We start from the raw sequence: 288358 nt of genomic DNA, 5'->3' as shown, positions 1-288358 counted from the left end.
GGAGACATTATTTTCGGAACGATTTTCGTAGATTTGACTGAAACTGTTATGATTGCTCAGAGATACAATGTAAGCGAGAGGGCTGCGGTACATATAACAACTGTGCTTCAGGCAGCTTCAAAGGCTGGAATCATAACTTCTCAAAAATCTAGCGACATAGCATCTGCTCTAACTGTATACAGGAACAAAATAAGGCATGCGAAACTTAAACTTGCTCGAAATTTAAAAGAAAGTTCTAGAAATGATGATCCCATTAAAAGCCTATACTTTGATGATCGAAGGGATGACACTAAAATACACACAGGCATCGTTAGAGAAGAGCACTTCTCACTTGCGGCTGAACCTACCTCTCAATACGTTGGTCACGTGACACCATCCTCTGGCTCTGCACATGACGAGACCACAGCTATTTTCGAATACATCATGAACCAACTCAGAGTTGGCTTTGATAAAGTTGAGGTTCTTGGGTGTGATGGAACATACACTAACATTGGTTGGAATCTTTGTGGTTATGCAATACCGTATCAGAACATAGTCTTCCATAGCTGATGGTCCTCTCACGTCTTTGAGACCATTCATAGGTCTAGATACTTACCAAGGAAATACCAGGCTGTAATCCGTTCATCCATCCAGACGAATGCATTCTTTGCACTCCCAGAAAATTTCTTCTCGCCATGATGACTGATGGTCGACTTGCTGTCCGACAAGATGCATTACATAAGATTCTTAGTGCTCGAGAACACGAAGCAGAGAATCTCCATAACTCCATTAGATATAACATCATTCCCAGACTGAATTTTGAGGCAAACGATTACACTGTAATGACCATTTGGGAAAGCAGTGATGTTTCAATAACTGTACTACCAGTAAGTTCTATGGACGGTACCAAACAAACAGCTCATGGTCAAACTTTCACTTCCTGACAACACTGTGCCTGAATGGTCCTTCACCGTCCATCCTTGCCACACGGTGGCAGTAGAGCGGATAGTAAAATTGCCTCTAGGTCACTTGGCCAGGCTATATTGCCAGGTGAGCGAGGAACTGCACAACCGCTTAACTGTACTGAATATGCTCCCTTTTCTGGCCCCAGAGGAGACACCTCTATTCCCCCAAAGTACATATAACTGGCATTTTTATACTTGAATGTCAGTTTTCATAGCATCTGGCATGTATTTAACCAAAAATATGTTTATTTTAACATAACTAAAATTAATGAACAACTGGTATTTTTTGCAATTTTCAGGTAAATTTTGAAACTTTGAGGCAATAGTTCTCACAGAAGATATTATCTGACTTGAAAAAAAATCTATACCTGAAATGTCCATGTGAATTGGCCACTTTTGCCAGGTATTACATTTCGTTCTGAGAAAAAAGTGGTAAAACGCTGCACCCTAGTGTAGTACATGAATGATTTCGCTCGTACCTGACAAACAGAAAACAAGTAGTAAAAATACAAAAATAATTAACAATAAGCAAGTCACATTTTCATCCAAAACTGCTACTATCTCTGCTGGTGTTCCTCAAGGCTCAATTCTTGGGCCAATTCTTTTTTTTTTTATTTTACATAAATGATCTTGTTCAATATATGTATCCCCAACATATTGTACTATATGCTGATGATGTAAATGTCCTTGTAACAGCGGACAATACAATTGAACTAGAAAGTAAATTAAAACAAACTGTGTAGCGGTTGATAAAATGGACATCTCAGAATCAACTGGTGATAAATGCAAAGAAAACAAAAGCACTAAATTTTCATTACTCATGTACACCTCGAACAGTACCTCCCATTGTGATAAATTCAACTGATGTAGACTATTCAAAATCCACTAAATTTTTAGGTGTAACAATAAGCAATAGGCTTACATGGGATGCACATATTACTGAGCTAAACAGCAAATTAAGCCGTATCTATTTTGTCATTTATAGACTACGTGGTTCAGTGTCAAAAGAAACTTTGCTGTTATTGTACTATGGTAAGTTTCAATCCTTGTTAAATTATGGAATAATTTTCTGGGGAGCCTCCTATTTCAGTGTTACTACTTTTCGTCTACAGAAAAAGGCAATAAGATCTATTTTTAATCTATCACCAAGGTCCTCATGCAAAAGGGACTTTCAGTCAAATAAAATTTTAACTGTGCCTTGTCTGTACATATACAAAAGTATCATATATGTAAAGAGAAATAAAAGTAGTTTTCTTCATGTTGACGATGCACATTCATACAACACACGACAAAAGAATAACATATTCACAGCATACCAAAACTATGCGTGAACCAAAAGAAGTGTTCTTCCTATGTCCTCTAAGTTGTTTAATAAGCTCCCAAGTTATTTGAAGGATATCAAAAACATACGGAATTTAAAAAATGAACTATTTAATTTTTTGTGTAACAAAATGTATTACGATATTCATGAATACTTGGGTGATAGTTTGTAAAATAATGTAATATCAATTATATTGAAGTGTCTTATTATTTGACAAGTCCTATGTACTGGTCTCTGACCAATAATGTACGACATGGATGAATAAAAGTTACCTTCTCTGCTTTCAAACACTTCACGCTTGGCGCGCTAGTGAATGCAAATAAGGAATTATTGCAATTATTAGCATTATTCTCTGGGCACGGATTATCCGCTTTGCCCGTCTTTTCTCTACATATGATTTCTTTTTATTGATATTTTTGAAAGATAAGGTATTTGTAAAGAAACCTCCAAATGTAGGGTAACTCAGGGTTATTATCGTTCAGTTGTACCATTCAATTTCGGAATTCATGATACGGGTGTAGACAAATAAAATATTCGCTTACTAAAGGTTGTGAAACAAAATGGTAAACACTGAACATATTCTGCACTAAACTCAATTTCCATGCTCTGACTATGCCAATTATGCATTGATTTTGTAATATTTCGATGATAAATAAACGTGTAATAAACAAAATAATTATATGACATTTCCGGCGTCATTCTGCATGTAAAAAAACATATTATAACCGTGCAAGAGGAAAAGGGATTGTAAATCCCTAGTTGTAAACACAATGAAGAAAGAAAATAACAACATAAAGAAATCGTATTCATCAAACTAGAAAAGAAAATGTTATAGTAGGATTCTTTTAGTTATTGTGATAGAGAAGAAAGGAATACATTTTTCTATTTGTGTAAATATTGCTGTAATGGATGCAGATTAACATTACTTGTTACCTGTAGATACAGAAGAACAAAAGAAACGATGCTTGAAATCGATATAATTGCGCGGGCTTTCTTATCGCCATATTTTCCCTCCAAAATAGCTGAAATAAAGAAGTCTCAGGAATTCGCTTCGTATACTTGTACAACTTTTCTGATGGAATGTTCCATTTCCAAGTTTGTCACTTAATGAAGTCAAGAAACGACACGTTTCAAGAAGACATTCTTCCGATAAAATTCAGCAAAATTCCGGTGCGAAATGTAATATTTCCTATGAGAAGAAAGGGATTTTTTTCTTTTTGAATTTTTGGAATGGTATTTACCTAATAAGCAAGAGAGGTTATGGGGATTTATTTTCTTCCGTCATCTCGTCGAGCAGCGACAGGAAGGAAATATAGAAGTATTGAGTTTGTTCGTGTGGTTTATAAATGTCTATATTTTCCCCACTATTCCCTACCAGTGCCCCTACTCTGTTGGCGAAAAGAAGAATGAAGTCTACAACTGAGCGTAATGTAGAAAAGAAGTTAAGGAATGAAAATTCCGTGCGATATATCTTGGGAAAGAAAATAAATAAAAGAATATATACAGTACACTTTGTATGTGTATGTGTGTGAAGTCGTAAGCATAACAAAAGGGAAGAAAATAATATCAATAATCCAAATTCATAACTAACATTCACTGTAGTAGTATATACCTAAATGGAAACGGAATTTAATAATGACAATAGTAAATTTAAAAAAAAAAAAATATTAAAATACATTCAAATCAATCTACAAAGCACATTCGCACAGTATTGATAGAACTGCACTTAAAACTAGAACTCATACTACCGTATTTAATCTAAATTAGAATTTAACGAAAACTTATTCTTTCATGGGGTGGACATTATCATAAAACGCCAATGCAACTTTAAACTATATACACGGTATACATCTAACATTGAAAACTATATACAAAACTGAATGAAAATTAAATATAATACTAAAATTGTTAGACATTCTCAATAATACTACCAGATTAACAGAACTGACAAATCAACATAATGTTATGTATACAGAGTGTTTCAAAACAACACTGACAACGCTTGGGAGGTAATTCCTGACACCAAGATAAGACGATAAGTATAGACCATCCTGGGTGCACAAATGCTTCCTTTCGCAGTTATAGGCTGCCGAAAAGATGAAAAAATGAACTTTAAAGGTCCTTAATTCCGAAACTATGGGACCTACCGTAGTCGGATCAAGACTTTATTTAGAAGCTAATACGTGCACTATACAAAAATCCATAGTTCAGAATCCTAAAATACTTACGCAACAAATTTTATGGAGGCAGTTTGGTTACGGGCATATAATTTGAAGTACTCACCAATTACCTTCATAAAAATTGTTGTAGAAGTACCACAGGATTCTGAAACATGGATATTTGAATAGGGCATATACTAGTTCCTAAATAAAGTCTTGACCCGACTACGGTTGGTTCCATAGTATTGGAGCTATGGACCTTTAAACTTTATTTTTTCATGTTTTCAGCAGTCTATAACTCTGAAAGGAAGCCTTTGTGCACCCAGGTTGGTCTATACTTTTCGTCACATCTTGGTGTTAAGAATCACCTCCCAAACGTTGTCAGTGTTGTTTTGAAACACCCTGTATACTTTTTCAAATAACACTCATCCGATTATTACATGTTTTCAATCTTCATGTTAAACGAAAATTCGAAATTTTACAATATTAGAATTATTAATCAGTGTTTTACACTACCAAAACAAATTTTCAAGGCGTCTACAACAATAATAACGCAAGGAATACAGACAAGGCTACACACATCCAATGGCGGCTCCAGAGTTACATAAGAGGGAGGTCACATTGGCAGTGGTGAAAAAACCGAGTTTACACCCCTTCCTTCAGAAAGCTTCAGAGGTCGCAGTGATTTTTCACTTCGAAGGCATTCTTTAAATTCTGATGTGAGATACAATTATTACAGAAAAAAAATAACAGCGAATTTTACAGTGCATAATTATATATCCAGTCGTCGAACCTTTACCAAACGCTTTATACCTTAAAAATGTCTATAATGACTGGCCTTCTCCGAGTGGCAGTTTCATGTCATACGACTTGAAGTTCAAACGAAAAATAAATGATTAGCTTCGATTTTGAATCAAAATTTGAAATTATTTTAGAGAAGAATGTGAAGTTTGCCACACACCAATTTTATGTTGTAAATGTCTCTTTATGTTCTTCGAGATACGATTTTCCCTTCAAAACAATCATTAAACGAAAAATAAGCGACTAGGTTGGGTTTGGAGTCAAAATTTCAGTGTGAGGTCAGTGTGAAGTTGACTCCAAATTTATTTTGTAAATATCTCTTTATGTTTTTCGAAACAAACGATTTTTTTCTTCAAAACTATCAATAACAAACGAAAAACAAACGATTGGCTTCGGTTTTGAATCAAAATTTGAAAATGGAGGAGGAGGCGTATTTCAAATCTAGGTTTCCTCTGCTTTCCGATTTGAGGATACCTAGAAATCGGATCGACAATCATAGAGTCAAGAAAGCATGAAACAAGACAACATAACTATTTCTTTTGTGAATTTTACCATTGAACAGCGAAGTTGATTTGTGTAGCCTACAATACAAATTTGCGTTAATTAAAGACAAACTTATTTTTCATTTTTAATCAAGACAAAAATGTGCCAGGGCGATATAAGGAAATACATTATAGAGTCTTGCAACTTTTAAGGTTATAACTAAGGACCGGATTTTAAGATGCAAAAATGTGGTAGGAAAAAGGGAATAAAAGGGGCTGAAAAATCATTCAAAAAGGTGAAAAAAAAAGGTGCTCATAGAATACAATTATTAAGTGCTATAGTATACAGTTACATGAACATTCTTTATTCATTACACCAACAATTTATTGTTAAAGTCTTGGCTTTAAACATTGGACATAAATTGCAAAATTGTTTTATTTACTCCCAAACTTGTACAACATTCAACATTCTTGAAATAAAATTGTGGTTAAAACCAACCCGGTGTTTTAAAAAAGAAAACTTTAATTTAGCAATATTGTGACTTGAGAAACCCTCACATACTACTGGGTCTTCAGAAACTGGTTATACTTGATTATGCACAACATTTCTACATTTTCAAATGTTAGTTTTTGTCGCATGGAGCTCAGGAGATCCTTGTGGAGAAACTTCGCTCGACATCAACAGAAACCAGTGGTATATATCTTGTAAGCGCAGGGACAGGAAGTTCAGTTGACGTTGCAAAAGTTTTTATGTCCGGATTGTTTTGCAAATTCAGTTCAAATTTATCCCTAGCAAATCCGTCAAGATTGCGTTTAAATTTATGGAATGTTATGTGTAAACTAGATTGAAAATAAAACATATTGTTCTGTCCAAATTTTTTTTTTAAAAAAAAAGAAGGAAAAAGGGACAATAAAGGTGCTGAAGGCTAAAAGAAGTAAGAAAGAGGGAAATTTTATGAAAAAGGACAAAAAAGGTGCAACATTCACGAAAAAGGTGCAACAAAGTGCATTCATTTCAGTTCGTTTTATGCCCAAAAATACATATTTGAACTTTGGTTGTTATAACAACTACATTTTTTAGAAAAGGTGCTGCACCTTAAAATCCGCTCTCTTGTTATAACAATAAACATCATTATGTAAGCCTACTTCTCCGGTATATTGGCGGACATGGATGCTCAGTGGTAGAGCGCTTACCTCTGGTGCGTGGGGTTTCTGGTTCGATCCCGACTAAGTAAGTTTCTGGTCGACAACATGGTGTCCGTGGGTTTTCTCGGGGGTACTCCCGTTTCTTCCTACAAATTTTCCCACCAAGTCTTCCATCATCATTCACTTGCCTTAATTATCCGTCTCCTTTACAATAAAGGGCATAATTGTGAGACGTGAAACCAAAATGTTTAATTTCATTTTTGTCCGATATACAGGGTGACCCAAAAGTAGATATACTGTACCATACTAATCTGCTCATTGCATTTTATATCTTTTCCTATTGTTATCCATCAGCTAGACTTAGTTTCTATATTATTTGTTCGTAATATGTTTTTACTTATATCTTAAGCTTGGAACAGTTGAAGCAAATAAACGTAAAAACTAGAATGTGATACTTGATCAATGCAGGGATGTATACCTACTTTTGGGCCACCCTGTATAATTTTACAGCACTTTACTAGAACAAAATCCATTAAACCTTAACTACTGGTTCTACACTACTTTATCCTATTCCAAATAAATAGGAAAATAGTTATAAGAGAATGGAAATTTAACTTCTCTGAAAAGGGTTTATGTCGAGAAACTGCTTAAATATGATATGCATTGGTAAAGTTTTCAACAATGCTTAAAATTATGTAGTCTAATTGTAAAAACTTATTGTAATTATAACTATCAAAAATTGTGGCTGTAATACGTATTATAGAAACAGAGAAAAGGAAAATCATTATAAAAATTTTGCACAAATACATCATGTTAAGAAGTACGAGCAATTTATAGCTATGTTCTTCAAACTCCGGAACGATTTGAGATATCAAATTACTGTAAACAGCATTATGATCTTAAAGTCTATTCAAAACGTTTCCGTGATTCCAAGTAAAACTTATCTAAGCAGTTTCTCGAATTAAAGTAGAATTTCAAAAAAAGAGTAGAATGTTTAATCTCTTATACTTTAGTTCCTATTCGCAATAGATCATATCATGCTTATAATATTCGACAATGATGATTTCAGACGATTTTTCCCAAGAGGACTTCAATATGGAGGGGATTAAAGTAGTACTGAGAAAATCTTGTTATCCAGTGTCGGACTGGACAGCGTGCTGAGGCGGAGATCTCCGCCTGCTCCCACCCTCTTATTTCCATTATTATCTTTATAATAAAAATTATATCACAGAGTTATTGCAGGTTTGAGTACGTACATTATTTAAAGCCTATATATATGTAAGCTATCAAGTCGCCGCGCCGTACTCTCTACATTGCAGGTACCAGTACTGCCAGATATCCGAGGTGTTATGCTGCAACTCGGTCTGATCTATTTTTATCACAAATGACCTTGTGACTGTTGTATGGCTCATTCTCTCATTGCATTGTATGGCTGTGATAGTGGCATAGTGTTAGCGTTGAGACTCAACGTAGGCGGCACCTGCTGTGTGTTCCGTAAGAACTTGCCGTGTTCTGTAAGAACGAAGAGTCTGGTGATGATATTGTAGCATGAGAACCAGAGAAACGTAACTCCATTTTTGTAGATTAACAAGCGAGAGGACAAAAATATTATTTTCTTAGAAAGATGTGTTTCTAATAAGATGGTAATTGAGCTACATTACAACAGATGACCAACAAGGGGAACAGATGGCGTTACGTTCCATTTCAAAATTATGTTCAAACATGAAGGAAACGAAAACCGCATTTTTGGAGTTACAATCCTCTGGTTCTCATAAGTACATCCAGTGACTTTGATAGAAATATTAAGGCCACAGCAAGAAGTTTACGAGACAAATGTTTAAAATTCGAAACTAATGACAACAGCTATTTACACAGAGCTATTTGAGCTTACAATACCAACTTCGAATTACTTAGTCGGCATGGGAAATGGTCCAAAACTAACAACAAGTTTGAAATCATTCAGAGAGAAATTTTCTCAGCTGTGTGTAAACGTTAAAATGTTTTCGAAAAATTTTAATAGAGAATTTTGGAAAACGAACTTCATCTCAGGGTAGATACTATTTAGCAATAAAAAGGATTCGGCGTAAAACGCACTGTTTTGATTAAAACTACTCTGATGAATACTCATCTTTGCAAGAAGGCCATTGAAAGGATTTCTCCAAGAGGAAACCTACAGAATTTGTGACACCGCTTTTGCAAGTTTTGAGGAGAGGTTTGCTCCAAATGAACATTTAATGAAAGACTGTATCTGTTTGGATCCAAAGAGATTTTAAGAAATAAAGACAAGTGGATTACCACATGGACAGTGATGTATATAGAAGATAAAAAATGGAGGGTGGGGGGACAACAAGAACCCAGACTATGATAGATATATCATGAGTTTACAATTTTTTATGGGGCCTCCAGAAGTTTCCAACTTAACTATCTCCCGATGGATATTATGACTGGATTAGACGGTGGGATTTTGGACTTCAAGTATTGTTTTATACATTGCATAACAGGAAAACTGCAAATAAAATTATATCTAATGTTTCAAAAATTTTCCAAAAGAGAATAAAAGGTAACGGTTACTATAAATTTTAATAGTTTCAATTATTTTTGTCACTCAAAAAACTATGGGGGTCTAGCCGCCCGGTGCTGTGGTAGATCGTCCACTGCAGATGGAGCCCTGACAATATTAGCAGTAAATATAGGCGTGTATAAAGAAACCCTGTCACGCGAACTCAAACAATTTGCCACCCATTACAAAGATTACTTTAAGATTCTGAAGGATGTTTCTACTAGTGGCTTCAACGTGGTTCAGTGCTCAGCTGGTTCTGGAAATGCAGACGAATGGGATGAAAACAAACTGGATCAGCTGAATCCTCGCCGTTGTAGACAGGCATTTTTTGTGCATGAACATATGTTTGTTATGTTTATCGAATGGACTAGGTTTGATTAGGAGGCCTCGTTGATAGGCTTACGCCGTCCCTCGTGCCTATCTTTACCCGTTGTATTTTTTTTAGGAAGTGGGGGACGCCATAGTTAATTTCTGGAAGTAAGGTTGCATATATTGTGTGTTTACACCCTTGAATGAACTGAATTTAAATCTGCACTTATAGTAATTTATATTGCGTGTACAAATATGGTATGACTCTTCTAACTACTCAGGTCACGTGTGAACGCTACTTTTCTAAGTTGAAGATTATTAAATCAAAACTGGGGTCAATTTGAGGCAAAGCCTACTGGAAAACTTGAGGCTTCTTAATACTGAATATGTCCAGAATTTTCCAGTAGATTACGAGGTTACTGGAAGCGGAATAGCAAAAAGCCCAAGAGATCTTAAACGATTACTCAAAGTGTGAAATTTAATATAGTCAGAATTGTACCTAATGGTACTTTTTTCTTCTTTTTGTGCTGGAATAGGTAGATAAGCTACTGCTAATTTGTCTATCCTACGTTCACATTTTTGTTGGCTGTAATTATATTATTCTGTGCTATGCAACATTTACGGTATTTCGTCCTAGTCGTTTTGTGTGTAACCGTGTATGCATAATGCTGTGAACAAATTAAAAAAAAATAAATAAAAACCAAAATGTTTACATTAATTTGTCCATGAGGCGCCCCTCTAAGTTTCCATCTCCATCTAGCTCTGACAGCCCCAGTCCGATACTGTTGTTATCCTTAGGGATATTTGCCCCGCGGGAAGTTTCCCCGGCCCACCTGCTAAAACCATCACTGGTATTAGACAATAAGTAAGGTACTTTGTATGTAGATATACATTGCCTCGCCTATCTTACTTGTGTTATTGCAATCCTAGTAGGGACCACGGTATCTCACAAGTAAACCTTACGTTTGGGTGAATCGAGTTGCTGACTGAGACATATATGAGAAAGTAGTACTAAATGTGGTCAGTATTTCAGTGAAGTTGTAGGTGCGAAGCTCCAGGGGTTTAGGAGATACAGCTACCAAAACATCACATGAAAGTACAGAATAGTCTTCATACAGTTGGAGGTAAAAGCTCTGTAAGACCTCTTGTAACGACAAAAGGTAAATAACAAATATATGGGTATATATTAGGATGAGGGGGAAGTCATATAGTAAGGGTATACCTGACGGCGGCCATCTTGAAATCCGCCATTTTGAATTAAGGTTAAGTTTTTAAAATAGGAATATGGTCATGTGATACATGATTTAAGGCGCAAATTTAATCAGAAGAACAATGCTTACGTTAATTTTGAGTTACGCACAATTGGTAAAAAGTTACAGGGAAATTAAATATTGTTGCAGCATATGTATTAGTCCTTTACCCCACCTTGTAAATTTTGTTTTAATGATAATAATTAAATAAAAAGCAGGTGGATAAATATTAGGTCTATGGTAAGAGTTGCCTTGATGGCGACCATGTTCAAATCCGCCATTTTGAAGCAGACAAAAGTTTTAAACAAAACGCATAACAGTGACACCTTATTAATAGCAAATTTTTACCATAAATCCAACGGTATAACCACTTTTACTTTATCATTAACCAGCATCGCATAAACAAGTTGCTAATTTAAGGAAAAATGTCCAAAGAGGAATTGAATCATAATTGAACTTGGGTCTTTCTTCCAGAAAAGTCCTCAATTAGTACAATCAATATGTAGTTCAGAAAAGAGTGCATGACTTGCACAAATGCTGTGCTCACAGTGAGCACACCTGACAAAGGCAATCGAGTTACACTTGACACATCTGTCGTTAACAATTCCGTCAAAGCAGTAGTCGTAAGGAGCGATCCATTTAATTTTGTGCTGGTTAATGATAAAGCAAAAATGGTTATACCGTTGGAGTTATGGTGAAATTTGCTATTAATAAGGTATCACTGTTATACGTTTTGTTTAAAACTTTTGTCTGCTTCAAAATGGCGTATTTGAACATGGCTGTCATCAAGGCAGCTCTTACCATAGACCTAATATTTATCCACCTGCTTTTTATTTAATTATTATCATTAAAACAAAATTTACAAGGTGGGGTAAAGGACTAATACATATGCTGCAACAATATTTAATTTCCCTGTAACTTTTTACCAATTGTGCGTAACTCAAAATTAACGTGACCATTGTTCTTCTGATTAAATTTGCGCTTTAAATCATGTATCACATGAGCATATTCCTATTTTGAAAACTTAACCTTAATTCAAAATGGCGGATTTCAAGATGGCCGCCGTCAGGCATACCCTTACTAGATGACTTCCCCCTAATCCTAATATATACCCATATATTTGTTATTTACCTTTTGTCATTACAAGAGGTCTTACAGAGCTTTTACCTCCAACTGAATGAAGACTATTCTGTACTTCCATGTGATGTTCTGGTAGCTGTATCTCCTAAACCCCTGGAGCTTCGCATCTACAACTTCACTGAAATACTAACCCCAATTAGTACTACTTTCTCATACATGTCTCAGTCAGCAACTCGATTCACCCAAACGTAAGGTTTACTTGTCAGTGGTGGAGCGCTCTCCTCTGATGCCTAGAGTTCCTGGTCGATCTCAGCTTACGCCAAGTGGGCTTTGTTGTGGACAAACGCCGTGTGCATGTATTTTTTAGGGATTCTTTCGTTGCCTTTCACTTTTTTTTCATTCCATTATTTCATACATTCTCATCATCACTATCTCCTTTAGACTACAAAGCATCATTGGCTGACTGAGACATAAAGGGCCCAGACGGGCCAGATCTAGGTGATACACGTACACCCTCCTTCGTTGTAAATATACACTAGTGTCTTCATTAGAATTTGCATTAAATGTATCCTGGCGGACAGAAGTCATTGATTAGAGAATGGCGACTGCTTTGAAACAAATGCATAGTATGCGAAATTAATCTGTCATACTTGTAGTTTAGTGTGGAGAAAAAACAAACTTGTGAACCATGGGTTTAAGAACAACTGAAGTTATTAATATAAACTACGCCGAATATTATTGACATATCATCATAAAAGAAATACGAAAGACGTTTTGAAACGAAGAAAAATAACACAACTTTGCAAGCGGAGGCAAAGAAATCTAAGGTAATCAGCCTAAAGACGAATCATTTAACGCGTAGTGATCGTGGTTCAGTGGTCAAGGCGCTCAACCAGTGATCGATAGGTTCTTGGATCGAATCCACGTCGGGCAAGTTTTCTTTTTTTTACTTTAGGATTTTTGATGGTGATTTATCAGTGATGGCACACGTTTTATTATATTCAGATATTTGAATACTCGGATGTTGAATTATCGCCTATCAAGAACTATCGGACTTCAGTTATCAAATCTTCAGGAATAATAATAGTAATAATAATAAACTAATAATAATTATTATTATCTCGTAGAAGATTAAAAATTAGAAACTTATTATCGCTGAGGTCACATCATTACAAGCAGAAACGCGACATTTAACAAAAATATTTCGGTTTTGTTTAATGTTGAACACGAGAAGAGGAATTTCTCATCTCGATCATCAAAACAAACAACAACAAAACAAACAAAATCGGGATGAGAATTAACATTTTACATTCGAGACGGGACAAGGCTAACTCAAATTATCGTCTCGTTTTGGAGATGAGAAACAAGACGAGGCGAAAAGTACCGAAAACATTTCTCGTCTTGTCTCGATTTTCGAAATAGTGTATGTCCACCCTTTAAGTAACAATTGCTCTGTAGACTGAATCCTATACGCTATTTTGTTACTTTGTATTTCAGAGCTCACTGAATTACGGTCTGTGTATATATATTTTGTAGCAAAGCTGTTATAATTACATCTACATATTCTACAAGTTAGTTTATTATATGTCTTACTGTTCAATGATATTCAGTTATTTTTATTACAGTTATTTTCCTTAAAACGTGCAGTACAATATTTTCTACACCAAACTTTAGAGGAACGCTTTCATTTAAAATGTGGGTAGTTGAAGAGGTGTGTCTTGAAGGTACGGAACCCCTTCCCCGAAATCCCTACTTTTAAGTAAGTTTTGCAAAATTTTAGGACAACTTTAAAACTTTTATTACCATTATTATTATTATTATTATTATTATTATTATTATTATTATTATTATTATTATTATTATTATTATTACTGAAATGTTGTGAATTTAAGAGGCCTCATCACTGCGAAATTAAAATACCACTAATTTTACAGTAATTATGTGATATCTTCAAATAGATAAAAGGTAATCGAAAAGTGGAACAAGACCTCCCTAGACAATATTATTTTGTATAAGGTACCGTTATCATGACTCATTTATATGCTTTTCATTTCCAGTCATTTAGAAATTTGGCATTTATTTTCGCGTTTCTAAATAACTACAAACGGAAAGCTACTAGGTGACTCGTGATAATGGTACCTCATGCAAAATAACATCGTCTAGGGAGGTCTTGATCCACTTTTCGATTATCTTTTATCTATTTGAAGATATCACACAATTACTGTAAAATTAGCGGTATTTTAATTTCGCAGTGATAGGGACTCTTAATGGGTCTCACAGTTCCACCCAGCTCCCGCCTAGTGGGCATTGTGCTGGACAAACTAGAGACCTGCACGGGCCGGGCTTGGGCGGGCCTACTCTGCTATTTCTTTGGGTCGGGCCGGGCTTGGGCGGGCCGACACTGTTGTTTCTTTGGGCCGGGCCGGGCTTGGACTGGCCGACACTGATTTCTCTTCAGGTCCGGCCAGGCTGGGGCCGATCAATTGCAATTCTTTAATAATTATTGACTTTCGTTCAACGATAATTGGAATAAAGCCAAACGTTGAAGAAGTGTGTCCGTGAAAAATGTTACAAAGAATTCAATAGCTATTTACAGTTTGTGTTGTTTAGCGGCTTCACTTTCACTATAGAGGATTGCAGGCATTATGCGGTAAATTGAGCTCTGACCTTGACCTTCACTGAACTCGGGAATGTTTTGCCTGTCGCTAAACAATATTGCCATCTTCACTTTATGCTAAAAATCAATTAAGTTAGATTTTTGTTACAGGGAATGGAGTTTTCGTTCTCTGGATGACAGGCAAAGTTCTAGGAGGCAATGGTACCATTCGGGAGGCAAACGACAGGTTGTAAACCAGAGTTTAGAAAATGTTCCTGAGGATTAGGTCAAATTTAGTACTAAATTTTGAGAAAGATTGGGGCTCGAGCTATTTTTTTTTAAAAAAATTATCGGGCCAAAAACTTTTAAAATTTATCGGGCCCGGGCCGGGCTTGGGCCAAGAATTTTAAAAAACTTATCGGGCCGGGCCGGGCTCGGGCCGAAAATCTCCAAAACTTTTCGGGCCCGGGCTGGGCCGGGCCTAGGTACGTTCGGGCTGGATTGGGATCGGGCCGAAAAATTCGGCCCGTGCAGGTCTCTAGGACAAACGCCGTGTGTGTGGGTTTTCTCCGGGTTGCGATTCCTCCCACTTTCTTTATTCCAATATTTCTTTCATTCTCATCATCGACGTCTTCTGTAGCTTAGCCGACATAACCATTACTTAAAAAGAAATTTTCTTACGGCTCTTGTGAGTTCAATAGCCCCACTTTCTACATGAAATTTGCCTAGAAACTTTCCATTTAACATTTAGATAGTTGTGGAGACGTATGCAGAGGGCATGTGCTGATGGTCCTGACACTTCTCTCCAATCCCATTTATTTTGTAACTTTTGCCTACGCTAGGGGCGATTTTAAGATTTTAATACAATCCTTCCTCATACGGAATTTGTCTTCTATATTACTATTACTATTATTATTATTATTATTATTATTATTATTATTATTATTATTACTGAATATTTGAGACCTCAATATTACATCCTATTCCAATACAAATAAGCATACCGAAGTTAAGAAAAATGAAAAAAGAAATTTTTTGGACAGTTTATAAGGATGAATTGCCTTATAAAAGATACTTTGGAAGGAAAAGAGGGCGAAAAAGGTGTCGGCTCCTGGACAATATGAAAATCGAACCTTCCGATGCCTTAACAGAAACTAAGTAGGATTTGACTTCATCACGACACATAGTAAGGCCCTTACTTTGGATAAAACACTTTGGATTATGTATTCGTTATATTGATATTTTTACAAAATATACATAAATATAAAAAGAATAGTTCCTATTTACCAATTTTGGTTGAACGGAAATATGGAACGTGTTGAAAATGGCGAACGGAAATATTATTATTTCTAGTAAGAGTGGAAGAATTTAGAAACAATTCCACAATGAAACAATGTTTCAGACACATTTATGACTCTCACTAAACCGGCTAGACCCTAAGGATGACTCTTTTGTATTCATGAATTGTTTGCTCAACACGCTGAGGTTTCAAACAGTACAAACCAAGATTGTAGACTGTGACGTTATGTTGTTAGTATTTCCCCTGTGAAGGAAGTCGTTTCAATTCTAATTTGTAAGAACAAGAGAAATGAATATTTTTCATGTTATTATACATCAGAAATATCAATATTGTAAATGGTAAAAATTTTCTTAATTTCCTCAGAGGGAATCGAACCGCGGACCCCTAAATTGAAACAAATGCTTAAGCCACTAATCTAAGACTGCTCTGTTCTGTAAGAGTGAAGAAACAATCGTGTATGTAGCAAATTGCACGTGTTTATGATTCCAATATTTTATTAACGATGAAACGCTGATTTCGGTGATGATAAAATACTATAATTTAGAGAATTCATATTTAAATTTGTTAAAAAATATACATACACGCAAGAACATGAAGGAGAAAGTTATAAGAGTAATTTGAATCCTTAACTGGAGTCTTGTACCTCAGATCACTTTTTTCTGATTCACCGAAAGTATCTCCGTAGCTTGTCTCTATTATACTCGGTTATTCTCGTTTTACAGTTATTTCCAGTAACATTGAACGACAGGGACACGAACACAGATACATCGAGGACATTTAATATTTCAAAGGCTCTCGCACCAGGAATTGAATCCGAGACCCCGCCCACTGAACTATCTGATAGGTGGGTTTCCTGATTCGTTCCCAAGGCAAGTAAGCTTAAGATGGACAACATCGTGCTCATTGGTTTTCCCGGGACACCCTCGAACATGTGTCTCAAACGTGTTCCATAGTTTTGGAGCTATGGACCTTTTAAAGTTCATTTTTTCATGTCTTTGGCAGCCTATTACTCTGAAAGGAAGCATTTGTGCTCCGAGGTTGGTCTACACTTTTTGTCTTTTATTGGTATGAGGAGCCACCTGCCAAACGTTGTCGTTTTTGTTTTGAAACCCCCTATATATATATATATATATATATATATATATATATATATATATATATATATATATATACATATATATATATGAGCGGAAAGGGCGAACTATAGTGAGTTCATGTCCAAATTTGAACTACATAATGGCAGTTGATTTCACGAGACAATAGTAACATCAACTACGATATAGGTATTAGACGTGTTCCAATAACCGGTTAACTGGTTTGGATTCGGTTTAAGCTTCAAACAGAATGTGTCCGTTTATTTCAGAAAACAAATCGTAATTTGGTTCAGTTTTGTTTGAAAACAAACACTATATTGGCACTTTTAAGAATATCCGTACATATTTTGGAAAAGTTCCAAGCGATATGTAATGGTTTCGTTTTAGGTTAAGGCATTATGAGTCTGCCGTTTCACTTTTGAATGGAATTATGATTCCCCATGTTTTCTCTTTATATATATATATATATATATATATATATATATATATATATATATATATATATATATATATATATATATATATATATATATATATATAATTGTGTGAAAACACGTTAATGAGCAATGGAAAATAGAACTGTTTTTCGGTTCGGATTGGTTTGGGTTAACAGCTTGAAAATGAAATCTTTACGTTTAATGTCCCACGATTATGCCTGTTAGGTTGAGGAAGACTATGAAAAAGGAAGTAAATAATAATGGACGAATTGGTGGAATGAGAAAGTGGGAGTGTCCCAAGAAAACCCACGAGCTCGATGTTGTCCGTCTTAAGCTTACTTGCCTTGGGAACGAACCAGGTGCCGCACCCATCAGATAGTTCAGTAGGCGAGGTCTCAGTTTCGATTCCAAGTGGGAGAGCCTTTGAAATATTAAATGTCATCGATGTATCTGTGTTCGTGTCCCTGTCGTTTAATGTTACTGGAAATAACTGTAAAACGAGAATAACCGAGTATAACAGAGATAAGTTAAGGAGATACTTTCAATGAATCAGAAAAAGAGTGGTCTGAGGCACAATGTTCCAGTTAAGGATTCGAATTACTTTTAAGACCACTTTCTCCTTCATGTTTTTGCGTATTTTATAAAAATTAAATTTGAATTCTCTGGATTATAGTATTTTATCATGACTGGAGTCAGTGTCCCATTGTTAATAAAATATTGGAACCGTAAACGTGTGCAATTTGCTACATACACGAGTGTTTCTCGATTCTTACTTAACAGAGCAGTGTTAGGGTAGTGGCTTGAGCATTTGTTTCGTAATTTAGGGGTTCGCGGTTCGATATCCTCTTAGGAAATTAAGAATTTTTAAAATCATTTGCAATGTTGATATTTCTGATGTATAATAACATGAAAAATAGTAATTTTCTCTCGTTCTTACAAGTTGGAGTTGAAACGCCTTCCTTCACAGGAGGAATACTAAACATGACGCCATGGTCTACAATCTCTATTCGTACTGTCTGAAAACTTAGCATGTTGAGCAAATAATTCATGAACACAAGAGTCATCCTTAGAGACTAGTATGAGTCATAAATGTGTCTGAAACGTTATTTGTTTCATTGTGGATTTGTTTCTATGTCCTTCAACTCTTAGGCGGGCTATACACTATAGGATAGATCCTAGGAAATCTCTTACGATTTTTCCTAGAGTCAAAATCTCAACGTGTATGGCATCAGATCTCATGTCATTTCCTGGGTTCTGAACGATCCTATGAGATTTCTCTTGTTTAGAGCACGCTCTATTTAGGAAAGAAAATTCGTAAGATTTCGATTTAAGCGACATCAGGTGAGAGAAAGTGAAAACAAAACAAGTGAAAACACAACTGATGAGGTATCGTCTGATCGTACAGGTTAACTTTAGGTGTACCACTCGAAATAATTGTTGAAAAATTATAATTTATCACGGTTTCCTAAATGATTTACGTTAACCGACATGAAAATTATTCACATAGCATAAATAAAATCCCTCAAGAGAACCATCACAAGCAATTGATGATAAACTACAATTCTTTTACGGTTTGCGTACTAATACGGGGTCCGGATATATAGCATAAAAACTATAGTGCAAACAACGCAAACTAAGTTGTGTTAGGTGGCCACTGGAAACTACAAATGCTATCTAACAGTCAGGGCAGGGCGAAGCCGGGGCTCGAGCGTCAGTCAGGGGGTGCGAGCGAAGGAAGCTGGCGCGTCAGTTAATGTAGTGAAAACGGGTGGGTTTCGGCAATGATACGAGTTTGAATAGCAATTGTCATGGTATCGTGGTGGTAGCGCTCCACTTGTAAACATAAACTATAGCTTCTGTAAACTATACAGAAATAAACCGGCGGTGGAAAATAGTATCATCGGTAATCTTTCATATGCATTCACTTAGGTAAATGTTTCGCAGAAGGGGTCCAAAGGTAGGCAAAATTTACAGGAGAAATGGAAGATGCAAGTACTTAGACCTAACCAAATCTAACCTAATGAAATTAACTAACTTAAACTAACCTAATATTAATAGAAGTATGTGAAATTCTGTCACTTTTTGAAAATTAGCTGGAACCATATACTAATATAATATAACATAACATAATCGTAACTAACCTGAACCAGCCTAAACTAAACTAATGTAAATAGGAACTACCGAAATTGCAACATTTCTTAGAAAAATTAGCTGGACCCTTTCTGCTAAACATTGTCTCTCACCTATTTTATCCGTCGTTAAAACATTTATAATAATTTTACACTAATAACTCTACAATTGTAAACATAAAATACAGCTGTATTACTTTGTATTTAATTCTGTTGTTTGCAGAAATTTGATCCTTATAAATATATCTTTCCATGCAAAGTATTAAATTTTATTTATAAATCTTGTAACAAGTGGTACACCAAAAGTATTCCAGCACCCTTCTGACATTTATGTTCTTTTTTAGAGGTATCCAATTTAACAATATAACGCCTGTTATTAATATCAGTGGGATGTGCAGTATGGTTAGCATAGTAAATCTTCAATTTTGTACTTTTATTAAATAGAACTATTTCACAATGTTGATAAACGTCATTCGGTCAGACAGGAAAGCTCTTCACGTGTATGGCACAAAAAGGGTAGGATTTCCTACAAGATATGTCATAACATTTTTCCGAAGATAAATCCTAAGATATTTCCTAGGATTGATCTCGTGGTGTATAGCGCGCCTTACTAGAAATAATAATATTTTCGTTCGCCATTTCCAACACGTTCCATATTTCCGTTCAACCAAAATTGGTAAATAGGAACTATTCTTTTTATATTTGTATGTATATTTTGTTAAAATATCAATATAACGAATACATAATCCAAAGTGTTTTACCCAAAGTAAGGGCGTTACTATGTATCGTGGTGAAGTCAAATCCTACTTAGTTTTTGTTAAGGCATCCGAAGGTTCGATTTTCATATTGTCCAGGAGCCGACACCTTCTTTTTCGCCCTCTTTTCCTTCCAAAGTATCTCTTATAAGGCATTTCATCCTTATAGACTGTCCAAAAAATTTCTTTTTTCATTTTTCTTAACTTCGGTATGCCTATTTGCACTGGAATAGGACGTAATATTGAGGTCTCAAATATTCAGTAATAATAATAATAATAATAATAATAATAATAATAATAATAATAATAATAATAATAATAATAATATAGAAGACAAATTCCGTGGTTGGAAATATTGTATTAGAATCTGTAAAATCGTCCCTAGCGTTAGGCAAAAGTTACAAAATAGATGGGATTGGAGAGAAGTGTCAGAACCATCAGCACATGCCCTCTGCATACGTCTCTACAACTATCTAAATGTTAAATGGAAAGTTTCTAGGCGAATTTCATGTAGAAAGTGGGGCTATTGAACTCACAAGAGCCGTAAGAAAATTTCTTTTTAAGTAATGGTTATGCCCAGGGAGTAATCTACACCCCCCAACACCCACACACACCCCTGGATGGAAAAAGAATACTTCCCCAAATCTAATTGTATAAATCAGTATCATATAGGTTATTTATTACATCAAGTTAAAAAAGGAAAGGAGGCAATATTCTTATTTATTTATTTCACTTCAAAATACGAAGCGACCTTGGTGTCATGTACGGCTTCGAGAACCACATGACCTCATTTCGGGTGGTGTTTCGATCGAAACAATTGACAAAACAGGCCGCTGATACCTACCCTCCTGGGCTCCGCGGTCGTTTCCGAGAAAAGAGATTGATGGACAGATGCAGATGACTGAAATTGGCAACTTCTTGAGCGGTCATTCACCTACCTCTTCCTCAATAAGGAAAAGTGTGACAATATAGTAATAAGCCTATACCAGATTCAGTTGGTAAGTACTACTCTGCAACAGGCTCGCAACCAAAGAGGGGCAATGGAGGACCTGGCCTTCCCTAAATTTTTCATGTCCCCTCCAGACTCCAATACAAAATACACAATTTAGATATTTGTAAGAGAATTTTTAATGGTTTGGCCCCTCCTAACATATTCATGAACCCCAAAGCTCTGTGGCTGGTTTTGAGCCTGCTCTGCAAGTGGTTTATCAACGGACGGACGTTAGAAGGGAGTAGTCAAAACGTTTTTAGAAATGAAGAGATCGATCGAAGTAATAATTATATATATATATATTTTAGACTGAGTCTAGTGTTATGCAGGAACGCATTTGGCACTAGCTTAATTTTTTTTAAAGTATATTTTCATTCACGTAAATTCATTGAGCAGAACAGGGCTCATGGTGAGTCACTTTTTTAAAGTAAAATTTACTTTTTTTCAAGTTGGCCACTAAAAGTTACTTTTTTTTTCAAATTTGTCACTAAAAGTTACTTTTTTGAGAGGTAAAGTGACTTTTTCGTGTGATTTATGTTTTGCATTGACAGTTTTCTAAGAAAAATATAAAAACACATGGAAAAAGGCAGAAACATGTTACTCATTACTCTTCTGAAAGCTTCAGTACTTGCTGCCACATGTAAAACAGTCAGCTTTATTCTCACTTCAGATTTTATTCTTTCTAAAGCACAGTGGACGGTTGGTGGATGCTTGGGGGTTGAGCAACAAGGTGGGGTTGAGAATCCTTTTGTGTCTATTTTTTTTTCTATCATAATAATCTTTTAGTTCCCTCTCGTAATAGTTAACGCTCCGTTCAACGTTATGTGTGTGTGTTTGTGTGGTTCATCATGTTCGTCTTGTGTTATGCTTCTTGTATTAATATGTTCTTCTTAAGAGTAGGTGATGAATTGGAATATTTCAGGTTTTTGAGAACTATTAATGCAAAGTTAAATATAATGTCTGGGATGAAGAAATTCGGAAATAAACCAGAACTGGTTCCACTTACTCAGAAGCTTTTTACATCTGCTAAAGTCGGCCATACATTGAAGTATTTTTCAGTCGTAACCATAAAATTTCATACTCTAGTCTTGTTAGCAGCTGTCAATACGTTAGTGTATGGGACCTGGCGTAAGTTTACGTACCGAGCTTACCATAACTACCAAGCATACTTTGAAAACCTAAGAAAGGAGGAAGCTCAAAAAGAAGAAGTAAAGAGGAAACAAAACAACAAACAAAGAGAGAGGTGGTAAAGAAATTAACAAAGGAAAAAAGGGGCATGATGAGATTTTGGTCACTTCTTCGTGTGCTTTTGGCCATTTTTTTGGGGGGGGGGTCACTTTTCAACTATTTACAAGAGATCAGCCCTGGGATTATTAAAATTTGGGTATATTAAAGAAGACAAAACAGAAAGATACAAAAAATTTGTAAATTGAAAAACTGGATTTCTGGAAAACAACTAAATCAATGAATAATTTACTTATGAAAGATATTCAGAGCCAATAACGTAGTCAGGAAGGTGCAGGAACGGAAATTAAGAGATCAAATAATATTACAACAATTAACGTTAACAACAGGGTTAGAATATTAAAATAATGAAATTGGAACTATGTACAGTGTTAATTACTAAACGAATGTGATTTCAGCATGGGACGAGGGAATTTTTCCCAATTAATATTTTGGAAAAAAAAATCACCCACTAAAACTTGCTGGGGGTGAATAAATTGAAATAATAGCAGAATTTTGCAAAATAATTACAATAATTCGTAAGTAATCAATTCACATGTAATTACTGGGTAAAATAGTGGAGGTTAATTCCTAATACAGTGAAACCTCTCTTAACGGGCATCTCTCAATAGTGGACATCTTCGTAAGAGGACAAACTTTCTTATTCTTCCATGCCATAAATAAGTGTGGTGTTGTGTTATGAGAGAGAACCCTCCCTTCCTTTTAGGGACACCTCTCATTTACGGACAAATAATCAGTTCCACCGATGTCCGTTTTGAGAGGTTTCATTTTATTACTTAGTTTAATAATAATAATAAATGTTCAAATGTGTGAACTTACTTTATTGAACCTACCACTGCGAAGAGCTAATAATAATAATAATAATAATAATAATAATAATAATAATAATAATAATAATAATAATAATAATAATAATAATAATAATAATAATAATAGTATTGCAATAGTTGCGTAACAAAATATACTGTTTTCTTGTTTGAGTTTGTTTAAAAATTATATCACTATTTTGAGAGCACCCCCCTTTTAGTTTGAACATCCCCCCAAGTAAAACTTTCTGGCGTACTTACTGATAATTGTAGATTTTATTATGTTTTTTGTTGTAAATTAGGTGGACGGGTAACTTTGAAGTAATTCCCTTGTTTACAATTACAGTTATTTTTTTTAATATTTATAGTAAGTTCTTGTTTAAAATCTTAAATTAAACTCGTTTTATAAAAATGAACCACTTGCACACTACACCAAGAAGACACATATCAAAACAGCTAAAAAACAAAGCACTATAATGTTATTCAGAGCTACACTGAGAAAAAAAAATGTATGTGTCGTAGTAACGTATGTGACATTTGTAAAACCTATAGTTTTTGGACTTAACCTACAGCAAGCGAATAACTGAAAACGCATGCTTTATAATACTTTCTGTATAAGTGTTCCATCTATAGGCTACATACTTTCCATATGAAATAATATAGGTGGTCAGGATCTCACATACAAATGGACGTGTATATAACATATAGCTGACGAAGGTATATAAGGAAGGCTGTTAGATATCAGACATCGTGCATACGGATAACGTATGCTCCGTTCTGATTTTTGTAGTAAGCAAGAGAATTCCATATATTTGTACAGCGGGGGACACTTCTAAATGGTACACCTTAGCCGTAAATCTCCATATGACTGTACCATTTAGAAGTGTCCCCCGCTGTACAATATATTACTGTCCGGAGAACGGATTTTTCTTAGTGTAAGTAAAACGCTAAACTCATCTAGTATCGAGTAAAAGCATCACTGCTTCCTTCATGTTGAATTACAACATTATTACGCGTACGCGACTAAGAAATAGTTCCAATTTACAACGTTTTTTTTTTTTTTCATGAAAACTAGCTACTTCCACGGAATTCCCCACTCCAAGTACAATACAAAACATTTGCTACTTAATTTCTCCTCTAAATCTTGCAAATTTTTACTAGTCCTGGCTCCGCAACCCGGATTTTAATCGTTTTGCTCAGTTACTCATCTAATTAAGGTAATTTAAATAAACTTTATTCTTCTACGAGAACAAACATATGAAAGTCTTTGCAACCATTACTTTTTCGGTGAATGTTCCACCACAGTTCTTGTTTTACATATCACACCACAATAATTTACTAGAATCAGTCGCCTTTAACAGAACTCGGAGCTCTGAATTTACATCACAACTAATTGTTCCATAATTAATATAAGGTTTGCTGTTGACGAGGATTTTGCAATGCATGTATGTACTACAACAACACAATAGAATAACAATAACCTACCGCCGTTACTGCAATCGACAAAAGATAAACGCTTTGTTCCTGCTCCTGTTTTATGATTTGGCTTGCAGTAAGCACTTCACACTTCGTCTCCTACCCAGGGCCGGCGCTAGCAGTTTTGCCGCTCTGGGTGGTACTATCACATACCACCCCTTTAATCCGCAAACCTTATTTTGACAGAAGACGTTCAAACGTCATGAAAAAGATGTCCCGTTTAAAAGCATGTATGAAATGGAAAAGTAAACAAAAAATTGAACTACTTCTCTCGAATGCTTACGTAGCCTAATATTTGAGGGGCCACGATGGCTCAGTGGAAGAGTGTTCAGCTGTGATGCATGTGGTCCGTGCTTCGATCTCAGCTCGCGCCAAGTGAATTTTGTGATGGACAAACACCGTGTGCGTGGGTCCTCGGGGTTCTCCCGTTTCCTACCACTTTTTTCATTCCACCATTTTCATAATTTCTCATCATCACTGTCTGCTTTAACCTAGTCGGCATAATCGTGGGACGTAAAAATCAAAGATTTTTTTTTAAATTTTGCTTACATACTCTATATATGACACAATATTTAGTATGCTCGATTTCGCTGTGTACCTGTGATGTACAGCAGCGCATACAGAAAATAAAATAAAAACGCTTTAGTCACGGCTAAGAATTTTAATTTTTAAGCTTATTTTTATATCAAAAGGTGTTTCCAATAGAGTATGGAGCATAAAGATAATAGAGTGAAACAGATATTACGGCAAAACTAAGTGATTATACTTTAATTGAAAAACTTCTTGCTTTGATACGAGCAAATTCCATTATCACATTCGCGTAGTCCAATGTTTCAGCCAATTCGTATTCTATTGATATCGCTACACCAGACAAGCGTGTTTTAGACGTGCAAGGATGTAAGTAGTTTTTAATAAACTTAAGTTTCGAGAAACTTCTTTCTCCACTTGCCACTGTTAGGCCTACCGGTAAGGTTAACAGAATCCTAAGTCATGGGAGCAAAGTCATGTTCCTTAATTAATTTTTAAGTCCCTTTTGGTGACCTTTCAGGCTTAATTATAGCGGATAACACTTTCAGTTCGTCTTTCAAATCATTGAGGTTAATATCTTTCGATTACGTGTGTTAAAATGCTGGCAAGTTTAGTCACTTTTCAGACAAAAGTTCAGGTGGTATATCTTTAAGATTATTTATATCGTAAAGAAAATCGAAATACTCGCTGTGATGTTAAGTTGCTCAAACCATTCTCTTAAAGCTAACACAATCACGTCTAGAACTTTGTAATAAAAATCGATCTTGTATCTTATTTGTGGATCTTCAATAACGTCATCCTCTGCCTCGTACTGAAACTGTCTTATTCTTTCGACTTCGAGCATGCACTGTATTACCTATCTGTGATCATCCATATCTAATGGTGATGCCAACTCTATCGCATCAACTAAGTAAACTTGAAACTTTGCATCATTTCTTCTCCTCTCAAAGTACTCAAATACATTTTCAAGAAACCCGACTGTATCCAGCACATGACAATCAATGCTTTGGAGACTTTTGCTTACTACGTTTGTATGGAGTAAAAAGTCATACCAGATAACGAGTGAGCAAAGGAAAGTAGCCACGCAGCTGGTTTGCAATACACAGAGCATCGTGGGTGACCATTCTATCTGAACTATTGTCGTTACTTATTTGAAGTAAGGCATCATAAACCTCCCCTATTTGATATCTAACACGTAAGTTGAGTCAGAGCATCAATTCGGCTCCCCCATCTTGTGGTGCTTAATGGTTTTAAAATGAGACTGCTAATATGTTCCTTTAGTATGGCCCAACGTTGAATTTATACAAAAACTGAAACGGCGTACTGAGGTGCTGTGGCTGCATCGTAAACGACAAGGTTTAATGAATGACTACTGCAAGGAACATAGAAGGCTCGGGAATATATTTCTAAAATTCTCTTCTGAATACCTGAATGTTTGCCTTTCATATTAGAACCATTGTCATATCCTTGGCCCCTCATGTCATCGATAGGAATGTTCATTTCCTTTAGATGTTAATTATTAGTACTTCTGTCGGTCCTAGGCCAGCAGTGTCTGTTACCGGTACGAAATCAACGAGTTTTCAACCAATTTGTAAATTAATTAAAAACTCGCTGCTAGAACCTAAATGTCTCTAGATACTGTAGGTTAAACGCCCTGTCTCAAGTGGAAGTGTACCTTTTGCATATTTGGAGTGGAGCTTTAGAACATTGCTGAATAGAAAAAATATAAAAGACACCTTGAAAATCTTATCCACCCTAGCTGAAAATCTTCGCCGCTGCAAGGGAAATATTGAACGAGATACCTGTGGCTGGTAGTTCGATAATTGAAAATGAAGGGGAATGCTGTGAATTTCCTGAGTAAGTAATTTCCTGAATGTGAGTGAAGTAAGTTCAATTACATTCTCAGGTGAATACAGTTTTATGTTTCCATTTGTGGGCCTATTACGAAGCATTATATTTTGATAGTATTCTTTTCTTTTTCAAATTTTGCTGCCCCTTAGACTTGCTACCCTGGGCGGTGGCACCCCCTCGCGCCGGCCCTGCTCCTACCTCCCAGATCGCTATTACAACTGTGGCGTGAATTATTATGAGCATATTCCTTCTTTTTGGGAAAACTTGCTTCAATGTGTACTGTGTCATTTCATATCGAGATTCGAGAAGACTGATAAACTTTACTTTAACTCCTTTAAAATATGTTTAGAAGTGTTCGTCAAATAGTTAAAATGGAAAAATTCTTGGAATAATTTTACATTGCATTTTATTCTTAGTGTTTACACATAGAATTAATCGAGATTTTTTGCAAGCCTTCCGTGAAAATTTTAGGGGGGGCAGTAAAAATTTAGGGGGCGCCCCCCTTGCCCTCGTGGATACGGGCCTGCCTAACAACTATTTATTATAATGCCATTTTGGGCGGCAATTCTAAATGTCAGTCACATTTCCTACCAACGGTTACTTTGTGCCCACCAACTTAAAATAGCAAAATTATGAGAAGACACACCAACGTGAAACCCTCAAAATGAACAGTACACGGGATAAGATTAACCGCCAAATTCAGAAAAGACGGGATATTGCTATTTATTATACTGCCATCTAGGAGAGAGTCTACTAAATCTCAGTCATATGTCCTACCAACGGGAAGGGGGGGAGGGGTTACTTTGTGCCCACCAACTTAAAATAGCAAATTTTATGACACACACATATGTTCAATTTGAACGACCGTAAGGTGCTAAACATGTTGAGTAATAACATGTTTCCTTACAATTTTAAAGAAACGATTAGAAGAGTAATTACAAAAAATATATTGAGGTTGGCACCAAGTACCCCCTTCCCCCGTTGGTAGTCCGAGGGTTAAATGAATATCCCAGTTCTGTATCCCACGTTTATGACCTTTAGGCTAAAGGAGATGGGTAACTAAGAGAAGTGAATGAAGGTATAATTGATGAAATTCCAATGAGGGAGAAAGGGAGAACGTTGAGATCTCGTGTCGTCATGGATCGAACCAGGGACCCCTTGCACTAAAGGTGAACCCTCTACCAGTGTGTCACCATGCCTCCCTCCCCCCACACATAGGAATTTTTGAAAAAGCTAAAATACTCATTATTTCTCAGTTTCTATATACGTGGAATCCCTGATCCTAATTTCTTGACTTGAGGCCACTAACTTCTACCTTCTCATAGAATCAAATTTCTGAGAAACAAACTGGCTACATTAGTCATTCTCCACTTCCCTAATGATCCGCCTGACCCTACTTGGCAAATGTTATAAAAATTTTCTCTCGAGTAGAACACTTATACATAAACATATACATTCATTAAGATCAACAATGTTGTGTTGATCTGTTTTCAGTGTGTTAATATTGTTAGTTTATTCTCTATATTATGCTTAATATAGAATATTGTAAATCATCCTTAATAGATTATAATTATCATCCTTAATAGAATTAAGAGTTTTTATTCTTGATTTATTTTTTAGATTTAATACTAAAGAGAGTGAATCAACGGTTTCAAGCCTGTTCACTTTTATTTGTCTTCATTTAAAAGAAATGGGTTTGAATTCTACCACATAAGGACAAGATTTTAACATTTAATTGAGATATGGGTAATTTAGATAAATAATGGGTTATATAATCAACAACTTCATGAACGAACATAAAAGTTCATATTAATTAACACGTTTAAGATTTCCTATTTACCTAAATATACACCGTGTTCCGTTCAAATTCCCGTAATTTCAATTGGTTACTGTGGATAAAGTGCGATGAACTGGGAAGTAACTCTAACAACAAATGAAAGGCTAGATCTTCAAGTTTTGTTTTCATGACTTGAGTTTGTGTGTTTGCTCCTATGCAGAATAACGGTCGCATAAATAAATGGCGATTGTTCAACAATACGCGTAGGCAGCAGTGTGGTACGTTGAGACAAAATCTGTACTCTTCCTTTGGGATTACGTCAAGGATTGTTTGTTTTGCGACTCCAGTAAATAACATCCCAGATTTACGAATCCGAATCTCTGATGCGATTGGAATTGCAACAGTAACAGGGGGACATGTTGGAGAGAACACTGCTGGATTTTGTTCGTGCCACCTATGGGACACATGTGGAGGTGTAAATGTTGATTTAGTGAAATTTATGAGTTTTTCTTGAATTGTCTGAAATTCCATTGCCCTGTTAGTCATACTTCCTTTTCTTTAATTGATTGAAATTAGGGAGATTTGAACGAAACATCCTGTACAGTGGATTTAACAACTACAAAAATAACATCTATTCTTCTATGAAGATATGTTTGGCAACGGTGACTTTTGAAAAGGAAATTTTTTATGTCCTATATAAGAAGCTGTCATGAAGGGTAATATATTGTGTAAAAGGTTCGGAAGACTTTTTGTATATAACTTTATTTTAATTTTCAGTTCTGGTGCATGAGTTGTCTATGTTAGAACACACATTCACAATTACAAATGAACGGGAAGTTTGCTGAATTTACGTATTATATTTAGAAATACGTATAGTGGAGAATATTTTTTTTCCTAATACTAGCTGAATCTACGCTCCTACACAGCACATCATTTAGATATGAGCATGAATCTCCTTGTTATTCCTCACAACATCTGTACATGTCCCTTTACAGACAGAAGTGAAAGACATTTTGGTAAAAGTCGACAAGGGGGAGATTTTTTTCATTATCTCGCACCGTTTGCACGATTTGAACCTACTTCTGGTTGGAGTTTCTAATTCATGTATGATCACCGTTTTCTTTCTTCTTGCATGCAGTATGTAATAAGCAAATACATTACACACACAATTAATTATAATATCAGTGATATATGGCATTCATTGGGCAAAACACTCTAAACAATAAAGATTCATCTTAGACTGGAAAAATGGTTATCCTTCATTTTTCATTATCATTTGGGCATGAAACAAACGCCTGAGAGATATACTACTCCCGTATACAATTAAGTGGTGGAAAGTATAACTCGTAGGATATGACGCTTTACTTTTTTAAAATTTTAACAGTTCCAGTGTATCTCTAAAAAATGTAATAAAGAAATAACAGCAGGGTTCCCACTCTCTTTCTAAACAAAACAAAACAAAACAAAAAAAATCCAGGAAATTTCCAGGACAAATCACGAATTTTCCAGGACTTCGACACAGGAAGGTATAACAGGATTGCAACTGTAGGTTCAAACCCACAACAATAAAATGAAAAGTACAGTAGCTTATGTAGTTAATATTAATGCAAGTACAATATTAATACAGAATAATTAAATATGCAAAGCGAAGCGTAATGTGTCGCTTTTTTTCTTTCTTTTTGGTGGCCTCCCAACTCCCCTTATAGCCACTCGATACACCCACATCCAGCACATGTATTTTCATTCTTTCTACATGCCATTTTAATTGTGCACCGAACAAATTTACCAACAACAAAAATTATTTTTCGTACATGGCATCTTCATTGCGCGACAGTGTGACAGATATAATTAGAGAGAGAGAGAGAGAGAGAGAGAGAGAGAGAGAGAGAGAGAGAGAGAGAGAGAAAGGAATTATATTACAAGTTTTTTAACTGAGTATGGAGTTGTGTAATTTCCTCATTTATAGACATGATCTTTTCCTTCTTTAGCGAAGCTGCTCTGCCGATAGCATTTGACTTTGTCAATAAAGTAAAGCAAGACTTCTGCTCTGCTTCATGTGCAAGCTGGTTTGCTTCAGTCTCCAAAGCTTCAATTGTTTCCATCAATTTCCTTTTCTTCCTCTGCAACTGCTGTACATTTTCACTTCTCTCTTTCCGCTTGCTCTGCACTTGACTTTCTCTTTCAACAGTCCATATTTTATCCAGCTCTGCCAATATACCGCTGCCTTGCATGAAAGGCATGATGCAGCATTTCTTTCGTGTTATTGATTGAAGTAAGGTCTTTATGGGAAATGTTATTATACACTAACCTCAAACCGACCAATGATTTCTCCTTCATATTTTCAACAAGCAGATATTTATTTATGCTGTAGCCTCATTCGACAGCAGCCCCTTCATGAGACAAAACCAGAAGCTGCTTTATGATTAACAACAAATCTTTAAAATCTTCCGAATCACCCAACAGTTTTGAATAAAAACAATCCAGCCTCTCAGGGTCCAACTTAAACCAGCAAGTGCATCTTTCAACTGCTCAGTAAATTTTTCTGAAAAGTACCGTTCCGAAAATAGACTGATTATAGAGGATTGATAGTAGTACAAAGCACAGTTTCTAGAGGATAGTGCTAGTGAAGACAGCATCCAAGAATGGGTTGACAAGAGTAGCGGATGAAAGAAAATAGAGAAGTTCTCCTAGTCAACCATCCTGTTGGGAGAAAGCAAGCCCACCAACCATCCACACATTCAGGGATAAGGAATAGGAATAATAATAAAGGAATAATAATAGGAATAATAATAGGAATATATATAAATAATAATAGGAATAATATAAATAATATATAATATAAATAATAATAGGAATAATAAGGAATAGGAATATTATCCAGGAATAATAATAAATGACAAATTATTATTCAGCACAGACACTGAAATAGCAAACAAATATAGCAATCAATTAAAATCTTCACTATAATTATGAAAAATATGACATTCAGTATTTCTGTCAATTTCAAGGACAGAAATGCATTTTCAAGGGCTTTCCAGAATGTTTCCAGGACAAAATCAATTCAAGGATATTTCCAGGTTTTCCATTATTTCCAGGACGAGTGGGAACCCTAGTAACAGCCATGTTTTCTAAATATTCAATTAGAACTGGACAATGTACACAATCTACCAGTGGAAACATCACATTTCTAGCACTTGTGGTTTTCGAGGTCTCATTGTTGAAAGGATTGAACATACATATAAATCTAGTATTTTAATATATAGATTGTTTTCCCTATTTTTGCAGTTATTTGAATTTGAGGAAGGCACCAGAGCGAAATAATCATCTAGTAAAAACCGACAAGGTGCAGTGATGAGCTCCATTTTTCCATTTAATTAACACTGAATGCACAGTTTGCAAACTTTGACACAAGACCATATCAGTGTTTATTTCAGTATTTTTGTTGTTAATAATTTCAGCGATTTATTTACTGAGCCGCCTTCAGCAAAGCACGTAGAAAGGGTGGTTTAGGAAATGTGAGGTATTGTGGAAGTTAAATTTTATGAAACGAGAATATCCTTATCTTCATAAGCTGAAATGTTATTGTTGCAGTAATCGTAAGTGTAATAATTTAATAATAATAATAATAATAATAATAATAATAATAATAATAATAATAATAATAATAATAATAATAATAATAATAATAATAATAAAAAAAGACAACGATTTCTATTTAATCGCAAGTAAAAGACAACGCTTCGTACTCACCACTATAATCACAAAATAGTAGCACTTTCGAGGGAAATAGGAAGTGCTACTGTTTTATGATTTATAGCGGTGAGTATGAAGCCTTTCTTTAACTTGCAAGTTATCACTACTTGCAATCTGTACTACGATGATATGCTAATGTTTCTATTTTGTTTTCGCAATCATATGTTGTACAGAAAATAAAATTTTAATATACCTTTCGTTGATTTGTGACCTTGATGTTTCTAAGATTCCTATGCATCTGGAGAAATCTATTTCTCTGTCTTTCCCTGACCTTCATGACAGGTGTCGGATGACGTTGACATAAATAAGGAATAAATAACGGTGAATATTTATATATGAGAACATTTATTCTATAGAGACAAATAGTAACCAATTGCTCATATATACATTCCACTTACCTTAGGTATTATGATGGTTCGCTAAGCTAAAATTGGTGTACAATTAATGTTAGGAAAAATTTATTTTATGAAATTTCCATGACTTTCCCTAATTTCCAGCTTTTTTCCCTGAGTTTTCCTGACCTACACCACTTTTCCTGAGTTTTCCCTGACCAGTAGGAACCCTGATTTCCCTCCTTTTAGACTGAAAGTATTGTCTGAAGGATAAGCATCCGAAGAAAAAAAAATCAAGATTCTATTCGCACACTTGCCAAACTGTCTTCTTTCTTGTATTTAACGATATTTCTCATTTTTAAATTACAGCTACAAAAATCCTTCTTATTATTTACACACTATAAGGAAAACTGCATTTACATCCCATTATGTGAAAAAATATGTTAACTGTCACTGCAAAAATAGCAATTTTTCGATCTATGTCATCATAAATTATTCATCTTCCTTCTACGTCACCATAAATTTTTAAACTTCAGCTGCAAAAAAACTTTACTATTTACACACTATTACGTAAATTGTATTTACGAGCCTTTATATATATATAAAAAAAAATGTTAGCTGTCACTACAAAAGAAGCAATTCCTTGATCTACGCCACTATAGATCTAAGAATTGTTACTGCTGCAGTGACAGTTAACATATTTTTCATGTAATGACATGTAAATACAATTTTCATTATAGTATGTAAATAGTAAGAAGAAGTTTTGTAGTTGAAGCTTAAAAATAAGAAATCTCCTTGAATACAAGAAAGAAGATAGTTTGGCAAGTATGTGAACAGAATTTTGATTTTTTTCTTCAGATTCTATTCCTCAGACAATGCTTCCAATGTAAAGGAAGGTTAATCAGGATCACAAATCAAGCGAGGTATGTTAAAACTTTTTACTCTCTATACTACTGTAGTTTTTCATGCCAGATCATGAACTGTAAGTGCTCTAATAAAGGTATATATATCACTGAAAATTTCGGCAACAAAAGTATGGAAACAATCAGAAATTTAATGATACGTTAAAATTTCGAAACAGCGCGTTCTGTGTCAATGAAACGGTAAAATGGTACTCACCACTATGCATGTTGACATTTATCGGATGATTATTTCAGTATCGCTCTGATACTTTCTTCAAATCCAATTACTGGTAATCCAGAATAAGTAAGTCACTGAAATTATCAACAACAAAAGTATTGAAATACAAATTAACTAACGTGATATTTGCTGGTAAATGCTATATAGGATACAAAGCTCAAATAAGAACAGTCTTACCTTGAATCTCGAGCTTTTGTGAGTTACTTGTATGGTTTCAGTGTACTCTGACATTTTCTTCGGTGACGTTTAAAAATTGCTAAGCTGGACGCATTGTTAAGGTTCATTGCTTCCCTATAGAATTCTACTCAGAGAGAAAGCAACTACTAGACGTCTGTGAACACTGAAACTACGAGGGTGATTCAGAAAGTAATGCCTCCAAGGTGATAGCTTTATTTGTGTTTGACAAATAGCACTGATACAGGTATCAGTGGAAAGCTTGCAATGCCTGTTACAAATGGTAGCATCATTTTTTAATATAGTTCCCATTACGGGTAACACACTTGCGCCGCCGCGAAACACGTTTTTTCATGCCGTTGGCGAAGAATTGTAGATTGACTAAGTGCCAAAATGAAAATGTTGAGTAAAAAGTCCATATTTTACTTCAGAATTGGTGGGACATAGACCTACGAGCATTCTTCTGGCGATTATTTGAACTACTTCCACAGTGAATACTAGATAGCCCGTTTTTTGCTGAGCAGTGTTAGGCACATAGACCACATTTTGACATTAAACCGAACCTTTTTTCCATTTTTGGCACTTAGCACGGATTTCATTTTTAGTCTACAATTGTGGTGGGCGCTGGCGACACCATTGCCGAACTGCTGCTTCTACCTCGCGTCACAACTGTAGCGTTAGCCTTTAAGTTGATCCTTAAGTTTGGGAAAGAGCCATAAGTGGCAGGGCGCAAGATCCGCACTATAGGCAGGATGAGGCAGAATGTCAACAACATTTTGCCAGCAGTTGGGACAACTTTGAATTTCTTTTGGTGGAGAAGAGGACGTGTGGCGGTACTCCATCGACTGATGCTTCGTTTCCGGGTCGTAATGGTGTATCCACGACTCGTCGCGGCGATGAATGTTCCTGGGAGCACAACCTTCCGCAGTCAAAAATGAGACAGCCCGCTGTTTCAACCGGACGTCACCACTGGACGCCATAGATTGCTCCATTACTCTGGAACGAGAAAATATAGGAAGGTGAATCAAGTAACCTAACATTCTATAGCTTAAACATCAGTGTATTCCAGTTCAGAATGTTTGCCGTACTATTGGCCAAGTAGTGGGTGTGGAGGCATTATTTTCTGAATCACCCACGTACACGAGTAAATCACAAAAATTCGAGATATAAGGTAAGATTGTTCTTATTCAACTATGGTGAGTTACGATATTGGTTTCTAAGCATCATATCTGTCAAGATATTTTTCTAACTGTGTCTGTGAGCTCATTTTAATATCAACAGACAGGAATATTCCATAGCATCAAATAAATTAGTTAACTGATTTAAAGTTTGCCGTTCCTTTTAGCACTGAGACTATGTAAGACGCGGAACTTCAGTTTAACATGGGATCCGAACCACAAGAGCTCCCACCGGGAATTAAACCTAGGTCTCCCACGCGAGGATCGTATAGCAACATTTTTGCTATAGCAGAAAGGGCATTTCTTGCATAGCATTGTGTCAGTCACTTTGTTGAATTCTAATTTCAATAGAGTACCACCCATTACTGAAAGTAATCATAAATATAAATTGTGATAAATGTTTTATTTCAGGCACTTGAAAACGTATGTACATATATAAAAGCTTTTACATCCAACACAAATATGACAACTCATATAAGAATTATACATTCAGAAAGTGTTAGAAATGCATATCAATCCTCTAGTCATCTGTAACCGTTGCAGGGTTTTCCACAATAATAATAATAATGAGTAACAGATAAAAAATATCCTTTGAGTGCTTTCAAGATGTTGTATAGACTATAATAATCAGCAAGTATTTATTTCCCATAGTAGCATTTTTTAACCTGGTTACTATCATATAGGCAGTGAACACCATTGGAAAGTCTTAAATACAATATGTATATGTATATATATATACAATTTTAAGGAACTCTCCATCTTGCGCTAATACAAGATTATTCTCTTATTTTGAAATGAAAGTAGTTGGATAAGAAATAGGAAGAATTATCAGTAGGAAATGCCTACAATTTGTCTATTTTTTTTTTAAGAAAAGAGAAATTTCTACTTTATTAGCCTATTGAAGTTAGAGAAATGCACTAACTAAAGTTACTACATTCCTATATTAATATTCACTACGTTACTAGACAGTTTTAAAATTGACGAAAGTGTTTCTTCAACCTTCTTGTTACATCTAAAGAAACTTCTGTCTGGAAAGTCATATTTTAAAATAAAAATTTGAAAAAATACAAGTCAGTGTTGCCTTTACGAGAGCTATGGCGGGCAAGACTTATATAAGAAAACAATTTTAATTTTCTAATAACATAAATACTTCGAACATTTATTGGAATTGGTTCATAAGTTGTGGTCATTTGTCAAAATTCATAGCATACTGCAGAGTCCACAAGAATATATACAGTCTTTGCCATCCTGTATCAGGATACTGGGATTAACAATTGTACTGAAATTTAAGTATGTTGTAGTATAATTGTTCGCCCAACAGATGTCGCCATTGTGGATATTTTCAGTTACAATTATGTTGTAGTACATTTTATCGCTCAACGGATGTCGCTACTGTCAGCACGGTTAGTGAGATAAGTGAGATTTGTGAATATCGCAAATCGTTCCATGTACCTTAAACTTGTCAACAATGCGTTTGATTGTTAGGCGGGTTAGTGGTTCAGAACCAAACTCTCCACTGACGCCGTACTTCGATGGCATTCCCAAACCTGATAAAATACTTCAAAACGTATTTACGCTGCTCGAACGTCAAGTGTGCTCCTGCCATTTTCTTCTCTCACTAATCGTGCTGACAGTACCAACATATGTTGAGCGGAAAATCGCACTACAACATAATTTTAACTGAAAACAATTGATAATGCTGACATATGTTGGGCAAAAACCCATATTAAAACGTACTTAAATTTCAGGATAATTGTCAATGCCAGTATCCTTATACAGGATGAAGAAGAGTGTATACGTTTTTCTGGAGGACTCTGTATTATTAATATTTGAATAACAATGTTTGAAAAGCAAAACCGACAATAAAATGAAGACTTTAACCCGGAACTGTATATATTTTTTTCTTCTAACATACCTAGGATTAGTAATTCCAAAGTCTTTAAACTCGAAGGTGTAAGTAGTATAAAGTCCAAAACTTAAATGCGATCTTATCTATTTAATACTATTATAGGAATCTTGTTTCTATTTTTTATTATTATTATTATTATTATTATTATTTAAAGAATATCTGTGGAGCAGATGCAATCCGTGTCTAACCACGAAATAACAGTTAATTTATTTCTTCTGACTAAAAAACGTGAAGCCAGACTAAGAAATGCGAAAGAAAGATTGTACGCCACAACTCTTTCTGAGGTAACACTGACTTTTACAGGTAAACCCAGTAAATTATAATAAAGAATATAATTATGATAGTATTATAATAAATAATATTAAGAAGAAAAGAAAGGTGGAAAATACTTAATCAAGAACTCGAAAATTCTTAAAGTTTAATCTATATTGTTGAACAGTTGTAATTTATTAATAGAATATTGATATGTTCCTTTATTAAGGTATATTTTTTTACTTTCAAATTTTCAAATGTGTTCAGCTACATCTTTAATCAATTTTAAGTAGTGAAATGTATCTATTAAATGTATTATGATATATTTAATCATCTATAGATTTCTATTAATTTATTGAGCGATGTAATGTTATTTATTCTTTGGGAAGAAAATTTTTTAACGAATACATTACAAGATTTTTCACATACTATACTTCTACCAATACCGTTCAACTACAGTTGATATGGCTAAATGCACATACATGACTAGTTTCACCTGATAAATTGCTGCCTTAAGAGACACTATATCTTAATGGCTCATATGTTTCAATTCCGCCATTATATCTTTTACTTTTTTTCTATTTATTATTATTATTATTTTTAATTTAGACCTTTTGCTAAAAGCAAATTACTTGCAATTGCGTATTCTATTATCTTGAACTTCAGGTCTATAATTATCATTGCTGTAATGCTAGGAAACTCAATCCTGGTTAAAAATACTACTTATACAAACTACTAAATACATAAGGAAACAACTAATAATACGGCGTAAATATTATATTTTCGAAATTAAATTGACATGATAAGATTTCTCTAAGCTTGTGGACATATACGAATTAAAGATTTTACTAGTAAGAATACCATTGTGATAATTTTTACACTTGTACTCCTACAAGCGTCGCTGAATAGATATAAAACTATGGTTTTATATTTTGTGATTATTTAACACACGGCAAGGAACTTATTGTAAAAACGACTAAACGCCTTTTGATCCTAGTTTGTGGTAAATATTTAAATTAGTATTTCAGTAAGTACAAATCTAAAATATTTTTGAACATTTTTTTCTGTAATATTTATAAATATATAACGGACATACCAGAATCCATCGTTATCAATAAATGTAGCTACCATGTAAAATAATTCTTATGTTTTCAACATTAAGTAATTTTCATTTTTCTCTGTCTGAGTATGTACATGTTTCAAATACAAATATTTTTCGAGTTACACACATTTCGATATGCTTGCAAGCCAAGTGTGAAATGCAACATATTTTAACAAAATTCGAATCCTTTGAAAACTATGGCTTTCTGATATTAAATATTTGATCTCAAAATGTTGGAGGAAAAAGAAACTGAAGCTCTTTAAAATAATACATCAGCATTCTTCGTTTTCAACTGTTCTTTTTTAAAATGTATATAGACACTTCAAATTCAAATCTGTTATCTATTTTGTCTTTCTATGTAACAATAAAATACGGTGTGAATCTTATATTCCAAGTTGGAGATCATACACTGTACCTTCTTTCCTTACTAACTATACAACTTTAACAAAATATAACAAATAAAAATCCGAACAAAACTAACTTTGCTATAATAATACCAGTATTTATAACAGAAACTTGGTTTATAAAACTAAAATAAATAATATAGTAAACGTAATATCAAATTTATTTCTTACATTAATTACATACACATACAAAATTCATACAAATAAATTATATTTAATGATTACACTAAAACCAATTAACTAAAATTAACCGTTAATATTATATTTTCCTATTCGGAGCTTTGCCTCTATCCTAATACTATACGTATCTATATTCCTTTTCTTTATTTTCCTTTTTAAGAGTTATTTAAGCAATAAGCCATATTGATTTAAATATTATAATGGTAATATAACATTAAAAACACAGTTAGAGGCTAGTGTTTACATTTTGATAAATATTTCAACTTCGTGAGATCGGACATTAATAGCTTTTAATTAACAAAATTACTGACTCTCGTGATCTTTAAGACATTCGTCATGACATAAATATATTTGTACGTTTCTGTCACACACATGCGCAATCGTTTAATGAATAGTCTTGTATTTAGCAGTAAGTTAAATGACTTTGATTCTAAAGTGAACAATTTACATTACGTATATTTATATGAATATAGTACAAAGATAGTTATGTATTACACGTGTTATTGCATATATATTTTAGCGTAAGTTATCCAGTCACATATATACTGTGTCACCACAGGTATTGCACCTACATACATTAACTCCTGGCGAATGTTAAGCTTGGTTTGATTACACATGTTAACGTGAACACAAATATTACAAAAAGAGTGTCTGGTTGTAAATTCACAGAAACATTGTACTTTTAGCTATGTATTAAGATCATCTTGAAATGCCAATTACGACCTGCACTAATTACTGCGTACACATCACTGATGAAACCTTTTAATTTTTTCTAAGTTAGAAAACGTTTTCCAGGGAGAGGCAAATACATATAGGTTGTAAATTATATAATACAATACCTTATTTCGAAAAGTTAGAACTCCCAAGAAGTTATACACATAATGCTATGAGCAGCAGCTCTTGAAACGGGGATCAACTGTTCACTCTGTTTCTGCCCCAATTTGTCTTTGATGCGGGAGACAGATTGGATACCACGAGGAAAAATAGTCCAGTTGAAAACAAATTATCCTTGTTGCTTTTGCTTCAGGCGACCAATGTATGCATTACTATTGCTTTCTTATTTTAACATTTCACATTCCTGATCAAACTGTATGAAATACAGCAGATAAAAAGAGAGATATAGGATCCTCTGAATTTCGCTTGTTATACAAATAAAATATTTCTCGAAACTTTGTATTTTTCACACTAACAATAAACTAGCAAGTTACTTCTAACGGTCTTTTGTTCAAATTAATTATGGGTGACATGGTTAGCTTTAAAAATCCTGAAGGTTGTTATCATGCACCGCTCCAGAAAATTTCGGCAAAGTTCAAAGTCAGCAATTTGAAATTGTCAACTTAACTTTTGCCTCAACAGTAACTGATGATAAAATAATATTTCTAGTTTAACGTTCTACAATTATACCCCTTAAGCAAGAGCGCCCACGTTGTGGTTTCCAGAGGGGGCAAGTATGAGCAATATTTCAAATATAGTTTCAAATTTTGCGGTAACTATTCTAAAAAATTCTATTGGGTTTTCGATCTTCCGAAGTACAATTGCTTCTAAGGGGGGGACAAGCACCCCACCTTGACCCCCTGATGGGCGTCCTTGCCTTTAGGCTACATAAGACGAATGATTACTGGCAGTATGGATGATCATGAAAGAACTGGTGGAATGAGAACGTTGGGGGAAACGGGAGAAACCCGATAAAACCAGCAGATACGATGTTGTTCACCACAAACATAGACCGGAGTCAAACCAGTGAACCCTAGAAACCAGAGGTGAGCGCTCTACCACTGAGGCCCCGAGCCTACCATTGCTTGATCAGTTATACATGAAAAAAAAAAATACGCAAGTATTTATTTTTCTGATTTCTTTCATTATAAAAAATGGGTTTTGTTCAATGAATTTATCCGAAAAAATGTTAGAAAATAGCTAAATGATTATTCATTCTAAAAAAAAAAAAAAAAAAAAAAAAAAACGAAAAGAAGAAAAAAAAATATTTTCCTACTTTTTGTTACTGGGAAATCTTGAAAAATATATAGATATATCAAATAAAGAAATTCTCTCTAATAGGAAGAATATTTATGTTATAGTGTGGGAGAAATACTAGCATGGGCATGTCATAATCACAATAAAAGGTACTTAGATGATAGCTATAAACAAGACACACAAAAAAATTAAATAAATGCGCGTAGCTCATTTATAGACGTAGCGAAAGCAACACGCCTCGGCAGCAAACTGTACAAAACAGTGAAGAAAAAAAAAAAAAAAAACACTACAAAAATGTGTTGAAGTGTCACAGTCGATCATACTAAAAATTACACCCTTACGTTTACTAGAATAAAATGTACCTATATCAAAGTGTCGATCACAGAGGAAATTGAATATAAGCATCAGATAGTGTACTAACACGCTAAAGAAATTTAACGATCATATCACTTAGTTCAAATTTAGATTCTTGAATACTCCTTGCACTTCTAGGCTTTCGGTTCTTGCATGGAGTCTTGTTCATGAAAGATAAAAGTTGAAATAGTGTAAGAGTGATAAAACTATCAAAGAAATGAATTAACTGTGAAAGAGCAGTGAAGGTACACTTTTTCTTATCTATTGCTGCTATCAGTCATCAAATAGGGAGTAGTTTGCTATGAAATGGCGGGCCAAGTTGTATTTTTTTTTATTATTATTTTATTTTTAAGAAATGAATATTGCTAACTCACGTTGTTGTTTCTATTGTGCCAGTACTACTGAATGTATTTTTTAATCATAATCTCTCTTTCTCTATTTAACACACCCTTATCTACGTTAAGTTTTGCTGTTTTGAAAGAACAATCAAACTTTCAAAACAATCTTTGGGTTTAATTTTTGGTTCTAAATAAAATTCTTGAGTTCACACTATTGAGTTAGTTTCTTTTAAATGTTTCGAAAAATCTGAAACCACGTGTTCTGTTTTTGTATCTTTAAGATGTTCTTTGACACAATCTTAGAGATACGAAAGGAAAACACTCTTCCTTTCCTAAACACAGAAACACACAACTTAACTTCGCCACTTCACAGGAAGCAACACCGCTAGTTGCCGAATGATAGCAGCCAGGTATAAGACAAGCCAGATCTTCACTGGACTTCCCCAGTGGGTCCATTTTTTTTATATTTCCTTGATGCTTTTCTTATTCTTACTTCAATTATTTTATCCTTCGTGAACAAAGCTGAAAGAGAAAGCCCAAAGCGTCTAGTGCAAGGATTATTCAGGTATGAGAATTTACTATTCATATAAAATGAAATAACTAATGCTATTTGTGAATCCTAATGGTTTGAGCTATCATATTGGTTTGTGTACATATGTGAAATAATTTTTGTTTTGTGAATGAAGAGTAATCTAATATTATAATTGATTTTGTATGATTAAATTAATGTACCTTGCTACTTAAGTTATCTTGTATCATTCAAATTATACTGGATACTCTTATATTTGTAGCACGGAACTATGTTATCTACCACAAATTCACTTGGCCTGAGATCGAACCAGATATTTTTCTTGAAGAGTTCCTAATTCTTTCCTTCTACTTCAAGTGAGCACGATTAAATTCACTCGCAACGCAGTTTGAAAATGACTACAGTCAGCCAAAATTTTGTGATGCACGTATACATATTTACACTTTAAAAAATGTTTAAACATATGAATTTAGATTATGCTTAAACACTATTTCCATGTTGCGGGATCTGACACGTGGTCTCGTAATCCAGTTATCTCACAGGCGAAATAGAGTAATGGGGAGGGACCATTCAATACGAGATGATCTTGTGTAATACTCTATGAAACCTCAACTGCACGATTTCAAGTTCTGTTGTAGTTCAGAAGCCAAGTAAATAGTACAGTATATCCTTTCGTAACTTCAGTGTTATGTAAGAACTAAAGCAAAATCAAGTAATTATTTTTTGTGTAAATTTATTCTACATATGGAAGATTAGTAAAGAACTTTTCATAATATGAAGTAGCTTTACATAAAGAGTACAAATGTTTCTTAAGTATATCCACTTTCTCCATGAAGAGTATATCAAGAATCCCTTTTTCATTTCTCAAATAAATTGTATATTTACAAACTTATTGTATTAAAACATTTATTACAATTTTAACTTGTGTCTTGAACCAATTCATTTCATACATTCGTCAGATTTGGCTGCCTTCTTCAGTGGAAAGACGAACAAATGTAAGAGATTCAAAATAATGTAAAATTATTTCTTTTTGATTTTGTAATTATAATATTATCAACACGATTTTTAAAATTTATGGTAGCTCTTTAAATATAATATGTACATTACATGATGCCACACTTTTACAGAGGACTTTGGCGTGCATTTAATTTTCATTAAATTTTGTTTAAATAGGCTTCTTTTTTGTGATTTCTATTTGTGACTCAGGTTAGTGTAAAATCTGTTCACTATGATGTTTTGTACGAACAAATAAAATATCACGAATATATGTTTTGAGAGAACAGGTAATAATAATTTTGAAATGAGTAAATAACACAATAGAAAACAGTTTTCTGTAATTCTCATAACATTACGTTTTCTGAATATGAAAAAGAGATGGCACTCAAACCATTCTGAAAATGCTGAGAAGACAAATAGAGATGTTTTTGAACGAGATTGTAAAATAATAGTAAATTTGGAATTTGGTTTTAAAAGTTATACTACTGTCAATAATAATAATAATAATAATAATAATAATAATAATAATAATAATAATAATAATAATAATAATAATAATAATAATAATAATAATACCTTTCTTTCTTCCCCTTTATTATTATTATTATTATTATTATTATTATTATTATTATTATTATTATTATTATTATTATTTTATTCTCCATTTTGGCCAACTAAGGACCATGTGGAATATCTCAGGAAATATTTCCTTTTCCCTCTCTTTCCCTCCAATATTATTTCATTCTTTCCCTCTGTTAATCTTTTCTATCCATATCTCACCTGTTTTCTTTTTAACCTTTTCCTTGAAACCTTTAATTGTTTTAACTTTCTCCCTGAAATCTTTTGCATTACATTTATTTCTTCCGCGCTTATTACTATTTCCCTTATGTCTGCTTTGATCTCTTTGAATTAATTCCTTTGTGTCGTTGTTGTTTTTGTTGAAAATCTTTTTGGCTAATCTTTTATTTAGCTATCCTCTTTATATGTCCATTGAACATTACCCTGGTCTTCCTAATCAAAGACAAAAATCTCTCTGTGTTGTTATAGTATATTTCTTTATAGTATATTTCATTTTATACTTCGGTTCCACAATTTTTCTTAGAACTTTCCTTTTTATTTATTTCAACTAATTGTTTAGCTGTGTTTAAAGCAAGATATTCTGACGCATAATGACATGCTGGCTTCTTCTTCTTATTATTATTATGTGAGTCCAGAAAGATCATACTCTCACCATGATAGAGGTGAGCTACTAATGTAAAAAATTACATAAAAGTTGCCATCTCACTAATATGTATATGAATTTGTATCTTTACAGTTCCTATTGAATTAATGTTTCAGTCAACAAACTGGGCGGCGGCAGAATGTTGGACTAAGTCAAATATCGAGCTTTGATTAGGTTTCTCTATCTTGAAGGAAAATCGGCGCAAACGATACATCGAGATGGCAGCTGTGTATGATGAGGATGACTAATTTTATGCTACAGTGAAACGCTGGAAGAGAAGATTCAAACGTGGTTACATAAATCTACAGGATGACCTAAGAGAAGGTCGTTCCTCAACGGCAACAGACACAAGTATGGTGGCAAAATTTGAGCAGCTAGTATTTGAAGATAAACGTATGACTATTTGCTTAGCTAGGGACGTGAACATTAATAGGAGGTCTGTTCACAACATATTACATGACTAGGATTAGGGATTAGGATTTAGATTTCTGGGCTCTCGACATATATGGCCATGTTAGCTCGTCACGAAAGAGGGATGACGTCCCTCGGCGATCACATGTCCGAGGTGAGGGAAGTAAGAAAGAATTGGGGAAGGAAGGAAGTGGCTTGAGATCTGTATATTAGGAACCATCCCGGCATTTGCCTGGTATGAATGAGGAAACCCCAGGAAAACCTCGCTCAGGATGAATGCCCTGAAAAAGAGTTTACACTTTTTCGACCGAGTGTTCCCACCGGGAATCAATCCAAAACCACTCGCACCAAAGACGAGAGAGCTAGCGACTACGCTACGCGGGGCCACGTATTACCTGACATTCTGTATATAAGCAGAGTTCCCTGATTGTTGAGAGCTTTTCACAGAGCATTTTGGACCTATACAACAAGAACAAGGACGCTTTTGTAACAGACGAATAACTATGGATGAATGCTGGGTGAATCTATTTCTCTCTAAAATCAAAGAAATGAAGTAAATTTCGTCCACCATCCGCAAAGAGGATAAAGTGCTGCTTTCACTTAGCAAGATCACACTGTCCATATCTCTGATATATTTATTTTCCGCGATTGCTCTACTCTTAATGAATCCTTGCATTAGGGACCCGTATATTTCTTAACATTTTTACAGGTACAAATTTTCGTGTATGCCTCGATGATTTGAATCCACTTTTCATCCAAATTACCTAGGTCCGATTTAATAGTTTAGATGAGGAGAAGTTTCAAATACGTGTTTTTATGCTGAAGATGGTTTGTATCATTATTTTAGTAAGTTGAATGTGATGTTTGTTCTACTTCAAGTGTTTGCATTTAAACATCCTTTCCATGTGCCATTAATAACTGTTTCCAGGTACTTTTCGCAGATCAGGACAATTTGTCCCAGAAAATGATGCTGACGCAAATTGGCATTACTTGCTCTGTAATACAAACATATAACAGTATTTGCCCAGTACCTAAATATAGATTGCCAGGGGAATACACTTTGGAATAATGCAAAATCAGGGGAAAAAAAATACCTTTGTTATTCTACAGCAACCCTAAACAATGAAATACTAAGTTCCAGTAAGTGGGAAAAAAAAAAACAACCTTCAAAACACATCTACACATTATGAATGACAAGCATAGCATATGTACATATTAATACTATAAAAATCAACTAATGTGGATCGGCGAGAAGTAATGTACTCCAACATTTCAACAGACTTGTATGTGCTTCATCATATATCAGATACAAGTACCCCCATATACTATATTGACATGGAGTATAGCGTTTCTAATGTAAGAATACGGACGACTGTCTCCATAGAATCATTTAGTTGTACATGGGGGTTGTAGCAAACATACAAATATTATATATAGGGTATTAAACCCCCTCTTTTTGCGTGTGTGTTGTTTACTTTGGGAAACGAATTTTCTCAAGAAAACTTAAAACAAGATGGTGTGTGCATAACTGGGTGCTTAACTGGGTGCATAAACGTGCTATTTTGGAGTTATAGCCAACCAACAATTGGTCGAAACAATACAGAAAGGGTCATAACAAAAAAGAGATGTAAGATCAAGATCTGGTTAAAGGATATAATGGTTATTTTGCGTCTAGATTCTATTAAGTAACAGTTGTTATGGACTGTATATGCCAGTTTTCAATTCTTGATCTATTATTTTTCGTTTCTAGGAGATTTTGTCAATTTTCTCCTACGCTTCGAGACTAACTTTGCCGCCGTCCCTATTTTCTTCTATCCGACATTTCATTCTCGAGTTATGATCCTTTATTTTGCCATTCTGGCCAATTTTCGTCGAGCCATTCCAAAATGAGGCATTTATGTACCCATACTGGTCTACATTTTTGGTTTCATGTTTCCTGCGAGGATTTGGTTCCCAAACATTTTTGGGAACATCTTGTATACTGAAAAAAAAAAAAAAAAAAATCAAATCATTACATTTCATCATTATCAAGAGTACAATGACTTCTTACCAATCCGTACAACCAGGGTAAGCTCTGAGAGAGAGAGAAAAAAAAATGAAACATTCACAATAAATTAAACATAGATACTACAAAGAAGAGATTCTTGAAAGAAACAATTTTAGGAGAATAACATACACGTGTTTTTAAAAATAGTTCTTAGATAAGAAGTGGTAGAAACTAAATAATATACATGGTTCAACGAACAAATATTCTGAACATGCCTTTTCTCTACGAAGAAACCTACTTTCTAAGATTTAGAAACAATAATATGTCGTCTACAAATATATACTCAAAACATGATACTGAAAAAATAGCAATTTTAAAAAAAAGTATTCTTGTGAAAACATAAAGGAACAATGGTTTCTAAGAAAGTTGATTTATTTTCACGTAATATGGTAAAAAAAAAAAAAAAAGTCTGACATGCAATCATTATATGCTTACAGAAGTAAGTAAAAGTGATACGGCAGAATTATGTAGATAGTACAATTTCTTATCCAGTACATTCGAAGCTATACAATTGACAGAATAATTTCCACAGGAAAACTTAATTAAAACTACTTTTAAATCAAGAGAAAAGAACAAAATGAACAGATTTCATATAATTTTTTCTTTTAAAATAAATAGCTTATAGAATCTTTTGAAAAGATAGTCTTAATAAAAAAAAAAAGTTTTCTCAAGAAATGTCTGTTCTAAAAACCTGCCAGGTTATAGTAAACGTATTTTTTTTTTTTCACACTGGATCAGAAATTATCTTATTTACAACCATTTTTCCATCTTTGTTCGTGGCAATTTCATCGGAAGAGGGTGACCTCCGTGAAATCTGACATCGTCCATTCAGATAAATATGAATGTTAGGTGAATCATATTCATTAACTTATATAACGGTGTTTTAAAAAGTCCGGTCTTATAGGAAATATTGCAAATTTAAAATATATATAATTGAATAAGTAGAATATAGCTATATAAACTTTATTTAAGATAGGAACGTTAGAATAATGAAAAATTGGATATTTTTATAACAAGTGGATAGTTTGAACAATTGATTTTTTTTTTCCTGGAGGTAGGGGCACTAGAATATACGAGGAGCAGTCAAAAAGTCCCCGGAATGCTGTTGAAGCTTTGACATTTATGATGCGATCGGAGGAGTGTGTAGTGATCAGTCGGCACAATTTCACAGCTCAAGCAACGCGCAAACATCAAGTTAATGTGCAAATTGGGGAAAATCTGATTCAGAGAGTTTGATAGCCTTAAAAACAGTTTAGCACCATCGGATGTTTGACTCTTTCCAAAGTTAAAAATGGGCCTTTTCCGTTCCGCCAACGTAGAAGAGAGAAAAACTAACACGACGGCTGAACTTCGAAAGACATCAAAAGAGACCTTTCGTCGGTGTTTCCACCAATCGCAGGAGGGTGGAATAAGTGTGTGAGAGTTCCAATATATATATATATATATATATATATATATATATATATATATATATATATATATATATATATATATATTCCCTTATGTAAATGAAATATAGATCATGGGTGGAACGTGCACAATACAAGAGAAAGCCGAAATTGTGACTTTATATTCTAATACTTATTCAACTATATTTTAAATCTATAATATTTTAATATGGGATCTCATCTCATTACTTCTTATTTCATACATCGGAAGCGCTGTACTGATGTGTAGTAATATTTCAGTACCATGGCCTTTATAAAATTCGTAAAATTTTTTCCATCTCATTGAACACCTTGTAAGAAAGTGGATTTTCAACATAACCCTTAGATAAAGAGAACTTACGATGCGCTCATCCTGGCCTCGAGAACTTAAAATCAAGATTGGATCTATGTCGTATATCTCTGCGAACAACAGTGGAGAAAGTGTGACTATGCAATTAGATCGTTATGTCCTTACGCTAGAATTTTGGCGTGCTGTACTTAAGGCACCTTTTTAATTGACATGAACAGAATAGTACAACAACCCATATCATAGGACTATATGACTGCTATTTGGCCCATATCGTATGACCGCTGTTTGGTCATTTTTGAAGTTCCCTAGTAACCAATAATCAGAACACGTCCTTTCTATGCGCGAGGTCCTAAGTTCGATACAGGTGTGGACATGTGTGGCTGAATCTCACGTTACATTACACACAGATTCACGCAGTAGCATTGTGTTAAGTATTTTATGTAATGTTCTTGAATTAAACTCTAACAAAAACAAGTTAAACAAATAGAAATTAGAAACGCTAGATGTTTATCATTTTGAACAAAAATGAAATCTTTGTTTTACGTACCTCGATTTATGTTGGCTAGGCTAAACGAGACGGTGATGATGAGAAATGAATGAAATGGTGGAATGAAGAAAGTGAGAGGAGAACCCCAAGAAAACCCACGCGCACTGTGTTTGTCCACAAAGCTCACTTGGCGCGAGCTGCAATCGAACGAAGGACCTCATGCATCAGAGGTGAACGTCCATTTTACATAGAATTGTAGTATTATTGTTTTAATATTTTTAAGTAAAGCTTAATATCTTGTATTTCACAGACAGGTTTTCCCAATCACACTGCCCAATTCACTTGAAGTTTCCGATCCTTGGGGATCGAAGAGGGTGATCTCACATCAATAATTTAGCTAACAAGCGCAAAATACTTAAAGAACAAATGAATCTTTTAATCTACCAAATCTATCACTTTTTGTTAGCTTGCAACCAACTCTCAACCTGTGTTTGCTATTGTTTTGTATTATCTGTTTACTATTAAACTGATATATTGTACCCTGCAGCCTGTTTATTAGAACTAGTACAGCTCACCTTATCTGTCTATACAATACATTGATATGAGGCGTTCTGAATAATAAAGGGCAAACTTAACAAAGGCTTGTTTCCTGGAATTACGCTTTAAGATCAAAATAATTTTTTTTTTTATTTTTACTTTGGAACTATTTTTTAAGTAAAAAATGAACAACTTTCACAAACTATATACATTGGAACGATAACTGGCTGCCACAGAGCAGTTTAGTATTTATTAGTCGATCACGTCAAATATAATTTCCGAGCGCTAAGATTGCATGTAACTTTCGTTGACTTCGCTCTTACTACCCGGAACGACTCATATAATCTGTTAACTTGTGATGGTTATGAATTTCAACTTCCAAAGAATTTATTACTAAATTACTTACATCAATTAAAATATTGAAAAAAAATCAGCAAAATTTCACTACCGACGAGACGGGAGGAAAACCGAATGAAAAACAATGACGTATCCTACTTACCGTGTCATTTTAAACTACGAAAGAAGGAAAAAAAAATAATAAATAGCTTTCCGTTCTCTTAAAAACTCAAGTCTCTCTCACAATCCTTTTATCTACCCCAATTGATCACAATAAAAATGAACCACTATTGACGAGATTGCGACTACTGGCAAGAGCCTAGAAAGGTACAGCGATATTCAGGTTTGACATACCGTGCATACCACGCCAATTGATCGCAATAAAACCGAGTCATTACTGACAACATTGCGATTAATGGCGAGAACCTAGAAAAGTACAGCGACATTCAGGTCTGACATACCGTGGACCACGCCAATTGATCGCAATAAAATCGAGCCTACTGACGATATTGTGACTATTGGTGAGAACCTTGAAAAGTACAGCGGCATTCAGGATTGACAGTTCGTGTATACTACGCCAATTGGTTAAAAAAAAAAAAAAAAAAAAAAAAAAAAAAAAAAAAAAAAAAACACGAGCATCATTAACGATATCGCAGTTACTGGAGGGAGAACGTGGAGATGTTTAGTTATATTCAGGCTTGACATACCGAGCATACTACGCCAATTGATCACAATAAAAACGAGCCATTACTGACGAGAGTGCGACTATTGGCGAAAACCTAGAAACGTACAGCGATATTTAGGTTTGACATACCGCGCATACCACACAAATTAAAAAATGGCAATAAAAACGAGCTGTCACTAACGAGATTGCAGCTATTGACGAGAACCTAGAAACATAAAGCGATATTCAAGTTTGACAGATCGGGCATATCATGCCAATTGATGACAATAAGAGCCATTATTTAACGATGCTGCGGCCACGAACGAAAGTTTAAAGATGTACAGTAATTTTGATGTAGTTGTTCTAACAGTTTCCCCGATGAGTACACTTTATTAATTTTTTAAATGCAAGAGACGTCGCCATCTTGTACTATATATAGAGAGAGAAAAAAAGAAAGTAAAGGAAAAAACATACAAAACTAAACAAATGCGACTAATGTTCTGGTTGTTTATTTGTTTTAAAGGGAAGAAAAAAAGCAACAGAATACAGAAAATTTAGATTATGGATAACTTAAAGTATAACATGCTACTGTAATTTGTCGTTAATTATGTTCTTACTAGTATATAGAATGTGTAAATCCGAATATAATAAGGTAGTAAAACTAATCCAAAGTTTATTTCGAGGTAAAAATCAAAGCAAAGAAACTAAATTTTTCAGTAATAATAATCATTCATTTCTCTTTATTTTGTTATTCCTTAAACACTTAACGCTATAGGATCCCTCATCACAGGGTCTATACAGAAGGTAGCTGTGTAAATATACTTTGCTTAAGGTGTACTGCTCTAGTTTAAAATTAATTGAGTGGTATCAATTTTCGTTTATCAAGCAAAGATTATGCTTAACTTAATCATTATGTGTGCCTATACCACCAGAGACAGAAGAAATGTTAGTAATGTTCTTTCATACATTAGCGCATCTGCTGTAGCGCAGAGAAAGTGGATCCTCCCATTTCCTGCATGTTCTCTCATCAATAATGTCGCACAAAAGACGAATTCGATTTTTAATTTTAATACAGAAAATTCTAAGTAACTCAGAGAAAACAGTACTGAAATTTATCAATTCATTTCAAAGTTACTAGAATCAGAACACGAAGGGAAAAGGTATATAGTCTTAGAAGTGTATCCGTCGCTCCTTATTATGACACACGCATCTTCACATTCTTTTACAATGTAAATAAAAATAATTTTCATCTAAAGAACATAATGCACTTTTATTTAAAAACGCATTTAAAGTTGTTTATATAGAAGACACTGACGCAAACTTTGTCCAAATAACGCACTTACCATGCCTATCTCACAATCTTTATTTATAAACACATGGGAGACAGACACAGGTCCGCTTCACATTAGTACAAAAGTCCTGTAATAACTATCATTTAAATATAAATATGAAGAGTTTTACTTTGTATCACGATATAGTTGAATTTCAATCAAACAGTTTCAGTGTACGCTGACATCTTTGTCGATCGCTTCTAAAAGCTACAGAACTGAAGACACATGTAAAGATTACTGCCTTCTTGAAGAACTTTTTCTGATAGAAAAAGTAACAACCTCACTTACCCTCACTTCTTGGAGTAGCAAAAGTGAACCTGTTACTTTTTCTGTCAGAAAAGTTCCACAAGAAGGCAGAAATCTTTTTCAGATGCCTTCAGTTTTGTAGTTTTTACAAGCGACCGACAAAGATGTCAGTGCACATTGAAACTGTTTGACTGAAAAAGTTCAATTACTTCATGATGCAAAGTAAAACTATCAACATTTGAATTATTCATTATGTATCCTATAGCATCTACCGGTAATAGCTATACTCTGATAGCTGTTCAATCATCATACATTCAAGTATTTAAACTGTATCAGTTAGCACTGATACCTTGCATTATAATATGGAAACAATGTTAATATGAAAATAAATTATAATAAATAAATCTGTATTTTTTTATGTACATACATATGAAAAACAAATGAGCAGCAGTTGAAGAGTTCATGATATAGTATACTACGTTCGCTTTCCTGATATACAGTTTCAGAAACTCAAAGGCACGGCCCTTTCCCCCCCAAAAAAAACACAAAACTTCACCCAAACAAAGACAACGAACAACCCTCCCGCTGGCAAAACCCATCCTTCAATGTTTGTACGACGTTGTCTATGCCTTTCCAAATTGTCAAGAAAGGGATCTGATGGTCAGTGACTTTTTTTTTTTTTTTGTCTTTTTAAAATCCTTTTCAGAACACACTTTTCTTTTACTTCCCGTAACTCAAATATAGTAAACGTATTTACCGCGAAACTAGAGCAATGTAAAACAACAAGCATAAATGTTTCCCCTGAGGTATTACATTTTAATGCAGTGGTTTGAAAAACTCAATAAATAACAAAAATTAAAATTTGGCAACAACAGAACTGTCGCCCTCACCTACTTTCTTTCGACCAGCCATAAATAAGCCCCCATACTGAGTTTGGTGACATTCTTCATCACCCGCGGTGTGTCGGCATCGGGCAGCAACTGTATAGGGGGATAGCGAACGTACTATATACGCTACTTCCATCGTAATTTATGTCGTATTTGTATATATATATTACGATGAAGATTTGTAATAACTAAAGAGGCAACTTAAAAATTAAAGTAGAAAAAACTCGCCATTGATTGACAGGAAAAAAAAAAAGTTGCTATTTGAGCAAAATTAACTACTTCTACATATGGCAGTTTCTCCGTTGCTTTTGACATATTTAAGTGCATACATTCACTCGGCTAAAAAAGTTGAGAATTTCGAAATGAAAATAAATGTACTGGAAAAAAAAAAATACAGTAGACTCACGAGTATCCGGCTCGCGACTAGTCGGCCTAGTTTTCTTTTATCGTAATTAAATGAAGAAGGCAAGGCAAAGCACTGGCAACATTGCCAAGGCGTTGGAAGCGGGTGTCTGCTACAATCCTCCTACGTGTCATGTGGAAAATACAAGTTGTGACAGGAAAAGAGCAGTGTTCTGCTCCTTGTTCATTGTTTCGTGAGTGTGTAGCGGATCTCAATACAGTACGCTTGCCGCTGTTCCTGATTATAACTGTACAGTACGTACAGTACTGTATTCGTAAATTGTTCTTGGAGTATGCTTGAAGTAATTTTTAAGTGAGTTCATAGAACTCCGGCCTATCCGATTTTTTTTTTTTAATCCAGTCCGCCCTTCCGCAACATTAGGCCGGATACTAGGGAGTCTACTGTAATCTAAAACAATCGTCGTGAAGAAATTATCTTAAGAAAAAAAGTACCTCTAAAAATCTATACAGGAATTAAGATAAAATTTTTATGCGTACAGCATAGAGCACCAAATACCTTAAAACATACTTCAGTTAACATTCTTAAAGCAATTACTACAATTCAATCATGTGATATTGTACAATATATGGTTTCAATCTCTTACATTTCTTTTGATTATGCATCCACACTAGAACCACGTAAGACAAAAACTAGAAAAAAAAAACCGTTAAATGACTAGAAAAACTCCGCAATTAACAAAAAATACTCATAAAACAAATAACAATAACAAAAAAGTTCGGATGATGATTTAATTAACATACGTAAAACAAGGTTCCATGTTCTACAAAATACAAACCGATAACTACAAGGATTTTCAAATGCATTTGTGCACATATGAAATTTAAGATGATAACCCATCAAATATGTCTGTTGGACAGAAAACTTCAAACTATTCAGTCTCGACAAATTCTTTCCTTCTAAGATATTATGTTTATGTGCTTTGTCATTTACAATGTAAATGTGAGAAGAGGATAATATTCGTATTCTCAGCAAAGCCCTTCAGAACTCTCAACGACGAACTATATTACCTGAAATATTAGTTTGAAAGTTACACATATATAACAATATTTGATTTACTCTTATGCGTATAAGTACAATATAATAGATAGATTTAAAATCTCCTAAGATTTTAGCACAGCTCCATCAATCCAGTTAGCAACAAGAAAAAATTACACAAATAATAAATAACTTGAAAAATTCTACCTCACACACAACAATACAAAAATGTGAATTTTTTTTTCGGTAGTATTTTCAAAAATATTGCATTCTATCAATATATACATACACAAACACATACATTCGTGACATATTTTTTAAAAATATATGCATTTGACAGGATTACCACACGAAAATTCTAATGAAATGAAATTTAAATAATCCAACGTCATTTCTGTACATTAGAGGTCTTGCTTCGTTTATTTTCAGAAGTACAATGAGATCTTAGTTCGAGATTACTGCCACTATTTCATTATATGAACAAGGGTTAACCAAAACATCACACAGTAATGAAGAGATTTAATGCAGTGTTTTGGCTGAGATTTCTCTTTACTGTTAAATTTAGCAGGCTACATACAGAGGCCGTCAAAAAATTTATACAAACTTGAAAACAGAAATACTATTTTGTTTGTTAGTAATAAACTTACAGGTATATGTGTTTAACTAATAGGAGTGTTTGTGTCACTGTCATTTATCGAAGTCTTTAAATTGTTGACAATTGTGGTGGACATAGCTGATAACGCTGACGGATGGAATTCAAATCGTTGCAATTGGTATTTGGGCACAATCGTTTTCAATGGTTGCTTTCAACTCATTGATTGTTGCTGATCTTGTCCTACAAACATTGTGCTTGATATGCTCACTATATATATATAAAACTATAGGGGGCAAATCCAGTGAGCGTGGAGGTATTAGTTTCACCTTAACAGATCGAATGGTTCTCGTACAGTATTCACTTTCACTTTTAGGTTGACAAACCAATTAATTTTCTTATCTTGAAAATTAATATAATATCCCGCACATGGCTCTATTTACAAACATCAAGATGTGATTTTATTTGTAAACACGCAGATGACAGGACAATCATTACAACTGCATCATGTGATAGTTGAGAAACATCTTACCCACCGCTACCCAGGAGGAGCTATAAAATTCCGGGGATCACTACAACCGATATCAGCTTCGGCTGGCCAACTCCCCTCTCTTAGCTTGCAGTGGAGCTTTGAGACTTCCTGCCCACTTAGCTTGCAGTGGAGCTTTGAGACTTCCTGCCCACTTAGCTTGCAGTGGAGCTTTGAGACTTCCTGTCCACTTAGCTTGCAGTGGAGCTTTGAGGCTTCCTGCCCACTTAGCTTGCAGTGGAGCTTTGAGACTTCCTGCCCACTTAGCTTGCAGTGGAGCTTTGAGACTTCCTGTCCACTTAGCTTGCAGTGGAGCTTTGAGGCTTCCTGCCCACTTAGCTTGCAACGGAGCTATTGGGAACTTAATCTTTCTTTCAGTTTGCAGCGAATTGGTTTTATACCATGATTTTTTACACTCATTTATATCATTTTGTTCAGCTCAATGACATTTATGACATCTATTGGTATAAAATTTATGTTCAGACAGTTTTTTTTTTTCGTTAAACGCTTGATAATAGTGTAGAACTTACACGACACAAGTTTAATACATATTGCAGTAAAGTACAATACAAGCTTCCTACACCTGCTCAGTTATTGAAGATGCTCAGAGTGATTGCCGTAATCAGCCAGAGAAATCACACTGGCGAATGATTGTTTGAGCAACGTCGGTCAGTGTGTTCGTGGGAATTTGCTTCACATGCCGCTGTAAAAGTTCCCCAGCATAGCAGGTTTCCTGCGATACAAAAAACCCTTTAAAGTTCCCTAAATAGTAGAAGTTCAAAGCGATCAACTTTCAACATGACTTTCGTTCCTCAAATGTCAAGTTGCATCGGCCATTTATTAAATTGTGTATACATTTTTTGATGGCCTCTGTATATACAGAAAGAAAGAAAGAAAGAACACAATTTCATCTAAATATATTTCTTAAATATGAAAACTATTTTAAAATTTTATTAATGTATGAGTTACTATTTTGTTGTGCACGATCTTATTTGTAACCCCTTCCCCCTAGAAATAAAAAGGACAGAACAAGAAATTTTGGACACACAACTTTCACTAGTAAACGTTCTTTTAACGTACTGTTATATAGTATTAGTAAAATTGAGCGTCAATTAGATGTCAAGAGTGAATTATTTCCCAACTGCTAAATTTTGTCAAACACAACGAAAAACCATACATAATCTAAATAACAGACCAAGGAAAACTGTTTATCTCAATTTACATTCCATGTTCTCAATGTTTCAATACAAAGTCTTTCATCTGAAACTTCACTCCATAAGTGACACGGGAATAAACCAAACAAGGAAAACTTCCCTGGATTTTCTTGTTTTCAAATATAATCACGATACGTACTGGTATAAAAACATACACGTGGAATGAATGTTTCAATACTTCGTTATTGAGGCACTTGTCTAAGCCTGATTGACTAAAGTTCTATAACCATTTAAGTATTGAGACTGCACATGACAAAACTCACTACTTGTCTAAACAGTAGGTCACATCAAATCCCTTCTTTAAATATATAAAAAACAGTGATTACACAACCCATTTTCAATTTCTCTTGAAATTATTAGCAGACTGGAAGGTTTTGTTTGCTAGTTTGGGGTTTAGCCCACTATTTCAAAATCGTGGCTCTGCAATTTAATGTGGAATCCGAATCACATCCTTTCACTGGGAATCTACCCCAGGCCTCCTCTCTAAAGGCAAGAATGTTGACCATATAGCTACCAGAACGGAGGCAAATATTCAAATTGCTTTTTCAGCTTTGGCACAAAATGAGATTAAATCAGGAACACCAATTACAGGTTGGATTTGATTCTTAAAGTTTACTCTTACACTATGGCCACTATTGGCAAACTTCCTAGATAGAGAATTATTTCCAAATGACGCCATTTTCATACCTATTTATTATTAACTATCTATGACAACAGAAACAGGACTCGGTTTTTCTGACTTCCCTCGTATAAAATATTATTACCATGATGTTAATACAATATAAATATTTTCGAAAGAAAGCTGAATGATCACATTTTATTTCCGTCCGTGTATATATATTTTAATGATCATATTTGATTTTAAAAAAAGTTTGCATTTGAGAAATAGTTACAAGCAGTGGCGGCTTCTTGGAGCAAGTCACATCGACAACCGCTTAAATCTTATCGCAACAAACTAAGGGAAGAAAGCTCTTTTCAGGTGTATTGTACACTATGCAAGCGTTCTTTCTTTAACTCGTAACGAAAAATATAAATTTTTACCGACATGATTTCCTTAAAGAGCCGCCACTGGTTACAAGGTCAATAATATTGGTTTAGTAATTACACTCATGATCAATTGTAATTGTCATATCACTAACTTGTAAAGATTATTAACTACATATGAATATAATAACGTCCAAATTAGTATATTAACTTTCTCGAATATAAGAAATTATAATAAAAAAAAAAATAATGAAAATAATTCATAAAGTTTGACCATAGGACGCAAACAAAAATGGTCACATAATTGGTCATTCATATGAGACAACTATTACCACAGAAAGAATGGTAAAGGTGTAACATACCAACAACTGTCCTTAACATAAAGTAATATTTACCATCTCCACTCACAGTTTTCTGTCAAAAGTACGAAAAAATTACACTAATACCATAACTGGAGAACATATGTCCAAAACGAACCATCTTCCACCAAGTGATATTTTTAATGCCTAACGAATTTTTGTACGGCAGGGGCGAGTCCTGAGAGAAGTCACCGGTAAAAATCACAATTTAATCTTCACTACAAGTTTTCTTCCCTTAGTTTGATGTTACAAAATTGTAATTTTTACCAATGTGACCCTAAAGAGCAACACTGCGGAAAATTCAGCAATTAAGCATTTTACACTATTTTACTATGGATGAATGCAGAGTACGAAACAAACATCACGCATTAGAAATGATAAGTAAACTTTCCGAAAAATGTAATATATGACATTACTTATCCTTTATTGTACAATTATTTACCGTTAGTACACTCTTTGGAAAAATTAGGAAAAAATAAATTCCTACTTTTGTCCGAAAACTACAATATTTTTTATTTTACTGTCTGAGAAAGCGACTAAATAGATATCATAAAATTGAAAGTTCCATTGTTCATTTTACTTAGTGTATTAAATCCTATTTTTAATAGAATGATATCATAATATATTTTAGTTGTATTAGCCTTCCGCTTAATGCACGAGAAATATTATTATTAATAGTTCATCGATCTATAACACAAGTTTCCAGTAAACACACTCTATTAAGCTCCATTAAGCTTAAACACAGATTTTATTATAGTGTTTACTATTAGAAATTTTCATTTTAAAAAATAACATTTTTTAAAAAATAATTTAAGATGATAAATTCTATTACGTGCCCAGTATTTCAATTACATTTGATTCTAAACAGTATTTAAGCTCATTAATTAAATTTCGAAGCTACTTCACGATTTATATACGCCATTTCTTTTACTGTCTTATTTTTCAGTCAGTCAGTCAAACTGAACTTTTGTTCATAACAGACGACATTTTGTACGAGGTTAGGCTGTATTTTTAGATTGGATTTAGCTTCCCTTTGAACACCAAGGCTACATTAGTATATTTTTCGAGACAAATATACAAGAAAAATTATTTGGAAAGGAATTTAAAGCGGTTTCCTGTGTAGAAAGAAGCAACTTATATAAATCTTCAGCAATCAAACATCACTTTTACACCTCACAGTTCAACAAAAAACATATTTCAGGTAAACATTTCGGATAACTTTATCCTCTAATATATGTACGAAAATTTAGCAAATATAGAAAAAAGTGGTACAACGATTATTAATGGGCGAAAATGCATTTAAAAATTATTTTTCAACTGTACTTTTCTTTTTTAAAGATCGAATTATAAGTCGCAGCCAAGATATGATTTTCTCTTACTACGATATAAATAAGCTGTCATTATTCAGCGTTTATCTTAATTCATTTATACATACTGAACCAATCTTTTTTAACGTCGGAAGGTGAAAGATATGTCAATTTAGAAGTAAGATCTTCAAATTGAACTTTTTACTGGACCATCACTTACAAGTACAATTTAATACGAGTTTCGTAGTATCATTTATGACTGAAAAATTAGCACAAGGTTATTGATAGCTTTTTAAGAATTCAAATTTCTAGGAAGTAAGCAATATTTCTGACACCATTATTCACTTTGTTGTGTAAGATGGCTAAAAACACCAAAGAGTGATTACTGTTACCTTGTTATTTCATTGTTAGTTTTATAAATGTAGAGAACAAATTATAGGGGTAACACATACCATTTCATAATATGACACTGGTTCTAAAAATTAGAGAAAATATTCTAAGCCATGACAACTGTACCACATTTTCACAACTCACTCACCTTCTAATGATTTTAATTGTATTAGCTCACATTGTGTAAACTAGGGATGGCCAATTCCGGAATTTTTACTTTCCGGAATCCGGAAAGTAAAATCGGAAAAATTCCGGCCGGAATTTTTCCGAAATATGGAAAGTGAAATTCCGGATCCGGATTCCGGAAAATTTTGGCCATCCCTAGTGTAAACTAAGCTGAATGCGATCATCATTAGCGTCAAAGCAGCATGCAATGGTGAAATATTTAGTTAAAAAAAAATGTGTACAATTTATATTAGTTTTCATAACCAGAATGACTATACTTCAGTTACAGATTATACTTATTTTACTTGCAGATCTTAAGTTGATATATTTATCAGCTTGTTATCACGAGATTGTTAAGTTATAAAAGTAAATATGTATATATAAGCTATATAAAGAACAGCATATCCGTCAAATATACACATAAAAAAAGTTTTAAAAACACCTGACATGATTTTCTCGTACGTACAACACACTAAAAAGAAAACAGTATGCAATTTCAATAATACTGAAATATCACCACCATCAAATTAGAATATACATTATAAAACACAAACAATTACGATACCATTTCCACCTACTTTCAAAACACATATTTTGAACATCTTTCACACTCTTTAAACGGCATTTTAAAATGATAACACAGATTAGTTGTTTAACAATAAGTACAACGAATCTCCAATTACGTCACTCGTATACTATTTCAACACGAAAATAATAATAATAAAAAATGAATATCACACATCGAATCATCGTTTTTTTTACATATATGAAAAAAAATATAATTACATCATCACAAATGGTCCGCTTCATACATCAACCACTCAAAAATTACACAAGCAATATGAACGAAAAAAAAAGCACTATCATTACGCATTTATTCCAATTGAAATACTAGTTAATTATGCATAACTATAAAGGATTACAATAAATAATTGAGTTATCGAACTTCGTCACCGTGCCTTGTCTTTGGCTACGCTCTAGAGAACCATTATGTCAAATAGAACCATATTTACTACAAAGTTTGTACTTAATCTCTCTCCGCTACGCTAACTTGACTAATATCCGCTTAAATATGTTCATTTACGTGCATTCTGTATTGCTGCATATTGTGATTATGAATTGAGCACTTGCTACTGTGCTAATCTATAGTAGACAATATGATATATCAGTTTTCGTCATATTGACGAAAAAATCAACTACATTTTTTTCCCTATACACACATATTTATAAGTTTTCCAGTCTCAGGTTGAAGTATATGAAGTATATGTATACACAACCATATAAGATAAAAACTATGTTACATTGAATCTTCACGACAAATTCGAATGGAACTAGTTTGTTGCGTTATGATGTTAATACCAAACAAGACACTAAGGTCTTCTGTGTAGAGAATAAAAACAAAGAATGTCAAACAGCCAACTAAACAAAGTGAAAGAAATTATTTTAAAAAAGAACAAGGATATGCACTGCGTAAACTGTGGGTCGTCCTGACTATGATATTCCCGACTTGCAAAATGACTGAAAAGTTTAAAAATTGTGCCGCAGTTCATGAAATAAAATGTGTTCGGGCCATTCGTCCTTCCTTGAAGGTATGGTCCTTGAATAGTGTTTATTGTCTCTTGCAGACGGCTCGGGGGTTCACTTTTGTCAACCCTCGGAATTTCTTTCTTGTTGGGCGGACAAGAAAAAATGAAATCTTTGAGTTTACGTCCCACGGTTAGGCTAAAGGAGACGGTGATGATGAGTAATGGATGAAATGGTGGAATGAAGAAAGTGGGAGGGAACGGGAGAACCCCGAGAAAACCCACACACACGGTGTTTGTCCACCACAAAGTTCACTTGGCGGGGGTTGGGATCTACCACTGAGCCACCGCAGCCCTTGGGCGGACAAGAGTGTGTGTGTGTGTGCGAGAGAGAGAGAGAGAAAAAAAAGGAGCCGTTAGGCCAGTTGCTTTTGTGTTCACGCGTCTCCTTATGATGTGAGTGTGTGGTCGTCGTCATGCCTACAGTGTGTAAGGGACAATGTTCTTCCATACTTAATTTAGTGTGGCTTTACTACAAGTTCCTACAGTAATAAATTTCTTTTTGATCCAGTTAATTATATTAATAAACATATGTGCAAAGCAAAATACCTTTGTTTGGTACGCACAAAATGACATGAAATTTCTAGTTTTGTGTTACACTTATGTCCTTTACGCTAAAGGAAACTAATGATTAATGAAACTAAAAACAACACTAATCAAAGTAAAATAGACTACCTTTACCATCGAGCTCGTAGTTCACTCACTGAATGTATTGATTTGAGGTTGTGAAAATCTATGTCAAAATCTTCCAGGTGCTTGCAATCAATACACGTGATTTCCTGAGGCTGTAAATGATTATAAAATAATTGGTGGGATAATAACGTAGGAGAAAACGAGAGAACTCCGAAAAATTCCACGGACACGATACTGTCCGCCACAATCCTATTTGGCCTGATAAAACCAAGGATACCTAACAGAAGAGGTGAGTGCTCTACCAGTGAGCCAGCATTTCCCAATATTATATTAGTGTTTTCGGAGAAGCAAGTATAGAAATTAAGTACAGAATTTCCTTACCCCCTGTAAATCATGCCCAACACTAGTCAAAAACAGCTAGAATATCGTAACTTCTGGGTTAAAAATAAGACTCCTCTTTGAAGAGTTTATCACGGCCTAATACTGACATATTTTCCATTTGAAATTGTTACCAACTAATATAAATTAAGCACAGCAAAGTATAATAAATCACACAACTCTAAACTTGGTAACGCATGCGATCTGCTAATCAATGTCTGAGAACTGAGCACATATTGAAGGTTTTTCATATACTTCAAGCTAGGATTGAAAGACGTTTAAATATATAGGAACACACGGTCTTTAACACGCTTCTCGTTTATATCCATACTCACACATAGGAAACAAATTCCACAATAAATTATGACGAGAAAAAACAAATAATAACAGATGTACAACAATATCATATGAAAAATCTTTCATATGATCACATTTAAAAAAATCACTGTCTTCTTGAAAAGCAAGAAAGTGTTTGTAAAAGCACTTTTTTCTTTCCTTTTTATCGTAACGAGAGAACACATAAATTACGAGATGTGTTTAGTTCTTTTTCTTCTCGGGGTCTACAGTTGAGGTACTGTTAACCACTTCACCGTCGACAAGTGGCTCTTCACAATGGTCAAGCAGCCCGCGAGCCACAAACATCTTTTCTGTAGGAAAGTCCATTACAACAGTAACATGAAATCCCATATTTGCTGATGCAATCACGTACTCACAGATCGAGAACCAACTAAACGCTGGAAAAATATAATTACATAAATTATACACATACATACCATAAAAATTTAGTTCAACAGTTTTTTTTTCTCGCAACTACACATACTACCTAGGTACAATAGTCAAATTCTGTGTTAAGTCCGTAAGACGGTTAAATTGATGATCTACTTATATATATATATATATATATATATATATATATATATATATATATATATATATATATATATATATATATATATATATATATATTACAGAGTGAGTCAAATTGAGTGTTACAAATCAATTTCCCGTCAACTATGCATCGGGACAGCAAAGGATCAAAAACGAAGAGTGCAGAGCTGATCAAAGTCTGTGAAAAACAAGTGCCCCAGAGACTCCATCAAAGTACCCTTGCGACCAACTTGAAAATTTCAAACGGCAATACTGGTCAAGTGATATCCCATTTGATCACATCTTAGAAAACGAAATAATTTTGATAGGAAACAAGTGACGATATGGGTGACCGTTTACAAAATGGCCGCCAACAATGGGTCCTCCTTCAGATATACTTGCATGGTCCCTAGTAGGAACACGATAGGAGATAAATGAATGGAACAGGAAATGACATATTGATGACGGAAAATAAAACGCTTGGATATGTAAAATGAAGTATGTATATCACTTGTCACAAATGATGCTCAATGTGACTTCCATTCTATTTCACCCTCTGTATAAGCGGTGACGCAGGGATGCACGTCGTATACAAGCCTTCGCATCATCAATGGTGCTGTGGACATTATGCGATCTTGAACGAAACACCAGAGGAAAAAAAATCAAGTTGGGTTAGGTCAGTAGATCGTGGTGTAAGTGAATAGGTCCTCTATGCCCAATCCATGTATCAGGCATACGTTGGTAAAATAGGGCTCTGACCTGGTGTGCGTTATGTGCAAGTGTATCGTCACGTTAATACGCATACGTTAGCCAAGAGGAATGTCTTCTTACAACTGTGCTAACATATCACTGACAAATGCGGCATACGTATTATCACAAAGATTTCCACCAAAGCGTCCATAACTGTTACAAAGATTCCTATGAAAAGTGAGACCACACTGTAAACTGAGACCACCTATGCTGATACAGAAATAATCGTTGTCATAATGGATTGTCTCTAGACTAATAATGGGTATTATGTCGGTTTACGTGTCCTGTATTCGTAAGCGTAGCTTCATCATTAAACAATATGGTGCATGATCTCCGTTTCTTGTACTGATGTAAAATATACGAACTGCACCTATTTAAGATCACTCTTCTGAGTCAGATTTCTAGTACTTACATGAGGGTTTATATTTACTGCTGCCAAAATTGGTGTTGCGCCTTCTGCATTTGTTGCGAAGGAAAAAATGAAATGAAATATTTAAGTTTTACGTCCCACGGTTATGCCGGCTCAGCTAAAGAAAATGGTGATAATGTGAAATGAATGAAATGGGGAAATGAAGAAAGTGGAAGGAAACGGAAGAACCCCGAGAAAACCCACGCACATGGAGTTGTCCACCACGAAGTCATTTGACACAAGCTGGGATCGAACCACGGACTCCAAGCACCAAAGGTGAACGCTCTACCATTGAGCCATCGCAGTCTGTTGTTGCAAAGGAGTAACGAACTGAACCCCGTCTTCAGCCGATACAACCATGTTGCCGCAGACCTCTCTCCGAGTGCTAAAATGCCATATGAAAAGGTTGTGGACATTGTGAGTAGCGTGTTCCATACATCCGTGCTACGTCTCGAGAGTTTCGTCTACATTCGCTTAACACTAATAACATATCGATACAATAGTCAAACACAGCGATTGTCGTATTCGTACGTTGCTCACATTAATACTGGTAGCACACACAGAATTGCCTTACAATATCGATGCAAATTGTGTGTCTGTTTCCTTGCATGCAACACTTTTCACCACAGTATTAGTAGATATCCCGTACTGCTTGATACTGCGTTCGGCTTTTCTACATGCAACGTATTTATCTGCAATGTACACACACTACTACACTGAGTATATCCTCACTGCGATCTCTATTTCAGGTCACTACCACTCTAACAAACAGCTAGACAATGGGACAGCTACAATGACGTAGCCGTTGAACAACACTCAACGAGAACAAGTCATTGATAGTCAAGCTACATTTACTACTTTGTAGTATAACAAATCACGAATTCTCACTGTAACACTTCCTAGTATTTTATGCATCATGGGACAACATAATGCTCCCAAAGTCTGATCAAAAGTAATAGTAACAGAGACACATAAAACGTTCATCAGTCATTCTTTTTCACATTCTAGACAAAGGGTTCAATCTAACATACCACGTTCTCTTCATAGCGGTCTTGTTGACAATTAAAACAAGCGACCATTATTATGTTCGTTAGTAGAGTACACAGTCGTTTTCTTGCTACGGACCACGCTAGTTTATCTGAAAAAGGACCCACTGTTAGCAGCAATTTTGGAAACTATTCTCGATATCCTACTAAAGTTGTTTCGTTTTCCAAGATATATCAAACGACGTATCACTCAATCCATATTGCTATTAGAAATTTTCAAGTTTATCCACGGACCCTTCTCATGGGGGCCTAGGTGTCACTGGCAGAACACCACTACACCACTCGATATGTCTTATGCCATTCGCCTACTCCAATCTTTGTTTCATTGATTTATCTCCCACCGTGTTCAAACTACGGACCATGCAAGTTAATCTGAAACACGACCCATTTTTGGAGCTCATTTTGGAAATAATTCCCCATCTCGGCACTTATTTCTTATCAAAGTTGGTTTGATTTTTAAGATATATCGAACGGAATATCACTCGATCCATGTTGCCGTTTGAACTTTTCAAGTTGATCCCAGAGCCGCTTATCGACCTTCCTGCACTCTTCATTTTTCATCCTTATTACTCTGCTCTCCCGACGCATACTTGACGGGAAATCGGCTTGTAACACTAAATTTAACTCACTTGTATTTAACTCACATATATATGGGTGTTAATGAACTAGACCGAAAAACTGAAAAAACTGATGATTCTTTCTCCCATCAAAATAAGGAAAAAAAAAAAGTTCATATGGATCCCTGGTCAAAAGTGCATGTTTCAGAGCTAGGACTGTCCAAAACCGTGGGAAAATGAGCTTTGGGGGCGAATATCTCCAAAACTATTAGCTATTGAGCTGCGGCATGCTATTGTCTTAGACTTGTAATCTGCTCTATCCAAAAATGCATAATTCAGAATCGCTCAGTGGCGGCGCAAGGGAGTCCCCCACACGAAGTGGGGGGTTCCCGGAGGTTCCATTAGGACAGATGGGTCCGACTGATGACAGATAGAACAACGTACCACCAAGTAACAAAAAGTCGTTGCAAGACCATCAATATTTTGAACAAAATGAAGATGGCGAAGGATTTTTGGTGTGTTGTGCGTGGTTGTATAACGGCAGTTCGAGCTAAGTGTAGTGCATAAAATAAAATAAAATAATTACATCTGCAGGATCATGACTGTGGGTCATGATCTGTGTGTTAAAGGTGACAGCCATTAATAATACTTAATGATTTTGGAAACATTGATCCAATGAGGATTTGCGAGAAAATGGGAGTATCCCTTGAGGAAAAAAAAAAAAAAAGATACAATGTTCTTCATCACAAACTCACTTGTTCGTAGATCTGAATTGGAATCCCATGCCATATTAGTGCACACTATCAGTGAGTTACCATGTACACCTTTTCCCCCTCCCACGTAGCGAACAACAGATTGTTTACAATGTATGGGAACTGATGACACATAAAAGCAAAAATATTGGTTATGTAACAGAAGAACTCGAGGCGAGTTAGTAACTTATCCTTTCAGATTTGTTTGAAATAAATTAACATTCTACAGTGTTAACATTAACATTCTCCTCTTAGGCTAAAGGAGGTGGATAATTAAAGAAATATGAAAAGAGTTGAGGGAATGAAAATATGTTATAGAATGGAAGAACCGTGAGAAAACTCATTTACACTTCTAGAAAGACACCTGCTTATTGCGATGACCAACACGGAAAGTTACTTGGCCATGTGGGTTACGTTGTAGTTAGTAATAGAAAATGTGATATATATATGGTATTGCCATACAGTCCCAATGGTGAGAGTCATTGACGGATCAGGAGCACACGGACATGTCTGGAAACAATAGCAGAATCTACAGTAAAAGTAATAGACCACTCTTCACCTCCCCCTTCCCTCTTTGATGTATGAACACACGAGATTATCACAGGGGCAGCGAAAACAAACTGCAGGTAAATTGAAAACTCGTTGTTTAGGGGTGCACACATTGACCACAACGGAAATCCCTGAACAATGGATTTTCAGAAATACTTAATTTTTTTCCTGGGAACTTGATTTTAATAAGTCCTCTCGGGTTATCAGCAAGGGGAAGATATTGATATCCGACCTTTCGAATGCGATGTCTACATTCGAAACGTCGGATGCCAATATCTTCCCCTGGCTGATAATCAGAGAACACTATTTAAGAAAAAACGGCTTTTCAATTTACCTGCAACCTGTTTTCGCTGTTCCTGTAATAATCTCGTATATTCATACATCAAAATGGGAAGGAGGAGGTGAAGGGAAGGGGGATTACTTTCAGTGTAGATTGTGCTATTGTTCCCAGACATGTCCGTGTGCTCCTGATCCGTCAATGACACTCTCACCATTGTGACTGCCTGGCAATACCATATGTCATGTTTTCTATTACTAACTACAACGTGGCCCACATGGCCAAGTAACTTTGCGTGTTGGTCATCGCAATGAGCAAGCGTCTTTCTAGAGGTGTCCATTTGTTTCCTCACGGTTCTCCCATTGTATTGAGAGCATATTTTGATTCTCTCAACTATTTATTTCTTTAATTATCCATCTCCTTTAGCCTAAGAGGCAACACTGTAGAATGTTAATTTATTTCAAACAAATCTGAAAAGATAAGTTACTAACTCTCCTCGAGATATCTACTTTCTTAACACGACTTTTCCTTCTTTTGTTACATAACCAGTATTTTTGCTTTTATGTGTCATCAGTTCCCATACATTGTAAACAATCTGTTGTTCGCTACGTGGGAGGGGGGAAAGGTGTACATGGTAACTCAGTGATAAGTGTGCACTAATATGACAAGGGGTTCCAATTCAAATCTACGAACAAGTGAGTTTGTGATGAAGAACACTGTATCTTTTTTTTTTTTTTTTTTCCTCAAGGAATACTCCCATTTTCTCGCAAATCCTGATTGGATCAATGTTTCCAAAATCATTAAGTATTATTAATGGCTGTCACCTTTAGCACACACATCATGACTGTGGGTCATGATCCTGCAGATGTAATTATTTTCTTTTATGCACTACACTTAGCTTCAACTGCCGTTATGCAACTACACACAAAACACCAAAAATCCTTCGCCATCTTAATTTTATTCAAAATATTGATGGTCTTTCAACGACTTTTTGTTACTTGGTGGTACGTTGTTATATCGATCATGAATTGGACTCATCTGTCTTAACGGAATATCCGGAACCCCCCACTTCATGTGGGGAACTCCCTTGTGCCGACACTGAACGATTCCGAATCATGCAATTTTGGATAAAGAAGATTACAAGACCCGCCGCCTCAGCACAACAGCTAATAGTTTTGGAGATATTTGCCCCCAAAGTTCATTTTCCCACAGTTTTGGACAGTCCTAGCTCTGAAACTATGCACTTTTGACCAGGAGTCCATATGAACTTCTTTCCTTTCCTTATTTTGATTTTGATGTGAGAAATCACCTGTTTGAGTTTGTCGGTCTAGTTCTATATTAATATATATATATATATATATATATATATATATATATATATATATATATATATATATATATATATATATATATATGTGTGTGTGTGTGTGTGTATGTATGTATAGGGTGTTTCAAAACAACACCGACAACGTTTGGGAGGTGAATCCTGACACCAAAATAAGACAAAAAGTATAGACCAACATGGGTGCACAAATGCTTCCTTTAGGAGTTATAGGCCGCCGAAAACATGAAAAATGAACTCTAAAGGTCCATAGCTCCAAAATTATGGGATCTACTGTAGTCGGATCAAGACTTCAACCAAGTTTCAGAATCTTGCAGTACATATGGAACAATTTTTATAGAGGAAGTTAGGTTACAGGCATATAATTTGAAGTACTCACCAACTACCTCTATAAAAATTGTTGCGGAAGTACCACAGGTTTCTGAAACTTGGATAGGGCGCATACCAGTTCCTAAGTGAAGTCATGACCCGACAAGGTAGATCCCATAGTTTTGGAGCTATGGACCTTTAGAGTTCATTTTTTCACGTTTTCGGTAACCTATAACTCCGAAAGGAAGCATTTGTGCACCCAGGTTGGTCTATACTTTTCGTCTTATCTTGGTGTCAGGAATCACCTCTCAAACGTTGTCTGTGTTGTTTTGAAACACCCTATACATATATATACACCCTATATATACAGAATAGGCTGTTTGTAACTTTTAAATGAATAGACAAAAACACTGAAATTTTGTGCATCGACATGCAACTATCGACACAGGGGCATTCTCTTCAATAGCATCAGATTAACTACTGCCAAACCAACATAAAATTATTGTTTTTCAAATGGAATCACATTAGGTTATTTTATGTTTCAAACCTATATGCTGAATGAAAATGTAAAATACTACACTTATTATTCAATATTTGAAACTAAGACACCCACAACATCACAAACAAGTAAAAACAACTAAATTTTGGAGGCTTCTACAACAGTAAGAATGCAAATGGATAAGGACAATGAATATTTAAAATAACTTAGTATCGAATGTTATGATCATCATATACTGAATGCTTACTGAATTGTGACCACCACTCCACACAAGAAAGTGTAGCCAGCAGCAGAGCTAATTACTTGACCACCCCGACTGGTAGTGTTGCAAAGAAAGAATACACTCGAGGCTATATGCTGGCAGATAGCACACTGTTGTAATGGGAGGTGGACAGGATTTATCCGCATTTTAATAGGGCATGATTGTGGGTACCCCAGCAATAGGTGCGTCAATAACCCAGACAGCAATACTTGTAGCGAAAGTGTACAAGGGGTAGGAAGGAAATGGGATAACGGTCTCCAAGAGACGAAATTACAGGGGCGTACGGAAGTTCAAAACGTAGGACGAGCGTTGCGTCAAACAACTCGTGACAGCCAAACGAACTATCAGTGTCCGGGAATTATAGACCAATACAATGGTATATGCGCAACACCCATATCCCACGCAACTATACGGTGTACACTGGCATGCATGCAATTCCACAACAGACGACACACTTATCACCCACTCCTTATGACTTTGTCGCGCTTGGGCACAGGAACACGATAATTAGACAATGGATGATTGGAAAAGTTGCGTTGGTGCGATAAATCACGGTTTGTGCTACTCCTCTCGGACGAGCGTGTGCATATTGGCGCCAACAGCACGAAGCTATGGATCCCTCGTGTATGGTGCATACTGTACAGGCAGGTGGCAGCGGCTGTATGGTTTGAGGATGCTTCTGCTGGCATGTATGAATCATAGCAAGACATCCGCGGTGTACCTGCAGGTGTTAGAAAATCACGTACATCCTAGAATGCAACACTTCTAACCGCATGAAAACGGCATTTCCCAGGACGACAATGCATGATGCCACTATGACAAGACTCTACTTGCTTCGCTTAACGAATATTCCACGGAACTGCAGCGTATGAACTGGCCCTCTAAGTTACCGGATCTTAACCCCATAGAACATTTATGGAATGTGGCGGAACGAGCTCTTCGCACCATGACTTTTGCACCAACATCTGTGGGTTTATTGTGGGATGCCATCAGGAATATATGGTGTTAGATCCCCGCGGAAACACATCAGCAACTACCAGAATCCATGCCACGTCGTATCCAGGCCGTCCTCTGAACAAAAGGTGGGCCAACAAAGTATTAGGTAGGTGGTCGCAATTCAGTGAGCGCTCAGTGTATATTTTGAATAAATAGGAACAAAGTTATAACAGATTGAAAAGTTGACTTTTTCAAAAGGCTTTATTTTGAAATATTTCTTAGATAAATACCAGATTCAGTCGCATATATTGTTATCAATAGATGTGAAGATCATAATGCCGCTTACATCAATTTGATATCTGAAACTATTCCGGAGATATGGTGAATAATGGTATAGTTTGCAATATTACTATGAAAATTATGTAATTCCGACAACCTATTGTAGTTACAACTATTGTTGCAATGTTTAAAGAATTGTTTCAAAAAGTTGAAACAAATACGATCCTTTATACAGTATAGCGATCTTAAACGAGGTTTTTCATACCTCCGAAACGGTTTGATATATCAAATTGCTGTAAACAACATTATGATCTTTGTGTTTTGAAAACTATCTACGTCTTGGATGTGATACTTACCTAAATACATTTTTGAAATAAAGTTCTTTCAAAATGAAGTTGTACCTTTCTTTCTATGTATTTGAAATACAGTACATTTTATCATGATTGTAATATTCGACACTACGGTACTCTGGATGTGATATTGCTCCGTCCGTCTTACTTGCGTTAGGCCTATTACTGTTGTATAAGCCTCTATTCCCCCCCCCCCCCGACATTTCTAGATATTATAGTGTCCTTAGTTAGCAACACTGAATAATAGGTTTTGTATTGTAAATTTTTGTTTGTCGTTCGTTTAGATTTGAAATATACCGACGAAGTAATACTTAAAGAGAAAATTAAATAAATAAATAAATAAAACACTATGCTGGGTTGGAAATACTTTAATTTGATGATATTACAAAGTTCGTCAAATAATGTTTCCCATGATAATGCATGGTATGAAACTTCAGATTTTTTGTCTACTATTTTAAGATAAATCGGACAAGGGAGTATTAAGATAAATCGTCTATATATATGTATATGTGAAGGATACAGGAGAAAAACACGTTAAGCCACATTTCTTAAATTTTTCAGGAGAGCGGTTTTAAAACATGGACAAAGCGGGTTCTTCCTTATACAGGATTTCTTTAATCGTTTAGAAAATGGGATCAAGCTGTTACTTTCGTAGTGTTGTTATACTATTGGTAGATGCCGCCTTTAGCTGCCCGACGGGACAAATATCTCAAAATCATGTAACTGGAGTGTTTTTTCCTGGAAATTTAAGATCTCAACACAAAGTATTAAACCCTATTAAAAGAAAGTTGTATACAAATCTAAGGAAAAAAATATAATTCTCACAGCTCTGCTGGAAAAAGGTAACTTCATTCTATAATTGCAGAGCCTAACTCCGGCTATCTTCAGAGGTTAAAAAAAAGTGAGATAGGATCAAACGTACATATAATCAAAATAAATTAAAATTACATTGAATACACACGGAAAAATAAAACTGTTATCTTCAACATTTTTAATATTCACTGATATTTCTTCAAATTCTTAACATTTGTTGGCAATTCTTCTCCCTTCCACCATAATATACTTTTCGATTTCTCCTGCTGTTGTTTCCTTTTCTACAATGTGACCAAAGAAAATTTTCGTTGTTTTAGATCGTCAGAAACAGACAGACGAATAGACAAGTAGTACACAGCGTTAGGTCTTGAGGAAATCTCCATCAGTATCCAGTATCTTTTGCCTATGTTCCTGCAGCTGCGTAATATCCTGGTGGCGCTAGGTCGGTGAATATGGTGGATGGCAGTGTCTCCCAGTTAAGTCCCTAAATGGTATCCCTGGTCGTTCTTGCAACGTGTTGGTCTCGCATTCTCGCACACCTTTGGATTAACCAACGCTGGCTGCTTCTGCCGCAGTGCATGTTGCAACTGTTGCAAGTACCGCCAGTACAGATTCGCAGTGATAGTGTGCCCTAATGGCAGGAGTTCGTAATGTATCACTGGGGAGGTTGTCCAGCAGACAGGGAGTATGATCTTGTGTAGGTGCAAGTGGTCTTGAGGTGTGAGGTATATGGTCACGTGGTGACAACCAATGTATGGTACACTTGGGAATCACACTGGATCCATTTTTGTCATTCACGAACATTCAACTTGATATGGGTATGTTGCAGTGCCGAAACAGTAACGACAAACAGGCGTTCACTTGTTCCTTGCTGACCATAAACAATGTATGGGGTACCCACTGGCTTAACTTGTACATTTTACCTGTGCGGTGCAAGTGAAGTCCGGCTGTTTTCTCAGAAACCTGGAAGCTTTCATTAAGTTATGTTCCACTAGTGTCCTCCTCTATGACTGCCTCGAGTCTGTCACAAATGTCATGTGGCAAACACATCACATCCCAAAAACGAAAAGAAGATACTGGACACATCCCCACACTAAAAGAACAGAAATAGGCCATGAGCCACATAAGCGTTTGATCATAGCCTCCACATGGCAAACACCCCACATCATGCAGAAAGTTCAAGATTGGTGAGTCACGTCACTGGTCAGACAAGTTACATTTGCGCAGTAGTACCAGAATGACTTTCATAAGAAATTTGTTATCTTCTCAATCATTGGGAAATAGTCTATGATGGTTATAGTCTTGTTGTCACTTTTGGATTTGTGAATTTTTATGCGAATGAATTACATCTACTATTAAGATGGCAACACAATTGTCTCTTTTTCTGAAAGTCGTTGTATATTAATTTCTATGTAATCGAACAAATGATGATCATAAAATTACAATAACGAATATTTTCCTATGATTGAGAAGACTGACAAACTACTAAATATAGTGTGCATTAAAAACAATCTGATACTGCGCAAATGTGGTTTGTTTGGACGATAGGTGTTTGACTCAACAACTTTGAATTTTCTGCGTGATGTGACATGTTTGCTATGTGGCGTCTATAACTGAACTTTCATATGGCCTGTATAAGTGATTACCAGTAACGTAGTGTGAAGTTTTGAAATAGGTAGGTTGAAATCAGATTCGTAGCTAGAGGGTGGCTAGGAGGGTCCCAGTCCCCTGAAACTTGCAATTGTTTGTTGTGTGTATATATATGAGTATAAAATGAATTCAAGTTGCCCTCCCTCCAAAAAAGACTATCCCGCCCTTATTTAAACGATGATGTCTTAGTGTTCTGACCACGGACCTGGCTGTAATGCTTGATAGAAAAATGCTAATTCGTGCAATATATTTTTCATACAATGCAAGAAAAAGTATAACAGCGGTTCTTCTTCATATTTCACTTACATATACGGTTTCCTTACATATGCGATACTCGCATATCACACATACACTGTATTACTATTTCAAAGAAACAAATAAAAACGGATATAGAGCTATCTTCATTTTAAATTCCCCAAATCATAGACATAAACTTAAGCTCATCACCCACAACAACACATCAGCATACTAATGGAAAACAGGAGTGCTGCAGCTCACAGCCAATTAATGTTTTTTTTTACAGAAAAAAACTATTTTTAGTTTGTAAGTACCAAAAAAAAAAAAAAAAGAAAAGAAAAGAAAAGAAAGAAAAAAGAAAGAAAATATACCTCATCTGAGACCTCATTCAGTATCGATCTTCGCAAAACTTGCGGGTCGCAACGCAACGCAAAAAATACAAGAAGCAGTTATAACTGCTGTCAATTATCATCAACTAAAATGTAAATTTTACGCTGCGATAACGCAAACCGGTACGCAATAAGGTCCCTGATGTTTAAGTACTATTCATAAGATTTTTATTCTCTTTCTCTTTTTTTGCTTTGTCAGATCTTGTGACTGAATGCGAGCCCCTATATTTTTCATAGTCTCTGTTTTATACTTTCTTACAAGACCGCGTCCTGTCGCTTTTGTTTCCCGAACATCCGAAAGGCTAGCCTTTCGTCAGCATTCATCCACTTTCTTTGCATCATGTTGAATTTGTGTATTGCTCATGGTTTTCGTCTGCTGAGGTTGACGGGAAAGCGATTGGCACCGCCCCATTCTCAAGATTATATGAGAAAGAAGGAAGGCTAGCGGCCCATAGCCTACAATGCATTCTTGCAGAAGCTTCAATCTATTCTGGCGTGATGTTTAAACAGTGCATCATAAAATAAATCCATTTTAATAACATTAATTGTATCAATATTCAAAAGCAACATTTCAGGGTGATGTATAAATAAATGGATAGGCTAAGCCTTATAACCTTAATGGACACTACGTTCCTGGTGATTACTCTTGTAAATATGGCTGCATTGGCCAATGACGTGTTTGCCATGTGGCATCTGTGACCTCTCTTGCTGTCTTCAGGACCTAGTCAACATCATTTCTGATTGCCCACTGCTGGTTCATCACAAAAATTCAGATTTACCGACCACCTGAACTTCTGGAGCCAATACCTAGCGGTGCGTTCGCTCACGGCATCCTCCCCAAATAACTGACGTATTAAACGATTTGATGTGTCTGCTGACAGGATCACCTTAATATCATACAACATACAACTACGAACGAGCTGCTTCGATATCTCCATTTCTCCTGGACACTGGATGAGCTATGATTGTTCTGTGTGCGCAGGTCAATGGTCACATTAGCTCTCCATCGCTTTTCCCATGCGTAAGTCACTTCATTTCCTCTCTGTGAGCGCTACATCAAATGGGACGTCGAACACGGCAAAAACTTTTTTGCTTACTTGTATGTTCAGTGTTTTATAATCTTTGATTTTTTTAAAAAAAATTATTTCTATATTTAATTGTGACATGCCTTTTCTAGCCTCAGGATCAGATTCATTCTAGAGCAAAAGGTTTAGCAGAAAGGTTACAACAAAAACACTCAATTCATAATATTTTATTATATTTTCTCTCTCAATCATTTTATTCAATGCTTCAAAAACTTCAGGATATTGTATAATGATATTTATCTTACGGCCATTTAACTTGAATATATGTAGAAATCGGCAATACTAAAAACAATACAATATAACCACTATCATCAATATAAAAAGAAATAAAATTGGAGGAAAAAGGAACGAAAGCAGAGAAAATAAAGTAGCGGAAGAAAGAACAAAATATGGGGAAAGGTAAAGATAAATAAAGAACAAAGAAGTAGCTGTGAAGCATCCAGGTGGCTGCCACATTGGAATATGACGACATACTATATCATGTAACCACGTACTCCTCCATTCCTACATGGCGCCCACAAATCTATTTATTTCTCCCCCTATCTAATGAAAGTGTTAAGTAAAAGTACACGACATTTTCTCTCTTTCTCTCTCTGTCACAATTTAACTTGCGTTTCGAGTGAAGAAAATCACGACATTCTTAGTTTCACTACTTTCCAAACACGTAAATTTTACAAGTGAACATATTTATGTATAATTTATGCAATTACAAGATTAGACGCAGGAACGTTTTGCCGCCTACCTAGGAACGTGGAAATACGTTTATTGTTATTATTGTTTTTATTGTTTTCATTGGTCCATGAAGTGACTTATGAACTTGGAAAAACGAAATGTAATCTGTACACTAGGATAAATTATGTGTGTGTAACACCATGGAATCTTCATCTATCTCTGGCTATATATGGTTACTGGTTTATATATATATATATATATCCGCTCTCCCTCTTCCCTAAGTTGCATCGTCAAAGTGAAACGATAAAACCAACCCAGGCCCTAACATCATCTATGTTGAAAATTTGATCGACATCAGTCGTGGAGTTCAAGATTTATTAAGTCACAAACATTTTCACTTTTATATAGAAGATAAATTATATTTAAACATAAAATAATTATTACGCGTTTTAGGCATAAACTCAAGACATTGCACTCAGTTCTCCTTTTATATAGATCAAACCAAATCTACACCTTCTACATTGACTGGTAACTTAATTTTCTTTGGAAAACATTCAAAATACAACAAATTTAATATTATATCCATACCATAGTAAGAAGTTTAATGTAACTAAAAGAAAGTAGCGTATACTTACCCATATCATGACAAAGAAGACGATGTTTGAGAAAGAAGAAGAGCAGACCGCCTGTACTAACAATTGACGTAATGAATAAAGTTTTCTTAATCGTGTACGACTTCTTCTCTTCGGGAGTCATAAGTGGCAAGATCATCTCAAACACTTTCAATATAACAAGCATATAGCTTAGGGAGCTAATCATGAAAAAGATGAAGATCTTTTCATGAATGGCTAGAAAACAGAACATATGGAATATCATTAAAAAAGGTACACCACATTAAAAAAATACAACATTAACTGGCTACATTTATAACTTGGCCATCTGTCTAATAAGGCTGCGTCTCCATTGGAACCGAATACGAATACGACTGTGAGCACGAATACAAACTGCGAACTCAGCAGCTTCAACTGGATTCGAAATTTGAGGATGTGAATTGCATTAAAGTGTTTTTAAAGACTCAATGTAAAATTTTATGCTTGGAAATTCTTTTGCTTTTCTGTACTTTTGCTAAATATCTTAAACTTCTCAGAGAATGATAACAACATATTAACACTTATTACATAGCTAGAAAGAAGTAATTTCCATTTCTATCATACTATTATACTGTGACTGAATAAATTTAATTTTGCTGTTGATTAAGGAATTTATATTTTATTTGCCGGAGATTAAGTTTCCTCTATAGAATCGTGAGGACTCTGCTACCCACTTCATTGATATTATCTTATATTATGATATGTCCAGATAACTATGAAAATCTATATTAATTAATATGTGAGAAAAGAATATGTGTGTGTGTGTGTGTGTGTCACCAGATTTTTCGCATAAAAAAAGAGTTTTGATGTGAGAAATCATATTTTAAAGTTTGTCGATATAGTTCATTAACACCCTGTATATATATATGCTACAAAGAAGGAATGACCAGCTAAACAGAAATAGGGAATCAAGAGTCCCAGAATATAAAATATTCCACATTTACAATTACGCTTTTTAGTACAATCAAGCTAGGCCTGATCCAAAGGTAATATTTAGAAGTCCTTGAACTGAAAGACGCAATCCTAGCTACCCATATTACTTTTGTATTTTGCGCTTGTACAACAATACTGTGACTAACATTTTAATGGAGCTAATGTAGTCAATGTACTCAAAATAGATATGCAATACATTCAATTCATGACACACTTAGGAACTTTATTAACTATTTTGTTACAAACTGTTCTAATTCCTGTAGAAATCAATAAGTAGCTAATTTTCGGCTCTCCCTTGGAGCTTTCCTTGAACACAATGTACTAAAACTCAGATAAAGAAAAGCAATAGATAATAAGAACAAAATCACACTCAAACTTTCACTGACGGCACATTGTCGGTCATGGTGTATTTGTATATGTGGATTCTGTTTGCTACTCAAACTTTTTTTTTTTTTTTTAAATCCTAGTTTTATAAATCTTTCAGGTCACAGATGAAAAATAAGTTTTAACAGGTTTCCACACAGGGTGTCTACTAAAATTCCAAAATGAAATTTCGTGACTTTTTGGTGACCTTTTCTTTATCAAAGCATAACATTTCGTAGCATTCTCAAGAGCGAATTTGGGTGCGAATTAGGCCGAATTTTCAACTATACGATAGAAGCGTGCTTTGCTTGCGATTTGATAGCATCTAAAGCCAACCATAGACATTTTTGGTGGTGAATTTTGACGTGTTATAGAACAAAATTTTCCAGTCTGTACTTATATTTGTACAGATAAAAAAATCGTGACCCAAAAGCTAAATTTCTTGACTTTTATGATCGTTTTCTGATTTTGTGACTTTTTCGTGACTTTCGTGACCAATAGACAACCTGCTACAGGAATTAGAACCAACAGTACAATATACACACTAACAATAGTAGTAAGACACATTTATCCGTACAATTACGTAAAACAAGAACAGTTTTCATAAACTAAATTATTTCTGTGAAACCGAATGCTTATTATTCATAGTCCCGGCTTCGATTCCTATTGGGGGTTCAGAATTCTCACTTCTGATCCACCAACACGAGACCCTTGACGAGCTATTTGAATTAAGATTGTCGGTCAACAAACCAAATAACAGGAGACATAGATGTCAATATATTGACCATGTATCACCTAATTGAACGTGCAGCATCTTGAGAGTTGGAATCCTTCATCGGCTGAAAAGCTAATTAACTGTTTATTCATAAACGATGTAATACATAGTATTAACGTGTAGTTATAGTTAGAAACAGGGGTAAAAGTGGATCTGAAAAGGTATGGGGACGGTAGGTAGTGGCATGACCTCACGCCGTCCCCAATGCCTATCTTTGCCTATTGTAATTTTTTAGGAACTGGGGGAACGCCGTACATATTTTTTTGAAGCGGTGGGACGGCGTCCCCCCACGTCCCCCTCACTTTTACCCCCTGGTTAGAAAGCAAAATGAGTCAATCATAATACCTTATTCCCATGGAAAGATGCGAAATTGAAAGATGCAAAAATAAGAGGATACACTGAAATAACTATATCTTCAGGTAACTGTAATTCTGGTGTTACATATCTTGTTGTAAGTAGTATGTGCATTCCGTTAGAAGACAAACAAGCAGTGGTGGATCTAGTCCGGGGCCGGGGAGCTAGACCCTCCAGGTTTTTTGAGTGACAAAAATAATTTAAGCTATTATTTATATATTTTTTAAAGTTTATAGTAAATTTATGATACACCTATCATAATCTGGGTTCCTGCTATACCCCACCCTCAGTTTTTACTTTCTAGATCCGCCACTGCAAACAAAAACAGATATAATCTGTACTTAATGTGTATTTTTTCACATTATCTATTATTATTGGGAAAGAAATACACTCTTTTCAATGTTAAAAAATCGGTCGAAAACTACGCATCAGAGTTTACCCTTAAGAATGTCATTTTTCAACTTAATGTCATCTATCGATTAATAAAGTATCATTTTTGGACATGATTGTTAAACAAAAACTGAAGTTTTAAGGTAATGATAATTTTGGGCTATATCTCACTGACAATACACAGTAGTTCATCTTAGGGAGTTATAGAGGATATACTTCGGTACCAGTTTAATGTTAATAGGTGCCGTGATTATTGTACAGCATCAATTTAAGGGTCTAGTGAGAAAGAGAGCTATGCCACAAACTTTGAAAATTTTAGTTTTTGCTTTTTCTAGTCTTCTACTGCCATATGTCATCCATCATATAAACCACAATCATGTGACATAGCTCTCGCGTTTTCTGCAGCAGATATTCCGTGTTCTTGAATACGTCCTCAGCAGCATTTGAGTGAGAGAAGAAGCGATGCCACTTACCGATGGTGTCTGATATGGCAGTAGGGGAGGTACCAGCAGTTGAACAGTAAATAGTACAGAGTGGTGTTGCAATATCCAGTGCTAAGTTTCATATTATGAAAACAATTGCTGTGAAATTTGATACAACCCTACCGGACATACTCTTCTTCATATACACCTATTTTCACATGGATATACTCTTCAAGAGGATGTCATTTTGTCACTCCAAAACCAAGAGATATCTCGTGGTTGATTATCTTTATGTGACTAATTTCTTGAAGAAGTACCACTACTCTACTCCCATGGACGACCCATACCAGCACTGGAGTTAAAAGATTTCATGGCAATAATACTTTATACTTGTCCAGTTTTTCATGGTGTTTATGGACAGTAAAGATACTCCAGAAGATATGTTGTCTTTCTGTAGTTCATATATAAAACCTATGAACACGATTTATAGTTAGGCAAAAGTATTTAAATATGTTAAAATTCTTTGATTTACAATACTGATTTTTTCCACATGATTCTTCCATTCTTCCTTTCGCATAATTTACCTAACAAGTTAAGAAGTAAAAAGTTGACCCATTATTACACAACTCCCTCTCCCACTAGACCCCTCAATTGTCGCGTTTATATATAAATTCGTTTTTGTCGATTTTCTCTAAAACTACGCATGAGGATTTAACTTATCTATATCATTTTGTTCAGCTCAGTTATCTATCGATTGATTAGGAATTATCGATTGATTAGGTTCAGCTCAGTTATCTAATTTCTGGGCTTTCGGCATCTGTAACCATGTTAGTTCGTCATGTATAAGAGATGACTTTCTCGGCGATCACATTGCCCGGGGAACTGAGGAGGAAAAAAAGAATGGGTAAGGAAGGAAGTGACCTGGGACCATTATGTAAGGCACCATCCCCGTATTTACCTGGTGTAAATGAGGAAAACCCAGAAAACCTCACTCAGAATGACTGCCATGAAAAGTTTCGAATGTCTCCACCGGGAACTGAACCCAGGAATGCTTGTACTAAAGGTGAGAGTGTTAGCGACTACACTACGTAGAGTCCCATCTATCGATTGGCACAGGCCCATAGCCAGCCCAAAAATGTAGGGGGGGCCCGGCTGAAGTAAGGAGGGGCCGATCCAACCATATGATAATTCATCACCATATTATAGTTCTTTTGCAAGCATACTGTAAAACTTTTAGGGGGCCAGCAAAAATAGGCCCCCCCCTAGACCCCCCCTGGATACGGGCCTGGATTGGCATCGTATGTCTCATCTTTAGATTTAGGTCTCACCTCTCATTAAGATAAGGAAAATGTATTTGAATTGTTCCATAAACCTTGAAAATATTGTTATCGAAAATTACATTAGATAAACGTACCTTGCTAGAGTTAAAATATAATGTTTCGAAAGTTTCATTTAATTTCCTGTTTAGAGAGAGGGATGTACACATACTTCAACGTCTACATTATTTTTCAGAAAAAGTGAACATACAGCGCTATTTTAAGTTAACTAACTAACTTCATGGCTTATGGAACTCACAAAAGTTTTCCACTAACTTCTGTCCTTAGCCAACTGAATCTAGTTTCTACTTTATATTCCTATTTTTGCGAGATCCTTCTTAACATTGTTCTCCCATCTTCATTTTGGTCTTTTTTCCGACTGAGTTTCAAGTTAAAATTTTGAAAGTGTTTCTACTTTCTTCCATATTGGCTACATGACCTGCTCACTTGAACCTCTTACACTTAATGACTAACAATGTTAGGGGAATCGTATAAATTATATAGTTTCTCGTTATAAAGTTTCCGCCATTCCCTATTCCTACCCCTCTTGGGTCCTAATATTCGCCTTAGTATTTTATTTTTTAATTGGTAAAGAAAATGTAATACAATGATTCTTCCTTCGTTGACAGTGACATTTCTAGAGAAAAACTCAGGTAAACAATTTTCTGGAGAAGTAAGCAAAAAGAAGACTTTCCTAAGAACGTAAAGAAAAAAAAAACCTTTGAAATGAAATCTTTCCGTTAACGTCCCACGATTATGTCTGTTAGGCTAAGGAAGACAGATGATTAAGGCAAGTGAATGATGTAAGAATTGGTGGAATGAGAATGCTGGAGGATATTAGGGGTACCTCGAGAAAACCCACGGACACAGTGTTGTCCACAAATTTACTTGGCCGGGGATCGAAACAACGACCCCATCCACCAGAGGTAAGCGCTCTACTACTGAGCCACCGTGCCTCCCCATAGAATATAAAGTGAACGAAAACATCATTATCAGTTAAATAAATACAAAATATAGGAAAATATGCAGAATTTGGCTTTTATATTCATATAATATATATCTAGGATAGTTGAATACCATTAACGTCGCAACAACAAGACGAAGTCAATGTCAAATCATGAAAATATTTCTAAGTTATAGTAAAATAAACTAAATATCTAATTTCTGAAAACAGCAATCATCACAATTACTTTAATAAACAAAAGATGCCCGTGAATTCTCTTCTTAAGAAAGAAAAAAAAAAATACTTTCTAAAGGAAGTGTTTTAAAAAAGTAACTTAATTTCTTCACTTTTCTTCCTGTAAATACATTTCCTTCGTTTACTTTTAGAAAATACGAGAGAAAAAAAATCCTTGTGATGTTTTCCTTATTTTTTAATAACCTTATTCGAGAAAATAAGTTTAATAATACTTTACCCAATTTCATTTTTTTTTCAATTCTCACTATTTTAAAATTCAACAAATGTGAATTTATTGTATAATTTCTAGCACATTTTTAACCGAAAAGCATTCTTTACATATAAATGGATAGTCCAGTTAACAGATATTGAATGACGAATATTTTTTTTATAATTCGAACATTATAATACAGATACAACTACTTCTAAAACACACACACACAAAAGTAGGCATGCATTATTACGTTCTCAAGTCCTTGTCCTAAACCACAGACTTACGGTAATTCTCCCTGTTTGAAATATAAGTAACTCCAGATAAAGCTGCTATCTCCACCATATTCAGCCAATATGATATATTCATTAACTTAGTAAATCTTTTTCTCTCCGAGTTGACAACTTTTGGTAGAAAACTCATATAATATGTATAGTACACATGCGCTATGATAATTCGGGGGCCGACGTGAAATGCTATACATATCCGCCACAAGTACCTTTGAGGGCTGATACCAGTAATGGCACTAATGGATGGAATGATGTTATAAACCTGTAACAAAACAAGATAAATGAGTTTCCTTCATAAATATGTGTGATTTAATGAAGAGAAATCTTATGTATCAACACTATCCTCAAGTGAATACATAATATATATATCCTGATTTTGAACAATGTAAACTATTTTACAGTATCCAGTTGAAATAAAGAAACATCTATTATATAAAAGAAGAATGTCATCTTGTGTGTGTTTGAATCATTGAAAAACGGCTGAACCTTTTGAAATGAAATTTCGGATATAGTTATCAACTACCTTGAACTAGGCTTTTATCGCGTTACTTCCACTAAAATGTATATCCTAAAGTGGAGAGCGAGGGTCATAATTTATGCGAAAAGTTGGAGTATTTCACAAGTCCACTAGTTAGAAAGATGACTCGGTATATAAACTCCTCATTAAAAGTAACAGGACACATATCCCAGCGTTTTTCATAACTTCTGTTTTAAGGGGGAAATTTTCAACGTCTATAACTATGAAATGTAAGAATATTTAACGGCTAACTCCTCCTAGATCGCTGCACCGAATTTTATGATTTTTCGTATATGAGCGGAGCATGGCGTATCTTAGGTTTTTATTACATGTGAATATAATAGAAAATGACAGATATTAGTGTCATTAGTATAATTCATTGTTTCTGGGGTCACTGAGATGAATAGTGATACTTTCGATGCCGTTTAAGTCCAAATTCATCCCCCATTGGTACGGTGATTGAGTAGCGAGGGTGATAAGGGGTAACATGTAAAAATAATCGAAAAACCAGCAACATTAGTGTCCAATCCATAGTTTTCAGGCTCGCTGAGATGAATAGTGACACTTCCGATCCCGTTTAGCGCCCATTGGGATAGGGTGAGATTACGGATTTTTATCATTACAGTTTCATTGAAATGTGTATCCTAAGGAAGGTGAGTAGAAGAGGGTTCAAACATTTTCCACAAAATATTCTCCCGTGGAAATAATAACTATTTCAGTTAGTTATGCATATTGAGACTTACTTGTTTCACCACTTTTTCTATTAAAGCCTTAACCATGTCGCTCATGGAATAAATAGTCTGCTATATTGATTTACCAAAGGTGTTATTAAAGAGATAGGTGAAATACTTACTTGGTTGTTTGCGTCTATAAGTTTATCTTTACAATTTCAACCACTTATCCTGTGGCATGAAGACCGAATCACTTTATAAACAAATTTTGCAATTTTGGTGCAAGAGATCTAATTTAAATTGAAATAATATCTCTCGATAAACTGGCTATTTATGTAGATTTTTTACGGCGATTTATTTATAAAAGAACTAAAGATTTAACACTTTTTCTGTATGTGCATATACTAACAATGTAATAATCTTATGGACACAAGCAATGTGAGAATCTCCCTTACATGCTGGTTCTTCTTTCTCAATGAACTTACATACCTAATTTTAAATAAGCTTCTGTGCAAAAATCAAATTATAATTAGTGATGTAATAAATGATTGAGTATGTAACCATTATAATACACTAAAACTCAAATTCTTCTACATTTGATGTTAGCACGTTGTGTGTGGTTGATGATCTGCTGAAAACATTCTTATTTCGTTTTTTCCTCCGATTTTGAGGAAGAACCAAATTTTGATAAAACTTTTAAATTTTGTATAGCGTATTTAGTCTTAAAATGTTTATGGAGATCCAAAATAGCCGTGGAAAATAATATTATCTAAAATGTTGTATGTATCTAGAGCTTGGTAATACAGGCAAATTAAAATTATGATTTTTTAATACTGTCTCCTATCGTTTAGCTAAGCAACCTATATCTAAATTTAAAGTTGGACTTTTTAACCTGATGCAAAACGATTCGAACTTCTGGTATATATTTTACACTCCTGATCTCCGCCTTAAGAAACACAAAAGTTTAGTGCAGGAAATTATTAACCAACGCCGTATTTATTTTCCTTGTACTAAACGTATAACAACTATTGACTTCTATGCGTGTACTTATAAAGAGATCAACATCATTATTTTAAACCAATGTAGGTTCACGGTGCTGTAGCAATTAAACACGTGAAGAACTAAATGCAGAGTATGGTTTAAGATGGTGTTTGATCCTAACGATGGTTACTTGAGTAAAGTAATCGAAATATCGATACTGTAATGACACTGTCTACACAAGAATACCATGAAAGTTAGCTATTTCTAGATATATTTCAACGTATTCCTTACGTTGTATAAGTAACAAAAATTTATACTTACCCTGCAATATGTTTCATGAATATCGTCATACTGGAATATATACGCTGTGATAAAACAAAAAAGGAGTCCACCCAGAGGAAGCGATACGGTTATAAGACACAATTGTCGAAAACTCACAACGAAGTATATTGCTGCCTTGTTGCGTGCTGAACTTACATCCATTTTATATTTGCATTTGCAAGAGGTTTTCAAATAATCTGGCACATAATTAAACTGTTCTTTCTTCTTTTTAGTTGACTCAATTTGATGGAAATGCTGATCAATTTGTACGAATAAATGATGAATTAGAGTTCATATTCTGTCGATTATTATCTGAAATATATAATAAAAAGTAATAAATAATTAGTGTGCCATTGTCCACAGTTTTACAGCCCTCCTTTTTAGTTACAAATGCTAATACAGTAAAATATAATACCATTACAACGAAAATTTGGGGACCTCTGAAAATAACATAGTGAAATTTTGTTTGTTACATTGAAATGAATAATTTCTCAAGAACACATCTTATATCCATTACATTACTTCAACATGCATGCACCATGATTATATATATATATATATATATATATATATATATATATATATATATACACAAGGTGTTTGAAAAATTCCCTGACATAGGGTAACTCTGTTATTATCAGTTACAACAAATTGTAAGAGGGGAAACCTTGTCCACATATGATGTTTTCAATCTAAAGTGAAGGAATTTTTTTTACATCGGACGAGGCGTTTGGGCTGTACATTCTTAATGCGTTCAATGTTAAATGAAAATGGAACGTTGCCATTTACCTGGACCCACAACATAAGTGAACGAAGTTACTGTCTTTTACACTAACATGTCGATAGCCAGCCCCTATTTCAAATATGCCTCCATTCACCATACTCTTACAAAATTTATTCACCTCCGCCCCGCCCTCCTCTCCCCCAGCCTCTCTATCTAGTTGATTCAAGTAAAGTTTCCCTTCTGTCCCTCTTTTTGTTTCTCCATTATCATGGTTAAACATTATCAATATTTCACTCTGTATAACTAAACTTTTCCATTACTGAGTGCAGCTAGTTTCGGAAGATATTTTTACGGGGCTACAAATTTGAAAGTTAATAGTAGATAATAAATTTGAAAAATCAATGGCAGGAGATAAAAAGGAACGCATGGCTAAGTATTAAAAATATAGAGTTTTGCTGCAGTTAAAAATGTTATTGGTATGTTACGTAAATTGTGGAGTGTTGGAAATAAAAATTGCGAATTGTGCAAAAACCTGACACGATGGGCAAAAATGGATGTTATTTTCATAACAGTGCCCCAAAATGATTTACGATCACCTATTACTTTGAAAACAAACCTTTTGAGTGCGCTTTTCAAAATGCTGACCTATGTACTCTAAATAGATCAAAAACGATAATATATGACGAAAAGCAGTGTTTCACAATCGATTTGGCGCACTAAGAACAGGCATTTTCTCTCTTAACCCTCTATTCAAACCGGAAGTGGTAGAAGCCAACTACTTCCGGTTTTAGTATCGATCACTATAGAGTAAATACGGTAATAGATACCGAAAAGCTGTTTTATGCAAACAATTACGCGTTCCGAAAATATATTCCATTTCCACTAAAACCGGAAACGGCAGAAAACTACTACAACTTCAGGTTTCAATATTGAGAAAATATCATGTCATACAAACCAAACTCTTTCATGTGGTGTACGTGATAATGCTACTTGTTCTACTCTGGAGACTGAATTCCGTGCTTTAATGGTGTTTAACATTTATTTATTTTTTGAAGTTCAACGTCTCTTTTTAGCACAGAGACTACACATGACATGTGGACTTACAGTTTTAGGTGAAATCTGAACTGCCATACTCGTTTAAATTTCAATGTTCCAACCGAGAATTGAGCCTGGGACCAAAGGAACGCTAGTTATTAGATCAGTATGGATAGACTGTATGTAGCGTTTTGTAGATAACCAGTATGTTGAAATTACGTTTAAATCATACACTGCAAGTGGGGGCAAACTCAGATATTTATTACATGTGATTTTTCTACATTGCAGAATTCATATTCACTACGTTTTATTTGGTTGGTTGGTTCGGAATTTAGTATCACTTTTAGCACCTTAGTTATATAAGACGTACATAACGTGGAATCAGAACCACATGAGCCCTCACCGAGAATCGAACCACAGTCTTTAGCTAACTTTCCGTGGCTGAAGGCCAACTGTATTCAGGAACAATAAAAATAGTAAAGCTGCTTTTGTTTAATAATATAGTGAATGCTGTCTATGTTGGCCACCATCGGTTCCATTGAAAAGTCTAAACTTAAAGAAAATAGGCACATTTTGAAGCAATAACTATTATAGGTCATACGTATTTCTAATTCAATAACTACCTACAGTATTACTGCTTATAAGTTTGTATCGTATATATAATATATCAGAACTCCCTCGTGGCTATATCGTTAGGGTATGCAACTTGGGCATTAAAGATCCAGATAAGATTTCCGGTACGAACTCCATGTCCCCTTATCCCTCTTAGTGCTGGCTTCATGAACAGATTCATACCAAGTTTTTGACCATCAAGGACTGGATAAGAGCAGTTTTTTTTTTTTTTTTTTTTTTTTTTTACACAAAGCAAAACATATGCCAACAGGCACAACTGCATATTAAAATTACAGAGGAGTTGCTGCTTAAACCAATATGTTACTACAACGACACAGATTACACACTTAAGTGTCAGAAGTCATGGAATAACTACCCACTAACGTGTGGGCCCTCCTCGTGCACTGGTAAGTGCCGCAATTCGACGTGATAGGGACGCGCAAGTCGCTAGCATTCCACTGGAGGGATGTGCAGCCACGCAGTCTTGATTGCCGTCCACAATCCGGTGGTTGAAGGTGAAGGATCCTCCCGTCGCCACATGTGTTCGATAAAGTTCATGTTCTGAATCATGCTATACATCGCCAGTCATCAAAGGCCCAACCCACATTTTCCCGAACCGATATGAATCGCCGCTGTGGACGGACAAAGCTTAGTACCGGTACTCGTATCGGTCTCCGTCTGCGAAAACCCGTGAAGACCAAATTGTGATGCACTGAACTCTTGAGACACGTTACTGTGATTTCCTACATTGGTTCATGCTATTAGTTTACACACTGTTCATTATCTCTTTGCCCGAATGAGTCTGCCCAGGCGTCACCGGTCACAGTCATTCAGCACACGTGGGCGGCAACTGCATTGTTCCTGATTGGTTGTAATGACCTCAGTGCAGCACTCACGGTCCTTCCTTGACACTGTACAGCAAGAAGAACTCAATATCCGGACTACTTTCAAAATCGAAAGTACACGACATTTCATTGCACTCATAATAGTGCAACTAAACCACTGAAACTGCTTTGGGCCGTTCAACAGGTTTTCTGCAATATTCTCCGATGTCAGCTAGTCCCTAACACAATCCCATTCTTTTTGGCACTTGAGTGTAGAACTCTGGATGTTTATGGTGTTTTTCTTTACCATACTTTTAACGTGTTTCAACTTTCAACAGGTAAATTAATTGGTTAATTGACATCATAATAAGAGATTTATGTTTTTCTTTCAAAATCTTAATAATACTCGACAAAGTCTTAGCCTGTGAGTCACGCTAATACATGTCATTACCTGCGCTGTCATTTCCCTGTATAACGAAATCCTTGAATACCGAGCGAAGTAGCTCAAGTGGTAGAGCATTAGCTTCGCATTCGGGAGGTCGTGGGTTCGATTCCCGCTGCTGACAATCCTGACTGGGGTTTTCCAGGGTTTCCCTCAGTTCTACCACGCAAATGCCGGGATGGTACCTACTAAACAGGCCCTGGCCGATGCCTTCCCAAATCCTTTCCATTGTTGTTGTTGTTGTTGTTAGATATCCAGTGTAAAATGGCCTCTGAGCTGTATCTGGTGGTTGTTAAATAAATAAATAAATAAATAAATACAGTATGGAGTTTGGGACAACATGTAGGCAAATTAAAATAAGTAAATAAATAATCGTTAAATGTAATCAATCAAAGCTTTAAATTATGCACAATTTTAACCTACTGTGTGTAGCGAGCCAAAAACTCCGGCGAAACAACTCATATCTTTATGTTAGGGTACAATATGTGACAATGGGTAATCTGATTAATCGCTTAAAGAATGGAGGAGAAAAAATACACACTATCCTGGGAGCACAACATTGAAATACGCCCTTATCTACTAATAGTCTATGACAGAAAGAAGGAAATACGTATAACAACGACAGGATTACACTTACACAGCGATTTTTGTAGTTCTGGCAATACAATGGCAGTACTGATACACTTAGCATGTTGATTCATTGACTGCGGAATATTATTAGCCAGATTATATCTTGTATGTGTTCTGAAGGAACAATGACCTATTCACGCCTATTTATACAAAACACATTATTTAGTCTAAATTCCTTCGTTTATATTTCCCAATAGTACAACATAAATGGAAATAAATAAATAAATAAATAAATAAATAAATAAATAAATAAATAAATAATAATAATAATAATAATAATAATAATAATAATAATAATAATAATAATAAAATCAAGTAAATCCCTGTTATCCAAATATCAGAATGTAGATTAGCTGCTTCAAGTTTTCATTTCATGTTCAAACAATTAAAAAATGAAATCTTTAATTCGACGTTCCATTATAATGCACTTAAGCTTAAAGGAGATGAATGAGGGTCATTCCACATCAATTCAACCAAAATTTTTGGGAAATTTAACCCACTATCTCAGATTTGGATGAAATTTGGTAGTGTTATAAAACTTTTTATGCTAATTGCAAGTATGTAAATTTTATTGGAATAGCATCAGTGGTTCAGAAGTTATTGCATTTCAAAAATGAGAAGAAAATTCATGTTTAACGGTCGCGACACGATATTTCCCCGTTTTGGAAGAAACTAAAACAGTCATATTTCGGTTCTTATTAATGCCAGAAATATGATTCTTTTTTTATTCAGATTCTCTTGAAGTTGTTTACCATTAAAAACATGAAAACTTTCCTTAGAGCTGATAGAAAATTTATAAAGTCATTTGAAAGGTAACATTTTGAGAAAAAAAAAAAAGAAAAGAACTAGAACGCCATTTTGTAAACTTCAAACCTTTATTTCTCAAAATCCCCATAATGGATTTCAATGAACTTGTTTTTGTTTGAAAGCTTATTACATCGAGTTTCACATATACAAAAATTGTGATGGGCCATCCAAACACTCAGGAGATATCCCAGTCAGTGTTGCCAACTGATTGCGAAATAAACATTTTCCAATAACTTCCATACAATTTAACATATAAGTACTCTTCGGTAACATATAAGTACACCCCAAAATTGGTATAAGTACTCTTCGGTATCCTAGAAACACGTCTGTAAGCATTACCACTCCTCCCAAGCAACCCAGTCGTCAGGGTTGCCAACCAGTTTCAGGGTTGCTTGTCACAGCGTTAGATGTATCTGTGTCACATTTTGCAGTAAGTTTATTACATCTATTTTCACTATAAAAAAAAATGTGATGGGCCATCCAAGAATGGAGAAGAAATAGGTAAGGCAAAAAGTACAATAATCTGAACACTAAATGTGCATTAGCATTTTTTTTAATGTTAATCAGAATAACTACCAAAGAAGCAAATATAATAAAGCTTGATAGTATTATAGGCCTACATGTTATGGCACATAAAATAAATCTTCGGTTTTGCTGTAATTAGATATTAACATCAAGTAATTTTTGTAAACGTTTCCCACATTTAAGTAACTACTTTTAAAGACTTTGGAGATAACTGGCATGTTCTGACAGTAGCAGTTGTTATATCCACTTTACATAAGATGTAAGTAAACGGAACATAACATGAATCATTTTCAGCCCCAATAAAATTAGGGAGATGAACCATGGGGATGTAGGAAATTTACTGATGCATCACCTTCATCACTATTCACTAACTAAAATCTTCATCCAGACTTGTATGCTTCGCTCCAATCTTAATGGACCAGTTTTTTTTTTTTTTTTTCAAAACAATGCATTGCACGTGATCTCGGAATAGTTTTTGTTCTCAGAAATCTTTGTTGAAGTGAGGCACGAACAACAGCAATTTCTTCTTTGTACAGAAAGAAAAAACATGTTGCTAATGATGCTTTCTTCATAGAAATGAAACATAAGAGCACATATATTCATTTGATCAGACAATGGTCTCTGAAGGTTTGCTTTTGTCACAACCCGGTTAAAAGCCCCACCAATTCCATCGCATGGGGACTTACTAAGGCTGGTAGCAAAAAAGACCATTTTGACACCATACCATGGAAATCACTTGCGTGGAAGTAAAGATTTAAGAAAGAAGGCATTGCAGTTTCTATATTGGGCTCCACACCCATCAGTGAAATATTCCACTTTAGTTACGCGAGGAAAATTTTGTTTTAAATCCAACATTACCAGTTTCTGTGTTTGAATGACTGTTGGTACGTTATGTTCCATATCATCTGAAAGAATGCATTAGCTTTTGTGTTGAATAGTCATAATTAGTTTGGGAAATCACATTGAGATACAGTAGTTTCCTTAATTCTACCAATAACTATACTACATTAGAACAGCAGCATAAGACTTTACTTATTATAGATATACTAGTTGATACGCCCTCCGTTGTGCGGGGTAAGCAATATTTGAAAGATCTTCAAATACATTCACTGTGCGGGGTAAACAATATTTGGAAGATCTTCAAATACATTCACTAACTTTGACTTTCGGAAAGATTTAGAGCGTTGAACCATGTAGTATTTTTCCTAGTGTCATGGACATTTTCAACGAAAGAAAGAAAGAAAAAGACGAATTTCGCTATTGTTTGGAAATGAGAATACGGGTTTTGAGTCCTACGGACAGGTTAGTAGGTGTCGAAAACATAGTGTTCTGTATTAATTATATATATATATATATATATATATATATATATATATATATATATATATGGTCCACACGATTTCGTATATTTCTAATGTCGCACGTAATAATGAAAAATGTGGACACAGATACGTCTAACGCTGTGACAGGCATTCCTGAAATTGCTTGGCAACCCTGACGACTGGGTTGCTTGGGAGGAGTAGTAATGCTTACAGACGTGTTTCTAGGATACCGAAGAGTACTTATACCAATTTTGGGGTGGATATGTTAAATCGTATGGAAGTTATTGAAAAATGTTTATTTCGCAATCAGTTGGCAACACTGACTGGGATATCTCCTGAGTGTTTGGATGGCCCATCACAATTTTTGTATATGTGAAATTCGATGTAATAAGCTTTCAAACAAAAACAAATTCATTGAAATCCATGACGGGAATTTTTAGAAATAAAAAGTTTGAAGTTTATAAAATGGCGTTCTATTTTTTTTCCCCCTCAAAATGTTACCTTTCAAATGACTTTATAAATTTTCTATCAGTTCTAAGGAAAGTTTTCAGGTTTTTAATGGTAAACAACTTCAAGACAATCTGAAAAAAAAAAAAGAATCATATTTCTGGCGTTAATAGGAATCGAAATATGAGTGTTTTAGGGTTGTCGCAACTGTTAAACACGGATTTTCTTCTCATTTTCGAAATGCAATAACTTCTGAACCACTGATGCTATTGCAATAAAATTTACACACTTGTATTTAACATAAAAAGTTTTATAACACTACCAAATTTCATCCACATCTGAGATAGTGGCTTAAAAGCCTTGGTTGAACTGACGTGGAATGACCCATGATTGATGAAAGTGAATGATTATGTACGAATTGGTGGAATGAGAAAGTGGAAGGTAACGAGAAAACTGATGGACACTACGTTACCCACCACAAACTCATATAAGCCAGAGCTTCTCCGTGGCTAAGCGGTTAGCGTACGCGTCTTTGGCGCGGGAGACCCGGGTTCGATTCCCGGCGGGAGCTCATGTGGTTCGGATTCCACGTTAATCAGTAGGTCCACGTCTCATATAGCCTCGCTGCTGAACGGGACATAAAACTCAAAACCAACCAACCAACCAATCATATAAGCCATCCCGCAGGTCTAATTGCTAGCGCGTGGTGCATGGGGTTCTGGGTTCGCTTCCCGATGGACGAGCCTTGCAATTTGAACAGTTTCAGCTCAAACTGTAGATCCACATCTGATCTAGTCTCGGCACTGAAGAGGGAAGCTAAACTCAGCCAAACCACAACGAACTCACGCGGCCTGCGATTAAACCAGGAACCCTCGCACCAAAGATAACGTCTCACAACTAATATATATATATATATATATATATATATATATATATATATATATATATATATATATATATATATAAATCCCAACCTACCTGGGCTCATGTGGTTTTATTTATTTATTTTGGGATAACTCTAAATTCTTTATGGACGAAAATAAGTATCAAAAAGTGGTATTCAATAATGATGAGCAAAACAAAACAAAAACTCTCTTGGTCTTGCATGTCGAGTCTTGATATCCTGGTCTTGCATACAGTAGATCTAGACTGCAAGACCAAGACTAATTTGCTTACCATTAACAGTGACGAGAAAAAAAAAAAGACCAACACTATCATGGTCTTGGTCTTGCATAGGGAAACATACAGAACTTTTTAAACATTGTTATACTCCTTAGAGGTAAATATTTACTTATGTAGGGTCAGTGAGGTTAATTATGAGACAGAATTTGACAACTTTTCCATGTTGCTCAGCTTACATTAATTTTGAAAGCAGTTAACTTAGGCAGCAGTTTATGGTGCCAATAGAGTAACAATTTGCTGCCAAGAAATCTCCTATTGTCTCATAAGTTGATGAGTAAATGTCAAATTTATGCTCTCATAATTTCCCTCCAATAGGGTAATTATGAGACACCTGTTGTCCCCAGCTTTCTGTATGTGATATTGAGGTATGAAGGAGTCCAATTGTGAGACAAAGAGTCTTTGTTATTTTGTGTTTATTACATAAATATATACAAATATTTGGCTGAGTTACAAGAAAATAACTAAGAAAGAAAGTGGAAATAGCTACTGATGTTAATCTAACATTTTTGTGAGTTGACTATGATAGTCCTATAGGCTAATAGTTTTATATTAGATAGTTTCAATTTACAAAACAGGCTTATGGAACAAGTTTAGACCAAATTCTAGGCTGTTCACTAAAAAACAACTTAGACAACTCCTATTTCTTTATGTTTTAGTATATTGATGTGGAGCTCAATATACTACAGGCTATTTCAACAAAATAATGTAGGTCCAGAACTTTGAAAGTTGCCAAGAAACAATATTATAGGACCACTTAAACTACAGAATACAGCTTTTTTTGAAACTTAACATACTAGGATACAGAGACAGATTCTAGTTATTTCTCAAATACATTAATCTAGCGTGTGTCCCATAATTAATTTCCATATAAGCAAAATGAGATACAACAATAACAAAAAATTGTAACTTTGAAACAAAAGCCCAAGGGACAAATTCAACTTAACCTATAACTGCTGACCTACTACGCTTTCACCAACACCCATTGGTTTCACAACAGTGATATTATTGCACGAGTAGATATAAAAGTTAACGACAGGATTTCAAATTTAAAAAAAAAAAAAGTTTGCTTTGAAAAAAAAAGGTTGTTAAAAAAGTTGGAACATCCAAACTTGTGTAAACTGAAACTTAAAAATGTAGACAGAGCATTGTGAAGGATGTTACTAAATGTCTGCGCTCTTAATTTGTATTTATCTTACAGTCGTTGAAGACCAGTGAGGGGTGAGACACTCTCCATAGACAGTGTCTCATAATTATCCTCACTGACCTACGCCATCCAATTTGAAATTAATTTTAATTTTGTACTTTTTTTTACGGCTCAACATGGAAGTCTCACATTTGCCATTTGGAAGCGAATAATAACTTTCATGGAGATAATTTCAACACTTCAAAACTCTTGAAACACATCGGAAAGACTCATTGGTTTCTCTATTAATTTATTTCAATTTTAGAAGTGTAGCGTACTAGCAGATACGATCGTTACGCCTATACGCCTGTCATTAAAGGATGGGATCCTTCGCTGCATAATCGTGACACATTGAACTAAACTTAACATTAAACACACGCACACACATAAGAAAAAGAAAAGAAGAAATGTACAAAGGGAATCCGTGAAGCCTCATCCGTGTTTCATGGGACACATTTTGCACCGTTGGCACTCGCTTATATTTAGAAAGAAGGAAGTAAATAATTTTGTATAGTACCCAAGAGGTGGTAATTATATAGAATAGGAATAATATATAAAGAATCTTGGTTTTTGTACATATTTCCTTGAACTTAAATATTTTAATAACGAATTGTCATATTTATTCTAACTTTTAACATGAAAATACAATTTTCATTAACTGTTTGTAGTATAAGGTGTTCCTATTTTCAGAAATTGTTCAGAAAGATAACGAAAAAAAAGGCTCTAGGTTTTAAAACTTTTTTTTTTTCAAGTAGGCCCAACCTGGGTCCACTGGGGCAAACCCTGCCTCTCCCACTTTGTCTATATAAATAGATAAGTTTATTATCTTTTGTTTTTTAATCGTAGTCCAAAGAACTATGGATACTGCAAGTTTGGATCCAATCGTATCAGTCATTCTAGGCTAGACTCAAGAGCCAGAAACCTAACTGAAAGCCATCGACGCCAATCGGAAGATAGTGCCCAAATCTCAAACTCCTCTTGTATACAAATGAGATTTTTTGTTGCACAAACGTGCACAAACGATGGCTTAACGTTTGAGACCATTTTGGTACCGATCAGCGTTGTGGGTTCCTGGTGCCTAAATTTGATACGTCAATATCTCACACTTCCTGTTATGCAGAAACGATAGAGATCATTTTGGCGCCAACTGGCATTGTTGAGGGACTGGCGCCTAAACTATATACGCCAATATCTCACACTCCCTGTTGTGTACAGACGAAAATTTTGATGCACAAACGTTTACAAACAATTGAATCCATTTTGGCGCTAACAGGCGTTGGTGGTGGATGGCATCTAAATTAGATACGTTCATATTTCACACTTCCTGTTGTGCACAAATGAAAATCTTGTGTGCATAAATGGGGTGGGGTGGGAACTGCCATTTAATCAACCACCGAAAATTAATTTTTGAAAACCTTGGAACTGTTTTGTACACAAACAATGCACACATTTTTGAGACTATTTTAGTAAAATTCGGAATAGGAAGGTGGGCTATCTAAATGGACAAAAGAAAAGCGGTATAGCATGCGTATGTTTAATTATAATAAACATGACAAATGTATCGTATTTGCAAAATTACTTTATAGCTCTGATTACATACGGGAGATAACACCAGAAGCAGCAGGTTTACAAACTGAAATATCTGATAGATAACTCCTTAATTTTGATATAAATACTGAATTTAATTACTTCATATAAATTTTGGCAGAATAAGATGGACGTGAGGGAAATAGCTCTCGTTGAGTGACACTACAACCTTTTGTTCTTCCATAATTTCTGGTTACCTCTCCCTGCCAAATACAAAGTCAATATTAATTATGGTAGCCATTTTGTTATTAGACACCAAACTTGACATGATCTATGCCAATTCAGGCAGGAGGGTTAGTTACCCTGATAGTTTCATATGTTATTGAATTTTGTAGATGGTAAAATTTAGGACAAAGTAAGGAAACCACATTTTAATATTTTGTTAACAAAAAAAATCTGGCCCGAAATACAAGTCGTCAAAGATGGCGCCACGGGACCATTTCTTACGTGTGATTTTCGGTAAAACATTAAATTGCTCTACCTCTGGAGCAGCTCAAGATATTTTATTGCTTTTTGTTGTATTTGAAAGGTAATAATTTACTGATTCAAATTATATCCTCCGTTTGGAAATATGTTCAAGTCCTCGTGTTACATCCTTTTGAGTTTTTTTTTTAAAAGAAATTTCAAAAATTTTGATTTTTTTTATTGTTGATCAGTACTACACAGTACTATATTCCCTGAAAAAGGAAACTTCTACTTTCGAGTTTAACAGGTTTTATAAACAGTGTTCATGTTTAAATAATGGGAATAATAAATTTAACATCTATGGCTAATATTTTGATTGTAGTTTTTTTTTATTTATTTTTTTTTCTCAGAAATACCATTCCCAAAATTTGTGAGAACTGTATTCGAGTTGAATCTCTAAGAATAGCCACTTAGGATTTGGAAATCTTTCATAATGGTTTTGTATATATATATATATATATATCTTAAAAAAAAAAAAAAAAATCCACTCTCGGCCTAATGTGCTCAATATGATAGAATTAAATAAATAAATAAATACATGAAATTGGGACTCGTGAAATGTTTTTTTTTTCCCTTCTGTATTTTCTTTACATAGTGCCTTTCAAATCATAGGTCTTCTTAAAGAATGTGCAATAATCCAGGTAATTCCAGAATGTAAAAGAGCCTTCTAGAATATTAGCGAACATCCAAATAATTCCAGAATGTCACAGAATCTTCTACAAGTATCTAGAACTATCCACATTATGCCAAAATGAAACAGGACGTTATAGATGATTCTGTGAGTTTGTCCTAGCATATAAAATGGAAGACACATGAATTAACTTCAATTCAGTTGTCAGTAAGCAAACAGAGAGCAATTTACCAACTTGGTGGTTTAACAGTATTTGTAAGCTTTTGGGAGAATAATGCTGATTGAGTTATAAGACTAGGAAAGTTCGAGTTGGGGATAAGAGTTCTCATTGCAAAATTATGTTTCAAAGTCAAGATGTTTACAGTGATGACTTTCTGTGTTATAAATGCTTTGATAAAATATCAACAACTTACACCAACTAAACAAGAAGTTTCCAATGGTGCAAATGATGAAGATTTTGTATCTGCATAATTACATTCCCTGAATCAATCAATTATAGCGATTAGTGTTTGTTCTGTTAAGAAACCATGGTCAGTGAAGCCAAATAGAAAGCTGTATGCATAAAGAAAGCACAGCAAAATTACTGCAGCTGTGAGTGGGAACACAAAATTAAAGATGAACGAAGTCTGTAAGTTCTTACAATTATCCGAGTGTCTCTTTCAACGGTACAAATTTTGTACCACATTCCATCTGCAACAAAATACATGGTAGACAAAACAAGAAAGGTGAGGTCTGCAAAAGGAGTGTTTGGAAAACCGGATCCGTATTATGGTCATCCTGTGAATGAATCACATGTTCAAACTGCACAGCAATTTTATCTGGAAGATATATTACACTGTTCTTGCCAAAGCACAAACAAAAAAGACACTACCGGTATCACTGTAACAGTTACAGCAGAAAAATGGTGGTTGTAAATAAGAAGTATTTCACATTGGAAGATCAAACTTTTTTACACACTAAGTCCTGAGTAGGTCGCTCTACACCCACCTACAAAATTCTGTCTATGTGTATATTATGCCAATTTTGAATTTTGTGTGGTAACTTTGAAGAACTTACTTGAAGGCGTGACACATGTCATCCTGGTTGGACGTGTGAAGTCGTTACGAATTTGTGATGTACGAGAGACCTGTTTACTTCAGGAATGTGGTGTCGCCTCGAAAGGAAGAACTCGCCTTACAGACACTTAGTCAGGAAAGCAAAGCACATGATTCTTCTGTGGTTACATGCGCAACATCGGAGGATAATAAACCCACAAAGAAAACTTGCTATTAACACCTTGACTGACGAATTTGAGAAATGGAGTAGTTAAAGCAGTAACACACCAACAACTGAAGAACTGCAACAACAACGCATTGCAGAAGTGACGAGACGTATATAGGCTGAACAATTATGTCTAGTGATTCAATGCGATTTTGCTCAGAACTGGTCTGAGTGTCTACCACCAGAAGTACAGAGGTAATGAAGCACTGGAGGAATGATCAAGTTTCAGTTTTTAAAAGAGTCTCATATTTTGAGAATAAGATCACAAGTGTTGAAGTTATAAGTGAACATTTTTCAACAGCTGCAACCAGCACAACGGAAAAGATCATTATCACTAACCACTTTTAAAATCGTTACTAACTGTTTGAATTAACGAAGTCCCTTATCCCAATGGCGTGGGTATACAGTGCCGCTGGCCACGGAAGAAGCCGATGGTGTGCGGAGAATGCTGAAGCACCAAGCTACAGAACATAATCTTTCCAGTCCAAGTATAGATGCAATTCGAAAGGAGAGGATTTTACAAGAGTGGTGAAGTCATACACATAAATAGTTTTCATCCTGTTGCCCAAAGAGGAAGATGAAGAATTTCGCCAGAAGAAAATAGAAGAATGATCCAAACAAACAACTCCCGTGAAAGGAATTCAGAAGTCACATGTCAGGGTTAACTTTACTACCATATAGACAAGTTGCTGTAATATATATATATATATATATATAGGGGATGGACAAAAAATGGAAAAATCTGGTATAAAAAAGGTAGCCATTTCAAACGTGTCGCTGTGGACACCGATACATCCTATGAGGTATACTACCTGACCAATCGAACAGATGGGCCAGTTATAGTTAAGCAACTGGTTCGTGCACGTTATCATGAATCATGTCTCAGCCAACAGAGATTCAAAGAGGGCAAATTATGGGTGCGCGTACGGTGTGACGAAAGTAGCGGAAATGTTTGCTTTATCAAGAGGCACAGTCTTGAAGATCATGACTGCCGAAGAGTGTCCACGAAAAACCGCATCAGCAAAGCACCAGCGTGAACGCAAGTGTGGACAGAGACAGACGCAATTGGGCAGGATTGTGACCAAGCACAAGATCACCTCGGGGCCAAAAGTCACAACTGATACTGTCTGATGAAGCCAAGTGGGTAGTTGGCCAAACCGTTACACGTTAATAATTTTTACAATAAACGTATTTTTTTTTTTTTTTTTTTTTTTTGCTAAGCGAATAGTTTAATTTGGATTTAAATCTACTAAAGCAAAGTTTGTACAATGGAAAACGTACTAATTTAAATCAAATCACCATGATGGACAGTAATAATTGTAGAATGACTTCCAAGTCTAGTGACTACTCATAGTGACCATTTGCTATATTAACTCACTGACATCACTATCAATTGCATAGTGAAATTCACTTTAAAAGTCATGTTCTTCCGAAACTACTTTGCTAGCTTAAAAACAGATTAAAATTTAATGAACTAAAGCCTTCAGTTTTCCGTTTGACGATTACATTTTTAAGACTTGATGTGGCAGATGGGTAATTAAAGAATCGGTAGAATGTGAAAATGTCACAGGAAATGAAAAAAAAAAAAAAAAACTGAGAAAACCTACGAACATGATGTTACGAACAAGCGAAAGAACGAAAGAAAATGAAATATCCAGTCTAACTTCCCATTTTTACAGCCTTTAGATGAAAGAAGACGATAATTATTGAAAGTAAACGATTATGAAAGAATGGGTAGAGTGAGAATGTAAGATGAAATACAGAACCCGAGAAAACCCACGGATACAATGCTGTCCTCCACAAACTTAATTGCCTGGTATCAAACTAGGGACACCTCACACTAGAGGTATGCATTCTGCCACTGAACCATTTAAATATGAAAGTTAATTCTAATATGTACAATATTTCATATGAATACTCCTGAGTACACGCATTTAGGTTTGAATTCTTTAGATTTTAAATGACTATATGAGTTAATCGTAACCGGATCTTGAACTTTGTTAACCTCCAAGATTCTGAAAATTTCATAGCTAATAATCTTTCTTCTTATCATAACTAATAATTTTTTTAAATGTGTGTCTGTCACACTTCTGTTACGATATGCTTCACATTTAGATCATTCGTGTTAAGGTTATCACTAGAGACCGGATGTTTAGGCACTAAAAACCTGGAAAATATGCAGGCAAATAGGCACTAAAAATTTAAAAAATAGGCAGTAAAATAGGCACTAAAATGTAACTCGAAATAATGAAGATAAATACTCAATACCATTAAAAAATGGATTCAGGTCACAGATAATATTCAAAGAATATAGAAACATATTTCTTTCTTAATATCTTCTTTTATCGTATATATAAAAACGAAGCTTGTTATGCATTCCATATATACTGGGTGAATCTGAAAGATGTGCAGATGCTTCGGGAGGCGATTCGTGACATGAAAAGAAGACAAAAACTCCTCTTGCATGTTGTGAAATTCCGCGTCGTGTACGAGTGAAAGGAGACCAACTTGGAATCGAAAATCGAATCCTGATAATTGGAACGAGACATAAAAGTGTGCACATACTTCGGGAGGTGATTCGTGACATTCAAGAGGACTTTTTGTCTTCTTTTCATGTCACGAATCATCTCTCGAAGTATGTGCACATCTTTCGGTTCCGTTCCAATTGTCAAGATTCGATTTTCGATTCCAAGTTGGCACCACTGTCACTCGTACAAGACATGGAATTCGACAAAATACAACAGGACTCTTTGTCTTCTTTTGATATCATTAATCACCTCCCGAAGTATGTGCACATGTTTGAAGTTCACCTTATATATATTGTAACGCACCACGTGCTTGTGTAAACACCTAATATGCGTATATATGTGTGTATTATTTATGTTACATAAGTTATATATTTTCCCAATGAAGGCTTATTTTGAAGAAAATGCAAAGAATAGGCAACATTAGGCATTAAAGCAATTATTTAGGCAGTAAAGGTCGAAATAGGCAAAATAAAATTGGCTTAAATCGAAACTATAACCCCCCATATAAACTTTAAAACGTTATTTTTGATAATATCTTTAATATTAAAGAATAGGCATTTTGCCTAACATCCGGTCTCTAGTTATCACGTTTCTATTGATAAAAAAGCAAATTTAGGTTTGGTCAGGATTAGATATAATGCGTATAATTCTAGGCAACTATATAACATCCAACAGTATTGATATAGGTGTATAAGACGAAATGTTTAATTGATGGATTTAATTAATTCTATGAAAAGGTCCCACTCACCTGATGCGTCCTATTTAAAGTTTTATAGTGGCTGTTTAGAACGGCTTTTGGTTGGTTGCAGTTTAGCGTTTCTTTCAGCACAGAGGCTATACGAGATGTGAAGCTACAGTTTAAGCTGGAATCCGCACCACAGCAATGCATTCAAATTTCAAGGATCTTCTACCGGTAATCGAAACTGGGACCCTATGCGCCAAAAGCGCACGTGCTGACAACTAGACCTGAGGGGAGGGCACAATGATTGTTGCATTGTCAAATCGATAAATCATCGTGTTTATAAGTATTTCGTCCTATTTGTACATTTTAAACATTTTCATCCATTCTAAAGCTATATAGATCCTAACTTTATGAAAATCCTGTAGAATAAGGAATAGGTATTGGTACCAATAACACTGTGAATTGAAAAGAACTAGTAAATGGAAAATCGTCTACAAGCGTTTATTCATAGACTACTTCTGTAGAGTTGTTAAAAGGAATGGTTACTTTAACAGGAATGGTTAAACAGCGCAATGGTTACTTTATGGGCGATTTATAAGCTACAGTGGGCGAGAACATGGTTAAACATATGAAGACGACAAAACATAATAGGTAGGATGAATAGCAGGCATTCTGGCAAATAAGTCAGAATCGATTCCATACTTCAAATGGGAGATCACGGACCTCCATCAGAGAGAGAAAGAGAAAGAGAGAGAGAGAGAGAGAGAGAGAGAGAAAGAGAAATTAACTAACAACAAAAATAACAGTATAATCTCAGCTGAGAACATCCAAATATGTTTTGCAACTACAACAATAAACTGAATCTATGTGCAAAAAATCAGAAAAGATTGGTTGATTAGGGTTTAGCGTCCCTTTCAGCATCCTATATGAGAATTTGACCTATGGCTTAACACACGATCGGAATCATATGAGCTCACCCCGGAAATCAAAACCCATGAAAGATATACAAGGGTGTGGAAAAAGACCAGGAACGGTCCAATATCTCGCGAAATATACAGATCAGCAAAACAAACAAAAACAAGTGTTAAAAATAATTTTGAAAACGCTATTCAATGGTACCAAACGCAACCCCTATCTCCACCCCTTTCGGGGGTACGGTGGATAACTTTAAAAATTTAAACGAGAACCCTAATTTCTTATTGCACATTTGGATTCTCCAGAAAAGACGACAGTGATTTGACCCGGAACTGAAAACAGTGCCTTCATGGAAAGAGCTTGAATCGACACATACAAGAAAGGGGGTACCAAAACGTTATGAAAATTCGTATTGTCAGTCCCGTACTCTGAGGCCATACGGTTAGCGTACTGGACTGCGGAGTCAGAGGTCCTGAGTTCGATTTCCACGCTGTCCCTCTTTCTGAAAAATCCAAATGTGCAATAAGAATTTGGGGTTCCATTGAAAATTTTAAAATTACCTACGTACCTCCCAAAAGGAGTAGGAATAGGGGATTTTGTTTGGAATCATTGAAAAGCCTTTTTCAAAGCTATTTAACACGTATTTTTGTTTTACTGATCTATATATTTCGCGAGATATTGGACCGTTCCGGGACTTTTACCGCACCCTGTATATCTCTACACCGGATGTATCAAAAGTTCGGGGTCAAAAAATAACTTCGTTATGGGAAAAGATACGAAAAAAATGGAAAGAAAGAAAAGTTGTTGGAAATCAGGGTTTGCCCAAAGCTCATCTGGGCCCCATGTATTTTTATAAATTTGTACTTTATATGTATTTTTCTATGAATATACAAATCCACATCTGACTGGGCCCCCAAAAGTTACAGAGAAATCGGCGCCCTTGGCCATAGGTACCTGCACCACCAGTAAATATGTAAATACATTAGTGAAACTATTAGTATTGTGAAGAGACTAATATTTATTATTTATTGACTTTGGTTGATCTCTCACAAAATCATCTATTGTTTGTATAAGAAACATGATATTCTTTAAGACTTATCATCCGTGTTGTGAGACAATCTTTTTTCTTCCTAATTACATAAAACTATTTCTTATGTGTCAAAGAACGCTAGTCATTCGGAAGTCTTAGTTAATGAAATTCATTTATGTCTGAGAATTTAGTCAATGTTTCTCTTTCGTAATTTTGGGTTTTCATAGCTAAATCGTGTATGTGATTGTTTGTGTTATATAATGTATTATGTCAATATGTATTTTATGTAATAAAGCTGAGAGAGCTCCTTTCCCAACTATCCATCCATCTCTGACGTCATGAGTACCTGTTGAGACGAAAACATCTCTTCTACACGTGCCTGGAGTCAGCAGGGTTACCAGCAGATCTTTGTCTTTAAATACTCCCTCCAACCCGGAAACGGGTAGTTTTTCACGGAGTCAATTTGCGGAGTCACACGGAGCCTATGGAGTAAGTCGGAGTCTTTGGGAGTCGGTCTTCGGAGTCATCATAGGACTCAATCGCGGAGTTGTCAAAAGACTGTCAACGGAGTCGGTCCGGGGAGTGCACGGCAGTCAATTGGGAACACCGAGAGTATCTTAGAAAACGAACCGAACAGTCTGAAACTCGGTTATCGACATACATAACTTTGGACGAACAACAGGAGGATAGCAGGAAGCCCAGCAGAGAAGATGGAGCTACAGGTACTGTGAAGTCAGATTCCTTCCTTTCTTTTCCTCACCTCTCGCCTACCCACTCTTTCTCTCTCTCTCCAAAAAAAAGCTGAAATCCTTATTTTTATTTCTCTTAAAATCAGACGGGTGTCGTCCGGTCCCAGGACCCGTTCTACCTTTGAGAAACATCCCAAGAATCTCACTTTGACGACACAGCTTTCTTTGAAAATACTTTTCAAATTAAGCATCCGTAAAAGTACTATTTCATACATTAGATGGTAACACAATTATTCTTAAGTAAAATTTGGCTTTCCAACAACAACAGTTTAGTTCCGTCATTAGTTGCTACTCTTCAAATAAGCATTCTTTAGAATCAAAACCAGCAACAGCGTAAAAATTCTTGTCAAAGTTAAGAAGCTTAATGCTTGGAATTCCGAAGACTATCTAACGCTACTATTTCAGGTACTGAATTTAAATTTTCGTACTAGTGGAAGTGTCGATGTACAGTAGGGTGACCAAATCGTCAACTAGAAAAAAGGGACAACACCTTTTATTTTTGGATACGTTGCTCCCCTAAATATACCGGTATTTTTTTTAGCCTCTTCGTTCTCTCTCTCTTTTTGTGTCTCTCACAAAAAAGGATAAACTTACACTTTTTCGTTTTAAAACCTATTGAGAAGGTAGTAGAATTACTTACCTAAAAAAACAAAGAAATATTTTAAAACATGACTAAAAATATACAAAACATTTCTCAATTATTGAAATGAAAAACATGAGGTACATTCATGAGAATAATGTAATGCAAAACATGAGTTCATTTCACGAGGAAGATTCATAAGAATACTTAGCTGTTGTCCCAGCCATCTTTAAAACTTCCTTCTTTTCTAATACAAAGTTATAAAAGTCACAACAGTCCATTTTGAAATTGTGTAATACTTGAAGAATTGCAGAAAGGATTTCCACTCCCATCCTGTTTCTTGTGTCCGTCCATTGAATGTTCATGAGCGAAAATATTGTTTCAGTATTGCCATTATGGGCAGGGATCCCAAACACATATTGGCATACCTTTAAAAATCAGAGTGCTGTTCAGACCTGGTATGGGTTTTGGAAAAACAGTAAAAACAAACCCACTTCTCGTGGCACTGGAGTGTTTTATTTTTATTTTCTTCGCTTCACTCCTTTATATTATTACCAACAAAATCTTTCTACGAAGCCATTTGATCGAAAAGCAAAGAATTGTTTATTTCAATACTTTTTTCCTTGAAGTAAGCAACACTATTTTCAATCTTCACCTCTGGTGCTTGGGGTCCCGGGTTCGATCCAAGCACCCGCCAAGTGAACTTTGTGGTGGACAAACACCGCGTGCGTGGGTTTTCTCGGGGTTCTCCCGTTTCCTCCCACTTTCTTCATTCCACCATTTCATTAATTACTCATCATCACCGTCTCCTTTAGCCTAACCGGCATAACGGTGGGACGTAAAACTCAAAGATTTCATTTCATTTCATTTACTATTTTCAACCTGTCCCCAACTGGGGATGTCCTTCAACAGCATCCATTTGAATATTGAAAAAGCAAAGAACGATACACTCCATTTCCTTAGATATTCAATACAGATTTCATAAATCTCATTAACTTCATTTTTGTTGAAGTTGATTTTGTCTTTTTGCGTAATTTCATTTTTTTAAGAACGGATTTTATACTTAAATTATATATATATATATATATATATATATATATATATATATTTTTACACATAGCTTTAACCATGCCTTCCAATATATCATTGACCTCCATAACACTTCTTGCACTTTCTTCAAATTTCTTAACTCTGTGGTAGAAATACTAAGCTGGCTATGGGTAAACCATTATGCTTCACTTAAAGGATTATTAGAAAATGTAAGCAAAATCGTTGGAGGCTCCTTCTCACTAAAAAAAAAAAAAAAAAAAAAAAAAAAAAAAAAAAAAAAAAAAAAAAAAAAAAAAAACCTTTAAATATCAAACAGATTTAAAATTCGTTCTACTGCAGTTATCAAAGACAATCAACGAGTTCTGGAATGTGACAAAATAGTGCCAAATTCAACGTCACCAATTTCACAAAATTCTGTTCGTACCATGTAAACCGAGAAATAAGAGAAGAGCTTGACAATAATATTTTCTATGTCACAACATAATCTATCAGCAGCTGTACCTACGCAGTTATGTAAAACATGTGCTGGACAAGCTACACTTTCAATATTTCCATGTAAATTAGCTTTCAATTCATGTAAATTAAACACATTACACTTTCCTTGTTTGTTCAAACCACCAAAATTTGTGTTTGTATTGTCACCACAAAACATAACGTAAATATGGGACATTTTGGCGTCCCGGGAGATTTTTTCGGGAAACCGGGAATGATAGTAAAAAACGGGACAATCCCGTTTTTACACGACGGTTGGTCACCCTAATGTACAGTACAGAAAGTTGCATTTTCGGGGAAAACCCGTCATGAAAAAGTGCTCGGGAAATTCCCGCAATTGAACGCACAAAGCATCGGAAGTGAATACTTCAACAATACAACTATTTATTTTAAGATGAAAGATATTTAATTTCACTTACGACATTTTGAAACGTTTACTTTATAAAATAAGAATTATCTCTTTGTTAATTGTTTTAAATTCATTTTCGAGAAAGAACCGTCTTGCAAGTGCCAGGGAAATTCCCGTAATTGAACGCGCAAAGATTTGGAAGTGAACTTCAACAATAAAACCATTTATTTTACGCTGGAAAATATCTGCCATATAAGATATTTTGAAACATTTATTTTATAATACTGTACATGAATTATATCTTTGTTTTAAAATAATATATTTGGTATTCATACTGTATTTGGCGAACGTTACTGAGGCTCCTGGAATGATTTGATCTACATTTGTTCGTTTGTGTGCCTGTACCACACACATATTACAAGGTACAACTTTCCGTTTTTTAAGTTTAAATTTTCAAGGTACATGCACGAGACTCACGAAATTTCCTGCATATATTTTGGCGGCATACCAACGTAAAATTTCAAAATAGCGGCATTTTGTTTTTCAAAATAGCAAGTATCCATGCTACAAAGCACAATTTTCGGTCTTTTAACAAATTTTCAGAGTAGAAGCACGAGACACACTTAAATTTGCTGTATATGTATTTTGGCGGCGATCCAATGTAAAATTTCAAAATGGCGGCCATTTTTCAACTAACGTGTATCCACGTTACAGGGTGAAGTTTTCGGACTTCTAAGTTGAAATTTTGATGTTAGAAGTAAGAGACATTCTAAATTTGCTGCACAGATTTTCTCTGCGATCCAATATAAAATTTCAAAACGGCGTCCATTTTTTCGAAACAGTAGTGAACAGAAAATTCTTGCAAGTGGAGACAATGACAATCTTGAAATATAAATCACATTTTAACACTTTTACCCCAAAGACATGGAAATATTAAAATAAATAAATAAATAAATAAATAATAATAAAAAAAAACATATGAGCCCAGGTGGGTTGGTTTATTTCAAACCCTGTTGGAAATTAGTGGTTTTTCACTCTAAAATGGTGAAATCTTTCTAATAACACCAGACGTTTGGACTTAACACTGATAATTCATCCTATGTTAAATCGAATCGGTTATGCTGTTTGTAACGGTAAGACACCCTTAGCATTCCTGGGAGGTGACACGCAAAAATAATCGAAAACGACCGACATCAGTGCTGAATACAGAGTTTTCGCGATCGGTGAGACGAAAAGTAACTCTCCCGATGCCGTTTAAGTCCACCTTCAGCGTCAATCGGCATTCACGCTGTCAAGGCGTGAGAAATAAAATTCCCAAAATGACCGTGATTCGCTACACTGATTGTTGACAGGCTCAATGATATCTGAGCCTTCTTTACAGGGCGTATCCTACGGGAAAGGGAGGCCGACTAATGAAGTATCCGACGAGGCCCTCATGTTAGGGAGGTGAGAACTGGTATATTACAAGGGATGATAAAAAAAAAAGTTACGAAGTCTATTATGGCTTATACGTGAGACATAGCTGAAAGATCAACACACCTGATGATAGAGGGCATTCAACAATAGTCCTTGTTCAACCGCTTATCTCCAACGGGAGATAAAGTTTTCTATACCATTTGCATAGAAATCCATGTCAAGTTCTCGTAGCCACCATGAGGCAGTGGTTTTGACATAATCACATGCCAATTAATGTTGGTCAGCCATTTTTTTGCCTTAGAACAGGGAAGATGTGAAAGTCACTGGGGCTAGGTCAGGTCTGTAGAAGGGGTGCTCTAGTCGTTCCAAAAGTAACGTTAGTGGTTAAAGTACTGGGTCTACCGCTGTGTCCAGGACTGTCATTAACAATATTAGTCCGACTTTCTCTAAAGGTACGACACCACTTCCCTACATGTTGCTTTAGAATTTAGCTCGGCTCATACAGCTCTACAATCTGTCTATGAATGTCAGCAGGTGTAGTGCTTTTGGCCCACAGGAACCGCACCCACCACTGATCTCACTTCTACTCCTGACCAGTTTTCCAGACGAGTCATCATTTTTAATGTGCTTCTCGGGTATACATTATTAGAATCCGAAGTCTTCAAACCATAAAAGTTTTATGACTTGTAACTTTTTTTTTTAATCATCCCTCGTATAAACCAGCAAATGCTTCTACGTCTTACTATGAGCAAATTTTGCGATCTTCCTTTTGCCCCTTACATATAGAATTTGCCCGAACTCGAAATCCCGCACAAAATTCGAATGTCTTGTATGGACATCTTAGGAAAGCACCCTTTTTCTTCGACTCTAGGTCACAACATCTAAAACATGTGTTTTAGATGAAAAGTCCAAATAGCAAATTCCATCTCCCTAACCTCAAATGATTCCGAGATACGCACCCCTTTTATTTCTCAACTTTTTTCTTCTTAGTATAATCTTTATGGAAGTGGTAGGACAAACAGGGATAGAAGTTAGAGAACATCGCCCCCCACTTCCATAAAATATCTACGGCGTCCCACCACTTCCTAAAAATTATAATGAGCAAAGATAGGCACGGAGGATGGAGTGACGTTACGCGTTCTCCTACCTTTTCACATCCACTTTTATCCCTGAGGACAAACATCAAAAAATGATGAAATATGCATTTAATATATATATATATATATATATATATATATATATATATTTTAATGAAGGGTCTAGAAACCAAATTTCATATCCCTAACTTTAAGAGTCGTCTTATTAAGATAATTGTAATCTTACCTGTTTTTCTGACAATCCCATTTTCTTTCCTCCTAGGTAAAGTATCAAAGACTGTTGCAACCTAATTTTAGTTATTTTAAATGAAGGATCCAAACACCAAATATTATGTCTCGAACTTTAAGAGATTACAAGTTATGGGCTCCTATTATAATAATTATAATCCCACTTATTTTCTCCTTTTTTCCAGATCAAATATGGAAAACGCTGGAATAAGTATCTCATGATCTTAAATGGCTAATCTATATACAAAATTTCATGTCTCAAACCCTCAGAGATTCCGAGATACTGACATTTTAATATAATAATTGCCATCCTTATCCCCCCTCTCTCCTCACAGAAATTTTAAAAAAATTGCCTTAGTGATACCTTACATCGCAACCCCTATCCATTGTTCAAATTTTAAGTTTCTATCTTAAGTGGTTTGCTTTGGATGTTGAACAGTCACTCCACTCAGAACGACTTCTTTCACATACAGAGATAACAGAACACGAATTCCAACGGTTCAGACTTTTTCTACATTCTTTTCGCTACATTGAAAATTATGTGTTGTTTGTGATTGCATCATAGTAAAACAGTCGAAAACTTAGAAATGAATTTATTAACATATTTAGTATCTATCTCGAGCTAGTTTTCTCTTATATGATTTTGAACAAGAGGTGTATCCTAAGCGGGGTTGGCGGTTTAAAATTTATGTCAAAAAACAGGCTATCGTTGGGGTTTTTATCATTACATTTTCATTAAAATATCTTAAGGGAAGAAGGAGTTCAAATATTTTTCGCTACCTATCTCTCCTGTGCAAAGAACGGGCATTGTAGCTTGTATACACACATAGTTGCCAAAGTTAGTTGTTAATTGAAGTTTAGTGTTTCTTTTCAGCTTGGAGGCTATAAGCCGAGGTCATACAGCTTACGGTATCCGAAACCGAAACATTGTAATACCCTTTCACCGAGAACAAACCCGGAACTACGTGCACTAAAAGGTGAGCGCGCCAGTGGCCAGGAATATCGACAAAGACTGTTTCAGAATCTGAGCCACGCAAGATTTAATGATGATGGAGCTCCTTCGTGGCTAAGCGCTTAGAGTACGGGCTTTTGGCGTGGGAGACCCGGCTTCGATTCCCGGTGGGAGCTCATGTAGTTCCGATTCCACGTTAATCAATAGATCCATGTCTCATACAGCCTCGCTACTGAACGGGAAGTTAAACACAAAATCAAATCAAATCAAACTCATGATTAGTAAAGTTAACAATACATCCACAAGAAGGAAGCTTAAAATGGATATAGTAGAGTACGATGGAGATAAGCCGAGAAGAGTAGAATGGGTTAGCTTAGGTTAGAGAAGTTAGCCCATTACATAAAGTTAATTTTCGGTAATTACTCGTCCCTGCGTAAGGATACCAAATAATGCGGGCATTGCAATGTTAAACTTTCATGACTTATGTACTTCTTTGTTGAGGGTATGCACTCCTAGTATCTTATAGATAATTTCTTGTGGCGTACCTTTGCTGCAAATTTACTTTAGGACTTAACTCTTATAGGTAAAAATACACCGCCAGGACATACTACAGTGCAAAAAACTGTAACCATCCTGTACTAGGTTACACTAAAAATGACGAATTGCATCTAACCGAGTCAGCGTAGGGGCATAGTAGATGGGCCCGCACAGAGTGTGTTTGTAGGAAACAAGTGCGTCAGCGATGGTGCGCAGCGCGCAAACGAGGATGATGAAAGAGTAATTTTGAATTTTACCGCTCCACGGTAAACAACAAAATGATGTAATATTTGAAAATGTTCCTGTATTCATTTTTTTTTTTTTTTTAATTTTTAAATTATTTAGTAGTCTGGCTCACATCTGCGGAAACTATACCCTAAAAAAATCTTTAGTCTACAATAAAATAAATAAAATATGAAGGAGACTGGTGGAAAATTAAAGCTGGTAAGATGTTACTGTATGTGTTGATGAGGAACTGCATCGCAGTGGCTAGAGTAGATTAATTTACAGAGCGTATTGAGGCGCACTTGTATATACAAAACAGGATCAGAAGCTAAGGTTACAAGGCTGATATTTCTGGGAACGCAGTGGCCGACCCAACACTGGAACAGATTTGAACGAACTGATTTAGGATACCAGGAGGATCACGTTACGGGATCTGTTGGCAGAACTGGGAATGTCGTTCGGAAGCATCTAGGAGGCCGCCGTTTTGCTTCAGACGAGAAGGTGAAACACTTTGTGACAATGTAGCTGAACATGCAAAGGACAGGATTTTTACCAGGAAGGATGGGATTTAGATTTCTGGGCTTTCGGCATCTAAGGCCATTTAGCCCTTCACGTTTGGAGGGATGACGCCCCTCGGCGAGCATACAATCCGGGGAAAGGGAAGGAAGGAAGCAGCCTGGGACCTTTAAGTTAGGTACCACGCCGGCATTTGCCTGGTGTGAATGAGGAAAACCCAGGAAAACCTCATTCAGGGTGGCTGGCCTGAAAAAGCGTTTTTACACTTTTTCAACCGAGTACCTCCACCGGGAATCGAAACCGGGGCCGCTCGCACAGGAGGCGAGAGCGTTAGCAACTACGCCACGAGGGGCCACTTCACCGGGAAGGAATCTGCAACCTTATCCCACGATACAAGAGCTTCAACTAGTATGGAGACTATGTCGAAAAACAACCTTTAATGTATGTACTATTTGTTGGCTGTATGGGTTGTATGAAATAATATATGCACGTTTCACTGGAGGCTTTGTAACCTTACTTTCTGATCACCCCTCATACAAAGGATCTTTTGGACAGTCGTAGAGAAAGTGATACTGCTAATTTTACATGTAGTGTCAATAATATAGTGATATAGTTTACAATGATAGAAAATAAATTACCTGCTATTACAATCTTCCTCATTATTGCTCATATTAGGAATCTTAATTCCAGACTTTAAAAGCCGGGACACAGATAAATGTAAAGGGAATATGGAAGAAAACCAAACTTCCTACATATGAAAATAATATTTTTTCTGTGTAAGATTTTTTAGCAGCTGTAGTTCAATTTTGCTTGATACACCCTGATTTGTCATTTGTAAAATAATATATATCTCCATTATGGCTAACATTAAGCATTGCATTTTTGTCATTAAAATATCCTCCTTCAATTTTGGAAATACCGCAATTTCATCGAATAATTTACTGGCAGATGCCCGGATATTCGCGTGACCAATTGTGCATTTCAATCACTGACCTAAATATTCGACCTTGAGCCTTTTTGATGCAATTCAAGTGAAATACTTATTTACGTACATAAGAATAAAAATATAACAAATACTACTTCGACTATATATAAAATTACTTTTCTGTAAAAGGAAAAATGTTGGGAAATTACTCTCACCGGACCCCCTCCCCTGGGCAGATAAAATTGTACAAAATAAAGTGTTGCATAATCAAAGACGTTGAACTCTTAGCAATGATTCGCCGATTGTATATTCTCGTCGCATTAATCAAATGGACAAATTTTAAAATAAAAATAAGTTTATTATTTCCCAAATTCATTAATTATTAGCAATTGTAACACAACTAGCCTTGTACTTATTTTGATGAATACATTGTCTTACCGGCAAAAAATGTAAAATATAGCATGCTATTCTTTCAATATACACCACGATTGTTGCTCAAAATACTCAAGCATACATAATCAAAATATTTCAAGCATAATTGAAATGAACATTGACCACATACGTGATAAGCTCATCCATAAATTTAATTTGTCACTTTTGTCTACTTACTTCATTAAAGATCTGAAATTCTGTTAATATCCAATACATATTTTGCGTTCTTCCTTCTTACACTATATTGTTTATACGTTAACATCACAAATAAAAGATATTGTTAAATTTCACAAAATTTTCATCACAGTAAGACGCCGATTGCCTTCTGCTAAAGGAATACTACATTTGTGCCATCTATCAGTAGTTTATAAAAAGCAATAATAATTGAGTGCAGCATTCCGTCCCGATTAATATACTGTACTTTTTTTTCTTCATGGTGTTCACTAACCTCATACTAGAGCGATTCATTGGCTGTTGTTGTACTTTGAGAGACATTCATTTTAATATGTATGTAACATACAGCACAGATCACATAGCCTAACGGAAGTAACACGGAATAGAACAAGTCGAGACGCATAAGCCGAGAAATAAGTCGTATGATCTTCAATTGCTACGTTGTCATTTCTTTTCGTCAATGTGCCTAGTGAATATTCGTTTATAACTTACGCTGTGCAAGAAGTAAAATAACTGTGATAAGGTGCACAAATGTGTGTTAGCCTACATGTATAAATACAGTGTAACGAGAAACAGGTGATCTTTATATAGATCAAGAGAAGTAGTGGTGTGATCAGAGACATGTGTAATTTTAAAGGTAATTTTTAAAATGTATGAAAGTCAGAAGTACAGTCAGTTACTTTAAAAGAATCCATCCATTTTCACGTGTAAGTCAAGTTCAGGCAGTCACTTGAAGTAACTGTTGAAAAATTATAATTCTTTCATTAATTGTTATTGCCGTCCAATAGATTTATGTTGAACTACATGACAATATCATGCGACTTCGCATACCGCTAGATAAAATTCAAGAGGGTCGTTAGCGAGCAGATCAAGTTTAGGAACACTACTCGAAATAATCGTTGAAAAATTTTTCTTGTACTAATTTTTTTATTTTCCTCCAAAAGATTTACCTTGGGTGGTATTACATTACCCTACTCCGCATAGATGAAATTCAGGGTGTCACCACAAGTATTCATTGAAAAATTACAATTCTTTCGCGATTTGCGTATAAATACAGCATCCGAATGTATGGCAAAAACTAGTGCGAAAAGTAAAACTACCCGTGCTAGGTGGCTACTAAAAAGCAAAATGTTGTCAAACCGAGGCACTGCAGGGCGAAGCAAGTGTGCTCATGCGGGCTGCGTCCGAAGGGAGCAGGCTTGTCAGCAATGGTGGATATACCCGTGCCGCGGGTTATGGAAACACATGGGTTTTGAGAATAATAATAGTTCTAATAGCATTTGTAATGGAATCACACTATTAACGGTGTATTTGTAAACGTAAATTACAGGTTTTGTACACTGTAGAAATATTTCATAGGTGGAAAATAGTATTCAATACAGTCATATTTCATATGTACTGCTTATTTTAACCGTCGTAAAACACATGATAGTTTTACAGTAGTAACCCTACACATATCATTCTAAAATATAGCTGTATTAAGTGTAGACAATCACACTAAATGGTGGGAAAAAAATATAAAGAGAGAAAAATTGGTAAAGATGTGAGGAATAATGGGCCAATCAACATACTAGAAAACCTGGGAGATCCAGGTAAAGCTTTGGCCACCTCTTGGAAAATGGCCGCCGTGAGTTGTGACGGGTATTAATATCGTAAGACCTTACCCCGGGCGCTCTGGTTACGCTATATGGTTTATATACATACTGAAAGAAGTAGAAACTGGGCATGACATCTTTAATGTGTTGGTGACATGCGTCCGTATTTCCACGCTGCAAGACATTTAGATTATGCGAAGTCATGCCATTTGTACCTTTAGGAAATGTGTAATTCCCAAAGCAAAATGTTAACATATAACATGCATTTCAATATAGGATTCCTTACATTCCTACGAAATATTGTGGATCCCTATAGAAAGTAATTCATCTTTGTGATAATTTTCGTATGTTGATAAACTTTCGAAAGTGGTACCAGGTTTTAACAGGAAATTCATCGCAAAGGAATTGCCTGTTTTCTTTAACATTTCAGAAACTCCTGGCCAGAGGGGTAGGAAACTTGCAGGGTTGGCAAAAACCATGGTTTTTATTGAAAAAAAAAAAAAAATTATTTTGGTTTAAACTATTTTTTGTTTGTTTTTTTAAATAATTTGCTCTATGTATTTGTATCACATATGGACAGAAACAAATTTGTTTTGCCTTGGTATTATTATGCAACAACCAGGTTATGCTGGAAAGGGTCACATAAGCTTAAAGCGGAATCCAAACTGTTTCTCGGCTTACATCCGAGAAAAATTGTCCTCAATTTGAACTTGAAACCGGGACTAATTGGCCACAAATACGATAACCTACGTCTGCTGACTCACTAAGGAAGGGCTCCTAAATATACGTTGTACTAATTTTTACATACTTGTTAATATAATTGTCAAGAGTCATTTCAGAAGGACAATAAAATAAAGTTGCGCAAGTGAAACCATTATACAGAATTACATATGGACAATTTCAAAATACTGCAGAGTACAGAAGAACTAATTTAGTCCAAGTTAGTTCACTTCGATTTTTATTAGTCCAAGTTAAAGAAATACAACGACTTAATTTGCATATCAGTAAGAAATGTGAATCAAGATACGAATTATTCGAGTTCACTTTGGCTCTGACCCATTTATACGTAAGTAGATACCAAAGATACTTCTGATTTCAATAAATGCCTCTCGTGGGTTTTGTTTGCCCCCCACCCCCCCAAAATGTACGGCGTTTCGATGTATTTTATCAATAGTAAACATTATTAAAACGAAATAATATTTAGAATTTTTCTTTGCAATTGCTTAACAATAATAACAAACTATAAAAAATCACAAAAGAAACATTCATAAAATAAAAATAAAACAGGAAAAAAATGCTTCTGTGGTATAATCTCTTTGTGTAATGAACGGGAAAATTAGGTCTGAATATAATACGAACAATATACGGAAGTGAAACGTGATCATCCACAAATGTGAGCTCATCAAGATTTTACGAACACTTACACCTTTACGAACATTTTTCGTATTTTGGTTTAAGCCAGTTTTTTTTTTGAAAATACCAGCTGGTTTAAACCAGCCAACCCTGGAAACTTGTTTTCCAACTTTCCTTTGTTTGTAATATTCTCATGGTGATCTTTTGTATTTTTCTAGTAGAATCACAGACCAGTTCTCAACAAAATCACAGTGAAGCATTACTTATAGCTGTTCAGACTTTACGCATCCCTTCACTTCCTCAATGTGTTGTTGCATTTTCTTGAGATGTTGGTGTCTTACTCCGTTCACTGTCCATTTCCCAAGTTCAGCAGTGAATGTATCAGTGGCAACGGTTTTATTAATGCGTTTATTTTCCTCTCGCGTTGCGTACGTAACTTCTAGAGTCATCTGCTATGTTTTTCAAATCCAAGTGTCTGTAAGGCGAGTCGTCCTTTACTGGACAGTTACCACATTCTTGAAACAAACAAGTCTCTCATATCACAGAATAGTAACGACTTCACACGTCCAACCAGGGTGTCATATGTCACACCTTCAAATAAATTCTTCAATGTCACCACATAAAGTTCAAAGTGTGGTACAGTAAACATACAGACATCTCTAGATGGGTGTAGAATCATCTACTTAAGTCGAAGTGCAAAAATTTTGATCATCCAATGTGAAATACTATATCTTTCTTATATATAGCGAAAATCTCTTTAATACTGCGTGCCATATATTTCTTCACTGGCACCACTTTCTCTTCTGCAAATCTTCTATTAATACGGTAGTGTCATTTTTGTTGGTGCTGTTGCGAGAACAGTCCTTAAGTGTAAGTTTGTCTGGAGACATTCATGTACCTGTGCTAAATCAGCAGCACTTACACCAAAGTGTGTTCGGTGCGTGTACTAATATTCGGGCACCGGCTGAATCTTCATACGTGTACTCCAGTTTTTGATGCAACGTTGCATTGAGGACACTTTCAAAGTATGCTATGATACCTACAGCCAGTATGCTCCCATCATTAATCACACGTTAATGTATCAGTTCAGTTTCTGGTGCACTGTGTTTGTGAATCTACTCCCAACTTTACCCATACCTTAGTGTTTCAGTCCACCTACTTACAATCTACGTCCCATGCTTCAGCAGGGTGGAAAAAAATCGATTTTTTTTTAAAAAAAATAATTTTTGTTGATTTTTTATTTAAATCTATTTTGGGGTTGAATTTCGAATTATTCCACAATCGTTAACCTATTTCAATCCCACCCAAAGTTTCTTAAGCATTAAGGGAAAAGTACAGCAACGTTTATCAATATATATATATATATATATATATATATATATATATATATATATATTATAGAAAAGTTGCTGATATTTGACAGGGGCATATTTTGAAAAAAAAAAAAAAAAAACGAACTAGCATGCGGCACGAAATATGTAAAATCCGTAAATTTCGCAAAAATTATAAAATTAACAATTTTTTAAGTTCCAGAGAGGGGATGGGACCCCTCTATTAGCTTCGAACAGACATGCACAGAAAAGAATTTTCGTCGTAAATATCGACGGTGATTTCCCCGTCGGAATAGTTAACGATTTAAAAACCCTGTGTTACGAAGAGAAGAAAACAGGACTCCCGTTAAAAATAAAGAAACAACGAAGGAAAGCAGGATTCCCGGATTGGGTTTGCAGCAGGAGATCAGGGGCCGCGGTGGCTCAGTGGTAGAGCATTCACCTCTGGTGCTTGGGGTCCCGGGTTCGATCCCAGCCCCCGCCAAGTGAACTTTATGGTGGACAAACACCGTGTGCGTGGGTTTTCTCGGGGTTCTCCCGTTTCCTCCCACTTTCTTCATTCCACCATTTCATTCATTTCTCATAATCACCGTCTCCTTCAGCCTAACCGGCATAAACGTGGGACGTAAAACTTAAAGATTTCATTTCATTTCAAAGCGGGATTTTCCCCTAATCATCCTCTGCATGACACTCGTTTTCATACTGTGCTGTAGGGCCTACATACATTTGCGTCTCATTGTGTTGTGATTATCATCTTCCATAATCGAAATAACAGAACAGAAACGGGATTTTACTTATCTTCACTTTAAATTAATTTATTTCGAAATTTGATTTAAATCAATCCACCCTATGCTCCACCCTACTCGTGTCATTGGATTCCATATTCTTAATTGCTCACATATGCTCCCGTACTCCGGTCTGCACCTACGTTTCTCTATGCGGTTGGTAGCACTGGTTACACGTTCCTCTTGGCTTGCCAGTCCTGCATTGCTTCTGTGGCTGTACTGGTTGATCCGAGATGGTAAACATCGTGTCCTTGCAACGTGACCGACTCCTGTTTCTGCCTGAGGCTGAATTTGCGCTGTATCTTGGAATCCAGCTTTGGACATTTGTTGTGGGCTTCTCGTCGTTTATTTTGTCTATTTGTGGATTTCACTGTGGATTGTGGATATTGTCGCCCCTCCCCCCCCCCCCGCCCTTCTTTTTTAGTTTTGTGCGTGTGTGTTTCCTATAATATTTTTTTCGTGTGGGTTCCCAACCTTTCTGTAGGGATAGGATGTAGAGAAGAGTGAAGTTTTAAATTTGATCTCAGGAAATTTGTTTCTACGTAAGTAGCTCATTGATCGTATTGACTTAAGCGTGAGTTTTAAAAACATTACTGACTTCCTAATTTTTGCTTAAATATTCTACAGGAAGAGTGGGGTCATAAAGGTTCAGTGGTAGAGCGTTCACCTTTCGTGTGTTGGGTCTGGTTCGATCCCAGCTCGCGTTAAATGGGCTTTGTGGCGGTCAAACAATGTGTGGGGTTTTCTCGGGGTTCTCCCGTCTCTCTCACTTTTTTATTCCACCGTTTCAGTTATTCTCATCACCATCACTTACAGCCTACACGGCATAACTGTAGGGAAAAGATTTATTTATTTAATTTTTTCCATAGGAAGGTAAAGGATAGGTAGGAAAAGCGACTATTATAATATTTAATAATATACAGTAATTCATTAAGTTTTGTTCTTTCATTTTGTAGGAATGGAGAATCAAGATGAAGCTTCAGATTCCGAAATTTCCTTACCAGATTCGGAAGTCATCAATATTTCAGCGGATAGTGGCGATGATGATGAGAATGGGATGGTCTCGTTCACTGATGACAGTAGTAGTGTTAGTAGTGTGAGCGATACGAGCAATGCCGAGGAGGAGGATACGAACACACCGCGAGAACCCACTATGGAAGAGTTAGCAATGGGTCGGGAAGATGATGGTGAAGAAGACGAAGTAGTGAAGGCGATCAGAAAGGCATGCGCGAAGAAATCCAGTGATCACCCTCCTGATATTGTGTTTCGGGACTTTTTAGTAGACGTGTGCTTTCATCCTCAGGAAGATATGCTTGTTACAGGAACTATATCGGGAGATATTTTCTTGTAAGTAGACATTGTTATTTCTAATATTTTTCCTTTGAGTATTCAGTTTGATGAATTATTTTTTTATATAATTTCTTTTTCCCTTTGCTGAATGTATAATGAGGCGATGAGCTGAGTAACAAGTTTCATTGTAGGGTTAAAATTTGTTATGAACTGCAGCGTTTCTCCCTTTGCGGATGTTCTTAAATATTAGAACATCATTGTTGTTGCGGAAATATCCTGATTCTTATATGTAAACAATTTATACATGTCCCTATACGAAAACTACTATGGATACGATGCATGGGAGATCCGAGTTCGATTTCCGGTGGGAGATCGTTTGGTTCGTATTGCACGTTACGCTGTAGTTCTACGTCTCATATAATGTCGCTACTGAACGGGACGCTAAATTCAAATCCACTACCACCACTACGAAAGTTGCTATTTATAATTACCGTCTAATGTAGCAATTAGGGCGACCATAAAATTTTCAGCTGAAAATGGGACAGGTTCCGGCTTTTTAAAATGAGAACCAGATCAGTGCGTAAAATAGTTCCTGTTTACCTTAGCAATACCTAATACATTTATATTGTAATATAACATATATATACGGTATACATAAGCTATAAAACATAAACAGCATTTACTTACAACATAGTAGGACATGATGCTGCCTGCATTTACTCCTTTGCCCTAGCTCGAATCCTTGAGGGTGAGAAGTTGACTTTTGACATGAAGAATGTCAGAATTATTTCTCAAAAGAAGCTACTTTCTTGAGAATAGCTTTATTCGTCACTAGTCTTCCATAAAATTCACTGTAGTTCTGTCAAGTTGACCCGTACCAGTCATAGATTTCGTGTTAAAAAAAATTCACGTTTAAATTTGCTGCACCTGCATACTATTTACCTATAATTACTATATTTTTAGAGACATATGAATGAATATGAAAATTCGCTATAAAATGACTAGAACTGAAAAGGATGTGGCTAGGATTGCTATTGGTGCTGAATTAACAACCCTGACTTTTAGGCCGCCTTTGTTTTTATCAGCATCCCGATATCATATACTTATGAAAAAGGAAAGACACATTGAAGTTTGTTCAACAAACAGGCAACTGCTAAAATCTCTGCTGCCATTCAGGCAGTAGTGTGAACTATATATCAAGTTTAATGTATGGAATTTCAGTCCAATTCTTGCCTCTTTGTTATTATTAATTATTATCTTTCCAAAGAGTAAAGGTTGGGTTTGTTATTTACTTCTTTCACTTGCATAAAACGGGACAAATACTACTTTTTTTCTTTGCATCTACTGACGGGACGGCCGGGACACGCCCCTAAAACGGGACGTATGGTCGCCCTAGTAGCAATTCAAGTGTTGGTAATTTTATTTGGATATTTGTAATGTATTTGGTGCCTTCATAGGACTGCACTTTAACTTTATCAAAGAATATAAATCATTGTTAGTTATGTAGTGTATCTTGAACATCATGTAACTTAGACCCTTCATTTAACGGACTAATTAAGGCGGAATGGTGTCCGTAAAATCTCGAATTTAGTTATTAACAATTTTTGAAACATATTATACTTGAAAATTGTGCTGTATAGCGTAAATTTAAAATACTAGTATTTGCGTCCAAGTCTTTGGCCCGGTATACACTATAGTTAAAATTGTGCCTAATTAAAGGCTCTTTTAAATGTTAGGATAGGGGAAGAACTGACAGAGGAGAGGAAGGAGAGTTCGAGAAGCATGCTATCTCTCGCGAACATTATTTAATATCTATCTAGGGAAGATAGTGAAAAAGAGCCTACATGATGAGGGGGCATTTTGGTAGGAGATTATTAGAGGTATAAGATTTACAGAGGATATGGCGCTTGTAGCAGAATCTGAAGAAGAAATCAATAGGATGGTAGAAAACTTGAGGAAGGGCTTTGAAAAATATGGGGTGAAAATAATTGTTAGAAAGACAAAAGCCATGGTGATTGGAACGAAGAGATCTGTGTCAAATATAAAAGTGGGAGGGGGGGAAAATAGAATAAGTGAATAGTTTTGATGTCTGGGTAGTATTCTTAATAATGACATGAAGTGCAAGCGTGAAACAAAAGCAAGGATTGAAATGGCAAAAGAAGCCTTTAGGAGGAAGAAAGGTCTGTTTTGTTGGACCTTGAATAAAGAATTGAGAAAAAGACTCATAAAATGTTTCGTGTGGAGTTTTGTACTGTATGGGGCGGAAACATGGACATTACACAAAAGTGATTTAAAAAAAAAAAAAGACTGGAAGCTTTCGAAATGTGGTTCTGGAGAAGAGTGGAAAGAATTAGTTGGGTCGAACGGAAAATGAATGGGAGGGTGTTAGAAGTGGTGGGGGAGAAAAGAACACTTTTAGCTATTATTGAGAAGAGGAAGAGAAACTGGTTGGGACGTTGCTTAAGAAGAAATTGTATCATGAGGAACGTGCTAGAGGGTATGGTGGCAGGAAAGAGAGGGAGGGGGCGAAGGAGGCTACAATTAATGGACGATATAAAAGCAGAAGGATCATAGTGAAGACGAAGAGATTACCGGAGGACCGTGAAGAAGCATGGAAGCATTCTCACCTGCGGCAAGTGACCTGCCAATAAGGGCAGAATACCTATGAAAATGATGATTAAATGTTTACATCTAAGAGATTTTTTAAAGTTATAGTTTGCCCGCCAACCACCCCCAAACTCCAAACAGTGTTTTTTGGATGCAATTATTTAAGGCTTTCGTGATACATAATCCCGTTCGTAGCGACATCTACTAGCGTTACTGTTTACTATTATGAATTGGCGTGATGCACTGACACGTTCTCAGTTTATTATGAGAAATTCGCGTTGTGCCCTTTGTCTTTACGAACCTCTTAAGCAAGGTTATTTAACATTTCAGGATATCGTGACACACAGACTGACATGTTTCCCTTTTATAATTAGAATTTATTGCATAATATTGTTCAGAAAAACTCAACCACCCACCCCTCGTTGAAAAACCTTGCATTCTTACCTATAGTAGAAATTAAGTCAAATAAGTGTGGATTATCTGTCGCCACTTGAGGTCTTATTTAGAGCTGAAGTATTAGAATTTCGTATGTACGGTTGTTAGGATATGGCCTTCTAAAGCAAGGTGGGAGGTGAAGATTTTTTTGAACATGACTGTACGTATCATACTAGTATGCAAAAACTTCTTACAACTGGGTATTTGAAGAGTGAAAAAGATGATGGCACTGTTGTTTTATGTGCGAATCACTACCGTATTACAATCTCATGTGTCGCCACATCTTTTAAAAACTAGTCGAATTTTTTGTCTCAGCAGTTTCTTTCATTCAACTAGTCATTAGTGGTCTTGCGTAGCATAATCGCTAACGCTGTCATCTTCGGTGCGAGCAGTTCCCAGTTCGATTCCCGGTGAGGGCATTCGGTCGAAAAAGTTTAAAACACTTTTTCAGGCCAACTATTCTGAATGAGGCTTTTCTGGGTTTCCTCATTCACACCCGGCAAATGCTGGGGTGGTCCCAGGCTGCTTCCTTCCTTCCCTATCCCCGAATAGTGTGCTCGCCGAGGGACGTCATTCCTCATACGTGATGGGCTAAATGGCCATAGATGCCAAAAACCCAGAAATCTAATTCCTAATCCTCATTAGTAACTCGTTAGTCAGACCAGAATCGGTTAAATCGAAGGTTTACTGTGCTGTACTTAAACTTTTGGCCGTTTATTTATTTCCAGCCTTGGTTTTCATCCAACTCGTTCTTGAATGCATGCGTGTTACCAATCTTTCCTTCGTATTTTTCATACTTGCCTAACAAGCGCCATGTCTCATTCATGCTAAGCGGTAGTGACTAGCGACACGAAAATATAAGGATGAGCCAGAAATCCACTTACTTCCGTTGCTTCTGGACTCGTGAACAGGAAAACTGATGATTATGCAGTGTTTGTTCTCAGTGCTGTTCGTATTGTGTAGCAACTTTATAATAAACTAGCGTCAATTACCCGTTTCACTGGGTTAAAATAAGAAAAAATAGTAATATGTTCTGTTAGTCAGTCACTTTTTACTGTTACTTAAGCGTTTTCTAATATCGGACATTTTCGATCATATATATATATATATATATATATATATATATATATATATATATATATATATATATATATATATATATATCCATCCTCTTCCCCTCCCTCAAAAAGCGGGGCTGAATTTGGACTTAAACTGCATCGGAAGTGTCACTGTTCATCTCACTATGTATTCGACACTAACATTGGTCATTTTCGATCATTTTATGTGTCTCCCCCTTTTCCTAAGTTGTACCATCAAAATGAAATGATAAAAAGCATCCCAGGCCCGAACCTGATCTATGTTGAAAATTTGATCGAGAGCGATTCGGTCATAAGTCACAAGCATAGTTACTTTCATTTTTATTTATGTAGATATATAACCACCAACGTTAATAAAACACGAAATTGTGTAAAGCCCCTTTGTGCAATATAGCTGACGCCATGGGCGGCGATTAGGGGGGAGCAAGGGGGGGCGTTGCCCCGCACTTTTTTGAAGTAACCCATTATTGTATATAGTTTCATTTGGAAATGTAAAGTTTTTGTATGTATTACTGGTTCATAGAAAAAAATGGTACCATATAATATTTGCCGTTGCGAGAGTACGTATTGTTTGTCTTCCCGTGGAGTAAAGGAAACTACAGGAATTGCATTTTAATTGCCACGGAAAAGTAACCCAAAAATTAACCTATTGGAGCACAATAATTCCAACATACTTTCACTTCTTACAAGGGCTCGATATGTTAAGCGTTTGAAACTAATTGAGAGAACATTTCGCAAAAAAAGAAGTATTTCACAAGTTATTCTTTAATTGCACAAAAATTTAGATCCTAAAATGTCTTTTCTTCTTTCTAAAGTAACGAATATTGATTAAAAAGAACGTAATAAGAAATAACTTCTACCTTTTCCATTGTTTTGTAGTGTAATATACGAGTGAAGTGGTGTGTTTAGGGGTGTACGAGTGTATATACAATTAAATTTAGTGAATTCAACATAATTCTAGGTTTTAGTATTATTTTGTATAACTGGATTATGGAGTGATTCTAAGTATTGTGTTTTGGTGTGTTCCAAGAAAGTGAAAACTGCACCTAATGGCAACGAACATGTTTCGGGAAGTTCCAAAAGCAAATATTTCTTTAAATGTCAAAGCATATTGTTATAGTATTTACTGTCTTTTATTTTGTAAGAGTAATAACATACATTTAATAGCATGTCTGGAATTAAAAATATAAGTTGTTTATTAATGCCCAGTCTACAAAACAAGCCCCATTATTCATTATTATCATTAATATTATCCTTTCAACTTATTTGTTTTGCAAATTTGTTATTAAATAATCTGATCACACAACTTTCCAGATAGAATTTTAAGATGTTCATGAGCAAGAAATCAACTCTCTTCTTACACTGTTTAAGAGTACAAAGGACTAGTACCTACCTGCGTTGCTCTTGTCAATTTACTTAATAAAATATGAAATACGATATACGATATTTTAACCCCTTACCGCATGCCGTGCCATATATGGCACATACCCTTTGTTCACTTTAGCTTTTCTGTGATTTATCAAAGGCAACAAATGACTGTTTTGTTTGCTGTGTGAGATATTGACGTGTATGAATAAGAGATTTTGGTGTCATCTGGCATGTTCTTTGTAAGTTGTAAGTGTGTCATATATATGGCACTTACGTATTTCTCTTTGGAATTAAGTGAAAAATCTAAAATTCAAGTATCCTATTAGTTATACAACCTTTCGTCAAAGTGTTAGAAACAACCAGGAAAACTAACAGTTATAAACAGATATTCAGTTCATGTCTTGCCTCCCCACTTCTAACGTCCAACCGCCACCACTGGCTGACGCACCTGTTTTCTGAGTTTATTGTTCTGGTTTCGATATATATTTCGTTGTTTAACGCCCCCCACCCCTCCCACGACGTACATTCAGTTTAAAACATTTTTCAGTTTTGTTTTAAAATGTTTGTCATTTCTTGTATCACTTTGTACGTATACTTTTAGCAGACGGATGTGAGGGAAGCATAGAACGCAGAGGAAGGAAAATTGAAATCTTTCAGTTTAACGTCCCATGATTATGCCTTTTAGGCTAATGGAGACAGATGATTAAGGCAAATGAGAGATGATGGAAGCATCGGTGGAGTGACAATGTCGGAGGAAACGAGAGTAACCTGGGAAAACCCACAGACACGATGTTGTCCATCACAAACTTACTTGTCGGGAGATCGAACCACGGGCCCTACGCACCAGAAGTAAGCGCTCTACCACTGAGCCACCGTGCCTCATCTTTCGCCCGGAAGGGGAAGATAAAAGGAGTGCGTAAATTGGACGTATTAAGGTGTTTCTGATCTTAAACATCTCCAAAACTGAAGAGTTTTACAATCTCCATGTTTCATATATCCTCGGTGCTGAAGGGAAAATTTCAATCAGCTAATCAATTGAGTATTTTAAAGAGTTCGGGAATCTGTATATAAAGGTAACGAAGAAAGTTCTGTCGCTTTTGTGGAGGTCTGTCTTCAATTGGCATTCACACCGTAAGTTGAATGCGAATGGAGATAAAGCGGTCAGTTGTTGACCCGGGTATATCCAACATACTACCTGGTTGTGGCAGTTCAGTTAGACTGTAAACTTGCGTACGGATAGAGTGAACATGGGACCTCCATAGAGCGTCATAAGTGCGTGTATGCTGTACGAGTTCAAACTGGGGTCAAACACCGCTGTAGCGGGGCGGATGATATGCCAGGCCCTTGGTGAGGGTGTCATAACTACGCGGACAGTGCAGCGGTGGTTTAACAAGTTTAAGGGCATTGACGAAACACTCAAAGCCGCACCAGAAGACTAACACATGTACAAAGTGAAGATCTTCAGGTAGCAATTGAGGCGAACAGTCACCAGACATGTGAGGAACTGGGACTACAATTTAGTGAGAGTGGAGAAACCATGCGGCATCGCCTCTGTCAATTTGGGAAGCATTACAAGTTGGGTCGATGGGTCCCACATGATTTAACTCCGGGCCAGAAGACAACACGAGCAGACACTTGTATTTCTTTCCTGTCCTGTCTGAGGAAGGAGCCATTTCTGGACAGGGTGTTGACGTGTGATGAGAAATGGGTCTTGTACGAAGCTTCACGGCGCCATCATCATTAGTAAGCATCCCATGATCCGGTTCCAAAACAGCCGAAACCAGCACTCCACCAGAAGAAAGTCCTCGTGTGTGTTTGGTGCGCTCCTCGCGGTATCGTATATCGGGAACTGATACCAGCTGGTCAGAGCATCAATGCAACTGTGTACTGTCAGCAGTTGAGCCGTGTTCAAAAAAAAAACGCAAAACTCTGGAGCCAGCACTTCTGAATCGCAAAGGTTCCTCTTTTTACGGGACAACGCTAAGTTCCACGTGACTATGACGACCCGGGACACCATTCTGCGCCTTGGCTAGGAAACATTATTGTATCCGCCATACTCTCCGGACATTGCAACCGTCCGATTATCACCTGTTCCATTCTTTGGACAATCACCGTAGAGGACACCTGTGCAAATCCTTAGTAGAGGTGCAAAATGCACTTGATACCTTCTTTGCTTCATGGCCACTGCTTCAAAATGTGAAAAAAGAATGAAGCAAAATATTGCAAATGAGTTACTGTAACTCAGGACATTTTGCAGAACATTTTAAAAAAAGAACGTTTCTCAATTTTCTAGGTGTCTTTGCAACCACGCAGAACAGGTCTTTAAAAAATAGTACTGTACTGCGAAAATCAGTACATCTGGTAACCCCACAGATAGTTTTTGATCTCAGACTCTGGCAGGTGAGGTATACGGCAAATGCACAAAAGTATACTGAGTCTGGGTGCGTGGAATTGTGGGTACACGCGTGCGTGCGTGCGTGCGTGTGTTTGTACCGTGGAAATATTGTTTGTAAGCCGGGGGATAAATTCTTCACAAAACTTGTTCCAGAACCGAGGGGTTCGTAACTCGGGGGCCCACTGTACTTAAAAATTGTTTCTAAAAATAATAGAAAGCAAAATTACGAACTAGTTTGGTTTTTTTTAAAAAAAAAGTTACGTAACAAAGCAAATGGACGCCACTAATTCTCGCCTTCTTCTTCTTCATCTCAACCATAGGTTGGTGTGCAATATGGAAATCTTAAAACTTTTCTCTTCCTTGGGAGAGCTGTTTTATACTTTTTAAGGTCTTTTTTCGTAACTGCATCTAGATATTCTATCCTTTGTCTTCTTCTTCCTGGTTTTTCTTCTACCTTTCCTTCTGTCAACACGGTGATCATATCAGAGTACCATAAAATGGCCACGCATGCTGTTTCTTCTTTTTACCATTATCTTCTTTTAGTACGTCTTCATTCCTTTTCCTTTCGGTTCATGATATGCGCAGCATTTTGCGCTAACATTACATTTCAAGTGCTTTCAGCTTGGATATTTCAGCTTTTCTCAATCCATGTCTCTGATCCGTAAAACGACACTCTCCATACCAGGGTCTTAATAAATCGTTTACGAACGTCCAACGACACATTTCGTGATGTTAGCAGTCCCTCCCCTTTTCCTCTTGAATGCTTGTTTAGCCTGCGCTATTCTGGAACTTTCCTCTTTTCCCTTCTTCCGTCCGAGGATATTAGACTTCCTAAGTAGGGGAACGTCTTAACGTCTTCGATTTTCTCTCCCTCTAGCCATAAGTTTGCCCCTTCCTGTCCTGCTCTTGTGCACTTCATCACTTTGGTTTTCTTCTTGTCTATCTTCATTTTGCATGTTCTTTCTATTCGGTCGTTCAAGTTTGAAAGTGCTGATTCTCACCAATCGTGCACCGTGCGCTTGGGTTTTCTTGGGGTTCTCCCGTTTCCTCCCTTTTTCTTCATTCCACCATTTCATTCATTACTCATCATCACCGTCTCCTTTAGCCTAACCAGCATAACCGTGGGACGTAAAACTCGAAAGATTTCATTTTTTCTTACCAATCGTGAATTATTACTTCATAAAAGGTGAGGTATATTATGGTTTGATAAATAAGATTTTAAACATTGACGACTTAATTTCATTCTAATTTCTCAGTATTAAACGGCTTTGAAGTCGCAGTTTTTTTATTATTGTTATTAGTCTTTGTTTTTTCGTCCCCTATATATTAGTGCTCGGAAAAGTGAATCGATTCTGGAACTCCTAGCCGCCTGTTGGATCGATATTGCATTTTTACCCAAATGAAATCGGATTGATGTAATACGCTTAATTATATATATTAATTGATTACGTTCATTAAGGTTAAAAAAAGTAAACAAGATGACTGCATACATCCAATTCTTTTATCCTTTAGAAAAAAAAATTGAAAGAAGATAATCCTCATTATTTTTTACGGCCACACACGAGAGAGAGAGAAAAAAAAAAAAAACGCGTCGACAAGCTTGTAAGTTTCGTGGTTTCTTTCATGAAATTTTAGACTGTAGCGTCCTTGCCACCCTGGAGAAGAATTTTAACATAGACAATTCATTGACTGATACGAAACAGACCATTTATTTATTTTAAGATTGTTACTTGTAGGTTGTCACCAAGACACTTTCGAGAAAATGATCATAGATATAGCAGACGGAAGTGCGGTTTTAAACAATGTGGGGACCTTTTCCCAAAACTAGCTAACATTCACACAATTCATACTAACTGGAGACAAACAAGCAGAAACAAAAATGACCAATACTTTGTCAAGTTTATAAGAGCAATAATCACGTGAAATTTTAATGCATAAATAAAGCTTCACTACTATGAGTATATAACGGAATAGGTAACATTGCCGCGAGAGGGATAATACTATTTAGTAAAGGGACGAGCGAGAATAATGAGCTGTATAACGGATTATTAGAATTAGACGCGTAAAGATTTGACAACAATTAAACACATGATGAAAACAAAATGCCCCAACGCTGTGAACCCGACACTTTGCTTCGGAAATGAAAAAAAAAAAAAAAAAGAATCGGCTACGTAAGGGGTCCAGAATGGCTTGATATGGCGCTAGAAAAGAATTTTAATTATTCGGCACATAAGCGAAAAATACAAACCGCATGATGACACAAACATAATTGTGTGGTCATTTTAAGAATTTTTCTCAAGACTCTCCGGCGTCTCTCGATATTTATTGAAACACGTAACATGTATCACGAGAAAACCTAGTCCCCAAGCGGTCAATTTGCAGCTGCAAGAAAAAAAAGAAAAGGTCTTCGAAAAGCAACCCCAAGAGAGAAAAAAAAAATAACAGAGCAAGGGAAAACGTAGAGAGGAGGGGTGTAGAAATGCGCAAAAAATGTGGGGGGAATTTTCTTAACTAAAATAATTAGCTAACTAAAATTACTGTAATACGTAACAATGATCGAAGTTGGGTATATTTTACATGCAAATCTAAAAGAATAAATGGAGCACTATTTCTTTAAAAGGATTTCCCTCTGTCTGTCTCTCTCTCTCTCTCCCTCAATGTATATGAGATCTATATATTACGTATAATTATATAAGTAATAACATTATCAATTTACTGCTAGGCAAAAGACCATTCCTAACCTAGTTAAAAGCTGTACATAATCTGTGAAAATATTTAGGAGTAAAATAGCATTATTATTATTATTATTATTATTATTATTATTATTATTATTATTATTATTGGTAGCTAGTATTTTGCAACATCATAAAAAAATTGTGAAAAGGAGGATCATTTTTATAGTGTATAACATATTCAAGTAAATAGATATTTTATAGGAATACCTACATAGCTTATATGTTGTAAATTTCGTCTTATTTAACCAACAAATAAAATTATTATTAACACTATCAGTGGTAGAAATATAGTTTTGTTCAACATAATTAATACCACCATTATTATATCAAGCCAAGATTGCGACAAAAATATAAATATTCATATTCCAGCAAGTAACATCTGAGAAAATCAAATTAAATTGTCACAAAAAATATAATATTTAATAAATCAGGTTTAATAAATATTCAAATTATATTTTTTTCAAGCTATATTTGAAAAAAATAATTTCGTAAGCCATTCACATTTGTCACTGGAGGATCATTCTAAATTGGTAATACGGTAACCTCAGCAGCGTCTCTCTGGCTAAAAGGGTGACTTTGAGAAAAAAAAAAAAAAAAGAAAGAAAAGAAAAGAAAGAAAAGAGAAAAGGGGAGGTCTTTCTTACGGAACAGGAGAGAAACCAATGAAAGAAGAGAGTGGTCAAGAAAAAGGAGAAAAACAAATAAGACAGCAAATGAAACAAATTTAAAAAGAACATAACTAACTCTATGGCCTATGGAACCCGGAGGTTCAGTGCCGCGTTCACAAAAGCTCTCCACTGACTTCTATCCTTAGCTAATTGCATCCAGTTTCTACTTTGTATTCCTATCTCTGCGAGATCCATCTTAATATTATCCTCCCATCTGCGCCTAGGTCTTCCTAATGGTCGTTTTCCTATGGGTCTTCCAGTCAAGACTTTGAAAGCGTTTCTACTTTCTTCCATTCTAGCTACATGACCTGCCCACCTAAGCCTCCTAGACTCGACGACCCTAACAATGTTAGGTAAACTGTATAAACTATGTAGTTCCTCGTTATGAAGTTCCCGCCATTCCCCATTCTCGTTCCTCTTGGGTCCGAATGTCCTTCTTAGGATCCTGTTCTCAAATACTTTCAGTCTTTGTTCTTCCCTCAGAGTAAGCGACCATGTTTCGCAACCATACAGAACAACAGGCATGATTATCGTTTTATATATTTTAAGCTTCAAATTCTTCAACAGAATTCGCGACGACAAAGATTTTGAACCGAATAGTAACACGAATTCCCTGCTTTTAGTCGACATTTAATTTCTTCGTGAATATGATTTTCGTCTGTTTATATTGATCCTAAATATTTGAAAGTATCCACTTTATCAAGAGTATTATTTAATATTTTAACGCATCAACAATTTGCCATATTACAGTCCCGACGCACTTCCATGTATTTAGTTTTTTCTGTATTTACTTCTAAACCCATGTCCCCGCAAGCGTTTAATAAGATCTCTGCATTTATGTCTATTGTTCTCCTATCATCTCCTATTAAATTTACATCATCAGCATATGCCGTAACCTGGTGAATACCTTTCAATTCTAGGCCCTGGTTGCTATCTTTGATTTTCCTTATGGCGTATTCCAGCACAAAGTTAAATAATAATGGCGACAACGCATCTCCTTGTTTCAGGCCATTTTCTTCGTGAAAGCTCGTGGACAAAATTTTTTTTACTCTGACTTTACTTGGGATTCACTTAAACATATCTTAATTAATCTAATTAGCTTTCTCGGTATTCCAAGTTCTGTAAGAACGTTGTGTAATGTTTCTCTCATAACCGAGTCGTAAGCCTTTCTAAAATCAATAAATAGTTGATGTACCGGGGTATTGTATTCCCACTTTTTTTTCGAGTATTTGGCGAATGGTAAATATTTGTTCGATAGTTGATCGATTTCGTCTAAATCCGCACTGATAATCTCCAATAATTTAATCTGCGTATGGGGTCAATCTTGCTAATAGAATATTTGAAAGGATTTTATAGGATGTTGACAGAAGAGAAATGCCTCGATAATTATTACAGTCAGTTTTGTCGCCTTTCTTGTGAATTAGAACAATGATTGATTCTTTCCACTCTTGTGGCAATTCTTCCTTGTTCCAGATAAGGAGAATGAGTTTGTGTATCTTGTTCCACAATTTTTCGCCTCCAGCTAAAATTAACTCAGCCGGAATTTCGTCTACACCCGGAGATTTGTGTTTCTTTAATTTCTTTATAGCAGCTTCTACTTCTATTCGATTGGGTTCTGGAATTTACGGTTCTGCGGTGTGTATCTTCTTTTCTCCACGCACATTAGTTTTTAGCTGCGTGTTCAGCAAATCGTCAAAAAAATCTTTCCATCTATTTAAGAGGCTATCCGTATCAGTGAGAACTGTTCCGTAAGCTTTCTTTAATATATAAGCACGAGGTTGATCCCCTTATACATGTCCCGAATATTTTTATTTTTACTATTATCTTCAAGTTCCTTAATTTTAGCTTTCAAAAAATCGCGTTTCTTTGTTCTAAAAGTTTTGGAAGTTTCCCGTCTGATATCTGCGAAATTTTGTGTAGTTATTTCATTTGGATTTTGTAGCCAGCGTAATTTTGCCTGTTTTCTCTTTTCTGCTAGTTTAATGCATTCCTGGTCGAACCATGGCTTGTTCCTACGTATTTCCGCGTGTTCCAGCTTTTCTATTGCTGAACTTTTAATGCTATCTCTAATTTCAATCCAAGTATCCTCAACACCAGTGCACTCCGAGTCTTCTAAAACCAAGAATCTATTCGAAACTTCAATCTGGTATTCCTTTCTTACCTGGCTCTCTTCTAATTTCTTTAAATTAAATCTCTTCGTTTTCGGACATTGAATATTACCTTTATTGAACGATAATCTCTCTCGTATTATCGCTACTACCAGGTAGTGATCAGTGTCACAATCAGTCCCTCTAAACGACCGGACATCAATTATGCTAGATTGCTTTCTTCTCTCTACTAAAACGTGATCAATTTGATTGTGTGTTTTTCCGTCTGGTGATGTCCAAGTGTATTTATGAACGTCGCGATGTGGGAATTTTGTACTCTTCACGATTAGGTTTTTGGATGTTGCAAAGTTCACGAGTCCAACACCGTTGTTATTACTTCCCTTATGCAAACTTTCGTTCCCTATAATCGGTTTGAAAATATTCTCTCGTCCTACCTTCGCATTGAAATCCCCTAATAGAATCTTCATATGGTATCGCGGGAGTTGGTCAGATATCCGTTCCACTTCTTCGTAAAAACTGTCTTTTATATCGTCATCCTTATCTTCAGTTGGGGCATGTACATTTAAAACAATAATATGACACCACCGTCCCTTAAGAATGATTAAAAAAAGCCTGTCAGTGACAAATTCAACCCGTTTAATTGCTGGTAATTTTCGTTTGTGAACGAAAACCCCTTTATCCTAACTGGTGATTTTTATTTCCTTCCCCGTAAAAGAACGTAAAATTTCCGGAATTCACAGATCCATTTCCTTCCCACCTAACTTTCTGAACTCCTGCTAGGTCCATCCTACATTTCTCTAACTCACTCGTTACAGATTTTAACGCACCTGCCCTATAAAGACTTCTAATATTACATGTTCCAAATCTCATGTCCATTTTCTTTTGCTGAGGTCGTGCCAAGTTATCAGTCCTTGTCCGAGGCTTTTGTGAATGTTTCTGAACAAGTGCCTTTTTTACAGGATGAGGTTGTTAGCCTTACCCAAACCCCCAAGCTGGAGGACCACTCCTAGTCGTCTGTCCACGACTGCTTATTCAGTATATTCGCAGCAAATCTCTATATCTAGAGGCCTTCTCCTCGATCCGCAACCTGAGAACGCGCCATGCCGTGGTGACAGGAACCCACGGAACATTATTGGTTAAATTAGACAAGGGGTGTGTCAGAACGTAGAAAAATGGTCAAAGTGTGTAAAGAACAAATAGGAAAGGAGAAACAAAAATGAATAAGTAATTAGTGTAAAATAATAAAAGAGGACCTTTTTTTTTTTTTTTTTTTTTAATAGGTTGAAAACAGTTAAGTGGTTAGTATCATCAAACCGCAAAGTCCAGACTTCAATTTAGGGGTAACAACCCGTCGAATAAAACATCTTCGCGCCCTGAGCGTTGGAAGACAGTTTTAGTGGGGCAACTGGCGGTAGAAATGCGGAAGGCCGCAAGAGTACCCTATTTTCAGGCTGTGATAAAAAAACAGTAGTTGCAATTCCATCTTATAACGAAAAACCAGATACTAAGTATAATATTTTAATTAACGTTTTATAAAAGTGCAACATTGCCTGTAGTAATAAAACTCAGTAAGCGAAGTAAGCGTTTGGAACTCGGAGAACTTTCGAGGAGTGTAAACTGTCTGAAAACTTTCCAAAAAACGGAACAACAAAAACACGAAAACCTTCCACAGAAAGACAGCAGAGCTTCCTTGCTGGAAGAAAAGGAAAATGTTCAATGAACAGTAGGGTGCATCGAATTTCCACTTTTTTTGAAATCAGCTTACCCTTAGTGATATTTTTTTGCAAAATGGCCTCCATATAACGTGTAAAAAATTGCAAGTCGATTGGTGAATATCTTTAGGTGCCACCAACGGCCGAAAATTTTTAAATTTTGTGAAAAAAATAAATGTTATTTTAAAAAATGTAAAATATGTACTTTTATGAAATATGGTTATCCTATTTGGTTTTGTTTGTGTAAAAAGTCTATATTTTACGTGAAAAAAATTTCAGCTTGATGAGTCAAGTTATTCAGGTGCTACCAGTGGCTTAAAATATGGACAAATATGTCCCTACTTTTTTCATTTCCTAAAAATACAGTTGCATTGTTTGTGATTCATCTCAATCGTTAATTAGATAAGAAAGATTTTGTTTTACATTGGCAGCTCTTTGCTGATTTCCAAACATTAATCATGGAAATAACCCAGAACTCACCACGAGGAGGTGGCTGCAATTTGAGGTCCGCCCACGCGCCCACCTGTATATACTAACGTTGCATATGGTAGTGCAAGTTCATATCGTTACTCTTACCTCAAATTGTTTTTGTATTAAATTCTGGTATGTTTTTTCTTGATTGTAGTGTTGCTAGGACAAATCTATGTCGTGCTTCTTGCCCACATACCGCTGATACCACTTCTGTCACCAACTTCACCATTCTTTCTACAGCGAGAGTGTGACAGGGTAAGGATGTAATAAATTCATCAGCCATTAGAGCCATCTTTACATTTTCTCTTAGCTTCTGCAGGCTCAAGTGTTTTGTCAGTGGTGGCTCCATGAGCGTGCATGTTGACCAATTAATCATATCAACATTGTCGCTTCTAAGTTGATTTCAGGGACGACGAATTCTTGTACCGGTACGCGATCACCAGATTGGGTCGTTTGCCTTGCTTTTAGGACTCTCCTCCAGCCAAGTTCTCGCACTTTAGCATCTTGGTCAGTCAACATTGATATAAGTAGGTTCTCAGGATGGCCGTATCACACATTTCTACGGATCACTGGATCAATTATTTTCCTGTATTTCGCTTCCATGTGTCGAGAAGTCGTGATGAGTTGTTACAAATGACGAGCTCCTGCACACTATGGATTACGGATCGCAGCAAATCAGAGTGGCGCGTAGACCATCATGATGTACTGGACGATGGTTTTAAGTTCATTCATGGGTTCTTTTGTTCCTACGTATAAACGTAAGACTCTATTTGCTGTAGTTAGTCATCTGGCTTGATGAATTTTACCAGGTTTCATGTGTGCTAACTCAACGGGACATTCTCCTGAAGAAACCGCTTGGAAAATATTCCACAAATATTTTTGATCCGTGCTTAATGCATCCTCAGTGAAGTCGAGGTCCCAGTCTACTGGAACGGGCTGAAAATTCTGGAGTGGCAACTCTTCGCAGGTTGGAAATGCTGATCCTATTGGTTCTCTAAATATATTTGGCCCAGTAGATTTGCCGTCTATAAATTCAATCAATTGTCGAAATGGGAGCTCATTCATGTGTATCATACACATGATTCTCTGAAGGGGTTTGTTCAGGAAGACTTCAATATGTGGCACCGAACCATTCTTCTGACCAGTGTTGGTAGGAGTACCGTGGCAATCCAAAACAACCAGATCTGACAGGGGGATATTTTGATGAACAAAGAACTTTGTGATGGCAGCCCGTATGCTCTCTCCTCTTCCAGATGAAGGAGAGATGTGGCCAATATAGTTCAATCCTGGCTCCTGTAGCAGTACGTAGTGATCTTCTTTTTTCATTATTCGTTGGTTGATGCCGTCTTTAGTCTCAAGGGTGAGAGTCTGATTCTTTCTTCCGTCGAAGTATAACGGTGGAGTCAAGCGATGCACTCGCCTCTTCAACGATGGCGTTTCCTAAGGATTTCTTCCCTCTCCGAATCTTGCTTTTGTCGATCATCTTCTGCTTATGAACTGGGGTAACCAGTCCGATATCTGCCAAAAGCGACGAAGTGATAATTGCGGTCTTGCGGTCTGATATATTACATCTATGTACTGCATTGGAGATAGCCGGCAATCTAAGTATCATTTGTTTAGAAGGACTAGTCTTCTTTCTTTTAAGCGCAGGAAGAAACTCGACAGTGGAAACTGACTCTTCTCACGATTCATTTTGTAAAGGAGCACTATCGTTTTGTCTTCTGGAACTACTAATTTCATTGGGCTTTGGTTGATTTTTCTGACCTCGATTTTTTCGCAATAAATGTTTGACACGTTTCTGTGTTTCCTTTCTATCAAGTCCTGCCATACCCATCTGTCGGGTGGTTCTCTGGTCAATTAAAAATTCAACCTTCAATTTAGGCACTTTCTTCTTTCTCGCAGAAGTGCAAGCAACCGGATCGATGCATGTGCAAGAAGCGATATCAAAGTTTTGGTTGCGAACTCCTGGGATTCTGCAACTTTGGAAGAAAAAAAAAATGGTTTGTCCTTGAACTTTTCCAGCTGACAGACCTTTTCTCGATAATGTAAAATCAACGCTACTCCACTTTTAATTTTACGACAAACTAGCTTTTGGGCGACTTCATTCTACGCAGTGCAGGTGTATTATCGAAAGGAGTCTTTCTACAAAAATAATTGTTATTTTTCTTCGCGCTACGAACATAAGCTGGACAACAACCGTTATATGTGTTATTTAATAACATTCAATCTACTCTAAAGTCTGTTTTTTTACCTTGATTGCCCCATTTTTTACCTAATTAGCTGTTTGTAAGAGAAGAAAACTCGATTTTTTTTTTTTTTTTTTTTTTTTTTTTTACAAAACACTGAATAAAATATATTTATTGGGGGGTTTTGTCCAAATTTTAAGAAGCCGGTAGCACCTGAAGGACTTGACCGGTCAAGCTGTTTTTTTTTTTTCACGTAAAATATCTACATTTCTGCCAAAAATAACTACTAAGGGTAAAATGTTTTCGTAAAAGTAAATATGTATAATTTTTTTTAAAATGTATTTCTTAACTAATTTTTGAAACTTTAGGCCGTTAGTGGCACCTAAAGAAATTAACTAATCGGCCTACGAATTTCTATATGGCATATAAAGACCATTTCGCAAAAAAAATTCGCTAAGGATAAGGTGATTTCAAAAAAAGTGGAAATTCGATGCACCCTAATGAACAGTAATCAAAAAGGAGGTAAAGTGGCAGACATTTTATTAACTAAATTTTAAGTGCAGTGCGCAATAAAACTAAAAAATCCAAATAACACACCCTCAATTTAAAGTCATTTATAATTTAAATAAAATGACATTTCCTTTCTTTTGTTTTGCAACATCAATGTAATTATTGGTGTTAAGGAAAAGGCCAACTTATATTCTTGTGTTGGGGTGCAATAAAAAAAAATATCTCCAATCAACGTATAAATTTAATAAAAATTAAATACAATTTTGCAATTAACATAAAGCTAATATTCTACAAATAACTCTATTATTCAACATCGTAATAACTATATCTATATTTTTAAATTTTATTTTATCTCTAATTTCAATTATTAAAGTAGGTAAAGTAAACAATGAAGTTTTCATTAACCAAATTTTATTGTTAAGCAAATAAAAAGTTATGGTACAGGTAACTTTAAATGAAAAGCTAGCAGCAAACGGAGGCTCAACAAAAGACCGAGGCCACAAAACCCTAAAATAAGAGTAACTACATTGATCCGATAGACAAATTATGGACTATTTGACCTGCTTGGATCAGTTGAACTCGTTTGGACCGTTTGACCCGATAGACCTGGTAGACAGAATAGAACCTGTAAACTAGTGAATATTTCAGACGCTAACACAAACACAAACAAACAAAGAATGGAGGATAGTTGTATTCTTAATAATTGTAAAGCCCGTCTCACATGGACCTGAATTGAGGCCTGAAACCAGGCTACAACTTGACATTGTTACTTTACTCAAACTTCCATGCAATTTCGTGTAACCTGAGGTGATGTAGGGGTCTTAGATGATCCTTAAAACCAGATAGGTTTTACCAGCAGAGCCACTCGTGGCCCCTGTATTTAACAGATGAAAAACACTTGAAGATTGTGATACGTACAGGGCATTCAACTGTCGTAATCACAAATATTATTGTTCTTTCATTTCACATAATGAATTCATCCGAAGAGGATAAAATAGCCATAGCAACGATATCTCGCACTGTTGTTGGCACAAAAGCACTCCCCACAAGGAAGAAAAAAAAAAAAAAAAAACCAGAGAGAGTTGAGTTGATTTTGAGTTTAGCGTCCCTTTCAGCAGTGAGGCTATATGAAACAAGACCTACTGATTAACGTGGAGAAAAGAGGAGCTGCTGGGTTAGGGAGTGGATTCTTCGCCGCAATAATGCAGAGGAAAGCACCGTATTTTCAATTGTGAATAATGAACTACTTGCAGAAGATCCTCGTTCCTACCAAAAATTCTAGAAAATGGACTATTCAGAATTACATACGGTACTGGAATTAGTAACTCTGAAAATTCGTAAGAAAAATACGAACATGCGGGAGTCTGTATCAGATGGAAAAAGGTTGTAGATCCTTGCATCAACCAGATTGTAGAACTGAAAATCAAATGACTTGGCGAAATATGCAAATGATCGCAGTTATCAGGCGCTAAATGCTGAACTGAAGGAGAAAGAGCAATTTTTTAGTATAGGTACTCAGGGTATCCGCTCAGTTAACTACCCACATACCTCATAAGGTAAACTTATATCGGTACCATGCTGGGGACCACTCTCATGCACTACACCTGGACTTCTTGTATTGTGCCAGCATTTTAGAACTGTTCCCTAAAATTGCACGGTCACACAACACTGATGACTTTTAACTCAAATTGTTTATTTTTGGTGCTGGTTTACTTTTGGCGCACCACATTTTGGAAGATTAAGAGGTAAAATTAAATTCTTTGTCTAAAAAGACGATAGTATAAAAAAGACGATAGCACACGATAGTATAAATACAAAGTAATACGTCTCTATTTTATGTTTACAAGTGTAGTATTACTAGTGTAAAATCCTTACAAGTATTTTACTACGGATAAAATAAGTAAGTACAAATAGATGACTGTATTAGAAACTATTTTCTACCGACGATGTATTTCTGTACGGTGTATAGAAATTATATATAGTTTTATGTTATGTTTACAAGTGGAACACTAGTAATATGAAACCATGATAAATGCTATTGAAACTCATATCATTGCAAAAACAAACTTGTTTTCACTATCCTCGTTTATGCGTATACCCACCTTCACTGACGCGCCTGCTCATTTCGGGAGCACCCTCTCGCTAGCACTTTGACCCTGCCAGCTTCCGACTCGGTTAGATAGTATTCGTGGTTTTTAGTAGCCAGCACAGGTTGTTTTGCGTTTTTTGCACTGTAGTTTATATGCAAATATCCGGACGCTGTATTTATACGCAAATCGTAAAGTAATTGTAATTTTTCAGCAATTGCTTATGATGCCCCGTAGAATTGTAACTATGCCATGTGAGATATTTTTATGTCGCCCGAGCGTGATTCATTTAGGAAGCAATAAGAAGGAAATTTGTAAAAGAATTCTAATTTTTGAAAATTTCAACCTGGATTAAGGAAAAGTTACTTCTCACACGATCGTTAAGTAAGGTCTTGAGTTTTAGATCGTGAATCGCATCCTTACTTCAGTCCCATCTGAGACAGCTTAACTGTTGATTCAGGACAGTTGACTGTGATCCTAATTAGGCATTTTTTACACAGAAATCTGTTGTCTTCGTAACTGTTGGTTTGTTTAGCATAACATTTGCAGTGCGGATTCGAAATTTTTACCACTTTCTCTACTTGTAGCCAGACACGTACGCAGGGGATGAGTTCTGGAAACGGGAATTCCAAAGAGATTTCTTCATAAAGATTTATTTTCTCATTAATTTAGAGGTTATATTTCCAGAAGGACTAGATTTTTAAAGTAATGAATCGCGTACAAAATGTTCAGTATGAGTATGCAGTTTATATTTTGCAGGCATAAATACACCAATGAAGAGACAACGGTGGTGAAAATGTTAGATATTCACAATAAAGCAATCAGAGATATTGAGCTAGATGAGGATGGAAGAGTATTGTTTTCTGCGTCAAAAGACCGATCAATTATTGTCACCGATATGAACACATTGAAGACGAAAAAGGTGATAGCAGATGCCCATAGGTAAATAAAAAACTATGTTTAATATACACTTTTATGTAACAACTTAAGAAAATCATAATTACAAATATTCACTTGGATTAATTTTGGTATGAGTCTGTTATTTAGTAACTGCTTAGTCTGTTATTTCCAGTAAGCGCTCCCATCTTCCGACAAAACTACACCGAAATTTCCGCTTTAGCATCCCTTACATGTTCTTTAACACTCAACTGCATTTTATTTTATAGGTACCCGATTTCTTATTAGGATCTGTGTAAAAACTTTTAAATTCGATGATGTTTTCAGGGATGCTAAAGCAGAAATTCCGATGTCAGGTGTATCGAAACAGTTAAAAGAAACTCAACACAGATTAGAAGATTTAAAAATTATATTAGGGGTTAAAAATGAAGTAGAATGACTTGATTTCAAAATTTCTTTATTCATTTACAAAAACCGAAGTGAAATTTGGAGAAGGGATGATTAAGTGATGAATGGGAAACTGTAATTAGAAAATTTGAACATCTTTGGCATAATAATCAAAATATCAACCTAAGTTGGCAACCTTAAAAAGTAAAAATAATCCCACTATAACACTCACTATCCGCGTGTCCATTTGATGTGTGACCTATTATTTTGAAAAAGTGTGCCCTAGCACTGATCTACCCTAGTTAATCCGTTCGTGTTATTATTATTATTATTTTATTTTATTTTTTTTTTTCTGTGATGTTTTTATTGTTTTTCTCCTGTTGTAATCCTCCGTGACTAAGACTCCAGGGGGGGAATCGAAAGCTCACAAGGGAAGTTCGGGAGGAAGCACTCACCTGCAGAGAAACTAAGCATGCCATTTGAAAGGCCAATTCATTCTGATTACAAGCTAATAAAATTCCTCTACGGTTGAGAACTGTTCGAGAGATTCAACATGGAAATTTATATGAAAAAATAAGTGTATGCGCATTTAAACGCGTTTAGTACAATATTATTAGCACGAATATTGACATAGAATTGAAATCTATCGGAGGGAACAGAAAAAACTGTTTTGCAATAACTAAAGGTGTGTTAATTAACCCTTTTGGCATCCGGGCTTTTTGGGGTATTTTTTAGACTTCCAGTCAAGCAGCTACTGTATCGTCACTATTTATCCTAAAATCATGGTTCATACCTCATTCTCTTCAGAATGGAACCGGCTTTAAAATGGTACCACTTGCATGCTCATACCATATAGGGTGAATGTGCCGATAGTCGTCACTTTTTGATTGCAACTTTGCCTTTTACTTCATAACTTTTAACAGATACAAGTGAATGCTTAAATTGTACATTGGTTCTAATATTTGTAGCTTATTGTGTGATACAGGATCATTACCTTTGATATAAAACACATAGAACAAAGTTTACAATTAAAACAATCCAAACATGCGAAAAATGCCTATAGTCGTCACAAAAATTCTCAAAGTCGTCACCTTAAACTTCCAGTGTTCGTCACTCTTACAAATTCTTATAGTTCAAGCTTATGCAAGTATTAACGCTTAAGATGAGTGGCTAGCATGTAAAAGACGGTCAATATCATCATCACTATCACGCACATCGAAACAATTTTCGCACATGAATTCCACATCTGAATCAGAATCATCCACACGTGGGAAAAATTCTTTGTGTGATTTGCTAATACAATTAGCGTGAAAGATTTTGTTGCATTTGATACATGTAGGGTTATCAGTAAGTATTACTAACTCGTTACACTTGGCACATAACTGAGATTCATTGCGTGGCTTTGTAATTGTTGTTTTCTTTCTTGTTTCAGCTTCGAGTCTTTTTCGTTTTCTTGTTTCTTGAGAGAGAGATTTTTCTCTTTTCTCAGCTTCCTTATTCTCATAGAATTGCTTCCATTCACCAGACGAAACAGCTGATGGGAACTTCTGAGTTGATCCTCTGGTCTTCTTGCGTTCCACCTCTCTTGGCCACCAGAGATGTTTCTTAAACGGAGAAGGAACAGCGACTTGGGATTTGACAAGAGAATCTCCATTAGAACTGCCTTTCTTCACGGGAGTTTGCGATGGTTTAGTTAATATTGGCTCACTTCCCACACTCACAGACACAGAATCTTTGAGCAGATGATCGCTTATTTCTGCTTTCTTCTTAATTGATTCCCAGATATTGTAGAGCTTTTGGTCTTCAGGGTCGAGAGTAGATTTTCCTCCCAAGACGTCGTTAAATTTAACAACTGTATCATGACCGATTTCATTCTGTAAAACATTAAGAGCCGTGTGATATTCTTCGATACTATACTTCTTAGAGATGGTGCTTTGAAGTTCGATAGTTTCTCCCCGTGTGTGGTGATCCAAACATTTCGAATAATCAACTGCATCTACATTTAAAGGGTCAAGTCCACACACCCAAAAGCTATTCTTTATCGTCTCCGGTGTGGCTTTGGTTTTTACAACGTCCACTACAATTGGTGCACAATCTGCTTTGGTCACTGTTCGATTTGGATTAAGCTTCTGCCAGTCATAAACAGCTTTCCTCCAATGTTGTTTTATTGGTTTATAAACCCCTACATCTGTAGGCTGGATTATATGTGTGGCATTTGGATGAAGAGCATAAAGAACAATTCCATTCTTGCTGCAGAAATCAGAACACTCTTTGGTAATGTGAGATTTATGTCCATCAATGAAATATAGAAAGGGAAGTCTGCTAGTTTATTTTAAGTAGGGATACAAAATATTTGCAATGTATTCAAAAAACACATCTCACTTCATCCATTCAGATTCAGAGAGTCCTATTCCCCACGATGCCGGAACGGATTCACAAACTTCTTTAGGTGGCTTAATGTAAGGGTAGACAATCATTCCCGGTAAAACTTCTCCATCCGCAGAAAATGAGCACATAACTGTAATGGTTTCCTTTCCGTTTCCGTGTTTTATTTCATAAAAGTTTTTCCACCCTTTTACTCCAATAACAGTTCCACTTTTGGGGCATAGTTGGAAATTTGTTTCATCCCCATTTCAAACTTTCCTTGGAAATCCTTTCTTTGCAAGATCTACCAACCATTTAACAACAATGTTCTCTTCTTGTGGTAGTTTTTGGGCCCATTTTTCTTTGTTCAGGCACTTTTCCACTAACTTTATCTGATAACGTCATTCGAGGAACACCAAAAATTGCAGCAGCCTTCTTGATACTCATAGACTTTGACCGTACTTCAGAAATGGCTTTGTGCATCGCATCTTCAGAATATTGTAAAATCTTCCGTCTTTTGGTATTTTCGTTCATAGTTACAGCATCTGAAAATATAGAAAAAAGAATATTAATATCGTAGGTAAGAAAAAGTCAGGTTCTAAGACGTTTCACCAACTGCCAATAGCTCATAGATAAGCGAGGTAAGATCTTTAAATAAAACGGGAATTAAATTCAAAATTCTGGTACTAATGAAAACATGGCAAAATGAAACAGTTAATTTGCTTTTCTTAAAATATTATCTCGTTATAAGACAATTTTAAATTTATACATTTGAAAATCAGTTACAGATATGAAAGTTCTATAGTTTAGTCACCCCGGAGAGGAAAGAAGGCAAAATTATCCAAAAGAAATAAATTATTCCTAATTACTCTGTAGTCGTCACCCACTCAACCAGTGTTCGTCACCCCTATGACGCCCTTTGGAAGGATACAAGATATTGGGCCCAAAATTTTGTAGCTGATACCTTTCACCCCAACAAAAAATTTAAAATGATTTTGAAGCTTCTACTAACATGTTCGTTAAAAAACCCAGTCTTCGGCATATCTGACGAAGTAAGGAAGATCACAAATTTTCTTAAACCTATAGTCGTCACCCCACTGTTTTTTGTTCAAATATGAATTTCAAAGGCAATTGCATGGTAAACATTTAAAAGAGACTTAGGTTGATAAAAATAAATAAATATCTTACCTTTTAGAGCTTCAACTGCGCCGTCCTCTGCTGTTTTTCAACCGGCAGCAACAAGATTTTTAATTTTCCAAAAACTGCAATTAGCACGCAAAACAACAGCCTTTGCACTTCAACTGAAAACAGAAAACAAAAGACACCCGACTCGGTGTTAACGCAAGGCGGGCTAAAAACTAAAACCATAGACGTTAGAGATGAGCCAGCTTGTATTCGTATAACCATGACTTACGGCATCTTATGAACGAATTAATTTGGCCATGACGACCATTGGGGGTATGACGAAAATAGGCGCATTCACCCTACCAGGAGAGGGAAAATGATGCCAAAGTGAAAATTTCAGAGGGAATTTTTTTTTTCACACTTTGGGCCCCTCTGGAACGGCCCTGTGTGAACGTAGAGATTTAAAAAAATCTGATAAATAGTACTTGGTATGCTGAATGTGTGTGCAAAATTTCAAGTTTCTATCTTGAATACTAAGGGCGGGAGAAATTTTATCAAGAATTCCCACAATGCCCCAAATTACCGCAAAACACCATGATCTCAGGTAAAAATATTTCCTAAGACATCTCTATTTACCCTAGGACTATAATCCGCCAATCATTCTCTTCAGAATAGAACTGCCATTCAGGCGGTACCATTCACGTCTCCATCATGTATCTAAGGCGGGAATTTCCCGAAAAAGGGAATTTCTTGGTCTAAATATCCCTTTTTTCAACTTTTAGCCCCTCTGGGCCCCCCTATTTTAACGCAGAAATCTGGAAAAAAATCTGGTAAATACTACTCGGTGGACTGAATGTTTGTGCAAAATTTCAATCTTCTATGTGCAAAAATAAGCCCGCCAAAAAATAATGAACATAGGCTTAATAAATGAAAATACAGTGAAACCTGTCTTTAGCGGAATCGAGCGGGACTTGCAAAAATTTCCGTTAAAGTCAGGTTTCCACTTAGTGGAGGTAGACCTTTCCTTTCTTTAAAAAAAATACATGCTTATAAAGGGGCATACTGAGAAAATATATTGCTGTACGTACATTGTTCGATTACAGTACTTCTTTCTTCTACGAATAAATACACAAAAAATTAAAATGAATACAAAATATGCTATGAACGCGTTTTCTTTATTTTTCTAATAGCCAAGCAGGGATTTCTGTGTACATTGCTGCTAGGCCGCTTGACTTTCCGCATAAACTTTAGCCTGAGAAATTATACTAAGTGAATCAGAATCATTTTTTCGTAAGGCAAATTTTTGCAGTTCCTTTAAACTTCTGAGAGCATCTTGATATGTATTTATTCTACACTCTTCTTGGAACTCGGTATCGTATTCCTCTTCTTCCTCTATCTCGTTTTCTTCTTTCCGACATTCCGTATGATTCTTGATTAAGTTGCGGGGATTAAGGACAATTTGTGGGGGGTGAATATGAGTAGTGGTTGGGGAAGGTCAACACTGTCCAGAATTATTTAACAAAAGAACGAACATTTTATCGCAGGCAGTGTAATGTATATATCTCACAGAATGTCTAAACATCTTCTAAACGCTGAAGTCCGGAATCAGAATTTTCCGTTAAATGTTTATTTTTCTTTCCGTTGTTCGCGTAACACAGTTTCCGCTTAATGAAGGGAGTTTTACACGCTTTGTTCTCCAAAATTCATGGGACCATGAAATATTTCCGTTTAAGACAGTTTTCCGTTTAATAAAGGGTCCGTTGAAGACAGGTTTTACTGTATATATTTTAGAATTATGACGTCATCACCTCCTATGTCTCGACGCAGGAAGGTGTGAAACCATATGTAAGGTCTTCTACAATGCCTCTGGACTTAAAAAAACGATCAAATAGAAGAGTTATAACACAATGTACCATGAAACACCCGTATGGTACAAATTGTACCATGGGATCCCCAAAGGGTTAAAATTAGTCATTATACTGTTCACAATAATGATAGGATAAAAATGAAAATTTATCACTGTTTTCTTCTATTCTATGAAAAAATGACGCAGGCAAAAGACTTCCTTGCACCATGAACATTTTATATGTACAATTGCGTTGCATCCGCCAAGGGAACAGTCGGTATAACCAAAACAAAAACCAGATTCGACAAGTGATTCTAAAGGTATATAATTTGTTCGGTAACCTGCCTTGTAGAACCCAAACTAAAACAATCCAATGTATCGAGGTGATCGGAACTGATTCATTAGCATGGACACGTACTTTATTTGCTTGTTTCGTTGGTACATCATAACATCCGGATGAAACAAATTTCATGCTGTGTGCAGATCTCCTGCCATAATCTTTGATTGGTCGGAATCCAAACATATCAAATGGTTGTACAAATCGTGTGTAGTTCTTTGGAATATTCTCAACCATTACGTCTTTACCATCCGTTATCCAACTTGCAATGAACAATTTGTTTGTGACTGGACTCCAGCGATCAAGCAGTAGCAAGTTCAAACTATCAGGTTTCGCCATGGAAGAGAATACTTCGGTTATATACTTTTGGTATCCTTCTCTCGAAAAGTTCTCAGCCATACAGGAATTTTATTAGCTTATTGTAATCAGCATAAATTAGTCATTCAAATGGCATGATTACGAGGAAACAGTCTTAAGTGTAAACAACCGATTTGGCTGGGGTCGGGATATGTGTTACGGAAGATTAAAGTAGGAGACACGTATTTTGGCGTTTGGGCCCATACGCAGAAATTTCCGAAATACGGGGCTCCAAAGTGACCCTACATGCTATAACTAGGAAGCGAATGACGTTACTTGTACACAACCGATTTGGCTGGGGTCCGGATATGTGTTACGGAAGATTACAGTAGGAGACACGTATTTTGGCGTTTGGGCCCATACACAGAAATTTCCAAAATACGGGACCCCAAAGTGCCCCTACATGCTATAACTAGAAAGCGAATGACGTTACTTATACACAACCGATTTGGCTGGGGTCCGGATATATGTTACAGGAGACCAAAGTAGGAGAGACGTATTTTGGCGTTTGGGCCCATACGCAGAAATTTCCGAAATACGGGACCCCAAAGTGGCCCTATATGCTATAACTAGGAAGCGAATGACGTTACTTATACACAACCGTTTTGGCTGCGATCCGGATATGTGTTACGGAAGATTAAAGTAGGAGACACGTATTTTGGCGTTTGGACCCATACGCAGAAATTTCCGAAATACGGGGCCCCAAAGTGGCCCTACATGCTATAACTAGGAAGCGAATGACGTTACTTGTACACAACCGATTTGGCTGGGGTCCGGATATGGCTATTATAAGCCCTAGTCGAAGACATGTAGTTTTTCATCTGACCAAACCTGACAGGGCGGCAAACTTTACTTCCGCCACTGTGGACGGTTTCCTGACAGCACACGCCATATCGATTAAATATTAATGTTCACTCTCTTCCACAAAAGTGTACTGCCCGGTTTCCACACATCCTAGCCATAGAAATACAAGCGGAAAACGCAAACATTCTTTCGCTCCGTTGACACCCTCGTGGACAGCAGATCCCCCTCGACGGCTCGTGTCAGCTGAACATGTGCTCAGAATTGCATGGGCACCGCATACGCCAACTTCATGGCCTTATTGAAAATCTGCCAATATCGGACCCTGTACATTCGACATTCCTTTTTGTGGGACCTAACAACAAACACAAGTCTCATACTTTTGGATATATTATAACATATTCCAACCCAAGCCAACATTCTGTACCACTAACGTCATTCGCTTCCTAGTTATAGCATGTAGGGCCACTTTGGGACCCCGTATTTCTGAAATTTCTGCGTATGGGCCCAAACGCCAAAATACGTCTCTCCTACTTTGGTCTTCCGTAACACACATCCGGACCCCAGTCAAATCGGTTGTGTACAAGTAACGTCATTCGCTTCCTAGTTATAGCATGTAGGGCCACTTTGGTGCCCCGTATTTCTGAAATTTCTGCGTATGGGCCCAAACGCCAAAATACGTATCTCCTACTTTGGTCTCCTGTAACATATATCCGGACCCCAGCCAAATCGGTTGTGTACAAGTAACGTCATTCGCTTCCTAGTTATAGCATGTAGGGCCACTTTGGGGCCCCGTATTTCTTAAATTTCTGCGTATGAGCCCAAACGCCAAAATACGTGTCTCCTACTTTAATCTTCCGTAACACATATCCGGACCCCAGCCAAATCGGTTGTGTACAAGTAACGTCATTCGCTTCCTAGTTATAGCATGTAGGGCCACTTTGGGGTCCCGTATTTCTGAAATTTCTGCGTATGGGCCCAAACGCCAAAATACGTGTCTCCTACTTTCGTCTTCCATAACACACATCCGGACCCCAGCCAAATCGGTTGTTTACACTTAAGACCGTTTCCTCGTTAGTTTCTCTGCAGGCAAGTGTGTTTCAGGAATGGCATAAATGTGTAAGTATAATCCGCCGGAAATGTTGGTGCCATATTGAAATAGATTCATATGTTTCTTATAATATATAATTCCATTGCTTGTTCTGGCTACCCTTGTCCAAGTTTAAGCAAATGAAATTAAGAAAGATTATTTATCGCTGTGTGAAAAACCGCATGTTTAAGAAATATGTATGTAAATCGTTTAATTGGAACAAAGACAGGTTAGATATATTTCTTATGAAAATGTTCAGTCATGATGAAAAACTTTCAATGTGTACTCTAAACGTATATTTACAATGTTTCATAGAAATAGTGCTGTAAAAAAAGGATTTTTTGTTAACAAAGAATGTTTAGTGGAGAACCTTTCTGAACATTCTTTGATTTCCCCACGTTTCGTATATTGTGCCGTACTATCAATTGGTTGTTTACATAAGATATCGGTAACAAAGTCTATGATCATAGCTGTGAGAAATGTCTATATGAAACGAATGGAAGCTTTGAAGCAAAAACGAGATGAGGAACACGTAAGACAAAACAAAATTGAGATGAAAGCAGAATACCTTAAAGAAGAAGAAAAGGAGATTGTTACAACGGACCGAAGAGAAAGTTCAGGAGAAGATCGAAAAAGCTTAAGAGTAAAACAATATTAGCCAACTTAAAAGAGGGATAGAATCTATCAATACAAATATTTACAATCAATGTGACATTTTTGAAGGATTGCTAAAGATTTGTCAATATATGTACATTAAGTGTATTTAGATATGTAATTTTAAGGTTAATGGATTTGTGAGTGTTTGATATTGGTTAGTTACCGTACAAAACAGACTATATACAGTGAATATACTGAAAGTGATGTAAGAAGACAGGAAGTTTTTATCGCTCCAGGAAACAGTTTTTGAAAGTAGAGATAATATAAATGCTACAGGATATAGATATTATTTGTTTTTGAATGTTAGGGAATTTTATGGTTTGGTAAAGAAAGGTCATGAAATTTCATTTTGGAATTTTAGTAGACACCCTGATTATGCGCATAAAATAATCACTCAACAGTCCTTTTTTTTTTCGTTAAACCCCTTTATGTTAGTCCGTTAATGTGGTCTATTTAATTTGAGTAATATAAAATTTAATGCATAACGGAAGTGCATTTTGACAGAGTAAGAGGGGCATGTAACTAGACTTGATGAACGAATCAATAAAATTAGAACATTAAAATCCCAGTTCGTTTCAAAGGAAAAAGAAGAGTTTCTCCGTTCCTTCTAATATAAAATCAGTGGGCTAGAAAACAAAAGTACTCTAAAGGAAATCCATGTGTGCCTCAAGAATTCCGTTTATTTGTCTATAATTGTTAAAATTCTTATCATAATTTGTTGTTTTTAGCTCACCTCTAAACGTAATTTCTGATTATACATAACCGAGAATTTAAGTCATGTGAATTTACTAAAATGTGTTGATTTTTAATTTTCAGCGAGCCTATCTATAAGATGTATGTTCTGGATGAAAATCTCTTAGCTACTGGAGATGATGATGGTATCGTAAAGTGTAAGTAATGATTCTATGACTGATTAGAAAATGATTGCCAAACATCTTGATTTTGTTACTTTCCTTTGGTGAAGAGGAAGTTAGGTATTTACTTTTTCTGACAGGGCATAATTGCTTAGTGAGGGAGCACGCTAATGCTTCTTGCGCTGGTTCGATTCGGGTTGTGATTCGATCCCAAGTTATGTGAAATAAGATTTTCATTGCAATCAATAATTTATTTGCATGTATCATTTTTTCTTTACCTAAGGATATTCTGGGTGGGCCAAACTCAAGCATTTTTGATAATTAATAACCAATCCGGAAGGACTAATTGCCCATTTTTCCTAGAAGGTGGCGTCACAGGGGCATTGATGTAACTAGGGGAGAGGGGCAAACAGCGCTTGTGCCCCGGGCGTCGGATTGGGAGGGCGCAAGATTGGGCAAATATTTGGGGGAGCGTTTTGGTTTGGTTGGTCAGGGGGCGCTAAGACGAGTTCTTGCTCCGGGCGACAATTAGCGTATTTGCGTCGCTTCACAGAGGAAAGCTACTTACAGTTACTGAGGGAAACTGTCATCCCAAAATTTCATAGGCGGCTGAACTTTCAAGAACTGCAGTGGTAGCAAGATGGAATTCCATCAAATTATACCAGAATTGTTCGGGCGTCCTTGCCAGGAGTTTTTCCTCAACGCTAGATTGGTCGTAGAAGGCCTGTGTAGTGGCCAGTCAGATCACCCGACAAAACCCCACCTGACTTTTTCCTTTGGTGTCACCTCAAAAACAAAGTGTACGCTAATTCTATGGACAGTAAGCAACATCTTCATAAGTGATTGTTCTGAAGATCAACTATGTTCCGATGAGTATGTGTAGGAAGGCATATAAATATGTTCGTGTGCGTCTACAAGCCTTTATTGACTTAGGTGGTGGCCAGGTCGGCCACTATATTGAAAATCGATGACTTATGATTCAATTTTTGTAACCTAACCTAACCATTGCAACATGTTATACATATCTCAATAAAAATAACATCTATTCAAAACTGCCTAATTGAGTCTGTCCCACCCTGTAGTCCTATGAAGGTCATTATATATTTTCATATTGAAACCAAAGCGAGATTTAATTGGGAAGCTTCGGAATTCAAATCTAGGATTTACCTACTACAAAATATTATATACTTGTCCATACTTCAAAATGTTTGAGTTCTAAACAATGTGAAATAATGTTTTACGTACTTTCTACCTGTTAACAGTTGTGCATACTTATTTCATGGGTCACCAAGAAAGGCGTCATGAAAACGATTTTGTTAAAAAGGGGGATTATTTGCAAAGAAAGCATGTTATTGTATTTAAAATGAGAAAACCCAAATCAGAAATCTAGAACCAAAAATAAAATTTGTGAATTTCCGATTACGAAACGAAAATGGTACTAAGTTCATTTCCGGTCAGTACTAGTAGATATTTACATTACTCACAGCTGTGTGTTTAAATGATCATTAAATATTCTTCGTGGATAGGGGCACGGTGGTTCAGTGATAGAGCACACTCTTTTGTTGCTAGGAGTCTCTGGTTCGGTCCCAGGTTAAGGAGTTTATGGTGGACTACGTCATGTCTGTTGATTTTCTCAGGGTTCTCCCATTTCCTTTCACATTCTAACAGTTAATGTTAGTAATAATAATGATATCAATTTTCATGTAAACATTTTCATATAATCTGTCTCCTTTAACCTGGAAGGCATATTCGTGGGACGCAAAACCAATATTTCATTTCATTTTTTCCTCTTGGATAAATTGGTTAGCCTTCTTGTTCGTAATACAAATATCCTTGTGGGAGGGTAACTGGGAATGGATCTCACGTTAAGCTAGAGACTCCACGTCTCACTGTGTCGGTGCTAAAACGCGATGCTAACTTCCAAACAATGTATAATGCATTGGTTGATTGATGCGCATGGCCCTGGATTTGATCTATAAAAGGAAAGACATATTATAAAGTACATAAAATTCTTTAGTTTGAATGAAAGTGTACTAAAATATTTTTAAATTTTAATTATAACTTCGTTCATTATCTCCACTTTTTTATTCACTTTTTCGAGTATGTATACATTTTATTTATTTCTGGTCTACTTTTACCTATAGATTTATTTGCAGTGACATCCGCTTTTTTTCTAGTATTTCTATCTTGGAATCCTATTACGATATTTATCTTTCTTATCGGTAGTAAAGCTGCAGGAAAGGCTGTGTTAGCTAAGGTTATTAAAAAGTTTTTGAATAATAAAAGAAAAATATTTCTTCACGTGAAACATGTGAATTCAAGATTAAATCATAATTTGCTAACATTTGAACTCTTTGCCATCTGATATATTTCTTCACGTGAAACATGTGAATTTAAGATTAAATCATAATTTGCTAGCATTTGAACTCTTTGCCATCTGATAGTGTAACTTGGATTTCCTCAGCCTATTAAGAATCACAGCTTGCGGGAAGCTAATTCTATCTGTTCTCTGCATATGATTAGCATACAAGATAAGGCGGCTAGTCGTATCACCACTGGACAGTAATCATATTAACGCGAAAATTTCGTAATCCAGAGTTGCTTTTACCAAAGAGAAAATCACGCCAAGTAGACTTTGTGGTGGACAAACACCGTGTGCGTGGGTTTTTTCGGGGTTCTCCCGTTTCCTTCCACTTTCTGCATTCCACCATTTCATTCATTTCTCATCATCACCGCGTCCTTTAGCCTAACCGGCATAACCGTGGGACGTAAAACTCAAATATTTCATTTCATTTTTCTATTACTACTACTAAATTGTGCATTATTACATTTTAAATAACGAACATCGAACAACAGAATGAATAGACACTGAAATTGCTGAAATGATTTCTAGTATTTCGGTGACCCCAAATACTACGAAGAGCATTTAGTAAATTTCTTGAAAAGGATTTAAATTAATTACTTAATTCTGTTGGTCAAAAGAGAGTGCTCAATATATCTGATATAAATAAGTATTAAAGAAGAAACACGTTTATTTGGAATTTAGCGCCTCTCACGTAGATCTACAGCTTATGTACAGTCTTATTTAAAAAATGGCCACCCACCTGTCTTTGAAAAGCCCTGCACTCTTACCTGCAGTTGGGAGTGCGGTGGCTCAGTAGTAGAACGTTCACCCCTGGTGCATGGGGTTCTTGGTTCGATCCCAGCTCGCGCCAAGTGAAATTTGTGGTGGATAAACACGGGGTGCGTGGGTTTTCTCGGGGTTTTCCCGTTTCCTCCCACACTCTTCCAGGTCTATTGTGATTATTTAGAGTTGAAGTATTAAAATTTTTTGCGTACAGTTGCCAGAATATGGGCTTTTAAAGCAAGATGGGGACCATTTACAAGACTGTACATCCAGATCTCACGTGTACTTTCACTAGGATCAGACTCGGAGGACGCGTGCAATACACATGAGAACATTCAATATGAAAGGGACTTTCTTATCTTCTCAAAATACCACTTTCAAAGGTAGATCCTTTTGAAGAACTGGAGAATAGCCGCTTAGAGTTTGTACAGAAGAAAATGTAGATACCTCTGATAGTTACAGGTATGCTGAAAATAAGAGTAAAGGCGTAGTGTAACTAGTCTAAATAGAAGCATGAAGCATGTTCTGTCTCTGTATGTAGAGATAGTATGTTGATTTGAAGCACTGTACGACAAACGTTTAGAATTTTTGTGCTGCTATTATTATTGAATTACAAAATCCATTTTAGGACTATGCAGTCAACTTAACTTGCAAATTGTCACGCTTAGGTACTGCTGGCTACACCCTTTTCCTTTCTAACATTCAAAATGACTGACAATTACATGTGACATTCCCTCTTTCTCTCCACTATTTTTCCCTTCTTTTTCTCCGGTCTTCTTTCTATCGTTGAGCGATTCTAGACTTGAGGCCTAAGTGTGTTTAATTCGTTTAATATTTTAAATATCTAGTGTTAATAAGTAACAAAAATATTTTCATATTCGACATTACTCAAAATTAAGAAAGAAAAAAAAAAAGACTTGAGTGCTTATGAGTTCGAAATCGCTTTGTTTCAGATAGCGGAATAACTTCTTCCCGTTTGGAAAGAAAAATTAATATTTGCGCGGAATTACTTTTAAGATAAATGTAGACAGCAAGATATAGCACATTGTAGGGACCAACAGAAAATCATAATCCTACTCCAGTGAGCTACCTTATGAATTCCTCAGCCCTTATTCTCGTGAGTTAGAAAATCAGTATTTTTGCAGTTTACTTCAGAATTAATATACGATTAGCTTTAGTTAAATATGTCAGCTTTCAATACGATATGTCATATCACATTCTAAAAGTATTCAATATATTAGTTGAAATGCCTGGGCTTCGTACGATAAGAATAAGATTTATGGAAAATATTTGAAAGGTATGTTTGAACCGCGATTTTCGCATTACCTTAGGATGCGTATTTCAGTCAAAGTGCAAGTCCAACTTATTCAAGAATATTCAAGAGAAATTTTTTGAAGAGATTCAGCCTTTTTCCCGTGATAATGAGACAGATAACGTCGATTTGAACGTGGAAAAACAGAAATTGCGTCTGAGAAATAAGATATTCGAATACGCGAGGATACGTGTCCAACTTCTTAGAAGTTAGATATTCGAAAATTTCGGAACACACGTCTAGTTATTATTAATGTGGACTTTATATACCGAGTTTCATCTTCCTAACTGAAGGAAACTCCTTTACCGGTAGAGTACGCATAAAAAATACGCGTACGGTTTTTTTTCCCTTCACTTACCTAGAATTATGCCAAGCCAATGGTGTAGATTTGCATAAGGGACAAACATTCTGCTTTATATGTAAGATTAGGATTTTGTGTGCAGTAACTGAACCAAAAGGATTTCGATCTCAAGTTTCGTTCTAAATGCTTTTTAATTAACTTAACTAGTAGTTTGTATATATTACTGTTTACAGCAACATCTAGTAAATATACAGTACATCATATGAATGACATGTGTGTGTTTCTGTGTGTTAATTTACTACAAAGTAAAATGTAACTTTTACAGTATGGGATATGCGAAAGAAGGATCCTATATTTAGTCTGAAAGAAATGGAGGACTACGTGAGTGACTTAATAGCGACTGAAGCAAAGAATTACTTAGTATGTTCCAGTGGAGAGGGAACAATCACGGCCATCAACCTGAGATCACACAAAATGCACTTACAGGTATGTTTGTTTAATCAATAGGTAATTCTCATGAAAGTATCTCATGTAATTCCAGGGTTCCTACTCATCTGGAGAAATCTTATTTTTCTGACTTCCATGACAGGTGTCGGATGACGTTGGCATATACAGATGGTGATCAGAAAAATGGAAACACCTGTAATTGGCAACACGTCAGATGTATGGGTTGGCAGTGGTGTCGTGGCGCCCGCAGCGCCGGACCGCTGGTGGTGGTGTGTTAAGTCGGTCTCCATAGTACGTCAGGCGCAGTGGAACAGCAGTGTCCAGTGGCTGCAGCAGACGGAGGTAGTGTAAAATGGGAGACCTCTCAGATTTTCAAAGAGGGCAAATTGTTGGTGCGCGGTTATGTGGAGTGAGTGTGACGGCAGTGGATACTGTGTTAGGTGTGTCGCGTGGGACAGTGTCGAAGGTGATGACGGCCTACACAACACACGGGAAAACCACATCGGGGAAGCGGAACAGTGGGCGGAAGAAAATCATGAGTGACAGGTCACGCCGGGTATTAAAGCGCATTGTCACGCAGAACCGTCGTGCCACTGCGGAGCAAGTGACGGAGGAACTCAATCAGCACCTCCCCCACCCTGTTTCGACAATCACAGTCCGCCGCGAATTACATGACATGAACTTACGGGGTCGTGTTGCACGGGCCAAACCGCTCATCAGGGACCATGACGCTTTCGCACGCCGCAAATGGTGCCGCGACCATGCAACTTGGACCGTTGAGGACTAAAAACGTGTGATATGGTCGGATGAGTCATCCTTCACCCTATTCCCAACCACGGGCCGTGTTTGTGTGGAGAACGCCCAAAGAAGCTTATGATCTGCAGTGTCTCCGCCCAACTGTGAAACATGGCGGCGGCTCGGTGATGCTGTCGGCCGCCATATCATGGTTTTCATTGGGTCCTGTGGTCACACTTAGCGGACGAATCACTGCCAACGATTATGTCGTAATTTTAGGAGACCACTTGCATCCTATGGTCCGGATGTTGTTTCCGGACAATGACGCCATCTTCCAGGATGATAATGAACCCATTCACACAGCTGGCGTTGTTGCAGCGTGGTTTGAGGAACATCGGGATGAAGTTCAACACCTCCCCTTGCCCGCCCAATCCCCAGATCTCAACATAATTGAACATCTGTGGTCCGTCTTGGAAACACGACTCCGCGACGGTTTCCACCTCCATCCTCTCTCATAGAACTGGCCGATGCCCTGCACGAGGAATGGTGTAAAATTCCACTTGCTACCATTCACGACCTCTATGCCTCCATCCCTCGTCGCATCAAGGCTGTTCTGAAGGCGAAAGGTGGCCCGACACCATATTAATCTGGTAAATTGCAATTTCGTTCAGGTGTTTCCATTTTTCTGATCACCATCTGTGTATATATAAGGAATAAACTGTGAATATTTACATATGAAAACATTTATTCTATAGAGACAAATAGTAATCAATTGCTCATATATACAACAATAAAAAAATAGCAATAAAAACAAAATAAGTATTTTAATGGTTGGCTAAGGTGAAACTGGTGTACAATTAATGTTCGAAAAAAATATATTTTTTAAAATTTCCGTCTTTTTTCCTGTGTTTCCCTGACCTGCACCATTTTCTCTGAGTTTTGATTGACTTCCTCGACCAGTAGGAACCCTGATATTCCTTTTATTGTCTGCAGGTGAATATGATTGTCTCGCGTTTTCAGTGCGTCTACTTACTTGAAAATTTTTGCAATCCTGGAATTGGATTGAAATTTACAGTGGGATCCAGAATGTAACCTTTTTCTCTGTTTTTAAGTGTCAACTTGTAAATGATGAGTGAAAATCTTTGAAAAATCAAGTTAATGAATTTAACGCCAAAAGGGCAATGAAGGAAGGATGTAAATAAATAATTTTACAGTAAAGTTAGTAGCTTTTAACTGTAACTATGTATATTTTACTTGTGACGTACACAATGCGGCAAGAAAGTCCTTAATTATTATTATTATTATTATTATTATTATTTTGCAACCAGAGAAAATGACATAAAACAACAACAGCGCCACGAACGTACATTTTGTTGAATGATTGGAGCCAGTTTCAACATGCTGTGGCCAGCAGTCAAGCAGTAGAGTTTAAGAATGCTACACACTGCGCAATAATTCGATTGTTTTCAGCGTGGAGTAGAGATCTGCAATCAATCTTTGTGTAGAAATGGAAATATTGGGAACGAAAATTCATGGCATACTATGCGTACGAGCATGAACCGTTATCTAGAACAAGCATATTTGAGTGGCATAAATGATTCTCTTGACCAAAGTCTGGATACACTCAAGTCTTCGGTGATTACCTTTCTTGGTGCCAAGGGACTCTACCCCAAGTTTTTTTAAGAAAGCCAAACCATCAATGATAAGCTTTTAGCTCCTATTCAGAAACCATGAAGCGACTATTTCAATGAATAACCCTTGTCAGTTCACAATTAAATCAACTCCGGCAGTTCTCCACAACGAATACCTTTTTACGGAACTGTAATATTGTCAGACAGTTTTGGGACAAAAAACAGGTGACTGTCATTAACCATCCACCGTACTCACTAGATTTGGCTCCAGCGGACTACTATATTTTCCCCAAGTGGATGCGCTACTTAAAGGTAGGCATATTTGAGGATGTAGAATTCAACAAGACGTCTTTAACGAGAAGTCTGAAGGGCATCCAAAATGGTCAATACATAGAAAGCTGAATGCACATCATCTTCCTGCAAGTAGTATTTTAACGGAGTTTGGTTTACCAAAACTCCTTTATACATTTACATGTCTGGCTCTGTGTCCTGCTGATTTACTTTTAGCTAGAGGAAAAAAACTGTGGAACGAGATACATAAACTCATCCTCACCTGGAACAAGGAGAAATTGCCACAAGCAGGCCTGTATTTATATATTGTGCGTCCCTGTGCTCTAAATAATTTTCCTCTCCCCCATACAAACTTATGTCTCAAACGGGGAAACAAACCGCGATTTTGCAAACATACCAGCTCTTGTTGAATCAAGTTTCAAAAGTTACAACGTTCTGCACGAAGGTAGATGTTTGAACCGAAGTTCCCTGGGCAACGTGAACCCATGGTAATTACTTTCCAAAGGGATGATGATGACGTACTAACGACGGGACCTACAGATTACTTGGAATCCTAACCACTTGTGTCCCCACAGGTAATCGAACCCGGGACACCTTGATAAGGTCATACTCCACTCCCCAGGGAGGAGCGAGATTTTAAAATCAATCGAAAACGACAGATATTAGTGTGGAATTCATAGTTTTCGAGGTCGCTGAGTTTAACGGTATCAGTTTTCATGATGATCAAGTTCATCTTCACCCTTGGAGTGAGAGAGTATGACTTTTTAAAAGTAATCATATAAGCTAGTTAATTAGTAACTACTGTAATTAGAGCAAATTAACACATCAATATATTTTATCGCGCTTGCGCTGACTGTGCGGATTGCTAGTTTTAAATATTATTTTATTGTGAATCTTAGAAAAATCCAAAATTTTGCAGCCATTTAAATTTTGCCATCCTGTGCTCGAGCAGAGAATAGCACTTACCTAAATACGGGCCTGGCTACAAGAGTGGAAAGAATTAATCATTATTCCAATTCACAAGAAAGGCGACAAAACTGATTATATTAATCATCGAGACATCTTTCGTTTGTCAGCGTCCTATAAAATCTGCTCTGATACACTGTTAGCAAGATTGACTCCATATGCAGATGAAATTATTGATTATCAGTGCGGATTTAGCCGAAATCGATCAACTATCAACCAGATATTCACCATTCGTCAAATACTCGAAAAAAATGAGAATACAATACTCCGCAACACCAATTATTTATTGATTTCAGAAAGACCTACGACAATTAGGAGAAAACCTTGTATGACATTGTTACCGAATTGGGAATTTAAAAAAAAAAAAAAAAAAAAAAAAGCCAGTTAGAATAATTAAAATGTGTTTAAATTACTCTCAAAGTAAAGTCTGAGTAGAAGAATATTTGGCCACGAGCTTTCACGTCGAGAATGGCGTGAAACAAGGAGATACATTGTCTTCATTATAATTCAGTTTTGTTCTAGAATATGCTATAAGGAAAATCAAAGATAGCAACCTGAGCTGAATGACATTCACCAGGTCATGGCTTACACTGACAATGTAAATGTAATAGGGGATGAAATGAGGACAATAGAAAGAAATGTAGATGTTTTATTAAACGCCTATAATGTATGGGTTTAGAAATAAATGCAGAGAAAATTAAGTATACGGAAGTTCTGTGAGACCATAGTACTGCAAATTATGGATACGCTAAAATATCAAATAAAACTGTTGACAAAGTGGATTCTTTCAGATATCTAGATCAACATTAACAGACCAAAACGATATCCACGAAGAAATTAAATGTCAACTGAAAGGAAGGAATTCATGTTACTATTCAGTTCAAAATCTTTTGACTTCGCGAATCGTGTCGGAGAATTCGAAGCTTAAAATATATAAAAATATAATTATGCTTGTTATACAGTTGCGAAACATGATTGGTAACTTTGTATTCGAAAATAAAATCCCAAGGCGAATATTCGGAACAGGACGGAATGGCAGACACTTCATAACGAGAACTGCATAATTTATACGGTTGACATAACATTATTAGGGTCATTAAGTCTACGAGGTTAAGGTAGGCAGGTCATGTAGCCAGAATGGAAATAATTAGGAAAACTTTCCAAGTTTTAAGTGGAAATTCAATCGGAAAAAGACCATTAGAAAGACTTAGGCCCAGATGGGAGGACAATATTAAGATAGTTGACCAGGGACAGAAGTCAGTGGAGAACTTTTGTGAATGTGACATTGAACCTCCGGGTTCCGTAGGTCATATAGTTAGTGGTTAGTTAGTCTGTGTGTGTGCGAGACAAAACCATGTCTGTCTGTGTGTGTATCCGTCCAGCAGGGAGAAAATCTCAAGAACAACTTGATGAATCACCATTAAGTTTATCCAGGGTGTAGAGGGTCAAAATGTAGGAAACGGGTTAGGTGATACTCAAATCTGAAGTGATAGATATCAACCATTCCTGGTTTTGACGTTGAACATTATAGAACAAAAACAGTAATAGATAGCTAGAAGGTGTATCGTGGAATTGATTAAGCGTCCCTAGAATACATTTAATCTCCATTCGTAACACTCTAATAAAACCGGAAATGGAAAAAGAAATCCACTAGAACTTCCACTTTCAATATTGATCTACACAGAGCGAAATCGATCAGAGATAGCGAGAAGCTTTATTTAAAATATATATATATATATATATGTACCTGTACCATCTTTCCTAACCCATTATTCAAACCAGAAGTGGCATTAACGTTGATCGCTATAGATTGGAAACGGTGATAGAATTAGTCTCATCTCTGCACTAAAACAGAAATGGTAGAAATCTTGAGGAAATATCATACCTACAAACTAAACTTCTTCACGTGGTGTACACGTGTCATAGCTGCTTGTTTACGTTATGAAACCAGTCCGGGAATTTTATAACCACATTGTGTAATGACTGTCCTTAGAAAATGTAACAAGGTAGCATTCACGTAGACGGATTTGTGTGTTCCAACTACTTATAACCACAGTTACTTTGTATGATTTTTTTTTTCTTTTGTAGTCTGAAGTATATGAAGCCGAACTAAATACCATGGGTTTAGTCAGACATAATTCGAAACTTGTAGTTGGAAGTTCCAAAGGCAGGCTGTACATATTCAACTGGGGAGAGTTTGGCTGTCATAGTGATGTTTTCCCCGGTCCAAATAAATTAGCTATAAATACGTTGGTTCCTATAACGGAAAATATTGTTGTCACTGGCTCAGAAGATGGTGTTCTTCGGTAAGTATCAGTTACTAGTTAATTACAATAGGAGGTTGTAAAAATAATTTCTTGAAGTTGAGCTCTTATCTAGATAAAGATAAATGGCCTGTCCAGAGTTCACCTAATACCATATATGTTTCTTCCAGTATATGTTGAATTTTTAAACTGGTTCACAGTAAAGGAAATCGCATTCGTGCACACAAATGTTTTCACGGTTTCTCCACTGTATTTTAAACTAACAGAATGCACATTCTTTGGACTGAAAGAATAAGATTTATGAAAAAAATAAAATAAATCACAAACACTAAAAAAGCAGTAATAGTAGACAAAATAGAATCAGCAAAACAGTTCTGTCACTCATAAAATACTGAGGTAGTATGCCAAGTGGATTGTGTAGCAGATAAACATACATTCAGGTTTATACAGGGTGCCCGAGAAGTCCTTAACCATTTCTGGGAAGGAGCACTGGGACCATCCTCCATATTCCGTGCAACATTGCTGGAATAATTGTACGCACCGATGCCGAAATGCATTCACGCATGTGCACCAAATCCCTAATCTTCACCAAATCCCAACTCTTGATGTGACACAATACAAAGAAGTCCAAGGGCGTTAGATCAGGCAAGCGAGCTCTCCAGAACAGTGGTGAGCCTCGTCCATCCAGGGTCCTGGGAACGTCTCGTTGAGGTAATGATGCACAATGTGTGCAGCGTGCGGTGAGTGTTCGTCATGTTGAAACACGACCAACAAGCAATTGGGGCTGCAGGAATTCTGAAGCATGTACAGATACGATATAGCCATGTTGTTGCTTTATTAAAAAAGAATGGATCATAAATGCGCTGTTGGCTGATGCCTTGGGAAAGTTACGTTCCAATTCTGTGATTATGTTTGGTTGTTCTTCAGCCCATACTCTGGTGTGGCGATTGACAAAGCCACCGGTGTGAAAGGTAGTGATATCACTGAACAGGACATGTCAACAAATTTTCATTGATGATTATATCAATTAGATGGTGGTACGTGACCATGCGTGCCGCACAGTCTTCAGGTTCAAGGTGAGAGAGCACCTGCATATGATAAGCCTTTTTCTTCAGTACGAAGTGCAAGATTTGCTACACAGTGGAATTTGAGACACCGTGTTCCCAAATGAGACGATGTGTCGATACTCTTGGACTGCTCGATTGCCTGTCGTATATAGTCTCCATAGTTTCCTGCGACTTTCGATAGCCCAAACACTTTCCCGTCATGAACTCTCCCAGTTCGCTTTTTCGACCAAACCTCTAATGGTTGTTCGCGTTGGGGCTTCTGTATGGTAACGTTGACGAAACCGTTCATTAAAGGACAGTTCATTGAGTCTCCACCTTATGTCTATTCGTTGTTGTAGGGTGAACATCTTTCAGATTACCTGCAATAGAGAGACAAAAAATAGTATTTTCCTAGAAATGGTTGGGGACTTCTCGGGTTCCCTGTATATGTTTTGTTTTAAATTATTGTGTATCTCATGAAGTTGCGGTGATATTGAACCAAATTTTCGATGCAAGCTAATAGTGTCTGATGATAAGTGATAACATTCAGTGTCACATACTAAGATGCAGTAAGTGGCATCTGGGAGCAAGAATTTTTCTTCTGAAATTTAAGAACTGTTTCGAAAATCAGTTTTATTATATAACTTTCTTCGTATCTGTTGCATGTATTAACTTCTACAAATTGCCAGTACATAGTTGGTCTGTATGCTTGAAGCACCAAAACAGGAAGAAAGAAAAAAAAAAAAATAGAGCAACCATTTGACAGACAGAAAAGCTGGGGTGGGGTTATTCGAGTCCTCACCACTGCAGCACCTATCTGTTCCGTCGTTAAGTTATTAAAAGTTGTTCTTGGTGTTCTGTCTGCTCGTAAGTCATTACGTAAGGTTTCAAGAGGTAGTGCAGTTAGTGCTGTTTTTAATCTTGTTTTCCGTTGTAAATAGAACTTGAACATTGCAGTATAGCATAGAACGACCATGTTTGAAGCCAATTAACGGCGCTATGTAAAGTTTCTGTTATCTATTTCATACTTGGCATGTCCATCTGGCTCGCAGAATAGCAGCAATGCGTTTTGGCATGGAAGCAATAAGGCCTTGGTAGGTGACTCGAGGCACGGCACACCACATCTGCAATTCCGCGGAAGGACGATGACCTCGAATCTGCTTTAATAGGATTCCAAAGGTGTTGAATTGCGTTAAGATCGGGTGAGTTTGTAGGGGCCATGGCAGCAATTGAAATTCACCAGTGTGCTCATCGAACCACTGCAGCACAACGTTAGCCTTGTGACAAGGAGCGTTGTCCTGCTGAAAGATGTCATTCCCAGCTGGAAATTGGCCGACATGAATGAGAGTCAGCCATGCCCTGCCGATAGCTAGAAGCCAGTATGGTGCTATCCATTCGCACTACAGAGACCATGTAAAGGTTTCCCAAATCATAATGAAGCCACCATTAGCCTGTCCTCGTTATACTGTGCAAGTTTCGACTAGTATTCTAGTCGTAATCGACGGTGTTGTACGGTTTAAGATTGGTAGACATGAGAAACGTCGACTATAGGGGCATGCCCTATCTAACAGTTAACAACTGTGCGCTCAGACATGCTTGTGCTTTGTCCACTGTTGAAGGCCGATGTTACTCGTGTAACAGTTTACGCCCTAGCCTGTTTTACTGACCTCTTCAGTCTGTGACGTCCGACATCTTTAATGAGGTGTGCCCGCCCCATGCCTTGTCATTTGGTCTGGTTTCACCGTCCTTTTCCCACCTTTGAAACACGATCCACGGCAGCTCGCGAATACCCGACGAGTCGCACTGTTTCTGAAATGTTCGTTTCCAGCCGTCTGGCCATCAAAATCTGGTCTCCATCCAATTCTGATATATCGCCACCCTTTTCTATTTTACGCACAAAACATACTGACTCATCAAGTGAGATCTCTGATATCGCCTGGCAAACACATCTGCTGTGCTCTGAGACACTTACTTCAAGCCAACGGCTTCGTTCAAAAAGTAACGAGTGTTCATGATTTGACTAGTGAGTGTATATTTTTGTATGTAAAAATAATGCAGTAATAAGTACACCGTTATGTGCTTTATTAGTTCGACAGTCAGATTTGATGCTAATCTAGTTCATTGAATCAGCATCAAATCCAGTTTTCATCGCCTTAGTGCGGTGTTAGAATAAGTGTTTGAATTAGATTTGCATAGACTTTGCAGATAGTGTAAGTTGTGTATTGCACTTTTTGTAATATTTCATTGTATTTATTTCAGTGCGTCTCATTTGTTCCCACACCGTCATTTGGGAATTGTTGGCCAACATCAGTTTGGTGCTGTAGAGAAGATAGATATTTCCAACGATGGTCATCTTATTGCATCATGTTCCCATGATAATTCCGTCAAATTTTGGAATATTCAATATTTCGAAGATTTGAAAATTAATGAAAAAGGCAAATCCGATAAAAAGGCGTCTGAAAATAATTTGCCATCCTCGAAGTTCAAAAACACTTCCGATTTCTTCGCAGATCTACAATCAAATGATGAAGATCCTGTATAAAGAGTTTTTTAAGAAATAAATGTGTTATGCTTTTTACTTCTTTGTAATTTCCACTCTTTTACCGCATAGCAATTTTCCCATTGTTCACATGACTTCGGAATTAAAAGTGCAACGCTAGTAAGGCTGTTGATTCAGCTACTGAAACAAGAATTATAACTGTAAAAATTATTTTCAAAAGAATGCTTTTACAAAATTCACTTTAAAGGACTTGCAGTGTTATTGTCCCATTAGAAAAAAAATGAACTAAATAGATTTTTTAAAAATAGAACTGAAATATTTCATGTCCCACGATTTATGCCGTGTAGGCTAAGGGAGACGGTGATTGTGAGAATGAATGAAATGGTAGAATGAAGGAAGTGGGAGAACCTCGAGGAAACCCATGCACACAGTGTTGGTCTCATTAAGACTACTTGGCATCAGCTCTGATCGAGCTAGGGACCCCGCGTATCAGAGATGAACACTCTACCACTGAGCCATCTCAGGGCCAAGATTTTTTTTTCTCCTTGGCTTAAAGTGAACAAATGGAGTAAAATGAACGATGACGTCAAAAACAAACGAAAACTTTCAAAAAGTGGCACAAATGATTTATTCTAACAAGCGAATGGCTCTTTGAGAGCTTTCCGGAGAACATTTTGTACGGGTCCGTGCAAAGCATTTTTAAATGCGGATTTGCAAATGAGAAGAGGGAGTGCGAATTTCGTTCCCTACACCTCGCTTTTGATCCGCGAATTTTTGGCCAAAAAAAAAATACATTCGTCTGTCTACATCCGCTGTACTCTCCGGCTTTGGCTCTTCCCAAGTCAAAACCGTGTTACAAGAAGACATTTTGACACCATTCCTGACATAGCAGAACGATGGCGCAGTTAAAGATCCTGAAGAAAAAAGACTTTCAGAACTTTTTCCAACTGTAGAATCAACGTCGAAATAAGTTCATCGCAAGCCAAGGGTAGTACTTTGAAAAAGATTCATTCATTCTTGATGTAAGCTCATTACTTTGTAATAAAATGGTTCGCCGTACTTTTTGATCACACCTGTAGTTCACGTATAAACGTAAAAAAAATAAATCGCATCAAGCGTTCTTCCGAAGATAAAGACCCGCAGAGCTGGCAGTCCCTAATACTTCTGATTTCTCGCCGATGCATTTCGTGTCTTTGCTTTTTGCCTACTTTGTACCCACCGTTAAGTCCAAGCATATCTAGAAATTATGTTGGCAGCATATTTAGGAATTATGCCCTTTGCGGAATCCTTGCGCACCCATTTCACATTGCTGCAATATGCGTTTTTGGATATCGTCTCTTTCCTTTCTTGAGGGGGAAGATGGTATTGTATTTGTCCACATCAATATTATATTCTATAAAGATTGCTAACATTAAAAAAATATCGATATACTGAAAAAGTAATAATAATAATTTTCTAAGGACAGGGGACAAAATAAATGAAAACAATACAGTAATCATGTCCACAAATGATGTTTATCCATAGTACAAAAGTAATGCAGCTTTTTATTCATACATTTGATTCAAAACATGATATACTTGTAAAAAAGACGTATAATATCTTACATGTTAACGTAATAAATAAATCTAAAATTATATACATTACAAAATAGGATGCTATTTATGGTGTTTTCCCTTTCTGATTACGCCTTCATTTCTGTACGCGTGCGCGCGCCCACACAAGGAATTCATCTTGATAGTTCTTTTATCTTCTTTATCTTATATTCGCATCTACGTATAGAAAATCAACAAAATATAATGGGATGACTATGTAAATTGCCAGATGACTTACTAAATACACTACCAAATTGTTCTTTACATATCAAGGCGTACACATATAAAGCTTCGCCAAATACTGAAAATATTCCGAAGCACAACCACAACAGTCTCTAATTAAAGGACTTAAACTATAAAAATAGAACAGTTAACTAATTTTCCATCCATTCTCTGAATGCATAAATTACCAGGTGACTTCAAGTTCATCCGTATTCAAAGTTGTAAAAATGCTTATTGTCTCCAGTAATATCGAAACAATACTATTTCCAGTTAGAGAAATTAGATATTGTTGCTGTACATTCCTATGCAACTGCTAAAGAAGCCTTGTATTTCTAATAGGGATCTATTATAAATATGTACGAGCTTCTTAAAATACGGTGATTGTAATTGCTAGCAACAAGGCGACCTATAATGCAACATGATGATGTAAATGTTTTGAACAAATCGCTGTCAGTTGTTTTAAAAAACTTTTGTTTTTTTTACTTTAGAAAAAATATTTATTCCGAAGTAATTAATAAAACGTATGACTGGGTATTTATTTTTACTTGTGACTACAATCAGTCAAAATAATCGAAGTAAGAATATGCAAATTACTTTTAAATTCTGACTATCGCGACTATAACTGATGCGTGGGTTCTAACAAAACTGTCCGATATAAACCACGTGATATCATTTCTTCTTTGCGACTGGTGCAAAAGCCACGCATCAACTGAGGGCGTGAAAATTACAGCTTTTCGGAAGAGTAAACTTTATTCACCAGGCAATTTACAGTCCTCGCCAAACTTTACCGATTTCACAGGCCGACCAAAACGCACAAAATCCCTACAATCGTTTTGAGAATTCACACTGGAATGTGTATAATATAAGAAAGTCGACACTTATACTGTGCGGAAAATACAACACGAACTAACTTATAACAAGTTACAATTTAAAATATTAAATCTCAAAACGACAAATGTAGGATATATGCAAATATACAACGAAAATATTAATATATATATATTATTGTCAGAATTACGAAACACTACAATACAGGGATTTTCTTTATATGGTATTTCAGTAATAATACTTAATTGCACCTGAGAGCACAGTACATTATATTTTTATATAGAATCCTTAACATATTCTAACGCAGTTATATTTTTCGTAGATGCTATCAATTGATGCTGGTTTTGATTCAAAAATACTTTAATTCTGTTTATTTATATTGATTTGGAATCTCGAACTTATTACGATATTGTACGTTTAAATGATCCAATTAAATGTTCTGTTACACTATGCTTACCTCAAGATCAGATATTGGTTCATCGATTGTTCTAATAAAAATAATACACCTATTCTCAAACTAGATTATCTTAGGAATACTTAAGAAATTCACCAATTTGGCGTAGGTTGATTGATGTGATTTCACACATTAAGGAAACTTCAACATTTAGCAGTGCAGATGAACTCTAGACCATTTTTAACGTAACTTAATTTGCAATTTCAGAGATTAAAATGCTAGATTTCGTATGTTTTGAATAATATTGCATCTGAGATGTTGGTGTAGAAGAAGTAATAAGAATGGAAGAAATACTTGAGGGGTTTGATGGTAATACTTACTAGCTTCTAGAAGTAGTAGTTGTAGGCGTTTGGTGACGATACTTACTTGCCTCTCTTAGCATTACGAAGAACAGACACCTAACAGAAAACTGAACTAAACGGATACTTAATTTCATCTTCAAAAAAGAGGATAAAAATGTCAATATACATTTTATACATGAGAAAGAAAACGTAGTTTGGTTGCTATCATTTGTTTATTCGATTGTTCCGGATATGGTTGATTCCGACATGTTTCCAAGTTGGATTATGACGGCTTGCAGTTATTCATGTTGTGTGGTGTACCTCTAAATTCGTGACATAAAAAATAAAGGTTAGATTTGAAAGACAGATGATTCTTATTACAATTCCGATTCTTATGGCTTACTGTTACTCATATCAAGTTATTATGTGACGTAGAATATTACATTTAATATTCGTGAAATAAAAGTAAGTGTCAGATTTGGAAGACAGGTGCTGTGATCCTTATTGGAATCAGCAGTAGTAATATTGTGTAAAAGAAGCCACCGCTACGAACCCATATACCTAGTTGGGATATGAAGTATTTCTAAGAATACAACATTAAATACTCTGAAATAATTTTGAATACTTCTAAACTTTCATTTATTTGTTTGAAGTTAGACAGAACGCCATCATTATGAATATTTTTCATGTAAATAAGTTTGCTTGTCTATTTAATAAACTTCGATGATTTATTAGAATTCTTCCGATTGGCTAATATAGTCTTCGAGTTATGAGCTTAGACGAAAGAGCACTGCTGTCTATGTCATGTATTCTCTCGAACTGTACTAATGTTAGCCTAATTTGCAGAGTAATTGTGCTGTATTCTTTAATATAATTATTTTGATTTATTTTATTATATATATTTTTTAAAGTTTTGTCTAAATGTTGTCCGAATGTTATAGATTCTTAAGTAAGCATAGTGTGTCAGAGACTTACCGATCTTTTAAACTAACTTCAGTAACATACACACACCAAGGAACTTCACACTGCTTCACTCACGTTAAAGAACCACTAATTTCGTATCATATATATATATATATATATATATATATTTTTAAATAAACACGAAAGTAGTAAATACAAAAAAATAAAAGTACCTTTCTCGATTAACAATTTCACATTTACTTATATACATGTAACATGTTATATATCTGCAATATCAAACCTTAAGTATGAGTTTCCACTGCAGAAAACCGGTATACTTAATTTTGTTCAATTTGTATCTCAAAAGCATTATTATGGTATCTATACAAAACGAATAAAGTTTGGAAATATCGCCTTAACACAACGGACACGTCTACTCACAAGTATTTCTTCCCATTTACTGGTAATATACGAGTTTCGATTTAAAATTATTTTGTTATAATGTTTGATCTAGAAGAATTCTCGAAATATATTACGAAACAACATAGTGAAATGTAAAGCTAACTATAAACAGCCCAATGAAAAGGATGTAAATTATTATGCATTAACATTCTCGGATATTATTTTATTTTTGCTTAGGAAAGAGAGTTCGGCTAGGATATAATAATTTTAAGAATTACTGAAACTAACGTGTTCTTAAGAATAATTAAAAAATCAGTTAATTTTTGGATAGGATTGAGTTTAGCGTCCCTTTGAGCAGTGAGGCTACATGATATGAAGACTTACAGCTTAATGTGAGATTCGAACCACATGAGCTCTCACAAAATCGAATTCGGGTATCCCATGCCAAAGGCACGTACGCCAACCACATTTAATCGTTAAGTTAGTCAATGATCAATAACTGAAGTAAAAAAAAAAAAAATGCTTGAGTATAATGTCCTTGCTCTTGGCTCAATATGGTATGGATATAACATGAACAGTGACGCCTACAATTTGAGACTAGGAAGTTAACGTGTGAGCTTTATATCAAGTATGATTTCTTTACTGACTGACTTCAGTTGTACAAGATTAAATTTTAATAGAGGAGTAAATACAGGAATTGCGTGACGAATCATATCCCGAGTGTAAAATTCCATGATTATTTTATTAATGAAATCATAAGAATTAACAATATATCGTTATACTTAGCATTGGGAAAATTTAACTTTCAAGGTCGACCCTTACGAAAGTACGGATCTGGACAGAAGACAAAGCAAAATGACTAAATGACTTATACCTGAGGATGGAAAATGAATTCCGCCCAAAACGCACGAAATGTCTGTCAATCTCTTCCGGATCCTTATTCCTACCTTCACGAATAGAATCGATCAAAACATTTACTTCAACGAGTGCATCACGAAAAGACTTATTGAGTTTATCAAAAATATCATTCTAATGACAATTACGTTTTGTAATAGGACCTCGCTTTGTTTCATTATATCAAATCATGGTCACTCAGGAGTCATCATTCCCAATGTATCACAGAATTTTGACCGACTAAAACTTTTTGATGCATCCTTACAAATCTGGTATACAAAAACGGTTAGAAACCCGAAGACGAAATCTTTTTTTTAAAGCACTTTTTAAACGGTGGGAACTTCGGCTTCGTGAGAGAACAGAACCGTCTGTGCCTAACAAAATCACATTATTTCGACAAACCCATAAAATCAAGTTTGACGTATATTGATGATCAATATTAAAGAAAATAGCAACGTATCATGTCTTTGGCATATTTTCATTCTCATATTAACCCCAGTCTCAAAGTTTTGGCGTCACAGTGAGGCAGGCTTATGTAGAAATACCAATAGCTTAATACATTACTTTGCAGACTGGACTGAATAAACTATTGAACATAATTTCATCTTACTGAAAAAATTAAGCGAGAGTCAGTTAAGAGGGAAACTTCATACTGCTATTTTGCCTGGACTCTTTCAGACATACCTAGACTAGTCTCTGCATTTCATCAATTTCTTGTGTATACCTCTTTTACCTACATAACATTAACGAAGTCTACAGGGTGACCTAAAAGTAGGTATACACCCCTGCATTGATCAAGTATAAAATTCTAGTTTATGGGTTTATTTCTTTCGGCTCTTCCGAGCTTAAGATGTAAATAAACACACATTAAGAACAAATAATAAAGAAACTAAGTCTACCTGATGGATAACAATAAGAAATGATATAAAATGAAGTACGGTACTGTATACCTACTTTTGGGCTATCCTGTATTTTACTGGTTTATATATATATATATATATATATATATATATATATATATATATATATATATGTGTGTTTCTTTTTTCTGTAAATATAATTGGTGAAATGCAAGCATGATTCCAATTAAAATAAATTTCCGTAAGTTTTTTATTTGTATAATTTGTGAAATTCGTCTGAATTCGAAATATTTCTATATTAACGATACAAACATATTAATTCAAACGAAAGAAACGTATACGTATAATCACCAGAAATAGTTCAACCTTAATTCACAGTTCATTTATCAATAATTTCAGAATGAATAATGAATATAAATGTAATTTTCTTTGAAGCAGAAAAAAAAAAGTAAATTTCTAAAACCGTACTGAAATTGATATAGTCGTTCCGATTGGACATTTTACTGACAAAATCACATTTATGATCTGGTATGCACGTTTCCTCGCGATTACACAAGACATTATACCCATAATGAACTTAAGATCAGTGGCATTCGCCTTAAAATATTAGCATCAGCAATATTTTAAAACTCATTTCTGTGAAATCTTGATTTCCATAATTGAAAGGACTTTCGCTATATTAAACATTTTATACTAGTGGCAAATTGTCTATCAATCTAATTGTGCGAACAACCACGTAATCTGTTCCTTGAATTATATTCTAAAGTTTGAGCAGCAAAACATATTTGCAGATACGCTACAGACGAAAATGCACCTTATTTTAGATATTTCTGAGTCTCATGGATTTTGTTCAGCACAATTACTACAAAAAATATTTGAGTTTCGTTGATACGAATAAATACTGATCTTCCATTCTCTAAGTGATTTTTTGTTTTTTTACGCAAAATTATTTGACTTACAAAGTGCTGTTAATTGTCGGGTAGTTTGTGGCTGAAGCGTATCACATCACAATTAGAAACATATTTGTTGATAATGTACATTATCTCAACCAAACTATTTCCCTATCAAATATTTTTTGCCACCGGTTTAGGTACAGAACATCGCATAGCCAAACTCTCACCATAACGATTTCTTCGCTGCAGAATGTTCAATATACGTATGTATCGGCTCTTCTAAAATGGCGCTCACAAACTACAAAACGTTATTCTACATGTCAAATAAAACTCGGATCCTCTTCTGTAGATACGAATTGCACTGTGATAACGTCGCAGATAAAGAACCATACAGTACATCTACCAATCCATCAAATAGTTACATCGACTCTTTCTAGATAGCAATTTAATTCGACACGTTGACACTATTAGTGACACTATTTTTATTAATGTAAGAATCGAGGTAACTGATGGATTCGTAGAGTAATGCTAATGGTTCCAAATTAATATGCAATGCTGCCACACAGTGAAACTCTTGATTCCCAATGACGCCTGAAGGAGGTCCCGGAGGATATACCATTATATATTTTCGTTTTATTTTGACCTGAAGAATATCACTCCGTTGTCTGTGAGCGCCATTTTTAGAAGACCCGATATTATATATACACCACAGAGCATTATTTTACAAGTCTATATATATACCTTTCGAGTCCTCTTCTGGAGACACAAATTGCACTATGTGGCAACGTCGCAAATAAAGAAACAGGTTAGATCTACCTATTTATCAAACAGTTTTACTGATTCTTTCCAGATGGCAGCTAAAGTCGATACTGATTGACACTAACATCACTTATTAGTATAGCAATCGATTCAACGGCTTGTTGTATTCGTAGAGTAATGCTAATGGCTCCAAGTTAATCTGCGACGTTGCCACACTGAAATTTTGATTCCCCATAGCGGCTGAAGGAAGCCTCAGAGGGCATACCATTGTATAACATTTTCTCTTTAATTTGGCCTTACAATATTGCTCTGTGGTCCGTGGGCGCCATTTTAAGAACACTATATATATATATATATATATATAATAGCTTGAGGGAAGACAATGGTAAGTCACATTTTTTTCTAACTTTCGAGTAAATTTGAAAAAGTTCAACATTTCCTGCAATGCAATGGCTTATGAAACAAATTTCCCCTGCTATCTGCAGGTACATTTCCAAAATTAAACTGCCTACATACTGTTCAGCGGTTCGATTCCAATCCATTTTACCTAATAACTCAATTTCATCTGAAGTGGCGTTTACTACTGTCTTTCTCCGAGCTGATATATATATATATATATATATATATATATATATATATATATATATATATATATATATATTCACATTAAAATACTGTCTAAAGATAATTTCGAACTTACGCTTCGAAAATAATAGCTATTATAAATCAAGGGCCAGATAGAACATAATAAATAATTTTACAAAGAGGAAAAGAAAGAATTTAGCAGTTACTCTACACAGATTAATAAAAATAATCTTTGCAGTTCACGTTCACCAAATAACTTAACATAGACATGATGGATAAAATTTTCTCTAGTTTGCATTTATTTTACTATTATAAATCTATTAATTTTCAATCCATCAATTTTTTACGCTTCTAGTGTCTAAAGTTCGTATTTTTGGTCCCACGTTAGTTAAGTCTATTTCAACATTCTGCACTAAATAAACTGTTATGGTAAAGTTTTATCCTGGCGAGATTTCAGCCCGCGAGGTTTTACTCACGCGCGATTTTGTCCGTAACATTTTGCCTTAGTTTTCACAGCACTCTGAAAAATATGACAAAAAGGATGTAAAACGTCCTCTCTGAAACCTGTGCGTTATGTGATTATGGTATACAAAATAGCGATACTTAGATGTGACATGATCTTCTGTGCAAATATACTCCTATCTTGATATACTAAAATACAATCAAGTACAGAAAAAGACAGAATCATTAAGTTGACCAACTCGAAGTCTGAACCAGTAAGGGAAAAGATCCTTCCTATACTTTGGCCTTATATAAAGCACGAAACAGTTCATCAAATAAACCTGAGCTCATTCTATATATATGTACATATCTGAATTAACGCAGACTTAACCAAAGTAGCATATACAACTATAGTTCTTCAAGGAAACCTGACTGTACATTCCAAAAAGGTTAGGTTCTAGTTCAGGTGCTGAGTTTGTTGCCTCAACTGGTCAGGATGATGATAATGACTCTGACTGGCGAGACTGGGATGAATCGGAGCTGGAAAACAGCGAACATGTTCTACAGACATCACATCTGTATCACTGTAACTGGATTTCAGGAATTTGTTGAGAACAGCAAATATCTGAGAGTTTAACACTTGGAACCTTCGGATTCGATCTACCATCCGCTTCAAACGCTGAAAATAATAAAATATATTTAGAGAACACACATATGCGTAAGACATCGGAAAAGCACAATTTCTTGCCTCCGATAATAGTAATGAAAGAAACAGAAAAATTTACTTTCTGTAAGCTTCCATAGGAAATTACTACAGGGTCTTTAACTTTAGTAAAACATCAGTTAAGAGGTATCAGAAAGATTTTTTGTTTTAATATATTTTACTCGTTAACAAGGATATAGTGACGGCAAAAGAAAAAGGAGGGGCGCATCGTCAGTTTTGAAGGTGAAGACGCCGTCTGGTTAATCATTAACAGGATTAAAGAAGCGCATATTTCTTTGCGTGGAGGGGGGGAGGTAAAATGCTCTAAAAATACTTTGCTCAATTTTTTGTTTATTATTATTATTATCATTATTATTACAACAGAAAAGATAATATCTCACCTTGTCACCACTCAGATTGAAATAAATCAACTAATGTGATAAAAAGTATGTAATACGCTATGAAAAAAGGTCGCTGGTAGATATCGTTAATATCACTAAACCTTTCTACTCTATCGCTTATAGACAAGACACCCATACGAGGGAGAGGCGAGACTTTTTTTCTTCGCAACAGGCTAAGAAAGTTGACAGAGCACCTACAAAAAAATTGTCTGGAGGTCCTTGAAATCTACAGGTGGCTCTGCTCGCAGATTATTTGTTAAAGACTATCAAACACATACGTAAAACCGGTTAGTTTGTCCTTTGTATATTACATAATATGACTGGTAGCCACCTGATTGGTAGATCGTATCATAATTGGGTAACATATTGTCACACAAATTGAAAATTAATTCAATCACCAAAGCTTAACCGTCAAGATGCGTACGACGCAACTTTGTCAATGTTGTTTCACACGATGAAGCATTCACAGTGGCCTCGCTTGTTAGAAAGTTCAAAAGTAGAACTTCTTGCTATCCCAGAATATAGTCACTAACACTTTTTTCGCAGATTGAGTCACCTTGAAGGGAAATCGGTATACTTCCATCTCATGGATTCCCGTTGTTACAGGCGTGTAATGGTACAACCAGGACTCGCTACCTGTAACGATAGCTTCCAAGAAACATGTTCTTCAGCGTTTCGTATCAAATGGTCCGGGCAGGTAATCATTCGCTGACCTTATTGTCTGTGAGGTTCTTTGACATCCATCAAGGACTCACTTTACGAAATTTCAATTTGTCATGTACCACATCATACACTGTACCGCACGAAAGGCTGTATATCAAATGTTTGAAGATGGCTCTACTGGTCGTTACAAATTGCTTCTTCAATGGCCGACAGATTCTGTTCGCTTGATGCTGTTACCAGACGCCTGGCACGTGGCAAAATCCACGAAGCCCTCTTCAAAGATTTTCACCACTTGAAGAGGTTTCCTTTGAATTTCACTCGGGTTTGTTTTTTTTACCTACAAAAGAACGAACTACACCTTTACTCTTCAGAAATAGACTACAATACACGCACCATCTTTGCTCAGTAGCTTCTGCCGTAGAGATATGTCTGATCGAATAAATGCCGACTATAGTGCGAACTTCAGAATACTTCTCTTTTAATTTTCTCGTCTCACATCAGTATAATATTGAATGAAAATGATTTGCCCTCGTTTATTTTAATACCACCTATTGATGCGATGGACAACAGAATATGCTAATTTCAAACTACATCACATAGACACTAGTGAACTGCAACAAAATCATTGTATTTAATTTTTAACACACATGGAATTCTCATATACGGTAGCCACTGAAAATGGGTACACACTACACAAGTTACTTTGTTCAATAACTTCGAAATGAATACAACTCTGAATGCAGGTTTCTGATTTTGAAGGAAACATGGCTTTCTTTAATTTTCAGTAAAATACACACTCAAAAGTTTTAAAAACAAACTAACTGGATAACTGGTTTTGCTGACAACTATCCAAGAATTGAAGGATTATAGCAAAAGACATGAAATGCTTTAATTCCCACAATTATAACAAAGTACAATACCAAATTGTTAATAGTTACACTCGTTAATTTCTAATATACTCTCAAAGCACACTTGTTTATGAAAAGGTACTTTTCTTTACTTTTGCAAACTTTTTTTTATTTTCTTAATCAGTCAACACACACAATATATATATATATATATATATATATATATATATATATATATATGCAGAAAATACTTTAAACAAACATCATGTTATTATTTAAAGTAACATAGAAAATATCAATGTATACAGACTTTTTCATTATTCGTATTAATATGTGACAAAGTGTTGTATTTTTGCCTAAAACTGTTTTCAGCACATTAATGAAATTCATATTATTATTACTTAAATATATGAAATTCATATTATTATTACTGTTTTCCTTTTATCTCTATGATATTGGCTTATAGATTAATATTACTTATGCCAATATAAACGAGTGAAATATGATACAAAAGAATAGAAATCTTTAATCTAAAATCTATACGCTTATCCCAAACAAAAAATAAAAGATGATAGTAGTAAACACTTACTATTCCCTTAATGGTTTCGTCTTTTCCATCAACTCTCTGAACCCGTAAAATATGGTAACAGAAATCAAGTGCTTCGAAACGCCGCTGTTGGCCTAACAAAACAATCATTGTACACCCTGCCCAGTTAAGACCTTCACCAAACAGTTCTCTGCGAAAGCAAAGGAAGAAAAACTCATAAAAAATCTGTATTTACATGTTCCTATGGTAAAGCAGAACTAAATACTAAAATTTTTAATTACAGATTATTCATTCAATGCAGCTTACGTCAACTTGGCGTATACACACACAAACTGAGTGACCAGCAATCATGTATTTTCTTTAAGACAATCAGGCCACTGTTCTAGAAAGTTGTGTTCAAATTGAGAAAAGAGGTGGCGTGTGTATGCTTTAATAGATGAGCATTATTATTATTTTATCGTTTTGTTGTTAGTGAGTCGATTAAGTTAGTATATTTCCTGATTTTCTAATTTTCAAAATTTGTTCAATATTCTTAGAAATATTATAGTTTAATAACTGAAGTTACATTATTTACACTACGCTGTAAATGTAGATAAAATCGAACAAATTTTTAATAGTTACACTCATTAATTCGATATTTATTGATCTTTTTATGACTTTCTTCACCCCCTCAAAATCAATTTCTACTCCATTTTTTAAAACTTTAATTAATGATTAATAATATTATCAGACATTTCATATCATCGTTTCCCACACTCATGAAAATTACTAAATTTGGACCAACTGACCAAAATCACGGAAATCAGAACTGAAGTAATAACAGGAACAACTAAACAGTTCACACTTAGGCTGCACTTCCAGTGGAACTGAATACGATACGAATGCGAACTGCACACTTAACTGCCTCTACTAGATCCGAAAATTTGCAAATGCGAATTAGAACAAAGCTGAAATTTTATGCTTGAAAATTCATATCTTACGCTTTTGATAGGAAGATAAAATTATTGTAATACTAAATGTCTCGTATACAATCTTTTTAGACCAACTAATTTATATATTGCTTAAGAGTTAACTACCTAAGTCAAAATGAATTATTTTTTTATTTACGGTTAACTTTATCACAGTTATAGATATTATTGATTAGTCGTTGAAAATTTGCTTTTTCATCATCACAAATCTCTTCAGAAAATTGTCTGCAGTTAAATACGTTGCCTTCTTGGGAAAAATAATGTTGTCAGAACAAGTTTGTACCCAGCTGGTGATTTTTCGCCCATTTTTGTACACAATTTCATAATGTATTTCCGTATAGTGAATTACTTTTCTCTTTTTCTCAATGTCAATGATAGTGAAATTTGTACTATTTTGTACACCTAATATGTACAGCATTTCTATCAACCTATATTTACAGAATTTAAAAATGTATTTCCATACAATAAAATCCAATTATTACGTATTTGTCAATTTGTGTTAATAAAATTAATATTAATATCTCTTAGTCTGTGCCTGGTACACTTTTAAGTCTTGGTGCTAGCAAGACTACATACAGGACATTTTATATAGAGAGAGATTCCGTTATTGGGCTGATTACGGGAATACATACATTTCAAAATTTGACGCTTTGCTATTGAAGTAGAATAATCTAGCATGTACTTAGAATAACAACTATCACAATTTAAAGTAAAAGAAAGCATCTCGATGAAAGGTAGTCGAGAATTTTGTCTGAAATATTGATGAGAAATTGAAAAAGAATATTGACTTCTTTGGATCACACCCAGGTCAGTACTATTGTGTATTTGAAATGTATTCTTTACATACAGTTGGTAACTTATATCCCGTTCTGGGGGATTAAGTTTCCTCTAGAGAGACATGAAAACGCCACTGCTCACTTCATTTTATATTACCTTACATTGTAATATGCCTGGAAAACTATGCGAGTTAATATAATTTAATATAAAATAAGAATAAAATGTGGAACTTTTAGCAAGGAGAATGGTTTAGTACACATTTGTAGCAAGCGGAGACCTGTCTTCATTAATATGCACGATGTTGTAATCCAGATTTAAATATTCTGATCACATATATGTAATAAAATACAAAATAGTTTTGTTATTGTTCTCGTCTTTTCTAAAATTTGTATTTCCGCTTGATTTACTCGTATTTTTCTTAAACACTGCTTTTTGTCATTTACTGCGCTGAGAACTGCGGACGACAACACTCTATCGCACGAGTTCGGTTGAACAAAACCAGTATGGTGGGATAATTCGCATTTGCATATGTTCGTCAGTCTTCGCAATTTGCATGTCAGTACTAATTTAGTGGAGATACCTCAATTCATTCACACGTGCTGGAAAATTCGGATTCACATTCATATTTGATAAGTGGCTCTTTAAAGTCAAACTTATCCAAAGTGTTGATTGAGAGAACATATGGAATCATACCACAAGGTAAAGTTTACTAGCCTTTTTGTATTCCTACTAGCTGAAATAATTTCTGGGATACTTTAACGAGTATTGATTTTCAAGAACCATAGAGGCTTAAATCATAGAGGCTTAAATCGGCTTTTGCAGCACGATTTTAATATGCTTATAGCTCCAACGTCAGTGAAGGTTTTTAATTTTTATACGTAGTAACGTACTTTTACGAAGTAACGTATCTTGAAAAAAAAAAAAAAAAAAAAAAAAAGTAAGTAAGTATTATGTAAGGGCTTCACAATTTCATACTTTTCTTAATAAAACTATGTTACGGTGTAAAGTGCACTTAACATTATACTTACAGTAGACTCCGAGTATCAGGCCTAATGTGGCGAAAGGGAAGGCCGGATAACAAAAAAGCCGGATAGGCCGGAGTTCATTGTAGTACACTTACAAAAAATACCCCAAGAACAATTTACGAATACAGTACTGTACAGTTGTAATCAGGAACAGCGGCAAGTGTGCTGTATTGAGGTCCGTCACACACTGACGAAACAATGAATCAGGGACAGAACGCTGCTCTTTTCCTGTCACAACTTTCATTTTGCACACGACATGTAGGAGGATCGTAGCAGACGCTCGCTTCTAATACTTTGGCAATGTTGCCAATGCAACGCCGTTCCTTCCTTATTTAATTACAATAAAAGAAAACTAGGCCGGATAGTTGCGAGCCGGATACCCGGTAGTCTGCTGTATTATCCAATTCTAAATTTGTTATTCTTATCTTGCCAATATATAAGAGTATTAATATCTATTTGAAACTCCTCCTGAAGTGTTCTTCTACATTCATCAACGTTGTCCACCCAGACTCTTTTAAAATGAGTGCCTGGGACAACTTGAGGAAGTAAAGTAGGTCGGAGAGTGGTTTGATTTGATTTTCAGTTTAGCGTCCCTTGCAGCAACGAGGCTATGAGACGTGGACCTACAGCTTAACGTGGAATCCGAACCACATGAGCTCCCGCCCGGAATCGAACCCGGGGCTCCCACGCTAAGGACGCGTACGCTAACCCCTTAGCCACGAGAGAGCTCATGTCTAAGCTCATATCCATCACCTTCATGAATACCGTTCTCCACGTACAGACCTTGGGATTTTGTTTTCTATTCCGAAAAGGGACGGCCTTTATTTATCAATACTCATGCGAACCACAAAGATACAATATCTCAAAACTGAAAAATAGTTCTTGTACTGAAATGAGTTGAAAATCACTGCTTTAAAAATACAGGGTGAGTCAAAATACTTGGACACCTGCATAAGTTTGAAAATCGACGGGAAAAGTAAAAAGTGATGATGGGAACAGAGGTTTGATGAGGGGCCGCAACTTTTGGAGTGTATGTCATTCATGGCCGCCATCTTGAAATCCGCCATTTTGGATTCAAGTCAATTTTTTTTATATAATACGGTAAAATTCTTTCTAAGCTTTAAGGGAACAAACAAACAAAAAATTCATTTACTTACTCCACAGTAAATTCTGTTTCACCAACAGGAATACAGTAGACGAACTGCAAAGCTGACCACAAGCGATGAAACTCTGTGCAATCATCCACATTGATCACACCATTTACTGGGGGAGGTCCCACCCACACAGGGTCATCAAGAAAACTTCGGAGTCTATTTAAAACAACTTCAAAAATTGATAAGCCGCAGCACAGGCGCTCTCTTGTCAACAAATCTCCTTCTCTTGCTATCATAGTTTGCTGTAAAATATTACTGCGTTAGTATGAACAAATTGGCTCTATTAATGAGTAATAAATACCTAAGAAAATTTAATGACACTGATCTGTTTTTAAATAAAAGTTATTAGTTGATTTGGGTTTTCATATACTGTATAATAATAATAATAATAATAATAATAATAATAATAATAATAATAATAATAATAATATTGTTTGTTGTTGCTGTTACAAAATGAATGACACAAGTTGGTTGGATAAGTTTTGCGTCCCTTTCAGCACCGAGGCTCTATGGCATGTGGACTTTCAGCTTAACTTCAGACCGGAATCACATGAGCTCACCGGTAATCGATCCTGGATCTCCCGCACCAAAAGCGCCTACGCTAACCATATAGCCAAGAGAAAGCTTAGAATGATGGAAGTGACTGGTCTTTCCTGATTTCTTACAAACGCACATAAATCTCTACACGAATAGAGAACTGGAATGAAGATCCTTGGAGTTGCCATTAAATGATCAGAATTTTTTTCTATAAGGGAACTGTAGTTTTGCATTTTAATCCAGAATAGTGACTTAAATCCTTTGCTATGGTCATTTAAGTCTTCCAGGTGAATTTTATCTAAAACAGTTGGAAATTCCTTATGACTGATAAAACAGAAAACCTAATAGTCGGTGAAAAAATATACTGAAAGTTTTTTTCAAGAATTTAAGAAGTCAGAAGACAGGCCAAGGTAATATCATATTGGTTCTCTTCTATTATCGCAACACAAAGAAAGAAAATTACAAAAAAATTCAACACAAAATCTATTTTAACCTGTTGAAGATATGCTACAATGTTAAAAAAAAAAAAAAAAAAAAACTCTTTCACAGGTTACAAATGATTTTTGATATTGTTGGGGATATGGAAGAAATTATATTATTTTTAAGTGGGTAGAAATTATTCCATTATAAGGTGAAAGCCTGAGTGTCAACTTTATCTATATTTATCTTTTTAAAGCTTTTTCTTTTATTTTTTTAATAATAGTAATGAATATTGATTTAAAAATCTGTGTTATTAGAAGTTTTACGGTGGATTCAGCTTTCGCTGATGGTTAATACTTATTGGTATTAATATTACTATTTCTGAGGTATGACAATTATAGTTAACCCTTTACAAACGGGGTACATGTGTCCCATGCGAATAATTCAAACATCGTTGGGAATTTGTTTTTAGAAAATTCCAAAAAAAATACATGATGTTCTCCCATCGGGTCAGATGCTACCAAGAAATTGTGTTTAGTTTCCAAAACTGTGTACAGTTGTCAGGAATATTCCAAATTAAAGGAGAAGGACATTCGTTATAAAACATATGCGGTATTCATGTAGAAAGTCTTTCCACTTCAAAACCAGTTGTTTGTTGCAAGCTGGTTAGCCTATTGCTGCATAATCGAATTACTTGTTATTAAGAAAAATGGTCACAGACATTTTTCAGCACTTACGGGCAATGGAACTTAAGTATATGTTAAAATATAACAATACTTAGGCAGTAAGGAATCATTCTTAATACTATATTATACTGACAAGACACGTTTATATTATAATACATTACCATCATTAAGCAGTTAGGATTCACGACGACAGAAGCAAAGACAGAAATGTATTATTCTTACCTTAGCCGTTCCCAATTTTTCAATATTTGGTACAATCTGAAGAGCGGAGTATTTTGCTTCTAGCCTTTTCTGTTTCGTTTCTGGTTTTTCTCCATCTGCCGGAAATAACATAAAAAAATCACAATCACGCGAATCAACTGCTTATCCATTAGTGATCCTACTAATCATTTTCAGATTCGTTTAGTGCTAATGATTAATAAACAGTGACACCATTTCGGTGCAAGTGGAGAATCGTCAAGTAAAACGGGAAATATTTGAATTACTCCAAACTAGAACACCATAAATAATAATATAATTCAGTTGAGTGAACGCCAATCGAATGGTTAACACATTAAGTATTGATGCACACTGTAAGAATTATCATTACACTTAAAGAACGTAAGGAATACATTATAATAAGGAATTTACTAACTTTCACACTGTAATTCACTGTTATTTCAATATTTCGAATCGCGCATCCCTCATCAGGAACAAACAGTGGTTTACGTCATTTTCTTGCAGTAATTTCTTTGCATGCTCAGTTGTAGCAAAACAGTGGCATTTATACAAGTTATACGACAAGTTGTATCAATACAAAGTAGTAAATTAAGACTCCAGTTGAGATGTGGACTGTTAAAAAATAAATAAATAAGGTCTGTAATTTACCACTTCGTATTGATAAAATTTGTCATGCAACTTTTATAATAATTTCCACTGTGTTGCTAACTAGCATGTGAAAAGCTTATTTAAAAACTTAGGCCGCTGTTCTTTCCTGATTAGAGATGCCTGATTAAAGCATTCAGAATGTCGAAATATTTTTTTTGACGTCCCACGTTTTTGCCATTTAAGCCAAGGAAGACGATGTTTAAAGCATGTAAATGATGAAGGAGGAATTGATGGAATGAGAAAATAGGAGGAAAAGGGAATACCCCGAGAAAACCCACGGACACGATGTAATCCACCACAAACTTACTTAGCCGAGGATCGAACCAGAGAGCCCACGCACCAGAGGTAAGCGCTCTACCGCTGAATCGAAATAACAATATCTGCATAAGAATACTAAGAAGGTTAGTAAACTCATAACTAGTCCGGATTTTTATGTAATATCAACCCTTTAAATATGTACATAAATATGTAACAAAAATCGCTTAAAAATGTAAGAAATATGTAATATTATATAAGAATATGTAATGTTACATATTTATGAAAACGTAATATTAACACGCGTATGAGTATGCAATATTTAAACGAATTATGAAAATAAAAAGGAAAACCTACTACACTTTATCATGCTTAATGCAAGTCCCCAATGAAGTGAAATGCTTGAACAGTTGAGACAGCCATACGTCACTGACGTGACTGATTGCAGAATAATAAAAATCAGACGCGAATGAAGGAATATGTGAATTGGTTACAGAGAAACAGGAAAGCTCCGAGAAAACAATGCATACGCCTTTGTACGTCAGCAATCTCATGTGATGTGGTGTTGTCTTGTTTCAAATCTAGAACCTTTTACACTAAATGCGCATCCGTCACCACGGCCCAATCTTGAAATGGATTATACGCAATATACAAATTTAAATACTAAAAGCAACTGAAGACGAAATGTATTGTTTTATATATATTTATTTCTTGCACGCAAAAACAGTCCTATATCTTTTAAACAATACCAGCTGAACTAAAATTGAAGAATATTTCCACTAATGAACATTTTTAATTTGAAATAAAGTACTTACAAAAGATGTGCCTGCAGTTCAACAGTGTGTTGTTGCACAATGGGTTACAAGGTACATTTCCAAATGATCAGCAGTAAAATTTTGTCAGCGATCGGATAAAATATTCTTGTATGCAGAGAATGATCTCTCCACATCACATGAGGTAACAGGAGCGTATTTAAACAGGGGGATGCAGTTGGGGGAAATATCTTCAGGGAGAGTTCTTGTTTCACCGCTGAGAATCTCACACACTGCCAATAGGCTGTCGTAACCCGGGTTTCTTTCCAGCACTGCATTTAATTTTTTTCGAACTTTTTCTCCTACATCTCCACACACACCTTGCAGCAGTCTCTTTGCATCCTCTATGATTTCCATTGATTCCGGAAGAGGCCGCCCAACAGTGTAGCTTTTTAATGCTTGTAGGTAGCCAACCAAAACTGCCGTCTATGTATGCGATGTCACACGCTACTTTTAAGTCATTAAACACTTGTTTTTTGTGCAGTTCGCAAATTTATATTCCTTGCATGGAGTACACTTCGTACATGTTCTACCTGAGATTTCATTGAACATCCATTTTTTTTTTTTTTTTTTTTTTTCACACACTTGGCACAACACCACTTTACCGTCCGTAGGAAACGCATCATCGATAGTTACCTACGACCGCAATTTTGCGAATAAAGTTGAGGCAACCGGAGCCATTTGTAACTTCGACGGTCAATACAGAACACGTGCTATTTGCAACTGCAATACTAGAGTACTGTCCTCCTGTCAATCAGTTGAACAAGCGAAGTTGTTTGAAAGCTTAGGTTACCTGCTATGATATTGCCATTGTCGCCAGCTTCTTGGAACGAACTCTTGCAGTAAATTCCTGGAAGCACACTAGCATACAGTTTTAACTTGAACTGCAGAATTTGCTTTCATCTTTTTTGCCGTCCGACCTCCGATGACAATCAAATAGACTTCATTTTAGGAATTTTCTGGCCAGTCGCCTGTCAGGCACGTGATCTGTCTTCCTCCAGAATTGAGAATATAGAGCGCTGCTAATGCACCCCGGAGGGAGGATTTTTACTTGTTTCTTCTTATATTTCTTTTGTTATCGGCGAAAATTCTGCGAAACATGGTTTGACAAATAAAAAAGGGAGAGATTTCTCTTTCGGTAAAGAAACGAAAAGATAGACATGACAAAATTGAATCTAGATGCAAGCCTTGCACAGTTGGAGAGTTTATTTATTATTATTTTTTTTATTTTAAATTAAAATTTCAGTAAACGCAAAATTTTAACAGTTTTATGTAAAAAATATGTAGAAACCCTAGAAATATGTAATATTGGTCAAAATATGTTTAAATATGTAATATGAAACTTGAGTTGAAGCACCCTACAGGTGTGAATCAAAAACATTTAAGGATTTGACGAGCCTACATATGAAGGAAAAAAATATGTAATTACATACAAATCCGGACATTAATCATAACTTTAAAGGATTATCTCCATGATTTCTACTGTTTTTTTTATTTATTTTTTTTTAAAAAAATATTTTATTTCTTTTGGATTTTTGTATATTTCAACTGCACCTCTAGTTTCCATACGCGGTCAAAACACAACTCAACCACGTACAATTCAAATAAAAGAGATGACTGTTTCGAATTTTGTACTAAAAAATCCAACAGCTTTCGATGAACGGAGACTTTGAACAAGAACTTATCACTTACTGCTCACGTATTCATATATGTATGACACAATTTGCAAATTTGGGGTTGATCTACATGTATTTTAACCCTTTACGTGTGGACAGCGTATATATGCGGCCACCATAACTGGATCTGAGCACGAATGGCGGAAGTTTTAGCCCACATACTTTTTTTCACCACAATTTGGTTAATGGACTTAGTAGTAATGCTGTTGCAGCGGATAGAATGAAAAGTTGTTTTTTTTTTTTTTTTTTTTTAAATTCTATTTTCAAACAAATTTTACGGAAAAAAAACAAAATGACTTCTCCCTAAAGACTCCTCACTTAAGGAGTAACACAGTTTTCAATAGACTAACACACTTGTATCTTGTACGACGGTATTTAGCATAAGGTCTTGACAGCTGTGTAGTATACCAGAAAGTAGAAAGTACTAATACTAGGGAGTACTTTATTGTTTGTGGTATTATCGCAACCAACTAATGCGAGCACATTTCCGTCTCTTATTATATTTATTTTCATCAATAATTCACACTTACCTCATGAATCTTCGTTACTGTGTCATGATCATAATACATTACACGAATTGTTTCTATTATTGCTTTAAATACATTTCATCACTCATATCCTAATTATCTTATAAATTATCGTGTTCCCAAGATTTATCTTGCTTCCTAAGTTAGAATCCATCAACAAGTTAATAATCAGTTTTTATCCTCTTCTATCTAAGTATAAATCTAACTACATGGCATTACACAACAAATAACTTGCCAATCCTACTTCAATTTTCATCCCACTAGCACAATTACATGTACAATATAATGTAATGCAGAAGACACATCAAATGAAAATTAGTTCTTACAGTAATCTGGCCTAATGTGACGGAAGGACAGGTACGATAATTTAGAAGCCGGGCAGGCCGGAATTCTATAATTACTCAGTTCTTACAGTAGACTCTCGACTATCCGGCCTAATGTGACGAAAGGGCAGCAGGATAATTAAGATGCCGGGTAGGCCGGAGTTCTATAATTATTCACTTCTTGCACCATCTATACCATTAAAACACACTTTCTATACCAAAATCCACTGTTATCATATGTTTTGACCTCTAAGTACAAGCTAGTGCTTTATAATTTTGTTATGTACTGTACTGTGCCTTTTAGAAATTTATTACAGAGAAACGAAATCCAAGAATAAAAATACTGTACACATTTTAAAATAAATTTCTTAATGTTTAACTTAAACACAGGAAGCACAAAATAGTGTACATTGTACGTGCATACAATTTTACAATAAACGAAAGGCAGGCCTAATTCTTCAAGAATTTGATTGATATAATTTGTGAGTTTAGCGTTCCGCTCAGCAGCGAAGCTATATGAGACGTGGACCTATAATTTAACGTGGAATCTGCACTACATGAGCTTCCGCCATTAAATTCTTATAGAAGTATTTAACTTGTTTTATTATTAACTGATAAATGATTACACAAATATGAAGGGGGTAAGGTAAGCCTAAAATTGTCGAAATTCAACAGTTTTAGTTTTTGAAGAAATCCTTGATAGATGGTGGCTTTTTCTTGGCAACTGTCGTGTTTTTATGTAGACCTTACATGTTTAGTCGTTCAAGAAAATTACTCATTTTATTATGGAGTTTTTTTTTCTTTTCTTGGAACAAGGCCGGATAGTCGAAAGTCTACTGTACCTAGTAATGTTTCGTCACTATTTTTAGAATTAGAATTAGAATTTCTTTTAGAATTAGAACTTACCTTTGCAATAAGGCCGCGGCAAAATATTTTGGAAAGGGGCAGCATGCAACAAATCACACACTTCCTCTTGAGACAAAGCCTGCTCCATCAATAGACAAAACAAGATTGTATTTCCAAATTCTCTGAAGTTATGGAAAAGTTCAGTCTTTGCGTCCGGGTACTGAACTATATCATTCAACTGTGCATGATAATATGCCAAAACACCTGGAAAACATGGTCAATTTCAAAATTCAGATTCCAAAAAATCATGGATACCTTCGTATTTTAGATTTAAGAAAATAAATAACATATACTACTGAAAATGCGCACTTAATTAGAATAAATATACTCACCTGGAGACCCATAGTCATATCGAGGCAATTTGCACTGTTTCGGCATAGCCTCCATTAACGTTTTTGTAAACTGCAGCAGATTTCCTTGAATAAGGCTCTTCACAATTTTCAACAGCTCTTCCATGACAACTGCTATACCTTGATATCCAAGCAACCTGCACATTGTTCTGAAATGGTATGCTCCCACGAAACCTAACAAAATAATAATAATAATAATAATAATAATAATAATAATAATACAATATCATATGCATATTCATTTTAGTACGCTACCTATTGAAATTTTATTTTTGACAAAGAATTTTTTGTCTTCCATATAATATTTTATTAAATGTACTTGCACCCCTGTTTCCTCCTCTCCAAACATGTTTTTCGAGATATTTTAAAATTTAAAACGAACTCTATAGTACGTGTATTCTCTAGTATTTATGTCATTCTAGATGTTCAATGTCATTTGATTCTAAATTATTTCTGTTCTATCAAAATAATTTCACTTTTGAAATGCGATATACGTTCAAGAGTGATTTTGCTATTGAATGAAATGCTGATGTTTAACTGTGCTATTGAATGAAATAACTGAACATCCTTCAATTAGTCCCACACGGCGTCCACATATCTTTGCCAACGAGAGGAAAGTGATGAATACCGTTGGCTGTGTGTGGTCCGCTAATGTTTACAACAATCAGTCTTCCTCATGGAAAAGATATGTGGACGGCGTGGGGGACTATTTGAAAGGTATTTGAGTTTGCTACGCATGTATACTCATGTCCAAAATTATTGTCGCATATCTATAACAGTCTTCTCGTAAGAATATAATTTGATAATGATTTTGCAGGGTACTTTTAATACTCATACTGTGTGTATAATCGGGAATTTAATATTTGTGGTAAATTTCATAGGAAAAGAATTATAAATACGAAAATTAAAATGAGTAAAATAAAATGTTGCTAAATGGACAAGAAAATTTTATTTTCGTTTTATTGTTCTTATTTACTGTTCTTTTGACATGAAATTTGTCATATACATGTCTTTGCCGATTATACACATACTAACATTACAAGAAATATCGGGCGAATTCGTTATCAAATTATATACCTAGAACAACATATTTATAGATATGCGACATAATTTTGGACATGAGTGTACCATTGCTTTTCTTTGTACCTCTGTATTCATTTGTATTGAAGCCTGACCGAATAATGAATTCTTATAACGCATATTTCGATTGCACCCTGCAAAGTGGACTTCCATTGCTACAACTTTTCTTGACGGCTGTGGTATAGTTGCCATGAGTTTAATAACTCTCGTACATGATTTAGAAATAGTACGAAAGGCTGCTCCGGATATATGTGAACAAATACGAAATAGCACTTGCCTAAAGAAATCGCATGTCGTCAACAACGTGACAGCAGTGGTTTTCGATTGGGCCAGCATTGTGAACAACTGCTCAATATCATTATTTCCATCGTAAGAGACAGTGAGGATGGTATACTCCAGGCCCATATCCAAGGGGGGTCTAGGGGGGTCGGGTCCCCCTAATATTTTCACGGTAGGCTTGCAAATGAACTATAATGTGGTTTGGATCGCCCCACCCCCCAACTTCTACCGGGCACCCTCTACATTTGTGGGCTGGCTATCGGCCTGTTATACTCTTCCACCTATGTAGTTTGGGACTTGTGGATCTACAGGATGCGGCAGAACCAACTAAGCAGTTTTAAGGAGCAATAAAAAGTAAATCTGGATATATAGAGATTTTTTTTTTTTTTTTTTAATTTTCTAAATTAGTACAATATACCATTTTACATTCATTTAGTTTTGAAAATAATGTCCTGAAGATGACGGCCGTTAGCATCAATACATTGTTGTAGACGATCCCTGAAGTTTCGAGCAGCTCTTGCACGCATATCGCGGGGTATGGCATTCACTTCATTAATAATCCGCTGTTTTAATTCTGGTAGGGTATAAGGGCGGCTTTTGAAAACCTTTTCCTTCAGATATCCCCCCCAAAAAAGTAGTCACAAATTCTCAAATCAGGTGACCGCGCAGGCCACTCGACATCACCCCTCAAAGATCGTTGTGTAGCGATCACAGATCTGTTATTTTCATAATAAGCGCGAACAGCAAAACCACGATGTGCACCGGTCCACACCACATTAGCTAGTGAAATGGGGTCAACGACTGAACAAAGGCAGACCACGTGCAACTGCCTACCCTCACCACAGTAATCGATACAACCTGCTTAGTCGGTTCTGCCGCACCCTATATATGATTTTTAGAACTTCGGCACTTTAGGATCTTTGAATATTCCATTCACTTCCTGTAGCTCTGAAATTCGCTACCGCTACACAGAACTGCGATAGTGCAGTAGTTACTATTATGCAGTTACGAATGTAGTTAATTCTAACGGTAACAGCTATATTACTAATACTGAAACTATTATTATTATTTATCCTGCAGTTATACATGAATTATATAAAATAACTTACTTAACTGTGAAAATGAATTAAGGCAGTTTCTTTTCTACGTGCAGGTTATTTTCGAAAGTATAAATTCCATCAAACATCTTGAGTGGCTTCGTAAAGAGGTAGGCAAGGCCTAATCAAGAGGGGACAGATTTGTCATCAGTCGGGTTTATTTGTTAATGAACTGTGCCATAAGGCACATTTCTTCATCAGAAAAACAAAATTTCGTCCTGTATCCAACTTGTATTATACAAAACATGAACAGTAAATACTACCGAAATATTTTTTAGATGGAATACTTCATTGGGGTATGAATGTATACTTTCTCTCAATTTTTAGAAACTTCTACAACCTACAGTATTCTCGGTATAATAACGCCACAAGAGATATTTAAGACTAATGCTGCAGTTAAAACTCGCGGGATTTTTACCACTAATCCACCTAAATCATTTTTAAGATTTATGCACCTAGTTCAAATTTGGAACTTCTGCACTTTAGTGCATGTGAGGTTCAATACAATTTAGGACGTGTGTAATTTAAAACTACTGCCGCGTCCCCAATTTGGAGTGTTCTGTCGGCACAAACGTACCTTATATATGTGAGGGGGGGAGGGGGGAAGCCATAATGACCATACTGAATTGCTGCAAGTATGCGACACTCACTTTTACAATTTTGTGGACTTTACGGAACACAAATTTCCCTGTACACGCAAATATAGCAAACAACCATGAATTCCTTTCGGAAAGTTAACCTGCAGTACTGACCATTTACTTCTATTGTCACCTGCTAAGTTTCCGTCAGTCTGTCTTAAGTTCAGCGATATGTTAAGGTTGGAACTGATGTACGTGTGCTTACGACAGCATAGGAGCCTTAATGTTGACGATTTTAATTTTTTTCCTTATACTAGCTGAATGGGCCTCTGAGCCACAAGAGTTTGAGGTCAAATAATATTACTAGTTATTTCAACGCATACTACAAATGTTATAAGAGATGCTAGAGTTCCTACCTCTTGGCAAGAAATCCGACGTAGTATTTCACTCGTTACTTTCACTAGAACCGTCATGGGAGTGTCTTTTGTGGGTTAATATTTACCAATAGAGGCCTCTGTTGTGTAACAGGCCATTACCGTATGAATATAGGTTTTCAGACCGTCAAACTGTCACAACTCTCCCACAGTCCTGTCATAGGTGAACTTTGCTCGTCAAGTGTCACGATATATACCTCCCAATAGCGAATCATTTCCAGTACCACTGCTGCAGGCATTTCGCTGCGGATTCTGGTACAGGAAGCCATAAACTAATATGTAACTTGCGGCTAGAGTTCATATCTGTACAAGGAAAAAGTGTATCGAATTTATTCGCATGTATCTGGAAAAACTTTCTGTTGTCTTTTCGAAAAATAACAATTTATAATAAAATAATAGCCTGAGAGTAACCATTTTTTAGTTTCAAGTTCCATACTCTGAATGCTAATGAAATTTTGGTTAATATAAAAATTATATCTACAGTTATGTGTCACAATGGTAATGGTATAATGAATAATCGTAAGAAGGAATGTAACAGTGGTTCAATTATATCTTAATGGTAATTATAATCACTATGTACGAGGGTAAGTCAAAAATTATCCACAATGTAGCTATAAGTTTTCTTACATTGTTCATACTGATATCTCTCCTCGTTTATTTTATTGTTATGCTGCTGTAGTCATGCTATGGAAGTTTGATCCTAATTCTTCCATTTGTCTTCCTTTTGTTGCAGATAGATCATGGCCGCTCCGTTAGAAGTTTGCACCAAAGAGAAACAACGAGTAGTGATCCAGTTTTTGTGGTCGGAAGGTGTATCAGGAATCACGACTAATTTCCGGACGATGTGCCATTTCATCAATAATCACTCGTCTGTCTAACAGAACCGTGTCACGTACAACCTCAATGTTGTAATCATTTATGGCCGTAGATGATCGTCCAGCTCCTTCCTCGTGCGTAACACTTGTGCGACCATTTCTGAATTTTTAAATCCATTTGTAGACACTCCGTTGCGCACGACACTGTTCCCATATTGTGTCGAAAGTCTTTGATGGATTGCGGCCCCTGATACACCTTCCGACCACAAAAACCGGATCACTGCTCATTGTTTCTCTTTGGTGCAAACTTCTAATGAAGCGGCCACGATCTATATGCAACAAAAGGAAGACAAAAGGCGGGATTAGGATCAAATTTCCATATCATGACCACAACAGTATAACAATAAAATGAATGAGGACAGACGGCAGTATGAACAACGTAAGAATAGTTACATTGCGGATAATTTTTGACTTATCCTCCATAAAAGAAGAAATCCTGACTGGCTGCGTGATAAAAGTCTGGGCCAAATCGCTTAAGAGTCTTCATCCCGGCGAAATTAAAAAACCACTAATTTTACAGTAATTACGTGATATCTTCAAATAGATAAAAGATAATTGAAATATGGAACAAGAGCGCCCTAGACAATATTATTTTGCGTGAGGTACCGTTATCACAAGTCACCTAGTGGCTTTCCGTTTTCAGCTGTTTAGAAACACGAAAATAAAAGCCGATTTTCAAAATGGCTCGAAATCGAAAGCAGATAAGTGAGTCGTGATAACGGTTTCTCATGTAAAATAATACTGTCTAGGGCGCTCTTGTTCCACATTTCGATTATCTTTTATCTATTTGAAGATATCACATAATTACTGTAAAATTAGCGGTATTTTAATTTCGCCGAGATGAAGACTCTTAAGCTTGTAACATGAAATGTGGGCAGTATATAGGATTTGCGAAGTAATGTATCACGAGGAAGGAGAAGGGAGAAGTGGGGTTACAATTATTATAACAAGGCTCCATCTTTTCTTTGCAACATGTAAACATTTGCTCTAGCAATGCTTGGTAGCAAATGAGTACAGGGGGTGCGGGGAACAGAGGGGAAGTATTTTGCCTACTCTCTCTTTCCCTCTCTTAAAAAAAAAAAAAAAAATGTGAGCAACGACTGCCTGCACAGCTCATTGCTTCTTCGACAATTTACAAGTCAAGATCGTGAGTTGGTGCGATTCTTTATATAAAGCGAAGGGGAAAATGTGGGCACAAATAACGGTCACATTGATTAAGTTTTTATGTGCTTTAATGAAGATAATTAAAGGTGGAATAACTTCAGTTTTCAGTGTTACAATAACCAGATTATCAACGAATTATAAAAGTCGTAAATATTACGGTAAATTGAGAATAAATAGATTGCTCATATTAATTTAGTGCATAACGCATAACATTAATATCATAACGTTTGAAGGAACTGATAACATAAATGCGAAAGTTCAGTTAAAGTTTTTGTTATTTCTGTAATCAATTAAAAGTGCTTTAGTGTAATTAAAGTTTTTGTTATTCCTGTAATCAATTAAAACCACTTTAATGTAATTAATCAAAATTAAAGCAACTTTAGGGCAATAAAAATGTAAAACTTCACATTAAAGTGAAGTGCTTAAAAAAGGGGGGATGTATGTGTACGTGCATTGAGTTGCTCTATAATTCGGTTTCAGCTATTGCTTTAAGATGAAAATAGTCTGAGAACATTGCCCTTCACGACATTATAGTGGTAAAATTCAGAACTAAATGAACAGTAAATTAGTAAGTTTTCCGTACATTTGAATGTGGATTAATAAATCGGCCTTTGCTTATTAGCAGTTACATTTTGCATGAAGAAAATCCTTGCATTAATTAAATTAAGCTTGAAGCTATGCCTTAATATTAAACTAAATCATATATAGATAGTGGTTTAAATAATGGTGTCAAATTTTTTGAAAAGAATAACATTCGGAAATTTAAATTAATTATCTGTGAACAAGTGCACGTAGTTGAATTGAGATCAGCAACTCGGTTAAATTAGTCAAGGGATTAACCTAACTCGTAATACCGATATTTGTGACAATCTTCATGCAGTCAAAAACTCCTCGTGACTAAGCGGTTAGCGTACACGCCTTTGGCGAGGAAGACCTGGATTCGATTCCCGGCGGAAGCTCATGTGGTTTGGATCCCACGTTAAGCTGTAGGTCAACATCTCATATAGCCTCGCTGCTGAAAAGTACGCTATCTCAAAATTAAATCAATGCATGCAGTCAAATTGAAGCTGTGTGAGAGGTGGCTTGGAAATTGGCGAGTAATCTCAGTGAGGAATACACACGCCAGGGCTATGAATTCCGCGACGAGCAGCAACAGACAACACTAATAAAGTGAAAAACTGTTATAATCAATAAAGAAGAGACATGCTTACCTGAATATTGTCCATAAATTGTACTATATGCCAGATTCAACTGTTTGCTGCCCCACAGATAATGGTGGCCCATTTGTGGAGGTTTGTCTCTGTGCACTGGCTGAGCAAACATAATACCTCTGCATTTCACAAACCTTTGAACAAATTACTTCTTATTAATATCCAGAACAGCAACTAAATAAATACATCAAACTGCACAACAAACAGAAGACAATATTTTTCCACATGCTTTATTTTTATTTATTTGTATTGATTTTCTCCAATTTACTGAATTCCTTCAGTTACTTAATATTTTTCACTAAACTTACTTTATACGTAAACAACAATGTAGTATGGTGTTACTCTTGCAATCATTTAGTTCCGCCTACTCTCCTTTATCAGTTGTAATACATATTTAAAAAAAAAACAGCAATGGAATACAGAGTGCATTTGCTTACCTATTTGTTGCTGCGTTGTAACAGTAATTAGGAAGGAAATCATAGTTAAGTTCCCAGAACACGTGAAGTGTTATACGTCCATATGGCGCCAAAACATTATGATTTGCCTCACGGAACATAGCATCATATTCATCCAATGCTAAGAACTTTGACAAAAGCTTATGGCATAAGCGATTTACTTGCAATATACCTTCCAGCTCCTGGAGGAAAAATAAATTAATTAATATGATATATTTTATTGAAAAATATACTACATTCAATATGTAAAATTATCAATTCTGTAATATAACCACATAAAAAAATACCACTAATTAAATTATTAACTTTCAAACAAGAATTTTTTACAATTCAATTCGTGTGAACTTATACATTCATAACTGAAATTTTAAATAGGTCCACTACAGGTTGCTACACCTTTAAAGAATGCTTAACAAATGTATTTCTTCTTCTCCTCCTCATTAAGAGATAATTATTAATTGAGGAGTAAATCAATACACTATTCGCTTATTATATAAAAATAAAAGTGAACTCATAACTCTTGAAACACCCGGCCGATCTCGATGAAATTTTCAATATAGATGAAGTACGGGCCTGGGATGGTTTTTATCATTTCAATTTGATGGTGCAACTTAGGGAAGATATTTTAAAATGATCAAAAATGACCGATATTAGTGTCGAATCAATAGTTTTCGGGATTTCTGAGATGAACAGTGCCACTTCTGCTAACATTTAAATCCAAATTTTTTCAACTCTGCAACGAGGGGAAGGGGGATATATATACAACCGATACTAGTACCAAATTCATAGTTTTCGGGATTGCTGAGATGAAGAGAGACACTTCCGATGCAGTTTAAATCAAAATTCAGCCCCGCAACTTGGGGAGGGGAGTTATATATACAAGAATGATCGAAAATGACCGATATTACTGTCGAATACATAGTTTTCGGGGTCACTGAGACGAACAGTGACCCTTCCAATGCCGTTTAAATCCAAATTCAGCACTTTATGTCCAAAATGAAACGTACTCTTAAGTGAGAACGAATATTCTGCTAGTATTCTATAAAAATGAAATGACATTTTTAATTACCCATTTCGAAGTTTATCTCTTTAGGCTGAAGGAGGCAGATAGACTCCTGTGATTGACTGTGAAATAATTGGTGGAATTAGTACATGAGAGAAAACGAGAGAACTCCGAGAAAACATTTGAACACGATGCCTATATTCTTTAGTTGTCCATTACACTCACTTCAATGGTGAAAGGTTCACCTTGTAAAAATGACTGTGATGAATAAGAATACTGAATATAATGAATTGCAAAGAAAATTATGAGGATTTGATGTGCCCTTTAGGCTAATGTAGATAAATGATTAATGAAATTGAATGGCTATGAAAGTACATTTTTTGTGTTTCCCCACCAGGAATTGAATCCCGGACCGTATGCACCACAGATACACGCGCTTGATTAGTGGGGAAGCCTGAAACAGAAATCCTTCAAGGTATTTGCCTTGAATTGAATTTTTTCCCTATAATTGTAAACAATTTATATGATAGAAGATTATAAGTTCATTTAAAATTTCCCAATTATTGTATACTAACATTAAGTTCATGCTGGATGGTTGGTGGCACAAATATAGTGTTAATAATCTGAACAATTCTATGTATTTGATATAAATAATTTGCATTAAAATGTGAGATAGTTAAGAGTACAAATATCTTCAATTTTGCTAATACTACGCACTATTATTACATTTTATTGTAAATACAATTTTTGGAGTTAAAGACGTTTTGAGCCTTAACAGGACTGTCTCATATTCTTCCACAAAAGTTTACTTCTTGATTTCACAATATCTCAATAGGATGTTCCTGATCCCTTCCTACTTTGAGTTTTCACAGAATACTTCTACTTTAAACGTACTTTCTCCCCCCCCCCCTCTCCTTGCAAACCAACAATTGATTTCTAACTTTGTAAATAATAAATATAAGTAGCTGCTTCACCTTCCTTATCTTACACATTCCAACGAATTGTTTGTTGTAGCATTTTACGTATTTTACACCACCAAGATATTAATATATTCCACTAAAGAGTGCGGAAACACCTGACACTATTATTCGTTATGATGGAAAATGTTAAGCAAATACTCTACTCTTCTATGTATCTGAGAAATATAACAAGTATTAATTCTAGTTTTCACGAGTTACTAGTTTGAGTAACATTATCCAGTCGCTTCAATCCTTCTTAGTAGGATGTTAACATGGGAACGCCGGGTTATTAACCGTCCTTTTCTGCCCTGACATATTTTCTTTCTCAAGAGTAAAATAAGCGTTTGGGCAGGTCCTCTCCCTCCCCTCCCCCAAATGAAACTGTTCGAGTTTTCTAACAATTAGAGAAATGGGAAAGTAGTTCAATTAAATAGTACAATTTCGATTGTCGCAGATATTTATACGTATCTGATCGACCACAAAGGAAGTGTGTAACAGTCGATCGCAGCTCGAAAGGGGCTAGTCTGCGCAGAAAAGAGTGAGCTATAATTCGCTAACAATAACATAATTGGATGCTTATATGTGTTATTTAAAATATGTATAAAATTGTGCAAAGCAGTAAAGAAAATATTATTTAAAAGAGAAAAAGATTTAGGATTTAGATTTCTGGGCGTTCGTCATCTAAGACCATTTAGCCCTTCACGTTTTGAGGGATGACGTCCCTCGGGGAAAGGGAAGGAAGGAAGTGGCCTGGGACCTATAAGTTAGGTACCACCCTGGCATTTGCCTGGTGTGAATGAGGAAAACCTCATTCAGGGTGGCTGGCCTGAAAAAGCGTTGGTACACTTTTTCGACCGAGTGCCATCACCGGGAATCGAACCCGGGACCGGTCGCACCGAAAGCGAGAGCGTTAGCGACTACGCTACGCGGGGCCACTAAAAGAGAAAAAGAGTATTTATACCTGTTCAAATTTACTAAATAAATGTTTTTGTCATATGTTCTCCTGAAATTTGGTAACCATGGAAGAACAACACATGTGGTCTCTATATCATAATACAGTAGAACCGGTGGCGTGTCAGTAATCCAGATCTCTTGGGGGCGAAATAGGTGGTGAGGAACAGTCTATACAAGGTTTCAAAACGAGACCGACAACATTTAGGAGGTGATTCATGATACCAAGATAAGACAAAAAGTATAGACCAACCTGGTGCACAAATGCTGCCTTTCGGAGTTATAGGCTGCCGAAAACATGAAATTTAAAGGCCCATAGCTCCAGGGACCTACTGTAGTCGGGTCAAGATTTCACTTATTAATATTTTGTCCTATCCAAATATCCATGTTTCAGAATCCTGCGATACTTCCGCAACAATTTTTATAGAGGTACTTGGTGAGTACTTCAAATTATATGCCCGTAGCCAAACTCCTTTTATAAAAATTGTTGCGTTAGTACCTTAGGATTCTGAAACGCATTTTTGGATAGGGCACATATTAGTTCCAAAGTGAGGTCTTGACCCGACTACGGTACGTCCCATAGTATTGGAGCTATGGACCTTTAAAGTTCATTTTTTTTAATGTTTTCAGCAGCCAGGTTGGTTTAACAACCTGTATAAAGTTATGTAAAGCAGTAGAGTAAAGAAAATGTTATTTAAAAGAGAAAAGAGTATTTACTCTTCTTCATATATTGTAAATAAATATGTTTGTCACGTGTTTTCATGAAATTTGATAACTATGGGAGAACGACACGTGTGGTCTTTGTATCATAAAACAGTCGAATCAGTGGTGTGTCCACTAATCCAGCTCTCTTGGAGACGAGATAGGTGGTGGGGAAGTCTATATTAAGAGAAAATCAATTCACGACGGTTTACAAACCTCTCGTCTGTACTGGATTCAAGCTCTGGTCGTGGTTAGGATTAGGATTAGGAATTAGATTTCTGGGCTTTCGGCATCTATGGCCATGTTAACCCGTTACACATATGAGGATGACGTCCCTGGGCGATCCCACTGCCTGGGGAATTGGAGACGAAGAAAAGGGTAAATGGGGAAAGGAAAGAAGCAGCCTGGGACTATTACGTTAGGTACTCGTGGCATTTGCCTGGTATGAATGAGGAAAACTCAGAAAAAAACTCACTCAGGATGGCTGGCCTGAAAAAGCTGTTACACCTTTTCGACCAAGTGTCCCCATCAGGAATCGAACCCTGGACTGCTCGCACCAAAGGCAAGTGTTAGCGACCACGCTACACGGAGCCATCTGTCGTGGGGACTTAGGAATAGGAATTAGATTTCTGAGCTCTCTCAATATCTAAGGGCATTTAGCCCGTCATGTATATGAGGGATGACGTCCTTCGGCGAGCATACTATCCGATGAAGGGGAAGGAAGCGGCCTGGGACCATTAAGTTAGGTACCATCGCGACATTTTCCTGGCATGAATAAGGAAAACCCAGGAAAAACCTCACTCAGGATGGCAGGCCAGAAAAAGATGTTACACCTTTTCGACCGAGTATCCCCACCGAGAATCGAACCCAGGACCGTTCGCACTAAAAGAGAGAGAGAGCGTTAGCGACTACGCTACGCAGGGAACCGGTCGTGGTTCAGAACCCACGGCAATAGTAAGTAGGCTCAGTCGTTCCTGCTGCATAGGGGCGTACAACACATAACTCAACTCGGAGGCACCGCGGTGGCTCAGTGATAGAGCGTTCATCTCTAGTGTATGGGGTCTTTGGTTCAATCCAAACTCGCGCTAAGTGAGCTGTGTGGTGGACAAACACTGTGTGTATGGGTTTTCTCGGAATTCTCCCGTTTCCTCCCATTTTTTCATTCCACCATTTCATTCATATCTCATTATCACCGTTTCCTTGAGCCTAGCAGAAATAACCATGGAACGTAAAGCTTAAAGATTTCATTTCATTTTCATTTTACAAAAGTCAACTCAAGTATATCATGACACAAACTTCGTATAATTGCTTCCAGAAATTGTTTTCCTGCTGAAATGTTTTTTCTCACGCTTTTTGGTTCATTTATTATTTAAAATAAGCTATCAATTCTCCACAAGAATTTTACTTGGAATGGCTCTTTAAGACAAGCTGATGGATGCCAGTACAAGTACTTACCACAACTCCAGTAATGTCTCCAGCTTCAAATTTACTTATGGCAAGATCCAACGACTTCTGCATATCTGCATTTATCCTCTGAGTGATGAGTTTGTTAAGATCTATAGAACGTCCCAGCAGTTGTACGTGCCGTTGCTTCAGAAGTGTCTCATACCTGTTGGCCCTTGGATACGACAATAGATATGTTCCTAAAGCCACACATTCTGCTCGAAATCGCTTATCCAACAAAATGCTGGAAATATACAAGTAGAAAATACGAATAAGTTATTCAGAAACAAGCTCTGTACACGAAAACTGTCCACTGAAATCTATACCATAATTTCTTTTCTTTTTTTCCCTTTCTTTTTAAGAATTGAAAATAAATCAAGATCCGTAACCTAATACACAATCTTTTAGTAAGTCACGTTGTTGCAAAAGCTACCACCTAAAATGTTATCAAGAAGTCTCCCTTGTTCATCAGTGCATTACTACAGCGATAACGTTACAATTAATTTACGGCCACTATTTAACACTGAATTATTCGAAGAAAAAATGGCCGTTTTAGATGATATTTTATACATACAAAAAAAAAAAAAAAAAAAAAAAGTTGCAAAATTTTAATATTTCTTACGTCGTATATTGAAGAAAATACGTATATTGTAAAAATACGCTATATTTTTCAAAACATTTTGAAGCATGATTTATGTGAATGGAATGATTGGAATTTTTCATGAAATGAGACAATTTACGTCCTTTTTGTTTTTGTTTGATGTTTTGTATTTACAAAATTTCGAAAAAAAAGATCGCTTTTAAATGTGGCTTAATATATGTACGGGAGACATTATCGAAGTTGATAAATACAATTTCAAGGGGTTAGAAACGTTGCACCAAATATGTTTCAACTATTTATATACAAATTATCAAAGGTAAAAAAAAGAACAAGTCTTCAACACGTGTCCCATACCGTTGATGCGTGATGAATTCCGTCCCAATTCTAATAGAACAGACATTAGCAATATCTTGCTATCTACTGCTTACACTAGCACTACGCAGTGCAAAACAAACACCTCTATCACCACAATATTATTATAAATTTTCTGCCATATGAGACAGCTGAAATGGTTTAAGATTTGAAAATCATGGTTGGAAAAATACGCTAGTAACTACTTATACTTTGCTAGTTCAACAAACACTGCCCTAGAGCATAGCTTTTGTCATAGTGTTACAGGGTTCAATTCTCGATAGAACCACTAAATTTTCGATGCTGATCCACCATAGTGAAGCGATTTGGGGAGGAAACTGTTCTACAAAGTCATTAATAACACTGAGGGAAGCTAAGCCAATGTGCTAATTGCCTATCACTCAACTACAAGCCATCTAGTGGCTCAACAGTTTGTGGACTGAAATGCTGCGATTCTAGGGGTGACCGTCACCGCTAGTATCACTACTATTGATATAATTTGGAGATCACTGGGAAGTTTCCATGGACTATAGGTATCAATTAACTTCTTTGTTTTAAGTAGAATTTTCCGATTCCAAGTAGAATCAAAACCAAACTGTTAATTGCTTTTCAAACAATGAGTTTAGCATTCCGTTCAGCACCGAGGCTATATGAGATATGAACCAACAGCTTAATGTGGAATCCAAACCACCCACCGGGAATCGAACCTGGGACTCCAGCGTATAAGGCGCGTATGCAGGCCTCCCAGTACGACATTGAAAAAAATATAGGACAGTTTGGTTTATAAAATAAGAAAGTTTGGTTTATAAAATAAGACAGTTTGGTTTCTACAATAAAATATTACGCTCGGAAGTACATAAAAAAATAAATAAATGTATTGTAAGAAAAGGCCAACCTTCACCCGCCAACCTTCCAAGACTTTTTGCAGTGTTAATTGCAGATTTTCCGAGGTACCAACAATTTTGACTACAATGCACAAACACAAATTAGTAATGCAACTGGAAGTATTATTTCTTTAAGGATACCACCTCTCCATACATTTTGAATTGCACTTTCCACGTTACTTTTTCTTTTGTTTTTATGATTTTTGTGCAAACAGAATTTGAACAAGGCATAGAAAATAGTAAAAACACTAAAAAATGCAGCTTCAATATTGTTAGAATTTAGAACATATTCACACTACCTAAGAAAAAAAAAACTAGTTAACTCTTATTTATAGGATTACCATGGCATTTACATGTCGTTATTTACACATAATTTTGAATACACACAAAAATATTAACTATTTCTGTATCTTCATACTATTCTTCTAATTCTTTTATCTGCGATGAACTGTATTTTGACATTATTTTTCATTATTTCGTATCTTTCTAATGAAAAAAGAAGACTGATAACTTATTTCTCTGTAAATGAAATATTTGAATCTAATTAAACTTTGAATTATTTGATCAACATATTTCCTTCTGAAATAAATAATGTAACAGTATTTTATTCATCACATAAACTTCTAACAACTGTTATACAACATAAATTTCAGGACATTTCCAGTCCAGTTCATAAATAATTTCCAGGATTTTCACCATTTTTCTGCTTCCCATACCTTTTTCAGCGCGTTTCCACGACACACTTTTATTTCCAGGTGTTCCAAGACGCGTGTGGGAACCCTGCATATTATACACAGCAATACTGGAAGTCGTTGGAATATGTTGGTGAATACCAACACACCTCCATGCCTAGCCGATACTGCTGCACACACTTTACTGAAAGAAAATGCTAACACAGCTTGTGTTGTAAGAAACTGGAGAATGGTAAGTTTCTTCAGCTAAGCTTCATTAGGGAAGAATAAGCACATAGCAAACAAAGGAAAGAAGAATGGGCATAGAAGGATAGGAAAAAACAAATTAAAAAAAAATAATAGTGAGGATTAGTGACTAGTCCCTCAGAAAAAAAAAAGCTAAGATACATTTAGCATATTGCTAATGTGTAGCAATTTAGCCCTTGGCTTGTATTTTTAATAATTCAATCACTGAAAAATATAGGAAATAAAGGACAATATAAAAATATAGGACATATATAAGACAAATATACACAAATTTCCAAAATATAGGAAAAAACAGGAAAATAGGACAGCTGGGAGCCCTGCGTATGCTAACTATATAGCCACAAGGAAGTTCAAAAAGCAAATTAATTAATTAATAATGACTCACCTGGAAGCCAGTTGCTTATAGTGAGCAAATATCTGTTCACTGAGCTTGTAGACAAACTGATCAAAACATAGATTCACTTCTGCTTCCACCTCGTCATACAGAAACTGTTTTCGAAATACAGTAAGTGCATAATGAGCACTGTCATTATACAAATCCAACGGATATAACACGTACCTGTGAAAAAAAATGTACGATACAGTATTTGGAACAATCGAAAGGATACTCAGTGTACAAAGTGCAGTATCTATATAACAAATTAAACTACTTTAATCATTCTTCAACAGTGTAGTTTAAAAATGGCTCTTTGGCATTACTTTCTCAGACTGTTTGAGAATTATGTAACTTACATTAAAATTAATATCTAACACTGTGTTAATAACATTTCATACAAAGTGTGAAATGTTTATACTTAGTGTGAACATAGCTTCCTTAACAACATGACGTGGATAAATACCACCACCAAAAGTCGGTAAGTAATTCCTAATACCAAACGAAAGAAGAAGTTAAAATAAACAGTGGGGAATAAACTATTGTCTCTATCTTTTCATGGTTTTGCCTAGTTCTTGTCGAAGTTTAACAACCAGAAAATTATACAAGGAAACAACTTGATAGCTCCTCGAGTATTTGAAGAAAAAAATATCCATTAAAAAAAAAAAAAAAAATTTAATACGCGACATTCTCCTCTGCATGTATATAAAGATTTATCAGGTTCTTTCTCTGAGCATTTTACTTGTTACCATTATGTCTGGAAATGACATGTTTCATAAAAAACACGTCGTCGAGAACATTTTGACGCGCTTCCACCTCCTAAACAAAGCATGTTTTTCGACCCATTCTTCGTTTAGTATACAGAATCATCTTCCTGAAATTTTATAATTATATATCAATATCTTTACATTAGATAACTTGATTCACGGTGGAGTTTGTTTCTTAGTTCAGTATTTTTGAGTTGCGAAAAAGAAAACAAATTACTTACTCCATCATAGATGGTTCTTTAGTTCTTAAAATATGGTCGGTAAGAATCCATGGCATAGACATTTCAATTGGGAACTGAAAATACCAAAATTATTTTTAATTAGAGAAACATCTGACCAAAATATACAATTAAAGAGGGAAAAAAGTGGTCCAATCATTATAAAAACAAACAAATCTCAAGTACTGATAAATCACACATTTTTAAAACATCAAACAAACAAATTGTTTGAACACACTGTGTTAGACAAATCTGTAATGCAATAAATAAATAAATAAATAAATAAATAAATAAATAAATAAAACAGTTGGTTCCAGTTTTTAATCATACTCTTGAGTTTAATTTAGAATTGTTAGGAAACGTTTAATGAGGTTGGTATCTTTTAGAGCAATGTATTATTGGAAAATTAGAAACTAATTTTTGCAAACTTTCAAGGATTTAAACATTTCTTCACAACTGAATTGTAAAATTTATTATTACTGATCCAAGAGCAACACTCACCACTGAGACTCTTTATTCTTAAATATAATTTTATGACTGAAGTTTCTGACTTGACAAACACGTCGGATTAAAAAAAAAAAAAAAAAAAATGTTGCTTGTGTGTATCAACATTTTTCTCCACTTCACACAATGTGGTAACACGCTCAGGAATTTTAACAAGAATCTCATTTAAATTCTGTTCAGAAATTCGAACTTAAAGCAAGTGATGAGGGCTCGGTGGCTCAATGGTCGGGCGCCTGTTTCTGATACTAGAGGTCGTCGGCCACGAGAATTTATGGTGGACAACATCGTGTGCGTAGGTTTTCTCGGAATTCTCCCACTTTCTCCCACACACTAATTCTATCCGTTTTTTTTCTTTCTTCAGAAACACACACTTTCATTAGTCATACGTCTCCCTTAGCCTAAAGGGCACAATAGTGGGACGTAAAACTATAAATTTCATTTCATTTCATTTATAATATGTGAAATGTTTTATCAAGTTTATTTATTAATTCCGTTGTTCCATTTTTTTCTAATTTTTGTACAGAAACTGTGTGTATATTAAAATATCCTGGCTGATGTAAGAGTTTAAAAAAGTGAAATTAGGTCTCAAGCAATATTTAAGGGGAAATTGTAAATTAATTTTGCATCAACTTTGACCCGCATAAGTCCACAAAAGAAGTTCAAAATCCTAGAGGGAAAAAAGCATCCCAATGGCGAGTACTGCTCTTTTATCAACGTAATGCACTAAATGTATATTTGAATCCACACTCTATATTAAAAAGAAGAAAAAAAAAACTTTCCACTGACCTTTCTTTCTCCCCTATACACAGTGTACTTAAATGGTTTAGGTGGATATCGGTAGATTACTGTACAATGATGTTTTAAAAATGAAACACTTTCTTATTCTAAACAATACATTTACCCTATGATGACCAGACGCGCGGTTTTAACGAGGCTGTTATCTCGTCTCTATTTTTTTACGAAACGCATAATTGTGCTTCTTTAAACACAATTTTAAGGTAATTACAGGTGGATATTTTTCTTCCAGTCTGATAATGTCTAACTTATTGATAATGTAGGTCTTTTTTTAACTATGATCGATTCGGCATTACAGTATTCTATACTTCAAATTACCACAATACGCCCAGAATCTTGAAGTTATATATTTTTCAGTAGAACGCCCATTACTTCTTGTTAGGTAAGTCGGTAAAACGTGCACTTTTCATGTAGATCCAAACTTATTAACTTGTTTGTTACGAACAATAAATTGTTGGTTTATTCTGTCTGTTACATTACAGTCTTTTAAGAATTTGAAAGAATTCGGTTATCCTATCTTACCCGAACTAAAAGACAAAATCCTTTCGATAATACATCAGGATATAAGATAATTTTAAGAACATTTTACAACGTAAAGAACAAATCTTAAACTCTATTGATTTCATTGTATTTATGAAGTCAATAGATACTTCAATTTTTGTTAACCGACTTTATCAATACAAAAAAAAAAAAAAAAAAAAAAAAAACCGCAACAATTGTCATTATTTTCATTGTTACTATACTATATTTTATTCTTGTTTTGGATTTCAATTAATAATTTACGGTATACCTACTTGCTACTTACATTTATTTGTTATAACATTAATAAAACTTCTGCCACACTCAGAACTGGTTAAGTATCACACTTGTTTGTTCACGTAAGATGAAAATCACACTCAACATGCTAATTTTAATATATTTTCGACAACTGAAACTTTCTACATTCAAGTTAATATACTCAAAAAATATTTCTCACTTACAAATAGTTAAAATGGTACAAGGTTTTTATTTTGGGTATGAGCAACTACATATATTAATGACGTTTATCGCATGAACGTAGTTAAAAACTTTCACTACACAAGGCAAAAACCTACATCTACCTTCTATACAGTCTACGATCTATTAAAAAAAAAAGTAATACTTTAAAAAATCTATAGTGCTGTTAAATTTTTGGCCAGATAATGCATATATCAATTAAATCATATGCGCAATTAAAAAAAATAATACTATAAACTTCTTTGGGAGCTGAATTGAGCCTGAAAATATCTACTCAAATGAAAGATAAATCACGCAAAAGCACTAAAACTACATGAAGTAAATTTTAATATACCGGTATAATGTTAGGGATTTTATATTTACTTTTTTTTCCTGCATTTGCTGGTCCTATTTTAATATTTCGTACACTTTTAACATCTGTCAGCTTCTTCGGAGGAATGCATTTCTTACAATTAAATCTCGAACTCCTCTACATGTTATTTTTATTCTTCTGCATGAAAATACCGAACGAATGTTTCTTTTTAGCGAAAAAAAAAATTAATTCGAAACACCACTGTTAGAAGTAATAATCATACACTTATTATGAACTATCTTAGAACGTGCTTCTATTTTGATTTATGCTATTTCAATGTTGCCAGAGACCAAATTTACCTATCAAAGAACTTTGATAATTGGTAACACTGAAAGAGCAGAAATCAAAATAGAAGCACATATTTCAAAACAGTTCTGTTTTGTTATTGCCCTCTTGCGAGGAATATTAGTGATTAGAAGTCGCGGCTTAAGTAAGCCAAGTCGACTATATCGCAAAAATTGTTATAAAGTGAAATTGGTTTTACAAAATGACCCGTCCAATATGTAAGAATAGCCCGTTAAACGTAGACTTGACTTTCAATATTAAACTTGTATAGGAAGAGGATAAGCGGCGCCAAGCATAATTAAGAAACTATAATTGGTCTAAAGTAAAAAATTGTTTAAAATTAAAAAAGTGATAAAAATGAGAGCAAAGCTGCCTTATACTTAGGTTCTTGGACGCCATCTTGATTTCCCGACAGTTCGTAATGTATTTAATTATTATTTTTTACAGTGGTGTTTCAAAATTAGATCTTATTCATACAATTTTAGGACTAAAAAGGAGCATACGTTCTTACTTTTACACACAAGAATAAATATAGCATGCATAGAGGAAAAAAGTTCACGATTTACCCCGTAAGAAATTTACTCCTCTGAAGAAGCTCACAGAAGCAAAGTAAGAGAAATATCAGAAATTAAAAAAAAAGACACAATTCAAATAATAACAAAAAAAAAAAAACATATCGATTTATTATTTTATTTGTTGTTTTTAATAATGGTGCAGTTAGACTTATTACATCTAAGGCAAAAAATTCATTGTTCTTAAGGTTGCTTTAACAACTATATCAAAATCGAAAACAAATATTCTTAAGAAAATACCAGCAAGCACCAATTTCACAATACCTTGATGGACAAGCACAAAAGGGGAAAACAAAATCTGGACGGAGTAGTTAATTGGCAGATTTATTGTATACATATATATTTTAAAACAAATTATTCCGCACTGCAAGAAGCAATCTTTTATACCGCTACGTGAATTTTTCTATCCTGAAGAAAATGGAACAAATTCGAAAGAAACCCAATTCACTACTCCACCTACTTTTAGGATTTACCACACAGTTTTGTATTTGTTTGTGCATCATGCTCTTTTCCTTTAAAAAAAAAATCAAATAGCTAAGCACGTTAAATTTCAATCTTTTACACATTCAGAAATACTGGTGGTGTGTTTTAAACAAAAAACGAACAAAATTCAAAACATAAAGTGTCAGTACGAAAAAAAAGATAATGTAATAATAATGAAAGCCAACAATCGAGCAACTATCTTTTTCATGCTTAGCATCAGCAATGACTTAACATTAAAAACCATGGGAGAATGGAGAAAGCGAGTCCTTTTTATCAATCAAACATTGAACTATTTTTAAATATTACTTTTCTAAAATGAATCGAGAAGCTAAATTCTATTATCGTTGCTAATTCTTTACATTATTTATAAGAGGGTTGTATCACACTGATTTGCACTTTCGAGTATTCCGCCGTAACAATCGAGCATATAAGCCACTTGTATTAGGACTGATGTGTTATCTAATGGCAGTATTAATCAAAGGAATACAAATCCACATTTCACTATCAGCTGCTACCACACGAGTGGACAAGTTTCATCAAAGAGCGCCACTACATGACTTGACTTCTGTTGAGAGAGGATATGACCACTGCAAACATTCACAGGTTTGGTATCCCTGTTCACTACCGTAACGCATTCACATTTCAACTCTCCCACCGAAAATCGAACCCGGGGACCCAAAGCACAAAAGCACACGTGCCAGTCACTAGACCAGCACGAAGACTAGGAGGTCAGTGGGAGAATGTGACATGTAATGTCACAGAAGATCGTGTACGACACAACGGACAGTTGGAGAAATGGCTCGCGTCACCGAAAATGGGAACCACAGTCAGAAGGAAAGTGGGAGAGACAACGCCATCTAATATGACGAATAGAATGGGTCATCCTGGACACCAATGCACCTTGTTTTAGAAAACAGAGATGCACAGGACTCAACGGACTCACCCATAAGGTGTAGGTGTTTACTAGGTAGATTATCCAAGCCCTGACTGCAACAAGAAAACAATACCTTCTTAATTAACAAAAATTGGCTACTTACCAATGAATCCTCCGTTGAAAAATTTAAAGGTTTTGACGTTTCGGAACTCTCAGCTGCTTCCTTCCTCAGTGGCAAGGCAAGAAGGATTAATACGGAAAGGAGTAAAAGCAGGAATACATACCACTATATAAAAGTAACGTACAAAAAAGATCCTGAGATGAATAGAGCAGAATGAAAAAAGAATGAACTGAATAAAAAAGAACGTGACGTCTATGTTAGGCCACTATTGCCAGATCCAAAGTATGCATCAAAGGTAGGTACCCAAGTTTGATCAATGTTGCCAGTATCAAAGTTCAATGCAGGTTTGTATTTATGAATAAAGAACAATTCTTTAATTTCACGTTGTTTTCTTGATTTTGCTGAACCTATTACCTTAACCTGTTTTATATTATGTGAATGTTGTTTTAGATGAAGCGCTAAATCCGACATGCCTTCTTCATGTGACTTTTTTGATCGTCTAACAAAATTGCGAATGTTGATCCATTAAGTAAGGCAGGCATTTACCGCGTCCATTGCGAATGTGATTCCTCATGCATTGGCCAAACTAAACGTAATATTAACACGCGTGTGAAGGAACATGTTAGACAATCAAAAAAGTCACATGAAGAAGTCATGTCGGGTTTAGCGCTTCATCTAAAACAACATTCACATAATATAAAACAGGTTAAAGTAATAGGTTTAGCAAAATCAAGAAAACAACGTGAAATTAAAGAATTGTTCTTTATTCATAAATACAAACCTGCATTGAATCTTGATACTGGCAACATTGAACGAACTTGGGTACCTACCTTTGATGCATACTTTGGATCTGACAATAGTGGCCTAACATAGACACCACGTTCTTTTTTATTCAGTTCATTCTTTTTTCATTCTGCTCTATTCATCTCAGGATCTTTTTTGTACGTTACTTTTATATAGTGGTATGTATTCCTGCTTTTACTCCTTTCCGTATTAATCCTTCTTGCCTTGCCACTGAGGAAGGAAGCAGCTGAGAGTTCCGAAACGTCAAAACCTTTAAATTTTTCAAGGGAGGATTCATTGGTAACCAATTTTTTGTTAATTTTGAATATTCCCCCATGCGCCCATGTACGAGGGTCACTACGAAAGTTTTGAGATGTGAAATAACTTACATACTTAAAATCAATTACATTTTCTCAAAGTATTCACCATTACACTGTACACACTTTTGCATCCTCGAAAACCACTTTTGGAAGCAGTGTTGCCAGTCTTTTTCCTCAAGTGTTGAAAGTTCATTCTCGTAAGCCACTACAGTTTCTTCAGGGCTGCAAAATCTCTTCCCATGCATGCGATCTTTGATCCTGGGAAACAGAAAAAAATCACACGAGGCCAAGTCAGGGCTATACGGCGGATGAGTCAGAAGTTTGACCTCCGTAGATTCTAAAAACTGAATTGTGAACGGCCGTGTGTGCGGACGCGTTGTCATGATGAAGCAGGATCCCACGTAACCCAGTTCTTGGACGCCGTTTCCGAAGCTTCTGGAACACTTTTGTTAGGCAAACAGTGGTGTACCACTGAGCAGTAACAGTCCTTTGTTCTTCAAGTGGAACAATTGCAACATGGCCAGATTTGGAGAAGAAAGTTGCGACCATCTTCTTCCCCACACTTCGCGGTCGCTTCACTTTCGTGGGTGGATTTTCGTCTGGAAAGATCCAAACTGTAGACTGGCGTTTATTTTCAGGGTCAAATTGATAGATCCAAGTCTCATCACCAGTAACAATGTCAGAGACGCGTCGAGAATTCCCTCCATCAAATCTTGCAAGCATTTCTTCACACCATTCCACACGCATGCGCTTCTGCTGTTCAGTCAAAGTGTGAGGCACCCAACGAGATGAAACCTTTCTGAGCCGAAAATGATCATGAAGAATTTTTGTTACAGCTGGCGATCCAATGTTCACTGTAGATTCAATGTCCTTGAAAGTTGTTCGAGGATTTTCTCGAATCATTTGTTCCACAGCTGCAATGTTTTCATCTGACACAGCTGTTGCCGGACGTCCAGCTCTCTCTTCATCTTTAAGCGATGTCCGGCCTCTTCTGAATTCACCAAACCACCGAAAAATTGTAGCACGGGAAGGAGCAAGGTCCCCAAATGCCCCCTGCAAACGGTCAAGGCTTTGTGTCTCGTTCAAACCACTTTTGAAGTCGTAAAGGATCATTGCTCGAAAATGTTCCCTTTCGAGCTCCATTCTAGACAGCCGAATACTGCTCACATCAACAAACAAGTGAAGGCGATACGGCCACGTCGATAAGAGAGGCGAGTTGAAACTTGCTTCGCTTCTTCGCTCTGGATACCACTACCGAACGCAATTGTTAGAATTCAAATACTGTGCCACAACAATGCGTATCTCAAAACTTTCGTAGTGACCCTCGTAATTATAATACCTTCTTAACTTCGCCCTTTTCATTATCATCTGTACAGGGCTGTGAGGAAATATCGCAAAAAAACTTTCACGGTGCCGATATCAATTAATTGCAAGCAACTATTCACGTGCAGGTGTGACGCACTCCGAAAAGGAAATTCCAAAATGGCTTAAACGGTTATTCCATACGGTGGAAAAAGTAATGTTCAGAGATGTTCTTATCATATTTCGAAAGAAGTATATTGAAAATTAGATCTACTAACCGAGTTGTAACTACTCTATTCATGTGAAAATAAATAGATAAATAAACATATAGAGGGTGTTAATGTGCAGAGAAAAGCACAGGCTCACGAATTTCGAAAATGAGTTTTGAGGAAAACACTTTGGACAAGATTATGAAAGAATGACGAGACATAGGAGACATGAATCCCGTAGAATTTCACAGAATTCACATGTTACTGAATAGCATACGAAAATTTAAATGTCTTTCGGTAGGCGGCGTTAAGTCATTCGAATAAAAAATACGGGTGAAGTATACAGCTGGGGAGAGTCTGAGAAAGAAGCCTTCAAATTAAGTCAAGAAATAGACAGAAAGATAATACTGAAATGCCTGGAAAATGAGTAACGAACTACGCTGATAGTATTAGATCTGCTCCGGATAAAATACAATATGGCGAACTTTCAAGTTCTTTAAGCCGTGTAGTTAGTTACCTATGTATACTAATTTCGGTTCTAGCAAATATAAATTACATGTCTACTTTAACGTTGATGAAGTCAAAGATAAATGTTCTATTACGAAACAGAGGAAACAACCGACATTTTTATATTAAATTCCCTTTCGTATATATATATATATATAGATCAGTAGTAATATCCTTCAATATAAATATTCTTCAGGAATGTAAATTAGATTATTCATATTCAATTTCATTTCAGTTCTGAATGGAGCTTACATTTAGTATTTTCTAGTAAATACAGAATGAATAATGTATCTATGACATCACAATTTGTTGCAGAACGTATTCTTTGATAACGGGGAATAGATCGATAATACAAGTTACTTCATTACATAATATTTTTCTAAATACTAAATAATTACTCAAGAAAAAAATAGTATTATGTTTGATTTTTCGTAATATTTTAAAATCGTGAAAATAAGGCGGAAGTATCCTTAATTACGTTGATTAGGCATTCGGTCCACCTATGGAACCGTCGTTAGTTTTGTAGACTTAGAAAAAGTAAAAAGAATGGATGAGGGAGAAAAGTCTTTTATATTTACATGTTCCTAACTCTAAAAACCTGACGACAGTTCCCATAGGTAAGCCAAGTCCATATTAAATGTAATTAAGAAGACGGAATCTATTAAGCAGGAAATAAAAAAATACATTTAGGTCTAGAATTCAATGTCTTAATAAATGATAGGGTTGCATTTGTTTTATTTTCATTCCAACTAATAATAAAGAGATCGTAATATTAGGTAATTTATAATACGATAGACTTTTATTAAATTGAAATTAAGTTTTCAACTTAGATTTCTCCGCGTTAACTAACGTAACATCAGAAATCAAATAGTTACTGTGAAACTCAGCTTTTGTTGCTAATGAACATTTTAAATAGCAAATACGTCCTCTTAATATAATTTCATATATAATTTAGAATAGTGATTGTTATTTATTAAGAAACAGAAATTCATTTAGAAAAGGACCACTTTCTCCATTGCGTGTCTACCTGAATACGTTTCTCCATGGTGATGAGGTCGCTGCATTCTTCGTTATGCTGGTGTCTCACCGTGCATTTCTACAGCAACAGAATAGACACCAACACCGTTAGCACGATACTTAACAAAATCGGCAAGAAAAAATAATAAATCAAGAACCAAAGATATAGAAAAAAAAAAGTCACACACGCACACTTTCTCACTTGTAACTCAGATGGACACATATATGATGATGAAACGCGGATCAGCAAAAAAATGAAAGAAGGAAAACGAAAATTGTATGAAAATATGAGCATTCTTCTCCATTATCGTGCACACTTGTTTCTCTCTTCCAAACACAGCTTCCACACACAACAATGTTTGCAAATCTCTAATACAATAATAAGCACTTAACATATTTAATACTATTTACTTCTAATACACACCCAATACTAATCTAACTCACACTTTTACCAAATATACTTATAAAAACAATTCTACTTAATAATACTGTGAATATTAAAAACATATAATAATGATTCAATGACTACTAATATTACAAAAAAACTGAGAGAGTTAAATTCAATTATTGTCATCAATTTATATACAAGAAAGTATTGAATAACAGGGAAACATTTTCATGGCTGAAAGTACTCTCGCAGAAACAAACCACAAGAGATTTTACAAAATAATAAAATAAAAATAAAGAAGAGTATGAAATTGCTTTGATAAAAAGTATTGCTCTTTCTAATCATTGGGGCTACCTCGAATATTTCCGTATTTACACGATTCTAAGAGACACCTTTTGGTTGATTTTTTGCCGCCAAAATCAAGGTGCGTTTTAAGCCAGGTTGTCATTTTACAAGAATCTTGTAGCTATTATTAAAAAATCTTACAACCCAATCTTTCTATTCACTGTTTACACATTACAACTTTCTGAAAGCAAGAAAACTATCTCCACTCATGCAGCATTGCACTCTAGTAAACAAATAGACAACCTCCTTATTAAAAATGTGTATTTTTTGCGCCCTTTCCCTCCCCGTCCAAAAGAATCCCTCGTTTCGGAGGCGGCGGAACTGTTTTTTTCTTTAAGTCAGTGAGAGCCTGACAGCAGATAGCAAGACGACCCAGAAAGTTGCACATGGTTTGACTCCTTGCAAGATGAAAAAAAAAAAAGTTGTATGTACCTTTCATAACTATGTAAGATTCTTGTAAAGTGGCAACCTAGCTTTAGATTTGAGTTATGCAAATTTAGGCCAGATTAGATGAGTTTTGCCAAAAACTGCTAATCCCATTAGTTACGATTCTGTAAAGAATGTGTATTTTGCGTGTAGGAACAGAATGTAGAAATAAAATCGTGCATTTTACGCGAAGTAAAAACCCTTTAAAATTACTCCGCAAACCAATGGGAAATGAAAGAGGATTCTTGTGAATTTACGAAAGCGGAGATTATTCCTTCCCCTCCCACATACTATGGCTGGTGTCTTCCTCCGTTTAAAAAGCACAAACAAGTGAGTCACACATCTTGAAGCTCGACAATTGATAACAAAATAAGCAGTTTAAAAATGCTGCAAAGGAAGTTGGAGTTTCCCAATTTTTTCTTCAAAAATTGGGGGTGCGTCTTACATTTAAGGACTTCTTAGATTTGCGTAAATACAGTATTAACAGTGCAATGCGACCGTACAGATACGAATATCAGCTGTACCCAAAGCCAATGAATCGTATTTCTTAAGGAACTATACAGGTTCTATTTGGAAAGTGATGATGATTTCCTAACTATTCGAAAAAAAATCGAGAAATTCTTTGCTCGGGTCTTTACGAAACTTGATACTAGAAGTTATATTTCGTGCGGTTTAAAATTCACTTTCCGTGGTTTATACGGTAATTAAAAAAGAAAGATACTTTCAAATATAACATATAATAACCAGCTCAAATTACAGTTCTTTATAGTTCGTGTTTTAGATTGATTCAGTTAAATTCGAGTCATAATTCGGCACGAAATGTCGTGTGAAAGAACGTAGTGATTATTTTGAGCGTAGATTCCATTAACATAACAATGACTGTGAAGTAGACGAAGCAAAGGAGGAAAGGAGTGTAAAACAGGTACGGCGACAGGGTTAACACGAATTCATTAGGCTTTCTACAAATGAAAAATGGTAATTCCGGAATTGAAAACTGGGCCTCATTTCGTCTCTAGTATATCTCACAGAGAAACGAAAGAAAGGCAAAGGAAAATCTTGTACTTTACGTGAAGTTATGTTCATGCAAGAAGATGGATTTCGTTGCTGTTGCACCCACTAAGTCGTATATAAATTACTTTGGCCCACTGATAATACAAAAACAACATCGAAGAACAAACGAGCAGCATTGACAGGTTTAATGCCAATGAGCAATCCGTGTTTGTTTCAAATCCTGGTGTTTCCGTAAAAAGAAGATTAAAAAAAAAGTACTGCTTCATGTTCCATATTTCTACTCTACTTTATGTAAATATATATATATGAGAGAGATGCACGGGCGAGTTTATAAACACCAAAGATTATAAAAATCACGACTGGGATATGGGCTAGTAACTTTTTTCCTTGGGAGTAAAATTTTGTTATTTGCATCCCTGATATATATATATATATATATATATATATATATATATATATATATATATATATTTGATTTACAGTTTAGTGTCCCATTCATCACCGAGGTTATATTAGAAGTCGACCTACAGCTCAACACGGAATCCGAATCACATGAGCCCCCGCCGGGTCTCGAACCGGGATCTCCCACGCCAAAAACGCGTGTATGCTAACCGCTTAGCCACGAAGGACCTCCTAGAGAAAAATATCGTTAGAAACAAATAGTACAAACTAAGTTATTGTCAAAATGACACAACTATACATGAACCGGTATTCGACTGATTATTAGCTTTTAGTACAGTATATTCCGCTTAAAAGAACCAGATATAATATATATATCAAATCCCGCTAAATATACAGGGTGGCCCAAAAGTAGGTATACAGTCCCGTACTGATCATCTCATTGCTTTTTATATCATTTCTTATTGTTATCCATCAGATAGACTTACAAGTAAACCTTACGTTTGGGTGAATCGAGTTGCTGACTGAGACACATATGAGAAAGTAGTACTAAATGGGGTCAGTATTTCAGTGAAGTTTTAGGTGCGAAGCTCCAGGGGTTTAGGAGATACAGCTACCAGAACATCACAAGGAAGTACAGAATAGTCTTAATACAGTTGGAGGTAAAAGCTCTGTAAGACCTCTTGTAACGACAAAAGGTGAATAACAAATATATGGGTACATATTATGACTAGGGGGAAGTCATATAGTAAGGATATACCTGACGGCGGCCATCTTGAAATCCGCCATTTTGAATTAAGGTTAAGTTTTTAAAATAGGAATAGGGTCATGTGATACATGATTTAAAGCGCAAATTTAATCAGAAGAACAATGGTGACTTTAATTTTGATTTACGCGCAATTGGTAAAAAGTTACAGGGAAATTAAATATTGTTGTAGTATATGTATTAGTCCTTTACCCACCTTGTAAATTTTGTGTTAACGATAATAATTAAATAAAAAAAGCAGATGGATAAATATTAGGTCTATGGTAAGAGTTGCCTTGATGGCGGCCATGTTCAAATCCGCCATTTTGAATCAGACAAAAGTTTTATACAAAACGCATAACAATGACACCTTATTAATAGCAAAGTTTACCATAAATCCAACGGTATAACCATTTTTGCTTTATCGTTAACCAGCATTTGTTATCGCATAAAAAAGTTGCTAATTTAAGGAAAAATGACCAAAGTGGAATTGAGTCATCATTGAACTTGGGTCTTTCTTCCAGAAAAGTCCTCAATTAGTACAATCAATATGTAGTTCAGAAAAGAGTTCATGACTTGCACAAATGCTCTGCCCGAAGTCATCTATTGCATTACTCTATTCCCATTTAATTTTGTGCTGGTTAATGATAAAGCAAAAATGGTTATACCGTTGGATTTATGGTAAAATTTGCTATTAATAAGGTGTCATTGTTATGCGTTTTGTTTAAAACTTATCTGATTCAAAATGGCGGATTTGAACATGGCCGCCATCAAGGCAACTCTTACCATAGACCTAATATTTATCCACCTGCTTTTTATTAATTTATTATCATTAACACAAAATTTACAAGGTGGGGTAAAGGACTAATACATATGCTGCAACAATATTTAATTTCCCTGTAACTTTTTACCAATTGCGCGTAAATCAAAATTAACGTCACCATTGTTCTTCTGATTAAATTTGCGCCTTAAATCATGTATCACATGACCCTATTCCTATTTTAAAAACTTAACCTTAATTCAAAATGGCGGATTTCAAGATGGCCGCCGTCAGGTATATCCTTACTATATGACTTCCCCCTAGTAATAATATGTACCCATATATTTGTTATTCACCTTTTGTCGTTACAAGAGGTCTTACAGAGCTTTTACCTCCAACTGTATTAAGACTATTCTGTACTTCCTTGTGATGTTCTGGTAGCTGTATCTCCTAAACCCCTGGAGCTTCGCACCTAAAACTTCACTGAAATACTGACCCCATTTAGTACTACTTTCTCATATGTGTCTCAGTCAGCAACTCGATTCACCCAAACGTAAGGTTTACTTGTTAGTTTCTTTGTTATTTGTTCTTAATGTATTAACGTATGCCAACTAACTGGATCGAAATCCGGACGTTGACATACAGAATTTATATCCACACATAGCTCACGTAATAATAACCATGTTAACATGGGGCAATTTAGAAAGAAATCTCATAACGAATTTAACCATTTAATTTTAGGTAGAGCAATAATTTGTTAAGATGGATAGTGTTGATTGGATAAATAAAACTAGATATCAGATTAGATAATTACCCAAAACTGGTGCTGTGGCCTTATGAAAAAATCAATAATAACTGTCATATTAAATTAGAAGTTAGGTTTTGATGTGAATCAAAATTGGTGATGAAGTCGAATATTAGAAGTGTGTTATTGATCCGTAACCAACATGTACTGACCACGTTTTGATCGGCGAAGAAGTAAGAGGTCGAACCTTCTGTGATGGTCACTTCAAAATTCTCTCAAATTCACTACTCTTTTTGTCCACCTACCTTTTCTTCCTAGTTTTTGGTAGTGTCAGTTCTTCCGCTTACAATTACATTTTCAAGAATTTCCTCATGACTTGAAGTAGGAAGTGTTTGTTATTGAGTTGACACATTGCTGCATAACGTAAGTTATATTTCCTATTAAAAGAAGGTTTTTATCCAGACATAGTTTGGAATTGTTACGAGACTTCCTTAATTGCTCTACATATGTGAACGATCTAACAGCACCAGAGTGGGAATTGAGTTTTTATTTCCATTTAAAATATGAAAATTTACAAAATATTAATATCAAGGTTAATAAAATATCATTTACCCTTTACCAATTAACTTCAGTCATATTACAGTATTTTTACTTATGTCTTAGGCTCAGAACAGCCGAAGCAAATAAACCTATAAGCTAGAATGTTATACTTATCAATGTAGGGGGTGTATACCTACTTTTGGACCACCCCGTATATCGACTTTGGATTCCAAAAATTTTATTAGGAAGTGATTTCAGATCCACGTTCGGTAAGATTCTTACTTATCTTAGGCAATACACAAGACTAAAATATTTCACTGTTATTCAATAACCCTGTATAATCATATTTATCTTATAAATGTATTCTGCTGAAAACAACCCAAAAACGTTGATGGCCAACGCTGAAAACAGCCCAACGCAAAACAAAATAGTTACCAGTATATTATACTGGATAAACGAAACTAAAGTCTCTTGGAATAAACGATAGACAAATGATACCAATAATGACGAATTAAGCTTCTACGAGTGAACTTTCTTGCGGATAACACAGCAATCTAAAACTGTCAAGCATTATGATACAATGTAAAAATATCAATAATCACTGATTACCGGCTTTATTATTATAGAAGATTATAGATTATGATGTTTTGTGATTATAGAAATATTAATCATGATAGATTATTCTGACTTGATGATCAGACCTGAAGTTATCCGCAAGAACAGACAAGTCCATCTGTTTCACAGATTTATTTAATTTATTTTAATGGTCAGCAAAATGAGTAAGCCTATCATCACCCATGGCATTCCTGAAGTAATTTTTGAGATGTTCAACACAGGAAAAAACAATTAACATAATGTTGCAGAAATTACCATTGAGAACTTGTGAGATTCAGGGAAGATCAGTTGGTACTTTTTGGTGAAAACTTAAAAAACTTCTCAAATAGTGGCAATTAAATAGTAACATCATTATGAACGAAATTGTATTATTGGTTTCACCATCAATTTATACAGAATATTTAGCTACCACAGCTAGATCTGCCGAAACATGTAATTCATTATTTTCCAACATGATGTGCATGGTTCACACATTTTTCGACTATCTTAAATTCTCTTTTTAAATCTAGGATACACTTGGGCGCGTGAGGAAGAATTTCTAAACATATAAACTTGAAGTCAACCCATCATACCCTTTTAGCACTATGAGTGTTTACTATTTTTAGTAGATCTGTTATTTCTTCAGTATATTTACTATTTTTTTGTAACTTGCTCAGTGTAAGTTGTGCTAATCGGTGTACGAGATCGCCGAGGGTGGACCAATAGAGGACCTGGCAAAATTTTGAGTAGACCAAGATTCAACCAGGTTAACGCCACACGTGGCACTGTATTTAAAAAATATTGAAAAACATTCAAGATCATTTCATTATGGTAATACACTGAAAAAGAGATACGTATAAAGTACTTCTGCTTCTAGATAGGAATAACAAACAGAAATGTTTACAACATTTAGACAAAGAGGCGAAAGAACGAATTTCCCACCTTACTATATTTAAATGAACGTTATCAAAAGTGGGTACCAGTTAATACGTGTACAGTTTCTTTTCTAGAAAACAATTTCTTCTTCAAAAGTACAGTTGGTTCTAAAAATCATGCCTCTACAAGTACTTCATGAAAAACTCTTGATCTGATTTCAAAAGTGTTATGGCGTGAAATCGGCTTAATGGTATTTGAGTGAAACGCCAGCAGTCCGAAAGATGAAGTATTCAGGTTTCGTCTGGTTGGCAGGGTACGTCACTAGTGTGCAGATATGGCGCAAGCTAGTGACACCCTCTAACAACCATCAGTCAACTGGACAATTCTCATCAGGATTCAAGATATAGAAAGGGTTCGACTATCGCTCGTACCGTGCTGCCGAAGGATGCAACATTAATATCTGTGATTTGAAAACTTGATGTATGAAGGCTATTTTCTAAGAAAGGTCCAACTGTCAATGGAAACGAAACTAGTAAAGCTAGTGCCAAAAATTTTTGGTTATTTTCTTTATACACACTAAGCATTTTTTCTATATATTTATCATGTTTGTTTAAATATTTATCATAGCGTTCGACAAGTTTTTGTATTCCCTTGTCACAGAAATCACGCACCTATGACCGAAGCCAATCTTCAACCGCTGCTTTTGTTTTCACTTCTTAATCGATGTCAAACCAGTAACCGGCGAGAAACTGCTTCAAGTAGGGGGTCAGATGAAAATCACTTGGCGCAAGGTCCGGGCTATACGGTGAGTGGTCCAGTTGCTCCCATCCAAAAGATCTGGTTAACTGGTTAACGCTTGCGCTTTGAGCAGCAGAGTGAGGGTATGCACCGTCATGCAGCACGAAAACAGCAGATAACAGCTGACCACGCCGCTTATTTTGTATAGCACGTCGAAGCTTTATTCAGGTCGCGCAATACCCAGCAGAGCATATGGTAATTCCTCGTGGCATGAACTCGACTAACAGGACACCATGGCGATCCCAGAATAAGGTAGCCATAATCTCGTGTGCAGACATTGTCTACTTGGCTTTCCCTTTGACTGGAGATATATGTCGCTATTCCATTGGTTGCCACTTCGATGGTGGAGTCATTTGGGAAATCAATGTTTCGTCCCCTGTGACAATGTGGTCCAACAGTTGATCTCCTTCCTCATTGTATCAGGTCAAAAAGGTCAAAGCACACGCCAGTCTCGTCTATTTATGTTCCCTAGTAAGCAGTTTGGAAACATCGCTCGCATAGTTTTCGGAACTTCAAGGTTTCAGAAAGGATTGTGTACAGCATCGACTTTGAAATGTGCGGAAATTGCAATGACAACGTGGAAATCGTGATATCCTGGTTTTCATGGATTTGTACGTTAACTGTACGCATCACTTCGTCTGTGATTGCAGAAGGTCGGCCCGATAGTAGTTCATAATGAACATTGTCCTACCCGTCTGACACGTTCCTTGCCGTCAAAAATCGAATCACGGACTTTGTTTCACACGGGAGGATGCTCAATTTGACAAAACATTTCAAATGCCTACAATGAACCATACACACTGACGCTACGACTGCAATTGGTGTCGCCTCATGCCCAAAGCATGCTAGGAGACAGCGCGTGTGCGAATTTCGAAACAACACACACAGCCAAGAATTGCAGTGAAAACAACGGTTGATAATTGGTTTCGGTCACACACCGTAGTTTCCACGAAATGGGTATACAAAAACTTGTCGAACGATATGCTAAATATTTAAACAAACACGGTAACTATGTAGAAAAATAGCTTAATGTGTACAGAGGAAATAACCAAAAAATTATGGCACTATCTATTGACTATCGAGCTTAAAAAATAGTCCTTGTAACTATGATTATTTTGAGTTTTGTACCAAACCTGTATTTCTTTTAAAAATCAACACAGCACTTCGAATTCAAATAATGTGTATATGTATGAGTGTAGCATGATATGAACTTGAACATTCCCTCTTCCAAACTGTAAGCGTTTCATTCAAATACGATTAGCCATAATACTTTGAAATCGGAAAGAGACTAAAGACAGATAACAGATTGTACATTCAAACAGTTGTCTTCGTTACAAAGTTACTGATAAAAGAAGTTCAATAAGCTGGTATCCAGTTTTGCTGGCAACTTGTAAAGAATACATGCAAAACCAACTTTTCAAACGTTACAGACAGCATGTCAACAAAGAAAACCTCGGAACGGGAAAACCTCTAAGAGTATGGGTGATGATAATGAACTAAATAACAGAGAACTTTTGACAAGAAAAAAAAAAAGGATTCACGAAGCGACAAACCAAGAAAAAATTAACGAAAACGAATTACCAAAATACTGACAATAATAATATTTGAAACGGAATAAATTAAGGACAGTATACAAAATAAAGATCCCAGATGGCACAGCCTTGAAGAACTATGACCGGCCCAACAATAATAGTTGGATAATATGTGATAAAGATACCAGTTTCCATCACCGTTATTCCAGCGTTCATTACGACCTAATTTACCTACCTTACCAACTGCTTCATGGTAATAGGTCAAGACCGACAAATGCTATGCTCCCACCGGAAATCGAATCAAACCCGAGACCCCACGTGCGCTCCTCGGTTTAAGTAACTCTATAATATTGTTAAGTAGAACTGCTACTACTAAATTGCTTCAAATAAATGCTTTTTCACTTACATGATTTTTTTTTTTTTTTTTTTTACAATATGTGGAAAAAAAAAGAACTGCTCGTTATTGATATCATTAGTGAAATTACTACAAAGTTGCATCAAACAAACTGCTTTCATATACATGAAAAATGTACAAGAAACAAAATACGGAAAATGTTTCAAAACGTTTATAGGTAGTTTGTTTTTGGTGGTACAGTGCAATTTGAAACAGTACTCCACCCCACACAAGACCTTCCCAATTTCACTATTAAATATCAACACTTCTTTTTTTCCTTTCCTTCCAGGATGCGAGCACCCGATTAAGTTTTCTGCGCAACCGACCACCACTTATAGAAGTTAACTTATACATAAGACCTAAGCTAGACGCAGACTCCGTCCTGTTGTATTAATAAAGCAATATGATCTCCACTCCTGTTTAAGATTTAAAATGTTAACCATTTGATAATACGAATTATACATATAAAATAAAGACATAAAGGATTTTATCAAATTTATATTGATTTTCATGTATTAGCAAGGGACTAAAAATGAAGGAAAGAGATTCTTTACGAAGATCCTAAACAGAAATTAAGATAAATCACTCTCTCAAAATAAATGGATCTAAAGAAAAACTTGACGCGATGTGATAAGGTTTCCCTAGCAATAAATGATGCCTAATGTAACAAAAATATGTTTTGCATTTTATTAACTTTAAAAAAATATCATCTACAATAAAGAATCTAAGGAAAAAATGATGGACACTTTTTCAGTGTATTAATGAACAGAAAGATTTACTATTATAAACAGACATTTTTTTCTTATATTTTATAATTTTTTAAAATTAATTAGAAGAAAGCATTATATATTTCTCCTATAGTGTTTTCCAATAATCATTTATATGTTTGAGGCAAGAACTAACATTACATAATAACAACATAAAAACCAATAATAGTATCATTTAAAACATGAATTTTACGCTTACCTGAATTCGTTTTCCCATTGTCATTTCTAAATAGAATTCTCTGTACCACAACTGTGACAAGTCACAACACTGTTGCAGCGATTCTAAAGAGACAAGAGCAATTACATTATACTTAAAACTCAAGGAACAATAACTTTTATGAGATGAATTTCAGTTCATAGATGTTCTAAAATATATTAAAATACATTATCTTCATGATTATATATACAGCCGTCAGTAAAGTCACACCTACACGTTTCACTGTTAATAATGTTGGAACGAATTGGCAATTATTTTTCTCACATTTTATATATATATATATATATATATATATATATATATATATATATATATATATATATATATATATGAGGAACTTGGAAGGCGGGGAGAATTTAACCTTTATCCTTGGTTATTCAACCCTCAGCAATTAGGATGATCAGGAACCCCTAAAGAAAATATACATTATATTTCGTCAGAATATGATTTAAACAACGAAATACATGAAGATGATGGGATTTGTTAAAACACAAACTATACCTACATATATATCAATACAAACTTACAAGCTTTCCAAAATCAATACTGCTTTCGCTATACGCTTTTGTTCTGAAGCTCACATTTTGTTTCACGGCTATTTGGCAGTCCACATGACCTAATGCATGATATTAAAAACTGTGTATGAACATGCTAACTTACTATTTACAGCAATAATCACTCAAATATGCGTAATTGCGAGAATCTCTCTCTGACCCTGACAGCAGAACACGAAAATTGCAACTGCGATGTTAAAATAGATATTAGCCATAATTTCTAGAATGATGCTTTCTAGTGAGGATTTATATGAGGCACTCCGGGTAATAACTGCGAACTTTCTGATTTACCCAAAGTCATATTAACAGAAATTTTACAATACTGATGACAATAATAATAACTGATGGAGGAACGTTTTGTTGTGTTCGCTCTTACTACCCCGAACACCTCAATTCTGTAATATTATTACTTATTCTTTGATATATACATGATAATAAATGGGATACCCTGAGGCAGAGCAACTCCTCAACAAAAAGTGAGGGACGAAAAGGAAAAATGAATTAAGTTTCATGAAGAGAGTTTATACAGGGTGAACATGAAAGATATGCACAATCTCCGGGAGATAATTCATGACATCAAAAGAAGACGAAAAATCCTTTTGCATGTTGTCGAATTCCGCGTCGTGTACGAGTGACAGAAGTGCCAACTTGGAATCAACAATCGAATCCTGACAACTGGAACGAAACAGAAAGATATGTACAAACTGCGGGAAGTGATTCATAACATCAAAATTAGTTAAATGTAGTTATAAAGATCAGCAAAATGATACATAAAACAGTTGTGTAGAGATAACTTGTGCACATCTTTCTGTTCCGTTTCAATTGTCAGGATTCGATTGTTGATTCCAAGTTGGCACCCCTGTCAATCGTACACGACGCAGAATTCGACAACATGCAAGAGGACTTTTTGTCTTCTTTTGATGTCACGAATCACCTCCCGAAGTCTGTGCACATTTTTCAGGTTCAACCTATATATATACGCAACTGCCAATCAAAAATTCTTCTGTCAAAGTTTAATATCCCTCTTCAGCACCGATGCGATACGAGATGTGGACCTACAGTCTGAGGTGAAATCCAGACCATTGTAATGCATTTAAATTTCACTATACTAATAACTATTATTCTGTAATGCGGAAGTCCCTTAAAATAAATAACTGAAAAGCGTATAATGGTTATCTATCAACACGATCTGAAATAATATATTATAGGTAGATAAACAACATATAAAATTTAATTCCATATTGAAAACCAATTGAAATGAAAACTCCAGTAACTTACCACTAAAACTCAGCATAAAGTTCCAGTAGAACGAAGTTTTGTGGAAATGATCAATTTGGATCAGGTACTGACCATCTATATCCTTTCGAAGAGTTCTTTTCCCTCCGGATTTATCAGCTATTAGTGATTCCAACATCGTTCGCACCATATATAATTGAGTTGAAGATGGTCCTAAATAAATAAGAAATTTTGCGCTTTTGTTAAAGCTTTGCAGTAACAAAGTTATTTCTATAAATAAACACAATTATTGCCACAAGACATAACAAAGACCAGTAGAATCATTTCAGATTTTTCCAAGAGGAGCAAGCCTGTCTAACGACAAAAGTGTTACAAATTTCTTGTTAGTATATAATTTATTAAAAAGAATGTGTTTCTAAGAATAAGAGAATTTCTCCTCCCCAAATGACGTTCCTGGCACAGACGCTGAGGTCGTCTCTTTCTCAGGAATTGAAATTCTCTCTCTTTACCTCAGATGTTCATATACTGTGAAACCTGTCTAGGTTAGTCAGTGAAGCCATACTACGTTCAACTTATTTACGCACCTAACTGAGCAGGATGATTATATCTACATGGATACATAGATACATGGTCAAGCTAAACATGTGACCATCTTTAAGAGGAAGACATCCTGAAAGACTTTACTGTATTTTGTAAGGCAAATTACTATTTTATCTACGAAGTGTGATCAAAAAATACGGTGAATAATTTTATTAGAAACATAGTAATAAGCTTACACGGAATTTGAATTAATCTCCTTCAAAGTACTGTCCTTGACTAGCAATGCACTTATCCCAACGTTGAATCCATGACTGGAAGCATTCCTGGAAAGTTTCTTTTGGAATGGCATTCCGCTGCTCTGTTATGGCCTTCTCAACGTCAGGAATGGTGTCAAAACGTTTTCCTTTAGGCACGGTTTTAATTTTTGGGAAGAGCCAGAAGTCACATGGTGCTAAATCTGGAGAGCACAACGAATGTGGACAAACAAGAACATCTTTTTCGGCCAAAAATTCACGGGTCAAAAGCAAAGTGTTGTGAAGAAGGAAGCCATTTGTCCATTTAATCGGTGGTTAAAACGCTTTCACAGACCCATACAAGATGTTTAGTTTTTCAGAAAGCTCTCGAATAGTCATACGTCTGTTTGAACAAACCATTTGTGCCACTTTTTGCACATTTTCATCTGTTTTTGACGTCGAAGGACGTTATGATCGTTGCTTGTTTTCAACCGACTCCTTGCCGCTTTTGAATCGCTCATACCATTTGTCAACAGTCTTCAATGCCACTGCTTCATCGCCATACTCTGATTTTGACATTTCGTGAGCTTCTTTGTCTCTTTCTTGCAGCTTAGATCAAAACTTAAGTTGGCGCGTGACAGACATTCTTAACACGTCCTCACTCTTCTGTCTCTGGAAGCCAACTAACATGTCATAACTCGTTCAATTCGACACTAACTGTACCTAAGGTTTAGGCTACCGAGTTTACTAGTTGAAGTGGATAGAACATAAGACAGATAGGACTGTGCAACTATGTTCACCGTACTCTTTGGTCACACCTTATATAGTACAATTCTATATGCATCCAATATATACTAGTAAATGGCACCACGTTATTGTGGGCATTATTTTGTGTTCTTTCTCATTTTTCATATGTAATTTGTCTCAACTCGATGTCTAGAGCAAAATTCGAGCGCACTGTATGGGCATTTTAGTGAACCACATCCTTCGTTTTTCTTCACTTCTATGTCAAACATCCAAAAACGCTAGAACACATTTTAAATGAGAAGTCTAAATACGAAATTACATGTCTCTTAACCTTCAGGGGTTCCGAGATATGGAAATTATAATATCTGAAACCACCATCCCCTTCCTTTTATTACGCGTCGAATTACCAAAAGTTTTTCCTTAGTGGTAACTTTCGTCACAAATCCTTTGTGCTATCCAAATTTCAAGTTTCTAGCTTAAGCAGTTTGGCCTGGCGTTAACTAGTCAGTCAGTTTTTATTTCCCCTTTTATATTGAGATATAAATCATTATTACAAAAGTTGAATCTATTTTAATGAATTTCGAAATCATAGTTTCTTTCCTTGGATATTTTACTATTCTCCTATAAAGGATAATATAAAGTTATCATTAAACAAGTAAGTTTCGTTTCACAGTGTGAAACTACGGTACACTTCCAAACTATGCGAATTCAGTACTCAAACTTCATTGTACATTTATACATTTGTACATTCGTACATTTATAACTACTAGTTGCAATCGAGTAATAAGATCGAAGATGAACTCTGTACTTTCAACGCTGAATCCATATCAAGAAGCCATTACTCGCTGTCCCATACTGTTCTTGTCTCGTAGTGATAAAGACTGAAACCTAAAACTGTTATTTGTAAAGGGTTAAGGGAAAAGAGATGGAATTTACTCTTGGGACGTTAAATCGATTGCAACAAGCCGCTTCTCAATATAAAGGATCAAATGAAAACCTTAAAAACGCAATCAAATCCCGTAAAGTTGGACGATTGCTTCGACACGTGGCAGTAATATGCCTTGAGTTGTACTTAATGACCGACAAGGGGCAATGTGTTGCTGGAAGGACGACGAACGCAGCAGAATCAGTATCAACTGTCCACATGCACCGGACTGTTAGGACAGCATTCGGTGATCCGGTTTCTGAGCAGTCAAGACGTAAAACCAATTGAAATTCATCGCAGGATGGCAGCAAAGTTTGGTAATTCGTGTCTGTTCCTGCAGTAAGTATACGAGTGCTGTAGGAAGTATGAAAGTGGCACAACATCTGTTGAGGATGCTCCTCGACGGAACAGGCTCACCGCGTAGTGACCGACCAAAACATTGCGTTAGCGGAAAGCTTGTAAAGGAAAACAGGCGTATTACGCTGGAAGAAATTGCCAGAATCATGAACATTAGCTTTAATTCAGCTCAACACATTATGCATAATGTTCTGCATTTCAATAAAGTGTCTGCAAGATGGGTCTCGCATCAGTTGACTTTTAAATTGAAAGACCGTGGTGTCGATGCCTGTGAAGAACTTTTACGTCATTTCAACGCCGAGGGTCATGCATTTCTGGACAGAATTGTTACAGATGATGAGACATGGGTTCACTATCATCAACCAGAAACCAAAAATGCGAGCAAAGAACGGCGTCATAGCTCTTCGTCGAAACCAGAAAGATTCCATATTCAACCATCAGCAGGAAAGGTCATGCTCCCTCTCTTCTAGGATGTAAAAGGAGTAATTTTGGAATAGTACATGGAAAAAGGAGTGACAGTAACCAGTGCCTCGTATTCAAACCTGCCGAAAAATAAACTTCTCCCTGCAATCAGGCGTAAATGACGAAGACTTTTGTCCTCAGATGTCCTTTTATTGCATGACAACGCCCGACCGCATACTGCCCATTTGACCGTTGAGACTATCGATGACATGGAGTTTGAGTGTCTCATTCATACACCCTATTCACCAGACCTTTCCCCCAGAGGCTTTCATGTGTTTGCACCACTCAAAGAAGTGATGGGAAGCAAGCATATCAATAATGACGAAGAGGTGAAAATGTGGTGCACGAGTTGCTACAATCTCAACCAAAAGAATTCTTCCTATGTGGTATCCATGTGCACTTCCGAAGCGGTGTAATACTTGCATTCAACGTCAAGGGAACTACGTTAAAAATAAGAGATAAGATTTCCTTTTCATTGTTCTATTCTAAAATGTATTGTACTTTTAAGGTTTTTATTTGATCTTCCCTCGTATTTTACAGTTTTTGCTCTATGAAAGTCAGTACTGAAACCAGAAGTAATAGTAAATTCAACCACTTCCGGTTTTGATACTGTGTTCTGGGTTGTGACTATATTATATATATATACATATACATATATATATATATATATATAGGGCGCAAAATTTCTGGTCGCCAGATCGCCATTGGCGACTAGAAATTTAGAGCTGGCGACCAGTATTCAGTAGGAATGTTTTTTGCCTAAACACACAAGGCTACGCAGTTTCTGTTTCGCACGAAAATAATTGTCACTGAGTGAGAGAAAACACGGAATGTGAAATCTTTCTTTGTCAAACCACAGTGGGGTGGGGTGGGGAGTTCTCATAATTTGTGCGGGAGAGATACTGGCGACCATCATTTTTGGATTGGAGAGTGCCTCTGACTTTGAAATTTTGCACGCTATATATATATATGTCGCTCTCTATTACAGATTCTGTTCTATGGCGATAATTGTTGAAACTGGAAATGGTTGATATGAACCACTTCGGGTTTGAATATACGGTTAACGGAAACGATGGAACTTCTTGGGAGTTGAATCGATTGAAAAAATCTCGATATCACTTACCGTTTGTGCTCTATGAAAATCAGTATTGAAGACGGGCGTTGCATTACATTTCAACTACTACTGGTTTTGGTAGTGTGTTGCGGTTTGAGGTGATATGTTCTCTTGAGACCCTGCACCGATTGCTGGAAACCATATGTTGCTAGCAATTACCATTCTTTTCTATGGGTTCTAGTTTGAATAAAGTTCAAAAGAGAAGATAAAAACTATATTCGGGACATCAAATCGATTGCGAAAAACCCTTTCTTGATACAGTATATTGTGCCGTTTTTGCTACACAGAACTCAGTATTGATAACGGAATAGTAAATCTGAACTACTTCCGGTTTTGGTAGAGTGTTCTGGATAGTCATAGTAATAGTAATAGCCTTGAGAGTAGTAGTCATAGTAATAGTAGTAGTCTGGATAGTCATAGTAATAGTAATGTTGAGTCGTTTGCAAAAATACTCCTTCGTGCTATGTTACCAATTTCGTTCTATTACAATAACGTTAAAACCGGAAATGGCAAATTTTAACCACTTCCAGTTTGAATAGGAAATTAATGGAACCTATTTTTGGGATGATGAATCGATTACAAAAAAACTGCTTCTCGAGATTTCTTACCTCTGATACCTGTCGACAGACGGACGGACAAAACCATTCTGTAAGACACTTTCGATGCTTATGCATAGCATAGTTTGGAAATCTGAAACTACAAGTACTGTATATAAAGTTTTTCATAGTTATGACAAGATTTGAGATCGAATTTCTGATTCTTCTCACCAACGTTAGTGTCCTGTCACTGGTCCAGTGCATTCTCTCTTAAAAACTTCTAATAAAATGTATATTTCAATGAATAGACTCCTACTGAATTTCCTTTTGATGTTTCTACTTACCCACGTTTCTCCTAGGCACTTTAATTCCGAAGCCGTTATCAGGGTCTTTCTTTCCCTTCAATGCTGGGTCACCTTGTGGTTCCACTCCTCTTTGCCAATCGGCACATGTTTCGCGTACGGACACTATAATACTGAAAAGAAAATTACAGAAATATTTAAACCTTGAAGCAAACAGAAGTAATTTAAATAATATTTAAGATATAAGCCAATATATTTAATCAACATTAACTGAGAATAGTATTCCTTCTTTCATTCCTTTCTATTAACAAAGATCAATGTATCGGAAGTGTGTAAAATGCTAGGCATTTGTAGACATCAACAAGAATAGAACCAAAAATAACTAGAAGGTCAAGTTATTTTTTAAATATGCATTTCCAGCATCTTATACTGTTATTAAAAGTGCTATTAATTAATTTTTTTTAATACTTTTATTTTGTACATCAAATACACTATCACTACCTGCGTGATTGTTCATTAGTTACTGTTTCTGAAGATACCCGAAATTGGACTTAGAAAAGTTTTACCTCAAAAGAGCTATAATCATAGCGCTCATTCTTTTCGGAATAGGGTGTGCATATAGTGTTTCGATTTTCGGCTATCTTATTATGTTTATTTGAGCTGAGTTGAGTTGATTTTAACGTTCCGTTCAGCAGCGAGGCTATTTGAGACATGGACCTATTGATTAACGTGGAATTCGAACCACATGAGCTCCCGAAGGGAATCAAACCCGGGTCTCCCACGCCAAAGACGTGTACACAAACCGCTTAGCCACAAAGGAGCTCTACCATGTTTATTTGCAGATGCCTCTATAGTTATCTCTCTTTCATTTGAGACTGTAATTTCTTTGGAAAAGACTTTTAGGTAGGTCCCGAAGATGAAGATAATATATAAAAATGATCTTTTGGAAGTGGGTAATAACTAGAGCCCGGATTATATAATTACATATTTTTCCCCTTGCATGTAGTTCCGAAAAAATTTCAAATCTTCACGAATCACGTGAACAAGATCATTATACCTAGGTTTTATTTTACGTATTTTTACATAGTTTACTCAATATTACATATTTTCAGGCATTTTACATAAAATCAAGTATTTTTAGCAGTTTCTTGTAATTCCTGACCTTTCTATACTTGTGAATGTTATAAGGAATACAAAACTACTTGCAGAAATGTTACTGGAATTTCCGAGAAATCTGCCCTGTCCTGCACTGTAATCCAAACTTTAGGAGAGGGAGGGGGAGCAGAAGGTCAAACTAGCTTTGAGCATTTCACTGCTTGGGGCAGTTCATTCCGTCACTATTTCAAGACAAGTCACCCTGCCAGTTTCATCCCTCCGTACTGTCTGACACAAAAGTAGCCGTAATGTGGAAAATTTCTTCATACAAACTGACGTTGTCTTGTGGACGTGTTTATCGTGGATTGAGGTTTTGTGTATTGATATTTCGTCATGGCACCGGTTGCATCATAGTTAGCATCTAAGTTAAAATCGTGGGTTACTGTAGATGATGCTTTTACAACCGATGGTAAGGTAGTGATTTGTACAGTATGTGAGAAAACGATAAGTTGCTCCATGAAATCGCAACTGGAACAACATACACGAACCATGCTTCACACAAGAAACGAGAATCATCATCTCATAAACAAGTTCATTTGACACAGATGCGACAGGGATCTTCTTCATCGGAGAATGAGTTTTTTGCGGACATGTGTAGTGCAATGGTAGCTGTAAACATTCCTTGGAACAAGCTTCAAGTGCCAGAATACTGGGATTTCCTGAAGAAGTATTGCAAACGAAATATCCCGCACGAATCTACACAGCGGTAAAACTACCTCGATGCTTGCTACAACAATACTGTCGAAGTAATTCGCGCTCAGGTCTGTGATTCCTATATATGGGTGGCTGCGGACGAAACCACCGACAGTTTGGGACGCTTTGTAGTGAATTTAATAGTTCGTAAGCTAAATCCCAACTCGCCCTCCAAATTCGACTTAATATATTGCAAGGAGCTTGAATGTGTCAATCATTCTTCCGTGGCAAGGTTCGTAAATGATGGCCTGAAAGTGCTGTGGCCTCGTGGTGTTGAAGAGGAGGAAGTTCTTGTTTTCTACACCGACTCTGCAGCGGACATGTTAAAGGCAGGTAACGCACTCAAAGTTTTCTACCTCCAACTTAGTTCACTTCACTTGTGCTGCACATGCACTTTAACGTGTCGCAGAGAAAGTAAGAAGCAACTTCCCTGACACGAATAAACTTATTTCCAGTGGAAAAAAAAAGGTGTTTTTGACAGTTCCTCAAAGTGTCCACTGCTTTAAGGAACGTCTGCCGTCTCCCCCTCTCGAGCCGGTGTTAACAAGATGGTTACTTGGCTAGAAACAATGGCATTTTACAACGAACATTTTGAGGCCGTCAAATCCGTTGTAGACTCTTTCCCCGCTGACAGTAGTTTCCGTGCGTGAAGCGCAAGCTACGTTTTCTGATCCCAAGATGTCTTCTTTGCTTGCGAACATTACAAGCAATTTTGGTTGGCTCCCGGAGAGCATCAAGAAACTGGAAACTTCTGGACTCTTGCTTCAGGAATTCCTGAGTGTCCTTGAGGATGCGAGAAAGAAGTTACATGTTGTTCGAGGAAAAGCTGGTGTGATGCCAATAAATTTCAGACCGTGCTGGAAAGGGACCCTGGGATCGTCACATTTCTCAGTGTGTGTGTAAAATCCTGAATGGAGGAGTTACAGATCTGCATGATGTTTCCCCCGAGAAAATTCACTTCATGAAACACGCCCCAGTGACATTATGTGACGTAGAAAGGTCATTCTCTTCCTATAAAAATGTAATGTCAGACAAGCGTCTTTCTATGTCTTTTGAAAACGTCGCAAAATGTACCGTGGCCCATTGTTTTTCTAAATAAGTGCCTCAGATAGTGTTTGGATTGTATTTGAATATTAGAAAAATTGTAACATTTCTTAAATTGCCCTACAACAAGTGGCTGTTTAGAAATAAACAACGAACTGCTTTAACTGACTGCAATGTATATATTAGTACTATGTTTCTAAATCTATGCAAGAATAGTTTTGGTAAGTACATTGTGCAAACTTTCTATTATATCTGATATGCCCTCTACTAATATTTCAAAATTTCAATTTTTTCCGAGTTGAACTGCGTTTTGTTTCATGTTTAATGAACGACCTAATTATTGGAAAGCTTAGCAAATTCATTTTCAAATTTGCTTAATTAAATTAAATATCACACATACAGTATATGTATACAATATGAATTATTTAAACTGCATAAAAAACAAAATTATATAGCAAGACATATATTTTAGCGGTATTTCCGATATTACATATTTGAATGATAATACTATTTCACTACATATAATCAGCTTTTTTTCTTACATATTTATGTACACTCATGTCCAAAATGATTGTCGCATATCTATAACTGTCTTCTTGTAAGCATATAATTTGATAATGATTTTGCAGGGTATTTTTAATACTGATGCTATGTGTATAATCGGGAATTGTATATTTGGGGTAAATTTCATTGGAAAAGAATTATAAATACGAAAATTAAAATGAGTAAAACAAAATGTTGCTAAATGGACAAGAAAGTTTTATTTTCGTTTTATTGTTCTTATTTACTGCTCTTTTGACATGAAATTTTTCTACATACATGTCTTTGCCGATTATACACATGCTAACATTATAAGAAATACCGGGCAAATTCGTTATCAAATTATATTCCTACAAAAACATATTTATAGACATGCGACAATAATTTTGTACATGAGTGTACATATGGCAAAACGATATTACATATAATCCGGGCTCAAGTAATAACCATTCAAATATACAAAAAGTGAAAAATGAACAATTGGATCGAGAATCAAATCCACGCTATTTCCTCCATTTATCTATATATATAAAAGAGAACGTACAAATCCTTTGTTCCCTCATCACGCTAATACGGCTGAACCAATTTCTTTTATTTTTGGGGGGTTATTAGGATTTGGACCCTAGATGGTTTTTATCATATCACTTTAATTTTTAATTACCAGTGTCTTGAGATAATTGACCATTCAAGTGTCCATAACGTACAAATCCTTTGTTAGATCATCATAGGTAAAAATAAACGTATTTATATGCAACCCGCATGACCGTGTCACTCGGCGGGTTAACATAAATGACAGGCGCTATAATGTTAACATTTACTGCAATCACTTGAAAGCGAAAAAGTAAAAATTATCTAAGTAACAAAGTTTATTGCGTTCCGGGGTGACCGCAGCGAAGCGGGGCGGGTTAACATAAATGACAGGCGATATAATGTTAACATTTAATGCAATCTTCTATGGTTTTTATCATATCACTTGAAAGCGAAAAAGTAAAAATTATCTAAGTAACAACGTTTATTGCGTTCCGGGGTGACCGCAGCGAAGCGGGTTGAACGCTGCTAGTCATACATAAAATAATAATCTTGAATGGATAAGCTTGGAATTGAATAAGATCCACTTGCGAACTTTTGTTTCTGAGACCATAAACGGTTTTTTTTCGTCACAGAATCAGACAGGTATAAGAAAACCTAACCATCTCCCGAGAAGAAGTATGATTTTTAAATGTGAAAGAATTAAATCTCTGATCTCAGTAAAGACAGCAGTTAAAAAGTGTGGTCAAGGGCATCTTAAACTTTCCTGCTTAAATTACTTACCTTCTAATTAGATCCTTCTTATTCTTTATGGCTTTGCGAAGAGGTTCTCTTAGTATTAATTGCACAAAATCCTGAAGTTCAGCATATATATTACGTCGTATGGCATCGGTGAAAACAGTCTCCATGCGGGCCATCAACACTTGAAGTCCTTTAATCATTGCAATTACTTCGATAAGAGCAAATTTCTCTTCGTCTGTATAGTTGTATCTTGTAGCCTGAAAATTAACATATAATTCTTCGTTTGATCTTAATCTGTTACAGTAAAACTCATGCCTTTTATTTATTTATATTTTATTGTTAAACTTTTATAAAACAGCTACGAAACAAACAAACGAACAAAAATAAATAAATAAATAAATAAATAAAAACAGTTTGCAGGCTATTGCGTCTTATACCTTAGTCTACAATGACAATGACAAACTGACTACTAGTAATTACCTTGTTACAACGCACTGTTTAGTGATATGTACTTCAGAAACTTTTTACTAGTACATCTGTAAATATTTTTGAGTCTTCAGACGTTATGCCCTTCAAGTGTATAAATTTTACTAGAGCAAATCTTTAATAGATCATGAAATAATTACATTCACCATACATGATAATATTAATCTGGTTAAACCACCACTTTCTTCAAAATTCAGCTTCCCTACTTGTTCAGATTTTGTGAAAATTTTGTAACGTCAATCCCGTGAAGTTTTCTACCTTAAGATTTCAGTTTAGAATGACTCCATACGAAATTGTGTAGCAGGTTAACGTATAGCTACGTCTTTGATTTGATTTGGTTTGATTTTGAGTTTAGCGTCCCGTTCAGCAGCGAGGCTATATGAGGCGTGGACCTACAGTTTAACGTCATAGGATCCGAACCACATGAGCTCGTCAGGCGCTATAGTTATGAGAAGACATTTGGTTTAAGTTGAGCGTCCCTTTTAGCAGCAAGGCTACAAGACATGGACCTACAATTTAACGTGGGATCCGAACCATATGAGCTCGCACCGGAAAACGAACCCATGTCTCCGGCGTCAAAAGTGCGTAAAGCTATCCATATAGCCACGAGGGACTTCTATACACAATTTACGGAGAAAAAATGCGAGTCAGTCACGAAGGCTCGTAAGTCAATTAATCCTAACGCAGCTCAGCATTTATAGATTCTTCAGCACTTCTTTTAGATTAATCACGTGTAAGGGCATGTAACGCATGGTTGTTGTTATTTACTTCTATTTGCTTTCACGTTAAATTTGAATCGTTGAGTAGAGAACAATGAAAATCCATTTGTACAATATATTTGTGTTGTGATTACGTGAACCAGTAATGTTTGGTGTTAAGTTCCACGAGTGTACGGAACTTGTACGGAATGAGCACATACCGCAAGCAGAAATATTGTAGTTACGGAATATTGTACACAGAAAGAATTAGTTTAGGAAAATAATTAATAATCTAGTTTGTTGTCTAAGTACACTCGGAAAATAATTAATAATATAGTTTGTTGTCTATGTACACTCATGTCCAAAATTATTGTCGCATATCTATAACTGTCTTCTTGTAAGAATATAATCTGATAATGATTTTGCTGGGTACTTTTAATACTGATACCATGCGTAAAATCGGGTAATGTATATTTGTGGTAAATTTCATAGGAAAAGAATTATAAATTCGAAAATTATAATGAGTAACATAAAATGTTGCTAAATGGACAAGAAAATTTTATTTTCGTTTTATTGTTCTTATTTACTGCTCTTTTGACATGAAATTTGTCACATACATGTGTTTGCCGATTATACACATACTAACATTATAAGAAATAACGGGCGAATTCGTTATCAAATTATATTCCTAGAACAACATATTTATATGCGACAATAATTTTGGACATGAGTGTACATTATATTAATGTTTGTTGGAGCAAGTGAGGCTTTATAAAGCACGAAAGATGTTTCAGAGGATATAACAGAGATATTTAAATGTGTGAACTGAAGAGTCCTGGTAAGATTACATGTTAAAAAAGACACTGTTTAAGGTTTATGTTGGGTCTAAGTACAAGTTAAGCAATTCGATGGTGAAACTGCTACTCAACAAACGAAGGATTATTTCTTTTTGAATAAACGAAGGATAATTTCTATACGATATCTCCATCTCTATTGAATATTATGTTGATGGCTTCATGTCCCATGCATCTTCTATCCTATTTCGGGTGTGTTTATGTTATAAAAACGGCGAAGAAGTTAGGGAAAATTTAACAATCCAACACGTGACATGAGGTCACGTTTTAAAGTTATCTTCAGTTAGAAAACAAAATTACAATAAGAAACCTGCAATATTATCTTAACTGCTCTCCGACTAAGCGAAGATACCTTCGTTACTCTTATTTTAATTTTATTTTTATTTATTTATTTTATTATTTAAGTTGTTTGTATATTATTTTTCTTAATTCCCCATCGGAAAGGGCACAAAGATCCCAAATTATTGAAAATGTTCCTTCCTGTAAATGGTTCGAAAACAATCAAGGTCACATTACATCATCATCTTCAACGAAAACAATCAAGGTCACATTACATCATCATCTTCAACGAAAACAATCAAGGTCACATTACATCATCATCTTCAAGAATAAAAGAATACTAACTAAAGTTACATTCACATTTACTCTACCTTTAAAAATGTTCCACGTCCAGTAATAATATATTGGACTTATTGTTGTTATTGTTTTGAGTTTAGTATCCCTTTCCACCCCTTTTCAGCACCAAATCATCTGAGTACCCATTCGGAGACAAACCCGGGTCTCGAGTACTATGTTGGGGTATGGAAAAAAATTCGGGCCTCGCGCACCATGTTGGGAGTATTGTTTTCAATATTCTATAATGCTGCTATTTTTCCCTAACTGCTCATTTTCTGTTTAAGTTGCACTGCCTGATCCAATTTCGCCCACTCCCCCTTGCACACTTTCCAAAGGCCACCAAGTATGGTCGGACGACGCTTATTGATGTTCCATTTGAGGAGGCCGAAAGCACAGAAGTACATATGGGGTGCATCTGGTGACTTGACGGGGATGTCTCGAAATGCGATAGCCTTTACAGCTGTCTCCTGTTCCATACGTGTCATGTAGGCCATCGTTCGTTTGGCAGTATGGCTGCTGGCCTTGTCCTGGTGGATGAACACTCTGTCAGTGTTATTGCCATACAAAGCCGGGGCATGTTGGCGATAGATATGGTCCAATACATGCTCGATATAATACGCTGCATTCACCTTGACATTTGATGACACCCGGTGTATCGGAATCTTTCCTCTTGCACAGAAACCCGTCACTACCGTAAATCCCTTTGAAAAACTCCCCTTGCAGGAGCGAACCCACTTTGCATGATCGGTTCCATCACTGCGGCAGTAGCAAATTGCACGTATCTGCTGGGATCCTGTTAAATAGACCCATACTTCATCTAAGGTGATCACATAACGCCATTTGTCACCTGCCAGGTAGCCTTCATACAGCCTTTTGCATGCCACCCGCCGTTCTGCGATGTGCGTTGGCTTCAGAACATGGACCCGCCGCTAGTGTGCACTTCTGAGTCCCAAATTGTCGCGTATGATTCTTTGTACAGTTGCAGCTGACAGTCCAACACGCCTCGCTATGTCACGTTGGGTGAGTGGATTCTCCTGGGTCAAAAACCGGCGGTCCTTGGCAATGACGTCTTGACTGCATTGTGGAGCCGATTGATTCTTTTGCCCCTTTTGACGACGCATAGCAATGGTTTGCTCTGGGTTTGCATTGCGATGGATGGCTGTATTAATTCCCTTATCAGACACTGTGAAACCTTTCTTCTTGCACTGTGTTCTTATTCGGCTATAGCTGCAGCCTATATCAGAAAGTGCTACGATGTAGCCCTCCCAAAAAGGGTCGATTTTCGGCGGCATTCTGATCACACACGTCTCTCCTCTGCACGGCTTGTACACAAGTGTCTGGCTACTCCGTACTGCGTGCGGCACGATGCTGACGCGAAACTAGCGCCTCTGATGGCGACTGCAAATTCCTACCATAAGGATGAATCAGCCTTCTGTACATTACTGCACACTTCTTTGAGACAAACAAAACAATACAAAAAAGCAAAAAGAACATTTGCTAGAAATGGTTACAATGGTTAATGGAAATAAATTTAAATATTCACAAACTATTATTGATCTTCTATAAATGTAAATTAATATTCTTTCTATTATTGCAACGTAATTTCCTAAATTACGTTAATTTTGTATCAGTTTTCTATATGCATTCAACAGCTCATGGTTATTTTATGAATGATACTAGTTGTTTTACATTTTATATTCTTAACTATCAGTTTATGTTTTATCTGATATTAATTTCAAAATAAATCCTTACCCTCTCATACTCTTCCGCCTCCTGGGGACACTCTTTGTTCTGATGATGGTCCGTCGGATGCAAGAGCTTCCATGAATACAACTCTGTAACAACACTCGTCCATTCCGAGAGCAATTGTAAACCCCTGAGAGCTAAATCAGCAATTTCTTTGTTCTCTTGGTCGGTCCTGGTTTCTTTGTAAGTAGTCGTAACCTGAAAATGGGTAATTTGTGCATTATGCTCTTTAAAAATTAATCTTGTTTAAACTAATTCAAAAATGATGTATTTTCAGTTTATAGAAACAGCGATGTGAAAGAATTTTCTCTCAAGATTTTAATGCAAGATCACATATTGAAATATTCCATCTATGAATATATCAATGGAGGGATTTTCAGGAAAGCACAGACGCTATAAAAGATGAGGACTATCATTGGCGTGCACCTTCTTCAAACCTCACTCAATCTCAAATGAAATCTTTCAGTTTAACGCCCCACGATTATGTCCTTTAGGCTAAAAGAGACGATGATTTCGGTAACTGAAAAATGACGGAAGAATTGGTGGAATGAGATTGTGGAAGGAAACAGGAGTACCCCAAGAAAATCCACGGACACGATGTTGTCCACCAGAAACTTACTTGTCCATGAATCGAACCAGGGACCTTACGTATCAGATGTAAGCGCTCTACCACTGAGACACTGTACCCCCCCCCCCTCAATCTCAAATACACACTACCTCTCTCAACCGCATGGACCCATATAATAATCATAAACATATGCCTGACCTGTAGTTCTCACGTACTTCATATGTATAATGAAGTACTACTGAGTTTACTGTTAGAAAAAATCAAGTAGAGTTAATCATTTGATAACTTTCTTGAAACAACTGGCTCCTTGATCCTATTAAATGTTGTCTGTGTGGGAAGAACAAGTGAATATCTATGTAATGAAATCATAACTATTCAGTTTCAGTATACGTGGTATTCACACTACTATGTCCGCTCGAGCTTTTAGGTTTTCACTTTTCCATATACGCTTTTAGAACATCCATATACCCCTTTAAAACATTGAAAAAAGAAACTGGTGGCCCTACCTTGCTTTACTGGACTCTGCCTAGATGTGTTGGCTAAATGAAACTACCTATCGTATTTGGCAGCATATACGACGCGCTCCATTTTCTGTTTTAATTTCGTGGAAAAAAAAAAATCTCATTGCATCTTGCATAAAAAAAGAAAAATTAGTGTTATGGATGCGGAACGTATGCGGAATTAAAATTGCTTAATTAAATGTAAAATTGCAAGCGCGTCTACGAATGTTTATAACGTATGTGCATCCATGGAAAAGCATATATACTATTAAACGGTAAACAAACAGATTGTATTCAAACTACATTTAATGAGTCACTGAATTGTACGTACCTCCAATGCTGTTGCACACTGTAAGAAAACAAAGAAGACATGAAACAACACAGAGTTGGGACTACTTATTGAAATTGAAATAATAAAAATCTCTGTATCGGAGTACATAGAATGCATATTTCGACTTATTCTGAGAGAAAAAAAAAAAAAAAAAAAAAAAAAACGGACAGAACACTCAAAGACAATATATCTGGTAAGTACGGTAAAATAAGAGCTACCTTCTTTTGTTTCTTTCCTGCAGAAAGGATATATGATATTGATTCGGGGTAAGTGACGTAGGATCTGAACATAGTGGCTGCCACCGGATATCGAATAGGAAAACATGTTCACAGAAAACCTTCGTGTTATCCATTTAGCTCCTTGTAAATCCTTGCATGAGAATGGAAAATGAAAGCAAATCTTAGACTACGGAGCACTTGTAATTTGACTGGAACCAAATTCTTATAAACTTAGAGAGAATATACTGACAGGCTGTCCAGCGACCATAATTTCTCAAATTCCTGCTTTTTTCGTACATTTTACAAATATTTCCCAAATAATTACGGCCAAATTTTTAGCGAAATTAATATCATACATAAATAGCGATTCTGTACGTCATGCTTTTCACATCACTGAATTACAGTTTATGTTCTCACAACACTTACTGCTGGAAGTGCATTAAAAAAAAAAAAAAATAGATACATGGAACAGTATTATATTGAGCTTGTTATTGAAATGATACAGTTGACATTAAAACTAATAGTCAATATTACCAATTCTTGCATTTTGATACATGATAACATGGCTTATTATCACAATTCTGTATACATACTACAACTCCTAGTAAAATCAGTTGATTACATCCAAATTTTAAATTGGTGCTGTCACTCTAACCTACTTTTCTTTTTCAAATACCCTCCATTCGCTTTTTTAAATTCAAACTCTGATTGTTCTGCAGCGGTTCCGGGTTCGATTCCCGGTGGGGGCACTCGGTCGAAAAAGTGTAAAAAGCTTTTTCAGGAGTCATCCTGACTGAGGTTTTCCTCATTCACACCAGGCAAATGCCGGAGTGGTACCTAATTTATAGGTCCCCGACCCCTTCCTTCCCTTTCCCCGGATAGTGTGCTCGCCGAGAGATGTCATCCCTCAAATGTGACGAGCTAAATGGCCATAAATGCCGAAAGCCCAGACATCTAAATCCTAAAACTGATTGTTCTAGCCTATTTCTTCTTCTCATTATTTATTTATTTATTTATTTGTTTTTCGTTCGTGATCCGTTGTTTTTCAAAGACTTCTTTGTACTGCGCATAAGAGTTTTAGAATATTTGAATCATTCCTTCTGTTACATCTATTTTTTCTACCGCCTACACTGTTCGCTGCTTCAATATGTCATAGTGCTATCAAAGAGCATTCCTTCTGGTTCCGAAACAAATACTCTTTGTTAATCGAGAATCCCCGCTCAAGACTGGAATTGCCATGTGACAGTATCAACATAATTTTAACAAAACTAGAAAAATTCTCAAAAGCACTTCTATCATTGATTATATCCAACCAAATTATGTCTAAAGTATATTCTTTCCTGGTAAATGATTTTACCGCTTCTTTAACTTCAGGCTTCGAACAAAATGCTTTCAATTCTCCTGTGATTTTATCAGCCACAGAGTCTCACATTTTATTGTTTATGACTAAGATGTTCATGCAACAACTTAAGTCATTTTCACCACCATTAGAAGAGGATCTTATATACTCTGGATTTAGACACATCAGAGCTTTTGTCAACTCATATTTCAGACAGAACCTCTCTATAATCTTGGTTGCAAAAACTTACAAGCACCACTTGCATGAAATTGTAAATAGGATGATGCCCTTTCAGACACCTTGTTACAATTTCATATAATGCATTTCTTGTACCAAAGTCAATATTCACTTCTTTGCCACGCAGCAGATTTTCGTCTTTATCAAGTTCAACTTGGGAAAGTGGTGTCTTCTCTAAAACATCTGTCTGTATGATGCGCTGAATTATATTCTTTAATAATGTAAACAGTGAATCGTAAAGAAAAATTGCTAGTGAATCATTTGTCTGAAGTATTCAGAGGGAACAATTTTTTCAGCCAGGGAAAGCAAAAAGCCAGATTATGTTGCAACAATTCGTTTTTTTTTTTTTTTTTTTTTTTTTTTTTTTTTTTTTTTTTTTTTAATAACCCATTTTACAGATAAACTGAGACATCGTGATTCATTAAATATTCCTTTCACTTCGTTCACGTACTTCTCTATAAACTGATCATAGAAAACAAGTCAAGATTTCACTTTGGTGACTTTATTGCATTTTTGAAGGCACGCTGTATAGTATGAAGCCCACAAGAACCAATAGCAAGAAGTTGCTGTTGGTCAACTGATTTAGAAAATAAATCTTCTTGCAAAAGCCTCAACACTTTAAAGTTGGCGTTAGGTTTATCCATGGACACCTGCATTTCTTCCTATCTAATCCTTGTAACGCTGTCTTCGACCTCATTCAAAAAGTCGTCGGCAGTAGAATGACCTAAAAATACCTATGTCAAAAATATGAAATGATTTTCCTGCACTGAATATCTCAAAAATACAAGACAACGTCCATTTGTTGCTTTTGTGATATTTTATTCAAACTTTCACCGTAACACACTACAAAATATGTACACTTCTTCATTTTTTCTTAAAGTTACTTTCCAAATACAGGCCAAGACCGTAAGTTACAGCGTAAGCTTCTTTGCTCCTTTGCACCTGTATACTAAATGCAATTTCGCTCAAGTGCGAAGCTACCCGAATAATTCCCGCGTTTCCCGTACACTGGACACCCTGACTGAAGAACATAATAATTATTGACGAGACAAAATAATATTGTTTCTATTAGTATTGAATAAAAACGAAAAAAAAAAGCTAGTTAATTAATAGATATGTTTCAATGAATACCAAAGTAAAGTCCTAGTAAGGAAATACTTGCCCACGAGCTTTCATATGGAGAATGACCTGTAACACGGAGATGCGTTCAGGAATACAAAATAAGGAAAATTAAAGATAGCAACCAAGGCCTTGAACTAAACAGCACATCAGGTTATGGTTTATGATAATGATGTCAATTTAATAGGGGATGATATGAAGGTCAATGGAAAGAAATGCAATGTTTTATAAAACGCCTGCAAACACATAGGTCTCGAAGTGAATGCAGAGGAAATTAAATACATGGAAATTCACTGTGACCGTAATACTGCAAAAGAATTATGTTAAAATATCAAGTAATACTTTCGCCAAGCAGACACTTTCAAACATCTAGGATCTACATTAACGGACCAAAACCACATCCACAAAGAAATTGAAGTATTGATTGAAAGCAAAGAATTTATGTACACATTCAGTTTAAACTCTTTTGTCTTCGCTAATTAAATCGAAGAGTTTGAAGTTTAAAATACATAAACGATAATTATGCCTGCTGCGCTGCATTGTTCCGAAATACGATCGCTTACTTTAAGCTCATAACGAGAGAAATTACATATTTTAATTAGTAGCATTTACCTAACATTGTTAGAGTCATTAAATATAGGAGACTCAGGTGGGCTAGTCACGTAGGCAGAATGGAAGAAAATCGCAGAAATAGGAATACAAAGTACAAACTGGACCTAGTTGGCTAAGAACAGAAGTTAACGGAGAGCTTTTGTGAATGCAGCATTGAGCTTTCGGGTTCCACAGGTCATAGAGTTAGTTAGTGTATTAGTATTATTAGTTAGAAATGCTGACTGATTTCTTTAATATTACAGAAGTTCAGCCTAATAGAGACGGATCTCAACAGGGAATTGAATCTGAAATCACTGCACCAAGAAAACATGCTTATCAATGGAATATTAACAAAAATCACTTTTCACTGATATGACGAAATGAACTTCACTCATTTGTCATAGTGTAATACGAGTTGATATGCCAGAAATTAGACGTAACTAAGGTTACTTTTGTCTCGTCCTTACAGATGCAGAAAGCAAAATCTTTCGTAGATATATATGATTATCTTCACCGCCTCATGAAGATATACCGGGTGTCTCAAAAGTGCCGGATATACACGTGTACGATAACTCTGTTATCAGAGTTACAAAAAAATGTGAGAGGAAAAACAGTCTCCAAATACGATTATCTAAAGTAAAGTAATTTTTTAAATCGGACGAGCCGTTTGGGCTGTACACTCTTTATGCGCCCAATGTTAAATGAAAATGCAACATTGCCATTTACCTGGACCTACAAATAAGTGAGTGAAGTGAATGAAGTGACTGTCCTTTACGCTAACGTGATGATAGCCAGTCCCAATTCACCATACTCTTACAAAATTTATCCACCTCCCGCCCCACCCTGCCCTCCCCCATCCCCTCCATCAATTTTATGAGGTTCATTTCTTGAAATTACTCCTCGGACCCCATTTAATATTATGCTGTCAATTGTTGTGTTTATTCACAGATTAACTGCATAATCCACATTTACAACATAGAACTGTGAAGTGGGTACTCATCGCAGTAGAAACAAAAAGTTTGAACGGTTGACAGCCATCAGGGCAGTGTGTTCGAACAGATAGAGGAGACAGTCGCCTCATTCACTTTACTCACTCACTTGTGGGCAGGGCCGGCCTTAGGTGGTGCGGGGCCCGATTGGGAACATTTTGCGGGGCCCCAGGTTTGCAACTAACTTGTTCCAAGGTCTGTAGAACTAATATATACGTATATACTTTGTCTCTCGCTGCTGGTCTAGTGGTTATACCCATTTTCCTTTATAACGTTTTTCCATCTGCAAAATGTTCTGGTGAAAAGGCTTACCCTGTTCATTGCTTATAGCAGCCAATTTTTCAGAGAAATAACTCAAATGGATATCCAGACAGTGAATGAATTTTAAAATATATATTTCACCCTTGTCTCTCGCAATTTTTCAAGAAGGTTCTGTACCAGTATTTCATAGTTTTCTTCTCTTACAAGTAAACCTATCAATGTCGAAATCTAGTTTCTTGACCCAACTTGGCAGAGATGTGTGGAATATCAAGAAACGAGCGTAAGCAAAATTTAAACTGCTTCCGTCCATAAAGACGGCCGCAGTGATCAACATTTGATTGATCAGAATAATGCAGAATAATTTTTCAAGTGGTGAAAATTTCATCACTGTAAAACAGGTAAAGGGGTGGGAAAAAAAAAAAAACACACACACACATTAACCGACACCGGGAGGAAGTAGACATCTATTTGAGGGTATGCTTATCATGACCGCCATCTTGAAGTCGGTCATCTTGTACCTCGCTCGACTTTTTTTTTTTTATTATTATTAATAGAAAGGGGATCATATAATATATTAAATTGGGCTAGAATTTTACGAGAAATACAATGGCGAAGTCTTGTTTCCATAATTTATATTTGTTACACATAATGAAATGAACATTGATATGAATTCGTAGATTCTAAGATTTATTAACAGCTGTATTTTTTTAAAGGAATTCAAGTTAGGAAAATCTAATGTACGTTAGTAAGAACATCGTAGGTAGCTACTTATGAAAGTTATAATCAGCTTGAAATCGTTATCGACTGCAGACAAAATGAAATGGTAATGAGACGATCACAAACCATAACGAACTGATGGAAGATGGATGACATATTTTCCATTGGATTTTTCGAGTTAGAAGACAACCTTCATAAGCAGCCACCTTTTCTGTGCGCACTAGTATATATTCGGTTTTCCTGACTATTTTTTTTAAAAAAATATAGGCCTATATCTACGGGATTTTTCGCAGGAGAAGGCAAAGCTTGTCCTCAGGTTCTGTATTTTTTTTTATATAGCTATAATAAGAGAAAGGATATGCAAAGAAGTCGCACTGAGGCTCATTTATTTAATACCATCTCGGTATTCACGGTAGTATCGCATGACATAATCAATAAGAACGTCAGGAACTTTTACTTAGTGGAGTGTTCAAAATAAAAGAGGGAGTGCACACAGAATAATTATATACATTTTTACACAAACTCCAAGAAAACAATATTTTTACGCCAGGAGTGTACTAAGGAAATTTGGGGTGTGCAGAGTACTCCCTGGACATATCTATTTTTACAAAGAAGTTGTAAACGTAAAAAATAAACTACTGCAGCGTTAAATTCAGAAAAAAATGTTTATGCTCGGAAACGTAATTCAAACTATTCATTTCCTTGTTAGGGAGAGGCCATACCCTCCCTTGAGTCCATGTACCTGTATTGCAATATACTGTTGTGTGTACTTGACAACCGAGAGTACCAGAGCCATCTTAACGGTATCATAGCCACTTGGCCGGGGTCCCAGCGAGCAGAATGGCACGTATTAATTACATATATTAGGAGCAAAATTTAGTCATAGGGTCAGATTGGGATAGCAAACACACTTGTTTGCTCTGGGGCCTAATATGCTGTTAAAACGGGATTGGAGAGTACATTAGATTGGACAGTAGAGTAGACGGCACTAGCGCGGGGCCCGATTGGAAGCAATCGATCCAATCGGCTTAAAGCCGGCCCTGTTTGTGGGTCCAGGTAAATGGCAACGTTGCATTTAACATTGGGCGCATAAAGAGTGTACAGCCCAAAAGGTCCGTCTAATTTTAAAAAAATTCTTCACTTTAGATTGAAACCACCATATTTGCAGGCAGTTTTCCCTCTTACATTTTTTCTAACTGATAATAACAGTTACTCTATGTCAGGGGACTTTTGAGACATCCTGTATGTAGTTTTCTTCAGGCACAGACATAGTTTCCATTCACTTATGACCTTGTGTCTGCTATATATACTATCATTCATTCTCACATACTGTTAATCTAATAGTGGATGGTTGGTTATTAAAGCTGATTGTTAGAAATGTTACATGATCATAAATTTTAACACAACTGACATTTTCACTCTCTTTTTTTGTAATCAAATAATAACATAGTAATTATTATGTTTTATATATATATATATTTATACAGATGGTGATCAGAAAAATGGAAACACCTGTAGTTGGCAACACGTCAGATATATGGGTTGGCAGTGGTGTCGCGGCGCCCGCAGCTCCGGACCGCTGGTGGTGGTGTGTTAGGTCTGTCTCCATACTACGTCAGGCGCAGTGGAACAGCAGTGTCTAGTGGCTGCAGCAGACGGAGGTAGTGTAAAATGGGAGACCTCTCAGATTTTCAAAAAGGGCAAATTGTTGGTGCGCGGTTATGTGGAGTGAGTGTGACGGCAGTGACTACTGTGTTAGGTGTGTCGCGTGGCACAGTGTCGAAGGTGATGACGGCCTACACAACACACGGGAAAACCACATCGCGGAAGCGGAACAGTGGGCGGAAGAAAATCATGAGTGACAGGTCACGCCGGGTATTAAAGCGCATTGCCACGCAGAACCGTCGTGCCACTGCGGAGCAAGTGACGCAGGAACTCAATCAGCACCTCCCCCACCCTGTTTCGACAATCACAGTCCGCCGCAAATTACATGACATGAACTTACGGGGTCGTGTTGCACGGGCCAAACCGCTCATCAGGGACCATAACGCTTTCGCACGCTGCAAATGGTGCCGCGACAATGCAACTTGGACCGTTGAGGACTGGAAACGTGTGATATGGTCGGATGAGTCATCCTTCACCCTATTCCCAACTACGGGCCGTGTTTGTGTGTGGAGAACGCCCAAAGAAGCTTATGATCTGCAGTGTCTCCGCCCAACTGTGAAACATAGCGGCGGCTCGGTGATGCTGTGGGCCGCCATATCATGGTTTTCATTGGGTCCTGTAGTCACACTTAGCGGACGAATCACTGTCAACGATTATGTCGCAATTTTAGGAGACCACTTGCATCCTATGGTCCGGATGTTGTTCCCGGTCAATGACGCCATCTTCCAGGATGATAATGCACCCATTCACACAGCTGGCGTTGTTGCAGCGTGGTTTGAGGAACATCAGGATGAAGTTCAATACCTCCCCTGGCCCGCCCAATCCCCAGGTCTCAACATAATTGAACATCTGTGGTCCGTCTTGGAAACACGACTCCGGCGACGATTTCCACCTCCATCCTCTCTCACAGAACTGGCCGATGCCCTGCACGAGGAATGGTGTAAAATTCCACTTGCTACCATTCACGACCTGGCCCGACACCATATTAATCTGGTAAGTTGCAATTTCGTTCAGGTGTTTCCATTTTTCTGATGATCACCATCTCTCTATATATAAAGTTGTATTCCATAATATAGGTAATGATACATTAAAATTTAGGATGTTCAATTTGTTTCCAAAATTCATCATGGTACAAAACATGATAATACCCACAGTGCATCAATAATACCTATACACATTTAATATCTCGTACTTATGTGTTGAGTAAATAAAGAACAACGGACTATAAATGGTTTAAGGATTGACAAATTTGTTTATTTCTATTGTTTTCGAAAGAAGATAATAAGCTCTACTGTATCGTTAATAAACAGAGTACTGCACAGTGCACAAAAGCAATATTATGAATGTGTACATACCTCGTTGCTATATCTGGCTAATTCGCTGATATATTTTACATGATCATCTCTAATCTGAGGCAAATGGACCATTAAATCCGCTTGAGGGCTGATGTTATTCGAGTTTGATAAAGGCCACTTAGATGGATCAAAATGCTTGCTTCTTTTAATGTAGTTGAAAGGCGCTATTTGCATATCTCCAAACAAAGGAACTACTTCTAGATTCTGAAACAGAAACACAAGGTAAATTATACTAATGCTCCCACTATACAACAGAAAGATGAGTATATATGTGCAAATTTAATTGACAAAGAAGTGTATCAATGTCCTTTACTTAGTATCATTCTTAGCAGTAATTGCATCCCGTTAAAATACCACCCATGTTTACTGGAGACTACTCACAATTTTTTCACATCGATTAATCTATAATAAATACAGAAATAATAAATATATAACTTTTTTTAAAGCAAACAAATTATAGTAAGATTGCAAATTATTATTATTATATCTGCAGTAAAACTTGAAAAGTCACGGAAGAACTGTCAGTGAGTCAAATGTTACAAGACGTTACCCACCTGCCACAGGCACCATGAGGCACAGCGTAAATTGATCTGCTTTTCCTTTGAATACTGTCACCCATAGATCTTGGTCTTTGCTGAAGAAGTTTGTTTTGTTTTTGTGCACACCATATCTTTACGCGAAAAATACATTCTGTGGTCTTACGAGTCCACGAGGCAACAGGCAGTTAGGCGGCTTGTCGGTTGAGTATCTAATAGCTCACATCGCCAATTTTTTTTTTTTTTTTTTTTTTTTTTTTTTTTTTTTTTTTTTTTTTTACCCTGCAGTCTAATACTTTTTGATTCAATTAGCTCCCTAAATTGCTTCAAATAAGGAATAAACACCGAAAATTTTGTTCTCCCCACCGGGAATTGAACTTGGGTCCACACATGTTAATCACTAAGCTCGCTACCGAACATATATACTACATAACTAAATTTTCAGAGATCACTTTGGACACACTCAAACCTCAGCATTTTACTGTTTACAAGCTCAAAATTTTTCGGGCTATCTTTAACAGCTTTTTAAACTAGTTAAGAGATATTATAAGGAGTATCAATACGAATATGAACAAGTTGCTCCAAACAGTTGACGGGCAAATAAGTGGTGGTACCACGATGGCTTGGTGTTTATTGTAACATCATAAAACAGAGTCCATCGAACAGAGGGGACTGTTTACGACAGTTTGTACACAGAAGTTTGTATAGAATTCAACTCGCTAGTCCTTTCTGAATTCACAGTAATAGTATGGATTCATAATCTAACAATTTTACAATGGATTGGAATACACTGAAAACATAGCCTGTCGAAACCGTTATCAACTTAATATAATTATTGAATACATCAGGTAAGTAAATTTCTTTCCTTTCCTTTAATAGTGGACAAATCGCGCAGTAGTTGCCCAAAATTGGGTAAGGGCGAGGAAACGTCCACAATTATCATGACATCCTTTACCGAAGTCCAACGAGAATCATACGATGCTTATTTGCAGAGTAACGTGTCAGATGTCCACTGTTTGGATTCTGAAAACCCACAAGACGTATCCATACAAGGTACAAATCTTACGAAACTACCAGAGGATGACACAGGTAGACAAGTTGAATTCTGTACCTGGACCAATATTAACAGAATTACTCGTTTGCTCTGAGCATTTTGTATTTTTGTGTAAATGGGAAGTAAACAGTCAAAAGTACCAGTACTAGACTGACACAAAATATAGGATATCCACGCCATATGAGACATATTTATCATCACGATTCACAGCTCACACTGCTTTAGGATCCAGTTTTTACGTCCCTTCTCACAGAAGACGGTGCCTTCCCTTGTTTAGGAAAACGAAGCACCACTACATTTTCGATAAGAGATTCGTTAACAGCTATTATGCAACTCTCTGCTCACTCAATTGGGCAGCTAGGTCCTGTTAAATGATCACCTAACATCATTTCCCTTAACTTTTTCCTAAGGATTATTTTAACTCTGAGAAAATCCGCAACCACATCGCCTTGACAACTGCATCATGGAATTCTATACTAACATGTTTCAGCCTCGCTGCTAGTCTAGCGCCTTTGCTGCACGTGGTCTTGGATTCTATTCAGGATTCTAATAATTTCAGAATCATTTACTTTCATTAATCATCTGTGTCTTTAACCTAAAGAGCATAATTGTGAAACAATCTTAAAAAACTGCATTTCATCCTTTACTAATATGTCTCGTCAGACGTTCGTCAAGGTTACATACAGAATAGATAAACAGACCTTAAAGTGTGTTTCAACGCAAGGGACAATACATTGAGCATATTATCTAGAACCTTGTGGTTTCTAATGTGGTTTCCTCAGCACGCGGAGTCAACCTTTATATGTAAATAACTTTTGAACCATTACAGCTTTTAAGAACTAAATAAAACATCACATTTACGGGAAAATTCTCGTCCTTAATATTCTACACCTGTCATTTCTGAGAAGAAAAGGTGTCCTGGGACTTTTGAATCTCAATAAAGAAGTGGTCTGTCCAATAAATAAATGAACTCAGCTAGTAGGGTGACCTTGAGTTGAAGTCAGGCCATGCGCACTTGCTGCTCTGTTGGTAGGGAACCTACTGGAGCGGCAATAACCGCCAGATCGTCGATGCGAGCGTACAGCTAGAGGTGACATTGAATTTGTGATGTCTTGTTTTTGTTCATGTCAACGATGGATATTAATGAACAGATGGAACAACAAATCAACATCAAAGTTTTGGTGAAACTGGGAATAAGCTCTTACGAAATTCATGAAATGTTCAGGGCTATTTATGGAAATAATGCACTGAAGAAAACAGCTCTATTCAAGTGGATCAAGCTTTTCCGCAAGGGCCGTGAAGACTGCAAGGACGAGACAAGGCCAGGACGACCATCTACCTCCTGTGTTGAAAACAACATTGAAGTGTGCAGTCGCTTTTGCTTTCCGATCGTCAATTAACTGCCCGGAGGATTGCTGATGAACTGAATGTAAGAAAATCTGTGCACATGACCTTAAGAGAACATTTCGAATTGAGAAAATTGTGTGCAAATATTTTCCCAAAGTTGCTGACACCTGACCAAAAGCTACGAAGGACCGAATCCTGCACCGACTGGTAAAACTCCGTTCAAACATCTGGTTTCCTTGGAAAGATCATCACTGGTAGTTGTACGAGTACGACATCGAGCTGAAATCACAGAGCAAGGAATGGAAAGCAAAAGATGAACCACGAACGAAAAAGCCGATCAAAAATCAGTCATCCTGCTCGTGTTCTTTTGATTTGCACGACAAACGTCTTCTGTGGTGGTTCTTAACCGTTTGAGGGATCATGTGCAGCATGACAACGCAACTGCACATTCATCAGCGACTGTTCGTGAGTTTCTGATCCGTAATTCGATCACAACGCTAGATCCTCCCTACTCACCAGACTTAGGCCCGATATTTCTTTTTTGTTTTCGGAATATAAAATGGTCATGCGGAGGCGGCACTGGGACGACGTGCAGACGATAAAACGTGAAACGACAAGGCACATGAAGACCCTCACTTCTGAAGACTTCCAAGATGTTTTCTACAATGAACACGGAGGTGGGAAAAGCATATTGCTGCAAATGGGGACTATTTTGAAGGGGGTAAGATTGATGTACCCTAATTTTGTAAAATATAATGTTTATGATATCATTTCGTGTATTTATTGAACAGACAGTGTATATATTTAGGTAGTCGTTAATTATATGGAGAAGCATATTTTTTAGAATTTCTTTCCTTCCAACTCATAAAATGGTTACATGTCGGATGAAAGTGACCCACGAGAAACATTAGCTTAATTGAATAATATTAAACCGGCTCGCAAGCGACCTAAAATTTTGATTGCATTTACACAATACAATACGAGGCAAAGGTCTGTACTGTACCCTTGAAATTTGGAAACGGCTACAGAAAATGACAAAGTAACTTGGATAGAGGTAATCGAGGTAGGACCACAACTAAAACTCTGCAGAAGCATTATGCGTCCATCTTGAAGTCTGCCATCTTGGATTCAAACCACAGATTTTGAACAAGAATGGGGTTGTGTGATATATCGTTTTGGGAAGCTTTTCACCATAGACCCACATGTGCCGGACGCTATTTCAAACTTACGCTGAAAAATAAATGCTGCGATGAAATAAAATACATTATTCTGTTATTTTCTCTCTCTTTACGGACGGCCGATTTGTCCGATTTTGTGAGTGTCCACCTCCCCGATCCATATGTCAAACCAAATGGAATACAGTTGTTGAGAATTTTCAGATTCAGACACATTGGGATTTTATTTTTTTATATGAAGCTGTTCCGTCCAAATACATCCCACCTATGTTCCAACTATTTATATGTAACGGAAATACACAACTAGCATAATGAACTTTAAAACGGCAATAATAACACAGGTGATAATAGTGAATAAATTACCAGACTTTATTGCATCATTAACACAATTGTTGTTGTATCTGGGTATTTTTTCCTGTGTTCACTGATAATCTACAGTATGTACTGTTTTTCTTTCTCATCCTTTATTAGAATTCTGGTCTTATTATAGCAGCAGGAACTAAGCTTGCACATAGATACGGACAATAAAAAATGCATAGTTTTTTTCGATTAAATTCTTTTTTTTTTTTTCGTTCATTTACATTAATCTTGAAATAAATATATTTTGAAGAATGTTAAATGAAACATCTTGTGAACGATCATCGTTTAGGAAGATCATAGCCAATTCTAATAATTCGCGATAATTATCTTTATGATGTTTTTGATGAGCGTTATTGTATAAATTCCAGCATACTGGAACAGACATCTTCTATCAAGATGGTTGCCATAACGATACTGCTTAGTTTAAGGTGCCGTTCTACCTCGATTACTTCTATCCAAAACACAGTCTCATTCTCTCCAGTCATTTCCAAATTACAATGCTATATTACAGATCTTTGTCACACATTGTATAGTGCAAATATACTTAAAAGTTCAGGTCGCTTGCGAGCCGGTTTAATATTCTTCGAATGACCTAATTTTCTCTTATATTATTTTGGTCTGATATGAAACCATTTTGGGGGTTGGGACCCCCCCCCCAAAAAAAAAAGTCCAAAATTAACGGCCACCATATATATATATATATATAGTGTATGATTTTCGTATACAAGACGCGAAGAAGGATCTACAGAAAATCTGGAATTAAAGTACTACCCAAGGAAAAAGAAAATAATAATATGAAATCATTCATTAGAAATCGCTTCATTTCAGACACTAAGACATCAAACACTGTTACGAAAATAAGATCCAGGATCTTCTCCTCCCCTTCCTGCAGAAAAATAATAAATGAAAAAAAATGCTGTGTAATACAGTTTCGTTTCCGATGGATGCACAAATATTGTTGGTTGTCTATGTCGTAATCAGGAATTTAGTTGAACTAGGAAATAGCAAACTTCAGTCAAGAAAGCCAAAAGTAGCGGAAATAGCAGTTTATGTGCTGACCGCACATTATGATGTCTATTTGGCACGAGCTCTTGTTCACTACAATGCTTTAGACTTATTCTTCATTGCCTTTATATGATTGATGGCGGATAAAACTTTAAAAAAAAAAAAGAAAAAAGTTTGAATATGCTATGCGAAAAAAAAGGTCATAAAAGAGCACAATACCTTAAAAATCCTGTCTATCTTCTCTAATTTCAGCTTCTTCTTTTGGTCTAATTTGTTGATATTGCATATATCACTGTCCATCAGAAATAGTCCAAAGCCCATCACCTTCACCAGCATGTGTTTCTCACTGGGCGTCAGATACATTTTGCTCTCAAACATCTGTACACAGATGTTAACAACATCAGCCAAAAGATCCTCATAATTTGGAATCTTCTCCAAGTTTTCCTTGACAGTATCCCGTATTTTATTTTGCGTGGCCAGAAACATGGATAAATTCTGGGACTCCTGAAGAGTTTGAGAGTCAGCCATCACTTTCAGAAACTGAGCAGCTCTGAAAAATAATGCACAGTACTTTACGATATTTACGTAGTTAGCTACATACACAAAAACAACGACGTATACTGAGACTACCAGTAATATATTGTAACAGAAATGACTATGTGAAACTTATTCAATGTAGGATGTAAGTTGAACAGAACAAAAAAGCTTTCTATTCTTACAATTAGGTACTATAGGTTATTTAAGGTAAGCTGGACGAAATCATTTAATATGATAAGACGCATATCATTCATACTGTTACTTTAACACAGACACCATCTGGTACGTTTTGTTAGGATTAACTGACACTCCGTGTAATGTGCCTTGAAAATCCTTTTAAGAATCTCAGGGCGCATTTTAGAAACAAATATATATATATATATATATATATATATATATATATATATATATATGACATATTTTTATTTCCATACTTACCGCCAAGTGCTGCAAAGAATATTAAACAAGCCTGTATACTGAAATACAATTCAAAATAAAGGTTTTTTTTTCGGCAGTGACGAGGGAATTACAAAGGCTAAAAACCAATTCGCAGTAACTGTGCTGTATTTGTTAATAGATCAACAACGGAGAAATGATTTCGTCGATAATTGTAAAGGGGTTTGTTTTGTTTGGGATCCTTTGCTATTCTTTGTGGAGTTGCTTTTCAACGTAAGCGATAAGCAGCAATAATCAGAAAGTTAACCGGAAACTACTAATGTAGCTCGCTGGCAAAAAGATATGATAAAAGGGGGTTGTGATATGAAACAGGTTGACAAATCCTTCTTTAAGGAAAATGAAATCTTTAAGTTTTACGTCCCACATTATGCGGGTTAGGTTAAAGGAGACGGTGATGATGAGAAATGAATGAAATGGTGGAGTGAAGAAAGTGGGAGGAAACGGGAGAACCCGAGAAAACCCACGAGTTTTGATCAGCGTCTACTTCAGTTTTACAGTAAATCTACACCAATATTCACGATAAACATCTGGATACTGTCCTGGAGACTTTTTGTATGGAGGATAAAAACAGAAGAAAAATTGAAACATTAAAGAAACACAAAGGTGCAAGGTATATCTACAACGCTTTTCCCCGGTGACGATGTCTTTGTATTTTCTTAATAATTTTATTTTTCTTCTATTCTAGTCGTCCGTGAACAAAGCTTCAGAGTACAGCCGAAAGTTTGAAAGTGTAAGATTTATTTAGGAGCCATAGAACTTGATGTGGGAGATTTAAAAAAAAAAAAAAATAATAAAAATAAAAATAAATAAATAAAATAAAATAAAATTAAATTAAATTAAATTTAAAAAAATCAAATTTCAGCTCTTTGTGTACTTGACTCAAAACCTCTTCTTTCATATGTCTTCTTCCCACACCTGCGGGGCAGTAATAACGCCAATGCGTCTTCACCTATCAGTTCGTGGTTATTAATACTGTTTACCTATTGCGTTTATTACAATTCGGCGACGATTCCGCGGGCATCACAAAACAGCTTGAGAATTCAATAAATTGGTGAAGAGCGCACCACCTTCCAGTACGCTCTCAGTAAGCCGGAAACACAAAGCGAAGATTTTTATTATACAGGACCATTATATCGCAATTAAAGAACTTGGAATGAATTGAGGATGAGTACTGGGTACGTATATTCTATTTTCAGAGAGAGAGGTCGGTATGCGAAGAATCAAATTCTGTCAAAAAACTATCTGGAAGCCATGCAAGGCACGTTAGATATGCAGACAACGACCTTACATTCCTGAACACAATACTCATTAGTGAATAACAGTTTACCGACACTACTGAGAAATCACTATGCAGTCTTCACAATGAAATATTAATCATTCTCAATGAAAAGAAAGAACGAAACAATTAAAAACTCATCACAATTATTCAGCAAAAGCAAACATGTTTTCTTTGATTTCTCACCATACATCTAAAACAATACCAAAAACGCGGAGTTCCTCTGTCAAATTTTGTAATGCTGTATGGCGCAAACGAATCTATAAGCAGCAGAAACTTAGTACTTGCATCATTATAAGACACCCACTTATTCATTCTTGGTATCCAGTTCATGCTTTCTCGACTAAACACGCATTATTTGGTTCCCCTGACTCCTGCTCTCCTTAAAAGATCTCTAACTATTGGATATTTCCTACACTGGAAATGTTGCTGAAAGTAACGTGATTTAATTCACAAACAAACCGTACCAGAACGCGATGACCCATCTATATTCCATTTTCGAGTATGGAACGCCTTGGACTACAGTGAGACTGACACGTAAATATGTGTAATTCAATGCGACTATTTTGTAAGAAATTATGGTTTTAAACTTCCAGGTGAACAACTGTAACGTTTATGAAAATTTAAGATATTTTACCAATAAAACTTGCATTTGCATTGAATAAAAACATAATAATATAAAACACTTTACCTTCTGTACGTTGAATAGTCATTTTTAACACTGGATTTCATGTTTTTTAATTCATCTAGAACAGCGAACATGTTGATGAATTTTCCTAACGTTAACAAGTAAGCTTCAGAAACGAAATCTTTCCTCTTTTCCTGATGACAAAGACGCTTCACTTCCGCAGAAAATCTTTCAATTGCTTTCCTCTGCAAGAAAGAAAACACAAGTAATGCTTTATGCTTAATTTCTTCATTACATTCGAAATAAATTAAGATATTCAACTACAACCAAAGTTTACAACTTTAAATGATATCCACAATTTATCAACAAAATATACACGATTGCCTTAAAAATCTACTATCGTAATAATAAAACGCGAATATTAAGCTAATTACTACAGTGAACAGTCACGGTAATAGACATCACCACTTGCGGAATTTTTATACATAACGAAATCCTTCATTAATTGTATAAAACATATGCAATATGGAGTTTGGTATGGAGTATTACACTACTCTCTCCGAATAGTCATACATTCTATCGCTCTTGAAGCAGGTGCTGAGCCAGTCAGCCCGCACGGATTGAATCACATTTTCCTTTTCTCGCTCTTAATATATCAATCTATTACTGCATTGGTATACAACTACGCTACAAACAGCTTTAGATAAAAATGGGATTTTAACGTACCTGTATGATCTTTGCTTGAGGACAAGCTTTTCAATTTTCGCCAGGAAGCTTCATATTTTCAGAGAAAGTAAATACTAAAAGGAAACTAACAAGGAAGGTCAGTATTCACTATATTTATACAATTTGTCTGTAATCTCTATGAATCGTAAATAAAATTTCCTCCGTTTAGTCTACCTTGCTCGTTTTTTTTCTTCATTTCTTTCTTGAATGTCTACGTTTTTGAAGATGCTATAAAATGTTTCTTTTTTTCCGAAAGTTAGAAAATGAGATATTTCAGTTTAACATCCAACGATTATGCCCTATGGCAGCGTTTCCCAACCTTTTTGAACTTGCGGCACACTATGGATGTAACTTGAATTCTCGCGGCACACTCATAGAGTTTATTATAGTTAAATATAAAATACCATGATATCTTTTTTCTGTGATTACTGATCTCCTCACAGAGAAGAAAGCTCGATCATTGATTTTCCACCATGGTAAATTATTATGCTTATTTTTCATTCTAATTTAAAAATAGAAAACAATTGCAATGAAATATTAGACTTAGGTTTTTAAAAATACGCTTTCTTTTTCGAAAACTGCATCCAAACTTTCACTAACAAGGAAGATCACTAAATAACGAACGAACAAACAAATCCCTTTTACTTTTAAAACACAAATGTAGGTAATTCGTATGCATGTTTGTTTTGTCGAAAAGATTGAATATTTTAAAATTTGAAGTTACGAAATAGCCTGCAACAATAAAGAAGCAATAATGGTCATAACGTCATAACAATGATAACAAATATCTTTTTTAATATTAAAAATGTACAGAAAAGTAACGCGGTATGAAACTTAAAATTGTAGATTCATATTAGAGGTTCATAGTAATGTGAAATATAAACATATATTTTCCCCTATGTCCTGCAATTTAATTGCTATAGAATCAATAATTTTGTTTCGATTTACTCGCGGCATACCAGCGGCCCATTCACGGCACACCGGTTGGGAAACGTTGCCCTATGGGCTAAGGGAGACGAATGATCAAGACAAGTGAATGACGGAAGAATCAGTAGAATGAGAATGTTGAAGGAAACAGGAGGAAGTCGAGAAAACCCATGGACACACCGAAAATTAGAAAGGCATATTTAGAAATTCATACAGGTACGTTAGGACTTCTTTTCCATAATTTGTAGTCATTAAAATAATAATACCCAACCTCCTTTTGAAAGCTATCTTGTCAGTAAGTGATTTGTTTAGATCACAGGCTTTCAACTATTTACAAAACAATGAACAACATACCTCTCCTTTAATCTGATTATCGTTGACAAGAGTGTGAAAGTTGACGAGTTTCATCTCGAATATACTACACACGACTTACTTACAAAGAAAGTTCTAACCGATTTATAATTTCAAAAAGTTTCTAAAAAGGGCTTTACCATCGACATGAGCGCCAGTGAAGGCTGAAGTAGATCACAATGAAGTACAGGAAACCCAATAGACCTAGAACATACGAAAGTTTTTTTTTTCTTTTACACTTTCGAGTGACAACAAAACTGAAAAAGTTTTGTGACTGTGAAATAATAGCATTCAACATTTCATACGATACATATTGTATATACACATTTCGAGGCCATGTCGTTTAATGTATCGGATTTTAGGATTTAGGATTTAGAATCCTGAGCTTTCGGCAGCTATGGCCATGTTAGCCCGTTACGCCTGAGGGATGACGTCCCTCGGCGAGCACACTATCTGGAGAAAGGGAAGGAAGAAAGGATTGGGAAATGAAGGATGTGGCTTGGGACCTATATGTTAGGTACCACCCCAGCATTTGCCTGGTATGAATGAGGAAAACCTCATTCAAGATGACTGGCCTGAAAAAACTTTTAACACTTTTTCGACCGTGTGCCCCCACCGGGAATTGAAACCGGGACTGCTCGCATTTAATTTATCGGGACCAAATTTTAAACTTAAGGTTCTTACAAGATTCAGAGAAGTTCGAAGTTTTTCTTTTGCTACCTCGAAAAACAAGAATCATTTATCGAAGGTTAAAAAGAGAAAATTGTGATTTTCTCGAAAGCGACTCTACGCAGGTTTTGTTTGTATCTAATAAATCAATATTTTATTAAGAAACTTACAATATATCATAAGTTATACACTCGGAAAAATTTGCAAGAGGCAGTTTATTAGTGGATATTTTTTTTTCCTTTTTTATTCAGACGATTTTCTCAAAGCCACATATTACAAGATACAGTATATTTCCATAACTCTGCATAATTCTCTCTATTTATCACCCATAAAAAGGAAATTTCATCCGTTAGTAGATTTGCCCCTTTTCAACTCCGAGGTTACTTTGAGGCGGGAGACCCGGGCTCGATTCCCGGCGGGAGCTCATGTGGTTCGGATACCACGTTAATCAGTAGGTCCACGTCTCATATAGCCTCGCTGGTGTAAAGGGACGTTAAACTCAAAATCAACTCAACTCAAAATGAGATGTATACCCCTCCTCCTCTAGAAAAAACCTTCATTTCAACACATTTACAAGATAAGCAAGAAAGCTAAGTAAAATACTGGTGAGGTGATGATACAATTATATTTAATAAAGCCGGCTTTTCAAAAAGAGGTGGAGACGACCAGGCATCTTTTTAACGTGACTGTACTTTTTTAAAATCCGTTTTCCTTCTCTGATAGCAAGCAAAAGTACTTAATTTAGAAATGTATTACTATACTCTTATTTACTTTCTCTCGTTGCTGATGTCCCCATTAAAATTCAATCAATCAATTTATTTTCTTTCAACTTGAAAAAACTACATTTATAGAATATGAAAACAGTAAGTATTAACAAAACTGAAACTTAGATCCTTAGCAATTAACACTGAATCAAAAAGGATTGCTAAAGTAAGCAAACTCTTCAGTAGTACGGGCAACATTAATATTTTCATTGTTAATACGCAAGGTGCAAAAATACGCAAGGTTCCCCTTCTCCTTCACTCAAAGAAAGAGATTACATCAGGGCATAACATTTCAAAACCAGGCAATTAGATTCAGGATAATCAATTTTGAACTGAACAATTCATATACATGTTAAAAAATATCTTGCCTTAAAACTTCACGTTTGTGTAATACGCCCTCTCTGAACTAACGTACTAGTTGTCGATTGCAGTGGTAACGGTATCTCATGCAAATATCTATTTTTTTTTAAATATATTTTATGCATTTACTTATTTTTTTTATTTATTTATCACTGACATCGTGACATGATTGGTTATCTATTCTAAGCACTAGGCTGTCCCTCCAGCTGTTATAGTTTCAAACAGTGGGGAAAACGATTTCTCGCGTTGACGTGCCAGGAGGCAAACCACTTCAATTGAGGGTGGGAAAGGTGGGGCGAATTATAACGTGAAGATTTCACATTCCGCGTTTTCTCTAACTCAGTAACAATTATTTTCGTGTGAAACAGAAACTGCGCAGCCCTGAGAGTTTAGGCAGAAACCATTTTTACTGAACACTTATCGCCAGCTCTAATTTCTAGTCGCCAATGCGAGCGGTAATTTTGCGCCCTGGTTGATGCTTTTTATATTTTAATAATCAAACCGTTCCTTTACTGGGCTTTGAAGAAAAGCTTCGGCTTTCTAGTGGGAATTCCGAAGCATTTCCCATTAAAAATTGTTACTGATTTATCGTCATTCAGTTTCCAGTCTAGAGTAATTTCATTTGGTTATTGGAAATAGACAACTGCATACATGCGGGCTCGAAATAAAGAATTTATCAATTGAAGAGTATGTTAAAGGCAACACAAGGCAGGAGATAAGTGCTTCGGAATAAATCAATCCTACGAAATCTTCGGAGGTCGTCTAACTTAAGGCTTCCGATTTAGAATTATTCTTCGTTTGTAATTCAAGTTAGAAAGAGACAAGGGCCTATTTGGAATAAAAATATATCTTTCACGCCAGAGGACCAAATAAGAATGAAATGAAAGAATTAAATCAAGATCGTCAAATTACGTATAAGATTGCAATTCTGTATCTACAACGAAGAAATTATTTTCAACTACTGAAATTCCAACTTATTCTTCTAGTTCTGATTAGTGGCGGTCATTGCAGACAACGCACTGAACAAAAAACGTTGAAACTGCAGCTTCGCAATACAACACACAATTGAATGGTGACTAGATAAAAATTCTAGTGATAACATACTGGCGGAAGAAAATATGACCTGTGAACGGTTGAATTATGGAAGTATGCTAAGAAACATATTTTAAATGGAATTTAGTAGCAAGAATGGGTTTTTGCTATCAAACTGGGAAGACTCACCATTCAAATATATAAACTCTGCTTCACTATGTTTAAGAACACGTTGGAGTCTATTATCTTCAGCTGCACGGACTTAAGGATGAGGAAAAAATAGACATTTACCTTAGCCGCTAATTTAAATGGTATCTACAAGCACAACCAAATTAAAGTTTATTCAAGGAACGTTCAGTACCTCATGTAAACAAATACACGTGGTGATTGTTTGATTTTATTGGTTAGAGAGCCTTAGAACACCTATGCGGCGGAAGAAAATAGTCCTTGCTTATAAGGCTCATTACCAGAATTCCTTAGAATTAGACAACAGAAACAACACTTTATCTAAGAACTAAATTGAATTAATGCAATAAAAGAGAATACGCATGCATTGAAAGTGGTTTTGACCAAACTTTAGCGCGAATTACAGTTAACAATATGATCGCATGCGGGGAATAAGTAAAACATCGACAGGGTACAAGCACGTGCTTCTCGAAAGAAGCGCTGACCGATAGCCAAACATCCGATGACTGGCGGAGTAATACAATTCTGCAATGTTTACATCAGGATCAGAAGGTTCGTTGAATGAACTTTACATCTGTGGTATTTTTTGAGTGGGGCGAGGTGAAGAAGTCATACCCTAAGGTTCTGTAGAAGTCCATAGCTGTGTTCCAACTCTTACCCAAATTGTCGGAGTCCGAAGTTAACTTTGGGAATGAAACGTTGAGAATCAACGAGAGATACTTGAAAAATGATCAAGTGCTTCATATCGCTACAGAAGGAAAGAAACTGTAGAAGTAAGTCTAAAATACGAGTACCGACCTGAAAATACATGAAATTCAGAAGTTTATTAACTTCCGGAGCTAGAACTTCAACAGTTTTCTCATATATCTCCACTCTGTTTGGCTGTTCGTTTGACTTTGGTTGTGGTATGGCACGGGAGCAACAACGCCAAGTATATAGCATGACAGCATGCTCCTGGCCTTCTTCCAGTAATTCATTCTGAAAATACAAAATAGAAGAGATTAATATGCAAAATATTTTCGAAATTATATTCAATCAATAAACTCAAAAGGTACTAACCTTGCTTTTCAGGATTCTGTTGTAGTTAAGTTCAGACAGATATAGTAAACGATGGATTTTCGCTAACAGCTGTCAGACTTGTCAGACGTAAGTAGGAAGGTTTTAGTGGGGACTGAATAACTAAACTAGAATATATATATATATATATATATATATATATATATATATATATATATATATATACGAGACTTGTTTTTAAAGTAAGTACAGTTTTGAAATTCGGCCACTGCCGCGCTGCGGTCGGTATCTCGCTCATGCATGCTGTGTACCAACATCTGCTGGCATTCCACAGACGCCATTACGGAAATATATGGCAGTGATTACGTTTGTTTGCCTGAAATTTATCGCCCGAGAAGTGAAATGTATGAAGAAAACATTATGAGCGATGGAATGGTACGGAAATGGATTAGAGTTTTTAAAGATGGCCGCATAAATGTTCATGAAGAAGGAAGTGGACGAGCTTTTGTCATCACTGAAAGAGTTCGTGCAGAAACTTGGCGAAAAAATTAAAAAGAACAGACGCTTTAGGATTTCGTCTATCTCATAATGTTTTCTCCATACACTTCACTAATCTGGCGATGAATTTCAGCCGCCTTCACGCTTTTACCTCTAAGAAAACGAATCACAGTACGTATTTCATAGTCTGCAGAATTCTCATCGGCGGAGGCATTTGAACTACCCACAAACGTAGACACGGTCGGATGATTCCAAAATAGTTTCTGTGGTTTGCCAACAGACGTAGGTACACAGCGCATACGCGCGGACAGATATCTATCTATCTATATATATATACACGATTTTCACCAATTTATGAGCAACAGAAATTGAAACTAAACATAAATGTGGAGCACTAAGCTATTATAATAATAAAAATAATAATAATAATAAATATATATATATTTTTTATAGTGATCTTCATGTTAAAGCTGATTAGTACTTCCTCTGGCATGATATTTTTAAATAAGTTTTTAAGTAAAACTCACTCGTGTCCGAACTACAAGGTATATTCCATATTATTTTCTATAGTGTATAAAACCTTATACCAGAAATTCATACAAAAAAGTACTTCATAGGGGGAAAAAAAAGGTCATTAGCAGGGTAGGATCACTTAACAACAGCTTCTTCTTGCGATTTATTGTTTAGAAGATGGATGTATGAGTGGATGGACACTGGAACTACAGTAATTTAATTTGAATCTGACAAACAATTACATTACCATTGAAATTTTGACTTCATCTTTCCTGTATTCACAGCAAGTCGATTAGTCGCAATGAAAAAGCTGAGGAAGTTGCTAGATAACATGTGTTTTGTGACTAAACAATAACCAAAAACGCAATGGACGAAAAACAGGAACTACATGTTAACTACATGCATGAGGGAGGAAAGCCCCCCTTCCAATCCCCCCCTCCGAACAAGTACCAAAAACTCAAACTAATGTACAATACGAAAAAAATGAAACGAAATATTTGAGTTTTACGTCCAACGGTTATGCCGGCCAGGTTAAAGGAGATGGTGATGATGAGAAATGAATGAAATGGTAGAATGAAGAAAGTAGGAGGAAACGGGAAAACACCGAGGAAACCCACACACACGGTGTTTGTCCATCACAAAGTTCACTTGGCTGGAACTGGGATTGAACCCGCGACCCCACGCACCAGAGGTGAGCGCTCTACCACTGAGCCACCGCGGCACCATGTACAGTACAAACTGCACATAAAATTATATACTTGAAGGAAAAAGCCCCCTAATCTCCTCACCAAAACCAACTAAATGAAATAAATTCCTGAAATTTAAATTGACGAATATAGTTGGCAGCATGCTTCATAAATAAATAAAAGAAAAATACTTGTGCCCAATACTTTGATCAGAGCAAAATTTCTTACTCTACAAGTAGTAGCCGAATTGCATCATCATTTGTTCTGAATCATGTGTACAGCTCGAACTGCATTCTAAATGGCACGAAAGGTATACGGCAGTAACACGACAGTGCTTCACAACTAAATGTCTCCACTGACCACTATCAAAGAACCAATAACCTTTCCAACAGTCCGTTATTATGGTTAAGTTCACATTAACATGTCTCGAAATACGGTAATTTCTAAGAGTTTTGCACTTCTCTGATTATCTGAACACTCAATCACGAATATATCACCAAAAGAGAGTCCACCTCATTTGCACACGAAATTCGTCATCCAAAGCAATAACAGTAACGAACTTACTAAACCAGATACACTCAAAATCGGAAGCAGAAGAACCAAATTAGTGAATCGAATGAAATTACCAAAGTAAGAACTTGGCAGCAACCACATAATTAATGTCTAAATAAGTTATAGTTGAAACAGAACTTTCATTTCATTGTATAACTAATGTTTTAACTACAACACGAATAGGAGGAAAATTATATACTAAAATAAAATGAAAAAGCGAACTACTGTAACTTACCAAACTTGCATGAACCGTCGCTTCTTCAATATATTTGGCGATTCCAGTAACAAAGCCATTCCTATCTTCAAAGTTAGTGTCGAAATTGGCTTGATATACAACGGAGCATGGTTGAGCTTCAATGCATGGCTGCTCATCGGGTAAAGTTAATTCATCCAGCACATCCACATTGGAAAGCGCATCTGTTAGGGATACTTTATCAGTAGCCATGATCAGTTCTGGAAATAAATAGAAAGAACATATTACGAACAATGTACTCAACGAGTCAGAAACTACTACTCAGTCGTAGCTCAGAATAATCTCTAAAATATTCATTAAATGAATGTAATAATTCGGGATGAAAGTGATGTCCAGTAAACTAGGAAATGTCAAGCTAGGCGGAAAGCAACGCGGAAAAACAAGAAGGAAACTAGTCGCGTTTATTGACAATTTTAAAAATAAAATTAACAAATACATGCTTATACAAACTGTCTGGCAATGTACAACATCAATAAAAGTTTTGTTCCGTTGGATTTTAAGTGTTCATAGTTTTGTCGTGGATAAATGTAATTTAATAAAGTAATTGAATTTAGCGAATTAAGTTAAGTGTTTATACAGTTATCTCCTGGTCACTTCACATCTAATACACAGCTGCTTCACAATACGGAAAACTCCCGTGATTCAGTGTAACATTACGCAGAGAATGCAGAATATTCACATTAACTACTAACCTTAGGACAATTTCTAAAAACGTACACGAAATATTTCGAAAGCTAGGGTAGAAGGGGCAAATTGGGTGCACGGGGTAATTGTGCGGAAAACTTTTCAAACATTTATATTTCGCATTTCAGTAAATTTTTATGGAATTTAATTACACCAAAATTTTGGGTGGACAGATGTTGGTCATAGAAAAAGGCTTAAATGAATTTTGAGAGGGTGTAATAATGACCAAAAATAAAACTGATTTAGTTGGAAATGACATATTTGAAACGGAGTTTCAGGTTTGTGTGTGTTTTTGGTTTGAATCACAATAAATCACGCATCTGTTAATGTTTTGAGGGTAGAGGTTTTGAGGATACCTTTGGAATTTTCCTTCGGGCTCGATTTTCAACAAAAGGATGCGTAATGAGTTTTAAAGGCAGGATATAGAAATAGGCAGGACAAACTGATCCTCTAAACATCACTGTAATCATCTGTGCGTTTAACAGCCCTCATTGTTGGTCTTGTGGTTGGCTTTTGATCTAGTTTGTTTTGAGTTTAGTGTCTCTTTCACCAGTGAGACTATATGAGACGTGCTTATCGTGAAATCCGAATCACATGAGCTCCCACCGGAAATCGAACCGAATTTTCTGTGCCAAAGGCGCGTACACTAACAATATAGCCACGAGGGAGCTCGTCTAGTGGTTTGCGTGCACCTTTCGTGCACAGGGATCCAGGTTCGATTCCCGGTTGGAAAGCCTTAAACTTAAGGTGGTTCAGATTCCACCTTACTTGTAGGTCCACGTCTCATATGGCTCCCGAGTGTTCTCAGGGACACTAAACTAAATCCAACTAATCCAATATTATACATTTGATGTTAATACATACTGCTTAAGAAAATAGTAAACAAACAAATTATCTCCATGAATCCATGAAGACAAATGGAAATGAAATGAAATTTTTCAGTTTAACGTCCCACGAATATGCCTTTAAGTAAAAGGGAAACGGATGATTATGGCAAGTGAATGATGATAGAATTTGTAGAATGAGAATGTGGGAGGACACGAGGGTAACCCGAAAAAATTCACGGACACGATGTTGTCCACCACAAACTTAATTGGCCGGGGATCAAACCACGAACGCCACGCACTGAGCCCCCTAAAACAGATTAACAGTTGTGACAGTTAGACCAAATCATACATGTTTAACTGTGTTAGATGTGGCCCAGTCATGGATTCACAGCCATTACGTTTCGGCTATCTTCACTACCGTTAGGAAGATTGTATTTAAGCCACAATTACATGCAATAAGTGTATTCGGTCTGCACACGATATGCTTTTGTTAAGGAATTTAGGCCGAAAATTTAAACATTATAAAACTTCAAAATAAACGTTCAAAATATGATACTGCAATTGTATACCTTTCTTACCTTACACGTTAAAGTCTGAACAACCACGGGAGGAAATAAAACGTTGAGGTGATTTTTCTAAAGTCATCTGGTGAAAGAAAGCACAAAGAGTGCTTCTATTTGACTGGATATATAATAGGTATACTTTCGGTAGCCGGGTAATCCCCAATTTGATTTCTGCTCGTGTGAGAATCGAAAGAATGATTCAGATTCCACTCAGAAAATTAAAACGAAACTTTTCAGTTTACCGTCCCATAATCCCTTTAGGCTACAGAAGAAGTGATTCCACTAAGAGAACGACCCGCTGAAAGAGGAAAAAACATTTTTTTTTAAATAATAAAATTTGTTGTTCATTTGCATAGCGTTCAGTTCAACAGTGAGGCTATAATGAGACATGGACCTACAGTTTAACCTGGGATCAGACCCACATGAGCTTCCGCCAGGATTCGAACCCGCCCCTTCCACACGTGAAACACATATGCTAACCATATAGCCACAAGGAAGCTCAATAATAAATTTTGGTTGCTACAAAAAGTGAAAAGTACTTCTACTCTGTTCTGAAACAATGAAACAACAGATGGAATGAAGGTTATACGCCGAGTACCTACTTTTTTTTTCACAAATGTAAGACTACTTTTCATGAGCGTTTATCCAATAGAAAAAATCTACTTAGCATGTATATAAAAATAAAATTAGCATAATACCTCTGTTACCATATATGAGCTAATGCATTCTAACTACTGTATCAGTCAATTCAAAAACGAAAAGACTACGTGTGTCTTCTAAGAATATACATTTGAAAGTTAAAAAAGGAAGAAAAATAAAGAAACAACGAAGGAAAGCAGGATTCCCGGATTGGGTTTGCAGCAGGAGATCATTATTACTGTGGGGGGCCGCGGTGGCTCAGTGGTAGAGCGTTCACCTCTGGTGCTTGGGGTCCCGGGTTCGATCCCAGCCCCCGCCAAGTGAACTTTGTGGTGGACAAACACCGTGTGCGTGGGTTTTCTCGGGGTTCTCCCGTTTCCTCCCATTTTCTTCATTCCACCATTTCATTCATTACTCATCATCACCGTCTCCTTTAGCCTAACGGGCATAGCCGTGGGACGTAAAACTCAAAGATTTCATTTTTTCATTATTACTGTACCTACGAAGATGTGATGAAGTGCAAACGAAAAATAAAGATGATTATTATTATTAAGTATTCTGCCTTTCGGCAGGTCCTGGGACTAATGAGGAATTTTTTTTCAATTTTAGATTTGAGCCTGGAAATGTTTCTTCAACTTTTCTCGATCTTCAGCTTCCGCTTTTAACTCCCAATATTTTCACCTATCTTTCAAATCATCGATCAGCTGTTTTCTTCTTCTTCTTTCTATTCCTAGCTTCCCTTCCAACTTTCCGTCTATGGCGGTATGTAGAAGAAAATTTCTTTGCAAGATGTGCCCAATCCAATTGGCCTTTCTACGAAGGATGCTGGATAGAAGTGTCCTCTTCTCTCCTATCCGTTTTAAAACATCTTCGTTTGTTGCTCTCTCTGTCCATTTTATCTTCTCCATTTTCCTCCAACACAATATTTCGAAGCTCTCTTGAGCTCCTCCGTGGCAAAGCGGTTAGCATACGCGCCTTTGGCAAGGGAGACCCGGGTTCGATTCCCGGCGGGAGCTCATGTGGTTCGGATTCCACGTTAATCAGTAGGTTTACGTCTCATATAGCCTCGCTGCTGAAAGGGACACTAAACTAAAATCAACTCAACTCGAAGCTCTCTAAATATATCTTCTCTAATTTCCGTAATGTCCAAGTCTCTGAACCATACAGTCCAATGTTCCATATATAGCACTTGACCAACTTTTTAAGTTCAATGTTGAGCCTGCTAGTTAAGAGTGATCTTTTTTTGTTGAATGCTTCTTTAGCTATAGCAATTCTTGACCTGATCTCTTTGATGCAGTAAGCGTCTCTCATCAAAATACTTCCCAGATACTTGAAATTATTGACCTCTTCAAGTTCTCTTTGTTCTACTCTGATCTGTAAGGGTGTGTTTCCACGGGATATTCTCATGACTTTCTACTTTTCGATGTTAATTTCCATTCTATACAGTTTTCAAGTATCAACTAATTTGTCAATCATCTCCTGTAGTCCTCCTTCGGTTTCAGCTATTATAACCATATCATCTGCATACCTGATCTTCTTAATGATCTGCCCTTCAATCTTGAAATCTCCAATCCTCATTAATGTTTCCTTCATTAAACATTCACTGTAAATGTTAAATAATTGGGGCGACAAACTATATCTTTGTCTGACTCCTCTTCCAATCTCAACACTATTGGTTTCTTCTTCATTCAAGCGCAACTTCACTCGCTGTCCTATGAAGAGGTTTTGAACGAGTCATCGATCTCTCCAGTTGACTCCAATTTCTTTAAGTATTTTCAAAAGTTTAGTCCAATTGACTCGGTCGAAAGCTTTTCACCAGTCGATGAAGCACATACACAACTCTTCCTTTACATCAAGAATTCTTTCTGATATAATTCTCATCAATCCAATAGCATCTCTGGTGACTTTTCCTTTCGGGAATACCGGTAGGATTTGGAAAATCACAAGAAAAGCGTGTAGAACGTTAAACTGAGTTAAGAAAAAGACTCGTAAAAATGTCTCCTGTAGAGCATCATAAAATAGGCATTATTTGAAAACGATGAAAAGCATCTACAAGCTATCGAAAGGGATAACAAAAATCAACGAGTTAAAACGGTCAAAGAAAAAAAAGAACTACTGAAACAGAAGGGAAAAGAAGAATGATAGGCTACTGGATTACAGAAGGGGTTTAGTTTTACACAATGTTAAATTTTCATTTTTTAAAAAAACGAACTAAAAGCTAATAGAGGCGTGTTAGAATAGGGAAGAGTAGAACAGAGGTTAGGTTCGTTTGGTAAGTTGAGTGAAATCTGATTTAGCGAACAGTAACTTTCTCAAAATGTAAAAACGCGCTTGAATAACTTTGTACATTCATTTTTGCAGTGAGAGTATTATGAAGAGACTACAATATATGCTTGAGAAGGGACTACAACGTACGAACTAGAACACCATTGAATAATGTACACTAAGGGTTAAATGCCGTAAAGCCGGACCAATTTTAGGAAGTTTACTGGGTTAACTGGAGAGTTTATTTCCGTTTGTGAATGAAAGTTAAGCGAGGGCAGGCTTGTATTTAAATATTGTGCGCCGTTGTGCTCTGAATAATTTGTCGCCCTCCCCTGAATAAACTTATGTTTCAAACAAGGAAACAAGCCTTGATTTTGCAAACATATCAGCTCTTGTTTAGTAGCAGTTTACGTATTACAAGTTATAAAAGTTACAACATAAATCTAAATGCCCTAATTTTCTCAATGATGATTATGATGTGGTGTTCTGCCCGAAGGTAAGCGTTTGACCCAAAAGTCCCTGGGCAAGGTGAACCCATGGTAGTTTGCCATTGCCTTCCATGGGATGATGATGATGTACTAAGGACGAGACCAACAACTTAACTTGGGATTCGAACCAGTTGTGTCTCCATCTGGAATCAAACAAGGGACCTCTTGATTACAAGGCAACGGGAGAGCTTAACCACTCATCCATTGGGGACACATTCTCTCAATACTGGCATGGAATTTAATTATGAAGGTTTTAATTTACTGTCCGGAGAAAATGCATTCTATTAATAATAAATCAACTGTTATGTCATTTTTATATTTCATAATTTCACTTGAATTATGATCGAATTTCTTGAATATTTACTCTTATAATTGTAATAGTAAAATATGGAATTTAAAAAACTAGGCAGTATTTTTGACATTGTTTATTTTGAACTTATCATATAATTTAAGATCATAGTGAGTTAAGTGAAAAGCATTTTATATAATTTTATATGTAAAAAATTATATTAGTTTACGTAATGAGTGTAGATTACTTCATGTTTTTAAGCTACTTGAACCAATACGAGAAATCTTTCTAAAGTGTTAGCAATAAAGTTTTTCTCTTCTATGCATTTTATTTCGGTTTTAGGTTACTTGAATGTAACAAAAAACCTCCCCAAAGCATTTGCAAAAACATGTTTTTTCTCCTTTATGCATTTTTTCATTATGTTAGATTAACCAAATAATCGAAAACGCTCAATATTAGAGTTGAATTCATAGTTTTGGGGGTCGCTGAGATGAACAGTGAGTTTTCAATCCAACGTCAAGGTCATACTCCACTCCCCAGGGAGGGGTGAGATTTTAAAAGTAACCGAAAACGACAGACATTAGTGTTGAATTCATAGTTTTCGAGGTCACTGAGTTTAACGGTATCAGTTTTCATGATATTCAAGTTTATCCTCACCTTTTGGGGTGGGGGTGGTGAGGGATGACTTTTTAAAATAATCAGATAATCTTGCTAATTAGCAACTACTGTAATTTAAAGCGAATTAAACACATTAACATCATTTCAATATTATTTTACTGTAGATGTTTAAAAAAGAAAAAAAAAAATATCCACCCCTAAATTTTGCTGCCCTGTGCTCGAGCACAGAATAGCACTTACCTAAATACGGGCCTGGGTGAGGGGAATAGGTGAAGTTAAGAAAGTAGTTACTGTTGTTGGTTGTTTTTGATATTATAAACGGCACCGCATGTGGAGACAGAAGGAACTATTTGGCGAAGAGATACACTTGTTATCATTAGTCGTGGGAAAGGCAGTGTAGAAATGGTGCGCATATTTCTACACGATTGTACGATTCTCTAATCGAAATTGCAGAAGTTTGCAAGCCTCTGTTTTGAAGGATAGCCTACCCTAATATAAAATAATTTAGTACATCCTGATATGTTTTTCGGATAGCATTTAGTATTTCCCCCAAATCCGCACATCAGGTGAGTGTTTTATGCCATATACCATGTTCTCTACTTTAACTGTTTATGTGTATACCCACCGTTGCTGACACACCTAATCCCTACGACACAACCCTCGCTACCGCTAGGGCTGTGCTACCTGCTGCACTCCTGTCCTGACTCGGTTAGATAACATTCGTGCTTTTAGTGGCCACCTAGCACAAGTTGATTAATGTCGTTTGTACAATAGTTCTTATCGCATACGTATATTCACGTCCTCCTAAAGTGAACCTGCACAGAGGAATGCAAAGCCATACCCCCATCGAATGCTACGGAACCGGTACTTGAGCCAGAGTCACTACTAAGTTACCTGTGGAAGAAACTAATTAATACCTTCCTTTTTCTCGATTTCCTGGAAAAGTTCACCTAAAACAATTCGCCTCTAACCTAAGCTCTTTGAAGCTCTAACCTTACCTAATATAATATAACCTAATTTAGTATATTTTGGATTTTTTTTTTTTTTTTTTTTTTTTTTCAATTTTCAAGGGGTCCGGCCATACTTCTCTAATGCCCAGTATAACTTTGAATTAGGTACTCCCTTTGACTTATCAGCGGACCTGAGGGCAACATACATGACCCTGGCCAGAGCAGCTACATATCAGAGAATCACTCGAACAGATGGTTCTACCAAATAGAAAATTTGTAGGCAAAATGCGATGTGAAACATTTTTGTGAAGGAATGAGAGTGTAAATATCACTCGAACAGATGGTTCTACCAAACAGAAAATTTGTAGGCAAAATGCGATGTGAAACATTTTTCGTGAAGGAATGAGAGTGTAAATATAAGTTACTAGTGTCCTACACAGCATATTGACATGAATTTTGAGTGATACTGAAAGTATTGTATGTGTAAGTATGCTCTTCCACTATCCTCGTTTATGCGTATACTCCTAGTCGCTGACCCATCTGCTCCCTACGGACGTACCCTTCGCTATTGTTGGTCCCCTTTCTGCACTACTGCCCTAACTCAGTTAGATCGCATTCGTAGTTTTTAGTGGCCATTTAGCATAAGTTGGTTTGTGTTTTATGCCATACGTCTATACTGTATTTATACTCAGCCCTCCTTAAGTCACTTTGCAAGTATTAATGGAGTGTCTCTTTTAGTGCATGCTCTGATGAAAGAAATATAAAAGCTCTAACCTAAACTCAAAGGGCAAGTCTTTACTTTGACTCCAACTGTGACTTTAATCGGTTCTTATAGGTTCAGTCACTTCCTGCAAGTGCTTGTGCGTGAGTCACTTGTTGGAACTGTTCGTGTCTTTGGTGTGACGTCTTAGTTCATATTTTTCCCACTAGGTGTTTGTGTAGTCATATGGTAGTTTGTTAGTGTGATGTCACGTTCTGTGTGCATGTATGTGTGTACTGCTGTTTGTGGCATGCGGGAAGCGCGTAATTGAATTGGTTGAATTGAGTTAGAGAAAACCTATCTTGGTTGTGGTCTAAAGCTGAAGATATTTTCGACGTATGGTAAAAGTGGACGTTTATTGGTTTTTCTTGTTTGTAATAATAGCAAGTGTGCTCGGTTTAATAAAACGACGTGTGCGCGGAAAGGAACATTTTTCAGTAATGTTGAGTATTGTGCATGTGTTCTTGGTATCTTATTTTTTCGTGTGTGGAATCAGCAGTTATGAGTTCATTATTCATGAGTGTTGTTGTATGGCGAAATGGTGAGTGTTTTCTTTTTTTAATTCATATTTTTATTCTTGATTTGTTTTGCATTTGAGTATTAGGCAAAGTATTTGGTTTGCTGCTGCTTGTCCTATTATCTTGTTGAGATGTATTTTTTTTTTCTCTGTCATGCACTGATTTATGATTAGAGACGAGTGTTTTTTTTTTAAAATTTTTTCCTTCTTATCTTAGCTTTATAGTAGTGGTGTGATTATTTATTATTATTTTGGATGTTTTTATGGTACTTGAGCGGGGTTTGGGGGGCGGTAGCCCCCCATTTAGATCTCAAAATTCATAGTCACCGCTTCACCTGAATTGATGTTTAGTAACATTGTGGCCCTTGTACTTATAGTATAATTCTTAACTTCGTATAGTAACATTGTGGCCCTTGTACTTATAGTATAATTCTTAACATCGTATAGTAACATTGTGGCCCTTGTACTTATAGTATAATTCTTAACATCGTACATTACTTTCACTGTGTTAGTAATTGTAATCGATTCATGTGATCCGGTTTCGGGAGCAGTTTAGGAATGATTCCTAAACTGCTCCGGGAACCGGATCACATGAATCGGTTGAAGTCACAGTTGGAGTCAAAGTAAAAATTTGCCACTCAAAGTGTAAGAAACGTGTCAAAATTTGGTAGAATCGTCTGCTCGAGTAACGCCCCTATTACAATTGTATAACAATTACGGCAGCCCTTGAAAAATCTGGAGTGAAATCTGTCGCCATAGCGACTGGTAACATGAGTTTGATATTAGTTTACTTTAGTGAAAACATAGCCTATGTATCAAATTGGATTTGTATTATTATGGTGTCTTGAGTTAGAGGAAAACGTTTCGGGAACCGTACTGCTCTATATCATTGCAATTCAGATTATGCAACTTCCCTAGCTATGAAAGTGAAATAATTTTCTTATTGATCATTCCTGCCAACATCCATATTATAGTTACGCGTTCTAAGTGCTGCTGTTAAAAAGCAGATTGAACTTAAGTGATAATGAGTCAAGATCTCATCTCATGAAAAAATTTACTACGAAAAGTGACCTCTAACTCCAAAATAAGGATTGTTAAGACAAGTTACATCACAATAGAGAAACCTTGGAAACGTATTTAATGTGAAATGTTGCTGCTTATGAATTACTACGTACATATTATAGAAGGACTGTTTATTTTAGTGTATCAATTCACTAAACGAATGAATGTTCTGTTGTAAACATGTATTAATTCATGATAATATCCAAAAAATGCCGACAACAGCAAATACAAGAGATATTTTACCACTGTTTTACTTACATATATTACACAAAATTTCTTCTAAAGTAACTCTTAACTACACATTCTTCATACTCTTCACATTATAACAATCACAGTAATATCTATCACTTCCACACTTAGGCTGAGATTATTATCTCTTTAATTTCCACATTATGCTACACTGTATCGTAGGGCTATAATTTACTTTCCGACAATGTTGCCAGATGTGTAAACGAAATATAATCCCAACTCCCAAACAAGTACTCAAAAAAAAAAAAACTTTTTATTTTTAACGTGCACAATGGAACCCAATTACAAAGTCATATTTGTTCCACTATACAGGGTGTTTTATAAAAACGCCGAAACATATGAGAGGCGACTCCTGATACCAAGATACCATAAAAAGTATAAATCAACCTGGGTGCACAATGCTTGCTTTCAGCGCTATGACTAGCCGAATATTTGTCGGAAATATGCAAAAACAGCCATAACTCGACAAAAAAGCGTCGGATCGAAGTCGGGTAAAAGCAGGGTGGATTGATTTAAATCAGTCTGATTTAAATCACGATTTTAATCAAGATTTAAATCACTTGATTTTTTTAATAAAAATCGTTGATTTAAATCAAATTCCGAAATGAATTAATTTAAAGTGAAAGTAAATAAAATCCCGTTTCTCTTCTGTTATTTCGATTATGGAAGATAATGATCATAATACAATGAGACTCAAATGTATGTAAGCACAGTATGAAAACGAGTATCATGTAGGGAACGATTAGGGAAAATCCCGTTTGAACGGGTTACGGGTGAACCCTGCTTTCTTCTCTTTGCAACACAGGGTTTTAAAATTTCTATTCCAGCGGGGAAATCACCATGTACATTTAAGATGAAAACTCTTTTGTGTCCACGTCTATTTGTTTGTTCCCAGATAATAGGGGCGTATTTAGAGGGGTCCGATCCCCTCTCCGAAACAAAACAAAAACAAACTTTAAAATTTGGGGCGAAATTTATGTACTAAATACACAGAAGTTCCTCGGGATGGTAATACGACAAGTTTTGGATGCGTTAAAATATCGAATAATACTTTTGATAAAGTGGATACTTGACCCCATTGCAGAACATGCCACGATCTGCGATGTGATCGCAGAAAATTTGCCGCGCCTGTGCAGGAAAAATTGTCAGAGGAAATAAAATAGCCAACAGAAAAGTATAAAAACGTGCCTGCTATGTATAGATGTCTTAAATGCACGGACAACTCGCACTTGAACTGTTTTTCACGTTACATAAAGCATATTTTTAACAATCACAAGTGTTTCTTCTTCTCGAACTGATCATCTTAATTTTTTATTTTGGAATTCGTGTTATTATTCAGTTCAAAATATCTTATCGTCGCGAATTGTGTCGAGGAATTTGAAGCTTTAAAATATATAAAACGATAATTATGCCTGTTGTGCTGTATGGTTGTGAAACATGGTCGCTTACGCTGAGGGAAGAACGCAGACTGAAAGTAATTGAGAATAAAATCCTGAAACGAATATTCGGAACCACAAGGAACGGAAATGAGGAATGGCGAAAACTTCATGATGAGGAACTGCATAATTTATACCATTCACCAAATATTGTTAGGGTCATCAAATCTTGGAGGCTCAGGTGGGCAGGACATGTAGCGAGAATGGAAGAAAGTAGGAACGCTTTCAAAGTTTTAACTGGAAGTCCGATTGGACCATTAGGAAGGACTAGGCGCAGATGTGAGGACAACATTAAGTTGCATCTCGCAGAAATAGGAATACAAAGTAAAAACTGGATCCAGTTGACTAAGGATAGAAGTTAGTGGACAGCTTTTGTGAACATGGCATTGAACCTCCGGGTTCCATAGGTCATAGAGTGAGTTAGTTAATTTTAGGCGAAATTTACGTACTTTATATGTATTTCGTGCCGCTAGCTAGTTCCAATTGTTTAAAAATATGCCCCTGCCAAATATCAGTAACTTTCGTGAAACGGAAAGTGTCATGTTGATATACATTGCTGTACTTTTTCCTTAATGCTTAAGAAACATTGTTTGGGATTGAAATAGGTTAACGATTGGGAATTAATTCAAAATTAAAACCCAATACTTTCACTTAAATGACATAATTAACATTTAATACTAATTCCTAATGTTTTTTTCTTCAGTTCGCGACTTGTATTATACGAAAAAAAAGATTTGATTTAAATCAAAAAAATCGATTTAAATAAAAAAAATCAACAAAAATGATTTTTTTGAAAAAAATCATGATTTTTTTCCACCCTGGGTAAAAGGCAAGCCGTAGATTCCATTAGTGCAGAATTTGATGTAGTACAAGAGATGCGCAATAGTGTCCCAAAGAAACAGAATATTTTCTTGGGATATTTTATCAAATGTTGACTGAGATAAATTACCTACAACTAAATACGATATTTCAATGAATAAAAGTCTCAATACGCCGTCCAAGTTAGTAGAGCATCGTTACAATTTGAAAAGAGAGGAGAAATACATATATTTGATTGGTCTACTTTGTCTCGGTACAGAATTGGCTATCGGATGAATAACTGAAATGATATGAAGTTCATAACGTTTAATTTTTATGCCCTTTTAGGCTAATGAAGACAGAGAGATCACTAATGGCTATGTGGGTAGCATAAACGATTTTAGGATAGAAGACTCGGATCGATTCCCGGCGGAAGCACATCCTGTTCGTATCCCGCGTTAAGGGACAAATCCACGTCTTATATAGCCTTGCTACTGAAGGGAGGCTGTACTCAAATCCGATCCAAAAATGGAAACATAGACGAAAGCTAATTATTCCGAAAGAATTTTTATCATGAGAATGTAGGATAAAACAGGGTAATACCGAGAAAACTACTGAATACGATGTTCCTCTGCACAACACACGAGTGCTTCCCCCACTTTGGGGAAAGATCTATAGTTCTGAGAGATGTACCGATCTAGTAAATACCATATGATAAACTAATGTACAAAAAATTCATATGGTCAGAATGGGGAATTTGTAGTTTCCTCCGTGGCTCAGTGATAAATACTTACTTCTAGTGCATGAGATTTCTACAACTTAATTTTAAATTTGTACTAAATACTTTAAGAACTTATAGTACATCACATTTATAACTACAAAACTTCAGCTTTCGGTGCCTAAATTCAACAAAAAAAAGCTAAATTTTTAAAAGAAGAATACTGTTTTTATTTTCTTAAAAAAAAATTGTGGCCCGCAACCTGATGCCGAACTGCTCAACTGGGCCGATGTATTAAAAGTGTTCACACTCCCGCTATAGAGCAAAAAACGCGTCCCAAGAATATATTCCATCTCCACTCAAATCTCTCTACTAAGCGGAAGTGTTAGAAATCAACTGCCATTTCCGGTGTCAATATGAATTGAGAAAATATGCTACAAAAATGTAACACTGCTACTTTTTTAAATCTGAAAAGAGTTTAGTTGATTTTGAGTTTAAAGTCCCGTTCAGCAGCAAGCCTATACGAGACGTGGACCTACTGATTAACGTGGAATCCGAACCACATGAGCTCCCGCCGGGAATCGAACCCGGGCCTCCCACGCCAAAGGCGCGTACGCTAACCGCTAAATCTGAAAAGAAGTATTTTACCACTTATTACAGTGAAATTCATTCCTCATTCTTGAGTGACTTTCCCTTGAACAACAGAGAGTGGGATTGCGAGAAAATCTTTTAAAACAATACATACTAACAACATAAGATTGTATTAAAATCTAACAATTTTACGCAAGGTAACGTGGAATGTTAAAAAATCTGAGCGATAAGGAAAGAAATATATCTCCTCATTCTTGATTGAATTTTACTTTATTACATGGATATGATTCGGAAGTTTCAAAGGTAATATAAATATTCTAACAGACTTGAATATACTCTTTTACTTTTCTTTCTTTCGTTTTATTTTCCATTTATTTACGAAAGTGAACATGAAAACTACTTTTTTCATCAGGGGAGGCTAGAAATTCATTTCTTATTATTTGACAACTTATAACCTCAGAAAGTGAATATGATTGGAAATTCTCAAAGAAAGTACACGCTATGTTGCGTCAAAATTAAATTTGGCGTCAATAATAGTGGAAAATAACTTTCACATTACTAACAAGGGAGGGTCACGAAGTGGCTCCACTGAGATCCGAAGAGACAATTGAGTTTGCATTTGATACATTATAACTAGATGCATCCCAAAGCTATACGTGCCACCGGGTGGAATATCGTGAGTTAACAATAGTTTGAACCGAGTCGTTTGTTCGGAAACGGTTGAGTAACTGGAAAGCTCGGCGAACACGTATCCTATCATTTTCAAGGGCACACTTTGTGAGATAAAAGATTTTGCCACAAGGTCCGCCGCAGGACTCGAGACAGGATCCAACTCAAAAGTTCCAAATGGTAAGGGGGATTAAGTAGCACATCGTTTGTGTTACGTTTGACCCGCCTCCATTTTGCACAGGGTTGTCGCAGAGAGTCGGGACTTGCTCCATCTTCTTTCATTAACAACAGCTTTCAAACGATGTGCTACTTAACCCCCTTGCCATTGAAAGTTTTGAGTTGGACTCCACCTGGGACTCTGTGGGGCCCTAGGACAAGACGTTTTAACTTAAATTGTTGTACTTTAAACATAATGTCACACGTCTTTTTCTGTTTTCATATTTGTCTCACCGTTTTGATTTATAGGGGTGACCATGGCCTTTCCAATTCTTTTTGTTCACAATTAGACCTGCCGCCATTTTACACAGGGTTGTTGTAGAGAGTCGAGACTTGCTCCATTTCCTCTCATTTTACAGCAGCTTTCAAACGATGTTCTGCTTAAGCCCTATTATCATTTGAAACCCCAAAAAGTATGCCCTTGAAAATGATGGGATACATGTTCACCGAGTTTTCCATTTACCCAACCGTTTCCGAATAAATGACTCGGTTCAAATTATTCTACCAGTTTTTTGTAGCTTTTACATTACAAAATATGTTCCACCTCATGATATCCTGCCCGGTGCCACGTATAACTGCGGGATTCGTCTAGTTATAACATATCAAATGCAAACACGATTGTCTTGTTCGGATCTCAGCGTAGCAACTTCGTGACCCTCCCTTGTAAGTCTGATTTCTCTGATGTTATATTTTTGTCTTATATTTTTGCATGTATAAGTATATTTAGACATACAGTATTTCCGATTGTTATAAACATGAAAATAATTTTCTTTGGTCAATTACATACATATTTGAATTGTACTTTAAGTCATAGGACTGAAGTGATAATGAAAAGTTTTTTTTGTTGTTGTTGTTGTTTTAGTCGAATTTCACTTACTGTTCAGAAATATATTTATATGTATTGGAAGCGATTGAGCAAATCCAACTGTGTGGTCGGCAACGTGCTGTGATCAATGCTTCGGGGTTTTAAAATATTTATTTAGAACAAACAATTTTGTAAACTTCTTAATCAATTGTTGTTAGAAATATTTGTTAAATATTTCTTTTATTTTTGTAAGTCATTCTGTTATATTTTAGGTTATATGTTGCCATTTCTAGGGAATAAATGCATGAATATTTTCGGTTTTTAGATAATTGTAATCCGAGTTCTACTTATCATCCGAGTACTACTTACAAAAGGAAAAGTTAAAATTCGATTAAGAAGGTCTAAAGAAAAGTGGAAAATATGCACTACGATGTATCAAAATCAGAGTTGGCAAAAACCATGTTTTTTATTGAAAATATAAGAAAAGTTTTTTTTGTTTAAACCCGTTTTTTGTGTTTAAACCAGTTTTTTTGTTTAAATAGTTTTCTCTATGTATTTATACCACATATGGACAGAAATAAGTTTTGTTTCGTCTTGGTGTTATTATGTAACAACCGGGTTACGCTAGAAGGGGTCACAAAGCGGAATTCAAACCGCCTCTTGGCTTACACCCGAGAAAAATTGTCCTCCATTTGAACTCGAAACCGGGACTAATTGATGGGTTGCGTAGCTTTAGGGGCTATACTAGGCTGGATGCAAACACCTGAAGTGTTTTTATTGTAGGGTTATATATTGGGACTTTTTATTGAGGTAGCCTTATTTTATCGTAATGTAGAGCTGTATATTTTGTTGTGGTGATATGCTAGGTGAATGCAATAGCCTGAACTGATTGTATTATATTAATATTGGATTATATTGTAGGCTTATATTCTGACTCCATATGTATATAAGTGTTTTAGATTACCTTGAATACCATGTTAGGATGTATATATTGTGATTTTTATGTACTTAGATGTTTGTTAGACATGTTCTAGTGGTATTTGAAGCACAAAGGATATCACTGTGGTATAAGCCATTTACTTATAGATATTTTTTCACTACAGTATTCTAATGTCATATATTGATACCTTTACTTACTTCTAAGATGCTTGTTCACCTTGTAGAAGCCATTATGACGTCAACATGGTTTTTCAACTTAGAATGATTTATTGTAGGAACATAAAATATGATAAATACGTATAAATAACCTTATATGAAGCATACGTATTCTTCCTTTATCTTATATAGAATACAGATACTTCGTATTATATCAATATTTGTTTGGATATAGTCATAGGAATAAAACATAATATCGTAAATTGTAACGCTTTATTGTATTTATATAGTCTACAATATTCTATTTTCAATATTGACATATTTATATACATATATAGATAAGATATTTACTATACTTAGAATATTCTTAATAACTTATTGACATATTTACATTATATATACGTAGAAGTACCAACTGATAGGTCTTGTGAAAACTTATGGACATATTTGATGATATTATGACTATGTTATGACATTATGGTACCTTTAGACAGTCTACTATTTACATATACACAGAATACCAATCATTTAACACACTTAATACTTTGATAACCATATGGCAATGTTCTATAGTCAGTAATACTGTTATGATTTAATCGTCGTCTTTTATTTTGAACTTTCTGATGTGTTTTAGTTTCAGACTTGGATACGATGACAAACCCAGGTTTACGAATAATTCTTCCTGGATTGTGTAACTGTTTTTTCTCAGCTTTATCTCGAACTAGTTGATAAAATGATCAAAGTTAATTTCTTGTCGTGTACGATGATTTAAAGTTATTCCTCTAATTTTAAATACATAATCTACTTTCCCTGTTTGAACTTCTTTCATTCTATAGGCATAATTTTTTGGTCCTAAGCCTATAAATGCATCAATTTCCCAGCCATCAGGAACTTCATTAGTTAGTTGACCTAAATAGGAACCCAAAGAAAGTGGAGGCTTTTCATTACGTGGTTGTACAAACATAATACTATCAGTGTCGCAGTACAATACACGATCAGGATCTATAGCTATTAGTAACTCGTAAAGTTTTAGACGCGCCCATGAGGTGATGAAGGCTGCAAGGACAACATTGGAAAATTTCCATGGTTTGTTTTTGTTCTCAATGTTTTTATATGATAGAATGAGATGTTGCTCTCCAATAGGCAATACAGTTTGTACCTCATATTGCGGTGCCCATAGATAACTTAAAAATTTTTCTGGAGTATCTACAATTACAGATTGAGATAAATCTGTTCGCTGTCCCCATTTACCGTATAAGGAATTGAGAAATATTTTGGAAATATATCTTAGACCAGGATTTGATTGAATGTTATTTTCCGTTAACTGAATGCATTCATGAACATAATAGTCTGCAATATATTTCTCTTGATCTTCTTTAGTTTTGCACCAGCTAGGAAATCCTGAAGACTCCTGTTTCATTTTTAAGAAGGAGTTGACATAATCTTTAAACAGATTATCTTCTGATCTGGATAATTTGAATTCCCAAATTTCGATAATTTGTAGAATTTTGTATCCGAGATCTAAAGCCACATGAAGTTCAGGAGTACAGTATGTACCAATAAGGACACGCTCGGTATCATTATGTATGCAATTGTTGTCACTTTGTTCCATACACGTACGGCATAACCCAAACAAAAGGCGATCATTACATGTATATGGTAAAATTGGAAAATATAAGTCTTTGGGAGGTAAGATACTACATTTGACTAATCCATGAATACTTTGCACTTGTGGAAAGTCAGGCCCCTTGTATATTATAGGTTTACCTATAGGCAATGGCTTACGTGCCATTACCCACGGGTAAAGACTGGTAACATCATAATATGCTACAAACTCTTCGCTGGTACATTCGTACAAGGCATTAAAACATTCTGTACGTCCACCATGAAAACTATCTTTAGGTACCAGATGATCAACAAGATCATGACACTGTTTGAATAAACTGTTGTAATTTTTTATCATTTTTTACCATGTGGTCCCATTCACATTCCCACATTTCAATGACATTAAGATTTAATTTTTTAAGAAATGTTATTTTTGTGGTGGTGTTTTCATACCGATCTTGTAGTGATGTACCTTGCTTAGAGGTAGAATCTAGGGACACGTGTCGTAGTGTAGGATAACAGTTTAAACACCCGTGATAGTAACATCCATGAAATTCGTAAACTGTATTTGTTTTACTTTGAAATCCATCAACCTTATACCTCCCAAATTGTTTTTCCAAGCCATTCCCAGAATGTAGAATTTCACTACCAGTAGTACGTTCTAAGTATCGCAGCCAATACATTGCCTTTAGACTTTGACGATCACGATGGTCAAACCCATAAGGTGGAAAAATTGGAATAATTTCTTTGGGTAAATATAAGGTACGATATGTTAGTATTGCCAAACTAACAATAGTTGACGCGACGATAAAACATTGAATACCATTTGTTTTGTCTTCAATTAAGTTTGAAAATTTAATGACAGCCTCTGCTAAAATTTTAACATCATTCCGACAATATTCAATCATTTCCTTTTGGAGAT

At 35.8% G+C, this 288358-nt stretch overlaps 3 protein-coding genes across 7 annotated transcripts; 1 reads left to right on the top strand and 2 right to left on the bottom strand.

Moving 5' to 3' along the window:
- Positions 1-61255: 61255 nt before the first annotated feature.
- Positions 61256-115203, bottom strand: LOC145670363 (post-GPI attachment to proteins factor 2-like). 3 transcript variants are annotated; one of them, XM_081738947.1, is made up of 5 exons: positions 115045-115203; positions 86489-86800; positions 83996-84260; positions 77753-77965; positions 61256-63821 (listed from the first exon to the last, which is right to left on the bottom strand). In XM_081738947.1, exons 2-5 carry the CDS (start codon positions 86648-86650, stop codon positions 63625-63627), a joined length of 837 nt encoding a protein of 278 aa, XP_081595073.1. In that variant the 5' UTR covers positions 86651-86800; positions 115045-115203; the 3' UTR covers positions 61256-63624. The 3 variants fall into 3 exon arrangements, with proteins under 3 accessions (XP_081595073.1, XP_081595076.1, XP_081595074.1); XM_081738950.1 differs by lacking the exon at positions 115045-115203 and adding an exon at positions 114874-114892; XM_081738948.1 differs by lacking the exon at positions 115045-115203 and adding an exon at positions 103441-103588.
- Positions 115204-115380: 177 nt separating this feature from the next.
- On the top strand, positions 115381-167187 carry LOC145670362 (WD repeat-containing protein 55 homolog). Of its 2 annotated transcripts, XM_081738945.1 has the most exons (7): positions 115388-115678; positions 121062-121452; positions 142534-142716; positions 152452-152525; positions 157555-157715; positions 163388-163605; positions 166869-167187. In XM_081738945.1, the coding sequence occupies exons 1-7, from the start codon at positions 115663-115665 to the stop codon at positions 167149-167151; spliced, it is 1326 nt and encodes a 441-aa protein (XP_081595071.1). In that variant the 5' UTR covers positions 115388-115662; the 3' UTR covers positions 167152-167187. The 2 variants fall into 2 exon arrangements, with proteins under 2 accessions (XP_081595072.1, XP_081595071.1); XM_081738946.1 differs by lacking the exon at positions 142534-142716 and having other exon boundaries at positions 115381-115678.
- Positions 167188-169391: 2204 nt separating this feature from the next.
- Cyfip (Cytoplasmic FMR1-interacting protein Sra-1) lies at positions 169392-279702 on the bottom strand. Of its 2 annotated transcripts, XM_081738943.1 has the most exons (23): positions 279513-279702; positions 269575-269792; positions 266872-267051; positions 261122-261303; positions 258381-258711; positions 252685-252888; positions 242801-242992; positions 238438-238652; positions 233737-233867; positions 228521-228691; positions 226671-226753; positions 216162-216230; positions 207035-207108; positions 206059-206232; positions 202912-203143; positions 197824-198023; positions 197387-197520; positions 190651-190842; positions 190319-190522; positions 185175-185269; positions 183313-183551; positions 179428-179575; positions 169392-176902 (listed from the first exon to the last, which is right to left on the bottom strand). In XM_081738943.1, exons 2-23 carry the CDS (start codon positions 269782-269784, stop codon positions 176681-176683), a joined length of 3882 nt encoding a protein of 1293 aa, XP_081595069.1. In that variant the 5' UTR covers positions 269785-269792; positions 279513-279702; the 3' UTR covers positions 169392-176680. The 2 variants fall into 2 exon arrangements, with proteins under 2 accessions (XP_081595069.1, XP_081595070.1); XM_081738944.1 differs by lacking the exon at positions 216162-216230.
- Positions 279703-288358: the final 8656 nt, after the last annotated feature.

Source organism: Thermobia domestica, chromosome 14, assembly GCF_964235325.1.
Source record: "Thermobia domestica chromosome 14, izTheDome1.hap1.1, whole genome shotgun sequence".
NCBI classification, from domain to species: Eukaryota; Metazoa; Arthropoda; class Insecta; order Zygentoma; family Lepismatidae; genus Thermobia; species Thermobia domestica.
This window is presented reverse-complemented; position numbering and strand designations above follow the sequence as displayed.

What these genes read in the sequence shown, in the direction of transcription:
- LOC145670363 (XM_081738947.1), bottom strand. Translation starts at nt 86,650, where the DNA reads ATGGATGTAAGTTCAGCACGCAACAAGGCAGCAATATACTTCGTTGTG. An exon ending in TTCAAACAGGGAGAATTACC is followed by an intron (nt 77,966 to 83,995) that starts GTAAGTCTGTGG and finishes TCTGTTTTCTAG; the next exon opens with CCATTCATGAAAAGATCTTC. An exon ending in TCTTCTTTGTCATGATATGG is followed by an intron (nt 63,822 to 77,752) that starts GTAAGTATACGC and finishes ATATTTTTCCAG; the next exon opens with CGTTTAGTTGGTTCTCGATC.
- LOC145670362 (XM_081738945.1), top strand. An exon ending in ATATCGGGAGATATTTTCTT is followed by an intron (nt 121,453 to 142,533) that starts GTAAGTAGACAT and finishes TATATTTTGCAG; the next exon opens with GCATAAATACACCAATGAAG. An exon ending in GTGATAGCAGATGCCCATAG is followed by an intron (nt 142,717 to 152,451) that starts GTAAATAAAAAA and finishes TTTAATTTTCAG; the next exon opens with CGAGCCTATCTATAAGATGT.
- Cyfip (XM_081738943.1), bottom strand. Translation starts at nt 269,784, where the DNA reads ATGGCTACTGATAAAGTATCCCTAACAGATGCGCTTTCCAATGTGGAT. An exon ending in AATTTATGGACAATATTCAG is followed by an intron (nt 190,843 to 197,386) that starts GTAAGCATGTCT and finishes TTATTTTGTTAG; the next exon opens with GTTTCGTGGGAGCATACCAT. An exon ending in AAAAATTGGGAACGGCTAAG is followed by an intron (nt 183,552 to 185,174) that starts GTAAGAATAATA and finishes AATATTTTACAG; the next exon opens with CAAACTATGATAGCAAGAGA.